General features: G+C 39.3%; 12 protein-coding genes across 18 annotated transcripts; 5 read left to right on the top strand and 7 right to left on the bottom strand.

Moving 5' to 3' along the window:
* Positions 1-46,904: 46,904 nt before the first annotated feature.
* Positions 46,905-57,312, bottom strand: tmem88bl (transmembrane protein 88b-like). Its single transcript, XM_084744931.1, has 3 exons — positions 57,119-57,312; positions 54,622-54,916; positions 46,905-47,802 (listed from the first exon to the last, which is right to left on the bottom strand). Exons 2-3 carry the CDS (start codon positions 54,913-54,915, stop codon positions 47,575-47,577), a joined length of 522 nt encoding a protein of 173 aa, XP_084601057.1. The 5' UTR covers position 54,916; positions 57,119-57,312; the 3' UTR covers positions 46,905-47,574.
* Positions 57,313-62,198: 4,886 nt separating this feature from the next.
* Positions 62,199-70,849, bottom strand: nbl1 (NBL1, DAN family BMP antagonist). 2 transcript variants are annotated; one of them, XM_084734181.1, is made up of 4 exons: positions 70,274-70,849; positions 67,902-68,082; positions 65,201-65,312; positions 62,199-62,820 (listed from the first exon to the last, which is right to left on the bottom strand). In XM_084734181.1, the coding sequence occupies exons 2-4, from the start codon at positions 68,072-68,074 to the stop codon at positions 62,539-62,541; spliced, it is 567 nt and encodes a 188-aa protein (XP_084590307.1). In that variant the 5' UTR covers positions 68,075-68,082; positions 70,274-70,849; the 3' UTR covers positions 62,199-62,538. The 2 variants fall into 2 exon arrangements, with proteins under 2 accessions (XP_084590307.1, XP_084590300.1); XM_084734174.1 differs by having other exon boundaries at positions 70,358-70,848.
* Positions 70,850-76,342: 5,493 nt separating this feature from the next.
* LOC146331666 (MICOS complex subunit Mic10-like) lies at positions 76,343-84,080 on the bottom strand. The gene is made up of 4 exons (XM_084743077.1): positions 84,020-84,080; positions 77,345-77,392; positions 76,605-76,715; positions 76,343-76,518 (listed from the first exon to the last, which is right to left on the bottom strand). Exons 1-4 carry the CDS (start codon positions 84,078-84,080, stop codon positions 76,499-76,501), a joined length of 240 nt encoding a protein of 79 aa, XP_084599203.1. The 3' UTR covers positions 76,343-76,498.
* Positions 84,081-85,868: 1,788 nt separating this feature from the next.
* Positions 85,869-106,087, top strand: capzb (capping actin protein of muscle Z-line subunit beta). Of its 3 annotated transcripts, none has more exons than XM_084734155.1 (10): positions 85,869-86,091; positions 95,085-95,174; positions 97,325-97,446; positions 99,007-99,120; positions 99,227-99,368; positions 100,655-100,771; positions 100,863-100,928; positions 101,891-101,967; positions 102,362-102,456; positions 104,925-106,087. In XM_084734155.1, exons 1-9 carry the CDS (start codon positions 86,089-86,091, stop codon positions 102,453-102,455), a joined length of 825 nt encoding a protein of 274 aa, XP_084590281.1. In that variant the 5' UTR covers positions 85,869-86,088; the 3' UTR covers position 102,456; positions 104,925-106,087. The 3 variants fall into 3 exon arrangements, with proteins under 3 accessions (XP_084590281.1, XP_084590273.1, XP_084590289.1); XM_084734147.1 differs by having other exon boundaries at positions 85,870-86,091; positions 102,362-102,463; XM_084734163.1 differs by lacking the exon at positions 102,362-102,456 and having other exon boundaries at positions 85,871-86,091.
* A 3,473-nt stretch (positions 106,088-109,560) lies between these two features.
* On the top strand, positions 109,561-196,073 carry celsr2 (cadherin, EGF LAG seven-pass G-type receptor 2). 2 transcript variants are annotated; one of them, XM_084734138.1, is made up of 34 exons: positions 109,561-113,360; positions 139,884-140,591; positions 150,573-150,795; positions 159,587-159,702; positions 159,813-159,901; positions 168,001-168,158; positions 169,353-169,516; positions 169,809-169,934; positions 175,133-175,299; positions 176,354-176,533; positions 176,623-176,736; positions 178,131-178,287; positions 178,542-178,683; positions 178,777-178,897; positions 180,457-180,640; positions 180,771-180,872; positions 181,000-181,094; positions 181,887-182,096; positions 182,306-182,489; positions 183,488-183,806; positions 184,807-184,974; positions 185,068-185,191; positions 185,287-185,487; positions 185,574-185,748; positions 186,775-186,887; positions 187,492-187,574; positions 188,686-188,812; positions 188,909-189,019; positions 189,934-190,064; positions 190,147-190,232; positions 190,322-190,489; positions 191,868-192,080; positions 192,383-192,605; positions 194,679-196,073. In XM_084734138.1, the coding sequence occupies exons 1-34, from the start codon at positions 109,814-109,816 to the stop codon at positions 194,701-194,703; spliced, it is 9,054 nt and encodes a 3,017-aa protein (XP_084590264.1). In that variant the 5' UTR covers positions 109,561-109,813; the 3' UTR covers positions 194,704-196,073. The 2 variants fall into 2 exon arrangements, with proteins under 2 accessions (XP_084590264.1, XP_084590256.1); XM_084734130.1 differs by lacking the exon at positions 194,679-196,073 and adding an exon at positions 194,410-194,672.
* Positions 196,074-198,691: 2,618 nt separating this feature from the next.
* Positions 198,692-223,253, bottom strand: dstyk (dual serine/threonine and tyrosine protein kinase). The gene is made up of 14 exons (XM_084734117.1): positions 222,548-223,253; positions 219,168-219,577; positions 213,604-214,110; positions 213,251-213,446; positions 210,095-210,333; positions 208,996-209,079; positions 208,735-208,911; positions 204,051-204,180; positions 202,419-202,575; positions 201,787-201,919; positions 201,558-201,671; positions 200,389-200,503; positions 199,982-200,116; positions 198,692-199,313 (listed from the first exon to the last, which is right to left on the bottom strand). Exons 1-14 carry the CDS (start codon positions 222,759-222,761, stop codon positions 199,126-199,128), a joined length of 2,799 nt encoding a protein of 932 aa, XP_084590243.1. The 5' UTR covers positions 222,762-223,253; the 3' UTR covers positions 198,692-199,125.
* A 6,034-nt stretch (positions 223,254-229,287) lies between these two features.
* Positions 229,288-241,784, top strand: nuak2 (NUAK family, SNF1-like kinase, 2). The gene is made up of 6 exons (XM_084734082.1): positions 229,288-229,841; positions 235,308-235,428; positions 235,960-236,111; positions 237,198-237,263; positions 237,602-237,854; positions 238,578-241,784. The coding sequence occupies exons 1-6, from the start codon at positions 229,602-229,604 to the stop codon at positions 239,624-239,626; spliced, it is 1,881 nt and encodes a 626-aa protein (XP_084590208.1). The 5' UTR covers positions 229,288-229,601; the 3' UTR covers positions 239,627-241,784.
* Positions 241,785-242,268: 484 nt separating this feature from the next.
* ccnd3 (cyclin D3) lies at positions 242,269-246,469 on the bottom strand. The gene is given in 6 exon segments (XM_084743065.1): positions 242,269-242,332; positions 242,334-242,473; positions 242,722-242,864; positions 244,216-244,378; positions 245,909-246,124; positions 246,215-246,469. Coding segments are annotated over 6 exon segments (966 nt in total). The 5' UTR covers positions 246,455-246,469.
* A 1,851-nt stretch (positions 246,470-248,320) lies between these two features.
* Positions 248,321-254,565, bottom strand: bysl (bystin-like). The gene is made up of 7 exons (XM_084734094.1): positions 254,155-254,565; positions 253,154-253,310; positions 252,889-253,027; positions 252,309-252,442; positions 252,054-252,214; positions 249,221-249,323; positions 248,321-249,038 (listed from the first exon to the last, which is right to left on the bottom strand). The coding sequence occupies exons 1-7, from the start codon at positions 254,423-254,425 to the stop codon at positions 248,684-248,686; spliced, it is 1,320 nt and encodes a 439-aa protein (XP_084590220.1). The 5' UTR covers positions 254,426-254,565; the 3' UTR covers positions 248,321-248,683.
* Positions 254,566-254,919: 354 nt separating this feature from the next.
* On the top strand, positions 254,920-256,898 carry med20 (mediator complex subunit 20). Its single transcript, XM_084734106.1, has 4 exons — positions 254,920-255,057; positions 255,304-255,449; positions 256,150-256,403; positions 256,488-256,898. Exons 1-4 carry the CDS (start codon positions 255,044-255,046, stop codon positions 256,707-256,709), a joined length of 636 nt encoding a protein of 211 aa, XP_084590232.1. The 5' UTR covers positions 254,920-255,043; the 3' UTR covers positions 256,710-256,898.
* Positions 256,899-258,040: 1,142 nt separating this feature from the next.
* On the top strand, positions 258,041-268,024 carry usp49 (ubiquitin specific peptidase 49). 2 transcript variants are annotated; one of them, XM_084734070.1, is made up of 7 exons: positions 258,041-258,575; positions 260,958-261,080; positions 261,257-262,743; positions 264,466-264,673; positions 265,458-265,566; positions 266,313-266,518; positions 266,606-268,024. In XM_084734070.1, exons 3-7 carry the CDS (start codon positions 261,322-261,324, stop codon positions 266,707-266,709), a joined length of 2,049 nt encoding a protein of 682 aa, XP_084590196.1. In that variant the 5' UTR covers positions 258,041-258,575; positions 260,958-261,080; positions 261,257-261,321; the 3' UTR covers positions 266,710-268,024. The 2 variants fall into 2 exon arrangements, with proteins under 2 accessions (XP_084590196.1, XP_084590188.1); XM_084734062.1 differs by having other exon boundaries at positions 264,466-264,706.
* A 3,524-nt stretch (positions 268,025-271,548) lies between these two features.
* tmcc2 (transmembrane and coiled-coil domain family 2) lies at positions 271,549-282,324 on the bottom strand. 2 transcript variants are annotated; one of them, XM_084734052.1, is made up of 5 exons: positions 282,278-282,324; positions 277,002-277,397; positions 274,946-275,580; positions 273,762-273,897; positions 271,549-272,393 (listed from the first exon to the last, which is right to left on the bottom strand). In XM_084734052.1, exons 2-5 carry the CDS (start codon positions 277,290-277,292, stop codon positions 272,094-272,096), a joined length of 1,362 nt encoding a protein of 453 aa, XP_084590178.1. In that variant the 5' UTR covers positions 277,293-277,397; positions 282,278-282,324; the 3' UTR covers positions 271,549-272,093. The 2 variants fall into 2 exon arrangements, with proteins under 2 accessions (XP_084590178.1, XP_084590173.1); XM_084734047.1 differs by lacking the exon at positions 282,278-282,324 and adding an exon at positions 281,966-282,237.
* Between the last annotated feature and the right edge of the window lie 836 nt (positions 282,325-283,160).

The following is a 283,160-nucleotide window of genomic DNA, read 5'->3' as shown; positions in this document are numbered from 1 at the left end:
TTAATATCTAAGCCCGGTGTATCAAGCTGTAAATCCAACCTGACTCAACAGTTTTGAACTTGCCACAAATCACACAAGCGCACTCACAGAAATGCACACACACGGTGTGCAATAATACACACGGTCATAGAGGAACATAGTGACTTCTAATTTACAATACAATCTAATATGCCATTTAAAAACACAAAGGTGGCGTTTTGGTATCCTTGATCAGTTCCTCAAGATAAATTCTTTTTCTATTTTTCAGTACGTTGTCATGGATATTTATATTTAAACCTGACCTTTTCAGTTAGTGAACACAGAACACAGATGTCTCATTGTGCAATAATGACTGTTCTCGTGAGTCAGAAATATAAACAGACTTGATGTTTCTGGAGTTCATGTCAGATCTTTATTATAAAGTCTTCACAGTTTTTCTCTACTCAGATAACCTTTAATGCTACAGGTAAAGCAGGTATGATCAGTTCAGCTTCACATTTAGCCACTCTAGCAGTATTGCTCTGTGGAGAGCAATGATATCAGTTTGTTGGTCAGTGCACTACTTTAGTCTGGACTGAAATATCTTAACATCTGTTGGATGGATTTTAGTTACATTTTGTACAGATATTCATGATCCCCTGAAGAGGAAACCCACTGACCTCGGTGACCCCTGATTTCTCATTTGCAGTAGCACCAGCTGTCATGTTCAGCAGACTGAGGGGAAGACAGGAGAAACAAACAGAGAAACTGCACTTATTGAACTAACCATAACACCAGCAGACTGATGTTTTTGATTCAAAGTGAGAGCTATTTGATGGATTGTCATGAAATTTGGTTCAGACATTCATCATCCATCACAGGATGAATAACTTGAATGATAACGTTTTATCCAGCACATCATCAGGACAATAGTTAAGTTTGTCCAATACTTTGATTTATAACTGAACAGCAAATTATATTCTTATTTAATATATATTATAAGAACATTACCATCTTGCTCTGATGACTTAATTTGGAGCCAGTAATGGTCAACACTGGAGCTGCACTTTCGAGTTTCTGCTCACACAGCTGAACAACTCAGCCACTAGCAGGGATCAGCTGTCAATCATGGCGTGAAACCCTGTTTTTATAGCATCAAAGAACTAATTAAAACCATCATAAAAATTAACATTTGAACAAACATCACTGCGATAGCAACTACCTAAAATGACAGAAACCACGTTAGAGAAAAAAATTATTTGACAAGTCCTGTGATGTTTAATTTGGCGCATGTCCTATCTGTTGACATTGGGGAAACAGGATTTATGACCTGTTCTGCAACCAGCCACCAGGGTGCAGTCGACATGCTTTAGCCTCACTTTTACATGTTACATGGGGCGAATGCTCTACCAGCTGAGCTACCATTTAGTCAGTAGTTTAGGCACAGTAGCTGTCACTGTGGAGAAAAAAAAATCATTCATCTGTTTTGTGCTGTGTTGACATGAAAAGTGACCAAACGGTCAATGCAATGCATAATCTGTGAGCTCGTTCTGTATATTAAATGTTACTGTGATTTAATTAAAAAAAAAAAAAAATGTCGTAAAATAGGCCATGTCTTATTATTATAAAAAAAGATGGACAATGACAAAGTCTAATGCAACCTCTGGTGTGCTCACACTGTATAAGTAACTAATAAAGTATATTCAACCAGAAGGTATGCATACTAAATACAGCTGATTTTTGAGTGTGCTGTTAATTGACCGTTCTCCCACAATGCAATGCAGAAAAGAAACGAAGGGGTGCTCACAGCTAAAAAATATTGGGAAAAGTGGGACAACATTTTTGGGACTATTTGTTTCAGGCACAATATGCAACATTTTCCTAAAAAACAAAACAGAAAAAGCGACTGCAAAAAAAAAGAAAAAAAAGAAAAAAGAAAAAAGAAAAGAAAGAAAGAAAGAAAAAGGAAAAACAACATGTAGACTCAGAAACTTAATCCCTTTCAATGTTCACTTATGACCCACTAGAAGTGTGTGGTGGTGGTTATATCTACAGAGACTCTGCCCTCATGTCTGTTTCCTCATTATTATTTTGCTATGCTCAGGACACTTCACCAACCCAGGATGCTGGTATTTGATATCCTGGGAATGAGACTCAACAGTAAACTATTTTCTGTGCGTTTACAAACAGCCTTGACAAATCCTACTGATTCTACCTTTAAGTTCAACTGGTTGTATTTTTCTACTGTTGCTGTTGGATTAACAACCAAGGTTTTCCTTCCTGTTGGTAAAACTGGTAAAATATTTTCAGAATTTCTTTAAACAGCACACTATGACATTTGGCGGTGGCAGTATCTCTGCCCATAAGGGGCCTGACTTGTCTTGGAAACTGGAGGGTGGAAGAAGGTCAAACTTGGACCATTTTAGGGAGTGTGGACTGGGAGGTGGACAGGTGTCAGTTCAGGTCCAGGGCTCTGCAGAGTTGCCCTCGAACGTGGCACCAAACTCCTAACTGTTTAGAGTGCCAGCTATGAAGCCGCCCCATCACTCTCTCCACTAATGTATGTATATACTCTCTCTCTCTCTCTGTGTGTGTGTATGTGTGTATTTTAGGCTCATGTGTAGAATAAAAAATTAATATCCCCAAGTGGGATTAATAAAGTGCTAAATTTAAATGTAAATGATTAGTATGCAGTATATATTGTACAGAATTATTATGTAGTGTGGATTTGGGACACAGTCTGTTATTATAAAGTCTTCACATCATTTCTTATTCATTTTCTCCCAGTTGCTTCACTGTGGTGCTTTGAAAACATGCAGTTTTTACTTCCACTTGAAACATAATTTTCTATAGTTATGTATATAATACGTGAGACATTACCACACACTGCTTGTGCATGTGTGTGTGTGTGTGTTCATGTCTTCATGCTCCTAACTCAGTTAATTTAAAGAAGACTGTGTAAGCAGTATTATAAATTCTGTCTGTGCATGCAGCATGAAGAAGTACATGATTAACAAACTATCAGCACTTTATTCTTCATAGTGCAAAAAAATCACGGCCTGGTTGTGCACACAGAAGGGAGATGTGCTATTAAAAAGCCATTTTATTAGCACCATGTTGATGAGCTCTGCCTCTGCTGAGGAGTCCTGCTGATTAACTTCTAGATTAATGTGCTGTCAGCCCTCTGCCTCGGTCGCACAAATTAACAGGATTTGTTATCACAACAGCACAATGATACAATAATATTGACCACACATGGCAGGGATTAAGTAGTAGGTAGCCTCTTTACCTTTAAGACTGAATGCTTTCACAATGAATACACTCTTTAAAAAGTGAATTGAACGCTTGAGCAGCCTCATTGCATTCGAGGTTGAACGTTGGTGGCCGTGAAAGCTCTCAAGGACAGCTTTGAACCAAAGAAGTCTTCTCTTGTAAAAGCAGGGAAATAACAACATACAGAGCACTTACAGGTATTGATTAGAGGCATTGATTCAAAGGACAGATTAATAAGGATGGAGCCTTCCTTCCTTCCGTCTCTGAACTCATCCGCTGACTGATTCATGTCTGGGCCTGCGGCATCACCAGCCCTTCCCCGGAAATGGAAAACTGGAATTTCCCATGAAGAAGGGTTTGGCAAAGGCAGCTTTCTCTTCACGTTTGCATGGACAAACATGTACATGAGCTTGATATGTGTGTGTTTGTGAGTCTCGGCATTTGTGGATGTGTGAGTGAGTTTGTGTGTTTTATAGCATGTTCCACAGGGTACAGCATGCCTGTAATTTTGTGAGACATTTATGTGTTTTCCAAACTGAGAATGTTTAACAAGCATCCTTTTTCATTACATTGCTAATTACTGGTGCCAGATTTAAAATACACCTTCCTCTCCAGAGTCATAATTTGGGAAAACATGAAATCACATAAGCCTTTGTTTTTTCACAATGGACTGTAAAAAAGACAGCCACCTGTTGATCACCAAAATGGTGTGAAACCACTGGACTGTTCATCATGTCACCTGTATGCATGATACTTACAAATTAGTACCCTCTCATAAATCAACTGCTCCTTAGTGCTACCAGATGTCAGAAATTCCACAGGGAATAAACACAGCAGTACTTTGAGTTAAATCTGGGAACCTGCTACCTGCAACCATTATTCTGACATCCATATGTATCCCAGGGAGACTCAAGACACTGACAAAACTTAGAGGAAAAGGCGCTGAGCTGTAGACATAAAACCTACAGTTTAGTTGACAAAATATTAAAACATTTTTTAAATGCAGTGAATAGGATACATTTTTACAGCTGGAGAATGTAAAATTCACGTAAGGCCTACAGCAATGATAAATGAAAATGAAATGTTTCATTCTTATCCACATAAGTTTTTGTCAAACCTAGGGAGCAACTGCAGAGAAGCAAAAGAAGTTCAGATGGCTGACGCCTGAGTTAAATGCTAATATCAGCACACAAACGTACTCACACTGACAATGTTAACATGATGATGTTTATCAGATGTTCATGTTTACCATGTTACCTAATTTAATGTGTTAACATGCTAACTTTTGCTAATTAGCAGTAACACAAAGAACGCCTGTGGATGATGGGAATGTCCTTAGTTTCGCAGTATTTACAACATAACCCAAAGTATTGAACAAATTAAATGTTGACATGATGATGGCACCAAACGGAGGTTTAAGGAGAACTGTGTAGGATTTTGTGACATCTTGTGGTCAGCTTGCAGGTTGCAGACACCTTGCCTCACTCTCCCCTTCCAGGTGTATAGGAGAATAGAACAAAACTAATAAAAGTTGAAGGTAGTGCTTGGTTTGTTGGTTCTGAGCTACAGTAGAAACATGACGGTGCAACATGGGGACATCCATACAAGAAAACTGATTCTTAATTTTAGATGATTATATACTAATGAAAACATACTTATGAATATTATATTCAATTTCTATCATATTTTGCCAACAGTTGCCCCTTGGACCTTTAACAGAGTTATTAAAATTCATCCTGAGGGGGCAGTGAATGTGTTTACTAAATTTCTATGTGAGGAGGAACAATCAGGGGATCACCAAAGTCCGTAGGATTCATCCTCTGGGCTCCATGCGTGTTTGTGCCAAATGTCTTAATGGCTAAAAAAAAAGCTAAAGCAACACTACAAGAATCCATCTTGGATAGAAAAAACAAGAACAAAAAGAAAGAACTCTATAACTTTTGAAACTCTCTCCCACTTTTACCCAGTATCTGCAGTGTTTATCAAATTATGACTGATGCAACAATACGGTGTTGTAGATCGTGAGGGGGAAACACACACACACACACACACACACACACACACACACACAGAGAGAGAGAGAGAGAGAGAGAGAGAGAGAGAGAGAGAGAGAGAGAGAGAGAGAGAGAGAGAATGTAATTTATCTCCAATTTAAATGTTTAAAGTGTGAAATGACTTCACTCCTTTATGTTAGTGTTTGTGTGTTTTTCTGTGTGTGTTTTAAAGCTGGCACACACAAAGTAAAATCTAATCACCAGTTTCAGAGCTCAGCGGGGAGATGAGTCCGCTGGAATAAATAAAACTCTTCAGTGTCAGTCTAGAGAGCACCAACCTTCAGCTGCCTCATAAAACACAGAGAAGCACTTCATGAATGCAATTTTGGCTGTACACTAAGGCTGAGGGCATCTCGCCAATTACCTTGTACTCTGAGAGCATACTCGACTTTCATTCATCCATGCATCTGCGGGCTGATTGGGTCAACTGGAGAGTAACTGATGATGGCAGGTTTCTGATTCTTACACCATTTAGCTAATTGAGCAGCTGAAAGTCGTATAATTGACTTTAATGTTTTCCAGTCACATTTCTAATCCGATAAAAGTATTACAATAGTCATTATGAAGAAAGATGCAGGACTTTTGGGAAAGGATGCAGGACATAGAGTGATGGAGGCTCAGAGGGAGAGATAATTTAATGTAACAGAGTCAACTGGGAGAGAAAACGGAAAAACAGATCAAAACTGTAGCAAGGCCAGCTCTAAGTAGCTTTCCTCTGATGCAGAACCCGAAGAATGAGCCTGGAAAAGAGTGGAGTGAAAGCAAAGTATCTGAATACAGTGAAATGGACCTGGGCATGCTGCACAGCCTTTGCCTTGACCTTTGCTGAAAGCCACAGCAGGAATATGGTGATTGATACAATAATGTTAAATGTCAATCATTTATTTTCTGGTTAAATCTTCAGGCTCAGGCGAGGTTTGAAAGAATGTTGAGGACCACAGTCAATGACATTGATTGAACATCGACATTTTGTAACGTGCATTGTTTTTAATTTGACTATTGGAAATTATGTGGTCACTGTGGTTTGGGTCCAGAGGAGTCAAATAACACACATTCTTCAGTAATGGGACAAGTGCAGCAACATGAGCTCAGTTTCCAGTGAAAGTACTACCCGACTTTTAAATGACACTGGCTGTCTGGTGTTTTTTTTTTTTTTTTTTTTTTTTTTAGTGAATAGTGAAATTCTAGTTTATTAAACACGAGTGTAATGTTTCCAGTGAACCTTTTATCTTCATGCTTCAAGCCTGGAGAAGTTTATGGGTATAAGTTTATGGATTTCAAAGGAAAAAGTAAATTCCCTCACACACGTATAACCTCTGCACTGAGTTACTGAGTCAACATTTCAGTCACAAAGGCCTGTCTCAATACATATCAATCATAAAGCAACATAGTGCAAAGACGGACCATAATCGCATGACAGTCCACAGCTGTGTTGGAGGTGTGTCTGTGGTCATTTACAGCAGCATTCATTAAAGATTCACCATTTTCTATTTAAAGTTATTACAAGGAGCTTTCAAGTGGTTGGATTCTCGATTAAATCAGATGAAAGAAACCTGTGTTTACATTTTCACAGGTAAAGTTACAGTGAGTGGCATGTTAGCCGGTTAAAAAGAAGCAGGAGGACATTTTTATTTTGGTAATTTTTATTTTTGGCATTATATTTTGTGGTAATTATAGTGCAAATGCTACAGTTTTTGTCAACAAGAGCCTCCACACAAAATGAAAGTTCCTTGTAGTAGCTTTAAATATTTTGTTATAGAATTAACAAAACAAGCCTGTGGTATGTTTTGATAGTTGAGGGAATCTTGAATGAATAGATTGCTGTATGTGACCATGGACCATCATGAAATCATGGGCCGTATTAAGGCACTGTGTCACTTTATAATGATTGATATATCTTGAGATAGGTCCCTGTGACCAAAACACTGAAGTTTTTTAACAGATCAGTGCAGAAGCATGGGAATTTACTTTTTTCTTTGCAATTCTTTGAGATCTTTGGATGATTTTATTCTCTGCACCCTATGAGAGACTGAGCAAGTGGTGTGCATGTTGAATACTACTAATCTTGTACAGGTTTATGGATTCCAAATGTATTTATAAAAAATCTTTTAAAACTACCAGAGGTCCAGACCAGTATTTTCACATATTCTTATGACAAATCACATGTAAGGTATGATACAGTTGAGCCTAAATCTCCCTTTATGTTTTAGATCAATGAATGCCAACCTGGGGGTCACAAGATGATAGAGTGTCTCATGTCAGGTTCAGACTAAACAATATTTTTTTTTTCTTTAGGTGGTTTCTGTGATAGATTAGGCCATTATAGAATATCATAAATCCTTGCCATGACTTGGCCACAGACATGACAGACACTCTGGTCCCTGACCAAACATAGCTTGATGTGTCATCAAGAAAGAGATGCAGGAGACAGACTTCTGTGAAGGAGAAGCAGCTGTCCAAAGCAGCATGTATGATACTGGCACTGGCAAGTTTTGCATGAAAAAATTCAGTTCTGTTCACCTATTGGTCAATGTCACAGTACCTGTCATGGAATTTCTCATACAGAGCGAGAGAAGGCAAAACAAATTCTGACATGCTCGTCTTTTTGTTGTGGCATTGTAAATAAATGCAGTATTGGCTGTCATTCACTCTGATACAGAACGCAAGATAAGATGATCAATTGTTCCATCCAACACTAGATGTTCTGTATCTGTTGAGTCAGGCTATTATCAGACTGATATTGTGTAATGAACCTTGCATTAATATTTCTGCCCTGGTTGATTTTGTTGACACCCAAGGTTACTATGGTAACAGTATATTATACACTTACTGAGCAGCTACTGTGTCAGAAATACAACTGAAGAGAACCTGCTGTATTGTTTGCAGTGCAGCCAAACAACGTTATTTCAATAAAGAAATCTGTCAGCAATCAGTCTTTTCCATTACACCACGATTAACTACAATCTGATTTTGTCCTGCACATGACATGAGCAGTTTTCCACATATTGTCCCAAAAATTCAAAATGAGTTTTTCAGTTTTACACTGTTGATACACTGTTGCTTAACTAGGTGGCAAATATGCTGCATTTCCTTTTGTTTCTTCACTAGGTTTCACTGGTTGAATGCTTTTTTGAAAGATTTCCTGTGAATTCCTCATGCTGAGGCACTTTGGAGCAAGCATGTGAAAGGCAGATGTTTGATTTGTTAGAAATCCTAAGGACATAAAAACAAACATTTTGGCTTTGGGACTTTTTAAAATAAAACAAGGAAGGAAATCTCTTTGATTATACCATGCATAGGACATGGTCCTCTTGTCTATCCCTTGTCATAAATTGCTTTTTTTTTTGTTTGTTTTCAAAGTTTAGGAACAACCGTTTTAGATAATTGAATAGTTTCTAATAATTTCTGTGCAGGACAAAGCTGACTGCAGGCTCTCATCACTTTGAAAATCATGTGCATTTTATTTTTGTTGCTTGTCTGCACATACAGCCGTATTATCATACTTTGAAAATACACCTTTGACAATAACAAAAGCTGATGATGTTATTCTCTGTGATGGATGAATTGCCTCAATCAAGTCTCCAAGTCTTCACAAACTGACTTCGTAGCAAAATAAATGTAAGCTAATGCACTCCTGAAGGTGGAAAAACTCATTAAAATCTCCATAAAACAGTACAGAATGCTTTTGAGAACGGTGAACTGTGATATTGACTGTGTGGTTGGGAATTAGGTAAAACACAAAAAAACACTGTTGAGATCATTCGTCAAAACACATAAACTAGACACCAAATGTTCCCTCCAGGCATCATAAGGCTTTGAATCTGCTCAAACTCTGAATTTCTCATCAGCTGTTCTGCTGATTGAAGCCCAGAGGCTTCAAAAAGAGATTAATGTTTCTTCAAAGAGCTCTAAATGATGCACTGACTCTTTGCTGGATTTTAGCATCTACACAGTTTCATTATAATCTCCAGTAGACCAACCACGAAAGGAGAAAGCAATCAGCCGCCTGCAAATATAGCACCACATCACAGATATTTTCATTGCAGGAAGCATTATAAAAAGCAGCAGCTCATATCAGACTGTTCCACTGGAAAACAGGTAAGTGGTCCGCATACATACAAAACATTTCCTCATTGATTTCTGGAAGGCTGCAAACAATAGCTGTGATGCAACCACTGAAACAAGGTCAATAGTATGGTCACACACCATACCTGATGCATGCACTGATTCCTTTTTGTTCACAACATTGAACAGAATTGACAGATGTGACAACAGCAGCATGTGTGACCTGCTGTGACCTGGGACCAAACAATTAGTCACAGTATTTCAGACCAATAAAGGATCAATCAACCTCAGTGTTTGTATATTGGACATACTAATCACTGCTTTATGCTGAGAGCTCTCAGGGGTCTGACTGGCGAGGCCTCTGGTGTATTCAGGAGGTTTATTTATTTCATCCTGTTAGTTTGTCTGTTATTTAAGAGGATGTCTCAAAGGCCTGCTCACAGACATCAGTGACATTTAGTGGAAAGGTATGAAACTGACCACGCAACAAGTGATTATCTTTGGTGCACATCCCAGAATACTTTTAAAGGATGTATGCACTTTGTAGTCTTGCTGCCAGCACAGTTCTGGGGATGTGATGTTGGTCTGTCAGTTTGTTTTTCAGTTCACCACTCTGGTCCTCTCAGTGTATCCTGCCATGGAATTTTGTACACATGTTTATGGTCCTCAGAGGACAACTTCAGTGATCCCTGAAGTTTCCATCCAACTCCACCAGTCAGTACAAGTTTTATTTTTAGCTTATTCAGTGAATTATCTCAGTATCTAATGGATGGATTATTATAAACGTTTGTAGAGATTTACATGGTCCCCAGAGAATGAAGTCAATTGACCATCATGAGGTGCTGGATGAAATTCTTCACCAGCTATGGATGGATATCAATGTTCCCCCCAGGAAAAACTGTAACCACATTGGTGACACTTTGTCCAGTACCTTGGTTGGACGTTCCTCTCAGCCTCAGCAGCATTTTGTGGCCATTTTCTCACGAACTACTTATCTGAATGAAAAAAATCAGGTGCAAAGATCCCATATCTGTTTGTAACAACTTTAATTTTATAACATTACTTCACTGTTGAAAGCAGACAAGTGATGATGGCAGTGTGAAGTTGGTCCTTTTACAGAATCACTCACTGACTCACTGATGTCTTGTTAGGGCTACATCTGTATGAGATGTGTTTGAATATCAGGCTTCCAGCTTCCAGATGTGTGATAATAAAGTCTTTGGTGCTTGGACTTACTAGGGAAATTAGTAGTCGAACCAGTCTGCCCTGAGCAGCGGCAGATGTAAATCCCCCCCATGGAGTCCAGACACTGGTGGTGGTGATTGAGGACTCCGCTGTGACTGGGAGGCTGAAGAGGCTGATGAATCTGCAAAGAGTGGGTGGTGATGGGGAGGTGGAGGGGCACGTGTAACAGCGGCATGAAGGAACTAAAGGCGGCAAGGAAATCATATTTAAAAAGACTGCAGAGATGTGATAGGCTAACAATGAAGGCATGTCACTGTGTTACTGGACTGATGTGACCAGCTGATGAGAACTGCTGGTAACAGTAGACCAGACACTGACGGCAAGGAAATAATGAGTGAGCGTGCATGAGTGGAGTGAAAGAAATCAACTACAAGCCTAAGCAAGCAATTTGCCTTAATTTAATAAACATTTTGTATTACTTTTCACTGCATGTCTATCCTGTTTTTGCCTTTGAGCCGGATTAAGACATAACATGTACCAGGATGCATTGTGGGCAAGTTTCTGACACCCACTCTTGTGTAGCTATGTTATCACCACAAGTTATCATACCTTCAGCTATTACTTTTCTGACATTGACTGGATATCCACATGAAAAGGCTGAATTTCACTTTAACTGCCTCATTTGCTGCTGTTGTTGTTTTGGTCTGACAAGCTGCAGGCTGCTGGTCAATGTCCACCACAATCACACAACCTTAGTCTGTACATCCAGACTACGTTTGTCCAAAAACCTGAACTATCCCTTAAATATAGTCCATGCTCTGGTGTCAACTGAACTTTTTTGGTGTCCTGATATACCACTGACTCCAGCCAGAAAATCAGAATCAGTATCAGAGTTATCTTTATTCCACCCAAAAGATTTTCAGACAAAACATAAAATTGACACATATTTTTTATCTCATCTGCCCTTCAAACGTCCCTGTCCAAATGTAAACATCAACAAAAAGGACAAACATGAAGACATAAAAAGGAACAAAACTGAAAACAGATTGATAACGTCAATGACGGCCGAGGCTGTACTCAGATAATTTAGAGAAAAAGAGATAAGGGCAAAAGCAAAAGTAACTATACAAGGAAGAAAAAAAGGAGGTAGGGGTTGAGGTGGAATAAGTACAAGTTAACCAACAGGTAGATTATTGTTGTTTATTTTCTTTGTTGTTGTTGTTGTTGTTGTTGTTGCTGTTTTTGTTTTTTTGTTTGTTTGTTTTATGAACAATGCCCTTATTGTTTTAAAGCATTAAGTATATATTTATTATGCCTAATAGACAAATGGTTGAACAAAACAGTACAAACAGTACAAACAGTTGACAATGAATACAATATAATATAATAAATACCATACACAATCACACTGAGTTATTAAAAATGCCTAAGGCAGCCGGGACAAATGAGTTCTTAAGTTTACTGGTCCTGCGTCTTGGCAGAATGTCCCCTTGTCCAGACTGAAGAAACGTGAACTGCTCATACAGGCAGTGGATCAGTCAGAGCTGACTGGGTTTTCTGCAAGAACCCAACGTTCAAGTCATGTCTGCAATTTTTCTGCACACTTTGATGATGCCCTGCAGTCTGTTTATGTTTTTGAAGGTTAGTAACCCACACAAGCTGACAAAGCAAAATTTTTCTTTGTGCAAATGTCAGCGTAATTATGCAATAATTGTGCAGTTATAAAAGGTTGACATCTTGAGAAGAAAGTTGAGCCAATTTGTGGCAAAATAGATTTTCATGTGTCAGACAGATGAGACTTTCAAACAAAATGTCCTCGTTTTTTTCATTAAATTGAAAAGATTTTCCAAAGCATCAAAAATACAGAGATCACAGCTAATACGCACAGTTTTAGGAAACTCTTGAGAATGTTCATGCTAATATTTAGTATTAAGTTGTGGACAAGACGAAACTGTATTAAGGCAAGGTGTGTTGTGGCATCTGTCACACTTGTCATCAATATATGAGTGCATTTTTGACAAATCTGATTGCATGTTTTGACCCTGTGTATAATTATAATATGTACAGGTCTTTATGAAATAATACTTTTGTATTTCTATAAAATCAAATGTTTCAGAAAAGATGCATATATAACATAAATATCACACAAAAGGAACGGATGTTTAGCATAAAAAATAGGGAATAAAGCAGCAATGCAATGCCTATTTTAAAAATACCAAAAGTGACTGTCTTTATATTTCTTTTTGTTTTTCATATGTCTTACGCGCTATTAAGAGGCTGAGACACAACATGAATAAGACTCTTCTTTCCGAAGTTCCTGGTGTAACAATATGTATGTGAAATCTTAAACATCTGGTGAAAACCTGTTCATTATGTCCTTATGTTTACTTTCCAAATCTAAAGCTGCCATAATCATTATTTTTATATTAGCACTGGATCAAATGTGTCTCTCGCTGTGAGAAACCCACAGATAAAGCAGTTCACCCTCAGCTTTATGGAGTGTTTTAGCGTACAGCTTACAGACCCAGGTGGTCAGAAAATCAGCTGATGGACATTTAATGACAAGTGGAGACAGATATTTTAAAAGAGAAGTCCTTTAAGTGCTGTCAAGGCTGGAAACAGAGAGGACACCTTGTCACTGCAATACCTTCAGTTTTAAACTCTCTACAGTGTTTTACTTTAGCTATCAGTGATCACTGACACGGGTCTACAATGTTGTCTCGTTGTTTTTAAATTTTGTCGTGACTGTTGACAGTAGCCGCGTGTTTATATTTGAGGTCAACGTGGATGAGTCATGAAGGTCACCAGAATTAAATAGCCTCTCTCTCATCACACACACCTCATCCATTTTTGAAGCACTGCTGCTGTATTTTAGTCCCAAACATCTGCTGAGTTTGGAGTTTATAGTGAGCCTCCAGGGCCCTTCATACATTCCTCTCATCTACTGCTTTTATTCTGGTAGTTTGGGTTGTGGGGTGGGTGTGGGGGAGGGTTGGTGGGGTGCTGAAGTGCTGTCAGCAGTGGGTGGGATTATTTTCACACAGTGTCCTGTTCCATTTTATGTTTGTGCTTGTAAAGCTGTATTCATTTAAGTATTTATGTCAGTAATGACCTTAACAACCGGAAAAAGACAAAGACTTAAACAGAATGTACTGAAATGCTTCCACTGGCGTCATTAAATTGACTTGCTTTTGTTTGCTTTGGTTGACTTTTATTTTGCTCACACAAAAGAAATGCCTTCATCCTTCAGCAGCAATCACAGAAAAACAGCATAACACAGATTTCTTCCATCAAACATGGTTGTAAAAGTAGTTTACTATTACTTGTAGAGGTCTGCTGCCTCTGATGATTTTCAATGATCGAGAGAACTGCTTGACCCCTTGGGAAATAGGTAGTTTCACAGGAAGAGTCACTAAATGTAGTCTGTAGACTTTTTTTTCACTTTCGAAGCAATAATGATGAATGTAGTGAAGGACTTTGCCCCTCTTTATAAAGGAGGTGGGGTGGATGGAGGATCAAACAAAATCAGGACTTTCACACAGGAGACTGGGGTTTGGTTCCCATGTGAGACCAATATGTCAGAGTTGATTGTCTTAAGCCTCCTACAGACTGTGAGATTTCAGAAACCTTATAAGTTTATTGCAGTCAAACTGTGCAACATGGATCTAATAAACTTGGGTACCACATCATACCAATCATAGGCTACGATGAAAATCAGTATACAAGAAAACGTCATTAGTGTGTATCATCCATCTGTGCCTCTATGGTGGTAAACAAAGCTAAGCAAGAACTAAGCCTGTAATAATGCTATTTATGTGTATGGAAAAAAAATTCAAAGAAGAGGACAATGTGATGTATTTGTAGTGTGCTAAGGATCCTCTCTGACACTGTCACTTTTGGTTTTTGGCATCTTTGGTTGCAAAATCATGAGAATAGCTGTCACTGAAAATCTCTCACGGTGCAACACAGCACTACCGTTTCGGAGCCACGACCAAAGGCATCACCATGTTTCTTTCACGTTGGTCTGTGGCAGCCCAAAATCACACACTGTATACCAGGCTATGGGAAGGAATTATTTTAACAGAAAACACTTTTTTCCCCCTAAATTTTACCAACACCTTTATTTTGAAAGTAGTATCAGACTCTGCATATTAGTTATTGATAACTTGACTGCAGTGGATAATACATTAGTTTCCGAGGTGTCCTGAGTGTCTAGGAAAGTATGGAAAAATTTGTGTCAATGTGTAAAAATCTAAAACACTATGGATTTAGTGGCATCTAGTGGTGAGCTTTCAGATTGCAACAACTCATCTCACTCTCTCCTTCCAAGCATGTAGGAGAACACAACATGTCTCCGTTTTCTTGGAGAGTCCTGGCGATCCAGATCAGACTTTGTCAGTGACGGCAGGATTTGCTATTTTTGTCTCTAGAGACACTTCAGGCATCATCAGTGGGTTGACAGGAGCTTTCCAGGAACCATTCACCCCATGATGTCACATGAGAGTCACATATGAGCTGTTGGCGTCATGTGAGAGTCGTCAGAATCACATGAATCAAGGTGTGAATTGGTTTGAGACCACCTGGGGAGGAAGTGAGGACAGCGATGTTAGCAGCATGTCTCAGCTTTTCTTCTCTAGTCACGGATTTCTGATCCAGTTTGTTTATTTATTGCATTTTAATGTTGCTGTTTAGGGCATTTAACAGTCAGCTCGTCTGCATTTCAGTGTCAGTTTTTGCTTTTCAGTAAATTAATTGTATCTGCCCTGAAGTATTGTTTTAATCACATTATCAAATTAACATTAAATCAAATTAACCTCATGTAAACTCTTTTTCTTGAGTTCCCATTCATCTAGAATTCAAATTATCTAAATCTTATTAGTAAAAATTAAACCTCATATCACATTTCCTCACTGAATGTCTGCAATTTATTCCAAAGTCTTGCTGATACTGTTCCAAATGCTTGTGTATATATCTAATTCTTCATCATTTTTAAATATTTATTGGATTTTCAATAAACTAAAGCTCATCATTAAGCATATTTCTTTGCTGGTATATGCAGGTGTGTGTGTGTGTTATATGTGTGAATTTGTGCCGACACTTTCAGCTCTCTGTCTGTTTCTGTCCTGCAGTGTAAGAGCAATCCTCATACATCTTCCACACACACACACACACACACACACACACACACACACACACACACACACACACACACACAGTTGATGTTCTGCTGATGACTGGAGCCATAAAGAGACAGGCAGGTGGAGGACTGAGGGAGGATGAGAAGCGTTCAGCAGTATTTCTCCCTCATATTTGTGCCTGAGGCAGAAACACGCAGAAGGGTGAGGAACTCTACTTTTGGTTTAGTTTAGAAGGATTAGTTAAAGTAAAAGTAAATTATAATTATAAATAAAATAAATATTAATTATATTATCTGCCACCTTTCAAGTATTGTGTTTCACTGATGTTTGAAGGATAAAATGTAAAGTGATGGGGAAAAAAAAATCTCATTGTTGTTTTCTTTTCCAAACTTTGAATGTATTTAGGCCGCTTCCAGTTTTTCAGTTTAAAATTCAGATTAGCCTGTCAGTTTCATATGTTTGAGTGTGCATTGCAGTGAGGATAATATATATACATACAGGGCCGCCAAACATCATAGTGGATTTTCATGGCATTTATTTCCAAAAAGTAAATTTTCATATCAAACATCTAATGGTGTTAATTGACCTCTGAATAGAATAACACTATTAATCTCCGTTCATTACTTTAAATGTTTTGTGTTGTGTATTTCTGTGCTGCATGTTTTTATTTTTAATATTCTCATCTGTCTTTACTATCTCCCTGCTTTATATTTATAATAAGTTTTGTAAGTTTAATCTTAGAATCTTATATTCTTTTTAGGATGACTTTGTAAATGTCCAGGGGCTACAGATGGAAAACAGCCTTTTGGCAGTTTGCAGCAGCATTTATTAATGTGCATCATCTCTGTTACATAAACCAGCAGATAACTAAATAAAACAAATAAGCATACCTTGGAGTTTTGTAAATCTTTATCCAAGGTTAAGTGTACCGTTATGAATGAAATCATTAGAGCCACTGAGTTCATATCAGCTGTCTGTCTCCATGACAACTGAGTGAAAGTCATCCATGATGAGGTCATGTGATATGCGTCAAAGATGAGCTGAAACGTATGCAAATTAATCAGTTAAACCATTCTGGAGGAAGATACTTTATTGTTGTAATTGCTGTCACAGTGGACTTTGATTTGATGTGAATGGCTGCAAAGAAACATCTGAAGATCTGATGACTATTACCTTTTTTTACATCAGTAAGATAATTTGTTTTGTTTGTCTGCATTTTACTTTGTAAAACCTTGTTTCACACACCGGGGATGCTAGTTTTTATATAAACAAGGCCTAATGTTCATTTTCTTGTCAACATCATGTATTTAGTTTTCACAGAGAATTTGGGGAGAAATCTTTAAATAAACAAGTGGCAAGAAATCCACTTGTGTTGTGTGACTTACAGTTGTTGAGTTTCACTCACTCTGGACTGAGCCACTCAACACGAGAAAGAGTCAACAAGCAACCCGACCCAAAGAGTCGCTATTTGACTACCTGGGAATGAGACTAAATAATCTAAATAAACTAACTATCTTTCTCCAGAATTGCTTATGCCTGCTTTAAGTTGTTTTTTCAAGCTAAAAGACCAAAAATTCAACAATTCAAACGAACAATTGATTTCTTTTCTATTTCACGATAGTCAATTAAATATCTTTGTTGTTTGGACTGTTCATCAGACAAAACAAAATATTTCAAAGACTGTGATGGACAGTTTTCTCATCTTTTAGAGTCTAAACAATCAAGTAATCTAGAATATAATCGATAATAATAACAAAAAATAATAGCTTTAACTACTGGAAGTGGACCTTGAGTGAACCCCAACCATGAGCTGGTGCTGTTTTGTTGTTTGTCTTTCTAAACTGTGAACAAGATGTGAGCAGACATGCAAATTCAATAAAAACTCTCTTCTCACAACAGAGTGTCCACAGTCTGTTCTGTGGTTGGATTTAAATTCGCTTTGGTAATGATTTCTGGTGCAAAGTCTGGACTGTATTTACACACTGCAAACCACAACAATCCCCTGTATTGTTTTGCTGCACGTTTGATATATTCAATGCCAGTTAGAGTTCACCACAATGACTTCCAGAAACCTTCTGAAGTGATTCTCAAGACTGTTGAGCCTCAATATCCTGAAGATTTGAAACTCACAAGCTACAATATTTAGACATTTGAGACATTATCTTCCATCTCAGTCCGAAGACTTAAGTGTAATTTTGGTAATGTGGCAGATGTGCTGTTTTCTCCAGATGTTTCCGGGCTCAGAGGACTGAGCAGGTTACAGGATGATAACAGCCTCCTGTTGTTTTTGATTAATGCTGTACAGTTCTTCCCTCTCATCTCTGACCTTTCACTCCTCTCTACTTCATTCTAATTTCCAGCTTTACCTGTCTCTGGTGCCCATCAGCTGCTTCCCCTTCATCAGTATTTCTCTTTCATCTGCCCCCGGGGGCAAACAGAGGAGGCTCATTCTGCTCCCAGTGCGGAGCATTGAGAGGGAGATGGCAGAGAGCAGGTTTATTTATGGGTGCTCTCTGTTTGTCTCGCATTACAGGACATTTCTCTGAGGCTTATATGTATCTGTGTGAGGTTGTGTGTGTGTGTGTGCGGGGCGAGCACGTCAGGTACGCCGCTAGAAGAAAATATGTCAAAACACAATTACTGCTGAGATTGTATGCACAGGAGAAGAAGGACCCTCTGCGCTCGAGTCAAGTGAAAGCTCGGCAGACGAGTGAGACAAGGAAAACAGGAATAGATTCAGAGTCTCTCGAGTTTGAAAAGTTGCCGGTTTTGGCATCAAACAGGTTGAAAATATTATCCTCAGATGTGTTAGAAACACCACTGTGCTGAAGGGACATGAGGATGTTAAACTTTTCATTTTAATGTGTAAACACAAAATCTGATAGAGCTTCAAGTTAAATTAGTTAATTTACAGCAGTTTATTGTAGCAAAGGCGTTATACTGTGGTCTTATTCACTGGTGAATCGTGTGCATATATCAATTTCATAACATACGTCATTTTATTCTACATTATGAGCACCTTTGTAACATCTTGCCAAGGACGAAAACTATCTGTCTGGTTTAACTCATTTACTCATCTATTTACTTTTTTTTCTCTGTTGATCTATGAACATTGTCCTGGTCCACTGTTTTTGGTTATATATGCCTTACAATCCTTGACTTTCTCTTATTTTTCAACAGGTTTCTCCACGTTTCTGGCCCATGAAATCTCAAAATCCAAGAAATTAATAAATATAGATATTAGTTAAAGTGTATGCTATATTTAGAACATTTTCACCGCCTTACCTTGCTGACAGACAGCCTTTTCCGAAGGCAAATTGCTGCTATATAAACGAAATATTGCTCTCACTCACTCAATCAGACTTCAATCAGACGCGATACCAGTCCGATGCATAGTGTTTGGTCGTAAAAGGAAGTTGTTTTTGATAAACAGAGCTCTAAAAACCTGCTGTGCACTACCTGGTGAGCACCAGACAGCCGACAGACACAGTTAAAGACCCTCTGATCAACACTGTGGAGCAACTAAAGAGCCAAATATTTCCCTCAGGGGTTGATGGAGACCAAAACAGAGCTAAAAGGAGAGTGAATATTGAACAGGACTGAAAAGCAGTCGTGCTTTCAACATCACTGTGGTGCACTAAATAAATAAGTGGACACTGGAACCCTGCAGTGTACAAGCTGTTTGTTTATTTCATTATCTGCTCACGTTCAGCACCTGCCTTGTATTGATTCAGAGGTGCATGCATACTCCTGAACTTCACAGCTTTCCAATGATTGTTATTCTGTTCCACCCTCACCACGTCCTTGAGGAATACCTGGGTACATATATCACTCATGATTCTGCAGCTCTCGCCACATCTAACCCTGAACACGTCATGCTGTCAGTCCCCCACAGGATGCAGAGCTCTGCTGCTTTCACTGCCACGTCCAGGCAGGACTAATGTTACAGCCGGGACACCAGCTGACTGTGATCAGCTGTGACAGAGGAGGTGACACCAGCCGCAGTAAGAGTACAGAGGGGACAACCATCAAATAAGACCTAACTGAAATACTGAAATTTAAATGAGCTTGTTACTCATTATGTCATGAACAACTGCAGATGTAGCAGACAAACGCAGCCTGATCTATGATCCAATGCTACCAGACCTTATGGTGGTACAGGACAGTTCAGGCGATGTGAGCTTGCATTTCATCAACACTCATTATAAAATTATTTTAAAAATGTAATTAGAATTGCTTTTAACTAAATCAACACTTGGTTAACATATCCAGCTTCCTGTACATCTACTTCTACCAAATACTTATGTCTAAACCACAGGAAATAAGAATAGCCTACAGGTAGATGCTAGTCGTCTTCCCTCTGGTGGTCATGAGTATTAATAACTCTTATTAGTGATAATGGGTACAATGATAGATAAAAATCGGACAGCTGGTAAAGTAAATCAATTACTTTTGACAGAAGTAACTGTAACTAATCACTTAATTTCGATAACTCGCCCAACATTGCTGAAGAGATAGATTGAAACTGTCACTTTTTTATAATGAGTTTGGGAAAAGGCATAAGTGATTGTAATTAATGTGCACTGCATTGTAGTGACATTGTTTGAGTAACATTTTTGCATATCTGGGTGACTACAGCAGGGGTTGTTGTCAAGGTGGAGATTGAGTAATGTAAAAAGAAAGAAACAGGAGAAAAGTGTGCATTTTTTCATTGATTTAGTGTGGATTAGAGACATCTTTTACTGGGAAAAGTCATGCCCAGTGACAGACAGATTTGCGTAGTGAAAGCAAAGCTGAAGGGGAATAAATCTAAACATGGATGCTGTTATTATTATCTGAGCAATCAACATTTATTGCATAATGAGAAATTAAATCCAAAAAATGTTCTGTTTTCAATTTAACAAGAATGAAGCCAGACCTGAATATCTGCAGTAAACTCAGAGCTGTATGTATGTCTGTATGTTTACTTTCCCATTATCTTCTCATCTGTTTTTTTTTTTTTTTAAATCTTGCTCTGTTGTTGTTTATGTGTGTTTTTATGTTGATTCATGGGTGAGTGTGTGTGCACTGACAGCACAAGGGCCATATTTCCTAAGCTCATTTATTTATGGAGACACATGCATACATATATATACAGCGGTCACATGCAGCGTGCTGCTGACAGAATGACTGCAGAGGCTGGTAGACTGACAGGGGCGATAAAAGATAGAGTCACTGGGACTCCTGAAATATCGGCTGAACGGGTGGAGACACACTGAGGAGAGTGAAGATGTGAAGAGTGAAGCTTCTTATGCTCTGGTTTGAACAGGACCTTTTTCTGCACTGGTGCACGTAGGAGTTAACATCAAGTATGTTTTGGGATCAGGACGTGTTTCTACATGTTAATGTGTTCCTGGTTTTAAATAGATCACAGAAAACAGTAACCTGATTATTAGTCAATCATCAGCCCCAGCAAAGGTATAATTGCCATATGACTTCTAAAAAATGTTTTTCTCCACCACAGCACATGCTTTTACAGTTTTAAGGTCGCTCTCTGCCAACAGTGCCTCACATGATATGTGATTAGCTGGTAGCTAATCACATATAAATTTGCCTGAAGTGATCAGGCAAATGTCAAGAAAATGTCACACTGACTAATCCAATAATTGTCAAAACATTTACTTAAAACCTTCTGGTGCCACTAAATGAGAAGTAAGAAGATCACGAAAGTCAGAAGGATTCATCACCCGAAGACCATGAATGTCTGTGCAAAACATGTGAGTCTGGACTACAGGGAACAATAAATTAATATAGCTACAATAAAATGAAAATAATTTTACTACAGAAAAATAACATAGCTAAGTAAAAGCAATTCAGTTACTTTTGAGAGAAATAACTAGTAACTGCCAATACTGGTGTCCTTCCTGAGGTGCGTGATGTGAGGAGAGACAGAGAGACACTGTGCTGCTGCCAGAGGAGTGCTGACTGAGATTACAGCATGTAGGCAAATAAATTAAAAAGTACTAGATTTGTGTGTATATCTCACTTTCTCCTGATAATTTGAGTAACTCATGAGATTTGGTGATGAAGTGGTGGTCTTAGAGACTGACTTTGCCATCCCCAGACCCACATCACTAGTGTAGATAAAAATTCCATATAGCAATTAAAGTGTAATTATAATATTTTCCTTAAAAGCCACTAGAATTGAACATAAAGCTCTATAAAACTGAATTATGCAAATAAAATATTTTTTTATCAATGACAGCAAATGTGGTTTTAATTAGGGTTAGTGCTGTAAAAGAGTTGTTTTTTGTCATCACTTGTTAAGCTTATAATGGAGCGCAAATGACAGTGTCACCATTATGTGTTATTTGTGAGGCTGTAATGGAAAAATATTCACATGGTGTCTTTTTATTTGTTTTTAGTTGAAAACTTCATTAGTGATTCTAGTGCTTAAGCTGCTTGCAACAACATTAATATTTAAATATTTGTGTGTGGTGATTTTATTGCCCTGAGGGAAGGTAAAGACTTGAATTCTGACAATGTGTTCATTGCAGACCTCAGACAGCAGCTGACCACACAGCAACATGAGCCAAAGGATGTTTCATCCACAACCTCCAGCAAGTAAAAAAAAACACTTCCCTCTTCCTGGTGTAAACACATGACTGGATGAGAAACGTTTTCATTGTCTTCTAGGAAAACAAACACACAAGAAAAGTCCAATTAAACCACTTTTGCAGGGTTTTTAAAGTGTGCTCATGATCTTGATTACTGTAATTAATGTCAATCTATAATAATACACGTAAGAAGTAGTAAGTGTCTATGATGTGATTTTCTTTTTTCATTGATTTTTACATCAGTCACAATCTACATGGACCATTTCTTGTCATCAGTTAAGTACATTCCTGTCACAGTAATCCATTATCCATTATTAGCCCATTACTAACCCTTCTTCTGCAGCAGCAGACAAGAAAATGACGGTATCCCAGAGGTACCTAATCTTGCAGCAGCAGCTCTCTCCTCTATCAGTGCAGGAATGTGCAGGCATGTCTCGATGTGAAACTACACACAGGAACCAGGCCCTCTGAGCCCCGATATTATCATCCGCTGTCAATCACGCTGTGCCCTGTGAATCTGGACAGAGAGGCTTCACTTACAGAGCGAGGAGGGAGCTGTTGAACGAGGGATGAAAAACTGATGCGGTGACACCTGAACATCTCTCATCATCTCTGAATAAAATGAAAAATGATCTGAATAAATCGGGCAAGTATTAAAATTAACCTCAACTTCATTATTTAATAACAAAGCTCCAGGTTTTTACTTTATTTTACTGATTCAAGATTAGACGATCTCTCTGTTAATACTTAATAGTACTGGATAATTAATAGATAGGATTATGCATGCTAAAATTCCCAGAAAAAAAACTAGCATTCTATAATAAGATAATATAACTTAGCTGCCTTCAAATAGAAGTTGTGAACTTACGACAATGAGGTGGGAATCATGTACACGACTCATGAAGTCCAAGCTGTCCGAAAATTTCCATTTATGAGATTGTTAATCCCACAAGAGGGGGTCGTTCATATGGACTCCTCTTGGGAACGTGAGCATTAGCTACAGAGGCCTGGCTACACAATTTATACTGAATTTCCACTGCATGGTACAGCTTGGCTCAGCTTGACCCAGTCTAAGTCACTTTGAACATTTCTTTTGGTACCTGATACTTTTTTTGGGGGGTTATCTCCTCGATTGAGGTTCTCAGTGAGCTGAGCCGATACTCAACAGCAGAATGTCAACACTGCAGACCGCTGATGGGACAGAAAGAATCATCATTAGAATCACTTGTGTGACACGGATATCCTGCACACCAACCACAAATTGTGCCTGCAATTTTGTTATTCTCTTGTCCAAGACTTTAATAAATGGCAGCCTGTAAAATCACACTGTAGTCTACTGAAAAAGTGCAGATGTTTCTCTGTTTGGGTGCTGATAGTCTCTCAATGCTACACTTATCTCAGCAGCATTATGTCAGCTCTAGAGAAAAGTCTGGCTGCTATCATTCTAATGTAGGGGGGTTTACTTCTGCAGACCAGTCACAATGGTCTGGGTGGCACAAAGCCAAGGATGCAGTGATGGTTCCCCTGCAAAATAGTCTTGGGGGAACGTGTTTTGGTGAAACATTTGCACATGGGATGGCTGAATCACATCAAAAGTAAAGATAACAGCTTTGTTAATAGCTCATTTATATTCATACTGTTAGCGACCACATGCTAACTTTCCATTTTTAGTGTTTAGGTGGGTAGCTCAGTGTTGTTGTTGTTTCCCGTATCAACAGAGATTTTGAGAACTTAAACATGCAGGTGGCAGAAGATACAGATGAATGACTCCTACAACAGGCAGCCAGTGGCAGCCTTATTCCTGCGGTCTACATCTACTGAGTCAGACTAAGTCGCCAATGAAAGGATCTCAAAAGGAAAGGATGACCTCCATTGTTCCAGCGTGTTTGTGATCTGTCAAACATTGTCCGTGTTACTAAGTTGAGTCGTACAAGCAGAAACATGCCATTAGCAACACAGGACTACAGATCTATTGTGCCGGCGGGATGGAATAAATAATAGAACTGCAAGAAACTACAATATGCTCGGTCCATGTGCTACCTACTCCACAGGGCATGGGTTAGCACAGAGACAATGTTAAATAAACAGCCATAAACATGCTGTAACAGGTTCAGCTGTGGAACCTTAAAACAACTGTTTCTTCCTACAATTTCAGTGCAAACCATACACCACCTTACTGTGACATAGTGCTCTAACCAGATCGCTATTAATATCCAGTTCAGCACTCTGAACTAGAGAGGTTTCCTTCTTTGGATATTAAACATTTTCCACGATTTTCAGTTACATTTGCTCTGTAGTTTTTGGCACAAGAACTTAATATGTTCATCTTGTTTTTAGCTCTCAGTCATGAAGTCGCTTGGAAACTCTATAAAAGGAGAGAAATAAGGACACCGTTTTTGCACCACATGAAAACATTACTGCCAGACTGATAAGAGAAACTCAGATGACACTTAAATGCATCTATCTGTCCAAAATTGTCCACGTATTCACTATTAAATACACAGGTAATCTTGTATATACATGACTATATAAAGTCTCAGAAGACAAAATCAACAAACAATTTTGAATGTTGCTCAGGACATGACTCACATCCTGCAATTTGCCTTTTTTTTCTCTCTCCAGTGCATGATAGGTAGATCTTGATTTTGTGACCCATGATTGCACATTACTTTTTAGGTTGCACTTTAGGATAATTTGAGTCCACTAGGGTATGATAACTCCCACAGGGCATACAGACAACACAACAAAGAGATAAACTCACCATATAGTAGGCTATACCAGTGATTTCACACACAGTTTAGCTCCTAATTTTAAGGTTTTAATCATTATTAGATGAAACAATCATTAAATTAACTTTAATCTAATCTCCTGTGGCATCCCTGATCACACCAATAACACAGTGCGATCATCAAGATTCATTAGGTGAGTCTAATTAGATCAGTTATCTAAATGAACATCATGAGTCTTACCTCAGGAGAGGAGAAATACAGGAAAGCACAATTTGGTTTTCAGTCCTCCTCACCTCTTTCAATACACATTAGTCTGAACAAAAGCTTGTCAAATGACTTTATATGTACTGTATTATAGCGCTGTATGCTTTTAATTTATTGTACCCTGGTTTATTGCATGCTTGGAGACAGAAACTATGACAACTAATTCGCAAGAAGAATTAGACTTATCAAAGCCATTGCTTGATGACTTCAAAACATACTGAGAACATACTGTACTGCTAGTGCAAAGGCGAAGATTTTCCACAGCTGTCATTCAGTGAAAATCCAGCAATCTATTTTTGATCATGCTGTTTTCACTGAAATAATTTCCCTGCTTCTGTGATATGTACGTTATGGCCAGTGTGACCTCATGAGGTGCAGTGAAATCCCCTCCTGTCTGCTGCAGGTCTCTTGCAGAGGATGGAATTAGTGTTCATGAAAAGCCTGCGTTGATTCCTCTTTTCATCCTGCAGCCACAGGAGATGGAGAATAAGCTGTAATGAGACAAGAGCGAAGTAATGGAAAATGGATTTTAATTTTCTGAAAATAGGAAGAGAGAGTGGACAGCAGTGGTTGGTAAAGACCCACAGTGTTACACTGTAAAGTGAAAGGAGATGAGAGGTAATAAGAGGAAGGCTGGAGGAGCTGGGGAAAATAATGTGTAATAGTGAAAGCTCTCTTCTTCTCCCAGGTGGGGGGTAATGAGAGACAGAGCGTGGCTGACACGAGGGCAGAGATTACTGTGTTCACGGGTTAATTTGGAGAAAGAAATCAGAGAGAAAAGTACAGTAGTTGTCTGGCAGGCATGGTAGAATTTAAAAAGTCAAGGACAATAATGAAATGAGCGAAGTAAAAACCTGCAGATGTTCAAACAAGACTTAACAAGGGCTTGAAAAGTGTTGTTTGACCAAGAAAAATGCTTATAGCTGTTCTGAACAGCAACACTAGAAGGTGGAGTCAAAATCCTGCTGTCATAGAGTTCAGCAAGACACAATAGGCCTAATTAAAAGAACTGTAAATAGTCCATGGTAATACATGAAATGGAAATTTGACTTCAGCATTCTGGCAACACAATGAAAAACAGACAGCAAACATGCATTGTAGTTTAAAGGTTTTGGCAACGATAAATGTCTGAGTTTGTCACACCAGAGAAGAATGTGTTATTAACCATCCAGCCAAATTTGAGTGATCAAAAAATGAGTGAAAATAGATAAAAAATAGGTGAAATGTCTAAAATTAGGTCTCGAAATCCTGAAAAAAAGATTCTGTTCTGAGATGTTTGGTGTGTGTCCACTTTGCTGTCTCAGTGTCAAACACCACTACAACCTGAAAAAACAACCTGAAACATGGACACTCCATTCAGCAGCTTCGTTGGACATGTCCAGATATGTTTGAGTCACCAGAGTCAGAGGACGGTGACAGACTGGTAGAATTTATTTTTCCTTCTATGTCGGGTTGTTGGAACTGAAGTGAGCTGAAGTGAGCTGCTGGGATGATTTGGACTTACAGTTCGCTCAAGTTATATAGTGTTGTCCACCCAAAAAATCCTGAACACAGAAATTGGTCTCACGGTTCTGACGCGACAATTCAACACTGTATAGTTGTCAGTCTTTTCTAATGTTTTCAGCAGCTATGTTCTATGTATAATGTGTGAGGAAGAAAATCTCCTTTTTTCCTTTACACAGACTTTAATTATTTGCACTTTCAGTGGAAATTTTATATAATAATTGTCAAGCACAAAGCAGAAGGTTACACATCTGTGGTGTCTGCAGCTGTTTGTATACGTGTACATGTGGGAGCATATTTACAGTGCATCTATGCACACCTGTTATTTTGGTTCATGTATGTACAGCAGTGCAATATCCAAGAGGGCTGGGTGAATGGGAATATATATTAAATACTCTCTGAGTCACATCACTGGTCTCATGGCTCTGAAACAGCTGCGTCAACCACAGTTATACGTGATAATAAACAAATGGAAAGCTGTACCTCAGTGTGAGCACTGCAGTGTGTTTCAAGGATAAAACATCAGCTGTTTTTGCCATGAGCCCTGGATATCAGACGTCTTCTTTGTAAAAAAGCAGAATATGGAGTTATAAGTTATAAGTGACCAGTCTGATGTGTGTAGAGGTCTGTATAGTTATAATGTAGCAGCAGGTGTTGTTGTCAGGCAATTTAATGAAAGTAAATAGTGAGCTGCGCTCTGGTGCAGCACTTCTCAGAGGCTGCAGATTCATCATCGTATTAGTGGTGCCATTTTGACACATATTGCTGTAAAGTAACAACACGCTGTATTCGCCCAAGAGTGTTTACAAGTTTTTTCCAGCTGTATGCCAGCATAATCTGTTCAATGGGCACCACGAACACCTACTATTTTTCATTTCTGTTGCAATCTGTAGCTACCAGTGCACCTGCACTCATTTCAGATGCAGCCCCTGTCAGAGGCTACATTAAAGAGCAGCGAAAATACATTAAAAAAAAAAAACAGCAACAGTGGTCATATGTGGCTGTGGTGGGAGCATTTAAAATGGCCACAGCAGAGGGCACAAATTACTTCTTGTACCCATTTTTCCTGGAAAGTGGGACCTTGGGTTTACTGCCAGATGGCAATAGCTGTAATGATGAGTGACAGGGGTGAGTGGGGTCATTATAAACCTGGGTTGCCTTTTTTGTTATGAGCCAGTTGTATGGGTTCTGGAGTTGCAGTTCTCTATGTCCAGTGTCCTTGCTGGCCTGATTACCACTGGGGTCAGCTTGTTTCTGAGAGGTTCCTGTACCAGGAGACGATGATATACGTGAGAACACTCAGTGAGTGACCTTTAGACCAATGCCAGGCTATGTGAACTGAAGCTCCTCAGTTTCCTGAAGAGAGACAGAGAGAGACTCTGCATTGCTTTTTTGTAAATCTTTGAATAAGAATGCACACTTTCATAATGTCTCTCCTCAAAGGCATTTATAATCAAAATTGACATTAACAGCTGTGTAAAGGATAAAAAAAAAGAGATCTAGAAAAAAGGATTTCAAACCCTGCTTACAACACTGACTAATCACTGTGTTATTGTCAGATTGTTGGTTTCAGAAATCCCCACCACATTACAACACTGTGGAGGGGGTTTAGAGTTCGTTGATCATGAGACAAGCCCTTTGGTTGAAGCACCTGACATCTTAAGGATCTGCCAGTTTCAAAAGATGTAATCATCACTGCCCACATACTCCCATTACGTTGTACGCTGTATGTTACCCCAAGTTTCTGATGACAACAACGAACATGGCGACGCTGAAGCAGGTTGTAATATGCACCTCTTTAGAAAGACGCGAAAGCAGAGGAAGCTTTGCAAACAAATGTGGTCTTTGCAGCCATGAAATACATCACAACTTGTGGAGAAGTCTTTTCTTCAACTAATTAACATAAACCAATACTTTAAGATTTTTAAAACCTCTTGAACTATTGGCTAAACTGCTCCACTACCAGCCACAAATACTGGTGTACTGCTCCATTTCATCCATATACACCAATCAGGCATAACATTATGACCACCTTTAAGTCCTGTAAGTTGAGAGTTGGGGCCTCCATGGATCAGACTTGTTTGATAGATACTGACCACTGCAGACTGGGAACACCCCACAAGAGCTGTGGTTTTGGAGATGCTCTGACCCAGTCGTCTAGACATCACAATTTGGCCCTTGTCAAAGTCGCTCAAATCCTTACGCTTGGCCATTTTTCCTGCTCATCAACTTTGAGGACAAAATGTTCACTTGCTGCCTAATATATCCCACCCACTAACAGGTGCCATGATGAAGAGATAATCAGTGTTATTCACTTCTCCTGTCAGTGGTCATAATGTTATGCCTGATCAGTGTATGCGTGCTGTTAGAAAGCCTGCACAGATATTGACAAAATGGATGCAGATTATGGACAGAAGGCTGTTTGTATCTGTATCAATATGCATGTTAGGACTTAGGGGCAGCGAGGGATGAGCTTGCAGATTGCAAACACTTTGAGTCACCCTTCTCTTCCTAGTGTCTAAGAGTGGGCATGAAACTCCCAAAACACATAGAGGCCATAGCCAAAGTCAGTATTATGTTTTCCTGTTCTCTACTGTAGAAACTACTGTAAAAACATGGAGATGCAACATGGCAACTTCCATCTTATGTTATTCTATTTTTATCTATTTTTTTTTATTTATTTTTTTTATTTTACTATTATCATCAAATGGGTTTTTGTCCTTGTGAAGATACATTTGATGTATTCTATTCTATAACTTCTTCTTCAACTGTCTTATTTTTCTTTAAGTACGGAAATACGGAACAGTCAAAGTAGGAGATTATTTTTTTTCTTTAAGGTACCAAGTGGTATAAGACAGAACAGACAGTATGTGGAGAACAGTAAGGTATAGACGGAGATTATAGAAACAGTGGATGGGATGGTAAATACCAAGAGAGCTGTAATTTTCTGTTGCAGGTAAGTGAAAGCAAAGAGGCTGAGCATGCGTGTGCGTGTGAGAGAGAGATAGATGGGAGGAGTACAAGAGTGGAAAATGCACTGAGAGACCCTGATGTAAATGGCACACAGCACAGCTTCATTTTCACAAGAGTGCTTCAGAAAGCAGCAGAGACTGAGGCAAAGAGAGGGAGGACAAATGAGGCAGGGAAATTACATTTATGTGTCTTTTTATTACCTCTGATTGTGTTATCCTGTGATACTAGTGATCTAAAATGCTAATGCTTCTTTATATTTAAAAATAAATGTTTTTGCGGCCAGTTTCAGCTACAAGCAGCAGACAGAAGAGCAACTGATGATGTGAATACTCTCTCATGATTGCCTGTGATTGTGAGCACAATTTGTGATACAGAATACACTGATTCTGAGCACTGAGTATGATTAGGCATGATTACCTCTGTAACCTAAAAATGGATGTTACGGCTCTGTCATTATAGCCAGCAGGAAGCGAACGCCTTGTATTCTACAAACTATCTGCTAAAAACGACAGGATCAGTGTCAGACATCCAACCATGAACAGGAAGTCTGCAGGAGATTGTCTCTGACACTGAGCTGTCAGGTGTTGAAGTTTTGCAGTTATCTGTCAAGATTTTACATATAGACCTACAGCACTAGAGTTGTACATCAAGAATTCAGATCCCTGAGGGTTTACTGGATATAGCTGTGCTCTTCCACTCTGCTACTCTTGAACGACATCGCCTCATTTAAACTAACATGTTTGAATAGACATACTGTCCAAACGGGCATCACTGCTGCCAAAAAGATTCTGGCTTTAGGTTGCAAACCTCCACACACAGTGAAAAAAACTCAGTGGGTTTATACAAATATTGACTGAAAAATATTGATTGGCATTGAATTTCTACAAGACAGCATAAAATTATTTATTCTTCAAATCAGTGTAGCAAACACAAGAATCACAGTAATGCTGTTGAAACGACGTCCACCCACAGTTGGGCATGTCCAGTCATATTTAAAAGTAAGGTGATGTGCCAAGAGGTGGAGTGATCTGCATGTCTGAATGTTGAAAAAAAAAGAAAAAAAAGAAGAAGCAGATCCTTCACCAGTCTCTTTCCTTAAAATATGTCCACTGAAAATGTTTAAAAACAAGCCAAATAAAACAAGACAGACCATTCATATGTAAAACGATGGTATAATGCCTCAGGAAAAGTGGCACAATAAGTTTCTGTTATTAGACTGTGAAAAAAAGGGCAAAAGCAGATGCCAAATTTTCTGATTAATTAATGAACTGGTCATTTTAGCTGCACTTAATTTAAGTGATGAAACATGATAATTTATAAGTTCTTACAGTATTTTGCATACAAGATTTTTAATTTGTTAATAACACTATAGACCTACTTAAAAATAAAAATTTCTCATGAAATGTGGTGGAGAGGGCTACAAGTAAATAGTGACAATGTTGACAATGATGATGTTTTTATTTCTACTGTAAAAAATGTAGTCCTGCACTTAATGGGCATTTGTTTAAAATACAAGAAATTTTGCATTTTTTCCTTAACAATATGTATTTCTGTAATCCCAGCTAATCTTCTTTCATTCAGTCATGCAACAAACATTTTATTGTTGAACTTACTCTGCAAAGAGAGTGGAGTCATGTGACCTCTTTCAAATGTGAGGTGCCTGTCACTCACTGCCAGATCCGCCATTTTATTCAGCGACTGTTGGACATTAACTGAACGTCTTGACAGAGGACAGTGTGGACTGAACTTCAAGGTAAGAATTAAGTTTGCAAAGTTGGGTGAGTTAGCTACAGTCTTAAGTTATCAGATCATTGTAGAAATAAAAATAAAGTAAACCAGAGGCTTTTTTGGTTGTCAGGATGAACAGGTGACAGAGGTGTGGGCTTCATTAATTAAAATAATAAATTTTCTGGTTACAGTACATATTATTAAACGTTATAACTGAGAAGAAAATTTCTGTTGGCTGTCTCAGACGGCCCCACACACTCAGTGTGAAGCAGCCAGGATCAGGGTCAGCACCTCCAAGTCTGACTCCTTGGTTCTCTGCCAGAAAACTCTATCTATCAGTATCTCTGGGTCTCTCTGAGTGATGCTAAAATGGAGCATGAGATCAATAGTCAGACTGGTGTGACATCAGGAATGCTGCAGGCATTGTTCTGGACTGTCGTGGTGAAGAGGGAGCTGAGCCAGAAAGCAAAGCAATTTACCAGTCAATCCACGTTCTACCACTTTATTCATGAGTGACTATCCTAATTTCCAAGGTTTATCAGAGTGAGATCTCGGGAAAGGTTGCCAAATCTCAGAAAATTTGCCAGACGAACGTTGCAGTGTGTCCTCATAAAATCCATTAATGATAATATGCCTTATCCACTGCACATGAGATGGAGGAATTACGCCTCTCATTTTAGTAGAATCAGATGATGAGCAACTGCAGTGTTTTTATGCCTTTAATCTGCCAGAATAAGAACACACTTTCACATAGAGAGGGAGTGAACATATGGTTAGCATGAATTGGGTATTTTACTGAGCTGCTTCTATTTCCCAAAATGTTCAAGCATTCATTAAAACTCCTACATATAGATTGAAATACTGCACAAACTCCGAATGAAAAGCTACAAATGCTTGTTCATCAAATTATTATTATATGTTATTTTACTACCTTGTTTTTCTTATTGTTTTATTTAAAGTATTTTTTTATTTGTGTATTACCTCAAGCAAACCTTGTTACTATAGGACTTATCAGACCAGCTGCTAACTGTGCTTTTTGCTGGATCACTGAGCACTGAAAGCTTCAATGCTGCCGTTTCCAGCTCTTGACACCTCCTCCTACTTCTCCTCCAGACCCCTGGAGTATTTCCATACCCCCAGCATGTCAGCGGCTAATTGGATGAGCATGTATAAATGAACCCTATATGACAAAAGTTTCATTACACCAATTAAAAGCCCTCACCTCTCCACGCCCCAGACCCCACCCTGGAAGTGTTGTCAACTCTGACAGCCTGCTGCAGGCGCCGCGCCTCGCTGCCTGCTGGTAATTATCCGTCTGTATTCCTGTTCTTTATCACCAGCAGTGGGCCGCCGCAGGATGCAGAGAGCCTGAATGTGTTTGCTCGTTTGTGCCGGTGAACATCTGTGTACTAACACAGTGGTTATTTGCTTGGCCACTCGTGCCCATAACAGAGGCACATGGTGGGTACAGTTCCAACACACACATAATCGTATTATAATGCACACAGAGTGTAGGCACAAAAACAAACAGCATACACACTGCTGCACTCAGCAAGCTGCAAGGACACCACTTATTAACACACATTAAACACATAAACGACAACACCTGCTGCCATAGAGACAGATTAAATGAAGGCAGCCACTTAAAATATATTTTAACCTTCAGCGGCTCAAAAAAACATGTTTTTATATTAGTCTTCTTTAAATATAGGCAATGACAATTTAGTTGGAGGTAGCATTTATGTGGAGGGATAATTGAGAAGAAAATTACAGAACCAGGGGACACAGAGGAAGGAGGGTTACAAACAAACTCACTGCTGCACCTACTTAAATACACACACTGCTGCTGCAGCCCACACCGCCACTGCCAGCAACTGACCTCATCTTCAACTAATCCTGCTGTGTGTTTCTGTTTGTGACGAAGCTGATGTTTAGTCTTTGTGCGCTGATTGATAGAACAAGACCAGTGTTTTGACTATTCTAATCCTGCAGATTAATGTGTTGACTGTGTGGAATTGTCAGTGTTCCTTTGTTTGTTTTGGACTGAGTTCAAAAACCCACTCTTCTCACTGGCATTTTCAGTAATGAAGTGGTTTTGATAAAATGTTCCAGAGGTTTTTCATCTGATTACATTGATCTGTGGATTGATACAAAGAGGACACTCTTTACAGTGCAGTCATAATGTATTAGGATGGTGTGTGTTTTTCATTGTTTAGGCTGTATATTCATCACATTGAAGCTGAAATGTAATAATGCCTATGAGGTCATAGCACTGACTCAAAGGAATAGCTTGACATTTTGGGAAATACACTTATTCTAACTAATTTACCAAGTATCAGAAGAGAAGATTAATACCACTCCCATGGATCTTTATTAATCAGGACTGCCAATTTTTCTGACAGCCCATTATTTCAAAACTCTGAACTGACTGAAAGCCTATTTGTTAGCCTGCAAATGAGGGACCATTGCTCCAAACACTCTCCATGCAGTTAGATTAGTGTTAGGGACAGCCAGTAGTTGTTTTATTAAGTTTTAAAAGGGGGTGGCCCAGTGGGAGCACCTTTGTGATAAAAAGATTGTTTTGAGTACCTGGGCTTGTTTTGTTCACCCACCACTAGCAAACTGACTAATAAACAACTTTTTTGGGTCTCACCCATAGCTGTTTAGTTTAGAGCAGCCATTCCCAAACTTATGAATGGCAAGACCCAATCTGAAATCTGCAAATCTTCTGTGGCACATCCAAACCTTTAATCACAACTCTGACCAACACAAGACTAGTCATGCCCATGATGAATATAAGATGCATTGCAGTGTGAATGTGGTCTCCAAATACCTGTTAGGCAAGATCAGAAAAATTAAGAATAGCAGTTAATATAAATCCAGTGGCTTTGTTTTATTTGTTCTGATTCCTTTTTTTAAATGAATCAGAAATATTTTATGGTAATTTCAAACTTACAGGGGCAGAGCTCTGTTTGCTACTTCAGCACCACGGACAGCACCATGGATTTATCAACACACAGCACAGTTAGGCTGCTGATATTTCAGAGCCACGGCCGGGGCCACAGACTTTAACATGCAGAACTCTCAGTCAGATAAAGAATCAGTAAGTCAGGCAGACTCAACAACCCTCTGCCCCAGTGCTTTCCTTCTTATTGTAGGGGATGGAAAAGGGGGACGGCATTTTAACAAGAGGCAAGCATTTGAGTGGTGATGGAGGAGGCCAAACTCTAACTCTGTTCTACTGCTGTAATAAAGATTTTAAACGTGAGCTGTCTGACTGAGGTTGAACTGGTGCAAGCGGCTCCAACATAAGCAACTCAGCACACTGTACTGCAGCTATTTTCAGTTCTTGCTTCTTTTAAGGGCTTTTTGCAGTCAGTCAGTTAACTGATTTGACCAACAACCTTTCACTGTTTCATTTTTCACTGCTCATATACCATATATGAAGATCTACATATCATTATCTACAATGTACGATTTAGTCATTAAAACTCCTGGGTTGCTTTGTCAGTATTTTTTAAATTCTTACCATTATGCATTCTCCTAAAATTGTAGAATAATGTATGAAAAAGGGGCCACACCGTTCACCAATATGAACAAGAACCCTCAAACACTCTTAAAGCTGAGAGTCATTGTTCATTTTTAAATCCTCTCTGCTGGAGTACAGAACCAAAACAATGAAATACACTCCACTGGTATATTGTAATACTTTATGACTGTTCACTATGTGGACAAAACAAAATGAATATTGACTGCAAAACTGTTGCCACACTGTATTTCAAGTCATTTTGTGTTGATATGTAATTATTATGTTATGTGAGTGTATACGTGGATGACCTGCCGAGAGTCTGCAAAAATGTACAGCCTCTTTTATTTGCTGATGACATGTCTTGTTGCTTCACATGAAAACTTTAGCACACTTATACAAGAAGCAAATATGTCTAAATGGGTTCAGATAAACACATTCTGTTTGTTTTGCTTGTTTGTTTGTTTTTAAATATATATTTCTTTGGAATTTCTTTGCCCCTGTATTTTATAGAGACGGCCAAAGATATGACAGGAAAGGGTCTAAAGAGAGGGGACGATGTGCAGCAAAGGGCCACAGGCTGGAATTGAACCAGGGCCTCTGAGGAGGACTGACAGCCTCAGTACCTGGGCTGCATGCAATGCTTGTTTTAATCCTTTTCCTTTTTTTAAGCAGTGCTATTAATATTTATATAAGGGAGGTATCTATAATTTTTTGGCTTCCAGCATCTGGTGCACAATTATTAAGTTTAAAAAAATTCTTTTTATGTAGAAATAAACTAAAACATGTTTGCTTTAAATTCTCTGGTGTCTTTTGGTACAGACAGGACTGAGATAAAGTTATACAAAGCTGCCCCTCGCTTGTGTTTTCATCCTGCAGTTCACTGTGGCATATTTATTACCCAAAGACCTTGGTCCGCTTTGCTCCAGAAAGTTGTTGCACATAATAGTGTGACACACACATACACACACGTTAGCTGCACATTTATTAATGCTGGTAACTCGACAGTTTTACGGTTTCATGGCACATTGTTGCTTCCTGAGTTCTAAATTATACACAATCAATCAGCACAGTGGTGCAGCACTGTCGCCTCGCAGTAAGGAGGTTCTGTGCTGACTGGGGTCTTTCTGTGAGCAGTTTGCATGTTCTGCCTGTGTCTGCATGGGATTCGGTACGTTCAGTCTTTCTCCCACAGTCCAAAAACATGCAGGTTAATAGACAACTTACATTTAATTTTGCCTGTATGAGTGAGCTTGAGTGTGAATGGTTGTTCGTCTATGTGGCACCCTGTACAGGATGTACACCACCTCTCACCCAGTGGCAGCTGAGATCAGCTCCAGCCCCCCCACGACCCTCTAAAGCAGTTATGGATAATGATATGGATGGGTAATTTAGTTGCCATGGGAAATACTTGAAAAGTTGCCATGGAGACAAATCAGGTAGGGTCTGAATGAAAGTTGCATCAAAATATAGATTAAAGTCATAATCATATCTATCTATCTATCTATCTATCTATCTATCTATCTATCTTTATTTTATCTATCTTTGGTTGGAGTGAACGCTGGCGTGTTTTAGCTGCCGCTGCTCCCCGGCTTTCTTAAAACTTTTTAGTAATTTTATTGCCTGTGGACTCTGCAGTTGTTATCTATGGGCATTCGTTAACCCAGTACTCCTATCTCGTAAGTTAGCTGACATCCGTATCTGTGTGTGTTTGGACTAAGATTAGCCTACCTGCTGCCTCCGCTGCTGCCACGGCCTCGGCAACTATGTGGGCTAGTTGTATGTGGCTTGTGCTGGCCTGGACTGTCCTGTCCTTAGTTCATCATCCAACGACAGCACTGCTCCAGTACTCTGCCGATGAGCTTCTTAAGCTCCGCTTCCACCTGCATGTGCCACCACCACCAGCTCTCCTTCTACACCCAGACATTTTACACCTGCCCCGTCGGAAATACATTCACCGCGGCTCCCGCCGGAACCTCCGTTGGGACGGATCCAACTCCATCAAGTCTTTCTGGTCTAGTGCTCGGCGTCCACTGAAGAACACCGGTCGTCGCGCTGATCACAGTGTGCTGGCCCGCCTGGCTAGGTCAGCTAACACAGCTGTCAACCACAGCAGGACTACTGTCAACTTCGGTCTTTTTAACATCCGTTCACTCACGAGTAAGGGACATCTTGTGCAGGATCTCCTTACTGACCGTAAGTTGGACTTTTTATGCTTAACTGAAACATGGCAACAGCCGAATGACTTTACTCCACTTAATGATGCTACTCCTCCGGGGTTTGTTTACATTGCTCAACCTCGTGATTCCGGTCGAGGGGGAGGTCTCGCGATAATTTACCGCGAGAAGTGGAGGATAGCCCCTGTGAATGCTCCTGTCTGTCACTCATTTGAGGCCACCGTATGTCAGCTCTCTGGACCTATTCCCACTATTGTTGCCACCTTGTATCGCCCACCGAAACCTAACAAGGATTTTATTACTGACTTCTCAAACTTCCTGATGTACCTCTCCACACTCTCACCAAACATAATACTTCTGGGGGATTTTAACATTCATATGGACAATGTCAATAATACTCTCACCAAAGACTTCTCATCCTGTTTGGACAATTTTGGACTGCAGCAATATATCAATTTTCCCACACATGCTAAAGGACATATCTTGGACTTAATCTGCTGCTCAGGTGTTACACCTGCTGACTGCAAAGCAGATTCCCTCCCTCTCTCAGACCATATGTTTTTATCATTCAGCGTAAATCTCTCACTCTCCAAATCCAATCCTCCACGCAATATAACTTTCCGTAAAATTAAGGATATCAACTTGGACAATTTATCTTCTTGTATCAACAGATTTCCCAGTGTTGACAGGTTTTCTGCCCCAGATGAATTGCTTTCACACTACAACAACAGCCTTCATAACCTTCTAAACAATCTTGCTCCACTCAAAACCAGATCTGTGTCATTCACGCATACTGCACCTTGGTTCACTCCCACTCTCAGACAGTTAAAAGCAAAAGGACGTCAGCTTGAAAGACTCTACAGGAAAACTGGTCTCACTGTGCACAAAGACATGTATTCAAATCATATTCTCCACTACAAAGACTGCATTACTACAGCCAAATCCGCATACTACTCTGGTTTAATTAGTTCAAATGAGGGTAACTCTAAGGCCCTTTTCTCCCTACTCACAAATATTACAAAACCACCGGATTCACTTCCTCCTCACCTGTACTCTTCTGATTTCTGCAATACTTTGGTATCATTTTTCTCTTCAAAAATCGAACATATTCACCATCAACTTACACCCAACCTCTGTTCCAACTTCACCTGCCCCAGTTCCATGTGCCCCCACCCATTCACTCTCAGTATTCACCCTACCTTCAGTTAATGAAGTCTCCAAATTCATTAAGAAATCCAAATCGTCAACCTGTCAATTAGACCCTCTTCCCACTGTCCTTGTAAAAGCCACCCTCCCCTCTCTGTCCCCTCTCATCACTGACATCATACACTCTTCCCTTATCACTGGTGTTGTTCCTTCTGCCCTCAAATCAGCTGCTGTAACCCCAATACTCAAGAAACTTGGTTCAGATCCCAATAACCTCAATAACTTCCGCCCAATCTCAAATCTTCCATTCATTTCCAAAATTCTTGAAAAAACAGTTGCTGCTCAACTCCACACCCATCTTTCCTGCAATAATTTATTTGAACAATTCCAATCTGGTTTCCGTCCCTTCCATAGCACTGAAACAGCACTCCTTAAAGTCACTAATGACCTCCTCCTTGCTGCTGACTCCGGTTCACTATCCATTCTCCTTCTGCTTGATCTGACCGCAGCCTTCGACACAGTTTCACACACCATCCTCCTGAACAGACTTTCCTCTCTTGGCATCACAAACACACCTCTTAACTGGTTTCATTCATATCTTTCAGGCCGCACTCAGTTCATCCAGTTAAAATCATTCACCTCCCATTCAGTCCCCGTCACCTCAGGTGTCCCCCAGGGCTCTGTCCTGGGGCCCCTGCTGTTCATTATTTACCTTCTCCCCCTTGGTCACATTTTCCGCAAACATCATATTCACTTTCATTGCTACGCGGATGACACCCAGCTCTACCTTTCAGCCAAACCTAACTCCACATTCCCACCCTCGTCCCTCACCAATTGCCTTCTTGAAATACAGTCCTGGTTCACCTCAAACTTCCTTAAATTAAATTGCAATAAAACAGAACTTCTCTTAATAGGCACAAAAACTATGCTAAATAAACTCCATAATTTTTCTATTCCCCTCGATAACTCCTCCATCTCTCCCTCCCCTCAGGTTAAGAGTCTGGGTGTCATCCTCGACAGCACCCTCTCCTTCGCCTCCCATGTCAATAACATCACTCGGTCTGCCTACTTCCATCTTCGTAACATCAACCGGCTTCGTCCTTCTCTTACCCCTCACTCAACTGCTGTTCTTGTTCACAGTTTGGTCACCTCCCGTTTAGATTATTGTAACTCTCTTCTCTTTGGCCTTCCGCATAAAACCCTCCATAAACTACAACTGGTCCAAAACTCAGCCGCCCGTATCATTACACGCACCCCTTTAATCCATCACATCACACCTATTCTACAACAGCTACATTGGCTCCCCATCACACATCGCATCAACTATAAAATACTCCTCCTTACCTTCAAAGCTGTCCACAACCTTGCCCCTACATATCTCTCTGACCTCCTCCACATTGCTACACCTGCCCGCACCCTCAGATCCTCTTCTTCCATCCATCTCATCGTCCCCCCCGCCCGTCTTGTTACCATGGGGAGCAGAGCATTCAGCCGCTCTGCTCCCCAGCTCTGGAACTCACTCCCACCTGACCTCCGTAACACAGACTCACTACCACATTTCAAATCCAAACTCAAAACCCATCTGTTTAAACTGGCTTACTCCCTCTGATCACATTTGCATTGTCTAATTTTAAACTGTATTTTGTATTTTATTGTCTTTTTAATATTGTGTTTGCTTTTATGTTGATGATGTAAGGTGACCTTGAGTGTCAAGAAAGGCGCCTATAAATAAAATGTATTATTATTATTATTATTATTTATTTATTTATTTATTTATTTATTAATACAGTATATAACCACAAGACCTGACCTAACAGCTTGTAAAACTTTGGTTCATTGTGCCTTTTGGGATTTATCAGTTTGAAGTGTTTGAAATCACATATAGTATAATAGCTAACAGTTACTGAACAGGGAACTGAAAATCAATTCAGTCAGCTCTTCACATACATTCTCCTCATTGATACGACCGTGTTGAAATAATAGACCTTCTTTGGTAAAAGCAGCACTCAGGCAAACAGATGCCATTACAGGGTCCACTTTGAGATAGACCGGCGAAAGCCAACATTTTCACCGCTCTGGTGACAACATATGGGGCTGGTGAGAGCAGTTAGAAGGACTCTTACACACTAATGGATTCCAGTTTAAAGAGTTTGTGACGTATTAAAAGAATACCTTTATATTTGGATCAGATCAGCTGCATCTGTCCCTCACTTAACTGTCACAAAAAGGATGATAGTATTTTTAGCTATGCTAGGGTCTGGCTCAAGGGATGGGAACGTTGTCCAGTCAGCTGATTACTTTGTTTCAGACCGAAATATCTCAACAACTATCAGATGGATGGCCAAGAAATTTGGTAAACACATTCATGGTTCCCAGAGGATGAACTCGACTGGCTTCAGTGAACTCCCAGTTTCTCCTCTACCGCCCCCATGAGGCACAATTCTAATCTGTTCAATTACAAACCTGTAAAGCCAATGACATTACCACACTGATGGACTGGGATCCAGAAACGGCTCTGACATCAGGAACAGACCGCCCTTGTTCAACACAAATAGTATTGGCCGTGTAGTCTCTGCACACCCTGAAGCAGGTATAGAAATAAATGTAAATTTGTCACTCAGGTTGACCTTTCCACTCGCTCCGTCAATGGGAGAATGAATTTATTAATTGTACATCTGGGCTGATCTCAAATGTTTTGGGGTGCATGCATCAAAACCATCAAATACATTACCATTATTCATAATTCAATCAGCATACTGATGCTTTAGGTCAAAGCACCTATAGCACAAAGTATATAAAGTCCATACACAGCCTCACAGAACCACTAGCATGGTTGTAGACACTCAGTGTATCTCAGTGTGACCAGTTTAATGTATTACTAAGTCCTAAAATCTCTTTTTTTAAACGATGACACATTAACCAATGTGCTGGTTTAGTGTCACATGATCGTAGTTTAATTGGTTATGATTTATGAATTTTCATGCTTTTTTCATGCTGCTTTTACACTCACGCAATGAGAACAAGAAGAAATATTTCACGGTCCAAATGTTGAATAGCAGATTGAAAGTCTCTTAAAATGTTTTTTTGTGGCGTGATGGGAACCAAAGCATAATGATGAACTGCCAACATTAATGAAAAGTACATTTGGAGCATTTTTGAGGGTTGTTGCAGGGATTTTATGATCTGTAATTATAGTTTAAAGAGGCATTTTTATAATGTGGTTCTGAAAGGCATTAGTACCAGTGACCCAGTGCTCATTCTGCCACTTGCTTAAGTTTCTGGCTTTCAGAGCTCATTGTCTGGTCCATCCTCCTGCAATTTCCTCCTCCCTACTCTGCATCCGTTCTAATTGTCAACCACTTAACAACAGAGAGCTGAAGTAACTGACCCACATTATAAGACAATTTTCCTTTTTAACAAAAAAACCCCCAAATTGTTTGTACTCTCTCTGCCCCATGGGAACACACTAAAGCTGAACCACATGGTCGCTTCACAGTAAACAGTATACATGCAGAGGATAACTTAAAAGCTTACTGGTACTTATGAGTCACCCGATGAGGACGTCCAACATAGTGAGCTTACACTGACCAGTAGCACCACATGTCTGGATGGTAAACTGATATTTCTGGCACAGCTGCCCAGTTTCACTGAACTAAGTTTGCTGGATTCTGTTGCGGACACCAACACTATTCTGTGTGACAGCAGGAGGGTTTAAACTTCAAATACAGACTGCAGGACCAACATTCATTATGAAACTGACATTTATTCTTGGCTGTCTCAGTACACAGTAGCTGATCTGAAGCTTTTGATCGTATCAGATGCATTTTCCTCAGCAGATGGAGCCGGCAGTTGTTTGTCACCTGTTGTTTTCCAAGGTCAAGATGGAAGTTTGTTTTGAAGTGTAAAAGCTTTGGCAGTCCCTTAACTCTTCACCCAGCATCATAACAAAAATAATCCAAAATCAGTTTATGACCAAGTATAGTGCTGCAGGGATGATGTATTTTGTCAGCCAACCCGTAAGTTGGAGTCACTCTGGTTCCCTCAACAAAAAAACAATGAGATTTTTACATTCATTTTGGATTAGTGCAGAAAATAAGCACAGTGGCAAACAAATGTTTATGATATCGAAACATTTTTATTCAGCCAGATTATCTTCACAAATGAGCACCACTTTTAAAATTTTATAAACAACATAAACCACGATTGCATGACCTCATGTCACCACAACTAGAGGTAAAGTAAAAATAACTCACCCCTAAAATGAGAGGATTTTGTCTTAAGGAATCCCCTCAGAGGATTTTTTTTTTCAGTTTTTAGGTTGTACATAATAATGTCTTTGTAGATAATCACTGATCAAACTAGGATCACTATAAATTACAATCAATTAAAACGGCCAAATCTTTTTCTTTCCTTGTTATTCCAACTAAAAGTTAAAATATTTTATTCCTCCTTCAGTGTAGAGACACTTTCTGTAGTTTTCTGTACTTGACAGTTTTTGCTACGGACACATTTTGTGTCTGTACCAGAAGCTATTGAGATGTGATACCCAGCCCTAACCTTTCAAGGTTTTGTATATTTTCCCGGCAGGCAGAATAAATGCTTTTGGTAAGCACACATCATGAACACCTTATACAAATTGCTAGGTAAACACAGCCATCGTACAGTGATCAGTCACATGTCAAGACATTCAGGCCCTCTGAACAGGAGAAGGATGATGTATCTGTCAACATGAACAACTGATTTAATTCACTTCTTACATCATCTGGACAGACTGGACGCCCACATAATCAGAAGCAACATTTTCCTTTCATTTACTTGTTGAATCACTTGCACTGTCAGTATCCAGGTTGTATCGGGACATTTCTTACATTGTTTTGTTTAGACATTAAGGTCATAATGACCTTTTAGTTTGTTTTTCTGTGTGTGTTATGCATGCTGTGTTTGAGAGCTGAATGTTAAGTCATCACTCACTGGACTCTACTCTTCAAATAAACAGGTCACAACACAAAAGAGACAGTCTGAAAAAAGCCCTCTTTTTATTGACAGAAGGTCTGAACAGGACAATGTGTTGCCATTTTGTTGATAACACTGAAATGAAAAGCTGAACAAAAAATGAACATAGATTAGCCACAGTAATCTTTCCCATAATGTATGCCAGTTCATATCTACCAGAATATATCAGAGAAAATAAATTATTGTAAACAACTCATTTACAACCCCAATTCCACAAATGTTGGGATGATGTGTAAAATGTAAATAAAAGCAGAATGCAATGATTTGCAAGTCTTTTTTGACCTATGTTCAATTGACTACAGTACAAAGACAAGATATTTAATGTTCAAACTGTATTGTTTTTTTAATATATGCACTACATATACTGAATTTGATGCCTGCAACATGATTCAACAAAGTGTGGACAGGGACATGTTTACCACTGTAATACATCACCTTTTCTTTTAATAACACTCAGTAAGCATTTGGGAACTGAGGACACAAATTGTTGAAGCTTTGACAATGAAATTCTTTTCCATGTTTGCTTTATACATGACTTCAGTTACTTAACAGTCTGTCTCTGTTGTCATATTTTGTGCTTCATAAAGCACCACACGTTTTCAGTGGGAGACAGGTCTGGACTGCAGGCAGGTCAGTCTAGTACCTGAACCCTTTTACAATGAAGCCATGTGCAGAATGTGTCTTAGCATTGTCCTGCTGAAATGAGCAGGGACGTCTCTGAAAAAGACATCTGGATGGCAGCATGTTACTCAAAAACCTGTATGTACCTTTCAGCATTAATGGAGCCTTCACAGAAGTGACGGCACCTCCAAACCACCACAGATGCTTGCTTTCATAGTTAGCATTGGTAACAATCTGGATGGTCCTTTTCTCTTGAGCCCAGAGGACATGATGTCCATGAATCTGAAATGTGGACTCGACAGGCCAGAGAACACTTTTCCACTTAGCATCAGTGTATCTCAGATGAGCTCGAGCCCCGAAGAAGTCAGCTACGTTTCTGGATGTTGTTGATATATGGCTTTCAATTTGCATGGCAGAGTTTTAAATTGCCTCTTCAGATGCAGCAGCAAACTGAGTTTACAGAAATCAACTTTCCAAAGTGTTCCAGAGCCCATATGTTTTATGGAGTCATGTCAGTTTTTAATGCAGTGCTGCCTGAGAGGTAGAAGGTACAATCATGTTACTGTCACCTGCTACCAATTAACCTGTTTACCTGTCAAATGTTTCAAACTGTTTCTTGAGCATTTCACAACTTTCCCAGTCTTTCGTTGCCCCTCTCCCAACTTTTTTGGAATGTGTTGCAGACATCCTGTTCAGTCCCAGTGTATATTTGCAAATAACAATAAAGTTTGAACATTAAATATCTTGTCTTTGTACTGTATTCAATTGAATGTTGGTTCAAAAAGATTTGCAAATCATTGCATTCTGCTTTTATTTACATTTTACACAAAATCCCAACTTTCTTGAAGCTGGGGTATACACACAATAAAAGATCAATAACAGGACTGAGATAAACTGACACAGATAAAACACACTAATAAATATGTTTAAATAGAAAATAAATACATTTCAGTATGATAACGATGGCACGGGGCAAGTAATAACTGTTTCTCATAAAGGATGGTTCAAGGCTTTCTGCTGAGAAATGAAACCTCAAATCTGAACACTTAATTACAGAGCCGTGTCACACAGATAAAAAGGATGTGCAGTGTGTGTGTCACTGATGAATTTTAAATGACCTGAATGCAAAGAAGCAGCAGAACGAGCTCCTGATATGATGATTCAAATCCTTCTTTAACAGCTGGCTCCCGCTAAACAGCCATTACTTTGTCGAACTGTCAGCGTCTGTTGTTTTTATAATGACGGATGTGTTTTTTTATGGCACTTAAATGAAATATGTTTCATATATGGCCCTCCCTCCCTCCCACATGACATGACTGCTAATGATGCTACATCAGATAAACTTGTTCGAGTACAAACATCATCGTCCATTTAATTCACCTCACAGACAATATTAATGTCCTTGTACGCTGCTGTATCGTACATTTTACACAATATTTACCTAGTTTTTCTGGGTGTTTCAAGGCCCCAGAGAATTCAGGCCAACATACTGAACCAACTCAAATCAGATCAACAAATCTAACATTTGTATGTTTTGACTTTTTCTAAACTTCTAATGTGCAACCACAAATAACTTAAGAGCAGTACATTTCTGAGAAAGTCCATGTAACCATGTCAACATAGGTAGTAAACAGGCAATACAAAATCACAAAAATATCAGTTTTATACACAACTTCTAATTTAAGACTACCATAATAAACCAGTTTATGTGTTACTCTCTTCAAATGATCTTGTCAAAATTAAATTAATTACTTTAAGTCTTGCTTGCAAAGGAAAATCCTATATTTATCCGTAATGTGCACCAAACTGAAAAGCATTTTTTCTGGCCTATCCCATGATACACTTTGTTCCCTAAGATCACTAATAACTTCTGTGATCTTTTTTGAGGTTTAAGAACAAAGATGTCACTCCATGAATCATTCAAAATTATTCTGTTTCTAAAAATTAAAAAAAAAGACAGAGGTGTAAATTGCTACAATGAAGTTAAACACAATCTTACTTTCTTGTTCTTAGCAAATAACAAAATGAGCTGAAGGGGGCTGACAAAATAATGTAGACACCTTTCAATTCACAACCCAGTTCAACAACACTACAAAACCTGACCTTGAAGGAAGAGTTAAACATTTCAGAAAATTCACTTCAGAGTTCATTGAGCGCAACAACACAACTCTTGTATGTATAAGGATAGTCAGGAGGTGATTGGCTTAGCTTAGCATAATGAGTGGAAACAGAGTGACACAGCTATTGTGTCCACAGCTCCCAAAATACACCTACCAAAACATCTTAAATTCACTGATTAACAAACATCTGATTTGTTTAATCTGTACAAAAGCACAAGGTGTAAAAACAATACACTGGAGACAACCAGCAGAGAGTCCAGGAAGGTACCCCCAGCCAAGAAATGGACTAAAACCCATGGATGTATTAAGAAAGCTGTTAACAAAGAGTTTTTAGCGGGTCAGGGATTCCTTTCTAGACATGACTGTCCTCCGGCCTGCAAGCACGGCGAAGGCAAGGGAGGGCAAGAGAGAGACCCCTACATTTTTTGCAGAATAAGTTGCTAAGTTTGTTGCTAGGAGGGTTTGAAAAGTTGCTAAATTTGTTGCCAGCACTGGCTGTGATACACACATCTCTGTGATGACGTTGCACTGAAACCTTTCTATAATCACATCTTAAATCAGCTAATGTTAGCAAACCTAGCTAGCTAACAAGTGATGTGATTAACTAGCTAGTTAGGTAGCTTTCTGCTAACATTAGCTATCAAAAGAAAATAGCTGGCTAACAATTGATGTTGATTAGCATGCTAGGTAGCTAGCATTCTGCTCTGCAGCAAAACAAGTCATGCTGGGCCTAGTGGGAACTCGCTGGCGGGCCCAGCAGGAGAAACACTACTGCACATATTAAGGTGGCCGTATAGCCTGGATACACCTGGAAGTTGGAAACACCTGGAAACTTTTTTAGCCTATGTGCAAGGCGAGCAATTATTATTGGACTGAACTGATGCCATCTTTGTGTTATTTGTCCTGTCTCATATACATCCATGAAAGCAAACCTGGAAGATGGAAAACTTTAGGCTTGTGTGCTGACAGAGCAGATTTCATTCAAGTAACTGGGCACCATCTTTGAGTCTGGTATCCAGTTCCTATAACGCATCCATGGTAAAACCATAACCTGTTTTCACAGTTCTGTTTTTGCACAGATCAAACAAACGAGATATAAGGTGTTAATTAGTGAGCTGTAGAGATGCTAGTAGGCAGATTTAAGAACTTTCAATGGCTTTCCCTGTCTCCTGTCTGTGTGCTAAGCTATGCTAACCAGCTGTTGGTTGTAGCTTCATTTTTGTCGTACAGACATCCCATCTAACTCTCAGCAAGGACATGAATAACCATATTCCCAAAATAACTATAAAACATAGGATCTAGTTGAGTCAACATCTCACTGGAGCAATTTCAACAAAACTGAACACCATAGGAAAGGTAGGGTTTTTTGTAACACTGTGGTGAGGTGTTTCTGTTATTTTGTCTACCCCCTGTATCTCTCTGGTTTGATTTTACACTGATATAACTTTCTGATCCCCGCTGACTGTTAGCATATCTGACCCTCAGCGCGTCCTGTTTTGTTTCAATCAGACCCAGGCGTGGACGCCACCCGCCCAGTCCAGCAGCCGTCCTCGGTACCAGGCACGCGTGATCGGCTGAATGAGAAGCAGGAGTCGAAACCTTCGGAGCAGCCCGCAGAAGACGGCGGCCGCCACGACCACGAGTGGCGACATCATCACAAAGCCCAGGATGATGAGGGCGGAGCAGCTGTTGTCGTCAAGGTAACGGCAGATGGCAGAGGGGGCGTCAAGGACCTGTGAGGACAAACACACAGAGGGGATCATAAGAGTAGACAGAAGGGCTCCAGAGGATGTGATGAACAATTTGGCATCAGCGGCTCCTTTCCTGTCAAAAAGCAAACAGGTCTGATTCGTCACTGGTATGATTACTGTGTGAATGGTTGTGTTTGCATATGCTCAGGGCGCAGAAGCGGGACTAGGTGGGTAGTGAGCTGTGACAGAGTGTCTCCCAGCCTCCCTCTACAGTTCAGATAAGAAGTGTCTCAGTGGCTGTCAGTAACGCTCTGAGCTGTCAATCACCTGTGACAGAGGGCAGAAAGAGAGAGACGGAAGCCACAAAAAAAGATGGAAAAGAGGCGGGACAAGAACAAAACAGTGACTGAATAAGGAGGGAAAGAGCAAGGGGTGAGATCAGGGTGCACATGAGGTAAAGTCACACACTGACGTCCCAGTGAGCACAAATTTCAACGTTGACTTGAAAACTGGGTGATATTCGGCCTCAGTGTCTAAGGGCGGAGATATACTTGCTTTAAACTACGCGTTCGCATACGCATCCCTACGCTTCATGGCTGCCTTGCATATCCTGCGTCCATTTGGAGCGATGGTTGTGCGCATCCTCAGAAATTAACGCGACGCATACGCGAACACAAACGCATGATCAAACAGCAAGTATATCTCCGCACTAAGACCTCCGTTCACCCTCTTTTCAACCTGCTAAAATACAGTTACGGTATCAATGTGTCACAAAACACAAACTTGTTGAAAGTGTAGCTGCACCCCAGGTCTGAGCCTGACTTTACCCAGTGCATAGTTTTGAAAAATGGACAAGGGGTTGAGAGATGGGGGCAGGGTGGGGTGCACAGGACTGCCCCTGTGGGTGGTGGTGTCTGTGGTTTTTCCAACCTAGCTTAGACGAAACTGTGCCAGGTTTATCATACACGTGGGGTGTGTTGCCTCATAGTAGGTAATGAGACACCAGAGCAGAAAGACAGACTGAACTAGCACTAGTATGAGCTAGTAATCAGAGCTAGCTAATCATGGGCGCGTGCTGTCAGACTCTCCATGTCTGTGGAGAAACACTGGCAACAGAGTCTGCAAGAGTTTTGACAGTCACCAGAAACACGTGTGGCTTTTTTTTTCTGTATTGTATCTGTGGCTAAGAGAGGAGAGGCTCTGCAGGTTGTATCTGTCTGCAGGGGAGTGTCAGTACACCGTAGCCCTGCATCAGCATTTATTTGAAAATGAGGACCATGGAGGTGGGTCATCCAACCCTGATTAAAGGATATTAACACAGTTTTTTTGTTTAATATATATATAAAAAACTCTTATGACGTAGAGCAGTCCTGTTCAGTCCCAAAAGTTGGGTCTATCTCAGGATGAGATAGAGGACAAGTTTCAGGGTGATTTAAAACAATGGGATTTTCTTTTTTTCTGGATGATAGTCTATTATTTGTACACTGCAAATCCCAAATTCAAAGTCTTTATTGTCCCATGCAAATATAAACAAGTTGTCAGTGCAATGAAATTATTAGTTTGCCATGTCTCTCTACCTTATGCCATCAATTATTCTATTTACGAATATAAAAATAACTAGAAACTTAAGTTTAATGAATTAAAAAAGAAAGACAGAAAGAAAGAAAGAAGAAAGAAAGACAAGATGAAAACAACAAGATGACTGAGGTAGACAGGGTGATACACAGTAAATAAAACAGAATAAAATTGTATGTGCAGTAAATATGGTCTAAATGTGAACCTTCAGTCTTCAAATAGTCAATGAAAAAACTTGAATGTCGTATCACGTCTTTTCAACAGAAAAATGCTCAGTGACATCCTTCATACACTCAGATGACACATCGAGTACACAGGGTACAAGCACATTATCTCCTTTTCACTGTCAAAGTCAGACACACTCAGAATGATTTGGTAATGTCTGGAGCCCTTTTTCTAAATTATTTCCTATTGTACTCTTCGTCAAAAGGAACTTTGCCTCCATCAAATGTGCCCTAGCAACAGCAGTGTTTAACACTCACACATGAACACACACAGAGACACACCTCTGTCAAGTGCACACTGTGCTTTCACTGAGTACACTTTCCTCTTTGTCGTGCTGTCAGTGTGTCTGTGCACAGCTGGTGCTGGCACCAAATCAGACAGTCTTCACAGTGGGTCCCCTCGCTCCATGTTCAGTCTGTCGCCAGAACTCTGACTGACATGTCTGTAATTGTTTGCTCTGAACTGACATTTGCTCTGGTATAATCACGATTATGGTCTTGTTGCAAGCACAGACTTTGCATGTTCTTAATTTGTTTCCACTGTCATACGCAGCTGCGCCTTCAAATCATTCATATCAAATCATTCATAACCACGGCAACCAGGGTCTCTGGTAACAGGACCAACCAATTCAAAGGTGGGAGGTAATGTTATGACCTGTCAGGTGAGCCAAGGACAGAGCTGCTGGGTTAGTTGGAATGTAAAATCATGCCTTTGTTGAATTCTCATCAGGGCTGCATATTATTATTAGTGTCATTACACACCACAGTTTCTGTTTATTCTATGCAATGATATACAATTTGCATTGTTGTCAGAGCCCAACTGATATATCGCTGACCAGTTTTTGTCTGTCACAGCTGTATCAGCTTATATCAGTATCAACATGTTAACAAATATAAAAACTTTTTTTTTAACAGAACATCATGCAGATCCTGATCCCCAAAAATCAAGTGTCAGTCAGAGCATAATTGTTATATAATTTGGATTATGGCAGTTGTGTTTGAACTATTCCTTGCTGTAGGATATTTTCATCAATTTGGCTAACAAAATCATTCAATAACTAGAAGAGTGCACTCAGTTTAATGCAGATCTCCACCAGGTAACAGATGGTGAAGCACCTTCTGCAATGCCACCACAACTGCCAAATGCAGCCCGCAGAGACTTGCAACATTTTAAATAAAGTTTTATGTATAACATAGTCTCAATTTTCTTTATGGTGCACAGAATGGTGTAATGGTAATTTAACTGAACATCCTGGGTTTGTCTAACTATATAAACTTATTAAGGAAACAATAATCAGTCTGTTCATTGTTTATTTATTATTTTGTTATTTATTTACAACATTGCAAGTAACCAGGCAGCTTTATAACAATATAACAGATATAGCAATCTACATTTTTGGAGAAAAACTGGAGTTCTGAATATATTCTGACATAGAGCTGATTAGATCGCTGCAAGTAACTGAATTTATTTTCAACAAGTAACTACTATCATGTTTAGTTTTTCTGGTCAATAAGAAACTAAATTTCATGAAAATCATATCAGAGTTAAAGGAAAAATATGTAATATATTTACTATGCTAAATCAAAAAAGTGATAATGATATGTCATCAGAGATTAAGGAAACAAACTAAGTTGAAGTCTTTGAATCTTTGAAACTGAATCGAGCAGCACATGCGTATGAAAAAAGGGCCAAAGAGGTAACAAGCCTTCATTGTCTCAGCGAAAATGGGGCGGAAATGGTGTGATGTGTCCATCACTGCTGATGGAAGCTGGAGATGATAAATAATTGTGACTACTACAGAGTCGTTTGACCTGGGTCTGAATGCTGAAAAAGACAGATGTTAGTGGGTATTAGTGATGTTTTTTGCCAGTTAAAAAAGAGGCTTTAGTGGATCATAACATATCTGCAGACGCTCTGGTAAAGAGGAAATGAAACTTTACTATGAATGTCAGTTTTTGAACTACAACAAGGCCAAAACTGATTATTTGCATCCCCTACTGGCTGGTTAAGAGGAGTGAGGAGTCAGTCGGTATAAAACAAAAGATCAAAAAGACAGTCACGTAGACACACATGATTTCCCCAGGCTGGGCGGTGATAACAAAAGGATATATTTCTTCTATAAAATGTGTAAAAAGCTTTCAGTATTTGCTGTTTCATATACTGTATATGCCCTTCATATATTGTTTCAGAACAACACCAAACATTACCGTGCACACCTTCATTACATGACAATAATAATTCACTGGAAGTGACCAAGTATGTGATTTAAGCCCTCAGCTGAGGAACAGTGACTGTGCTTCATCATATTTTACTGATGATCTGTTCGCCCCTTATGTGACCCACAAAAACAAGCCACACCCTTCTGCTCACCTCATTACAAGAAACACTGACAGGCTCCAACATTTGACTTTAATCATTATGTTTTTTTGGATGAGCTAGTTGTTCATAAAAACTAATGAGTACAAACATGAAGAATAAGCCTGGACACATGTGGAGAAAGTGTCAGCTGCCAAAAAGACTTTACCTCGAGGCTGTGATTGCCTGTTTTCTCAGACTCCAGATGTCAGTCTTAATGAGACACAATCCTCCCACTTTCTGTCAAGGACATGGGTTTACTTGCCTAAACTTCCAGGTAAGTTACAGGACACTGGGAGGGCGGGAGTAGTGTAGATTCTTCATTGGAAATGATTCACAGACATACTGTCAGGTGGCACACTGCACTATTTTTTTAAAGTTACATTAACATTTTTTTTTTTTTGGCTACTTGGGGACAGCAGAACCAAGCTGTAAACACAACATATTATCACATTTTAGTGATAGAGCAAACATGTTAGCAAATGGTATTTACAATGCCGCAGTTACTGAGTGGCATTATCATTCATTTGCAGCCATGTTTCTGTCCACATCATGAATGTTAAAGCAATTTTCACTCTCTTTGCAGCTCCGTGGTAGTCGCTCCTGAGAAAAACATCTGGCTCCTTAGCTGATGAACGCTTCACTATGTTCACCAGCCAGTCTCTAACTGTGTCTGTCTGTCATTTGATGCTGGGAAAGTTGCTTGATGTGGTGGAGAACAACACCGATTAGAGCAGTGAGAATAAACAAAAAAAAAAATAAAGTTGTGGGTCATACAATCAAAACAGCAAGCTGAAAGCTACTAAAACACTCTGAGGGCAATGGCAGAGTCAGGTGATAATTATCTGTGGTTTTGTTACCTTGAGCAACACTTTTGACTTTGCATTTGATCCATTGTTATTATAAAAATATTGACTATAGCAGCTTTAATAATCCTGTCAGGTGCAGGAAATTTGAAAGGTTCTTGACACTTCTGGATATTGTTAACTTCCTGCAGAAACCTGATGTCTTTTAACAGCCTACTTTTCAGCTGGAATTGGGAAACATGAGGGTGACTTATGAACAATCATATCATCTAAATGTATGGTAGTTAACAGTGAAGAGTGACAGGACACATGGGGATGACATGCGACAAATATTCCCTCCAGGAATCAAATGGAGGAGAAAGCAATTTCAAGCTATGTGTGTCACAACCAGTCTTATCTCAACTGAAAGTTGCATAATGGCAATATGAAAGAGCTTGAATCAACGTTGCATAGTCATGGACAATCACAAGGCATTTAAAGACAGTAGTTGTTTATATGGTTGCTATGGGCAACTAAATCTAAACTTGTGAAGATTGTTAATCAAAAAAAACAGTAGGGGTGGTGCAAAGAGATGATGCAGGAAAGTATTATTATATTTTGCCAGACAAAATTGTCTCGCTTCAGGGGAGCCAAGTGTCATTTCTTTCTAGATTATAAACATATTAAAAATCTAGTGTGTTTACATACTAGAATACAGTATATATGTCCATTTCAAACAATGTAACCATCACTGCCCACATACTTCCATGTGTGCTTTATGTTGGCACTGATGTAAAGCAATAAATCAACTAAAGGCCACGACTCAGAGTCAAAAGTTACCCCAAAGAAGTCTGATAACAAATGTGGCGATGCTGTAGGAGGTAGTACAAGTAATAATGTACCTTTGGAGAAAGTGGCTTCATCTTGTGTGGCTGAGTCTCATTGGAACTATTGGCTATACTGCTACACTGCCCCTGAGACTACCATTTTTGTCCATATCTATAAGCTTTCAGAAAACATGTATAAATATGGACAAATTGAATATGGACAGAAGGCTCTCTGTATCTCCTTTTTTTTGGCATCTAGCGGTGAGCTTGCAAATTGCATCCAACTTTCCTCACTCTCCCCTTCCAAGTGGCCTGCCATGGTGGTGAAACTCATGAAAAATGTGAAATGTATTCTTTAGAGCCAGTGTTTGATTTGTTTCACTCATTATGGGCTACTGTAGAAACATGGAGGCCTCCTCGTTAAGGTAACAAATGCACAGCAATGATTCTTATTTTCAGGTGATTGCACCTTAATGAAATATTAAATTCAATTTTTGCCATATACTGCCATATACTCCCTGTAAATCCTGCACACTGTACCTTTAAATTTTCCATCCACGTTGTCTCCTACACATTGTAGAGATTTATACAGAGATGGTTCCATGTCCAGTGTGCCTGCAAATTCATTGTGGTTTAATGTGCATGATAACAGGCTGTTCACTCAGTCTACCTGACACCACATTTGCTGCAAAACGAGTGAGTTGAACTCTCATTAGATAAAATAGATAAAAAGAAAAATCTTTGGGAACATAATTCACTGCAAAATTAAAAAATATCACTCATCTTATTGCACCATTCAAATATCCCAAATCTATATCCTATTATTTCACATTGTGAAAATATTTATACATTGGGGCCCACTGTGACTCCTGGGAAACATTATCCTGTGTCTGCTAGTCTGTGCCAGTGAAACAGTGTCCACTTCAGCCCAGTATACACTGACAAATCATCCAGAAAGGGCAGGATTGGCCATTTTATAACCCAAGTTTTGGAGCTCAAATCACACCAGCTGTCAGCTAGACCAACAGTAAACATTTCCTCTCAGCTTGTCCGAATAAAAAACAGATAAACGTCCCTTAACTTGGACAACTCACCCTGGAGTGGCAGAGGAAACCGGCATACAGCAGCAGCATCGCAGGCAGCAGCACCACAGAGAAGACCAGAGCCAGGAGCAGAGCACTGGCTAAGACCACGCACAGGTTCCAGAAGATGAGACCTGCCCCGCAGGCCACACAGCCACACCTGCCCCTGCGGCTGCCCCACGCGCTGCCCCCGCTGTGGGCCACGGGAGGGGGCAGCATCTTCACTCCCTCGCCGATCCAGAACTCCTCCTCTTTCTCCTCCTCGCCTGAACCGCCGTCGTCTAGGTCCACATCCATACCACACATCCTGAGACAGAAGGAGAGAGCAGACTGTTGAAAGCAGAAATGTTCTCGTTCAGACTGTTAAAGTGGCCATATTGTGCTTTTGGGGGTTATCCCTTTACTTTCATGTGTTACATTGCTTTTTGTGCATATAACAAAGTCTGTGTCAAAGCGAGTCACTCGCTCATACAGAAAAAAAAAAACTCCTAAACTGCCTGAAATGGCTTATTTCACTTCAATTATGCACAGCTATTTTGGAATGGTGTTAGGAATGGGCTTGGGGCCTTAAGGTCCCGATCAGACAGAGTACAGGTTTGGCAGTGAGAGGTGTCTTTTTCTAGCTGTTTTCTGTAGGCAGGAAACGGTTTGTGCACTGCTAATGTACCCTTGGTTTTACATATTTGCAAGAGCACTCTGAGCGCCTCAAGAACAGAAAGGTGCCCAGCACTATCCACAGCTTAATTAATCCATGGATTAATTGAGAGATAAGGCATAATATATAGAGATAAAAATCATGAGAGACAAACCAGTGGTGGCTGCTGCTGGACACCCAAGGCTTTGTTATATTAGTTATTATCGCAGTAACCATTATTAAAGCAGAAAACAGCTGCATGGAGGCAAAGTAGTTAGATACTTGAGATTTCTGGTTGTTTTCATTCATTTAAACCGTACTAATAACTGGTAACATACAGTTCATGGTTTGTGCTAAGCTACTGTTAGCTCACTTTCAACATCTCCATGGACATCTGCCAACATCTGCCTGTAACTACTCCTCTTTCGAAGGGTTTCACACATTTTTGTTTTCCTGAGTTCAGGGGGAAAAGGCATAGGTTTGAGTTTACTTCACAGCAAAATCACTATTAGACTTAAGACAGCTGATTTGTTGATTGCTTGGCAACAATAAAGAAAAACACACCATTCTGCATCTTTAAAAAAACAACAGCAACAACAATAGGTTTAACAAAAAAGGCAGTGCAATGCGCCTTGCCTTTTGCAACCTTCCAGAGGCGCTCTGTGTGATTGGGCTCTATGAAGACACTTGGACACATTGGTATGAACTGCATATGTCACTTTTGTCTGGTGAAAACAAGCGCTATTGACCCTAAGACTAACCCATCATCATCACAGGTCAGTGGATGATGTTATTGAGTACATGACACGTACCGATTGTAAACAGCATAAGATAGCAGAGGAAGTGGGACTGAAACCAAGCTGTTTTGTACTTCTCACTACTTCTCACTCACCTCACCCCAAAATTGTAATGAGAACTGTGCCCTTGAGAAGACATGAGTTAGCAGAGTGTTTCAAACAGAGGGCGAATGGAGGTACTGCTGCAGCTATGGCCAGTATTTTCACAATGAAATAAAAGCACAAGCGTAGAAATTAGCATAATATGGCCACTTTAATGTTTAATTTAATGGATGTAAAAGAGATGTAACAGTTTCAGAAGAATGATGTCCTTATAAGACATCGCTGTGCATACATTGTGTATTAAATTAATGGAAAATAAAGTTTTTAATAATATTGTCATGTTAAATCTGCCCATTTCTTAGCTTGGCATCACTTTCATGTTGAATCACACACAACACCTGAAGTCAATGTTTTATTTCCAGGCTGGATGCTGTTTGGTTCAGCTGCATGTAAATTTTTTCATACATGCATGAATACAACACCCTTAAATAAGAGTAGTGAGGCACAGATGGAGACCTGACCCCTCACTGTCCTCCTCTTCTTTTTTCCATCCAGGCAGCCAATAACTCATTAGACTATGTAAATGTGGGACCTATGGCCTGCTTTGACTTTACACACACACACACACACACTTTAGCTCCTTGGTCGATCCTATCGATCAAGGCTTTGTCACTAGAGCTCGGACTGTATGCCAATACAGACGATCCGTTTCAAACGGATCATCCCGAAACCTTTTAACCCGGAGGAGCTGCTGCTGCTCAGCATCACCCCGGACAGGACAAGACACATGTCCTGATACTCAGAGACACTTTCAACTCAGCTTCAGAGCATGTTTTCTCTTTGTTTTCTGAGAGATGTTCCTTTCTTTATATTTAATTGATAAAATACTGAATATTGTCTGTTTATATTTCAGTTTAAACTTGGTTTCTTGGATTTTTCTGCCTGGAAACTGTGGAAAGACGGTACCATAAACAATATGTGAACCTATGCATCATTTAATAAAGCGTCTTTGAATAATGAGGATTTTGTTGCCTACCTCCAAGTACAAATCCCGTTAATCCCGTTGGTCCGTATGGTGAATTTTTCTCCCGGTGATCGACCCGGAGCTCTTTGTGTCAGTATAATATGAGATAAACACTTCAGCGGTGAAAAGCACAGTCTGTGGGTTGAACCCTGTCCTGCTGTTGAAGCCGCTCTGAGGAGCCTCTGCGCGTCTGAGAGCGAGACACTCCGGGACGCGCGCACTACCGTGAAGTGCGCGCTCACGTAGCAGCAAATCAGGTTCATGTCCAAAATAAACATACAAACAAACAAACCATTAAAAAAAAACTGTTTTATTTTAAATGTAAATATGTTTGCATATGAACATCCCCCTCATCCTCTAGCCCACGCTAAGATGAAAACCCAATGATGTGAAAAAAATTAGGGGGTGGGGTTGGTGGTATTCCTCCAGGTCATTCGTGTTCATTGTCACATAACAATTTACAAAGACGAGTAGTTTGTATGTGAGTTATAGAGATCTGCGCTACTGGGAACAGCTTTTGGGTAGCCAGAATGTGGGAAAACATCAATTTATCAATCACTTAATAAAAGTTATTAAAAGGACAGTTCACCCCCAGTCAAACGTATGTCTTTTCCTCTTACCTGTAGTGTTATTGATCCATCTAGATTGTTTTGGTGTGAGTTGCAGAGTTTTTGAGATACTGGTCATAGAGTGGTCTGCCTTCTCTCAAAATTGGCACTTGGATTAATAAAAAAAACTTTGAAAAACACAACATTAATATCTCTTTCCAGAAATCAGTATCTGATTACTCAAGATAATCCACAGACCTTTGGTGTGAGCAGTTTCATGTCAAAACTACGTTCTTTCTACTGACTGACATCCGCCAACCATCTCACCCTGCAGAAGAATGCATACTTCTTCTCATGGATGAGAGGTTAAAGGTCATCTGAGGAGGGCATACTGTTTATATCTACAATATCACAAGCACAAACCTCTCATCCGTGAGTAGATGCACATTTCCTTCTGTGTGGTATTATGGTTGGTGGGTGTAGACTTCATGTGTTTTTGGTCTAAGTAAGAACTCCTTAAATATATTATATATAATATATATATATAATATATATCAATTAGCACTTACTTATGGATGACCAACATTTATATGAACAAGAGGATTTTTTACAACCTGGCAACCAAAAAGTGTTGTTATTAGTGGTTTATAACTTTTATATATAGCAAGAAGTGGGTGTGTGCACACAAGTGAACAGCATGTTGAAGGTTTACAAGACTTGGAAAATCTTGTTTTTGCTTATCTCCAGCGGTCTACCTTCTCTCTTTGCTGCAGTGATGTAGAAGCGTTCTCCAGGGTGTGGTCGGTACACTGTGACGTCACTGTTGGATAAACTTTTCAGCCTGTGTTAGGTGAGTCTAATTTATACTCCTTGATGTCATTTTTAGGTTTCTGAAAAGGCATGTTAAAGCTCTTAGTGTGTTGGCTCTGTTCGTTGCCATCTTGGAAGTTCTTAACCTGGCTAATAGTGCGTCACATTTACCTCGGAGGTCGGATGTCAGAGCTGGGAATGACATCACACCTCAGGTGACTTCTAGTACAACAAGTTAGAAAAAAAACTTGTGCTTGTAATAATACATTATGTGGTATTTTGCAGATATGAAAGCCATAGCAACATGTCCACAGACAGTGTGTAAGACTGATTTAATGAGATCAGTGCTGATAAATAGCTTTCATTATTGCTGATGCACAGAGCACCCATATTGGATTTCAAAGTCAGGGTTGGTGAGGTTTCTCCAACTTTCTGGGCCGTAAAACTGACTTATGGGGGCCTTCCAATTGAAATTTCTGACTTCCCTGGAGTGCACCATAACTCCTGGCCAATCCAAAAATGGGCAAAGAGGTGGAGTGTTAGTAGAGCTGAGGTGGCCAAATGAAATGGTTACGTAGTGGATAACCATCTGTGACTGTGTCCACCTGACACTCAAAAGTGTTCACACCCTTATTTATGCATAACTTAAAACCTTAATATAATATAAATTTGTGAATTCTATAGTTTCACCCCCATACAGGAGAAAATTAGCTGTAGAGACCTTTTTTAGTTTTTTTTTTTTTGGTTCCAGGTTGTAAATATATTTATTTCTGGTGTAAAGTTGGGCATTTTAGAATAGGACTCTCTGGAGATTGACTCAATCGGCCTCAGGCAGTTATTGATGGAACTGCAGTTTTTGGCTCTTGGCTGCTTGGTTGGCAGTACAGTAAATTTGTCTATTTAAATAACTAAAATAGGTCATGCTAAATTATTACTGAGGCTGCTTGTAGCTTCAACCTGTTCATCTTATCTGTCCAACCAAGTGACCTTTGCTGAGGTTTACATAAGTAAATGCATCTCAGTTTAGTCAGATAATCAGATAACCTCTCAGAAACATGAGATTAGGATGCACTTAAACTGATAGAGGACACAAACACTGAGAAGAATGCTCTCCCACAGAGAGAGAGAATTACATCAGAATCCCCAAATTATATCAGAAAACATATAAGGAATGACATGGGGAGTGTTTTGTACCAGATGGAAAATGATAAGTTGGCCTATGAGAACAGAACAAGTTTAAATGTAATTCAAAGCTTGATAAACCAGATAATCTATGACAAAAAGCTGAGACATGTTCTGAAATGTCCCTCTGAGTTTCTCTGTCTGGAGTCTGCCTTTCACCAGTCTCAGAGCATTGTCAGCTGTGCGGCCATGAGATAAGGGAGTGATCGATTTGTTTTGCAGCACAGACAGACAGTCAACCTTTCGCTGTTCAAATTTAATTACACAGAACAAGAGAAAAGAGATGGGAGGATATGGGACGGGGCTGACGAGAAATGGAAGAAAGGTACTGCCTGGATGTAAAGACAAGAGGGAATGATTGATGAAGGAGAGGAGAGACGCTGGAGACTTGTTGTTTGGTTTGTTTGTTATCTTGAGAAGTTGTTAACATCAAGTTCAGAGAAAGTCTGGACTCTATCTGTAACATCTGCTGACATCTGCTGGACTGTCTGTGAACTTTTTTTTAAACAAAATGTAACACATGGATATTTTTTGGCAGCCACTTCAAACAGTGTTCTTCAGTAAATGTCCTCCAGCCCGTCTTTATTAACTTGGCTGTATTTGTTTTGTGTGCACTTTAGTTTGCATAACCCAGCAGCTGACCATAAATTCAACATCTTCTCTTCTCTGTCAAGCTTTGAGCGGCGACTCTGGATCTGCCTCAAGCCATGCAGGAGGTCACTCAGCCATCCATTTGCTGAACAGCATCTTGCCTGTTGCCATGGTAATTCATCTGAGTCCAGTGGCATTTCAGGTCAACAAGTAGCACATGAACATGATCTAATATCAATAGATTTAATAGGGTCATAATTCAACAGCCTTATCTTTGGCACAGTGACAGCACTTGAGTAATTATGTGATTAATGTTCATGTTATTTATTACGTGTTGTTATTGTAGTGAGTTACATCATGTCAGTGTTCCACTATCAAAGTATTATTAAAGCCCAGGTTACAACACTACTGCTACAACACAGACATTTATTCTGAAATGTTTGAAGTGTTCTGGAGACAGCTTTGTGATTTAACACAAAATATAGGGGAAAAATTAAAGACTTGATTGGAAGAATAAGCTTGTTTTAAGAGCCGAGAGAACCAAATTAGATATGAATTTATCACTGACTCATTATTGGAAACTTTGTGTTTTATTGTATGCTTGTCTGTAGACACATTTTCCCATTTTTGCACATTTAGTTGACCTGCTGTTCACTAATTATCAAACTCCCTCATTTATGCACCAGTGTTTCACTTAAATTTACTTACTGAAAGTTTATCAGTTAAACACTGTATCTGTTTTGTCCCATGTTACAAACTGCTTCCCAGAAGACTTTGCAGAAGAGATGAATCATAAGTTACACACCCATAAAAGAAAAAGTTACCAAGGTAATTTTATTGTGGGTGTTATATTTTGTTTAGTTTTATGGCAGCATATTGTTGTCATGCCAGAAAAAGAAAAACAGTACAGTGTCACATTATTACTTGAAACTATAAGCCTATCAAACCTAGCAGTCTATATCGGTACTGACATATATGTTGTTCGATATGCACCTAAAAACTTATTTTTTATAGGTTGTTTTTATTTGTTAGCTTTAAATGCATCGGTATATATACATATATATATATATATATTATATATGTATATATATGTATATGTTAAACTATAGAGTGTTAACCACTTTTGAAGAAACGAAAGAAAAATGTGTGTTTATGCCTATAATCTATTGTTGGATTATTATTTATTTATTTTTTTTAACTCCCTTTTATCCCAAAACCCAGTATTAGTCAGGCTGTAGTGTTAAGTTTGTCTGTCACAATAACATGAAAATACTGATACTTTCTCTCCATGCTGGCTGTAAAGAGATCCCTTCATAACATGACTCAAATGTTTGACACAGTGGACAAAATCAGCAGCCAGAGTTCACCACGCCAAGCGGAAATCTTCCAAAGTCACAATCATTTGAGTGAACTCCCTCTTTGTATTACCAACTCTCCCTTGCAGCTCAGCCAGTAAACACAAAGGACTTTGAAACTTAATAAAACACCCACTTGACATTAGCTTTAGTTGGAGTTTAAAAAGCATTTTTTAATTTCTGAATAGCATGGACAAACAAGTGAAAATATCTGTTTGAAACTTTCTCTGTGGCTTTCAATCACAGCATCTCATTAAACTCTCTGGCACAGCAAGATTGGATTCAGGCCAGTGAAGCAGCAAACAGCAGCGTCTCTTCCCATCATGCAGCTCTTCTGTGCTCCAGTAAGTGGCACCAACATCTATTAAATGTTTGTCCATGCCTTGAGTTTTGTTGATCAAAGAAAACAACACCATGTGCCATCACGGCCCAAACCCACAAAGCACCGAGCAGCCACATGATAATAAAGGCACAGTTTCATTTTTAGCAGCAGTGAAAGGAAGCTGTGGGCATTTCTTTGTTTTTTCTCCAACTCCTTTTCTTGTGAATCTGACTGTGACAAAGAAACCAGCACTTGTATGAATACAACAAAAGACAAAAGGGCACTTATCACAACAATAGAATTTATTGCATTAAAGCAGATTAAAAATAACAAGACTGTAGCTTATTAACAGACTATAGTCATGTCTGGATATTTAATCAGCGAACACATAGAGTGCACAGGCTGGTGTGTTTGTATGAGTTTATATACAATAGAGTGTAATCTGATAGCATGAGTTTGTGCGTGTGTGTGTGTGCTATGAGAGAAATGTTTTACACAAAGTGAAGCCATATTTTCAAAGTGCCTTTACAATACTACAGATTGGTACAAAGGATGCAGGGTGGAGGAGAGTAGAGAGGGTGGAAGAGACGAGCAAAGTGACAAAAAAAAAAAGGAATGACAGACCTACCCTCCGTCTGATGTATGTGGTAGTGTGTGATGGTCTGTGTGCGGGTGAGCATGCTTATTAGAGTGTGTGTTTGAAGGGGGCAGAGGGTGAGACTGAGCGCCGCTGAGGGTGTCAGATAAAGACGGTGTGTCCAGGACGTTGTCTGCTGGATACAGCTGCATCACCGCCCCCTCCTGGGCTCCTTCCTTACTGCAGGACTGGCAGCTGCAGTGGAAGATCCTCTCCACCAGCTTGTCCACATGAGGAGACTCCTCACTGCCCGGGCACTCCAGAGTCACCTGTTCACACACACACACACACACACACACACACACACACACATACACACACACACACGCACGCACACACAAACCACATGGACTCTCAGTGACCCAGTGCACACCGGCAGTTTATCCTAACAGGAAAAGAGCTATATTTGCTCATTTTCTGGCTTTGGTCTTTAAAAAGAAATCTGTAATATATTTACTGTACTAAATCATAAAATGACCATGATCTGTCATTAGAGATTAAGGAAACATGTCAAGTTAAAATACAGGCTTCTCTGAAAAAAACGCTACAGCCGGCATGTTCTTCTTTAAAAAATTTCCACTTCAGTACAGAACGTCACACTGTCCGTTTCAGGTTTAATCACTTTACATGGAGCTAAAATGAATGCCAAATGCTCGCCGAATGAGTTAGTGTCTGTTTATGAGTCGTAAGAAATCATTAAAAGATATCAAATAAGTAGATGTTGAAAGTAGGCTTAAGCTGCTTTATATTTCACAAACAATAAATAAATTGCAAATATAGAAATTAGCTGATCAACTTACAGTGTAGTACTTGTTGCTTGTCTTTGTCAAAGTGAAATGTTGCACTTGATTTGTGCTCGTGTAGATGAGGAGGAGGGGATGGGGGAGACAGCTCCCTCCAATATTTTGAATTTGAACTGCAGTACCCATTTTAAACACATGCTGTAGTGTTTCTATTAGTAAAAATAGAACAGTAAAGACTTATCCAAAACATAAGATGTAGATAATCATACTATCTCCTTTAGAAATTGAACTAAAAATATTCTGAGCAAAGAAAAATAAAGTAGGTGTCTCTGTAACTGAGAGGGTCTAGTCAATTCTTTTGCGTCTATATGACCTACACATGTTAACAAGACCATCAGTGAGAAGACTGACTATGTCTATACAGTTATTCTTAATGCCTGCGATCCGGGAGGATTCTCTATAACAAGGCTGTGTTTACATTTTCCCAGTTAAAGTTACGCTGAGTGGTTCGTAGCCAGTTTAAAAGAAGGAGGAGGAGATTTTTATTTAGATAATTTTATTTTTGATGTTATATTTTGTGGTTATGGCAGAAGAAACACTACTGCGCACACTCCTGCTTTCACACAATAAAGTTCACTATTAAACTGTAAAATATCCTGCCTCCATAACATATTGTCATTAGTGCTACTTTTGAGAGATTATTGCAAAAAATGTGTGTTTATGTATATAGTATATGTTCTGTATAATGAATATTGGCTGATCTATTGATATCAGAGTTTTTTACTCTCTAATATCAGTATCAGCCCCAAAACTCCATCATTGGTCAGGCCCCAGTTATTTTCCAGTTTTACTTATTTTGTTTGTTTTTATCTGTGATTCAAACACTTATTTGCTTGTATGCACCGAGGCATTTTTTCACTACTTTTTCCTTCTAGGGAGTTCTGATTTTTACAATATGTACATACTGCTATGTGGATGGATGGATAGATGGATGTGTATGATGTGTGTGTTGTTTGGGCCCACTTGCCATTAGATTCTTATTCCTGAGTGTTGTATTTTTGCTTTGTTAAAGACAGTTTTTTCATGCTAAGAAATTGGTTGCACCATGATTCTATTGTCCACTGGATAAAGAACTATTGAGAAAAACATAAAAATGAAATAAACAGAAAATATACAACCCCCTGTAAACCTCAGGGTTGCACAAGCTCCTCTGACTCTCTAGACCTCACGCAACTTCCCCTCACTGTTATCATTACCCGCTGAAAATGATCATTCAGCTATTTTATCCAGATCTTCTACAAGTGCCAAAGCAGCATGGAGCAGTATCCTCTTTCATGAGAGCTGACTTTGTTTTGTTTCAAACTGAATTTTGTTTAAAGCCCTGCAACAACAATCATAACCACAGACATAAACAACCATTTCCAGATAATTAGAAGTAAGGTGAGACTGTTAATGCACTTTCTCTGGCCTTTCTCATGCAACAAAAATAGTGCGAGAATTAATGCATCTATCAGGTAACAGCAGTGCACTCCAAAAGATACAATATTTTCCACTGAAACATGAGGCGACCTCACCTGTGGTCCCACCCGCCCAGTCTACCTGGCAGATTTCCAAACTACATACACCTCACTACAAAGCCTTTGTTGTCGCAAGACTGGATTCCTTCAGGCTAAGAGGGACAATGAACTTCAGAGGAATAAAAAACACAGTCTAAAGGTTTACAAGGGACTACAGAACATTGTGACAGAAATCTCTTCAAAAACTTCCATCAGTGTTTTTTTCCTTCTGTTCTGTGTTAGTCAGTAAGCAGTGATTGTCATGGTGGAAAGTTGTGGTGAGTGTGTGAGTTTGACGAGTCCGTGTTGGTGTGTGCTCGCTACATGAGCTAATGTGCAATAACTCTTACCACTTCCCACTGTGTCTGGGCAGGCATGCAGGAGTCACAGTGCACCAGAGACTCGGTTGACTGTGGGAATGTGTTGGGGACGCTGTAACTGAAACACTGGCCCAGACAAGCTCTGTGAGGAGGACAGAAGGAATTATTTACATTGTGCCCACAGACACAGTGTTCCCGCCTGTGTAAGAAAGAGCTGTGGATGCCTGATGGCCTCAGGCTGAACACACAATCACAAAGTAAAGATTTATTATTCATAAAAATTAGGTGAATCTCAGGTCAGCTTCTTATTAAAAATGTAAATCATGGTTATAATGTGTCCTTCTCCAAATACTGTCATGGGAAGTGCAAAATTTTTACTTTGTACTACTCACTGTGGGGGTTGCAGTTTGGGGAAGAATTTAAAACAATATTTCCTGACTGGAATTTACTAGAACAACTAATTAACTGTAACCTTTTAACTGTATTCTTTCAAATAAGTAACTTGAAGGCAACATAGTATGTAAGAAAAAAGTAAGTAAGAGGAGCAATGCCTACCAGTTAATTATTTTATCTTGAAGAAATGAGCTTTATAGTTGCAAGATAACAAGATAATCAATCTGTTGCCATAAGAAAACAAAATGTTGGTTCGTCTTATTACTAAGTTTACCTACTTTTGGCTCTTAGCTGCTTGCTAAATGAGAGAGATGGGAGTTGGTCAACCTCTCATCTTTGGCTACTATAACATGGGACGTCTGTTTTAATGATGTAACTGCAGCAAATAAAACTACACTTTTATGCCTTGACTTAGTGTTCAGTTATGATTATTCCCAACAGCCATGTCAGTGATCTTGAAGGCTTGCAAAAAGTTGACAAAAGCACATCCAAATGTGATAAAAAATAATAGAAATAAAAATAATAGATAATAATTCTAATAATAGATAATGCTGTAGTATGGACCCTTTTACACTGTTTGTATGTGTTACATGTGCATATATGGTATATTTGGACTTCATTGTGTACTTTCACTATGAATCATACACGTGTCTAAAGTCATTAATGTGATGAGTTGATTTTGGTCCTCTTAGTATAACATGTGATCTCGAAGTAACTGCATAAAAAACAGCCTAACTGCAAGTGTTGTTGCAGTGTTATATTTGCCTGTTTTGTCTAGTGACTACAGATCAGGCAATTAAATTATTATCATTATTATTATTAAATTAGCTGGCTAGTTGTCACACATTTATGATATTAATTTAATTATGTAACAATATATTTCTGGTGCACAAAGTAAGCTGTCTACTAAATGGTAAAAAGCAAAAGCAAAAGCAGTAATGATTCTGAATGTGTCAGAACAACCAGCAAGGAGAATGAAAATTTTTTGTTTATTTCAACATAGTATAACCTTGTTGTTCAAAACACAAGAATAAATAACTTCCAACAATACTTGCAGACTTAAAAATTAAACTCTAGGTTTACAAACTTGTTTTTCACCCGCTTCACACCTCCTGTCAACACCTGAATGCCCTGTATCCTGGTAATGCTGCTGTAACATTGTATCAGCTCAGGCGTAAGGCTGCAACTAACAATTATTTATATCACTAATTAATCTGTCAATTCTGTTCTCGACCAATTGATTAGCTGTTTGGTCCACAAAATATCAGAAAACAGTAATAAATGTTAATCAGTGTTTCTCCAAGCCCAAAATGACATCCTCAAATGTCGTGTTTTGTCCACGACCCAAAGATATTCAGTTCAGTGTTGGAGAGAAGCAAATAAAACAGAAAATATTCACATTTATGAAGCAAGACACAAAGAACTTTGGCTTTTTTCAGTAAAATATGCTCAAACCGATTAACTGATAACCAAAACAGTTGGCAAGGAATTTAATAATCAATTAATTCTCACTTCTGCTCCGTCTGTCTAACAGGAACTTGCTAATGGCAGCTACAGCACAGTTAGCAGCTGTACGCTGATAACCCAAGTGTTGCTAGAAAAAAAGCCCATGTTCCAACAATCCCTCAGGTCCAATGGTGAGGCCCAATTTTCTGGAACTACCAAATAAGTTAAAAAGTGGTTTACAAAGACTCTTTTTATCAACTTGAAGTTTGGTTAACGGTTGGGGGCAGTCCTTCTCTTGATACAGCCTTTCATTTTTTGCAGGAGTTTCACAGACACTATAAGTTCTCCATGCTTGGAAGGCGAGAGTAAAATTAGGTATTTTTAATCTGCAAGCTCACTCCTAGATGCCACTAAATACTACATACCGGTCCTCTGAAATCACTACCTGCAGTCTTTCAATTAATTTTGATTTTTAAATTCAATTTTCAAACCTTACAAGTACCCACTGTTTTACATTTATTTCAAGTCTCAGGTCTTTGCAAATTGATTAAGTAAATGGAAACCAATAACTTCCTCTAAGGTAGAAAAAAATACACAAATCTAAAATGCTTTTGCATGTTTAAAATCATGGTTGGTAATATAATGAAATGTATGTGTTAGATTGTGGTAGTTTGTAGTAAACTTACAATAAGATGAAAAATTACTTTAGTATGGGACTTTAGGTTGAAGCACTTTGATAATGTGCACTACTAACTGAAAGAGGCACAACTCTGAGGATGCAACTTATTGACATGTAGACATTTCCGGATTATTCACTTTTCTCAGCTGCACTGACAGATCGTCAGACAGAGGGAGAGAGAGAGAGACAGACAGAGAGGGCCTTCATCCTGACCTGTTTTGAATAGAGCGAGGCTGACATCCCGTGTGCCCGACTATCTGTGTGATGTTCTTGGCTTCGCACCAGGCGCTCTTGTCAGGGAACAGCGCCAGGCGGTTGATGTGTGCAGGCGGTGCCGCTGAATACAGTGCAAACAGTGCGCAGCAAATCTGAATCCTCTGCCACATGACTGCACCTAAAGGGGCAGAAAACCACAGCATGTTACTGCTCTGTTAACTTTGTTACAGGCAAAAACACACTCTCAGAATCTCTTAATGTTGTCTGATGTCTACTGGTCAGATACTGTCTAGTTTTACAGTTAATCGGAAATTTGAACTTTGCATATCCCTGCAGATGTGGATTGACAACTTCCTGGTGATTAGCAGCTTGAAACCCAGAGGTCCTGTGCTTCATAGTTTGCCCAGTTATCACGTTTGGCTCATTTGAATAATTAAAAGAGACAACTTCTTAATTATCCGAATCACCAGCTGCACTGAGAACAATATTCTAGGTTCACATTGTCCCAAAAGAAACAATACAATGGGGGGAGGGAGGCAAACGTCTGCTCCATACCACCTGACTCTAATACAAAGTCTGTCCTCTGCCCTCTTTCACCCTCTTCTTTAAAAATGCCTCAACCAGTCACGTCATTTACAACCTACCAAATCGTTTTCTCCTGCTGCTTATAAAAAAGTGCCCAGTGGTCACCCACATCGACTCCTTTACATACTTTTCAGCGTTTCCATATGTGTCTGACACAAGCAGCCTTGTCTTCAAGAATAGAGCTCTCCTTAGCTATTGCATATAACGAGATATTAAAGATAAACAGGCTGCTGACAGACTTCAAGAGTTCATACTTTCTTTAAACGCAGCTCGCTCTAAAGACCGAGCACCAGTGGTGGAAAGAGCACTGAAAATCAGGACTCAAGTTATATTATTGAAATATTACTCAGCTTAAAGTAAAACTACTGGTGTTAACATTTTAGTTCCTCATTAACCATTGATATCTAATGCATTACCAATAGCAGGTATTGACCAAAGGGGTGTCTGTTTCTCCAAATCTTCAGTCTAATCTACTCCCAACTCCTGAGCTGTTCTGGTCAGTGGTCACGGTCACCTCTACACATCTGTGCCTGTTGCAGCATTTTTCTCCATTGGCCTATCTAATCTGATTTGTTACAAAATACAAAAATGGCAGTTGAAAGTTTTGGATATTAATCCAAACTACAGATCTACTCAGTAGAATACATCAAGATTTTAGAAGTAATTAAGCTGATTACATGTAACAAATACTTAAGTGCAAGTAAAATAATAATAAAGATAGCCAAATAAAATGTCTTAATTACAGTTACTTGGGTAGTTGTAATTAGTTGCTTACACTCCATGCTATTGTGCATTGATGGAAGATATAAAGAGGCTGTAGGGTTGTGCTGTTGTGAGGAGGAAGGACTTAATATAGGCCTAAATATGTAACTTTTTTTGACAGACTTAAAGAGTTCAGGCAATTTCCTTTACACTCAGCCCACTTATCAGACTGAGCACCAGTTAGAAAGTAACAAATCTATGTGGTTTTTAAGAAGAATACTTTGTACTTTTGTACTTCTTTAACACTAATAGTTCTACTTGTACTTGAGTAATATTTCAGAAGGCTGATGTAAGAGTACTTGTACTTGAGTGCAGATTTTCAGTACTTTTTCAAAGACTTTTTCACTCTTTTCACCACTGCTAGATATAAAAGATAAATGGGGTGCTGGGATGGGATGTTATGAGGAGGCAGGAATTGGTTTCATAAATATCTATCTTTTTTTTTGACAGACTTCAAGAGGTCAGGCTGTTATCTTTATACGCAGCAAACTCTACAGGTGGATTAGTGTTAAAGTGGTAACGCTTTACAGTAACGAATCAGTTACTGATTCAAATACAATATCTGCGTATGTTACGACTAAAAACTTGTTATTTGTCCCAGGCATTTAAACGTGCTAAAACGAGTAATAAGTAGTCTAAATTTGAAGTTTGTTGCCACAATCTTTCGTAACGGCTCAGTGTCCAGTAACCAGTAACGTAACGTTAGTTACGATAAAGTCAGTTAGTTCTCTCATGTGCCGTTTGGCGGCTGGTATTGGCCAAAGAGATGCCAAGAAATAATTCCTTTTTTGGCTTTCTCTTATTTACCACACTATCCACTTCAGTTTAACCCTATGTTTAACCGGCGGGGTCACGGGTTTGCCCTCGAGTTACATAGGAACGTGAAATAAGTTGCAACCGTCATTTTTAACAAGTGTAGCAAACTAACGGTCTAACTAACGGTCGAAAACGAGTAAAAGTATCTTAAGATGCTGAAAAACAGCTATTCGCGGGCGATTAATAACAGTTGAAAGAATGCTTACAACGGTACAATCCAAAGAAGTAACGAGTAATGAAGTACTTTGTGAGTAACGAGCCCCAGCAGCGGTCGGAGTTGGCACACTTACCACCGCTCACCGACCCCGGCCGGGGAACAGCCAGTTGAGCACTGCGCAACGTCCCGCTGAGCTGAGCCCCCTCACCGAAACCTGGACACGGGCTCCTACGACCAGAGGATGCGGCTGGCCGTCGGATATCACGGTGCGCTGATAATCAGGGGGAAAATATGATCACTTCGTGAAGATAAATCCGAGCCCAGTCTGTCATCAAACGGTTACATCATCCGGAAAGAAAAAAGAACCGTCCGTCGGCCGGGGAAGGATGGGGAGATGGGGTCGGTTATGAGCGCTATCTCATCTCCGTGTCCATCAGCTCAGACCGTCCCTCCCCTTTGTTCTCTTCCCGTCCAGTGTTAAATTCCCCTGTAACTCCACTGAAAAACACTTTCCAAGTTGTTGCCTTTTGTTGTAAAACTCTGTAGCAGGGGTTAGGCGCGGCTGAGCCCTCGGACAGGGGTCCTGCTGTGCCGTTTCTGGACGAAAGAAAACGGGGAAGGAGGGAGGGAAACTGTTGGGAAGGTTTCAAATGTTTCCCTAAGTTGGAGCGAGGCGAAACCGCATATCAGATTTGGACAAAAATGCAAATATAACGAGATTAACAAAAACAGGGCATAATTAGAGTCATTTGCTAACCTTGCAGATACATGTGGCATTACTTTACTTGCACGTGCTCTTAGATTTTTTTTAAATGAAACACAGTTAACAGAATGATAATGTAATACAAGCGGAAAACCGATGAATCATGCATCATACCTTTTCTCAACATTAAAGCAGTTACTGCAGATTACTTAGTCATAAACTCATGACATCTTGATTGAATAAAGGGCCCTCAATATATTTGCAGTGAAGCTGACAGGCTCATAAGTTGCAGAGAGGCAAAATGTTCCCTGGTTTTGCTGGCCTCTGATTGGACTCCTATAAAAGCCCGTTTAAATGGGAATATGGGGCCTATCATTTGGGCTCGGGAATATAATGCCCAAGTTAGTCACTGGTAAATGTCAGTGTCTTTTCTGGCTCAAACCTTTGACAGTAGCAGTCAGTGGAGAAAAAAAAAAGTATTCAAATCCTCAAAGAAAAATACACACCACAATGTTAAATTATATTCCCACAGAGATGAACACAGAATGGGGCTGGGGCAAATTTAAATAAATAAATAAAAAGGGTACCAACTGTATGTGGTGGAATAGCTGCATGCTTAAAGTTGTGATACATTTATAACAATAATAAACTTTATTAATATATAGCACCTTTCAAAACACAGTTAGAAAATGCTTTTCAATAACTACAGAATATATTTAAAACAAAAGAAAAGAGACAAAACACAAGGAGAGAAAAACTACAGAATCAATAAAAAAACATTTTTTTAAAGTAATATAAAAGATGAGGCAGTTTGCTGCCCTGATCTCCTCAGGAAGGTCATTCGACAGTCTCAGACAAATCTCAGTGAGGGAACAACCAGCAACAACATATCTGACAATATCAGGGAGTTGGAAGGTAACTAAAAGCCCAGCTAAATAACTAGCAGCTAGGCCTCTCAGGGCTTTGTAAATAACCATTTATATCTTAAAATCAATTCTAAAAGAAACAGGTAGGGAAGACAGAGCAGGGGAGATGTGGTCGTGGTTTCCTCGACCATGTCAGAATCTGGACAGCAGAGTTCTGGATGAGCTGGACACAGGGGAGGGATTTTTGCTGATGCTAGAGAGCAATGAATTACAGCTACCTAAATGACTGGTGATGAGGGCATGAATGATAGTCGCCAGATTTATGGCAGAAAGAAATGGTCCAGTCCTTGAAGTGGTAATGAAAACAGGATTGAAATACTGATTTGACATGTGTGTCTTAGCTGCGGTTTTGAATAAAAATTACACTTTCTGCAGTGCTGGGTTATTGAATAGGACAGAGAGCAAAGACTATATGATATTTGAAAGTATGTATTATCTTGACCCATAATTAGAATTTCTCTCATTGGAATTTAGCTTCAGGATTTTTTTTTTTTACATATACTTGTGGATATCACAAAGCTAGTTTTGCAGATTGACAGTGTCTTGGTAGTTGTTGAGGGGTCTCAGCTTCGGTAGATTTGAGTATCATATGGGTAAAAACGAAAATGAAGAGCGATATTATGTCTGCGTATAAGGTGGCCAAGAGGGAGCATGTAGATGGAGAAGAGGAGTGGAGCTAACACTGAGCCCTGGGGCACCCCACAGAGGACACCTGTTGCAGCATTTATGGTCAAAGAGTTCCAGTCCCTGGTTTGAATTAAAGTTGTTTTATTATGTGATCTAAAGTATAACAACAACTGCAGCTCTGTAGTAATAACACACAGGGAACTACCAACTATTTAATCATCAAGAAACACATAGAGACCAAGTCATTTTCAAGCATGCAGGTCAGCGATATGACACTGCATTGTGCTTTCTCTACTGATATGGCACTCTTGTGGGCACTTTATCATGTTTATCTACCACAGTGGCATCCAAGAGAACACTTTTTTTGAGAGAGAGCACAGTTTTTTGAACATAGGCGCACCAGTGTAGTCCCATACAAGTTCTCTTAAAGTTTCACTAACTGTAAGAATAATTTAAGTAATACAAAGCATTGTACAGACTTGTGTAGGTACATTTACTTACACTCAAATTTAAGATACTTTAAATATTTTCATACTTAATTGGAGGTAGTGTATCATTCACTCCATTTATCTGACAGTTATACATTACAAAAGAATAATTTGTTTATATATGTAACCTTAACCCTTCTCAATCTCACTCCTCATGCCTAAACCTACCCAACCCAAATGACCCAAACCAACAAAGGCACTGAGTATTGGCTGATCAGAGACAGTGTGGGGCAGGTCATGCCTTTGCCATCCTGGGAAAAAAAAACATTTAGCAAAAGGTGCTGCCTTTGTTGGTGATTGGAAATGGCAGTTGTGGTTGCTGACATGGTGAGAGGATCTTGGACAGCTCTTTCTAGTGTTAGTGCTGCCCACGGTGAAAGGGGTCTGAGGTGGAAGTGGCACCCTGCAGAACTGGAAAGCCCCTGCAGTTCTAGATGCAGCAGCTCCATACTCATAGTTCCTTTTCTAATTTACTGAGATTTGTGGTAAGAAACAGGAGCATCCAGGGTAGTACAAACATGACTTTTGTGGTAGATGGACATGGTGAGAGGACGTCAACTTTTAATGTCTTCCCTGGCTGAACCTTGTTGAGTTGAATTGACTTTGTAACTTTAATACAGGCTGTAGTGAGCAGGGTTGCCCTTTGTAGCTCACTCAGTGCAAACCAAATCAGGCAAATTGGGCAGAGAGCCACGTAATCTGGCAGCATTGTTGAACAAACAAGAGGAGAGGACTACAGTTACAGGGAGAGGTGTGTGACATGCACTGTAAGTGTACATGCATGTCAGTTGTGTAGTTATGATGTCCACCTGACTGACATTTTCAAAAACTGAAACTTGATTTGGGTGTAAATATAGTTCATCTTCCTAAACCTCACAGTCTAAGTGATGGATGGTATACTGACCCTGTTAAGCTACTTCCTGTCCACTATATGGATATGTACAACTGTCCTATAAATTCTCTGTGTATCTTCACTGGAGATATACACCACTGGATGCATACAGTTATTATCTTCCTGGCCATGTGAAAAATATAAAGCTGCAGAAGATCTCAGACAGTATAGTTACATTCATCACTGTACTATTCATCTTCAGTGATGTTCTGGGTGGATTTAATCACCTAGTGCAGCCCTTCTGTCCTGGTCCGTGCCAGTTTGTGATGTTTCCAGTCAGGAACTTTCGATTGCATGTCTGTAGAAGTTAACAAGATCTTGGCATGGGAATTTTGCCTTCTTAAAGGGATAGTTCTCCCAAAAATGAAAAGTCAGTGCTCATCTTCTCATTGTTATACTGAGTGAAGGTTGGGTTGGTTTTTTTTAGGCCACAGAACACTTGTGCAACAGTGTTGCAGAATCTGCCAAACAATTTAAGTAAATGCTAACCAGTTTCCAAACAGAAAAATAACACAAAAAAAGACAAAAAACGAACAAAAAAACAAACATAAAATGCATCCATTCTGCTTGTCTGGTGTAATCCAAGTCTCCTAAAACCCCAGCATGCCATTCACTTGCGTGTGCATTCTGTCACACTACACACCCACCCAGTTTCGACGGTGTGCACTCATACATGAATGTGGCTCCAAGCTACACAAGCCACAAGGAAGATTTAGGCTAAAAACATGGTGCAATAATATAATGACATCTTTCAAGTCAACTTAGCATTCTGGGGCTTTAGGAGACTTGGGCTGCACCCTACCATGTTTTGTCCATGAGAAGAGCACTCCGGTGGACACTTAATCATGTATTGTTCACTGGACAGACACACTAGAGGGCACTTTATCACATTTTTATCTAACACAGGCATCCCCACCTTCATTGCTGCAGGCCTCAATATTACCTATTTGAACATTTTGTTAACTACTACATCACATGTCATGGGTTGTGTTTCATATGTTATGTTTTTTGTCTGCAAAAAAGTGATAACTACAAGCTGTAGTGGAGCAAAAAGTAAAATCCTTCCATCAAAAAAGTCATATAGTTCAACAAAACAAAATGTAAAATACATGGGCCTCAAAAATGTCCTCAAGTAGAGTACTTGACTAAATCAGCTTATTTACATTCCAGACTCATTGGCTTTTTAAGGCAACATCAACAGCAGCAGCAGCCTCAAGATGCAGTCATGCAGCAGCACACATGGCATGTCTGGTCTTATATTTCATGCCAGACATTCACCAACCCTGACTGAACAGTTTCGCGCCATTAGATGAACAAATGTGATTAAGTAGCATTATTAGTCTGGTTCTTATGATTCATCTTGGACAAGTTTGCAGACAGGCACAGGCAGGTAAGGCCTATTGGTTTTGGCTGCCCTATTACACCTCAGCTGTATCACGGGTTGCCTTCACCCTCCCACATACCCACACCCCTCATTCCTGCACCCCGTCCTTGCTTACAGGTGTTCAGCTTGGCTCGTGTCCATAACACCACTATCTGTTTCACGCTCGACTTGCAAACAAATATTTTAATGGACAGGGGACGAGTGACATGGCTTAATTTCTGACATGAGAAAACTGTTACTGTGATGGAGAGGGGAAAATGTGAGTGTGTGTGTGCAAGCGCCAGTGTTTTCTTTGATGTGAAAGTGTAAACCATGTGTTATGTGCAGAGTGCAAAGTGCAGAACTCACCTGTTTGTAATAAGACCAAGCTCCAGTCCAGAAATGGCATTCCTCTGCATTCCACGGATTCTGCTTCACCAGGGGGCTGGATAAATGTGTGTGCACACACTCACACACAAACAATTGCTCTCTTCTCCTAGCAGACACATGCAACCACACATAAGTGATTAATCACACTCAAAACAATCTCGCCAAACAGACACACAGCCAATGAATACACAAGACGTAAGAGATTCCTCCTGATATCGAGACGTGCTTTTCCAAATCTCTGTGACGAAAACGGTCATGGTCACAGCAACACACCAGCTCACGCAACTTTAAACAGCACCACAAAGCATGAAATACTGTGAAAATGCTTCATCTAGCATGAGTGAAGACCAGACTGGGCCACTTTCCTGTCTACAGAAAGGAATCTACATAGTATTCAGAGAAACCAGTATATATAAATATGAAAACTGGATGTTGATACCGTGCATATGACAAAGTTCATGTCCCACAAATGAATGCAAACATAACTTTGTCTTTCAAAGTCTCTTTCAGCACTAGCACTGGTCTTCCAACAGTATTTCCTTTATTCCATCATTCTGTGCAACTTTTCTTCCTCCCACTCTGTAACAGGGCTGCAGATGCTGAACCTGGCCCTCATTCCAAAACAGCAGGAGTTCGAGTCTCCCAGCTCATTAACACACAAAATTACCTCCCACCCCCAGACCACATTTCATTCTTCTCAAAAATGCACACAGAAAAACACACGGAAAAGAGTTTTCCATAATCACTTTATTAAATATACACTGACTGCCCTTTGATAAATACAATGTGGGCATCGTTGAACATTAGTGCCAAGACAGAAATGAGCAGCAAAACAAGGACAACATGAAAACAGATGAGAAACTTCATGGCAAATCCTCGTCATGTTCAGTCCTTCACCACTGGTCCTGTGAATGAACACACACAGAAATCATGTAGCGTGATGTGTTACTGTGTCAACAAACCTCTAATAGATTTTACCACCTGTGCTCACCTTTAACCATGCGGCCATGAATCAGGTACGGAGACCTGAAGTCATGCTGGCAGTTGGCGTATCCCATGCCCAGTCCCAAACCTGACCCGAATGAGACGGGCCATGTGCGACCTGGTGGAGAAAAAACACTTTGAAGTATGTGCTTACAGAAAAACCCTACATTTACCTTAAAACTGAACTGCACCAACAATTATTAATTTAATCGACGATTAGTTCTAATCAGAGTTTAGCAAAACCAGGTTTAAATAAAGTTAATCCAGACTCAAATCAAAAATCAAGAGAAATTAAGCTGAGCTCTGTTGCACAATTAAAAACTAATTTCCAGAGTTTAATCAATATAGAGATGCTTGTTTACCCACTGGAGTGAAAGAAAGAGACACATCATAAAACTCAATTAGGTTTAGTCTGTCCCTTAACTTTCTTTGATGAACTTCATTACTTTTTGCTTAATCCATCTGAAAAATGCAGCCATTTTCAGTTAAACCTCCTCAAGTGTAGGTTTTAAGTTAATAATGGATCACACTTTAGAGTTTAAAGTTCTGTCACAACAGAATTACATTTAATCCAGGTTTAGAGTAAAAACTAAACTGAGGTTTAGAGAGGGGTTTAAGTCTAATCTTTTCAAACTTTAAACTAATTTAAAGGTTTGGTGCAACATAATTCCAGTTAAACCATGATTTAATCAGATTTAAAAATCAATCCTTGTTGGTGCAACATAGACTGAAACAAAGAACACTTACGTTTAAAGAAAAGGACGGAGAACACAATGCCCACACCGAGGCCGGTTACTGCGAAGAGGCAGAAAAAAAGAGAAGGTATGAGTGGAGTGATTCAACTACACATTCAAATGATTTGACTCAGGTACTTCAGTAATGTGATCATGTCTGATGTAGTATAAAACTGGCTGGCATAGATGTAAATCTGTTGTAATGAGGTCAGTGGGGTGCCGCTATTATGTTTGATGCAAGAGTTGGTAAATAACAGAAGTTAGCAAGACGTTGCTCATTAGGAACAGAGAGGGAGAGAAAAGGCAGCAAGAGCACAAACTTCCAAGAAAGAAAGAGAACAGTAAAAGGGGTGCAAGAGAGGGGGAAACGAGTTAAAAGGAGCAGTGACAGTGTCCATGAGGTAGAGGGCAGGAGAGGTGATGGGTCAAAGAGTTCATACATACTGTGCATAGGGAAGGTGAGGACCCAGTATGGTCAAGCAGAGGGTTAGTCTGTGCCACAAAAGTTGGCTGAGATGTTAGAAGTGCTCAGACCAGAGTAGGATCTTGAGGAGGAATGTGTTTGTGCGCTTAACTTCACCTCGCTGCAGGCCACACCACACCCAACAGCATGCTAGCCAGCACAGAAAACACATAAAAACAGCCATTTGGGCCCCTCTGACTCTTAATTGGATTCAGGGAGCTATGCAGCATGACCGACTCGCCTGAACCAGAACCCACAGACTGTTCTCTTTTACACAACTTACAAATGTCATACAAGACCACAAAAAAACCCTGAACACCCTCATTATCAAAATAGATCAACAACAAATCATTGTCCTCTGCATCCATTTCAAGCAAAGATGGAGTTAAATTTAAGGTTCTCCGTCTGTTGCAGCCTCAGTCTTTCTTTGCTCTCCAGCCAGAGCATTTCTGAAGCCTCTGATTTTCCACTGACAGTTATACAGTCAAAGCATTGGCTGAATATGAGGGCAGATCAACATCTCATTTTGGCATCCTCTCTCTTTGTCTGGACATCTCCAACGGGGATGGATTATAACGAAAACATTTGTGCTGGAGTAGAGCAAAATACATAACCCACTGGCCAGAAAATGCGCAGTAGCTTTTGCCAGAAAATAAAGTCTAGAGCTAGTAATTTTATTGTTATTGATGTGTTCATTATTTCAAGTATTTTCTGGAAATGGCATCAATTAAGACATTCATTTTCAATCAGACATTTTGTGGATTTGTTAAAAATACAACTTGAGTCGTAGAACTCTGGCACATGTCTTTTGTTCAACGTTGCAGTTTTAAAATGATTGTGACAGCACATTTCTTTGTAGAACTAATGATGTTTTTGTGTGCTGGAGGGGACACTGTTTAGGGATTTGCACAGCTGGAATAAAGAAAATAATCTTACCTAACGTGACTGGCTGACGGTAAAGTAATATAAATAATTTTCTTTTAATTGTGCAGCTCTACTTCATTTCCAGTTTTTAAGCCATGCTGGCAGCGTAGTTCTAGGGAAGGCTAAATCAGTCTGTGAGTTGGTCAACAACATTTTTCCTGACTGAAATATCTTGACATCTATTAGATGAACAGCCAAGACATTTTGGACAGACATTCATGGTCCCCAGAGGATGACTCCCACTGACTTTGATGATCACCTGATTTTTCAGTAGTGCTACTATGATGTTGGACATGGGCTGTTTTTTCTTGACTATCTCAGCAACTGTATGATGGACTGCCACTGAATTTTGTTCACACATTAATGGTGCCCTCAGGACAATCAGCTTTGTGCAAGAACATTTTTGTATTCTCATCTAAAATTTCTCTTGCTTTTTTCTAATGAAGGTCTCAGCTAAACATGCCAGGTAAGATACAGCAAACGTTCGAAACTTAAGATAACTGTGTAAATGACTAGTCTGCGCATATTTGAATGCACGTGCAAATTAGCAAATTAACATCCCAATAATTCCATATAGGGCCAAAGAAACGGCCCCAAAGACTAAAAAGAACTTTATGAGTTTAGAGTGTGAAGTCCTGCTTTCAGAGGTCCATAAGGAAAAGTTTATAATTTTGAATAATGTTGAAAGTCTGAAATTACCATAAAATATTTCTGTTTAATTTTAGTAATCAGAACTAATAAAATAAAGTCGTTATTATGTCATTTTTCTTTTATCTGACCTAGTTTAAGAGGTTACACCATATTTGGTGACCTGTTATAAAAATAGCAGAATGCATCTTACATCTCATCATTGATATGATTAGTCTTGTGTGTTGATCAGAGTTGGATTAAAGGTCCTGGTGGGCGCACAACATTTTCAGATTTACAGTTGGGCCTTGGCACATTCTTAAGTTTGGGAATGGTTGCACTAAAGCAGAGAAACTGGAAAACTGAGGGCTGTTAATGCCATGTTACCTGAGGGCCTGACAGTCTCTGAAATATCAACGACATGTATATATATGAAAATGGCTTCAAAGGAAAAAAAAACACCACGCCATGGCAGGGCAATCCATGTCTGCAGTGGGAGGGGGGGGTCAAGGGGAAGAGTCCATCACAAGGATAGAGGACAGAATAAGTGAGGATATTCCCATGGAGAGTAACTTCATAAAACCTGCATGTGAAGATATGTGATAGCTAATAATACATCATTAAATTAATGATGATCAGCTTTATGTGCAAATTTACAATTAAATTACGATTTGCAATGCAGTCAAACAGGATAATGTGAATAATTATGAAGTGTAATTTACTTTTCAAACTAATGAAATATACAGTCGATAGTGAAAAACCTGTGTTTGGATGACAGCAGACTGACTGCACATGGCTCCTACGACAGGTCTGTCCTACTCTAAAATTGTGCTCCTATCTGAAAGAAAATTTAAAAGACAAGAAAATTGGGGAATGCAAGAAGTTCTCCTAAATCACTCACAGACAGCACTTAAGAATAAATATGTTTGTACGAGTTGTTCTTGCATGAGGCCCAGTGTGTAATAACTCAGGTCATAAATTCCATCCCCTCTATGTTAATAGATTGCACATGGGCCAAACTAAAACATCAAAGTATGTGTCAAATAACTTTTTCTCAAATATGGTTTCTGTCACTTTAGGTAGTTCTGCTCAGTTTGGTTTTAATTAGTTATTTGATGCTAGGCTCTGCTCAGGATTGAGTCAGCTGGATGTAATGGCCGGACCTCAATACTGCAGCTGATCACTACTGCGCTAACTCTGGCTCCATATGACGTCACCAGTGTAAAATGGGTGCACTCATATCCAGGATATTTTGGCTTTCGTTTTGTACATTGGGAGGAAGTGAAGACATGTTGGTCATATTTATTTATGTCAATGATAGAGCCTCACAGAGCCACTAGCACTCTTAGTCTTGTTAATACACAGCATATAAAAGAGTACATAAGGGATAAAGATGTAGAAGTACATAAATCTTTTAGAGAAGAATGTACATTTACAGAACAAACATGCTGCCATTTTCAACATCAGTACAATTTATATGGTTATTAATAGAAATAAACGAGACAAAAAAAAAACTGTTGTTTCCTGTTATAAAGAGGATATTACTGATATCTCCTTCCCTGCCATCAATGCACATTATGCTACTGGTTTCTCTTTACCTTTATGACAAGTTGGATTTGACATATCTCTCTTTTATCATTAGCTGGTATATTGTAGCTCTCTTCCTTTGCTGTGCAGAGTATATCTTTGGTAAGAGATCGAAACTTTTTATGACATATGGGGCACTTCATATAAAGTGTAGTACAGAGGTACTAGAGGACAGCGACCTTTTATGCAGTTGTTGTGTTTACTGTAATTACAAAAACATCTCCACATGAATTAATTTACTACATTAAAATGCTTTGAGTCATTACCACACTTACACAATGCAACGCAAAATAGGCAAAACAATATCTCCCTGAGTGATCATAGAAAGTTAAACCTAACAAAAAACTTGAAACAACCCGCTGAGTAGAACATATGCTGCAGTTTCTCTGGCTACTAGAGACACCTTGGCACAGCTGGCAGTTTGCTGCACACAGTGAGCCCCAAGAAATGCCAAAGTGCAGATGTTTTTCCTCCCAGCAAGAAACATATTTTATTGTGCCGAAGCTGACGTCATTAAGTGTCTTTTGGGACGGATTGTTTTCCAGTCTAAGTATTTGAGTGCTGGACCAACACTGTTTCAAATACTGCAGATAAACTCCTGCATAAAGATCCTGTGGTGATCTGCTCAACTCCGTAATGCAGCGTTGTTTCATCAGCTCTGACTAGCTGAGCAAGGGCCACAGCTGATGGAGGAAAAAGAAACATCTAATCATTATAATATCATGAAAATAAAAACTATTTATGTTGCTACCCAACAGATGGTTTTGGCAGTAAAGTCAAACATCTCTGTTTAATACTGTGCATTATCCTTGCTCCATCAAGTTTCTGAATATTAAACTGAAATTAAAAGTAAATATTTAAAGTTCAGTGTAAGCTGCCTGCAGAACAATGGAAAAGGCAACAGACAGAATTTGTTCTCTTCTTTCACCATTTCACCGTTAAATATATCAAAAAGTAGACCTTATATGTTTATCAGGGTGTTTGTCCACTTCTCACTATGCTAGTGTGTTAGCTTACCTTTGGGCTAATAATTTAGATTAAATTATATTAGATTAATTTATCCCTAGATCACAGGCCATGAGGATACTTTTATAGGTTGACATTTTGTTTCTACTTTCCAGTGGGTGTATGAGCTGCTGGTGCATCAGCTGCAAAGACAGAGGGTTACTACCGGAAAGGACTCAAAACTCATAACATCATATTAAGCCGAACAAATGGAAAAGTGTGTTATCATATAAGAACACTGGTCACCAGTAGACCATCACCATCACTGGCTTAAAGCTATTTAGCTGATCACACAGCACAACTGATGCCATGATTCATTATTCTGCATTTATACAAGATTTAACCAACATTTTATTCTCATCAAACAGAAATAGGACAATGTGTAAATGAGAACAGCTCATTTGTGATTTCAGTTAGCAAAGTTTTTGGGGGGTAATGTGCACACCACTACATAAATGAGATTTGGATTAAACTGCATGAGTACTCCAAGAGTTTTTAAATGGAAATTTTGCTCTTAAAATCAGCTGCACCATCAGCTTCAACAACTCTGGATACAGTGTTTTGGGTTCGTTATGTGTTCATAGGAGGCACTGGCATGCAAGGAAAAAGAATTCTTTAGAAATTCAAGGCAACACGGGGTGAATTATAGATACACAAATCATTTAGGGGGTGAAGTGCTCCTTTAGGTTACTTAGTTAGCATGTGTCAATGACTCCAACTCAGCTGAGAACTGGGCTGGACAATATACTGACGTTATGTTGATACTATGATAGGACACTGGATATCGTCTTGGATTTTTATTATCATCAATATGACATAAGTGTTGTCTTTTCCTGGTTTTAAAGTCTGCATTACAGTAAAGTGATGTAATTTTCTGAACTTACCAGACTGTTCTAGCTATTCTATAATTTGCCTTTACTCACTTAGCCATTATGTTGACATTACTGGTGCATTACCAGTCATCCCCACAATACTGTCACAATATCATGGTACTTGATCAAAAATATTGTGATATTTGATTTTTCCATATTGGCCAGCCCAGCTGGAGGGTAGTTTAATAACTACCAGTGCATTACATTCTAAAAGACCATCCTATGTTTGAACAAATTGAGAATATACAGTGTGTTATTTTAGAGACAAGGTGCATATGGAGATATATCATATATCACAGTTTATCTTAAAAATATTACTCAGAAGCCATATCACCCAGCTCTTGTCATTGATCAGTTTATGCAAAAGGTGATTATAAAGCATTCATCTAGTTCTCCTGAACACATATTTTTAATTTAGTACCGGCCAATATTGATCAATCTGGGCATTGTTAATATGCACAGAGAGTAGGAGGGAACACAACAGGGATTAAATGAGCTGAGACTGAGCACAGTATTCATGCAGTCCTTCCCACTACTTGTTTTATTAGTTTTAGAATGATAGAGGTCTTAGTGTGGATCCAGTTTTAAGATTTACCCAGTTAAGTGTGGGCATGGTCAGCAAAAGTCAACAAAAGAAGTGTTGTTATTCTGTACCCTGTGTGTTTACATTTGCAAAGCCCTTTGAGACATGCTTTAGTTTTAAGAGCTGGAAAGTTATAAACTACTGTCATGCTCCTTGCTGGAATTAAACTGGAAATATTAATTAAACACTGTGGGTGATGGAGAACGGGGGGAGATGAGACAGCCTGAGAATCAGGACAATTTAGCCTGTGGCTGGAAGTAGACAGAATTAACCTTAACAGCTGTAACACACCCTTCATACTCTCTTATTTCACCTGTTCAATAACACTGTCCAGTCTGTTAATCAAAACAGAAACTCTAGCTCGTATCCAAATGACATGTGATCTTCTTTAATCTTAATGTTTCCCTAAAATAACAACGCAGGTAACGTTAGTTTTATCCATTCAGCGGTCAAGTGTGCCGTTGACCTCAGTGCACTGTCCCAGCGTGGACACAATACTGTACTGTAGAAAAAGACCTCTACTAAAGCCCTGGCCTGTAGCACAGCTCATTTACCAGGTGTAATATATAGCAGAATATCTAACAACAGCGTTTAATAATGACATTACTTGTATGAAAAGACATTAACCTGTTTTAATAGCTGTATCAGCAAGACAGCGGTCCCATTTCCGTCCGTGTTCGTCCGCCATGTTCAACTATCAGGAAGCCCTGCGAAATATCGCGAGAGAAATATAAAGTCACGTTAACTCACCCCACCTCCACAGCACTCCTTCCACACTGTTGCCAGAGTATTTACGCTTTGTAATGCTTTAGTATTTCTTTTGTTTGTTTTTCAGTTTTTAATTATCTCCTATAATGAGTAGTCCTTTCAATCTTTCAATCTATTTAATGAATGTTCTTCTACTTATTAAAAATTCTTGACAGTTTTCACTGCTGGTGAAAATGTCCCCTATCCCACCTGTATGCAATGTATACAGACAGGAAATTGTGTATACTGGCACAAAGTGTTGCACATCAGCTACAGAACAGAAAACTGTGTGTTCCCACTTAATATTATATGGGCTGTAATAGTATTTGAGAATAGCCTACAAGCGTACTAATGTCTTTCTATGATATGTTTTGCCAGGTTATCTAGATGTGGCGTATTTTGAAAAAGAAAATTAGTCTCACATTTTTTTTATTTAAAACATGTTTAGTTTTTCAAAAACACTTGATCCATTCATAGTAATTAGGATCGTAGGTGAATTTCTGCTGCTCTTATGAACCTCCAGCAGACTAGATGCTGAAAGCTGCTGCTGAAAGCTCACGCTGCTGCTTCCCACACACAGTCAATAATATACAGATGTTGGTATATTTACAGGCAGGTTTCCCATTTACAAACAATCCAGGATTCACACACACCTTCAGGGCACAAAGTACATTTGTACAATGTCATGATAGCTTTGATTATGGAGATGTTGAGAAAAAATTTGAAATATTTATAAACAATTACAAAATTAAATACATGGCAGTATACTTGCATGGGTCACTTGCCCATGCTTTTTATGACACAGTCAGGGCACAAAATTATTACCAGCCACCAGCCAAATGCTGGTAAAATATGCAAGTAGGTGGTTGGTTTGTTTCACTCACCAGCCAAAAAAAGGTGATTTATTGAGTGGCTGGTAAAATTTTAAAAGTCACAAGCCATTTTGGAGGACAAAAAAGTGTTGCACCCAGGACACAGTTAACCCTGACCCTACTGGACGTGGAGAGAAGTGGCCATATACTTCTAGAGACTATAAGAGTTCTCCTGAAATGTAAGATTTGACTCATATATGGCCTAATGCTGGGAAACTATGAAACATTAAAAATCTTACTTCTGGCTGTTGTTTTGTTCCCAGAAAAATCATACTAGTCTTTCATTTACCATCCAAAGCCATGCATCTGCTCCTCTATCAAACTAGAATTACAGCCGTCACTAAAGTGGTATTCAGATTCAAATATGTTTACACATACAATGAATTTAACACTGTTTTTTCCATTGCTCTCAATGTACATAAAGAAAAATAGAATGAACACTGCAGTTAAGAACAAGGACAACAAAGCTGAAAAAATAAAATAAAATTAAAGGGTGTCTATGTATCAAAATGGTGAGAACAGAAATAGATTTTTAAAAAAGTAAATATTAAAAACCCATGTAAAATAAATAAATAATTATGATTTGGTTAATTTCTGATATACAAATATTTATGGAAGGAGAGTTTTGTTTATACTGTAATGATCACATTTCCAGCAGTTTCCAGTAACCATTGCTAAAGCGGGTTTTTTTTTTTTGCACAGCTCCATCAGTGTATTTGTCTATGTGCTGCCCTCTGTGACTGCATATTTACTGCACCACTCCTCTCTTTCCATACTTGGCAATGCCTTTCTTGCTCCTTCGCTATTGGCTGCTGCAGAGAGAGCCCGGAGTGACCCGGACATGCTACCGGGGCCTGTTTTCTCACCGCAGCCTCCTTCCTGTAGCCCGGTTGAGGAAGTGAATTTCGCTGACAGGGCTGGGTTCAGTGAGGGAGAGGCGAACAAAACATCTTAACTCAAAAAAACAACAAGAGACGAGAGGAGCGACTCGTTAAACCACAGCGAAGCTAAGGTGTCCAGTCATCGGTGAAATCGCACTCCCCTGCCCCGCTGAGACCGCCACAGACCGCCGCAGACATGGTAAGGGCCGCGGTAGAGCTGCCTGGGAGAGATGGGGACGGGGTAGAGGGTTTTGGTGGGGCTGCTGCTTGCTACTGCTAACTAAGCGTTAACGGCTAAAGGGTGCGAAGCTAGGCTAACGCTAGCTGGGGGTACTGGGTGGTAACCCGAGAGCATCAGCAGGGATCCAAGTATATAAATTACCGATGCTTGTCTAACTTGCAGTGCTTGCAAAACTTCTGGATACAAATGAATTAGCTTAGTGGCTAAGCTAGCAGATGTTTCTTCCAGCTAGCAGCTAGCTGTTAGCCGAGCTAGGTGCCCCGTAGGCATAAAGTTAGCATAGGATGTTTTGGATTTGACACAAGTTCGTGCATAGTACAAGTGAGGACTCCTAATATAACGCACACACACACAGTTCAGTAGTCGTGCACTCCACACGCACTCACTGGCTAAAATAGTCAAGCGCCGGGTTGCCTGTAGCTAAAATAAGACTGCTCGCTCCTCCTATTCCTAACCATGACAAGCTGTCAGCCGCCTCTAAGTTTTTCCTGCCCTGCAAGTTTGATCATGACTTAATGATTTTTCTGGAAACTGTGAAGCTTTGACAATACATAACAATAGGGCCAGCAATCGGGGTCCAAAATGTACTTTTTTTGGCCATGGCTAGTGAATATTCAAATGTTACCAGTCATTCAATAGATAAGATTACTGTTGTTTTTTCTGGCTGGTGAGTGAAGCAAATCTACCAGCCCCTTGCATGTTTTACTAGCATTTGGCAGGTTGCTGCTGCTAATTTTGAGCCCTGCCTTGTTTACTTATTGATTGTTTTTGTATATTTCCCTACCATTTCAGCTTATATGCCAGTAACATTATTGTAGTTGGTCATATATCTGTGCTTATCAAAAAAACAATATTTGGCTTATAGAAGGTTTAGAAATTTTGTGCATTTTCCTTTAACAGATAGTTGAATAGAGTTGTACTGCTGGGAAAAATATTTTAATACACTTGAATTTTAATGTAGTGTTTTCAAGATTTGAAATGTGCTTGGATTTTGGACAAAGTGCCTGAAATTGTAATTGCATTATGTTTTGAAATGAGTAACTATCTACCTGAATAGCTTTGATTTTTTTTTTTTAAACAAGGAAATTAAAATAAGTTAGAAATTGGTTCAGCCAGGTTGTATGGGATGCCCAGATGCGCTTAAGTGACACTGTGAAACTTTGTTGCATTTTCCTTTAATTTGCCACCTCTATATAAAATGCAATCGCAAGGCATAATTTTGATTGCTTATAGTGCAATAACATCTGGCCCAATATGATCAAAAAGTGAAATAATCATTTTGAGTATACACATGTAAATATGTAATTTACTACAGCTGTAACATGCTGGAAAAAATTGAAAATGCCCCTTTGAACTTATTGAAAACTGCTTGAATTTGACCTTTAAAAAGGTGTAGAACCCTGCCTACCACTTCAGCTTGTATGGCAATAACATCACTGTAATTGGTCATGTATCTATACTTAACAAAAACAAACATTTGACCTCTAGTAAGGTTTAAATTTGTTTGCCTTTTCCATAACTGATAGTTGAACACCTTATTCTTGTGACATATTAGTTATGTGAAACATTAATTTGTGAAACAAATTCAATTTAATCTGACATGCCAGGTGGTTTGTTGGCAAAGGGTACGCACTTTCAAAAAAACACTTGGCGGGTGATTGGATGAACCATCTGTCTATCACATCTAATAGACTAACTTAAACCAATCAGATCAAATTCTTGCTGAAGCCAGTTGGGTAACGAGTTATAACATCTTTTCCATTGGGAAAAGCCCTCAGTGCTGTTCTCTGTTCTTCTTTCAATTAAGAAATACTCTTCAGTTCTGATATAACTGGTGCTATCGCAGTATCTGCGCTAACCTCTTCAGGTGCTGCCATTGTGTGTTCGAGATGAGTCGCTTCCATGGATGCTTCTCACTGTCATCACACCTAAACCCACGCCCATAGCTGCCAGTAGTCCCTTCTAGGTTGCTGATTGGTTGCACCACTTTTGGTGTAGACACATAACTTCAAGCCTCGCAAGATGGATTCTTGTGCAATCTCACAAATCCAGCTACCGTGCAAGGTAAAAAACAATTTGAACATGAATAATAAAACAGTAAGGCTTGCACTCGAAACAGCTGCTCTTATATGCCTGTCCTTATTTAACAAATAGTTCAAAACAAATGCCACTTCTAGACTAACAAGGCAGACCAGACCAAACCAAATCATGAGAAAAGCTGTAAGCTCTGGAGAAATGGTATATATAAATTGTCAGTTAAAGTTAGAATAAGCAGAATTTGTCAGTTGCTCTTTATAAATGCAACAGAAAAATAAATTATTGTTGAGTTTGATCCCCAGGGCATAAAATACTGATGCTTTGTGTTGGTAAAACATCCCTAGCACAGCAAAATAATGAGTAAATAAGACAGTACATGTGGATGACAGGGTCTCTCTGGACTTCTGATTTCTGGTGGGTTGCGGGTGATGATTGAGAGGGATTATTTTTGTATGAGCCTAAGCATTGTTTGTTGGGAAAAATGCATACATTTTTAATCTGTTCAGTTCTTAAGAACAGTAACTGATATATCATTAACATCCCTAACTTTTAGCATACTTGAGAACCATCATGTGCTTTCTCACTGTATATAAAAGTGTGTTTTTGTAGCACTTCCCCTTGACCCAAATTGTCTTATGCCTAAGTTGGAAAGAGCAGCTGGTTTTTCTCCCCAGTCACCCACTCTCCTCTCCTCGGCCTCACCTCATCCATCCTGCTGGCTCAGCCTCACCGCTCTCCCCTGACCCCGGGGGTTGTTGGTCCGAGTAAGTGTTTACACAGAGACAGGAGCACTGGTAAACACAGCGTCAAGCGGTGCAGGTGTCTGATGGAGCAGACTGATTCCTCAGCTGAGAGAGACTTTAAAACAGGCAGAAAGCATCTCAGAGAAGGAGGGGAAACGGCATGGGAAACATTGCCTAAAAACTTCTGTTATGTTCAGGGTCACCCTCAGGGAAAATGTTTATGTAAAGAGGGTCCTCTACTTTATAACATGCCATTGTCCTTTGACCAGCTAGCAGCTGCATGAGTATGCTCTGTTAGGTTTATGCATGCAAGAGGAGGTACCTCAGAGATAATCCAAGTTGGATGGTTTTGTTGACACCTGAAAGGGACAAGCATTAAATAGATAACCATATAATATGGCAGTACAACTATTTCTGTTTGTCTGCTGGAGATTTTGATATTGATGCAAGCGATCACAATGATTTCCATTGCAAATGCGTCTGTTGGCATTGATGAACACGAACCTCCAAACATTGTAAAGAAACATTTTCATTACAAAGATATTGTCAGAAAGTAAATCCACTAAGGCCATTTTTACCCACTTGTACATGTACGACTTAAGAATTTCCTTTTGCACATTCATTATACTGCCTTCAACTCCATGTCTCATGTAAAACATAGCATCTGGTTGAATGTGGACAGAACTGAACTCTTTGTGTGAAAATCAGACAAGAAGACCACATGCACACACCTTTTGTGTACATGGGCTGCAATGGGAAACTGTAGCATCACAGTACTTTCTGTACTTTCAGTACTTTCACCCTTTTTAAAGACTTTTGATATATTAGAGAATTAACATATTTATGAGACTAGAACAGTTGACAGTTTTTGTTGCAATTTGTTTTGGGTCATGTCATGTAATGCCATTACTATAAACACTGATGTTAAAGTAAAGCTACTGTTGCAATTACTGAAATCAAGCTGAAATATATTTAGACTGGTATCTCAGTAGGACACAGGCCGGTGTATTGTGATTACGATGGCACTGTCTGATAATGTTCATTTGAAAATGGTTGTGGCAAAGGCAGTTACCTCTTAGGGTTAGCTGAGAAACGGGTTTTGTCGCTCTACTATTCCACACCTACCTACATCTTTTCTCACATTCCCCAGCATTTCATGTCGTGGCTGGCCTGTCCTCCCCTCCTCACTAATATCCTGCTGCTCACTGCATATTTAAGGGAGAGAAACCCCTGGGGGAAGGCTATGCTATGCACTCCTGTCTGTACTGTCTGTTCTCTATGGCTGTCATTATGAATGAATCAAAGGATAAATTATCCTAAAACTGCTGCACAACAAAGAACATCAACAAAAGACTGTCACAGTAAAATACTTTTCTTTAAAGGAATGTTACCCACCAATATTCAGGAATGATCATCATCTGCAGAGGTTAAAAGCCTGGCCCTTCTGCTGCTTTCACAAATTGTAGTTTACTGGTTGACCACATTATCAAACATATGTTGAGTGACTAAGAACATAACCAAACAAGTCTCAGTAAACCACTGAAGCATGTGACCAAAAAAGGAATTGGCTTCAGTCAGTCTCAGGCTCAAACTCTGAATTGACTTTGGGGGTCATTGGCTGTAGACACACACATACTTTACAGTATTTCTGACCATTCAACAAAACCTAACTTCAGGTTCTACATTGATTTTTGTTCTTACTGTTGCATATTTAAATAGTACATTTGACCCATCTCACCATGACTAATGAGCACCTAACTGTTATCTAGTTTGTAGGATTGTTCTGATACTGATGCAGTATCAGAAACAGCTTCAGATACTGCCTTTAATTCTGGCATTGGCATACTTTATGCACTGATCCGGTACCATACACTTTATTAACCCTGAAATGAGTTGCTGCTACTTCCCAGCAGTGTCCATATGCCTTTCTCCCCATGTTCTCTGTATGCATTTCTTCCTCTTTTACAAAGTGTGGGCATACAACAATTGTAGCTGTCATACCACATCCATACAGGGGTTAATAGTACAGCTGTTAAATGATGATGAATACTTAAATTTTCTATACATTTCTAACACACTGGTATAGGATTGGTTGTTTGGTTTTGGCTAATACACACAGTCTAGGTATTGGAATCAGAAAGGAAACTATGGTTTTGGAACATTTTAATAGTAAGTACATGGACATGGAGAAGAAATGCATCAGGATCTGTTTGATTTAGATCAGTAGGTAATTGATCACATTGTACGTTTGCTCTGCAGGAATTAAATCAGAGCTTCAAATGTCTAAGAGTTTTTGTTAAGAGTTTTTGTAAATTGGGAAAAGACATGATCATGCTGCACTGTGCTGTTAGTTTGATGATCAGTGTAACACCGTTGATGGATGAATGGATGATGACATCAGGTCTCATGTTCCTGCCAGGCAAGCATCTGACAAACAGCCTCATGCCAGGTTTAAAAGGGCCTTCACATGTCCATAACTTAGTTATGTTCAGCTTGAAACAAAGTTAGCTGGCTAGCTATACTGAGGAAGCTAAGCTATGAAAACTGTGATCGATTATGAAAGCTATGATTGAAAGAAACATACTGACAGCAGCCTGCAGAAAAGAAACACAGCTGCCACCAACAGCAGCTTCTTTTTCCCCCCTCTGTCACGAGTTAAAAACACAGCCAAACACCTGCCACACAACAACTCTGAGTGGGCACACTATCTCAAATACAGAAGACTTTTAAAACACAATGTTATACTAGTAGATGGCTCAGTGGGCAATGACTGTCACCCATCGGTGATGGACGATGGCATCATTTATCGGCCCCATCCCGTAATCAGCAGTTGGACAGGTTTTATTCATTTGGATAGGGAAGACAATTCATGAATAATAATTGGTATGAATGTTGCTCATTGAAAGGTAGAGGCAGGGTTATTATTGGATGAACAATGTTTCCATCTCAGGAAAAAAAAATATGACATGTAGTTCCCTTCAGTATAACTCATTCTCACTAAAAATGTCTCCCCGCCACAATACCTGCTGCTGTGTGATCCTTAGCTGATAGCAATTCAGCGTCATATCTGACACCTAAGGCTCTGCCTTGCTGCTCCATTTTAAATGTGTTTCCCCACCCTTTCCCCTAAAGACGTGCATCACGCTGCCATGGTAAAGCGAATCGCATCCTTTGACAGCTGATGGATGATATCTGCACTGACATCACTGATTTAGCTCTGGCCAGCTGTGCCACATGTGTGAAAGTTTAACCTACGGAACAGTTCTGTGCACTTTGTTCAGACATTTGACTATTTGGGGTACAATTACTATCTTCATCTCTAACAGATTTTTTTGCTCTGCAAGTTCTCACATGACAAATCATGAGAACTGTTCAGTGTACTGAGCTGGAAATGTTGTGTCTGTAATCTCACAGTGAGTGAGCAGCGTTTGCCTGCAAGGGTGTGAATATTTCCTGCACAAGAGCTCCTCTCATACCTTCATACAGAATGTGGCAGGCCTTTTATCATTGCACTGTTTCGGAGATGTGAAGGAGCTTGGAGTGGTGATAGAAAGCATGCCAATACTGAGTCGTGATCCAATACTTACATTTATTTTCCTACATAATACTGCTGCATGATGCACGCTTAAAGTGAGCCTGCTTTAAAACAAGTGAGCCAATTCATGCTTCAAAGTTATGCCTCTCTGTTAACCTTTGTTAGCATAGCAAGGCTTTTCTTTAAAGGATACTTTCACCTTTTTCACTTCTGTCTTAAAACAGAATACAATATGAACTTTGAAACATATTTTAACTTACTTCAATCATTCCTCTGGTTCATGCTGACCATTAAGAGAGTCTATAAGCAGTGTGAGTTAGTCAGAAGCAGTATGGGTTTGTTAAATCAAGTGGGTGCCTTCTAAAGTTACAGTCTTATGTCTGAAAGTTTGTGATTTCCTGGATAGGTGACAGTAAAAGGATAGTAAGATAAGGAGGAAATTTTTAAAAAAGGGTGTAACTTTGGAAGATACTCACTTTATTTGACCAACACTGTTAAAGCCTCATATGATCTTCAGATAGAAACAGACAGCACCTAAGGAACCCCTAGGAGACCCCTTTCTCCCAGCGAATTTGATCTTGCCAGCAGCTATTTAGAGATGTGGTAAACCTGTAAAATCTTGATAAAGGAGAGATAAAATCAACCACAACACACAAAATGTTGTTGGTACTGACTAGTTAATATTAAAGAGTCCAGAGTTTAAACACTCATTAAGAGCAGCTGTTTTCAGGCACTTAGGATGCACTTAAATATTCATCCTTGTAATTATCATGGGGTTAATTTAGTTGTCTTGAATAATTACAGCTGGGTGTGTTGACTTCTACTTACACTGCAATGGGAATCACAACCCAAAAGAATATACATTTTTACCACGTCTTCTGCATTTAGTTATGAGAAAGAAATGCCAGCTTCTTGAAAGTTTTGAAACTTAATTCTTTCCACCTCTTACAATGTGCAAACATCAAAATATTCAACCTATTTAGGACATTATTGCTATTACTTTTCTTATTTATACCTTTCATGCTTTATTTTATATTTTTGGATTTTGTTTTTCCAGAAAATTTTCCTCATTTAAGTAAATGGATGAAATGTTCAAAGTTGACACATTCACACTTTTAAAGCTTTTTCAACTTCATGTTCTTTAAATAATCACAGTTAATGTTTCATGTTATTTTCAGCCCTTCTAAAATTTTGATTAGTGTGTGTCGGGTGAGATATTCAGAGCTGTGGTGGGTCATCATTTTAGAGTTGTAAACTCTTCTTAAAAACCTCTCTTAAACTTGTTAATAGTACTATAAATTTCTCTCGATTAATGTTTTACATCAAAATTTAGGAAATTTTGTGTTAGTTCTTCACATATAACTTAACATTTAAACAGACTTGCATGTTGCAAGAGTGTCAAGCAACAGCTGCATAGACTTAGATGTTACATGCAAACAAAAATTTCAGGAGCAAAGCAGAAAGGACGACTCTTCTAACCTGCTCCATTTGTTACATTTTTGACATCACACCCACAAATCTTACACAGCCCCTTTAGCAGGAGCTCTGCTTGAAGCAGGAGTATGAGAGGTGTGCCTTGGCTATAATCTCTATGAAATGAACTCTCTGAGCCCAGAGTCAAAAAGCAGTTACGATCACCATGACAACCTTTGATTACAGCTGATTGAGATGAGCTATTTAGTGCAGTTTGACACACACACTTAGATATTCTCACACTTTTTCAAGAATTTTTGAAGTCTTATCTAGATTCATTCATACTGTCAGCTCAAAACTCCATTCAAACTAAAAAATGTCTTTCACAGTTTTATTCAAATTTTAAATTCCATTCACATTAATTACAATTTCCCACTTTTTCAACTCCTTGTACTCTTTCAGATGCTTCTTCATACAAAGTTAAGCACCCTGTACAGTTTAGCTCCTGACAATGCAATTTCTCTCCCAGCTTACACTATATTTTGGATCCTTCATTCCTTTCACACTTTCACTTTCACTATTCATACTCCTTTCAACTTTAAACTACTCATTCGTTCTTTAAAGCAGAAAGTCTATTCAAACCTTATAATGTTCCACATTTCACACATTATGAGTTTTATTCAACTTTTAAATCCCACACATTTTATACTAATCAGACCCTTTCCCTACGTTTCCAACTATTCGTACTCCTTCAGCTGCTTCTTCATACAAATTAAAGCCAGCAGTTCAGTTTATCATAATTTTTTCAACAAACCTTAAGATTTTCCACATCCTTCATACGTTATTGATATTATTCAACATTTAAAGCCAGCAATGCAGTGTGTTTGTCAGCTTTTCAGCAGCCAGCATTCACACAGTTTCTTTAGAAATTACTTCTGAGTTGTGATTATTTTCTTTTTTTTTTTAATGGCAGTTTTACATCAGTTATGTTGCCTCATAGCTTAGCTTATTTCTATTTGTTATTGGCCCAAACAATGTGTGGGTTCTATAGTTGGTGGTGCACTGTCATCACCTGAGTTCATTTTTGCGATATGTAAAACCAAAAACCTGGATTATCTTTGGATTTAAACTGAGACAGAGTCCAATTTTCAAATTGAAATGTCATTCAGGTTATTACAGTGTAATAAAGTGTCGTCTGTGCTGGTTTTGTGTGTGTGTTTCAGAATGACCAGCAGCTGGACTGTGCCCTGGACCTGATGAGGCGTCTGCCTCCTCAGCAGATCGAGAAGAACCTCAGTGACCTCATTGACCTGGTGAGTTACTGTCTTCATCTCTTTATCCTCTCAGATTTCCTGACGGGTAAAACAAACACAGCATGTAGAATATGTGACCTCCAGACACAAGAAATGTAAAAATACTCGGTGCTGAATAATAATCATTTGTGTATGATATAAATTTCCCACAAACAATTCAATAACCTCAGTAGAAATTAAATATACATTGATTAATTTCATAGAACGATCAAAACTCTTGTTAATTTTAAAAGTGTAACTATTGGACACAAGACGTCTCCTGCTTCACAGAAAGTCCATTGTCACTGTGTGCATGTAAGTAGCATATTGGACCACAATTGGCTCATATTTACACATCTTAAACTAAGATTTAAGGTGAGCACAGAGAAATCCTTGTTCTCGTGTAATCAAGTGTCAGTTATGCACTTTATTAAAACAAATATCACCTCAGGAATCAGTAACACATTTTGAGTGGAGGTGGATTTTTCTTTTGTTTTTGTTCATTCCAAAAGTGCCAGTCCCTCTGTAGTACAGCCTAGTAGTTTTTTTAAATTGATAACTGAACAGTCTATTAATAACTTATAGGCTGTTGATTAAAAACTTACATTGAAACTCTTGTGCTACAGTTTTCCAGAGTTTTCCAATTTTTGCTGATACATACATAGCAGGTGGTGTTTTTTAAGTTATTCATGTTTGATTGCACTAAAAATATCAAGTCATAATGCCTTTTATTTTTTTTATGCTTAAAGAGCAATTGTACTAATATTTTTGTTTAATGCATTTCTTTTGTGTCATGGTTTCTGTACTGCAGCTGATCTATGGTGTTGGTAGCATCAAAAGTATGTGGGTGGGCCTTCTGTGGTTTCGCTGGTGTTTTGGTGTTTGTTCCTTACTGTGCAAGTGCAATAGTTGCTCCATATCACTGTCATCTGTGTAACTGAAACTATTTTCTGTATTTAATATTATACAATTATTTTTGTGCACAGAGTGGAAGAAAAGCTTTCCCCCAAAAAGCAAAAGTGCAGCTTTAACAGCTTAAAATGCTGCCTTTTAAATTATTTTTTTTTCCTGCGTACAGTTTTCTATTTTAAATAAAAACTTATTATTTTGGAGATCTTAGATGGACTATGGATTTTAACAGAACAGTGCCAGCTGAGTTTAACATATTAAGCTAATGTTTGTTTGTTGACCATTGTGTACAGTGCCGTGGAGAAGAATTTCCCCTTGGGGGACGATAAAGTCGAAGGCTAGTCTAAATCAGACACACATCAAATCACACTTTTACCAGTGTTTCCATGGCACCTTGTATTGTGGGTATACACGTTCCTTTCCAGACGGACCCCCCACCTGCTCACCTTCCTCTTCCCTCACCTTTAACCTATTTCCCCCTGAGCATCGGCTCTCTCCTCTCTGTGTCCGGTTGTTAGTGATTATTATCGCAGCTGTCAGTCACCTCCACTGCCAGCCACTTTTTGGCTCCGCCATCTCTGCTCTCCTTGGAAACTCAGAATCACCTGAAATCACTTTTTTCTTTCCCGATTGTCCCGCTTTTCTGTTGTCTCCTCCTTTCTGTTCTCCATTTTCTCCCCACTTTACCCACTTCTTCCTTTGTCTCACCCAGTGTGAGTGGCCAGGTGTGTGTGAGCTTGAGGGTGTGGGGACTTTTTCAGGAAAACAGGGCCTCCTTTGTGTCTATGCTCTGATGTAGGAGGACACGGAGAGGGGGGTCCATGTCAGTCTGTGAGAAGTAATTTGTACCCTCTTATCCTCTGGTTATTATGTTTCCCACTGATATTTTATTCCTGCTTGACTCAGTAACCTCTGCTTATTGAGTGAAGCTGAAATGTGAGAAACAAGACAAGAACTTTATGTTCATGATTGACTTAAACTAAGATCAAGTACAAGGCTACTTTCGTTTGTGCTGCTAGTCCTAGTTCGTGGACAGTCCTTTAAGTGTTTGTAAGTTGGCATCTGTTACAGGAAGTCTGACTTGACAAAAACACCTTGTTCTGGTGTCTCTTGTTTACTCTCAAGAGAAACAGAACACTCGGGTGTCAGAGGAGCTGAGGTTTGTTGCTTATGTTTCTTCCCCAGAGCATATTGAAGTTTCTGTGCTGTAGAAAAAGTTGTGTTCATGTGTTGAGATTTTTCTCTGCTTGTTCTGCATCCAGGTGCCCAGTCTGTGTGAGGACCTCCTCTCTTCTGTGGACCAGCCCCTGAAGATTGCCCGGGACAAGGTGGTGGGGAAAGACTATCTGCTCTGTGATTACAACCGTGACGGCGACTCCTACAGGTTGAGTTTATAATTGCACTTCCATCATGAGCAAGGAACATTATGATCAGTTCATCTGTCATTGGAAAATAGGCCACAGACAGCAACTGAAACAGATTTTATTTTAGCTGGATTTCAGTGGACAGTAAATTAAATCAGATTGTCAGGCTAAAAGACATGAAATATCCACTCTTACTGAAATATAGAAACACTTTTTTTTTATTGTTGTTTTATATTACACAGAGGTACAGGGAGTTAGTTTAAAACTGTTTCATGACATCGTAGATAAAGGATTCACATAAATTCACACAAATTAAGATTTTGAAGCATGCTTACACACTCCAACACACAGTTGTGTAGGTTGCTTGTTATGATGTGTGACCTTGTTGGAAATCAGAAGTGTTTAAATGTGTCAGAGTCACATTTATGTCAAAGCAGTCTCACTTGGTCAGACCTATTAACATTTCCGTATGACTTTCAATATGCCACAAGTCTGAGCTGAAGGCTGCAGAAGCACAAAGTTAATAGTGATAATGTGTCACTCAATCATCATCTCTTCTGAACAAAAAAAAAATATAAATCTCTAAATAAGTTTAATAAACCAGAAAATACATCAAACAAGAACATCCCTTTCATGTTAGATCAGCCTAAAAACATTTATTTCATTGGAAGATCAGTTAGAGGAGCAGAGGCGAGCATCCCTCACCTTAACTATGCTTGTTACACAACTACAAGGAGCTTTCCTATTGTGTTCAATTTGGAGGCATCTGTGGATAAAAACAGGAGTGTTTCCACCACCATAACCACAAAATATAATGTCAATAATAAAGTTATCTGAAGGACAATCTCCTCCTTCCTCTTTTTAAACTGGCTATAACTCACTCTAACTTTGCCTGGGAAAGTATAAACATTGGCTCCTCTGGCCTGCACCATACATAGTTTCATTTGATTTTAAGGAGAATCTGATGGTGGCAGGCATTAAGAAGCCAGTCTTTTTGCTGATGTTCTCTTTTGTTTATGTAGGTCATGCACAGGCATCTGTATTAAATTGAAACTGTTTGATAACCAGTTAAAAACTCTTTGTAGTATATTTAATTAAGGTTTTAATGGCAAAAACATTCAAAAATACATCAGTTATTTGACCTATGAGAGAACAAAAAACAATTTGTTTTCTCAAAACTCTTTCAACTTTTCAACTTCCCCCTTTTATCCAGAGGTACCACTGCTTCCTCTCACACATCAGGTGCATTATATTGCTTCAGTATTGCAGCATTTTCTGTTAACATCCTGTCATGCCCCAATGAAGCTATACGGAACATTGATGTAAAAGAAACCCATGTCTGCATAACAAAAACCCATCACTTTAACAGATAGATGCAGCCAGCATTTCTGTCTGAATTGACACAGCGACAAATTCTAGAGAAAAAAAGAAGATGGTATATAACTGAGGAATGAAATTTTTACTGTTTCAAAGACATTACCATCCAGTGCGTTGGGTGACACAAGTGGATTAAGCAACATTTCTGAATATTTTGTTAGACACATTAACAATGAATTCTTTCGCCCTCTCTAATCCATCAGATCCCCATGGAGTAATAAGTATGAACCTCCCATTGAAGATGGTGCAATGCCTTCAGCTCGCCTGAGGAAACTCGAGGTTGAAGCCAATAATGCCTTCGACCAGTACAGAGACCTGTGAGTACCAGCCAAGCAATCTCACTGGCAGGTTTTTTTTTTTTATAAACGGGTTAGGTTAGTATCGTGACCTGTGATATGTTTTGTTTTTTGTTTTTTTTCTTAGGTACTTTGAGGGTGGTGTATCCTCTGTGTACCTGTGGGACTTGGATCATGGCTTCGCTGGAGTTATTCTTATCAAGAAGGCCGGAGATGGATCCAAGAAGATCAAAGGGTGCTGGGACTCCATCCATGTGGTGGAGGTGCAGGTGAGAATCAGCTGATATGAAATGGGTCGCCATTTAAACTCGCTCCTGTCCAGTGTTTTTGTTCCACTTATTATCTTGGGTTTATACATATTGGCAGCAGAGGATGTGTAAAATTCTAAATAGCAAACAGATGTCATATCACAAAATACCAAAGGGAAAATTTGTTAATTGCCAAGTATTTACTTGAGTAATAACAGAGATGCAGTCAACACCTCTGTTTACAATTTACTGCAACATGTTAAGCCACAGGATGTAACACACAAGAGGTACCCTGGCCTTCTGAACTTACTGATACTTTATATCACATGAGCCATCACTTCACATCCCATTTGCTTTTCAAATCGGTACTTCAGGTTGCAGCTGACTGTACACAAGGCTTAATCAAGGCATCATTTGTTTGTGAAAATCATGATATAGACTGGAGGACAATAACATGGGTTGATAGCAAGCTAATCTTGTTGTTAAACATACTGCTAATTATATTTACTGTTTGTCAACTGTACACAATGCTATTGACTCTGAATCTTGCTAGCGTAAGATTAGCTTTCTGGCTCTCTCTGGCCAAACAATTCTACGAGCTGAGTCGCCAAGTAGTATCTAAGATTTGTCTTATTTTCATTTTTTTTTTCTTTGGCAAGTGACCATGGTGTAAGCAAGATAATGCACAATTAGATGTCCAATTATTAGGAATTAATGGATGATGTGGAGGCCAGACCTGTCTGATGCACAGTGGAAGACAGTTGCCTCCGTGAGGTCTATAAATAACATTTCTCTCTTACGTGATAAACCACAGTCGCAGCATAGAGTAGTTAACATAGACTTGAATGGAAAATTAATTTAGAGAGTTCACATGTAATGTCATAACATAGGAGTTGAAAGGCATAAAGGAGAGAAAGTAACTATTTAAAGCAGTTGCATTCTTCATAAAACATGTTTTGAATGTACCGTTGATACTACTTGGTATTTCCATATCAAGTGTGATCACAAATTAGAGACTGTACAGCATCCTGTCATTATAAACATGTTAACAATTCTTCTAAAAACAAAAGAAGACTAATAAAGTGGTCGAACCATTTATTAAATTTGTTTTATAGGCAAGAGGGGATTACTTATGCAGCAGGTATCAGTGAAACGCTGACAGTTAGAAACCATCAATAAGATGAAACCTGTGCATGATGACTGCAGGTGATTGTTAACTTCTCTGACATGTAGGAGATGCACCATCATTAATCCACTTCAGTTTGGAGTATTGTCTCATTGCCTGTTGTGTCTGCCTGTGTGTGCAGGAGAAGTCCAGCGGTCGGACTGCTCACTATAAACTCACCTCCACCGTCATGCTGTGGCTCCAGACAACCAAGACTGGCTCTGGTACCATGAACCTGGGTGGCAGCCTTACAAGACAGGTACTGTGTTGAGCTGAACAGGCAACCACTGCTGACATGTTCAGCCTTTCTGTAATCATCCATGAACTCAAATTGTTTCATCTTTTCACAGATGGAAAAAGATGAGACAGTTGGAGATACCTCACCCCACATCGCCAACATCGGCCGCCTTGTTGAAGTCAGTATGACGGATAATCTCCCACTTGTTTAACCTTTTCCAACTGCTTACCTAAAGCAGTACATAATGGCAATGTATTGTTGCTCAAGAACAGGTCTCCCACACGGAATTATGCTTCTGTTTTCTAGAGCTCTAAAAGTGACATTATATATAGACTAATCTGTGCCTGATTTATGTTTTGTCCTCTTGCAACGGCCCCATTATTAGTCATTAGCCAAGCTGAACATATTCTCACTCACAGTGACAGACAGGATGTGTGGGTGGTGTGTTAATGTTATTTGGGAAACAATAACATTAACACACTACTTATGTCTGACCTCCGCACAGTGAGGATAGAAAAGAGCTGTGTAGTATATTAATTCTAACCAGCAACAGCCGTGAAAATCCACAATTTCTTACAGTGTAATCATATGAAATGCTGTTGAATGGATTGGATTTTGCTTTCCATTTCCCCCCCCAAAGTTTAAGAACATTGTTGGAGCAGCTGATAACAGCACAGTCCAGTCAGTGTGCCTTGTGTTATCAAGCTGTCTATTAAAGCTGCATTTAAATTTGCTATGTTTCTAGATTATAACCTTTAATTTTCATGGCATTTTGATTTCTATATTTTCAACATGTAACATATATTTATTTTTTTGCAAAAGCAATTAAAAAGTAAAATCCTTTACATACATTGCATACATATTGCTCAGATTTACACATGAAATTCCACCACAGTAATGGCAGCTTGTAAATTCTTCAACCCAGATTAGTCTATAGTTTCCCATTCTGCAACTTCACATACTGCAACACCAGTGAAGAAAAACCCACAAACAGCGATTGTCATTCTGTATCATGATCAGCACACTTCACACACCTCCAAATCTAGTCAATAAAAGCATTTGTCTAAGAACGCAGTTGTTGACAAATTGAAAATAGAGGCAGGAATCATGCTAAAGGTTAAGAATTGATTCTCGTTGCAGGATATGGAGAACAAGATTCGCTCCACACTGAATGAAATCTACTTTGGCAAGACGAAGGACATCGTCAACGGCCTAAGGTAACATTACATGTGGTCGAGTTGTTAAAAGGACCAACCTCTCTCCTTTTACAGCACTTCCAGTCAGCAGGGTCTGCAGAAGCTCTGGTTTTCATATTGTCTCACTGAGAGCAGAGCCTGTCTCTGTCTGTTGACCTGCTCAACAGATATTTTCTTACTGCTTTTGTCAATTTCTGTCATTTCTTGTCTGACAATTTATTTTATACCTATCTTTGCTGCTCTGCTTTTCAATTCCATTGTTTCTGTACCCACTTCACCTTCTTCCCTCCCTTCAAACTTTCCAGTCAAATGTTGTTTTATTAAATTTCATCCCACATTTCTGCTGCCATTCTTCTCATGATCTGCCCTCCTGTCAATCCCTCTGTCATCCTGCTGCCTCTCCTCTGTGCTCCAGATCTATTGAGTCTTTGCCTGATAACCAAAAGTACCGGCAGCTCCAGAAGGAGCTGTCGCAGGTCCTCACCCAGCGTCAGATCTTCATTGACTAGGGTCAGAGGTACATTCGGGCATGGACAAGTGTGTGTGTGTGTTTGTATATGTGCATACTGTATGTCTGTGTCTATTGGTAAGTAGAAATGAACAATTAAAAATGTTGCTCACTGTTCTGTCCCCCAGGACTCTTCTCTGGCTGTATGAATGTGTTACCCTGAAACTGAATGCAACAATATTCAACATGTGTATTTTATTTTAGTCCATTTCATTCAGTCAGGGAGATCTGCAACATCCTGCAACATCCTGCAACATACTTTTCCATTATATGTGGATAATAGCATAGAAATAAATTGAAAGGAGTTGCCTCATTTATATGCAACTCTTTTTAATCCAAGTTTAATATTTTAAATTGGATTAAAATTTAATTTATAAACTAGATTATGAGCTGTATTTTTGTGGTGGGTACCAATATTGAAAAAAAAAATCTAATAACAGAATTTTGGGTAATATTAAAACACATTTTTTGCTAAAGGTCCCTTAGTTTTGGTTATTATACAATATGGACTGAATGTCCTGAGTAGGACTTTTTGGAATTAAAAAAAAAAAGAACTTGTCAGTGCTCTCTGGTGGAGAAACTAGGTAATGGAGACACCGTTGCTATATTAACTGAGACATATCACATAGTTCCACACTGCATTTTCTTATTTGTCTCGTGCTTTAAGTTGTTTTTAATTTTTTATTAAGCAGAGACAATGCACAATACAAGTTATGTGCCACATATTGCTAAAAGCTCATTTTCTGTGTTCCTTTGGCGGAGGCCACCACTGATAAGCAACTTGCAGAGGTAATTGATCAGTTTAAGTAAATCAAAACCTTACACTTTGTAACACAACAGTACATGAAATTACCAACCAAACACCTGTCTGTTTTCTTTGAGACGTAGCAGTTATCTACAGCAATCTGAAGCCTAAAGTAGAAAATGATACAAAAGAGAAAATTCTGATCTAAATATGTTTTTTTAAGTGCTTGTGAGGGTTCATGCTCACAGGTGTGTGTGAGTGTGAGTGTGTGCGCGCGTGTGTGTGTGTACATGCTTAGAGAGAGAGTGACAGTATGCTATTTGAACATATTTGCATGGTCCTCAGAGTGTTGACGATTGAGCAGCTGTGTGAGCATGTTGTGCAGGTTTTGTTTTACTTTTCAGTCTAACAGATGACGGCTGTGAGGGAGCGACACACTAACCATGTCAGATTATTCAAAGCAGTCACCATCCGTGATGTTTTGCGGTTTGTTGCCCTAATAAGGTTTTCTCAAATGGTGTGTTTATTCTAAGCATTTGCTATCTGGGGAAAACACTATTTTTTTTATATTTTAGAAGTGTGTGTGTGTGTGTGTGTGTGTGTGTGTGTGTGTGTGTGTGTGTGTGTGTGTGTGTGTCTTTTGTAGATTAGTTGATGAATTGATTGGTTGATTGAAAGAAAATTTGTTTCCAACTTTTTTTGATAATTGCACAGTTGTTTCAGTCATTTTTTAAAGCAAAAAAGTCAAATATTTGTTCATTCCAGCTTCTGAAATGTAAGGATTTGCTGCTCTTTTTTGTCATTTATGATCAAAAATCCCAAGAGTCTTGGGTTTTGGACGGCTGGTTGGACAAAGAAAAAATTTAAAGATGTCACTTTGAGAAATTGTGTTGAACATTTTTATTTTTATTTTTTTTACAATTTTTGGACAAATTATAGACTAAATGACTGATCGGTTCACCATCTTGCAGTCCTGTTCTTTTTATTGAAGCTCGTTCACACAGAGAAGTGCCATTCAAACATTCAAAATGAAGTTTAAACAAATTGCATAACTACGTAAATTGCCTGCGTAGATTTTGCTTTTTTCTGTATTGGGCTTAAAATAACTCTACACAGCTGACATGATGACAGCATTGTTGACTGGTCTCACCCACGTTCTAGCTGCTGTTCACGTGATACATGCAGCTCATGTGTTACTGTGACAAACCTCGATTTGCAGCAGGTCACTTAAAGAGTAGTCAAGCATTTATCGGATAGTTTAGGGTAATGGATCACATTGGAGTATGCTTTTTTTTTTCCCCACCTCTATCCGATCCAGTCATTTTGTCAAGGATCATCACATTCCTACTTAAAGCAACTTCATAGTTCAACAAAGTGCAAAATGTAAGGGATGGTTCACACTGCCACAAGGCACTTTAGGCAGGTGAAACGTGATTCAGCTGCATGATAACAAATAACTGTTGGTTTAACTTGCATGACATTAATGTTTCATGTGTGCAGTGTGAATTATACAGTAATCTTCTCCCCACAGAGAAGAGAAAGAGAGTTGAACTGCCATGTCTGCATAACTAATACTTTAAAAGCGATTGTTTTTCTCTTGAACTTGCAGCCTGTGTTTCCATCTTGCTGGAGAAACTTCCTGTCTCTCTCTGTCGCTGTTCTCATATTTGATCCTGCACACGCTGATTGTCTCTCCTCTGTTTGTGTCTCCCGTCTCACACACAGGAGTGTTCAGACTCTGGCTGACAAGTCGAGGCAGGAGGCTCTGCGGTTCGACCTGGTGGATGCACTCAAACGCAAACAAAACAGCTAGAGATGCTACTGTTGTTTTTCTTCTGTCTCTCTTTCTCTCATTCTTTCTCTTTCTCGCCTCATCTCTGCCATCTTTTCTCTGTTTCTTTACGTCTCTCCCTCCATGCCTGTTTCAGTGCTGCACTCTTGTTTATTTGTGGAAAAACAAAAAAGGAGAAAATGCTTAGCTTTTTATTTGTTTTTTCGTTTCTTTTTTTTTTCTTTTTTTTTTTTTTGGTTTTCTGTCAGGTTTCATTATCATGCATCTCATCTGCCATGAAGCCATTCACTCACCTCTGTCTCTCTCTTCACCCCCTCTTCTCTGTCTCTTCTCTCCCATGTTATGAATATAATGATAGTATTACCACGGTTAATGATAATCTTACAGTGTGAGGGTCATTGTAGTAATAATCCCAGATGTTCTCACAGCTGACGTGTCCCTGGTGAGTTTCAAATGAGCAATCTTGGCCCCCGCTCTTCCTCCGTGACGAGGAAAACGGACACAGACTGTGCTGTAGGTGTAGGCTCGGCGGGGCTGTCATTATTATGGACATAAAATTTATTTCTTGCACCTATTTTTGTCTACAGCACCCCCCCTGATATATTTGTATAAAATTATTACTGTCCGTGTATAACTGTCATTATTCTGGGCAACGTAAACGGTGTGAACACGAGGGTGGCCTTCAGTGTGTGTCAGATGGTTTTTACTCTTTACTCCACGCTGTCCACATGCATGTGAGCCTGTGTGGGAGCATGGGGCTGCAGTGAGTGGACGTGTAGACTTATCAAACATGGGGATGGACTGTTATATAATCACCGGGTGATTACACCCACGTCGTCAACCCCCCTCCCCCCCTTACACTGTGTATAACATGACAGTTTGCCTCCCCCTCTGTTCTGCTTACTCAACTCTTCTCTCTCCTCACCTACTATGTCTTTGTTGGGGGTCACAGTTTGTCTTTGTGTCTCAGTGGAAACCTTTGTTTCCATTTTGGAGGGGAATCTTTTGTTGTATTTTTGTTTTGTTTTTATTTTGTAAAGCTTATGATTCATATTGTATTAGAGCCTCCAGCAACAATAAAAACAGTAAAAAGCTACACTTGCTCTTTTTTTTTTTTTTTTATTCTTCATTTCTTATTGATGTGCCCCACTGAGCAGGCAGTGGACAAAATAACACATTATGTTACCACTATTAAGCATTTATAAGCTATATATAAACATTTATTGATTTGCTTAATCAATATACACTATAATATAGTTGTGATAAAATCTAATTGTTTATGTATAGATTCATAATTATTGCCTCTGAATCATCACTTATAACCCACTAGAAATTTGTGGTGGTGGCTATAAATACAGAGACCCTGCTCTCTGTCAGTTTATCCTATTTTCTCATGTTTCCCATGTGGCCCGGGGCGCTTCAGCATGTTTGGCAGTGGTGTGGGCAATACAGCGTGCATATTTTGAACTGTAAAAGAGCATAGCGACCAATGGGTACATCACATTCTCCGCAGTGTCTTTGTTCTCTGTGACAATTGCGGAGAGAGTTTTACACACATTCTATAAACACACTCAAAGCCCCATCTTGTATGAAGGTGTGGGAATGTTTATTTGTGCTTTAGAAAATAACTGCTGTGTGAAACAAAAAGAGCATTTTTGTTTCTCTGATTCACTGCTGATGACGCTCCCTCACTCTATTAAGTCTATAGGTGTCCCACCCTGTCTCTTATTTGTTGAGCTGGGGGTCAACGTTGGTGTCTTTACAAACAATCCTGCATATTTTACCTTTATTTGCAGGCACCCATAAGTGGACTTTAGGGTGATCAGATAAAGAATGACAATAGAGTTTAAAAAAAGGAGTAATGATAAAATGTCTTTAAAGGATACACAATAATTGTTACCAAATACTGTGCATTAATGTCAGTATATCTTTTTATCTACTCTATGGTGTGTACATTTATCAAATGTGAAAAGTTAAAGTAGCAATATTGTCTAAAGCATTTTAGACACTATTTTCTTGGCATCCACCAATTTGTTAAAAAAATATATATTTTTTTAGCGTTTTAGATCTGTTTGTTGTCTGATGTTGCTGAGAGAAACTCCCTATCAGTATACTGACTGACTGAATACATCGAGCTGTTCAATGCTGATAATTCAATGTTAAAAAATACCCGCTTTTATTGTAGAGTTCTTTTTAGGCTACAATAGAGTTGCTTCAAATCTATTAACATTTTTTTATATCCTTTACTGACTTTAAAGATGTAGCCAACTAAACCGTCAGCTTCTTCTTCTCATCTCTTAAAATTAATCAGATACCATCTGAGTACTGAGAGAAAACTGTGTTAAATAAATTATTCATCTTTATTAAATCTGGATGAGATCAAAAATAACTTTTATATGGGGGGAAAAGGGGTGATGCTATTAAAACAAATCAAAATGTGAAAAACATGATTGTGAGCCAAATTTAACTGTAAAATTATCATTAGATGGTGATATTGCCCACAGTTCTCTGCCACGTTGATATACTTTTGATTTTAGTCAGTCACTATAATTTATTTAACATATTCATTTTGTTTCACCCCAGAGTTTTTTTTTAGGTAGGCTGCTGGTTTTTCTTGCTCTTTTTGAAAGATGCTGTTCCCAAGGTCAAGACTTAACCTCGGTTTTAAAGCTAAGATAGTCATAAAGTCCTATAAGTGATCAGAAAAAATGAAAAATCTGACATCTAGTCTGAAAATCCGTCTATTGATGTGTTTGATATGATTGATTGTTCTAGAACAGCTAGTAAAGGGACCTTGTGGTGAGATAGTTGTTTTTTCTAAATGCTGTCAGTTACTGTTGTATTTTTAATAATCAGACCAGATGTAGCATGTAAAGACTCAGTTCTAGTCTATTTATGTTTAACAGGGGTTGAAGAAGAGCTTCATTCATTCATGCAACACAACATGATGACATTTGCATTTCTTGATATGCAAAAAACCTTTAGTGAGTCGATGAGCTGCATGAATAATAATGACTGTTCTGGTGGAAACTGTGTGACTCCAGTTTGTCCACTGGGTGTCAGTAAAATTCAGCACATCATCTGAGCTCCAAGATTCACAACTCTTGTAGAGCTTTTATCAGCAACTTCGCTGGTCAGTACTCAGTCCAGATGCATTTGTCTATTTTATTTCTGACTTCTCAGTATCCCAGACTGACTGAGAGGGTCCCTAAAGTGGCCTCTTTTGACCCATCTGGGTACATTTCTATTGACATCTTACTTTTTTCTGAAGCAGAATCTGAATGCAATTGACAAAGTCATGAATTAACGTAACCTTTAGCTAAAGAGAACTCATCAACTGTTGGATCTAAAATCATCTAGTGAACACAAATGATATAAAATTGGTTTGATTTTACACTAAAGTGAAAATGTGCTCCTTTAACAGATTTTTGAACAATAAGCAGCCAGTGAAAGATCAACTTCAACACTGTGTCTTGGGTTAAAACACTCAAAACTTAACAGTGGAGGAATGTCTGCCAGGTTAATGAGTAAACCCTGTTTGAGGTGAGTGTGGATTTAACATATATATGTTTGTCGCTGATGAAATGACAGGGGTCTGGGGTGGTTATGTGCCACCACTTTATTATATCCTAGATATTTCTCTTGTGTTTTATTCTTAAACAAACAAAAACAAACTGGTGTAATTATAACAGTACCTGTATATCTGAGGCACTGCAAATGTTAGTGGTGGTTGTGTAAATGGTATTCAAACATGGCAAAAAAAAGAACAAAAAAAAAAAGAAAAGAAAAAGAAAGACAATTTAACACAGTGCTGTAGGTTTTGTTTCAGTCCCTCCCCAGGAACGTTTAGGCATCAAACATTTAATTTCCTGCATTCTGGTGATTTTTATGTACCAATATGTGCCTTTTCTGTATTCATTTATAGTGGAAATGTCTTCATTTATGCAAAGGATAATACAAAGTTCAGACATAAAGGACAACAAACAATTCAAAATGTCAAAAGTGGTTCTAGGGACCAAAAGGGGTCCTTGAAGGGGTCCCAAGCAAAAGGTGCAAAATAATATTTTTAACTTTTAACACAACTTAACTTTTTTGAAGATGGAACAACAAGGTAAGAAATAGGAATGACTGCACTGATCCAATGTAATTTATGGTGATCCTAGTTTGACCATCGATTGACTATGAAGACTTTATTATCTTCAAACCTAAAAAATCTAACAAAATATTCAGAGGCGAATCCTTGAGACAAAATCCTCTCAAATTGGGGATCCGTAATGTGCATGTATTGACATGAAAAAGTTTTGGTAACCCCTGCTGTAAGGCTCTGAGGCAACTTTCATGTTTTTATTGGGACACAAATACACGTGTTAGAAGTATTGACTAACAGAGCTGTTCTCTCTCTCTCTCTCTCTCTCTCTCTCTCTCTCTCTCTCTCTCTCTCTCTCTCTCTCTCACACACACACACACACACACACACACACACACACACACACACACGCAGGTTTATGATAATGAGGAGCCTCGAGGCGCAGGGGGAGCAGGAGCCATTTTTTCCCATTCAAGCGGAGTTGCGCGGACTGAGCGGAGCGGAGGAGCTGCTGCTGTTGTTGTTACCGGCGTGTGTGTGAGTGAGTGAGTGTGTGTGAGTCGCTCCTACCAAGGTTACTGCGGGTTTACCTCCTAAAACCATCGGGAGTGAGTGGAGAGAAGTGCGCCGCTGAGAGCATGGCTCCTCTGCAACAAAGGGAAACTCACAGGCGGAAAGTTTAAAGGAATAAGGAGCTGCGTTATTCCCCACTCGGACGACACAAACTGAGGAGCGATGCACTTCGTTAAATGGGATTTGTTGTTGATTTTCTGGTGGTGTGAGCTGGTTTCGCTGGTGCATTGTTACACCGTTCACATCAGCGAGGAGGATGCGGGGACACGGAGGACAGTGGTGGCCGGCGTGGTGCGGGACGCACGGTGCACTTTGGATCAGGTACTCGCTCCTAAATTCACAGAGCGGTTTATGGAGACGGACTCAGCGGCGGGCATTGTGTTTGTTACCGGCTCTGTAAAGTGCCCCACGCTGCGCTCCAACCCCTTCACCATATACACTGTGGCTGACTGCACGGACTCCGGATACAGGCACCTCCTCACCAGCCAGTACGAGGTGCATGTTCACGGTAGGAACTGTTCAAACAAGCGTAAAAGAAAACCTCTGTGGGACATGGAGGTGCTCAGTTTGTCTAGCAGCCACAGCCAACGCCGCTCAGAGTGCCACCAAGCAGGCTCTGCTCTATTCTCAGTGGGGGGTCTGCTCCCAGGAGCCCCCATCCGCTGCAAAGTCACCAACAGCCGCGACTTTTACTTCTCTGAGGGACACTTGTTTGTGTCTGAGACGCTGTGCTGGAGGCAGGACACACTCCTGGAGTTTGACCTGCTCTGTGATGTGCTCACAGGAACAGGACTGAGCGCTAATGTCAATCCGGTCTCCATCCACTGGCGTGTGGGGCAGGGCCCCTTCAGGCAGGGCCACATAGGGAAGCTGTTAGAGAAGGCAGCTCAGTCCGATTCAGGGATTGTGAGCAGGAGGAGGAGAAGCATCAATAGCAGCCCCCAGTTTCAGCCTCCCATGTACCAAGTGTCTGTGGCAGAGAATAAGCCGGCTGGGACACCCGTTGTTGTTTTGAAAGCTGTGGATGTGGACGAGGGGGAGGCAGGCAGGCTGGAGTATTTCATAGAGGCCCTCTTTGATAGCCGCTCCAACAACCTTTTTGCCGTGGACCCGGCCAATGGTGCTGTGTCCACAGTAGAGGTGCTGGACCGGGAGACGAAAGACACCCACGTGTTCCGTGTGACTGCAGTCGACCACGGCACACCTCGCCGTACAGCCATGGCCACCCTTACTATCACAGTCAGTGACACTAATGATCATGACCCTGTGTTTGAGCAGCAGGACTATAAGGAAAGCATCAGGGAGAATCTAGAAATAGGCTATGAGGTGTTAACTGTGAGGGCCACAGATGGCGACGCACCTGTTAATGGTAACATCCTTTATCGCATCATCAACAGTAATGGGTCCAATGATGTGTTTGAGATTGATTCAAGGTCTGGTGTCATTCGCACCAAAGGTCTGGTAGACCGAGAGGAGGTGGAAGCCTATATGTTGTTAGTTGAGGCGAATGACCAAGGTCGTGACCCCGGGCCCCGCAGTGCCACAGCTACTGTTCACATCGTGGTTGAGGATGACAATGATAATGCTCCCCAGTTCAGTGAGAAACGCTATGTTGTCCAGGTGCCAGAGGACATGGCCCCTAACACAGAGATCTTGCAGGTCACCGCCACAGATCAGGACAGAGGCAGCAACGCTGTCGTCCACTTCAGCATCATGAGCGGAAACACCAGGGGACAGTTTTATATTGATGCTCAGACGGGTAAAATGGATCTGGTGAGTCACCTGGATTATGAGGCAAACAAAGAATACACTCTAAGAATCAGAGCTCAGGATGGAGGACGCCCTCCGCTGTCCAACATCAGCGGCCTGGTGACAGTGCAGGTGATGGATGTCAATGACAACGCCCCCATTTTTGTCAGCACCCCATTTCAGGCCACCGTGCTGGAGAACGTGCCACTGGGCTACTCCATCATCCACATCCAAGCCGTGGACGCAGACTCTGGAGACAACTCCAGGCTGGAGTATCGCCTGACTGAAACCACACCAAACTTTCCCTTTAGCATCAACAACAGCACGGGGTGGATTGTAGTGGCAGCCGAGCTGGACAGGGAGAGTGTAGATTTTTACAATTTTGGAGTGGAGGCCCGCGATCACGGCTATCCTGTCATGTCCTCCTCGGCCAGTATTAGCATGACTATTCTCGACGTGAACGACAACAACCCAGAGTTCACTCAGAAGGCGTATTATATGCGACTGAATGAGGATGCAGCCGTGGGGACCAGTGTGGTAACAGTGTCAGCTGTGGACCAAGACATCAACAGTGTGGTGACGTATCAGATATCCAGTGGCAACACCCGCAACCGATTCTCCATCACGAGTCAGAGTGGTGGGGGACTCATCACACTGGCACTGCCTTTAGACTACAAACTAGAACGCCAGTATGTCCTCACTGTCACTGCGAGTGATGGTACACGCTTCGACACGGCTAAAGTGTTTGTTAACGTCACCGACGCCAACACACACCGGCCTGTGTTTCAGAGCTCACATTACACCGTCAACATCAATGAGGACAGGCCTGTGGGAACTACTGTTGTGGTGATAAGTGCCACAGATGAAGACACAGGTGAGAACGCACGCATCACCTACTTCATGGATGACAGCATCCCTCAGTTTGACATTGACTCAGACACAGGCGCCGTCACCACACAGATGGAGCTCGACTATGAGGACCAGGTTTCCTATACGCTCGCCATCACTGCACGAGATAACGGCATCCCACAGAAATCTGACACAACCTACCTGGAGATACTGGTGAACGACGTCAACGACAACTCCCCCCGCTTCCTCAGAGACCACTACGTGGGGTCTGTTATGGAGGACGTGCCTGTGTTCACCAGCGTGGTCCAGGTGTCTGCCACTGATAGAGACTCTGGCCTCAATGGTCGTGTCTTCTACACCTTCCAGGGAGGGGACGATGGCGATGGAGACTTCATAATAGAATCCACCTCTGGCATTGTTCGCACACTACGCAGATTAGACAGGGAAAATGTGCCCGTTTACAGCCTGCAGGCGTTCGCTGTAGATAAAGGTGTTCCTGCTCTGAAAACACCGGTAAACATCCACGTAACAATCTTAGATGTGAATGACAACCCCCCTGTGTTTGAGAAAGATGAGTTTGACATCCTGGTGGAGGAAAACAGCCCCATAGGCCTTGTGGTTGCACATATCTCAGCCACAGATCCAGATGAAGGCAGTAATGCACAGATTATGTACCAGATAGTTGAGGGAAACATCCCAGAAGTGTTCCAGCTGGACATCTTCTCTGGAGAACTCACTGCATTGATAGACCTGGACTATGAGACAAGATCCGAGTATGTTATCGTGGTCCAGGCCACCTCTGCCCCTCTGGTCAGCCGCGCCACTGTCCACATCAAACTTATTGACAAGAATGACAATGTGCCCGTGCTCAAAAACTTCCAGATCATCTTCAACAACTATGTCACTGACAAATCAAACAGCTTCCCCACCGGAGTGATTGGACGCATCCCTGCGCATGACCCTGACGTGTCGGATCAGCTCCACTACAGCTTCGAAGTGGGAAATGAGCTGAACTTAGTCCTCCTGAACCAAAGCACGGGGGAGATCCAGCTGAGCCAGGCGCTGGATAACAACCGGCCCCTGGAGGCCTCCATGAGGATCTCAGTGTCAGGTGAGACTGTTAGATAACTCTTTGTAATTGCAGACTCCGCCCAGTGAGTGAAAAAATAGCCTCACTGAGGTGTATTCCTACTCTGTTTCCATTAGCATTTCCTGTCTTTGCATTTACATTTTCGCTTCACTTCACCGGATAATGGAAGTGATGACGACTTAAGTATGTCTTTCTTGGCTTCAGTGTTCCACAGTGATTTCCCTGTAATAGAAATATTCATGAAGGAGGATTAATATTCACTGCAGGATATCTGTAAGACACTCCACCCCCCCCCCCCAAAAAAAAATCACTCAAAGTCTCAAAGATGTCTTTAAGTATTTAAATTGTTTCATTTGGTAAATGTAGGGCAGCCTCTGTAATTTTTTGGACCCCTCATTAAGGAGCTTTCTTGTTTACTTTAGCCTGATTTAGCTCTGTCTATTATTGTCAAGATTTAAATAGCTGTTTGTCTGAGCACGTCTGTATCCCGTGGGATCCACACTCCAGTGGGCAGACTGATCATGCTCCACAACTGCCCACCACACACCCCTCAGCTCCCCTCCCACAAACAATGAAAGACCCAATTCAATTATGGTATATTTCTATAGCTTGTTTAGAGTCAGGTTTAGGAGTTGATGGTCTTAAAGTGTTGCATTGTTTTACTGGCTTGTTCTCGCTCTAACACTCAAACTGCTGGTTTGATGGTGTATTTAAAGATAACAAAAGTTGACTGAGATGTAAATCACTGTTTGGTCCACTGGTTTGGACCTAATACGATGAGAATGGAGATGTAAATCCAAAACCAGTCTGACACTTCTATGCTGCTCATGCTCACTGCTGGTGTTGTCTTTCCTAACCTGCATGTCGTAAGCCGCCTGTGTTCCCTTCAGCTTTTAATTTTGCATGCCTGCACAAATTACAGAGTTTTATTTGTTCTAGAAATATGACTGAACTTGAATCTTACCCACAGAGAGTAGGAGGGTTATGTTGTTGTTACCCTCTGTTAGAGCTTATTTGACGCAGTGTGATCCGTTGTAAATCTGCCTTCTCTTTGACCTTGGCACAACCTAAGAGAGAAGGAAACAGAACCAGGGAACATTATTAAGAGCTTGAGCATCGAGGTTAAAGATGAAATCAAATACTTAACAAGGGCAGTGAGGATTAAGTTTGGTGGGAAGTGGGGAACCTTGGGAATTCTTTAATTTGACTGAATGAGACAGTTGAAGTGTCAATTCAGTGACTGGCAGCCTTCAAGGTCCAATGTGTAAAATTTAGGGGGATTTATTGGCAGAATATAACAGAAATGGATGCATAATAAATCAAAAAATATTATCTTATCACAATATGGCCAGGTGCAATATGAAAAACTCAGAAGTAGCAATTTTTATAGATAAAATGTGTGACAACAGCATTATAATGAAGTACTGTGGTGATGTAAGAAATATGTACAAACCCAGCAAATGTCACATCATTATTTTATTATTTTTTTCAAAATAGTGATGAAGAAATTGTCATTTGTACAAATTCCCATGGAATTTCTGTCAAAATAATCACAATTCAATCAAATTTACCATATAGTTATCGCCATTTTGCACCACCATGTTCCTACAGTCGCCCAAAACATTTATGTCAAACACTGGCAGAGTTTCAGCACCACCATGGTATAGCTCGGCCTGTTCTGGATTTTCGAGGCAGATGCCAATGAAGATATTTTTATTATTATTATTGCAACTAACAATTGTTTTTATTACCGATTTATCTCTTTATTATTTTATTAAATGATCAATTGGTTGTTTGATCTATAAAATGTCAGAAAATGGGGAAATTCTTTGATCAGTGTTTCCCAAAACCCAAGGTGACGTCCTCAAATGTCTTATTTTGTCCATAACCCAAAGATATTTAGTTGATAAAGAAGCCAGATTTTTTTTTTTTTAATTATTTATTTATTTGTTTTTTGGAATTTTGCCTCTATTTGATGGGGACAGCAGAGGATATGACAGGAGAGGGGTGGAGTGAGAGAGGGGATGACACACAGGAAATGAACAGGCGGGAGTCAAATTGGCAGCTGCTGCAGAGGACCCACAGTCTCAGAACATGGGGTGCTACAGGGGCGCCTCCAGAAATTTTTTACTTAAAATGTCTCAAAATGGTTAATCAATTAATAAAACAGTTGGTGATTAATGTAATAGCCGATTTATTGTTGCAGCTCAAAATATTAGATCGAAACAGTTGTGACATCGATGTATTGGCTGATATTGCAGTTTTCCGTCAAATGTGGTTATCAAACACTTGTGACAAAGATATGTACTGGAGGCAGGATATTTTACAATTTAACAATAATCGTTGTTGTCCAAAATGACAACAGGGTCCTGAAACAGTAAATTCTCACCAGTATTTTTAATTGATATAAACACAGAAAAAAAAACATGAACAGAACAAAACATATGTACATATTTAACTTGAAATAAGAATAAAATATGCATTAAAATTCTACCTATAAAGAAAAACTTAAAAAAAAATTATGTTCTGTTAAAAAAAGTTTCCCAATTGAAGCATATAGGCCAATACTGGGCCAGTAATGTCTGCTACTGCAACTAATATATTGGTCTGGCTCAACACTATAGGTTCTCTTAAATGCTTGGAAAAGGAGGATGAGACAAGGTTGTTTGCAACATGCAAACTCACTGCTAGATGCCAGGAAATCCTACACACAAACTGGTCCATGAAGTGCTTCCGTGTTTGTTTATGAGGTGAAACTGAATAGCAGATATACTGTATGGTTGGAGTGGGTAGCTGTTATAATGAATTGGATCTGAGCTTTGCCTCTCCGGAGAACAATAGTGATCTGTCGATTCAGGGGCAAGCGCTAGAGCTCATACCAGGCTGTGGTTGGGGGCAACAGCTGTGACTCCACTACGGACCAATTAGAAGCTGTGTCTCCCCAGCGCGTCCCGCACCTGCTGGGGTTTATGTGTCAGCACCCCTGCAGGAGACGGAGGGAGATGGAGGGAGGCAGAAGGACGGATGGGGGAAGGGGTGGAGGGTTAAGTTGCGGTTGTGTAAACTGGGAACATGTTGGAAAGTACAGTCGTACTGTAACAGGGCAGGAAAGTCATTAGACAGACGGGGGCTGTTGGAGGAGGAGATGGGGTTGGAAGATGAGCTCCTCCAATAGATGCAGCTGACCCCAATTTTCAAAGGCTCCTGCCTCCAGGGACCTCCCAAGTCTTCCATTATCTCTCTCTTTATGCTGCCGTTTAAGAGGCCCCATATGATGGACGATTTTTGATGGGCTTCTTTTGTATGTTGTTGGACTGTGATTAACGTTGTTTCTGAGCACTGCTCTTCACACTGAAATGGATGTAACAGTCCTAATGTAGCTACACTTTGCTTCAAGTTTAAAGGGTTTCCTATGCAGTAGCTTTGGGAAGGTAACCTTTAAAATAATCCAGAGATTATGATGATCTTCTTAAAGTTGAATTCGGGAATATAATCCTTTGCATTGTCCCAAGTCACAGACGTACAGTAATTACTTTTCAGATAAAACTGGACCTCACTTTGGCCTAAAATTTGATCTAAAATAATTAAATTAAGTATAGTATTTAACTGATCAATCCTGTAATCACTTTATGTCAGTAAAAAACATGTAATCTTTTAATCCCTCTATTCATTGAAACATCTGACCATCATCTTAAATATAAGCATCTGTGCCTGATACAGTTTATATAGAGTCCTGCGGTCATGTTTAGAACCTGGGTAATCTTACAGAGGGGTAAAGATAACAGGTAATGAGATTTTAAATCTAAATGGTTAATGTGTGCTTTTAATGCTTAATTATATCTCATATTTAAAAAAGTAATGTCAGAATATTGATAGTGTGCTTGTGATATCAGGGTCTATATTAACTGGTAAATTGATTATTTTTCTTCTCTGGAAAGCTTTTCAATCTGTACTTAATGCTAAACTGTGCAGGAGTCAAATTAGAGGGAACAAGGACCTCCTCCTCTTTACTTGCATCAAAAACACCATAAAGATAATTGCTAACAATCATGTCACCTGAGGTGCAAATAAAACTGAGTTAAGTAGTGTGCAGTGTACTATATTTAAGCAGAGCTACCTGAGTAAAATTGATTCAAATGTTTAGCCTCATTGCAATTTAATAGTTTTATTTAATTCTGCAAATGCAGCAGTTTGCCACCCAGGTTGACAAATGCACAACAAATAGAGAAAAGAAGCTTAGTTACGGTCTGAGCCAATATGTGTAAAAACTATGTATGAAGTCGGTCAAAATCAAAAACACTTAGAGAAGCCGTACTAAAGCATATGGGATGATTTAAGAAGAATTGTGAAGATGAACAGTTGTACAGTATGACAAAATCGGAGAAAGGACTTGCAATTACATAATAAATGCTTTGACAGTCGTGGTTAAGTGGGCTCAATATGCTCTTTGTTTTCTTTATGATTCAGTGGTCACTGACAGAACCACTGGAAGTTGATCCTGGCAACAAAGTGTGTTCATAAATGTGAAAGTCACCCTTTTATATTAAAGTATTTAAATTGAATGATACAATTTTCTTCCATGATAAGATAACCCTTTATTAAACTCCCTCTGGGGAAATTTGCAGTGTTGCAGCGGCAAAAGGGATAGCACATTAACTGAAGCATTAATAGAAAGCAAAATATTAAGTGAACAGTGAACAGCAAGATATAATTAATAGGTAAAGATATAAAAATGAGATATAAACAAAACAAAATAAAATAATAAGAACAATATAGGCCAAACGTGAAACAGACTCAGTTGATTAAATCCATCTCTAAATTTAAATATTGCACAGTTTGATATGAATTGATATTGCATCAAGTTCAATAACTTGACTAATGCTCACAACACAGAATATTGCTGTTCAGACTGCTCTATAATCATTCAAACCATTAGCAGGCACTTAAAAACACATCTGACAACCACATAACGTAATGATCCTGCTGTGTTACTGTGCATTGGCTCTGTGCAGAGGCATAAATTAGTGATTATAACCATTTAATTATGTTATCCAGTGAAAGAGTCAGATTTACAGCAGCGGTGTGCGGGCGTTGGGCCTGCCTCTGTACTAAATGACAGGAAGGAGAAGGATAAAGTCATATTAAAGTGATGTCTGCATTAATTGGTTTTTGCGCTGAGAGTTTGGCTCCAGATTTAAGGGATCTGTTGAACACTCGCTCACATTTCTGACATGTTAAAGATAAAACTGACGATGTGGTGATAGTATTCATCATGTGTCACTTGTGTAAGATATGAAGAATTGTGGTCACGCTGCGGAGTGAGAGGCTGGTTGTCGTCTGTGGGATTAAATTTGCTGCATCTGTATCCTGGGATCTGTCAGAGCACAGTGTTGACATACTCAGGGGCTGATCTACTGTTCCCAGGCAAGCGTGAGCCTGCATAAATAGATGTTTGCATTTGATGGCAAAGATTCCTTTCCCTGCTCTTCTTTCATCATGAAAACCCTCTTAATTTCCGTATAGAAAGTATAGATAATCCTCCATTATCCTCCAATTTTGAACACCTTATTATCCGTGTTAGTTTGAATATGAGGTCAGTTTGTTGTTTCCTTTGTAGGTTTGTCACTGATATGTTAATGCGTAAATTCCTGTGTATGTCTTCCTCTATAATGTGTGTCTGTAAAAGTGTCACGCTTAAATTTGAGCCTCCTGTCTGGTAGATATACAGTGTATACATTATAACAACTATGCCATCAGGACACTTTGTCCTTGTTTTAATCAAATTCTGAATCCAAGCCAATATCAACCCCCGTGCTCACTTTGCAAATGCCAATGCATAGATTTAACACGCCTCCACAGCTAATGATGGCAGTTTGATTCAGCTCACACCACACTGCAGGTTGTACATATGCTCAAATTACATGGTGGACAGCAGATATTTGCTCTCTCTGGTCACTGTCAGGAGAGGAGAGACCCTTTTAAGTTTGGAGTGTGAGTTTGAAGTGGCTGTGGATGCTCCAAGGTTAAACTGCTTCGCTGTCAAACTTGTCTGAGCCAAACTTGCTGGCATTCAGCCCGGCTAATGGCAGCAAACAATGAATACAATTATATGTAGCAAGTTTTTTTGTTTCTCAAAGATGTTTTGGTCCTGTGATAACTTTTGACATTTTAAGGTTTTACTTGCACAATATCTAAGGTCTCTCTCGCATTAAAACAAAAGATGCATTTTAATGACATCTGAAATAGCATGGCATCATGATTCTAGTAGTCTTTCAAAGTCTTAGTCTTCCAAAAAAAAAAATAAATCTATGACAAGACTCAGGCATAAATTGTGTTCACTGACAAGATAATGCATTAAAGTTTTATTCATGTTACATTAAGTCACATTTGCTGGCAAAGGTGGAAAAGTACACACGTCCTTTAATAATAGAGAAGTACAGACACTTAAAAGTAGAAGTACTGATTTTTCATCATGTCACATCGTTTATGTAGTTTTGTCTTGTCATGCCTATTGTGCGTGATATGTGCTGATAGATACACCAAGGAATGGTCTGTTCTATGAGTTATTGTTCCATCCATTTAGGTTCAAATAAATCTTGATGTTGGGAAGGTGGCGCCCAATTATGCAAAAGAAAAATAATCAATAATTCCACTCAAAGGCATTAAAACTATTATTGATCCTGTTTTAAAAATGTAAGAAGTAGAAAGTACAGATATTTTTGTTAATATGTAGTAGAGTAAAAGTAAAAAATTGTCAAAAAAAAAACTAAAATTACTTTAAATACAGATATCTGTATATGTCGGATGGAAGTTAATGACTAGTTGAGAACTAGTGGCTGGTGGGAAACACATTATTTTGATTAAATTACAGATTTCTCTGAGTTTTACTGTCATTTAAAACATTTGGGAATAATGTAGGTACACAACCCAACAACATATATAATATAGAGCAAATGTTTTTAGACATTTAAATGTGGAAATAAGGGATTCCCTGAACACGTTTTTGTTTTCCCCTTCACTGATCCTGATAGCCAATCATGTATGAGTCATATCAGCGCTGATTGGAAGTATTGAGTGTACGACCAGATGAGACTTGGATTATACTGCAAAAGTTATATGAGTGTTTTTAACAGTAAACAGCAGATAGATCTGGGCATCCCTGGTGAAATACACTGTTTTACTTCGTTTTTTCCCAGTACAGAATACTTGTCGGTGTTCTGTGTGGTCAAATGTGTTTGTATTAGACCAACTTTTGCCCCTGCCCTTTGCCATCCTTGCATAAGATTATACTTCATGACTGGAATTTTAATGGAGGAAACTCTCTGCTTTGCTGTATAAGTGAGAGCCAAGACATTCACAGCCAGCGTAATTTCATTATAATCTATTAAACCTTTAAGCCGTCTGTGGAGGGACTTTCTCAGGGGGTTGTCCTCTGTAACACTAGCCCATCAAGCTGCACAAATCTGGTATATTTCTGTATGTGTGTGTGTGTGTGTGTGTGTGTGTGTGTGGCCTCCAACAGCTGGACTGCTCTGATTGCCTTTTCTCTTCACCATCATGTAATTATTTCGCTCAAGCGCAGTGTACCTTGGATTTCTGTGTTCTTTATGGTTGATGAAATTCTCTTTTCCATATGGTTGATTCATAGGACTCAAAGTCACAGCTTGCAAATGCTCGCCCCGTGTTTTTGCGCGACTGGAGTCATTCGTAATGCACTCCTTTCATTCTCCGTGCTTCCCTGGATGGCGTTAGTCACACTTGCAGGCTTGCCTGGAATGTTTGTAGCACTGTTTCTCTTCTTTTTTTCTCCCTTTAACATCACCTATCACCTTGATCCTGTTTCTCTTTCTCTCTTTTTGTTTGCCTGTCACCATTCCCCATTTTTCTCCTATCTAGCCGGGTCTATAGCTCTCACCCCTGCACCCTCCACTGTCCCCTCCCATCATTTCAAGCTCCTCGGCCCTCCCCTCTTCACCCCCTCTCTGTCTCTCCCTCCTTTGACTGTTGTCCCCCCCTCTCTCCCCTGTGAAAGGAAGAATGCCTAAGAGAAATGCTTTGTTAAGCACCCAGTTGTCATGGTGAACCCAGCAATGCCTGAGAAATTCCTTGTGGGTGGGGACGAGGGGTAAGGTCCCTTTTGTGGAGTGAAGATGGGGGGGAGGGGAGGCACATAAAGTTCTAAAGAGCAACTGTCCCCCTCTCCCTCTTTCCAGTGAAGCATGTAAGGCTTTCTTGGACCTGTAATGCTCCAGGACACACTGACCTGTCCTGCGACTGCTTTCACCCCGTAAGCATTTTTACAAGATGCGCAGCAAGTCAGCCAACACCTGACGGCAGATATAAACTTTTCATTTGCAGACTTTTTGGAGGATGAAGTCTATTCTAGCATGCGACAGACTTCAGAGGCCCCCATGAGTTTAAAGCTCACAGTGATGTGATAGTGTCGTCTTTAAGCTCTTTGAATTGTGACACAGATGCGCTCAGAGGGTATCCGATTTCTTGCTTCCAGGTTGTTTCACAGTGGTAGAACATCCTCCTGTGGGCCTCGCTCCTCCACGCTTGGTTGCATTGAAGGTCTGGACAAGCTGAGGCGGGGTGAGGGTGAGGAGGTGGGGGATGACATCATCTATATGTAAGAAGGGGAAATCGTGTTTGGGATTAGGGCTGGTGCATCGCTGGGGTGAGACCTTGTGGTGCTTGCATATATCTCAGCGTTGTCCTGCATTGTCCTCCCTATCCCAGCAGACAATGGGAGTTTGCTCTGTCTGGGGCTGCCCCCCCTCCACCCCTCCCCATCTGTCTTTGTGTCCACTTGTTTGCCCCGGTGCTGCTGTCTTCTCTCCAGTTACACCCGTCCTGTTGTTCATCCATGAATTATCCTATTTACTGTATGGTCTGATGCAGGCGCTTTTTAAAACCACTGACAGAGAACATATAACTCTAGTACAGTGATTCCCAACCAGGGGAACTTGTACCGCAAGGTACAAATGTGAGGTGGAAAAAAAACATAAAAATTATGATTCAGTCAAGAAATATATATATACACATTGGATCGGCTGTAACACTCGAGAGTTTAAAAACAAGTTACCAAAGCAAGATGACGACTAGCTAAAAGTATTTGATAAATGGTTGAAATGTAGCTGAACATAGTAAATATATGGTTGAAATGACTAACAGCAAGGAATAAATAACTTATCATAGTTAGCTTAAAGTAATATATAAATTTATTAAAGCTAAAGGTCATAAACATATTTTTTTAGATAGTTAATTAAAACTAGAGGAAAGCAAGTCATTGTTTTGCAAGTCACAAGTAAGTCCCAAGTCCCCAGTTAAGTGCTTGGTGAAGACTGAGAAGTCCTAAACTTTGACTTTTGAGTCCTAAATAAGTCATAATGTAATAGTGAGTTTCCAGCCACTCTGATTTACAAAGTTGCTTAGCTTTTAAGCTGAGGTTAGCTAAGTATTACCTCGTTCAAACAAGGTGGATCTGAGAAATTAAATGTCAACTTGCTGGGAACGAGGAAATGAGGTTAAATTGATTGATTCGCGGCACACTTTTTAAATAACACATTTTTTTTTAATCTTTGGGCATGAGGGAAGATCTCAAATATTTTCAAGTCAAAAGGTTCAAGTCCAAGTGAAGCTACGAGTCACTGGTGTTCAAATCCAAGTTGAGTTGCAGGTCATGTGATTAAAGTCCACACAACTAATGGATAATTGTGTGAAATAGTTTTCTGAAAATAGTGTATGAATAGCTAAATGCATGGCTTGAATGGTTGAAGTGTTCATCTTCAGCCGCTCTGAGTCCAGTATGAATACAAACTTGAACAAACCATCTTAACTATCAGTATGAAAGAATATATATTATCCATCTTAAAATCACTTTAGGCTATTTAAACTTGTTTGGAACTTGACAGACATTGTTGATGAAGGGTTACTTGAGTTCACCTGATAGAGCTGTTGGGAATTACTGGTCTGGTACTGTGGACAGTATTTCCTTCCATGTAGTCAAAATAATTGCAGTCCTCCCCTGGAATACAAAAACCACTTCAAGTACATGCTTCTCACACTGTGAACGTGACAGATTATGTTTCTTTAACAGGCCGTTACCTTTACGCCACACTGCGCTCAGTTAGTATCGAAGCAGTCCATAGATTTCACAGTGACCTGGTTTCATGTGCTTCAACTCTGCCGTGCAAACTGTCAACATTGGGCTGTTAAGACACGAGGGTGAGAGGTGTGACTGGTAGAGGTGGTGAACCGTAGCGTTCAGGAGTTTGAGATGTTTCGTCACCATCTAATTTATATTAACACTGACAGGAGGGCATCAGGCTAACAAAACAGATGGTTTCCCCTTGAGCTACTACAGCTGTATGATTGTGCTTTCACAGTTTGGTGGCACTGAATGAATGAACAGTGACTATTAATACTGTTCAAAGATGTGCAGGTGGATTCTTTTTCCCTTCATTTTTTCACATTTGTTAAACTGAAAAGGCTGTTTTTCGGTTTGACTTTCCAAAAATAATACTTGTGACAATGTTCAGACAAAAAACTGTTGGGATAAGTTAATAAAATAGCTGTTAGTTTTATTTTAGCACTGCTGTCAAACCTGGAGTATGGCTTGCAGTTGTTTCGTGCTCTGTTTTAAATCCTCCTAATAAAAGACAATGTTGTTATTGTGCTGCTAGATGCTCGCTATCCAATATCTATCAAATGGCTATTGGTACGTTTGAATAACAGCCTCATGCTTGGTCACGTCGCTGCATGCTAATGTCTCTTTACTACGGCGCTGACAGCAGTTTTCCTTTGATATGCAAATGTTCTGATTGGAAGAGTTCAGATCCTTTTCTGTGGCTCTAAAGCCGCTTCGCTATGGAGGAAGAATCTGTGGAATGTCCTTGTCTTCTCGTGGTTTTCAGATACAGCAGAAAAGTGTCATCGGGGGAAGCTGTCCGCAAATGAGTATGGATGGCCTTTCTCCAATATAGTCAGCTTTCCTCCTGAATGGAGAAATCAGGAGAGGGATTGTGGGTTTGCTGCTCTGACTCCTCTGGACAGAAATCCTTCAGCTGACATTGAGCTGCACAAGCAGTTTTCATTATTGACCTCGCAGGTGCAGGCACTGTAGGAATTAGGTGTTTTTGTGTTGTGTTTATCATTCCAGCTGATCTTTGTTCTTTTTTCTAACTATTAAAGCGTAATTGCTCTGCAGAAGAAGATAAAACAGCCAGTTACAGTAAATCTGGTTTTTCTTTAATAATTTATAATAATAAAAACAAGGTCGGGGATGTATGAATATTTATTTACCCTCTATATTTCTCTGTTCTCAAACAAACGAACACACACAGACATACATGCACATGCTCGCACACAGTGGAATTGATAATTGCACATTATGGTGTTCAGTGTAATTTGTGTTGCTTGATGTAACGGCATTAACATTGCTCAGATAACAGCAAATCTGCTGCGTGGGAGTTAGAGCATGCTGTCCATTCCCTCCTCGGAGAGTGCGATTTGCAAGTAGGTTTTCTGTTGTACATGGGCTGCTGGCGCTCAGATGTGTGTAATTTTGTGGTTCAGCTTTTTCCCCCCAACAATGGAACCAACAATACATTTTTCAACCAGGTGGAGGTGAGATGCTTTTCATCCCAAATCATCCACAAATCTGCCTCTGTCTGCTGTCATTGTGAGCTGAAAATTCCCCAAGCGGTGGTTGTTCAAGAATGTTTTTGGAGATTAGAGAAGCTTTAACATTGTCTCAGCCCTCATGGCAGATTTTACCCCCCAGGCAACTAATTTCTCAACTACCTAAGCTCAGCAATTTAGTACTCACCAAAATTATTAGTGTTCTAATTCATATCTAACCCAGCAAATTATGGGTGTATTTTAAAATGACTGTTTCTGTAAATGGAGTCTAGTGGCTTTTGGCAAGCTGCTTCTGGTGAAACAAAAAGGGATCGTGCTCTTTGACAAACAGTGCTATCTCTGCTGCAGCAATCTTTTCCATAACGTTGTCAGACATGTATAAAATATCCTGAGTCTGTCAGTGGCAAAAACAATCACAAACTTTGACAGTCTAGATGGATTACATGGCTGCATTGGTCTTGCTCAACACTGGACTAGTTACAACAATTATTGTCACCAATTAGTTGCAAATAGGGCCCAAGTTGAAAAACACCAGAGTTACCCTTTAAATCTGATGCCTCAGTTAATAGTTATATCTTGTTATATACTGAATATACCCCCCCAAATATTAAAATGATTTTGATGACTCGTCTTGAATTCAGAGGTGTGTACATACGATTCTCAAATCAAAGGTGATTTAGGAGACTAGCTAACCTGCCCATCACACAAAACTGCTTTTTTTTACAGTTAGCAGAGTGGTATCAGTAGCAGACCTGTGCTTGAATTTCTGTTGTAAAAAACTTTGTTGAAGGACTAGTTTGAGATTTTGGAAATGTGGCAAAGAGTTCAATGAAAAAATCTGTACCACTTTCATGTCTGTCCATTAAATATGAAGCTGCAGCCAGCTAGATTATCTTAGCGTAATGACTGGAAACAGCTAGTCTGGCTCCGTCCAAAACTAATAAAATCCACCTACTACCAGAGTGTTTTCCCCCCATATTAGACTGATAATGTGTTTAGCGAGAGCTGTCTCCAGTGCTGGTACAGTGTTAAAAAGAAGTGTGGAGATAAGTCTGGCTATGCAAGACTGTGGCCGCAGTAATATTACTGGGAATGATATCAAGTGGAGTTTGCAAATATGGATTTTGATTCTATCTTAAGAATTTACTGCTTTAGAGCAAAAATTTGTGATGTTTTTTTCCCCTTTTTGAATCTTCAGACAATTCTACCAAGTTTGGTTGATGGGTAGCAGAAATTAGTAGGTGGGTCTTTGCTGAGGGAATTTGGACTAATCACCTAAAATCCTGGCTGTGACTTCTGGGTAAGCATGCTTTGGTCCTTGTTGAGGAGCTTTTCTTTATTTCTGATGGCTTGATGGTGATGTAAACCCCGCTGTAGGTGGATGGAGGCCTGGCAGGAGTCGTTAAAGTGTTTTATGTGGAGCGTGGTGGTGGTGGGGTGTCAGCAGCCCTTGCCGTTGCTTATCTAGTGGGGGGTCAGGAAGAGGGGAGAAGGTGGGGGGTGTGTAGGGGGTAATGAGATGAAAAATCTGTCCCTCCCTTTGCAATGCATAGTCCCTATCCCTCCCCACCCCCCGACCAGTCATCAGGCTCCATTCATGCAGCAGTTGAGTGTGTTTCACCTTTCAGCCTCAGTTAATTCAAGCAGGCCGCTCCACAGCCGCATTTTACTGCGCCCCTTTTGATCACCAGGACTTGAGATTCCAGCTTTTAAATTAAATAGACACCGAACAGAGCACACTTAGTTTTTAATGAAGGAGACAACTGATAAGCTTGATCTAACAGATTCGAGACAAACTTAAATACTGCCTGCCAGAGCACTGAGCCACAGAGGTCCAACATCATGATAAACTTCTGCTGCCTCTGTCTTTAGTCCACATCAGCTCTCATTAATGTCTGTTCAGGACTGACTTTTTTTCTTTCTTCTTTACTGGGGTGTTGATTGAACCTCAGCGTGCTGACTGGTATGAATTTGAGAATTAAGCCTGTTGTCCCGCCGGGCGCTTTCTTTTCCAGGACGTCCACTTGAGGTCCACTCCCATGACATCACAAAGATCCCAGTGCAGCAAAAATACTCTAAAACACTTTGGTTAGCTTTAGTCTGGCATGGGAGCCAGTTTTAATCACATTTTGGCATTTTTCTTAACTACTTTCCATGAAAAGTCTGTATTTCACAAAAATATGACACCTGCTACGCCTTTCTTTTGTTTTAAAGCAGGGTTAGGCAGTTTATTTTGGCGTTATTGGGCTAAACGTCCATACTAACCTTTAAAAATGATGTAACTCAAGTGGCCTGTGAGAAAACTAGACTTCTGCTCCTGCTAGGGCAGGGTATCGTTCATTTTGATACTGATGCCTTGACTTTGATACCAGTTCCTGGGCAATACTTTTTAACACCAGTTCCACTTTTATGAAATCCATTTTAACAAAACAAAAATTACATTACGCATTATGGTACAATTACTCGCGTCAAAGGAGGAAACTGTTCAAAGACCCAGGAGCAGGTAGAGAAGCTGTTTTTACTCTGCACACTCAACCTGGATAACTGGACTAAAGTGAAGAAACTGATGGAATATGTGTCAAGAATTGGACTATATAAAAATATAAATATCTGTCAAAAGGAACATTAATAACAAAACATACTTACTGATGCGGTGGCTAGCTAACAAGCAGCAAAAAGTTTACTTAACATTAGGTATCTGTGCAGATAAATTGCTAATGGAAAAAAAAAGCTGCATGATGTCTTTTTTCTGGGTGTAACATTTTGCCTGCGTGCCTCTGCAACGTATAACATTGGCCATCCGATCAACATTATTGTAAGCATGTTGCTGCGTGGTTAATGGCTCACTGATGCCCAACAGATTTACTTCAAGTGAAATCTGGTTTGCAATGAGAAGGTTCCGTTTCAATTCTTGATATCAAAGCAATTCAGTTGTTGCCATAAAAGTATTAGGTAAGTAAGTTTGGTACTCTCGCTCGTTCTCTTTACTCTGTTTTCAGGTGCAAACCTTTTACGGGAGACTCTGGCCAATCACAGGTCAGTGTGATAGTTGATTGTTGAGTCCCAAAACAACAGGGGAATGAGACTCAACAATCATCCTCGAGCCACCAATCCAAAGTGTCGGCAATTAGTTGACATCAGTATAAAGCCATCAAACATCTTTGTCCAGAATTGTTAACTTCACCTTTAAGTTTCAGTGCGTGTTGAGACAGTTGTAACTCCAGTTGTCTTCTGTAGTTTAAAATAAGTGTTTCGGTCACATCTGATTTCACTCTTGACCACCTTTACAGTTCAGTGGGCCCCTTCCTGACAGGCCTCAGCACCTGTAAGGTTTAGTCCCAGACCAGCCATAAACATGTCAAGGCGTCGACACAACTGATCTCTGTGGACTGTGGAGGGCAAAAGCTTCAGAGGGAACAAGTAAAATGTAATGAATGAGTCAGGGTCACACACACACACACATACAGCAGCAGAGCCCCAGTAATTAATGTATGTGATTCAAGGCTGTTCCAAGGGCAGAGTATTTAATTCTAATTAAATTAAACTGTGTCCTGTTGTTGGCCCCACGGGGACTGTACTCTCAGGTCGTGGCTCTGTGGTTTGTTTGGTTGGTGTGTCTCTCTTTGGATGCGTTGTCTCTCTGTCACCCTGTGTGGACACTTGGTATTTGTCAGCAAAATGCAAACATGACACTTTTGACAGTAGCTTCACATTTTATTAGTTTGTTAACAGTGTTTTTTGACCGTTAATGCAGAGGCCTGGAAGAGACAGATGTTCCTCTAGTTTCAGAGCCGATGCATTTTTCAAACTACTGGATTATAAAAGGGACCTTTTGGATTTAAGTAAAGGATGTTTCTTAAGTTGGTCATGAGTTGATCCTACATGATCGTAGTACGAAAACAGAGATGGTCATTTTCTGAGACATAACATTAAATGAAGCAGTATGTTTACTTTATTTCAGCCTATTTTAGTCTACAATATACATGGAATTACAGCATTTGATAAGATATTACAATATATTTCATCTTTCTTTTGCAATATACAGACGACAAAAGAAAAGCTTAATTTTATTTTCACTTTCAGTGCGTTATTATTGTCTCCAAGCAGAATAATTTCCTCTCTGCTCCAGTTTAGTTTTCATTGCGGCCGCAACTAATGATTATTTTCGCTGTTGATTATCATGTCGTTCATTTTCCTCGATTAGCTGTTTGTTATATAAAATGAATATATAAATAAAAATGGTGAAAAATTTCCCAAAACCCCAAAGTGACGTCCTCAAATGTCTTGTTTTGTCCACAACCCTAACATAGATGAGTAAAGAAAGTAGAAAATATTCACATTTAAGATGTTGAAATCAGAATTTTGACTTTTTTTGATTGATCAATTGGTTATCAAAATAGTTGGCGATTAATTTAATTTGATAGTTGACAACTAATTGATTAATCTTTGCAGCTCTAGTTTTCTCTTTGTTTCAGTTTCAGCCATTTTCATTTTATTTCCTCCCTGTTTATGTATTATTAGATTATATATTAGATCAGGAACCTTGAAAGTCTGACACAGTTAGTTTTTTGCTATTACAAATATGTAGAATTAGCTATCAGCAGTTTGTTTTTGATAAGTACCCATGAATGTATAGACAACTGCCACTGCAACTTTGATACTCAAGAAAACTTTAAAACATGCTGATAATCAGGCAAGTTCTTCTCTTTCTTCTGATTTCTGAGTGGATTTATGGATATTTATTGACAGTGGACATTTATGATATCCTTGGGAAATGTGAGTGTAATCTAAAAATATGTATATCATGTCTGTGCATTTGCATTTGAGTTATTACTTCAAGGAGCAGTAAGATTTTTGACACAGTTTGCATCTATCAGTCATTAAGGGTTTTAAAGTAGCTTAACTGATTGATCAGTTGAGAGCTGCTCTTAAAGGTTACACTGGCACTTCGCTGTAAGTAGAAGTATGTCACTTGACAAATGTGTTTCATTCTTCAACTTCAGCAAAGTTTTTTTAAAATCTAAAAACGTATCTTTAAAGCAAATGTAATTCTTAGAAGTTTGATAAACAGCATCCAAGATCTCACTGTTACATCCCGAAACAAACAACCAAACAGAAGGCAGCTCTCTGCGTGCTCATTTCCATACCATAAACTCATTAAAAGTCTGTAAGTTTGCAGAGAAATGCGCTAGTTCGAGTTGCAAAGGCTGCGAACTGCAAAGACATCCACAGGCCTTATCCCTCCAAAGTGATTTTTAATTTATGATCTCCCTATTGATCTTGAAAATGGGACCCCGGCTTTGCACGCTTTGATGTAGTGAGTTCTCGGTGCGTGCTGCACATACTGTAGTGAACTGATGCTGAACAACTAAGACAGGCTCTGCTCAACCTCATTACCTTCTTACCCAGAGGTTCCCCTCAACATGACACACTTGTGCAGAGAAACACACAGCTGCCTTTGAGGGAGTATCGGCCGCTCCGGATCACGGAATTAACGTGCTTTTGTTTGATTGTGGCACCATTAATGTGGTACCATTAGACATGTGATGAATGGCTGCTTTAGAGAGCTGCTTGAGTGCGATTATTTATTGGCTCTGCACTGTCATGATGATAAATGGTATTTTTATAGTCTCTGTAATGTGTTTCCCCTCCCCACAAAATCTGGAAGGTGTTTTCATTGGCTCAGTACTTAACCTGCATGTTTGCAGGCGGAGCAGTCAGGGTTGAGGTCTCTGTCCTGCTGAAGTGTCTCGTAGCAAGACACCAAGTCAGTAACAGCTTTAATATAGATACAATGCAAAAATCTTGTCATTTAAGCCCTGCCATTTTGAAGAAGTAATTAGTTGACAATCAGGACATATTTGCAGTTTTGCTTAAAGGTATAATATGCAACATTTTCCCTCAAAAACAATGTATAGACTAATGAATAATAGTCAGTCTGTTAGTTGTTAAGTTATTTGGCGAAACCTCCAAGACTAAAAAGCTTCTCCACAGGTGCACTCATCTGGATGGTGTTGGAGAATCGGCTCAAGGAAAGTTTCAACCATGGGGAATTTGTTGAATTCAAACATTTGACTTGAGATACTCAGAAATTTCAGTATCCGGTAGTTTTTGCAGTGGTGGAAATATAATGGAATTGTAACAGTAAGAGATGGCTTCTTGAAAAACATAGCTAAATATCTGAGTACTTATACATATGAATATCGTTACAAGAAAAAAGTAATCTGAGTACTCTAACAAGTTAGCCCTAACAAGGTGGTTTGCACCGGTAAGGTTCTGTGCCATTACAAAGGCCCATCCAGATGTGGTTGTTTTGCCTGAATGTGGAGGATACGTCAGATGTGTCTCACATTGTGCGCTCAGGATACATTGCATAGCAGTCAGGTGGAACAGATTCTGTTAGAGTCGTTTACACACCCTGTGATGGAGCAGCCTACTATCACAGCAATTTGTGAAAAAGTTACAAAATGTAATAAGTAGATTTGTGTATCTGGAAATGAATTATTATTTTTTTTTTTTTCGTGATAATGGGCAGGACACTGACTCTCAAAGTGCACCTAACCAAGTATTTTTGTTTCCTAACCAAACCAAACTGCAACTGTCACCTGAAATGTTTCTTGACAAGCTTTATTTTGAAAGGCTAACTGAACATTACATATTTATTATTGGTAACTTACCTGGAGGAATGAGAATGACAGTGGATAATACATTAGTTTGAAAGTCATGTTGAGTGTCACGAAAAAACCCTAAACGTTTGTGTCTATTTAGACGACTGATTATTTCACCAACTGCTATGAGACTGTGTTTGATGGAGAATCACAAGTTCTATACATTTGCTACATTTATCAGTAGTACAACTGGTAAGAACTGGGTGTCATAGAAGATGAATTTACTGCTGCTTTCCATCCACTGTCTCAGTTTTAGTGATGAAGACTACTTTAAAGCTCCATTATTTTATTTTTTTTCCCTTTTCTTTTTCTCCGTGAAGCTGACAGCAGAAACCTGCACTGATGCTGTGTTAAATTCTCTGTAGACTGGTGGAGGTGCAGGTTCAGCCCACTAACCTCAGTCTGCTGAAGGTGACGCCTTCATATGCCGTGTCTTTTGGTAGCTTATGTGTCCTTCATGTTTTTCTGATCAGACTTGCAGCTTGTTGTCCCCTCTGTCTTTCTCCTGCCTGTCTTTAATTTTCTCTGCCATACACAGACAAACACGTCCAAATATAATCTTTAAAAAGAGAGCTAAACTCAGCAGCACAGCTGAAGCTCTGAGGGAGATGGTCGGGGTTACTGTCGTGCTTGTGGGTGATGTCTCTGTCCTCAGTAATTTGGTCACAGAGTCCTTCTGATCTTTATCCACCATGACTTTGTTGACATTTTCTGGGATTCAACTGGGAGATTTGATGGCAACTTTGTGGTTCAATTAGACCAGTCTCACCGATTTGTTCTTTCTGTCTCACTCTCAGCAGTCTATTACCCCAGAGACTAAGCTCCCTAGTGAGCTTAAAAGGAAGATCCATATATTGTGATTTGATTATATGTGTATTTATGGCACCCTATCATAAAGGTTCTTTTTGTTCACAAAATGTTGTCAGTGGAGTATTTGTTGTTCATAATTCTCTTGACAACTGAAACTGGGCGTCATTAATATTTCAGAGATAAAAAGCTGAACACCTCCCCTCCCCAAACCTCCTGGCTGATAATTTATGATCTCTGTGGAGGCCTCAGCCTACAGTCAAACACGGCCTTTGTGCGTCTCTGACAGTCTCTTCTCTGTAAATCATAATGAGTCAGCTTGTATACGTGCCTCAGTTTATTATTGGAGGTGTCTTGTAGGATTTCTCTGGCTCTGTTGATCCTCCTGTTTTTATATCAGGAAAATGAGCAAAAAACCTTCAAAACATTTTGTTAACATGCCAGATAATTTGAGTTTAACAAAGAATGCTTTCACTTTCAGGAGAAAACGGTCCACCCACAGCCTTGAAGACATGTTTGTTTGTTTGTTTATTTTATTTAAGAAGGGACAATACACATTAATTAGCACAGGCGCTTGTGTCCAGCATGTAAATGTGCCAGATTTAGTCATACAGGCTATTTTTCAAAACATAAAAACAGCTTTGTTTTTGTGTATTTGGTGATGCATTTTTTTTTTTTATCAAGTTTTGATCTATCTTTAAATTTCAAAACACAAAATTCACCAAAATCAGTGAAGTTTTTACATGACAGCAGTGATCCAATCTTCAATACAAACTGCTTTTTTAAGGCAGTCTATGTAGATTTTCCCTAAAAAACAATGCAGACACCCAAAAATTATGCAGAAATAGTCCCTCTCAGTCATCACCCACAACCCACTCCAAGTGTGTGATGTCTCCCTCGTCCACAGAGGCCGCACCCTTTGCCTGTGCCTCCTTATTTTCTCATTATTTTGTTCTGCTCATCTTTCTGGTGGCTATTTGATTTGACTTTCGATTTTTAGGTCACCATTGGATTTGATTTATACAACATATCTATATAAGCCTATATGGTATCAAGTCTGGTATAATGTCTGGTAAGCTACACTGTGTTGTCTTTAAAGTGGGTTTATTTTTCTTCGGACACATGACAAATGCTGCAAATAGGCAGGTGTGGAGAGAAAAAAAATACTAGGAGAATTGCTGCTTTTGCCTTTTCAATTTGATTACTGAAACTGAAAGGTCATTTTGATTGATTTTTTTTTTTTTTAACTAACACCCGTAGTGTTGCAAATGCTGCATCTTCCACCATTAAATTTTACAGCCATGACAGCCCCCCCCATTATCGTATGACAGCTACAGCAAACCTCCACAGCTTCAATGTACACTCTCTGCTCTGCATGTACTGACGTATGGATCACTACCACCCACCTACACACACACACACACACATGCACATGCACGCACACCCAGTGCCACACACAACCCTGGCAGTCCTGCAGCCACAGTGTGTGTTTAATCTTTTCCCTGGCGCCACTTCCTAGCTGAGAGCATTCCTGGCACTCAGAGGCCCAGAGGGGGTCGAACTCTGGGCTGAAAGCAGTGTCACACTTCAGAGCTGGCACCTCGTCTCGTTACCAAATAAGTATCCTTCTCTTTTCCTCCTTTTTGGCCCCAAAACGCTCCGCTTACTCTCCGTTCCTGAGCGGAGGATCCTTCCATGGAGAATGACCTCTTTGAAGGATGGTCTGGTTCCTTTCAGAGGAGATTCTCCTCGCACTCAGTTTCCCAGCGCTGCGTCTACGTCTGGAGCTCTGCCCGCGCTCCCATCCAAGAATGTGAATTGGCAGAGGACATAATTAAGGCGATGTCTGTCCTTATATGTGGCCTAACCTTTAAGAGCCTCTGTTCAATGAGAGCTGTGCGTTTCTGGCTACTGTTGCTGCAGAGTATCAGTTATAATATGAACTGAATGGATGAAGAGAAAACTGTTTTTCTGTTTGGCTGCAGTAGAAAGTAGATTTTTTGTTCGCTGGGTTTCTGTCAGATTAGAAAGGAGTTCAGTGTCTACAGAAAGTAAAATGTTACTCTTAAAACAAGTGTAGCGGCACCACTGCTTTACTGTACAGCACTTAATATTGTGTTTGTTTCCCATGAGGCTTGGCGGCAAAAGTACTCCTCTGTCTAAAACCTGGAATTATAATAAATAAAACTGTCAGATTTTCACTGACAGATTGTAACAGTCTGGAGAGCTCACCTTGATTTCAATGAGCTCTTTGTGTGAATGTGTGTGTGTGTGTGTGTGTGTGTGTGTGTGTGTGTGTGTGTGTGTGTGTGAGAGAGAGAGTTTTTTTCTTAAGTGACTGATGACGACTTAAGATTTTCAAAGAATTTCAAAACATCTTGAGGTGATGAAGGTCACTGTTTAAATCTGTGTGATGATTTGTGAAATGTGAAATTAAAGTTGTTTTTGTCCCAACACTAAAAGTCATGCCAAAGTGATTAATCAGTTGACATAAAATTTTGATAATTGATTGATCTTTTTATTTATCAATATTTTAAGTCATTATTTGATTATATTAAACTGAACGTCTTTGGGTTTTGGACTGACAGAGATAGAATTTTAAAAGAATCTCTTTATTCTTTTATTGCACTAACAAAAAAAAATAAACTGATAATCTGACATAGATAGTCGTTATTTTAAATGCAATTTACTCAGCTCCCCAGTTCCTGCGTTCTCTTAACCCCATAACACCGTTTCCCCATCTTGCCAAAGATAGCAGTTTAAATATGTTGCATGTCAACTCCAGGAAATTGTGATGGGCATATTTCATTCTTTTTTTCTAGACATTTTTAGACTGAACAATTAATTGACTAATCCAGAAAATAAGATTAGCTGCCCTAATTACAATCTGTTGAAGTATTTTGAATTTAGTGCTCTTTGGCGTAGAGGTCTGGTCTTGTATACAGGTGTGGTTGACAAAATGTAAAAGGCATGTGTGGTGATTTGTGTTCTGGCATAAAGATTGTCCTCGTTCTTATTAATCAAATATGATTTCTTATAGACTGATGGACCAAAAAGGCCTTTTTCTTTAGCCATGCTTGGACTGATCTAGCTTAGGGTGTATTCAAGCCACATGCTAATCAAACACACTAAAAGATATTACCATCCAACTGAAGCATGATACATGGCAGTTCTTCTGTTATGAATGTTTCCATTTGTGTTTGTCAAATAGGGGAACATTACAAACAACCAGTGGGTGTTTTAAAACACATGTGGAGGTTTATGTGCTTAGATGATTTATCAAAGAATCAGCTAGTTCATAAACATTAATCTTGATAATTGATAAATTCTATAAGTCATCCATATCTTTTCAAGGAAAGAAAAAACATGGCTACCAGTTTCTGTTTGTCGTCGTAAAAAAACACTGTCAATTGAATATCTTTGAGTTTTGGACTGTTGGACAAAACAGGCTATTTGAAGACATCACCACAGGCTCTAGAACATTATGATGGGCATTTTTCCACAGTTTTATTTTACATTAGTGGTAACCTACCTTGTTGACTCTTTACAGGGGAAACACACAACTTTCCAACTTCCTAGCGTTTCCAAGTGGTATTATTGTCAGTGCCAATGGTCACAGACAACACCTGCACTCAAGACCATCTGGCTTTTTGTTTCCTCAGAGCTGAGCTCAGTGGAGAAATGATCAAGACCCCTTAGGAAATAATAGAGAAGAAAAAAGTATGTTCACTGAGAAGGGAGAGTATCGTTACACTTGCAGAGAAAGTGTGAATTTGTATATTAATTTAGTCGATAATCTAGACACCATTTTCCTGGGAAAAATCTTGCCTGGTTGCAGACGGATGAAAGCAAGGTTTATAGAGAACAAATCTAAATGCACATGGTGTCATTACACTGTGCAATAAACACTTACTTCACAATGAAAAGTTAAAACAAAAAAGTTGTCTGTTTCCACTTTAAATGAACAATTAACATCCTATATCAATAAAATATGGACACTTGATCACTTTTAGAGGTCCAAAGAGGTTAAAAAAAAAACAAAGATTACAGAAAAGTAAGAAAAGATGAATGTTTATTGACCTCAGGTTGACTTAAAGGATTAATCAATAGATGGTAAGAATAATCAGCATATTAACTGATAATGAAAATAATCATCAGTAGCATTTCTGCATTTTAAATTTGTCCTCTTTAACAAAGAGGAAACATTTTGAGTTGTGCTGCCTGTGTGTTCTTCTTTGTGTTTTCAGATGTTTTCTTGTGTACACAGGTGTGTGTGTGTGTGTGTGTGAGAGAGTGTGTTTACAGTAAAGTGTGAATTAGAGGAGCGACCCTGCTTGTGTCTGTTCTTTGATTTTTCCCCACTTCCTCTGCTAAGGCCCTGTATTATTACTGTGCTGGAAGCTCTTGACTGAAAGCAGAAGGATTAAAGCCGTGTCAAACATGCTTCTCTGTCTCACTTCCTCTATGACCCTCCCTCCCACTCCTCCTTTTCCTCCCCCCTCCCTTGGCACTATGTGTTTAAACTCGCCCAGTGCCAAAACAGGGATCTGGTAACTTTGGGCAGCGCTGTTTGTTTGTGTGAGTTCTGCTCGCAGGTTCTGCTCTCTGGCCGGCATCCAGACACCTCAAACAAAGAGTCCCATTGATTATTTCAGAGGGAGAGGCAGAGGCTTGTTTTTCTGACACATTTGATTTGATTAAGCCTGTTTTGTGTTTGTTGAGGCTACAGAAACCTGCAAGGCCGGCAGTGAGATGGACAAAATGATAGCGACCTCTCTCTGTGACCTCTGAGACTTTTGAGAAACAATAATCTTCTACTTACAAATGAAACGTTTAATTCATAAGCAATTGACTCTTCTCCTTTTTGCTGTGTGCTCAGCTGAGCAAGTTATTTCCAACAGTTGAACAAGTTTGGTACCTGAAACAACTTTGGTCAACTTTTTCCTTTAGTGTGTCCAAATATGCTTTGTTTTAAGTTCTGCTTTGTTGAAATTAAATGAGCAACATATATCACATCTTAAGTCAGACGCTGCCATTTTTTTTTTCAGCCAAGGACCCAATCCAACAGTTGATGTAGATTAGCTAGCTAGTTGTCTAGTGTCATTAGCTAACTTAGTTGTGACTAAATATAAGTCACTTTTACAGGTGCCTCAGCATCATCTTTTAGTCATCCTCAAAATTTGTTTTTCTTTTCAATATAGATGAGTTTAGCACATAGCGTATCCAGGTAGAGGGAACAGGAAAGAAGAAAACTGACTGAGGTTTAAAATGACAATTTTGTTAAAAACATGCACTTAAAATTACATTATTCACTTCCCCCCCCCCCCCCAACTTCCTACTGCCATTGATTTTCTTGTACTACTATAGCAGCACAAAAGGGCAGAGAAGCATATGTTTAGTTTAAGGAAGATAACCATGTTTGTATACATGACATGTTTTAAACATTTTAAAATGTTCTATACTAGGATTAGTACATGTCAAAGGATTTACATGTCACAAGGTGTGTAGTAAAGGTCTGATCAAATGAGTGAATGTACAATATAAAGTGTTAATGCCACTTTAACCCCAGATGAAGTGAAAGATCAATCAGTGAAACATCTTAACCTGGTGGAAATTTTAAAGACATGTTAAACAGCTGGATTTAAAATAAATCAGGATATGATTCAGACAGACACAGCGTTAACTGTTTGTTGTGCGACGTTGAGACTACTTTGACTCCTTGTCTCTGGGCAGAAAGTTGAATGATCCAGGCTCAGTTGTACATTTGCAGACTTTCTTTATCTGGATTCAGAGCAGCTTTGAAGCTGTAACAACTCACATCTATAGGTTTTGTGCTTGTTAGCATCATACAGAACTTCCCTTTGTGTTCTTTGTGATTGGATGGTTTAGGGTAGAGTATGTTTTCATTATAATTTTACTCCTGGGTGAGCAGCAGGGCTCTGACTGCTCCGGCCAGTGACTTTCAGCTGAAAAGCAGTTTGACTTTTATTTAAAATGTGGTTACAGTAAAAAAAACAAGCAAGAAAATAAGCCTAACAAAGATATAAGTCAATATAATGGGGTTATTTACATTTTAGTCACCAACAGCGACATTTACATTACAAGACCGTCTGTGTAATAGCAGACAAAACACTACATGTCTACAGTCAAAGCCCAAGAATGAAATGTAGAGATGATAAAACATTAACAGGATCAAAGACAAGAGATCTGCTGAGCTGAAGAATGCTGTAAGCGTTGAATTTGAGACTTAAGGCTCTCAGTATGGCATGTATAATGAAGTAGCATCTCTTCTTCCGGACAAAGAAAAGAAAGCGTTAGTTGTGAATACAGGCGTGAAATTACTGATTAGAAAGTTGGAACGTATTAAAAGATAACATGCACTTGTTCTCTCTTAGTCTTGGCATACGTTTGTTATCTGTTCTGGCACATGACAAAAAAGGAAAACAAAAAACCACTTGTCTGAGCCAAGAATATGAGTAAAAAAGGTGTTGCTTTCCATCAAAGTGTCAATTTATATCCAATTTTAGCTTCTAAGTCCTTAATTATCGTCTGATGTTGCATTTACAGTGACAGCCATGCTGTTACTCTGTTTACACAAGGGTCTACTGCAAATACCTGGACCCAGTGATGTAGGAGCAGCTGCTACATAAATCCTCCACCGTGCACGTACCTGCATCCATCCTGCATCTACTGTTGTAGCAGCTGCTCCTCGTGTTGATGCTTCAATCACTTTGGTTTTTAACACAACATTATATGAAAAGGATGAAACATCCTGTCGTTAAACGGTCTGTTTCTTATTGTCAACAAAAATTACCATGAAAAGACCAAAACCAAGAATCCATTCAGTCCACTGTGTCAATAGTCTGTGTATACAAAGCCCTATATATCTTATTCTTCTGTGCCATAAAGTTCCATTGTTGTCCAAATACTCTTCCATACAATTTTCTTGGTCTTTATACTATGTGACCTGACGTTGATGGCACATGAGAACATAACGCCAGAGGGTCGCCTCCAGAAATGATGCTACGGGGGTGCCTCCAGCATCATAGTTTGAAGCACAGGGGCACTGACCACGCTGCAGTATTTGATGAGATGGGAGTAAGAAAGGCTGTATGCTGACTTGATCAGCAGATTGAGTTTGATTGATGTGTTTTTTTTTAAGCAAGTGCTGTGGATGAAATTATGTCTGCTTAGCTCTGATGATCACAGATCTGTCTCTATGACAAGGAGATAAAATAATGTGATATGACTGAAAATCTTTCTGTGATATGTCTGTAAAAATCTCTTTAGTCTCTTAACTTAATTTTATATAAATGATTTATTTTTTGTCTCAATCCACTTAAGAACACTTGCAAAATATACATGTGCATTTCCATCAGTCTGACTTTTATCATTATTTTCTTTTTCCTCTGGTCTTCTTCAGATGGAGTCCACGCAGTGTCAGCCCAGTGTCTTCTCCAAGTCACCATCATCACAGATGAAATGCTGTCCAACAGCATCACGTTGAGGCTCGCCAACACTTCCCAGGAGCACTTCCTCTCCCTGCTGCTCGCCCAGTTCCTGGACGGCGTAGCCCGTGTCCTGTCTGCTTCCCCCGAAGACGTCGTCATCTTTAACATCCAAGACGACACGGATGTCAGTGCCCGAATACTCAACGTCAGCCTGTCCGTGGCCGTGCCTGTGTTGGGTGAGGCGCACCAGCGGCCTGGAGGGCTCGGCCAGGGAGGGGACAGGCCCGGGAGAGGGGTTGAAAGTGGAGGTGGAGAATTTTTTGGCTCTGAGGAACTCCAGGAGAGGCTGTACCTGAACCGCAGCCTCCTCGCTAAGATTTCCTCCCAGGAGGTTCTTCCCTTCGATGATAACATCTGCCTTCGTGAGCCGTGTGAGAACTACATGAAGTGTGTGTCCGTGCTGAAGTTTGACAGCCTGGCGCCGTTTGTGGCGTCAGACACCATCCTGTTCAGGCCCATCCACCCCATTGCCGGGCTGCGCTGCCGCTGTCCTGCTGGCTTCACGGGAGACTACTGTGAGACGGAGATTGACCTCTGCTACTCAAAACCCTGCGGAGCCCACGGTGTGTGTCGCAGCAGAGAGGGAGGCTACACCTGTGAATGCTTCGAGGACTACACAGGTGAGAGCCCTCATTTTACATCAACTTAATTACTGATGAAGCAGTGTTATTTTTATTTTTTTTACAGTCAGTTTCTTCTCTTGGCTTCATTAACCGACTGACCTCCATTAATTTCTACTGCAACGTCTCTCAAGTTTTCCATTTGCAGATGAGACATAATGCAGTTTACAGTAATAAAGGTTACAAAATTACTACTCAAAATATGTTTTAATAAAAAAAAAATTAGGTCTTTCATTTGACAGAGGTGGACAAAAGCAGGCTTCTCCCTTCTATCTTATTTTATCTTATTTCTAGCAAATTTCCAGAGAATCAGAATCAGATTAATTGCTGAGTAGAATTTTACACCCAAGGAATATGGCTGGGTTTTTAATGCATGACAATATACATAGTAAGACAAAACACAATGAAAAAAGCAAGTGCTTTATGAGTCAAGAATCAAAGATGGAACATGCAAAATACTGACAAAGGAATGTCCAAAAATGTACAGTATTAAGTATAAAGAATATGTGCAATTGGCAGAGATAATAATCCAACTGTAACTAGCAACCTAACAGCTATAGAGAGGTAATTAACACCAACTCTGTGGATTGACTGAAAAGTTTGTCATCAGCTTAAATGACAACATTGTTGAAGGGTCTTAAATGCGCAATTTGTGACTACATGATATTCTGCTAAAATAATGAGGTTAAAACTAACAGGTCCAAAAGCAAAAGTTTCCCACCTGTTGATGATCCATGTAGAAAAACATGGTAATAAAAGGGCAACACTGTTCTTGTATTGCAGTGTAAAGCCAGGAAAAGTGTAAGATCAGACCTGAAACCTTGTTTAGATACTAGGTTACTATAGAGAAATATACTTACTAGATTTTTAGGTTATTGTTGGTATTTTTGCTTTGAAAAAGGACCTGCTTTTAGGATGAGGACTAGCCAATAATTCATTTTGGGTATCAAGTTCATCTGAGTGTAAACCTCCCCAAATCCAGTCAATAGCAGGCAAGAACTACTGTGGGTAGTGAGCTAGTTAGCCAGACATGCTAACATTAGAGGAGATAAACCTATTGCTAAATCCATTCCTTACGTTGTCACTTGTGTTGTTTTCGGTAAGGCAGTAAAAAGCACAGCCCCCAGACTCTTGAGATACAAGTATTGCCTTTACTGCAGCGCCACGACCATGTTCCCGGATAGTCTACGATTGGACAATCAGTGTTTGTGGCAGGGGGATTAGCAACCTGTCCCTCATGAGTTCCCACTGAATAATTTTCCTGACTTCAAATGGAGCGTCACTAAAAGGTAAAAGGTCACCATTTCTGCTGGGCTGTCCACACGCACCCTTCAAAATGTTAATTTCTTCTCCTTCACAAAGATCCCATGGGGGCTTTAATGTTTGCATCTGTCCCATTCACTCCCCTCTTCAGCTCTTTATTGAACCTGGCCCTTTATAGATGCAGGCTGTCCTGTACACTGCAGACAAAAGCTGAGTGATGAGTTATTGATTAGAATATTCCTGTTGGAGTCTGCCACAGCAGAAGTAAATGGACAAACATGGTCCTATGAACAGTTGCTGTGCATTTCTGTAAATCTGAGCGGTAGACCGCCTCAACTGGATCTAATTATCACGTCAGGTTAGCTTGTTTATTCATTCTTTATCTGGTTTACAGTTAGTCACAATGTTTCTCAATGATGAAAATGTTTATTTACACTTCATTTTGCTGCATTTTTGGCCAAAATCCATTTCTATTTGTGTCCTGCTGCCACTGAATAACCTGTATACCTACAAAGTTATTCACACCTACACTCAATCTTTCATCCTGAGCTGTAGGAGTGGACTGGTCTCAAAGGTAACATCCAAAGAACAGGACGGCTGATGATATAACAAGCTGCTCTTTCCTTGCTGATGTTTATTTAAAGGCTGGGGATTTGCGGAAAAATCTTTACTTTTTGTCGAATGTTTTGCAGCAAAGAAAAAAACCCAGCAGTTTTTCTGTCCACAGTAGTATTGCTGAGTGGACTAATGGAAGGAAATTATTAATTATAGATGGCTACAGATGGAGAGTGTCCCATGGCTATAAAATGCCTTGTGGTAAAAAAAAATACCTGAAATAAAAAAAGATATCACAAAGCACACAGCATGTTGAATCAAAGGGGACAGAGGCTCCTTTTTTCAGTGGTAATGAAGAACTAATTTATTACTGTTGGCAGCAGAATTGCTAACCAGTTGCAGGATTTGTTATTCAGTCTGTGCTCCAAAAATTATTCACATCCTCAAAGGGTTAAATACTGTCTGCTCACTCGTTTTATGGTTAAGGGAAGAAGGAAAAAGTTGAAAAAGAAGAAGCAAATTACAGATGCTAATTTATACAGTATGAATATTTGGGTAGTTGCCCCATCTTTTTGTTGAGAGGTTAAGTGGGTCAAACCCTGACTTTTTAATGTGATTTGGAGATTCATCTGGTCTTTGAAGCACCATGCTGGTTGGTTTATTACATGCAGCGGTGTAAAGTAACTAATTACATTTACTCAAGTACTTCTGTACCATTTTGAAGTACTTAAACTTAAGCGTACCAGCTAATATAAAAATACATGTATGATCCCCTTTAATTCTTCATTGAAATGTTCTCCCTGTGCATTTCTGTACGCCTCTATCGGTTTCATCCTTTTATCCTGAAACTGTAATGCTCACTGACTCACAAATGGAAAACAAAAAAACAAAAAACGCTCAACTAGAAGAACCTCAGTCGACTATGGGGGCTCAGACTAATGATTTGATCCGTCAACTATCAGGAGGCAACCCTGTTTAAAATTGTTTATAAATGTTCTAAAGTCACATTAACACACACTGAGCTTGAAGTTTTATTCTTGATCCCAGAAATAGTAATTCAAGGTGCGCTTATCAGATCACCTCCAGAGTTTTAAGACACATCTTGTGGCCTGGAGTTTGTCAGATGCAATGGAGAATAAAGTAAGTGAGTATTTATGAATCAATAAATGCTTAATAGTGTTTGAATATTTATATGAATAAATTGGCAAATATATCCATAAACATTTGAAAATACCCTTAAATCATCTTAAAACTACAGTATAGTGCAGTGTACAACATTTATGAATTGTTTATATACAGCATAAAAATGCTAAATAAGTGAGATTTGAAATAAATTGTAAAGATCAGGGTGTATAATTTACAGAGTGGGTCACCCCAGGATGTAGGGTTTATTTTCACCACAGTGACCTGCTCAATGTACTGTTTATTTCAGCATATTAAATCACTTTTCACATGTTTATTTCACCATATTGACCCACATCACGTGCATTATCCCACTTATTATACAGCTGCTTCGCGTCTGTGTGCTGCATCATCCTGTCAGGGTTTATTTCACCATATTGACCCACTCACTGTACGTTATCCCACTTATTATACTTCACAATCAAAACAATCAATAATTTGACAAAAAATATTGATTTAAGAATGATTTTATTGCTTCTGCTAAGTCCTCCACGAGCTGTGATCAGAAGTGCATCCTTTGAAATTGTCTGTTGTTCAGAAATAACAGACCAAAAAATGCAGTAATTGAAAAATCAGAATCAAGTTTTCAACAAAGCAATGCAATAATTGAGTAAATTACATATTTGTCATATAATTATAGTTGTTTGGGAAGATACAGTTGAGACAGTCATTTTGGGGCAGAATCATTACATTCATTTGCAGATGTTCAGCAGCTGTGCTCTCTGAGCTGCTGAAGGACCACTTCACTTTCTTCTTTTGTAACATCTGATTTTCACATTAGCTGAGAAATTATCACCTAAATTAAAACTACAGACAACATTTGCTGCCAAAACAAAAGGTCTCCTGTTAAAACTAAAAGTCTAAACTGGAAATCTGACAATATTCATGTTGTTGTCGTGGTGCTCTCAGTAATGGCGCTGCTTCCATTATTCCCCATCAAACATTAAAAGGTTTTTTCCCACCTATTTATGCCACTGTTTATAAAGCCTGAAATAGTGTCGGCATTTGAACATGTGGGCTCAGTCACTCAGAGTCCAGGTTGAGTGGCACTTACATATTCTTATGCACAGCTGTGGGTGTTGGAGCTGAACCGCAGGTGCTTTTAACGTGAATCGGCAGAGACGGAGAGCGAATGTGTGAGTGGGTGAAGTGGGCGTATTTTTCATTTGCTTACACTGAGAGCAGCAGAGCCCACGGTCAACTGCATTAATCACCATCAGCGGGGGGTTCAGACCCAGGTGCCGTTAGATCCAGTATCCAGGACTTGTCAAGTAATCTCAAGAGTTAAATATGGTTATGAAGTTGATGGTTTAAGATGTTTGAATCACGCTGTCAGACTGTCTGATCAAACAAGGTCGTTCAGGCAGGTTTCATTTGATGTATTTTCCTCTGTGATCTACAACTCCCACTGCTCTGCTTCAGTGAGCGTTGAGTTCACACTGTGGTGGGGCTCAGGAGTGTGTGTGTGTGTGTGAGTGAGTGTGTGAGTGAGTGAGTGCTAAATTGCTCTCTCTGTGTGATTCGGGTGCTTAGCCGAGTGCTGAATAGCTGCGATTGTGTGTGTAAAAAAGTTGGATGGACAATCTGTGGTATGTTTATGCATTAATGGTGCATGGACGAGTGTGTATGTGTGTGTGTGAGTGTGTGTGTGTGTGTGTGTAACTGTTGGACTGTAGGCGTTGCCAGATGGTAGCAGGAAAGAAAATGAAAAAACAAAACAGCCATCATCTTTGCTGCTCTTTAGAGGGACAGAGTGAATGATTTGGTTCGGCTGAGTCATTCTGTAGACGCTGAACAACAGGTTGTTATCCTCCTTTACTTCTCATGCATGTGTCTCCTAAAATACACGGCATGAGCAATGTTTTCTTTTTAAAGGCTCACAGACAGTCTGTGTGAAAATTAATGAATTGTGCCATCCTGCATGTGTTTGCGATTATCATTCATCTGCAAACTACTGACCTGCATCTCTCTCTCTCTCTCTTTTTTCATTCACTGATCGAGAATGCGTTTGTAGTGTTTTAATGTGGCGACGTGATTTCTGGGACAAACACTGCTGAAATATTCACACTTTCACGCTTGTGTTTGAAATCAACACCTGCCAAGCATTGAAAGCCACAACAATTAGTCTCTGAGAGATGGCATGGGTAGAAAAAAACGTTGCCAGACACATGGTCTGCTTTTAAAAAATCAGAGTATTTGCAGGCTGTTGTTATGTCTGATGCACCAACCCGACTTTTTTTTAATCTCCTGACAAACTACCAGAGCTCTCCTGTTCTCAGATTTAAAATCTGTATACCTCACAGTAGGGAACTCATTGAGATCATTTTAAGAAAAGGCTGTCTAATGGCAAACAAAGCAGTTAAAAATACAACCCCACGTCAAATAATCTGAACTGTCCCTTTAATGTGGACCAGTTACATCTGCACACTGATATATTTGATACAGACTGGACGGTTGCATTGTTATTGTCATGTACAGTTGCTTGAGTCTTTTTATCCCTCAGAGTTTTAAAAGTATTTTGTAAGTATGTATGAGGATTTTATGTAGGGATGTCCCGATACAACTTTTTTACTTCCGATATGATACCGATATTGCAGCCTTGAGTATTGGCCGATACCGATATTGATCCGATACGATATCAGCACAAATCATACATACTTTTATTACTTATTTTGTAGTGTGGAATGTTAGAAAAGGCTTGATCAAGTTATGTTACTCAAACAGAGAATAATAGTCAGCAACCAGAGTCACCTATGGATAGAAGTGCTGGAGCAGAAAATGGACTGCTTATCGGAGCGCTTATATCGGAGATTTTAGATGCAGTCCGATAAAATCCGATACTCGTTTATTGGCTGATATCGGACCGATATCTGATATCAATATCGGATCGGGACACCCCTAATTTTATGTTTGTATTGTAGGAACATGAAGTCCAACAAACTCCAGCTGCTGTGTGGGAAACACCAAACAAACTCAGCAGACTGCATGTTTGGTTTTTCACACACTGCAGCAGCGGCACAGTTACTGATGTATGACTGTGTGAGAAGTGTGTGAGTGTGTTTAGGTCCTCAGGCTCTGGATGACCTGTAATATGATGAGAAGATCTGATCACAGATACAGCTCAAGATCGTGTATCTATTCTGTTATTGATCACCTGTTCTCATTATACGCCTTCTTAATCCTGAGTGGTTGAGTCTCGGCTGTAGTGAAGGCGGATCCTGCTCTCAGCCTCCCCGAGCTTGTTGTGTTTGGTTTGTCTGGAGGGATCGACGCACTCGATGATGTTAATCTGTTTCCTAGCAGCACAGACACACCTCTTCAGGTTTCTAATCTCTGAGGAAACTTTCGTTTACAGGAGCAGTTTGCACACAGGGGTGGTGCACAGTTACACTACGTCTTTTAATAATTCTCTTGCCAAACAACTGAACACTACGTTTGATTGTTTAAATGGGAGCTTTTATAGTGTGAATATCTGTAGTAGTGGCTTGAATTTCAGGAGGCTGTTTATTTAGTGAGCCACATAACTATTAGGCTTATTTGTCACATTTTGTTTATCCTCTCTATCTGTGAAAATCCTGTGGGATCAATTTATGAACTGGGGGAGCCATTAAACGCTACAAATCCATTTTGCAGATAAATTATCACCTGTTTTTTTCATTTTATGTTTGAGATAAACAAGATTAATTTTGCTAATGTGTTGGCCGAGGTGTTAATATCCATTATTTCATGAGATGATTTACTTTAAAGCTAGCAGAAGCTTTTAATTACGTTTTTAGTGTTTGAATATAAATTTAATCCATCCAGCCGCTCCTTGATTTTCAGTTTGTTTCTGTTGTGTCCCCTCCTGTCTAAATAAAAACAGGATCTTGTTTTTTGATTTTAATGATTCATGCTGGCAGCAAACACAGGGTGTGGGCCCTGAGATGGACTTACAGAGGGGCGTAAATAGAGCAGAGGAGACGTGTTTGAATTATTGATATTCTGTACAATTGTGAGTGTGAGTCCATCCCCACCCTGCTGTGCTGCTCACCTGGCAACGTAAAGCTGCTGTGGTGGAGACGTCCCATAGGGAGGAACTGAAAACAGAAAAGCGATTTATCAGTGAGGTAGATTTGATATAAATTCATACTAAAATTAACTTTAGGTGGGTATTTTCCAAATGTTGCACCATCCGGCTCTGTTTGCTGATGCAATGTTTGACCACTGTGACTGCTTAAAGAAACACAAGAAGTTTATTGCCAACAGCAAATTGCTGAATTAATAACGAGGCAGACAGCACTGTAACAGAAAAGCTCTGTTTTCCAGCCGGCTGGCCAGCAGTAGCTGTTTGTCATCCGGTGTAAAAACATGACGGTAAATTGTTCAGGGCTGACAGGGTACAGCAGCTATTATGCTTCATTTTGTTGCTTCTGAATCAGAGAAGCACCGAGACATTTCACAGATTTTTACAGCACTTTAGAGCATACATATGAAGACGTCAGTGATGGCTTTAGAGTAAAAGACAATTTATCTCGGTCTGACAGGTCAGTAAATCATTATAAAGTATAAATGAAAAGACCTTTTGAGATGTAAGGCTGTGAACATACTGTTCAAAGAAACCACCATTAATAAAACCTTCAATAATAAAAAGTTTCCAGCTCAACAATAAGCCGTCAGTCCTGCACTTATAATGTTAGTGAATCTTTAACAAAAGGTTTTGCCTTGATGCTCTGCAGTTTTCTCCCAGGAGGTCAACAGTTCACTGGAGGAGTTCTTCTTTCCCTGTGAATTTAAGATCTAAGCAGGCAAAACAAGCACAAGAGATTTTCTTAAATAGAAAAATTATTACTGTTATTATTTCTAGTTTATTACTAAACTTCAAAAGCATGACTTCATTTGCAACAGTTAGTCAATTATTGGATTAGTTGTCAAATATTAAATTAGTTTCCAACTATTTTAATAATCATTTCAGTATTTTTGAAAGAAAAATGTCCAAGTCTGAAATAGCTTCTCAAAAGTGAAGTTTTCTTTAGTCCTCTATGATGGTAAACTGAATATCTTTTGCTTGTGGACAAAACAAGACGTGAGAGTGTCACTTTGGGCTTTGGAAGATACTGATCAGCATTCTTCACCATGTTTCTGACATTTCTGGACCAAACAACTAAGAGAACACTTAAGAAAATGATTGACAGATTAATCAGTGATAATGTTAATAATAATCACTAGTTGCAGCTTTTTTGCAGATTTTCCTGAAAACAATGTATAGACTCATACAAAAATAATTTCTCTCAGTCATCACTTAATTTACTCAACCTCATGGAAGAGAGTGTGGTTTCTGTATCTGCACACACCCTGTCTTCTACCTGTATTTTTTAATTTTCTCATTATTTTACTGTGTTAAGGGTATTTCTGGGTGTAAACATCAGTATTTGATGACCTGGGAATGAGACTCAGCAATCAACTATGTTTCTGTTGCATTTACAAACAGCAACTGACAAATCCTGAATATATTCTACCTTTTAAGAATTAATTATATACAAACATGAAATAACTATTTAAAATTCTGTGTAACTCGTGTTGCCTTGTTGTAAACTTCAGCTGAAAGTTTTGTGAATGAAGTTTCTTTGTCTCTGCAGGCCCAAATTATTTCTGTAAATTAAAAATCTCCATTGCCATCGGCAACAGCTTGAAAATGTCATCCAACATCTCTTGAATTTACATTGGCTGAATAGAAACACCCCAACAACAGTAATTATGATAAAGTAAACAATGACACTTGCTTTCAGCGGTCTGTGAATGGACTGATTAACAGTAAATACTCGGCCTGTGTGTCAGCGGTGCTGGATGAAGATGTGGGTGTGTGTGTTTGTGTGCCAGTGTTACAGTAGAGCTGTAGTACACACACAGTGGAAGTCTTCCACACTGCTGACTGAGCGCCTTTGACACAAATTCCAGCTCACGCATGGGAGAGTGCGCGGTTTCGCCTGAGCAACTGCTGCAGCCTCCCATCCCGAGGACCCAGACAAACGGCACATGTGAGCTGGACCGCAGGGCCGAGGAGGATGAGGGATGAAGGCCTGGCAGGGACACAGTCTCATTGTCTGTTGTACTGCCCCTGTCCTTCAAATTGATCACTGTTTGTTGTCACTTCAGCATCACTGATTCATCTGTTCATTTTTCAGTTTGACATTTTTTGATCAAATAATTCAATTTGTCAAGAAAATAATATGCATGTTGCTTACTATGTGAATAATGATTAGTTGCAGTCCTATTTGGATCCATAGCCTACCTCTGAAAAGTCTTTATAATGCAAATCATCAAATGGATTTACTTTGGAAGAGAACACCTGTAAATCAGATTTTGATTGCAGTGTCTGATAAATAAGACACAGTTCCATATTTTTATATTTCTGGTCGACTTTGTCATTTAAAAATGAACTCATCAAATGTCTGTTAGGTGTGAAAAAGCTGGGAGTAATCATTATGAGCCAACGCAGTCTGCAGAAACTGCAATAATTTCGTTTGATAGCTTCGGTGTCTGAATGCATAAACACTTCCACCTCGGTGCTTTGAGACATCAGGTCGTCCCACTGAATATAAATGCAGCACAAACTGCATCCACAGCCCCAGAGGGAGGAGGGGGGGAGTCATGCTGGGTGTGACACACGGAGGAGAGAGAAAGATTGAAACTGCAGACACAGTCGAAGAGAAAATCAGGCTCATAATTTCAACTGTTTTAGGAACCTCTGATACACTTTGTCGACATTGTCATCATTTATTTTTTACCCTCTCCTGTGTGTTTGAAGCTGTACAGCTGTATATTTCAGGTCGATAATGACACACCTGTATAACAGCACATATAGTCCAGCTGCAGTGAGGGAACATGTAGCAGTGTGGAGTCCCTGAGGTGGAAGCAAAACAGATGATGACTGAGGTGATGCTGCCTGTCACAAACAATATTAATCCTCATTTCTCCTTCTCCATCCTCCTTTTCTGTGTCCAGGAGAGCGCTGTGAGCTGTCGGCCCGCTCCGGCCGCTGTGCTCCGGGCGTCTGCAAGAACGGCGGCACCTGTGTCAACCTGCTGGTTGGTGGTTTTAAGTGCGAGTGTCCACCAGGCGGTTATGAGAAGCCCTACTGTGAGATGACCACGCGCAACTTCCCCCCGCACTCCTTCCTGACCTTCAAAGGCCTCCGCCAGCGCTTCCACTTCACCCTCTCTCTCACGTAAGCACCTCCACCTCCCGTGCAACAACCTGCAGCTCACCTGGATCACCTGCGCTGCTCCACTGGCCTTTTAGTAATCTGTGATTCACTCTTCATCCACCTCCACATCCTCTTCAATATGAAGTGTGGCCTCCTCCACCTCACATTTATGTAACCATAATGGTGTTTAACAGCAGTAATGGTCTCACTGAATAACAGCCATCTTCTGTAGAGCCACTTCAGCATCAGAGTTACATCCTGTGCTATAAATACAGAACTGATGCTGTACTCTCAGAAATAAAGGTGCTCACTAGAACCAGAGAGGGTTCTTCGGCTTGTTTCCATAGGAGAACCCTTTTTGATTCCTGGTTAAAACCTTTTATAGTGGTTCCATTTGGAACTACCTCCTACCTAGACACCAACATAAAGGGTTATACCTTGAACCATCTGTGAAAGGTTCCACCCAGAATAAGAGGTTCTACAGAGAACCTGTCTGTGGTGTAATAGTTCTATGCAGAATCTTTCCACATTCTTAGGGTGCTAACAAGAACTCACCCAGGGGGTTTTACGGAGAACCTGTTTGTATTCCATGTGTTTCATAAAGAGCCCACGCAGGGGGCTCTAAAGAGAACCATTTAATGTTATGATACAAAGAACCCTTTACGAACACTTGATGAAATGGTTCTTCAAGGAATTCAGCAATCCTCAAAAAACTCTTTCTCCCAAAAATGGTTCTTTTGATGAAAACAGTTCTTAATTAAACTTTAGTCTTGCAAACAGCGTTTGCCAAAACCTTTTATCCAGAAAATGGTTCTTCAGAAACAAATGGTTCAGGAAGAACCCTCTTGGAACCCTTATTTCTCAGAGTGTACAGGAGGTGTGCGTACTGTACTGAGGTGGTGTTTGTGGCGTTACAGTTGGACAGAAGGTGAGCAGAAGGTGCTGCCTGCCTTTTTGGGGAGGAGACTTGCATAACATGAGGATGTTAATCCTGCAGTGAAGAGTGAGTCTGATCTTATTACAGTCAGTGTCACTGGTCACTTTGAGCTGTGACTCAGCGCCTGGCCTATTTCAGCACAGTCTCCCTCACCAAGGTGAAGCCTGAGAGAGGCCGTCTTTGGATGAATGAGCATGCAGCCATTACGTATGTAGCCAACATTGTTATTGTAGTTTAGGAGTCCTAGTTATTCTTTAATAACTAGGGCTTCTTTTAATGTGAGCTTCAGGCTAGTTATTCAAATGGTCAATACGTGTTACGGTGTTTTATTTTCAGTTCTTGCTTTCGTAGTCCCTGTAAGGGCTGGATTATACTCCTGAATGGATACATATGTGGAAAGCTGTGGACACCACAAATGCGTGTTACATCTGTTTATATAACCTTCTGGAGGAAGTGTTACACACATGTGCTGTAGATCAGAGTTTGTAGTGGCTGCATGATGTCCATGGAGTCACAACAAACTGGGGGTGTGGATTTCCACACAGCACCAATGCGCGAACGCTCTCATGATGAAATTTATGTCACACAGACTCAAATGGATCATCGTGTACACACACAAAGTAAAATACTGACTTAATGCTGTGGGGAATACAGTCCCTGTGTCCTTAGAAAAGGTGGTATTTTTTAGGTACAATGTTGATGTAATCAAGTTAAATCACTTTTATTTTCACTTTATTTTATTTATTGGAGGGTTGTGAGCAACATATGACATCTCTGTCCTTAGACCTTTAATTCATGTAGGGAAAACTCCTACTAAAAAACAAAATTAATCAGTACATATCACAGAAAACAATATAAGAAGCTCTTAAAATATATATTTTCCTCAGTTTAATATGTCTTTAAGCTTGCAATGAAATGAAATCCATTTTTCTTTCTTTCAAAGTTCTCTTTATTGAATTTCACAATTAACACACAAATATATAAAAAGAAGACCATTTCCACCCAACAATGATCATCCCCTTCCCCCCACTGTTACTCGGTTTGTTAAACTTGCTTTACTTTATAGAGGAATGTACAACATGGTATGCACATAATATATGAGTTCACAGTGTTAGACCGTAATTCATTTAAGGCACTCAGTAACATGAAAATGGAAAGCATTTGAGTTATAGTGAGAGGTCAAGCAGAAGCTACACGTCCAGGTCTGAGATGTAAAAAAAACAAACAACAAATCCAGGTGTGTGTCAAGGGCCAGAGCATAGTAGTTTTATTTATTCCTGTACTTGTGTGGAGGGTTTATCAAAGAATTTAAAAAAAGATCTCCAAACTTTCATACATTTATTTCAGAACCCTGCAGTGTATGAAAATCCTCTGTCCTCCATTATAATGCAAAAAAAACCTATTTGTTCTTTTGTCAAAATCCAATCATGTTTTCTTCATGTAAAACAAAATATGAGGTGTACTTATGTAGGCTTGAATTTACAATTTTCAGCCAATAATATCATAACATCCACCCATCAATCAGGCCTCAGCTTCTAACGGCACAGAACAAAAAATTATTACTTAGTGAGCAACAGCGTGGTGCCTTCTCCATGTTTGTTGTCACACGCTGTTGTGCTTGCCCTGCCTGTTTCACTTAGAAATACATTACAATCCAGATCTCGAAATGCTTTCCTCTGGACTTGAAAAGAACTGTGCAAGAGTTAAAAAGTTTAAAATCACTCTAATCTCCATACACTAATATGTAGCTGGAGCTAGCAGCTGATTAGCTTGACTGTGCTCATAAGTATATAACCCCTCAATAATCAGTGAGTTTGTTTTTGCACTTTTTTACACAGTTTTTGTGCAGTTTAGACAAATAAGATATAACATGTTAATTAGTAAGATTTACAGGTGCTGGTAAATGGTTTTTGTTACTGTCAGATGGAACAAAGCTAGCTGTTTCCCCCCGTTTCCAGCCTTTATGCTAAGCTAAGCTAGCAAGCTGCTGGCTGTAGCTTCACATTCACTGTACAGACATGGGAGCAATCTCTTCAACTAACTGGCAAGAAAGTGAGTAAGCTTATTTCCCATAATGCCAAACTATTCCTTTAACTACTTTAGACAGGGACCACTTGATTTCATATTAACGTCCAAGATAAAACATAAGCAGACTGAAAATAAACCTCAGCTCAGGCTATTTTCAGGCAGAACTTTTCTATGAAGACTTTATGACAAACAGCACTGTGCAGACGTGCAAACAGCGATGTCACTGCTGCTAACGTTGGCACTTCCTGTGAGGAGTGGAGGTGGTATCTCATGCCATAATTAGCATTTAGTAAAAAAATAGCAAAGATTTGAGCCCAAGGTTTCTTCTTTTTCTGACACAGCACAAAGAGGAAAAAAAGCCAAACTGCATGCAACGCCTCATGTAAATTTTATTACGTTAGTTTTAAAAGTAGACAGTTTAAGTTCAGTTTTACTTTTTGCAAGGTCTGATTTCTGCTCATTATTTCACCTTATAGCATATAGATGATTATTATTCTATTTTTCTTACAATCATCTAACAGAATCAGTCATTATCAGGCAGGTTGTGAAACTGAAGCTGAAGCATTAAGTCTGTGTAGTTGATCATTTGGAGGTGGTTTTCGGAGGGGGAGGTGCTTTAGAAATGAGCAGATGAGCCGTGAACACTGAACACATGCATGGACAGCAGGATGTACGATCTGCAGGAGTTCTCCATGTGATGAAATGTAATCAACGATAAAAGCAGTCCGTTCTGTTTGATAATCTGTCACAACAAGCGAAAACAAGTATCACCTCTCGGATGGTATCACAGGGAATGTGTTCTGCCATTTTGCAGCACTCATTGTGTAACATGTCACCTTAGACGTTGCTTGGCAGGGGTTGACACTCACAATGGCTGCCAGTGGAAATAATATCCCCCTTGTGAGCTTTATGGACTCGGCCCTTCTTTAAGCGAGGTTCAGATGACAGTCTTTTTTGATGGAGAACTGCTCAAACCAGTTTTGAAAGTGGTCTACGTTTCACTGGCAGGTCACTGAAGCTGTGAAGTAGCTGCTGTGTAAAAAGGTGCCGATACTGAGAGCTCGAGGCAGGTGAGGTCAACAAGTGTCGCTGTTACCTGATCCCACACCGATCAGGTTCTCCCAGAAGGAGCTCCTGTTATGATGAACGGCTCAGGATGTGGATCTTGTTCTCTCAGAGTGACGGCTAATTTTAGGTCTCATTGTTTCACGGCTCTAGCTGTTGCAATTAAAACTGAGATTTCACAAAAAAAAGTACAGAGTGTGATGGGATCAGCACAAACTAGATTTAAATTCTCTCTCTCTGATATTTTCTCATGGTTCAACTCATACAAGAGCATGTGTTGAGCAAGACTAAAGCCATGTGTCTGCAGCTCTGTCAGGTTCAAGGTAAATGCTAACAGCAGTGTACAGTTATAACACCAACATGCTGATGTTAAACTGACAGAGGGCTAGGTATTCTTTAAAAAAATGACCAATAGAGTAATTATTTTGACTGAAATTTTGATTGGGATTGCGATATGCAATACGATTAGTCAAATTTGGCATAAAAATTGTCTTGTTCACTGAAAAAAAATGAACCCAGATGTACCCAAAAAACATGTTTTCTTTAATCTGGAGAACAAGACTGTTAGGCCAGGTCTTGTATGCAGCACTGCAATACCTCATTATAACGCTATTTTCTCATACATTTTTCCCTTTTACCATTGTTCCTTTTTCCCAAAATTTCGATTTGATTCTGGTTCTGTGATTTAGATATCGCACTTAAATATTATACTTCTAATGGCCTGAATTCTCCAGTCACGTGCCGTCAAACCGTTGCAGAAGATAGACAGAAGACAAGATAATGTAATCAGAAGACCAGCCAAACGTCAAACAGTGGAGAACAATGTGGCAAACATGATAGAAATATGGCATTTAATATTTTATTGTATTAATGTGAGGAACAGTACTGTCTCCTCAATGGAGCAGAAGCTTCACATGCATTTTGTTTTTGTTGATATACCAACTTTTGTACCTCAGTCAGGCATAAAAACGTTTTTGTGATATTTGAGCTGCTTTTTTTTTTTTTTTTATTTCCAGCATTTACATGCTTACTGTTTTTACGTGCACATTGAAAATGCGCATTAATAAAGGTGAATAGAAGCTGGGGTAGAGGTAAAGTCAGGGAATCCCCAAAGTACTTAAGATTCACCCTCTGGCAGCTATGAATGTAATACATACCATTTGTTGAGACCTTTCATTAAAAACAAAAATGTCAACCTCATGGTGGTGCTAGAGGAAACATTAGGGGATCAAAGTCAGTAGGATTCATCCTTGGGGGACTAAGAATGTCTGTACAAAATTTCATGTGAATCCGGAGGTATTTCAGTGAATCAACCAGACACTGCTCTCCCTAGAGCAAAATATATATACTTGTTTATCTAATATTTTAAGAATTAGAGCAATAAGTCTTCTCCATTTTTTCCAGCAGTTCCTATAAAGTAAATCTAACACAGATTTTGTGTCTTTTTTCACACTTATAGGCTGTAAAATCAACGAGGAACTCTTTTTCTTTTTTCCTCCCCACTGCACACATCTTATGCATTGCAGCATGTTAGCATAGCGTGACACGGTTCCCTACATAAGGGCAGACTGGTTGTTATTTTTACTGATGGGTGCCTAATGTGTCACGCAGTGATGCCAGTTGAGTCAGTGATTAGCTCCGGTTGATTACTCTCATAGTTCAGAGGGCTCAGGGGGGCAATGAGGGGAAGCCTTTTAAATCGATCTGTCAAAGACTAGAAGCCTTCTGAGGGCAATAGACACTAGATCATAATTCTAGTTGGCGTTCAGTTTTCTTTACTCGATATATAGAAGCCATGATCTGTCTGTGCACTGTCTTTGCTGTTGTTATCAGCTAGAGCATCGACATCCTCTTTTCCTCTGAGGTCACGATTATCGTTTTTCTCAGTAAGCAGGTCAGCGGTGCCATGCCCCGTGGCTCCTCTCCAGCTCGAGAATACTGCACAAACAGCATCATTTACAGTGCACCCTCAAACCACAAAGACTGAAAGAGGGGGGTGGGCGGCTGCTCATATTGTCTGAGAGCATGTATAGATATTTGGATGCAAGGGCCACAGCCTTCCTCTGAAAAACTGCTCAGAAGGAGCCTGCAGCTCAGTTTGGGCTTAGAAGAAGAAGAAGGTCATGCTAACTCTGGTTTTCAGAGCCATCGTTGATCTGAAATAATAATAATTCTTTAGTCCTTTTGAGGAGAATGATGTGTTTTTAACAATATATTTTTATGGCTTTCACTTACACAACAAATGAAAGAGGATGAAAACCACAGAAGAAAAGAAAAAAGTACAAAAGACCAAGTGATAAAAACGAACACAGAAAAAAAAAAAAGGTACATAACACCAGAGGTTACTATAGTAATGTGCTATATGAGTAAATTATGTAAAAGGAAACATTATGAAAAGGATCCCTACAGTGACAGACTTTTTTTGTTAAGGAGGAACAGAAATTCCTCAGAAATTTTACCTCACAGCTCATCATGAAACACACTTCATTCAAACATGACAGAAACTAAATAAAACTCACCAAAACCACCTAGGTTTGTCTTTCCATTGTTCATCAATAACCAACGCAGGGTTTATTGGGAAAAAAAAGCCTTGATTCACCACGATAGATGTGAAAATATCAGTAGAGTTTGTGATTGTTGTAGCAGTGGAAGGACAAACTAAGACTGTTTTGTTGAGTTTATTTTGTTTCTGTGAGGTTTGAATTTAGTGTATTTTTCAGTGAACTTCTAGATAAAAGTTACTGTATTTGTCAGTGGAGTCTGGTTGCCTTGAGGAGAATGATATATAACAGCTCATTCATTTTAAACAAAAAGGAACTTACTTTTTAACAAGAAGACCTGTGTCTGTAGGGATGCTTTCCACTAGGTTGTTAGACACTTAAAATAACAGTCTGAGCCTGTAAAAAAAACAAAAAAAACAAAACAAGTGCTTTTAGCGGATGTACTTTGGCCATAAAGATTAAATTGCATCCCATTTCTGCTGGCTGCAGTGGTCCCACTGGACCAGTTTCACAAAATGCTGCAGCTATTAGTCACTCAGACATTTTTCAACCTGGACCACGTATTCCCATGTTTTGTGTCAAAGTTTTTCTTTAATAGAGTAAATGAGCAGAAAATACAGATGCCGGTTAGTCACACAGGCCTCTCTGTTGGCAGATGTGCACATGAGACTTATTGTTGGCTCCCCTGTGGGATAGATAATGAACAAATCTGGTAGTTAGTGTTTCTTTTATTTTTTTGTATTGTAACACACTTTCACACATCACAGCGACCCACTTCCGCAGGATCAGATTTACGACCACAGACCACAGCTGACAGGTAAAGTGTGATATTTTTAAACCATGTGCTTCACACCACATACTTTGATCTCAGATCGAGAGCGAGGAGGCACCGTCCACCTTCTGGCGACAGAGTTTGAACCATGTGTGCACATATATTGATATGTGCATTAATATGCGTGGAACATGCAACACGGCAGCCCCGTACGATCTGGTTTCACCGTCAAGATGCAAACGGAAATGTGAAACTGAGGCTGCGGTTACAGCGGCGGCAGCAGCTGTCTGTGTTCTTTTCCATGAGAAAATATATTTTGAAGCTGTCGTTATCCTGAACTGTCTTACCGTGTTTCTTACTTGCAGTAATGCGTCCCCCCCCCACCCTGCTGCTTTGACATTGCCCTAGTTTTCTGTCTCTGTGTTGTCGTTTAATGTGGCTCTGTGATATCTATTCGTGGCACGCAGATTCTGTACTCCTTCACTTGTTTTCCTCTGCCTCGGCCTTGTGTTCATGATTAACCTCATTATCTGTTCAGTGATCTCTGTGAAACCTCAGCGTTGTCGAATCTCGAGCTCATCTTCATGATAGTAAGTTACACGTCGTACTGTGATACTGTGCGGGACAGGAGTGCTCCAGTGTGAAGGGAAACAAGGTGAATGTGAGGGATGGTATAGATATATTTAAATAGGTCAAACCAGACCACTGCCCTCTTTCTTTTATTATCTCTTCTTTTCTCTCTCAGCATGGAGTACAGGCATGGCCGATAGTGTGTGCTCCTTTACAGTACACGACAGAACTCATGTCATTTTGTGTCCTTATGTTTAAAGGCTGATTTTATACTATATTTTGGCTGTTTTTTTTGTTTGTGGCACTCAGCGTCAATCCCATTTGTTGCTGCTGAAGACGTCATTTTCTGGAAGCAGGTCACAAAAATATAATTTCATTTAAAAAGGCTCAGTAATTTCCAATGTGCTGCATGTCTGTACATGCTGGTAGAGGGATACATCCACTGTGACTTTCTCTAAGGTTTCTTACATTTTTGTCCCTGTTAAATGGGATTTTTTTCACTGAGTTTTTCCTTCCCCCCAAAAAAGGGTTGAAGGACAGAGGGTGTTGTGCCTGATATGGATTGTAAAACCCTCTGAGGAAAATTGTGATTTTGGACTTTAAATTAATAAAGTTTGACTATTTTCAGCTGTGGAGTAATTTACATGTCGCACTCTAGGGAGTGGTTTCACAGCAGCAGTGTGTGTGGGGTTGAGGTAAAAAATTAATATATAATATTGCCCTGGTTCATCATTATTAATGACCCAGTGCAACAGTGTGGCTCACTGATGTGTTCGTAATAGTTTTTGGCCAACATTGGAAATGAATATCAAACTTAAAATACACAGACACTGTTTCTATAAACACTGTTTCTATAACCTTAACCCTGAATTCATATGGACAAAATAAGACTGTTTAATGTCAGTGTTATTAAATTAAAATGATTTTTTTTTCTTTCAGATTTGCTACCAAAGAGCCCAACGGTTTGTTACTCTACAACGGCCGCTTCAATGAGAAACATGACTTCATCGCCATGGAAATCATCAATGAGCAGATACAGCTCACCTTCTCTGCAGGTAAACAGGGTTTTGGTTTATTCATTCTTGATCATGATCATTTTATAAGTTGGTCTTTTATTAGTTTCCTGAGTGTGTTGTTCTTATTCACCTGTTCGACTGTTTCCCAGGTGAGACCAAAACTACAGTTTCACCGTACATCTTCGGAGGTGTCAGCGACGGCCAGTGGCACGTGGTGGAGGTCCACTATTACAACAAGGTATGATCCAGAATATATTAACACGGACTCCTCAAACACCATGTGCTTACGGAGCCTGATTTGCACGATGATTTGGATTAGGTTTTTAAATCTCCAGGAAGTTTCATTTGTTGTATTATTCTTCACCGTGCAGAGGAGCTTGCATACTGACAAGGGCTTTACGTTATTAAATATTATCTTGCTTTTTATACATTTGCATTTCAAATAAATTAACTATGTGAAAAGTGAGAACTCTCAGTTTTGCTTGCCCAAAGGAATAGTTTTACATATTGGGAACTTACTTGCTTTCTTTCAGACAGTTGGATGAGAAAACTGATGCCACTTTCACATCTGTGTGTCAAACATGAGGCTACCACCAGCACATGGTTAGCTTAACTAACTAACTAACTAACTAACTAACTGCTAGCTTGGCTCCTTCAGAAGACCACCTATCATTTAATCTTGGTATCAGCACCTCTAAAACTCACTAATAGTTCAGGAGGTAGAGTGGGTTGTCCTCTAATCTGAAGGTCGTTGGTTTGATCCCCAGCTTCTCCAGGCTACATGTTCGAGATGGCTGTGCCACTGGTGTGTGAGTGTTTATGTGGTTGAGTTTGCGTAGTTGAATTCTTGATGAGCAGACTGGCATTGTGCTCGTAGTGGATGAACATGTGCATGAATGGGCGAATCCTGACCAGTAGTGTAAAATGTTTTGGTCATGGACGGATTATGGATGATTTTGTGCTGATTCTGTTGCTGTTAGATGGAGCCAGGTTAGCTGTTTTCCCCTGTTTCTAGTCTTTATGCTAAGCTAACTGGCTGCTGGTTGTAGCCTCATATTTGCTGTACAGACATGAGGCTCAGCAAGAAAGCAAGTTAGTGTATTTACCAAAATGTTAAACTATTCCTTTAATTTAGGGTTAACAACATGGTGAACCATTACAATGTTATGATGAGGTTTTCCTGCTTTTAATTATCATACACTGGCCGACATACCTTTGGTTAAATCTGTCTGTCGCTGCTCCCCTCGTCAGGTGTGGCAGCACAATACCAGACATAGTTACTGAAGATATTTCAGAATGAAATCAGGTCACAAGTTTGATCCCCTGCAGACGACAGAGAGCGTAGTTTTATTGTACCAAATGTGGCAGCGATGACTGACAGCTGGCGCACTTTCTCAATAAAAAGCTTTGTCTTCAGGACCTCCACAGAGGACAAACTGTAGTGGGTGTAAACCAGCGTGCAGACAGGAAACTGTGAGCTGTGTAAGTTTGTTGTACTGTCTCTTTAGTGCTGCTGCTCTGTCAGACTAAAGAATCGCTGCTGACAGTCTGATGATCTGGAAGAGAGCCAACATGCCAACTAGACACTGACGGAGGGGGAGACTCAGACAAGAGGAGGAGGAGGAGGGGTGAATGAATGAAAGCTAGAGAGTGTGAAGGCAGTGTTTTTCTAGACATGCTCAGACTGGACTAAATATGTTTTGATTAATACATTTCTCTATAAGAACAACACAACGGCTCAATCAGTGGAGGAATGTATGGAGCTGTTGTCTTTGCTCTCTCACTGCTTTCCCAGCCAGGACCAACAACACAGGATGTCACATTTTAGTCTATTGAGGAAGTCACTTTGCATCATAAAGATGTTGCCAGGCAACACCCCCGCTGCTCACATTTTCTATTCAGCGTCTATGATAACACGACTGTGTCAGATTTTGGGGGGGATCTTGTCGACTTTCGGGTGAAAACTAGCCGTTTCTTTGCCAAGGAGGCATTATGGTCTCATTAATCAATTTGGTACAAAACCCTAAAATCAAATGACTCTGATTCTTTTGTTGTTTGCCTGACCTGGTAGTGTTACATCCGTAAGTGTGCTGCAAGTTTGAAGATGATTCTGTTAAGGTGATATTTGCATGTACAGTATGAGCTCTAGAGTATTTATTTTTTCTGACAGCTTTTTCCTTTTACTCTGTAAATTGTAACTCTAATATCTGTACTTTGTAGTCCTTACATTTTCGCCATTCCTTACATTTTGGCACAGACTCTTTGCCTTAGTTTTAATGCATTTTAGGGGATTTATTGATTATTTTTAACATCACAACTGATTTCAACCTAAATGGACAGGACAATAACACTAATAAATTAGAAAAGACAAAAGAGACAGAGAGACTCAACTGCAGAGAAAAGGTGATGTTGCACACAAACAGCTGGTGGGAAAGTCTTTCAGAGGGCGACTCTTTACTTTACTACTTTGAATACATTTCAGAGGTTGTACTTTGTCACTTTTACTTGAGTGAAGAAGTTTAATCAGGGTCTGTTTTTACAGAAGTGTCTGTACTTCTTCTTGAGTCAATAATGTGTGTATGTACCGTTTTGCTCGCTGCGTGTCTGAAACATGCTTTTCTATGGAGCTGAATTCCAGCTGATTTGATGACATATAAATTAATGTATGAAGTAACTCTCATTAATTGATGATCCATTAAACATTAACTAATCACATAAACTCAAAGTAACTCGGTAAGTTCTTAATGGTGAGCAAGCAGAATTCATTCATGTCCTACATTAAATCATTATGAATTATGCATTACGTTACATATATGATAAGTTACATTATATATAGAGAGAGTATTTGATTATATACAGTGGTGGAATAAGTACTCAAATCCTAAAACTACTACTTACTACATAGTATAAAAGTTAAAGTCCTGTATTCAGAACTTGACTCCAATAATTATATGCAAGTATTATCAGCCAAAAATAAAAGTAGTGGTCGTTGTGCACTGAAATGATCCCTGTCTGTCTTTTTCTATCATATATGATATATATATTTTTTAATATTACTGCTGCATTAATGAATGTGTTGTATTTTACTGCTGTAAATGTTTAAGGTTTAGCTCATTTTAACTACTTTATACACTGTTGGGTAGTTAAATCTGCAGCAGTGCACCATATTCTGTAATATTTTCATATGTTTTTAGCATTACTTTAATGTGAGAACCATATATCTCAGTCAACAGTTCATGAGCTCAGAACACAGCCCTGTTTTCAGCTTTGTGGCAGTGCATTTTGCAGCTAATCCAAATTATTTATTTGTCTTAGGAGGACAGGAAGGGTATTAAAATTGTATTCTGCAAAATAACAAGTGACTAAAGCTGTCACATAAATGTAGTGGAGTACAGTTCAATATTTGTCTCTTAGTGGAGTAGAAGTATAAAGTTGGATAAAATGGAAATACTCAAGTAAATTACAAGTACCTTAAATTTGTACTTGAGTAAATGTACTTGGTTATATTCCACCACTGATTATATATGTTTTGTACCTGTGTCATGGAGGTTAAACAGGGTAATTAGAATTTTCATTATATCGAATTGCTTCCTTTCAGCACTAAACATCCCAGAGGTTTCCGGGGTCCAACCCCTCGCTCTAGCTGAACTAATCCTCCCGTCCTCCTCTCATGTTCCACATCCTGTGAGTCGCTGAGGTAGAAACATGGCTCCTCCCACTGGAGGTATCCCATGGTGGCCCACTCTGACCCGTCCCTGTCCGCAGGGGGTGGGGCAGGGTGAGGCGGGGAGGGGGCATTTTAGATTGAAATGTGGCTTTCAGGATGGCGGGGGACTGTGGAGAATGGCAATGACCGCTGCCTTTGTGTTTGCCTCTGCTTCCTTTGGGACCATGGGCAGTGAATGATGCGGCCCCGGGGAAGGTGCCCCTCACTCTCTGTTCTCCAGCGGGGACAGAAAAGCGGAGCAGGAGAGGAGCGAAAGGAGGGTAAAGAAAAGCAGAGAGACGTATTGACTCGGGCTTTGAACGGGGACGCTGCGCTTCAGGGCCGACCCCTCTTGTTGCTATGGTTTTTCCAGTCAATCTTAGATCCCATATTTGTGTTGCTTGCTGCCATGCTCCTCCAGCGCAACCCCTGTCAGCCCCTGTGACAGGGAACTCATATTCCCATAATCCCCTGTAGCTGTGGGTGAGAGCAGTGTTTAATGTGGTCTTGAGCAAATATGTGCGTTCCAATCAGCGCTGACAGGACAGGGTTTTGTGTGGCAGAAAGACGTCCTGACAGACAGTCATTATTGGAGAGTCAACAGCCGTGACTGATGACAGCGGAGGTCAGTGAAAGGAGCGTCCAATCTGGAGCACTGCCTGCTTCAGAGCTTTCACAGCGACGGGAAAACCGTGGAAAAAAGCATGTCGGATGATTTCACCTTTGGCAGTTCACACCGCATGTTTGCTTGTTTCATCATCAACAAATTTGTAACAAATTGGAGCATTAACAGAAAAGTCAAAGCCACCTTCAGAGTCTGTTTCCGTCTACTTAACATTTCAGTGCTGAGCAGTAAGTGATGGGACTTCCTGTGGGAACACAGCTTGATAACAGGGCCTGTTGTAGAGGAAGAAAACTCAGTCACCTGAACTGCAGACTGAGGAGTAATCTGGCATAATAATGAAACCTTAAGCATCTTGACAGCACTCATCATGTATTTTCTCAGTCTGAGTTTTAAGATGGCCATATTTTTTAACCTTTTTTATTCAGGAAGAGTTCACTGAGAGGAAGTCTCTCCTTGGCAGGAATGCCATGATCACATTCACACGGTTACGCTCATTCACACCTGGAAGCTGCTCAGTACAACCGCAGTTTGATCTGCTGACCAATGAGCAGTGACCCACCAGTCACAAGCGTGCTTTTCCCACCTTTAGGACCACTGCCCCATCATGATCCGCTGTGTTTCATTTTATGTTTTAGTGGTTTATATTTTATTTTAATTATTTTATTTATATACATTATTATCTCAATAACTATTGGACGGATTGTCTTGGATCTTTGTACAGACATTCGTGGTTACCGGATGATGTTTTGATTTATCCTGTGAAATATCTCAAGTTTTGTTTGATGGATTGGCACAAAATTTGGCACAGATATTCATTATGCTCAAACAGTGAATGCTATTCACATTGATGATCTTTGACTAACCCTAAATTAGGCTGTCATTTGATTTTGTGTAAAAATGACTCCACTGTTGGACAGATAACAGATGCAATGCAATGGATGAATGGTAATAGTAACTTGAAATTACTTCGATTTATCACCAAATATCTACAAAACAAATGACATTACCCTCAGCCTTTGTCTTAAGTGCTAATTAGCAAATGTTAGCATGCTAAAGCTTCTTTCCAAATTGCATATGTTTTCTTTTTACTTAGTATACACTATGTGTTACAATGGGGACAACCTACTTCATATAACTTTGTGTATTGAACTTTGACCCTCTTACTCATACATACAGAAAAGGATATCCAGGAAAGCATGGCTTATGTACTGCAAAATCGTGGTATTTTTGCCATACAGCATGTATTGGGACATACTAAATCTTTTTGTGGCATATTAAATAGTAGGGCAGTATGATTTTTTCAAACCCAACCTGTGATGTTGAACAAGGGAAACTTTATACCAGCTGAGCATGTTAGCATTGTCATTGAGGGCATGTTCGCATGCTAACTTTAGCATGTAGCTGTGTCTAGATACATCCTTATAGAGCAGTTTTCATCATAACCAACCTTAGGTGCATAACACTAACCAAGCCATAACCATGTTTAATTTGCCACAATCATAATATTTGCCTAATCTTTACCATGTAGTTGCCTTGCACAGATATTCTGAGAGTGGATAAAAAAAATACACTGGTTTCAAACGTTATATCAGGTTTTGCAGAATCATCCAATACTGATGTTCTCGTCTGGGGTTGAGAAAACTGTATCTTCGGTGGTGAACTCATCCTGCATTCAAAACTGTAACTAGGAAGTTCAAATTATGACATCATCCAAATTCTCCACAAACAATAGACCACTTTATACCTACAGTTATTTATTCCTCACTGTTTGGTGTCATGTCGCAACAGGCTGTTTCGACAGGAATCACAAAAATAATTACAAAGATGAAGTTCTGTTATATCCTTCCACGAACAGTGGCTTAATTAACTGACATTTCTGTTTCATCAGGAATGATTAAGCGATGCAGGTGTTGTGGTGTTAGCGTGGTGTTTTGATAACACACAGCCAGAGGGTTATTATTGGCCTCGTTCACATCACTAACACTCAGCACACTGTGATCACAAGACACAAAGTGAGTGCAGGAATTTAACTAACTGCAGCCTCTCAGTTACAGAGTCATATTATTAGAGGCTCACAGAGATTTAATCTAATCTGCTGTATGAAAAAAATCATGTGAGAGAAATTTAATTGTGGCTGTGCCTTTGGGCTAGAATTACATTTGTCATTACTGTGTTCCTTGATGAACCGTGTTTTGTCTTAATAGATTTCCTGTGCTAGAGCTGCTAAAGATGTTGCTCCAGCCAGTGAAATCTACTGTGCATCTCCAACTGGCTGTTGTTTTTCTGAGCTTTTAAATGAAGGGATCAGACGGCAAAGACGGGACCTCAGTCAGGAAATTATCATTCCTGAAAGCCGTGCAGTCAGTGTTGGAGATCTATTTTAGTGTAACCTCATCATCCAGATAATACACGCGTAATATCTGTGTTCAACTCTTCATATCATCTCTGCACATGTAGACCAGCTAATTCCTGCCTAAATCCTGTCTGACCAGCTGACGGCTCAGCAGCCAGTCCCCGCCTGCCTGCAGGCCGCCGGGAGCGAGGACGGTCACTACTCGCCTCTCAGCTCGCGACACCAGCTTGAACCCACACTTAGGGTTAATATGAGCTCTACGTGACCTCAGAGAAACTGCCCAGTGTGAAAAGAGGTCACGACCTTTTATTGACAGGATCATCTTTCTCTCCCCCGCAGACCCCTCCCCCTTTTGTTGCTGCCCCTATTGATTTCTCTGACAATGAAGAAGACCCTTTGTCGACAGGGACGATGTCCTGCAGAGAGCAAGCTCCTCTCCCGTGTGTGTGTGTGTGTGTGTGTGTGTGTGTGTGTGCTTGCCAGCCGTTGCCTTTAGCTCTAGCTGTTATGACATGAATTATTAAAACACTGAACAACAGTGAGCTAAACATGAACAGCGATTGAACCAAGTGTGATGCAAAAGATCATTTATGTGCTTGTTGTTGTTTCCCCGGTTTTTAATCTGGTTCATGAAGTGACGTCCAAGCTTAGTGCTGGCTGAGATTCCCACAAGTTTCTGTACTGCTTTATGGATTAATCTGTTGCTAAATGCCACAGAATAATGGAGATATTTTCATAAGAAGCTATTTATAAATGCCGTGTGACCAAAATACTTCAGCACCTTAAAAATAGCAACACGACATGATGGGGTTTTTTTTCCCTCAATGTGTCATGATCTTTATGCTGACAAACCTTTTGGGAATCTCAAATGAATGTGACATTATAGGATGATCTTCTTTTATCTGTTCATCTAAATCAATTTTTACTGTTTCTGCTGTACTGAACTACACTATTTCAAGCAGGCATATGTGTTAGGACTGTACAGTTAATCAGAATATAGAAATTAGAGCTGCAATTATTAACGATTATGAATAAATTATTAAATTAATCGCCAACTATTTTGATAATTGATTAATCGGTTTGAGAAATGTTTTAAGAAGGAAAAGTCAAAGTATGGCATCTTTGGGTTCTGGGAAAAACAAGACATTTTAAGTTGTCATCTTGGGATTTGGGAATCACTGAGTGACATTTTTCACCATTTTTATTTTATAGACCAAACAATAATGGATTCATTGAGAAAGTAATCAGATTAATTAACAATGAAAATAATTGTTGGTTGCAGCCCCAAATTGCAGAAAATGCTAAAGGAAAAATCTGTGACAATGATGATGACGTACTATAGAGCTGCAGAGATGTTATTATTCTGATGGTGTTATTCTGTGATTAATCCTCTCAATTGTGTAAAAGCACAAAAAACAGAAATGCATTGTTAAATTCTCTGTTGAATGCAAAGAAAAACACAATCAAGGAGCCACAAACATTTGTCCAGATTCTCAAGTGTACACAAAGACTTCAGTGTGCATATCACAGTGAGGCAGCGAGGCATTTTGCATTCTTAAGCCTCGTTGTTTTTACCAGTTCTTCCCTGGAAACATAAGGAAGGCGTTCTATAATCTATCTTGATTCTCATGAGTTTTCTCTCTCACTCTGCAGCCGATCTTAAACCAGGCCGGCCTGCCGCAGGGCCCCTCGGACCAGAAGGTCGTCGTAGTGACCGTGGACAACTGCGACACCTCTGTGGCCCTCAGATTTGGTCACATGATCGGAAACTACACCTGCTCCGCTCAGGGCAGCCAATCAGGATCCAAAAAGTAAGTTCATAGAACGTACATCAGCAGAATGTAGTTCAGATTGTTTCTGGTAATTATCAATAGTCATTGTAATACCTACAGTAAATTGGGGAAGCAGAGATGATTAGTGGTGTAAGAAGCTACACAATTCACTGCTGTGGACGGGGCCAGTAGCAAAACATATTAATAAAGTCAATATCCATTTAAGTATATGATATATTAAAATATTTTAATCACTTTACCTTGCTGTCAGACAGCCTGTTCTGACAGGAAATCAACATTATATAAGCCAAATATTGCTCACTTAAAAGTGAACAAATCTTTTTGACAAAATCGATCATTTTATCTCACAGAACACTGGATTTGCAGGTCTACCTGTGACAGTTTATTTGTGTTGTTGTGTGACTTTGGTGAATCTGAACTAACCTTTAAAACACAAAAGTCACACAATAACACAAACAAACTAATCTATTGAGGCAGCAAGTAGACCAGCAGTTCCAATTTTGGAGGAGGGAAAATGACTGTTTTTGCCAAAGGAGGCTGGTTACTTTGGAGGGAGTGATATTTGTTGCATATTACAGCGGGTTAACAACGGAAAAGGCTGTCTGACGACAAGAGAAAGCAGTGAAAGCATTCGAAATATAGCATACACTCAAGCTGAAATTGATTTTTTTAGTCAGCTGAAGTATGTTTTTCTTCTGCAACCCTGTCCACAGCACTATGTTACTTAGATTTGTCCACCACCACCAGTATTCCTGCTGGCTCTCCAAACTGGGGTTGTGTCCTCATACAACCCTACTTCAAATAATCCAAACTGTCCCTTTAAGATGTGGAAGATAAATCTTATTTTTGCAGCAGGAATTTCAAAAATAACCTTCTGCTCTTTGCCTTGTATTTCCCCTCATTACTTCTGTGTTGACTTCAGTAATTTACTTGATTACTTTTTCTTGCAGTTGGCTCATTAAGAGAGAGAGTAAACTTGTTTTGAAATGAAGTTCCACATCTCCAGGGTTTTAGCTAAGCTTTGCTTTTTTCCTTTATAGGGATGTTTATCCTTTTTTTTCTGTTTTCGTCTCCAGGGGCAGAAATAACACTGCAAAACTATCTCTGTGATGAATTTTTCATGCATCTCTCCCTCCCCCTTATTAGTGTTGATGATGTAAAGGCAGAGCAAAACTCCTGGTGCATAAATGTTCATGGCTTCTGTGTTTTCAGATCACTGGACCTGACCGGCCCCCTGCTCCTCGGAGGAGTTCCCAAACTCCCAGAGGACTTTCCCATTCGCAACCGGCAGTTCGTGGGCTGCATGAAGAACCTGCGTATCGACAACCAGCACATCGACATGGCCAGCTTCATCGCTAACAACGGCACTCTGCCAGGTACCTTTTGACCTGCTATTTGGTGTCTGAAGCTCATCTTTTACTTAATGTCTTAAACCTGGCACTGTTCTGCAGTCAGACAATGTTTTGTTGTTGGTTCATCCAAGTGAGGGAGACAGGCAGAGGCAAGAAAATAACAATGAGCATAATGAGCACAGCGGGGAAGTGGGAAATGATCATTGTACCTGCTATGAATACTTTATCACAATCTAACTCTTTGCACCTTTGATGAAATAATGAGGCAGAGTAGATCAAACAGATGGATCAACCTCTCATTCTGTCGCTCTCTTAGGATGTTCTGCCAGAAGACATTTCTGCAACACCAACCCGTGTCTGAACGGAGGAACCTGCGTGAACCTGTGGGGCTCCTTCAGCTGTGATTGCCCACTTGGATTTGGAGGGAGAAACTGTGAAAGAGGTGAGTGAGTCAAGTGGAAAAGTGTTGAGCGTTAATCAGAGTGGAAAATATGAGATGAGACTGGTGACAAAGGAGCAGCCTGTGTTGTTGAATGTTGTTAGTAACACTTCATAATGATATAATAACCACCAATAATAAATGATGAATTGGTTCATTTTAATTAATTACATTAATTAAACTTTAGTTAATAATTATTTCACTATTAACAAACAAATGTTTATATTATGTTTATATTAAGCAATTGTAGTTTTATTACAAAGATCAGTTGCAACTTTATTTTGGCCATCCAGACAAAGTTTATAGCATAGTATAATGATTGATTAACTAAAGTTTAATTGATTATCAGTTTACCAATAATGGTTATTATAAAGTGTCCTCGAATAGCTGCTAAATAATGGCTGGTAAGATGCACTTTAGACAGGAGTGGGATCAGTACAGCAATGACAGTGTTTTTACACGGAAAGAAACAACATGTATTGCATTTAATGTGGAATTTAATTTAAAAGAGGCACAAATGAAAAGAGATTTGTCACAGGCGGCATTTCACAAAGTTTATTAAGCTTCTCTTCACTCAACAACTCTCAAGAGTGCAGTGATTTTTAAAGGAAGTCTGTGGATTTTGCAGTTAGAAAGCAGGTAAGAGAGGCCAAACGTGTAATTTGCACGACAGTGAACCAAATGATGTACTTACAGGATGTCAGTTGAGGTAAGTGGATCCTCAATGTGGCCCAGGACACAACTGAAAGAACGTGGTTACATGCAGTCCAGACCACCTCTGAATATGGTCTGAGCGATTGGATCTCAAGTGTGTCCTCAATGTCTCTCGCGCGCATTCACACCTTTACTCGGAGCTGTCCACCACACACGTGATCGGATCACCTAAGACGCACAACCAAGGTGTAAACAGGCTCTGGTGACCTGCGACTGAACTCATCGTTAAGTATAAAGCTGTTGTCGACCCGTCCATCGGGTCAAAATGAGCACAGTGGAGACAGAAACTCACTGCTGCAGAAACTGCTGCATTTGCATTTGAAAATAGCAGGTGGAAAACCAACTGTGTGCACTGCAGCTGTTTGTACTGCAGCTTGTTGAGAACACCTGACTTGATTTCAGACATTCATACTCATGATTAGTGCTTTTAATGCCTAAATTATGACATAATCAGTATTAGCTGTGAGAAACGAGCAGCTCCAGTGGAATTTTCTCTGGTTTAGACTGATTGCTTTTTGACATTTGAAGACATATAGTACATTACTTATGTTTCTGTCCCCGCCTTCTCTGGTGTCTGTTTTTGTTCCACCTGATCCGCTGCAGCTGTTATCTGTGCTGATTTATGGTTTACAGCAATTTGAGAAGACACGGAGGAATGTAAACGACTGCGGCAAAACAACACAGTTTTTGTTGTTAACTCAAAGAAGTAAAAAGATTTATTTTAGAGCAATTTTTCATGCAGATCAGATGTTAAAGGGGGGATGAGAGCTTGTTCTGCAGGGAGGCAGGGACAGATATTTAAATAGGGAGGGATGTGTTTCTTTGAGCACATAGGTCTGAGGAAAATGTAGTGTGATCGCATGTTACTGATCTCTAGAGGGGATTTAATGAGTGTTAATAACCTGAATATATTATAATCAGCAACAGTCTTGAACAATCATCAACACTGTTAGAGCTGCCTTTTAAAGTGCAGTTGTTTATGGATGTATGTGCATTGGATTTGTGAAGAGCTGATCAGTGAGTCAACAGAAAGTTAATAAGGTTGCTGTTATAGTTTTGAAAAATGCAAAATATTCTTGGGTTCCAGCTCCTCAAAGGTGAAGATGTCTTGCTTTTCTTTTGTCTTAAATGATAGTAAACTCAATATTTTTGGACATAACAAGTGATTTGAATCTGTCACTTTTAGCTTTGTGAATTTTTCTTTGTGATGGACATTTTTCACTATTTTCTTACATTTAGTAGACAAAATTGATCATGAAAATAGATGCAGCCCTTGTATGGTGTGTGTACACATATGTCCTGTATTTAACAGGGTAAAAACCCCTTTGAGATTAAAATATCTTTTTTAAGAGTGACTTGGCCGAGAGGGCAGAATAAAACATTGTTACAACAATGAACACAAATGACAAACACAGAAAAATACAGCTGTCACACAATACAAATGACCGATACACCGCTATGAGATACAAGATCAAGGACAAAAAAAAAAAAATAGTTATGACACAGGTACAATTTATAAAACAATATCAGAGAAAATTTACAAGATATCAGATTGATGACAAGCTATTTTATTGATCCTTTAAAATTAACTTGAATTCTTTCAAAGTGATCAGCTCTGACAATTTCAGGTCCTTCTGTAAATTGTTCCAGGATGAAGCAGCAGCATCTTTAAAAGCTTTTTTTTTTTTTTGACTAGTTCTGTTCTGCATCTCAGGAGCAGCATCTGAAGATGTATTGATTTTGTTTTTTACACATATACGTATGTGCTGAGGGAAGAAGCAACCAGGCCAAGAATAGATTTATATACACATGCCAACCAATGTAAGAGCCTGCAGACAGACAGAGATGGACATTCAACAGCAGCATACAGAAAACAGTAACATATGTGATTTCCACGGCCAGTAATAAAACATAAAACACAACGGTATACAATATCCAACATCTTTAAACACAGGTCAGGTGCATTCATAAAGAGCAGATCACCGTAATTCGATAACGTTAAAAAGAAGTTGCAGGGATCAAATGTTTCCTCGCCTGCAGGGGAAACAGGATTTATTGATCTGTTTGGTGTCTTCTGGTCGATGTATACCGGAGATAACAAGGTGTGCTTAAACTCCAGGATACATTCCCATCTTTTTAAAAATATCTTTTAAACAATCAGTAACAACCGATAATACACAGTAACAAATAATACATAATAATGCTCATAAGGGAGAAAAAAGTGCCCTTGGATAAGAATAACATACAGTAGTTACCTTCTGAGAAAAAGCACAAAACATTAAAGAAAAGCACATATACTGACACATAACACTTAAACATTCATCTACATACGTGCACTTATAAATATGTTGTGCTTCTATTCTCTCTACACACAGTGCAGAGTTTAAGAAATGTACATGGAGGTCAAAATAACACACAGATACAAAGATGTAAGATACATAAAGTGTATCAGTATCAGAAATACGTTATTGATTCATGGGTTACAGTTGCTCCCATTCAAGAATATATTTATATAAGCATAGAGAATGATATAAAGAATTGCAAGAAGAATAGAAAATAGAAATAAGAGATGTGTAAAAATAAATGCATTGTACCACAAAATATTTTAAAAAAGAGAGAGAAAAATAGAAAATAAATAATCTGTAAGAAATATGTATACTACATATGTAACAATGTATATTAATCAATAATGTTGCAAAAAATATGGTTTATAAATAAATGTGTTAAAAAGCATATTATTGATAAGAGCATCTTGAGTTGTTTAATATAAATGTCCCACATATTGATTATATCCTTACTCTTACTCTGTTTGCTGTCATTATTTCATAAGACGTAGTTTTTAATTATAGATTCGAGCCACTCCTTTCAGATATCTTCCAGTATTTGAGGGCCACTCTGAACATTTCCCCTGCATACAGATTTAAATTCTACATTATTTAAACCCTTCTGTCTGAGATCTGTCACATAACAGGCCTCATCTTGGAGTTCTTGATATTAGATTCCCAACAATGTCTTCCACACACTGCAGGGCTAATTTTATATCATTTTGTATAAATGCGAGACACTGTGACTCAAACTGTGCTGCAGTTTCTCTTTTTGCATCTCTCTCCTCTCACAGCACTGGCCGCTGTACATCAGGTTAATTTGCCATCGCCAATCAATCATTTCGATCGGGTGCTTTTCTTCACTTTGCACAGAGACGGTGTAATGAGAGGGAAACTGTCCAACATCAGGCACAGTGTCCTTTCGTGTCACCTTGTTTATGTGTGAAAGAGACCGAAAGCTCCTGTCAAACTTCAGAGTTGGTGCACAGACACTGAAACTTCTTCTGAATCCTGAACTGCAAAAGTAAAACTAGATTTGAAATTAAAATTTCACTGTTAGACTTAAGGAGAAGTCATTGGGGTTTTTAAAGATCCCCTCCAGACATGTTTTAAGTCATTTAAAAATATTCTGCTTTATATAATAATTTATGTCTGATGAGTTTTTTTCCCCACAAAAATCTTTCGTCCTTTTGCAGACGAATGTGAAAACTTTTGCTGCATGCACTGTGAAGCTCAAACATCATTGACTGGAGGAGGACTTAAATCATATCCTGTTTCAGATTTTACCTTAATGTCCTTGTATCTTATTCCCCTGAATAAGCAGGACAGGTGTTGATTTGTAAAGCCTGTGATACGAGCAAACATGCCAGCCTTCAGACCTGAAAAATACAGAGGATTTTGAAACCAAAGCAAGGGGTCAGGGTGCCTCACCCACCAAACAATGAGTTTCACTGATGATTTTTTTTCTCCTGCATTCTGGTGACTCTTAAAGAATAAAAATAACAGAATAGTATGTACACATTTTCTAGCAAACAGATGCTGCAGATGACCTGGAACTGAAAACACAATGGGAACAAGGCCTTACCTAGTCCAGTTTCAAATTTGATTACAATAACACAGAAAATGTATATTTTACAAATATTTTTCCTTGGGTTATTTCTCCAGGTTATTTGCTTGAGTATTTGTTTTCTCTTTGTACTCTCCATTTCTCTCACTCACGAGGAGGATGAGGCTTGTTATTGTAGGGCTTACACACACTGTACGCTGCCAGAAACAGACTGTGATAACGAAAATGGAAAAAGGTGTGAAAATTTGTCATAAATCAGGAGAAATACGCCAATGAGGAACTGGAGTCTCCCTGGAAAATCGGGAGGCTTGGCAAACACGGCTGTGAGCTTTCTGGAAACACCTGATTTGATTTTAGATGCCACAAAAAGCTTGCAGATTCTTGAATTTAAGTGTCTTTATGTCTGATAAACTGAGGGGTTTTTCTATTGTTTTTTTTTTTATTTAGCCATGGTTACTTGGACGTGAACAGAGAACATACTGGACTTGCTGGACGACGCTCATGACTCTCATGACCCTCATTTATCTGCATCACTGCTTCCAACCTTTTATTCTCTGCTTACATTTTTTCTGCTTTTTGACTTCTTGTTGCTGTAGTTATGGCCAGCCCGCAGCGTTTCCTGGGTAACAGCCTGTTGCAGTGGAACAACATGGCGGCAGCGGCCTCTGTTCCCTGGCATGTAGAGCTGATGTTCCGCACTCGTCAGGCCAGCGCCACACTGCTGCACATCTCATCTGGCATGCAGCACAACCTCACACTGCAGGTGAGTTACACCTTTTCTCAAACACACTTTCTGGCTTCATAAATTGTTTCGCAAATTATTCCTCTCCACTTTCAGGTAGTCACGGTTATTTCTCTCCATTGTGTTCAGCAGTAAAATGGAGATCCTAATACATGCGTCAATTTCATCACATTCAGTTCACCCTAAATTTTGGTGTAGTCTCCCAGTAAACTTGGGATCTTTGGTTTCTGTGGAGCAGCTAAAAACCTGTTTAGACAGGCATTTGGGTAGCATGTGGTATTTTGTGTTTTAACTTGGTCTTTATATCTGTTCCCACTGAATATTTTATCTGATGTTTTACCTTTTATTCATTTGATTCTGTTTGATTTTATGTCCTTGACCTTGTCTGGTGTCTATGAATGGTGCTATATAAAATAAAACTCTGCTCACTTGCTCCACAGACAGTTTTAGAGTCACTGAAATGTTGCAGCACATAACATAGTCAATTTATCCTCAATGGGAAACTTTTAATGAGGAAAAAAGGAAACATTTTAAAGGCTTTTGAGGTTATTTGTGGCTTAACCTGATCAGCAAAGACCAAATAAATTCTTTCAATGACAGAGAGTGAAAGAAAACTTATTTCCTTGTGAGCTTGCGGTCCTCACCTGAAGTTTCAAAAAGATAAAACATTGCAGGATTGAGGCTCCACCTGTTGGCCATCTGAGTTGCGGCAGCGTCACTGAATATCAGAGGACACTGGGACAAAACCGTGCTGATCAGGCACTCATTGTGACATCTGAGGCACTTTCAGCCCTGTGTTGGGCTACTTCTCTCTAGACTGATGAATCTTTGATGCTACATAAGTGTCCGATAATCTATTTTCAGCTCTGCACATGATATGCTGCAATTCATTGTTTCAACTTTGACTGGAAAGTGTGCAGAAAAAAAAAACCCTGTCAGAGCTGGAAGTTTCTGTACATCATGTGATTCAGTGCTGATTCCTGGTGGTCTTTTATCTGCTCTGTTATTGAACGTCGGTTCAATCTCCCTCCTGCTGTTTCCTCCCTTTTTCTCGCCTCTCTCGCTGCCTTTGTAGCTGCGTGGGGGGAGCGTGTTGATGGGGCTGCACAGAGGGGAAGACTCGACTCTCTCCCGCGTGGACGAGGTGCTGGTGAACGATGGAGAGTGGCACCATCTGCAGCTGGATATCAGCAGTCTGGGGGGAGCATCGAGCCACCACAAAGCAGTGCTGTCTTTAGACCAGGGACTTTACCTGGTGAGTGGTTGAGTCCTGGTTCCTGTAAATCATAAGGAATTAAAGTTGCCAGTTTTCAGTCATAAAATCTGTGTCATGCACCTTTTCAGGCGAGTATGGAGGTAGATGGGAAGCTGCGAGACTCAAAGCTGAAAACTGTGAGCGTTGGTGGTTTGGCGAGGCCTGATGGGAAAATTCAGCATGGCTTCCGTGGCTGTATACAGGTCAGTCACTTCTGTAGTTTCTGTTATTCATATCAGCATTTGTGATCGTGTTTTTTTTAAATTCATCGTTATTCATTAGTGCAAAAACAATAGGAGTGACTTTAACATAATAATCATACTAATTATAATGACAACGACATCATTCAGTTAGTTTGGTTTAAATAAGTGATAATATACAGCAAGCAGGTCACTATTGTGAAATAATCTGACAGGGTGGTGCAGGAATTGAATCACCCAGAGGGGGCTTATTTCACATGCATGCATGTACATTATCCCACTTTTCACAAGACTACTTACTTAATCAGAAGATTTTGCACTAAATACTGATGTGAAAATGATTATATTGCTTCTGCTAAGTCGTCCTGAGTCTATGGGCGGAGCTCCTTCCATAGAAACATCAGTAATTGACCAAATTGAACCGAGTATTCAGCAAACTCATGTAATAAATTAGTTTGATAATCCAGAGTGATCAAAGTGAGTGATCATGTTTAAATACTGATCAATTTCAGTGAGCAGCTCATTTAGAAAGTGTTGGTTTGGTGTTTCAGAGATCCAAAGGAATCTACATTTGGTCATTTTCAATTGAATAAACCATTTTTTTTTTAGTAGTTGAGATTATATATAAACATTGTTTTAACAGCGTGTGAATGACTATATCTCAAGCTAAGACAAAATGCATGTTGAAAAATTATTATTATGGTTCACTCATTTGAATCACTTTCCAACCCAAATAGTTTTGACTTGAAAACAATGTTCACTCAGCAGCACCTGAAAAAAAGTTTTAACTTTGTCTGTTTGCACGAACTGTCAGAAGAGCTTAGATTTGCCCTTCGTGTAACCATTTTTAAATCCAGGTTAAAAACATTTCTCTTTTCATTCGCCTACAACTTAGCTCCAAAACACACACTTAATGCACTTAAACCCTGAAGCAGACCTCTAGTCACTCCCACTGGGAGTGATGTCTCAGGCTCACAGCTGAGCTCTGCTGGCAGGTTTTTTAGCTCCATGGTTTTCTATTCAATGTTCCAAAAGATATTGATATATACAGTCAAGGCCATATTCAGTATGTTTTTGTCTACTACTTCTTTTTTTATATTGCTTTAATGACTCACTTTTTAATTACTATTTTATGTATTTTGTGCCTTCTTTTAATTATATTTATTATATAGATGTTGCTTCTTGTTTGTTTGTCTCATACACTGAAATGCCTCTGTGTATAAAATGTGCTATAGATAATTTCCTTTCATTCATTTTGAAGATTTCACTTATAAAAAAAACAAACACCACACCTGAGAGGTTTGTGGAAATTGCAAATTTATCTGCAATATCTGAAAATACATAATGCATAAAGTGCTCGGATGGATTTGTACAAGTGTTTGTTTGTTTGCCTGCAGGGTCTGCGTGTGGGCGGCGCTCTGAGTCTGTCTCAGGCGAGGAAGGTAAACGTGGAGCCGGGCTGCAGCGTGCCCGACCCCTGCAGCTCAAGCCCCTGTCCTGTTAACAGCTACTGCAGTGACGACTGGGACAGCCATTCATGCACCTGCCTCGCTGGTCAGTCTGTACACATGATTGTAACATTTCCAGGGCTGGAAGGTCACTTAAAATCTCAAAACCTCTCAATCATCATCATATATACATTAAGCCTATATATATAATGATGTTTATGTCTCTAGTTGCCAAATTAAAATGCTTATCCTTTTATATATAATCCTTTTTCTTAAATTTGCTTACTACAGATTACAGGTCATGTCATGTTGTGAGAGCACAACCGCTCATTTTCCTTTGCCTCACCTCTTTATCCTCAGGCTACTACGGCACCAACTGCACTGACGTTTGCTCATTAAACCCCTGTGAGCACGAGTCAACCTGCACCAGGAAGCTGAGCTCCTCTCGTGGTTACACCTGCGACTGTCCCAGCAACTACTTCGGCCATTACTGCGAGAAAAAGTACAGTTTTTCGTTTACGTAAAACTGTGTGTGTGTTATCATGGTTCTTCTTGTGCTGTGTGCTTTAATCTAATTATTGTATCATGTCTAAAGGACCGACCTGCCGTGTCCCAGAGGCTGGTGGGGTCACAAGACCTGCGGCCCTTGTAACTGTCAGACAGACAAGGGCTTCGACTCCGACTGCAACAAGACGAGTGGAGAGTGTCGGTGTAAGGTGAGACCTACTGCTGCCAGTCAGTGTGACGGTGCATGATCTTCCCATACAACATACACATAACTTACAGTAGGAAAGTATACAAGACATCAATGCACAGTACTCTTTTGAAAATGATGCCACACACCCACAGGTTTCATTAAACTGCCAATTAAACATCTAAAAAAGAAAAGGTTTTCCAATGATTAAATATTTTAGTTGTCCAAAATATTTTTGGAGCTGCCTCGCCACCATCTGTAGTGCATCTACTTTTTTTCTGTTGACTTTTAAAGAGAGCATGAACATAACAGAAACAGCAAGAAAAACAGCATGAGATTAGAGTTAGCAAATTAAAGCCAGATAGCCAGATAGGAAGCCTCATACACGGACTTCCACTGTTGTTCAAGTAAAATGGTCCTATGAACCCTTTCACATAGCAGCGGTGGATTTTTTTTTTTCCTTTAAAGTGGAAGGATCTCCTCGCACAAATGGGTAATATGAGCACTCCAGATCCCAATATCTCTGCATTTTAGCAGCAACACATGAATTAATGTTCACTCTTCTGTGCATCAACAGCAACTTTTTCAGCTTGGCTTTTTATAGTACAGAAGAATAATAAACTATTCTTCAGAACTATCCACGTTATCTTCGAGACCTTTTAATTCCAAATGAACCTTTGGGTAGTTTGAGATCCTCTGTCCTTTCCAGAAACCAGGCTAAGAACTAAAGGGGACAGAGTTTTTGTCATTAGGGCACCAAGACTCTGGAACAACCTGCCAGAGGAAATAAGTCTGTCTGAGTCCATGTGTTCTTTTAAGTTTCTACTAAATGCAAACTTTAATTGGAAAGGCTTTCCTGAATTTTTTCTGAGTTGCGTGTTTAGTTTCTCTCTGTGAAGCACTTTGTAATTTTGTTTTGATAAGTTCTCAGTTAATGAAGTTTATTGTTATTGTTTATTACAATGTTTTAGTAATTTCCACCACCAATAGGAGTAATTAAGTATTTATTTCTCCTTCTGTACCCCCATAGTTTATTTAGTTTCACAGTTATGAGCAGCTCCTGCATTAAATTAAGCAAATTTAATGTGCAACAATTATGGACTAAACTTAAAGCTGCAAAAGCCTCTGCCTCTTTCTGCCACTTGATATTATTTGGCTGAGTCCCTCTCATCACACCCACAAGTCTGAAGCGCAGCAGAAAGAGATGCTTGCAGCCAATAGAAATGTTCTCTCTTTGAAATGACCTGTGGCTAGATTTTCTAAAGACTGAAAAAAGAGCCAGGAGGCGGGACAGAAGTCTAGTTTTCTCTTAGACCGCTTGAATTATGTTATTCTTAAACTTTTGCCCAGTGAAGCCAAAAATAAACTGCCTGCTGCAGATTTACTGGCATCACTTTTTCAGTGTGAACTCACTCTAAACCTGCTATGTAGGATGGTACTGGGACACAGCTGATGTCCCATTAGGAATACGTTGGCGGGAACAGGGAGGAACTTGTCAAAGCCTTCAAGAGGCTGGTGTGGAAAAGTTGATTTTTAAAAAATGTGTTAATCAGCACTTCCTCTCTCCCATCCTGTTTCCAGGACAACCACTACCGTCCCGAAGGCAGCGACACCTGCCTGCTGTGTGACTGCTACCCGGTCGGCTCGTTCTCCAGAGCGTGTGACCGAGAGAGCGGTCAGTGTCAGTGTAAACCTGGAGTCATCGGACGCCAGTGTGACCGCTGTGATAACCCCTTCGCTGAAGTCTCTGCAAACGGCTGTGAAGGTTAGAACGCATCAGATTATCAAGTCACTGTAATGGTTAATTTATAATCCCTGTTCCATTATAGCTACCAATATATTAAATATTTTTCCATTTTTATCCACATCCTCTCCTCCTGCTCCATCTCTCTCAGTAATCTATGACAGCTGCCCTCAGGCCATCGAGGCTGGGATCTGGTGGCCCAGGACGAAGTTTGGTCTCCCTGCAGCAGTTCCCTGTCCCAAGGGAACGCTCGGTATGATGGTTTTTCAGGCAGCTCATCAAATTACCATAAAATAATGGCAATATATGAAACTTGCCTCCAGCCGTCTCTCAGCTGCAGTCTCTTCCTCACCTCTCTCCCTCCGTCTCCTCCTTCTCAGGCACAGCGATCCGACACTGTGATGAGCACAAAGGCTGGCTGCCTCCCAATCTCTTCAACTGTACCTCTGTTACCTTCAGCAAGCTGAAAGCCCTGGTGTGTAACTTCCCCGTCTGTCAGTTTTAAAATTAACTTGCAATTCCCACAATAACACCATCGTTCAGAGGGATGGAAAAGAACAGAATGATTTAAACAAGCAAAATAATCTAAAAGTCATGCTAGTGGCTGCACTTGGGCCCAGTGGTGCTTGGAGCTAAATGCTAATATCAGCATGCTCACATACTCAGAATGGCAATGCTAACATGCAGATTTTAATGTTAACCAATGTCAGCACCTTAGTTAACAATGTCAGCATGATCATTTTGTTAATTAGTACAGTAAAAAGTACAGCTGAGGCTTATAGAAATATCATTATGCAAAATTGCAATCCGCTCAATACTTGTTGAGATATTTCAGTCTGGACCAACCAACCGACATAGCTGTTCCTAGCAGGGCAGCAGCTAACCATTATTTTCATTATCCACTAATCTAGTCATTTTCTCACATAATCAAGTAGTTCTTCGGTTCATAAAATGTGTCCTCAAATGTCTTGTTTTGTCCACAACCCATAACTATTCTGTTTATTGTCATAGAGGAGTAATGAAACCAGAAAATATTCACATTTGAGAAGATCATAGGATTTTGACATTTTTTTTCTTTATAACAAAAGGCTCAAACAATTAATCAATTATCAAAATAGTTGGTGATTAATTAAGTAGTTGACAAATTAATTGACTAATTGTTGCAGCTCTAATCCCCAGACCCACAACACTACCATGACTAACGATATGTTTCACCAGTGAACCATCAAGTTACTAAATGGTTGTTTTTTTATTTTCTTTCCTTCAGTCCGACAGGTTTTACCGTAACGCGTCGCTCCTGGACTCTGGACATGTTCAACAGACGGCAGCCATGTTGGCAAACGCCACCCTACACACGGAGAAATACTACGGCAGCGATGTGAAAGTAGCGTACCGGCTCACACAGTCTCTGCTGCAGCATGAGAGCAGCCAGCAGGGCTTCAACCTCACAGCCACACAGGACGTCCACTTCACTGAGGTGAGCAGCCGCACACTGTACATCTCCCCTGGAAACAAACAATGGACTGTTGGGAGTTTTTACAGCAAACAAAAAAATAAAAAGGAAACCAGTCCTGGTGGGACTTCACAGCCTCTCGTGCTGTGTCTGCAGAGAATTCATCACATGTCATTTCTCTCTGCGCTGTGGCATCCTGTCACGCTGAACTCTCTCTCGCTGTGTTCTCACAGAATCTGGTGCGTGTGGGCAGCGCCATCCTGTCTCCAGACACACGGATGCACTGGGAGCTGATCCAGCACTCGGAGGGCGGCACGGCAGCACTGCTGCGCCACTACGAGGAATATGCAAACACACTGGCACAGAACATGAGGAAGACTTATCTGAGCCCCTTCACCATCGTCACACCACATATAGGTGAGTGCTTCACCTCAGGAGCACCAGACATGACCTGCTGGCAAACATTAAAGCCTGTAGAGGTTCTTTATTGTGGGTCAAAATGTTAATTTATCACAATTGTGTTATTTAAGTTCAGAAATTGATGGGTCAGATTTTTTCTGTTTTGTGATTTGACTTTATTATGAACTTTTACAAGACATAAAGACTATAATGCAGCACAAGACAACAGAACAAACACAACAAACAGAACAAACATGGGCACATAAAAATAACATAACATATGGGCCATTCTCACAGCAAAAACTGTAGAAATATTTGCTTCCTTTTTTGTTTCCCGCTTCGTATAAATTAAGAAATGAGAAATGAAAAGAGGAAATCTTTTTTTTGACTCTTTCAAAGGCAGGAAATAATCCAGATATTTACAGTAACTCAAAGCATAGTGTTGCAGGCTGAAACTATTGATTATTTTCAGTAATCTACTGGTTCTGTTGTTTATTGTTTGGTTTATGAAATGTCAGAATATTGTAAAAATATCTTATTATGTCTGGCCGACAGTCCAAAACACCAAAATATCCAATTTATTAAAACAGAAAAACAGTACATCCTTAGAATTGAGAAACCAGAACAAGGAAATGTTTTGCATTTTCACTTTAAAAATAACTTGGAAGATTATTAAAATAGTTGTCGATTTCTGTCAATCAAATGATTATTTAATGAAAAACATCAAATTAAAAAAAAGTAATGATTAAATGATTTGGTCATTTTTAAGGCTGAATCTGATATTGTTTGGACTCGATATGTAATTTAAAATTTAACTGATTTTAGCAAAAAAAGAGAAATAACTTAAATACAATTAAATAAAAATAAAGGGAGTTAGTATTAACCTGTTTTCCACCAAAAACACCCTCATGCCTGGGGCTTTGAGACAACATTAAGACTTGACATGACTTAGAAGTTTGACTGGAGTAGTTTTTTTTTATCTCTCTGACCCTGTATGTGTGTGTTTTCCTGTACAGTCATCTCTGTGGATCGTCTGAAAAAGATGAACTTTGCCGGAGCCAAACTGCCGCGGTACCAGTCCCTGAGGGGCCCTCGTCCTGCGGACCTGGAGACGGCCGTCACGCTTCCCGACTCGGTCTTCCAACCACCTGTGGACACCAAGGGACACAGACACCTGGACGTCTTCCCAGAGTCCGCGCTGAGGAATCGCTCAGCCAACAGGAAGAGACGGCACCCTGACGACAGCCAGCAGGACGCCATCGCCAGCGTGATCATCTTCCACAGCCTGGCATCGCTGCTGCCAGAGAGCTATGATCCTGACAAGAGGAGTCTGCGGTAAGAATTAGTAATAAAGCTGTAACATGAAGGACTGCAATTTATTGATTAAATCATTATTCAAATCTTTTTTTGGGTGAGCCACTTTTGCACTGATAGTAGGAATAGACTCAAAATTAAAGGAGAGAGATGAGAGTATGTCTGTAAAATTGTATAAAAGAGTATTGAATTAAAAAAGTTTAGCAGTATGCATCTTAATCACTTAATCACTTGGACATCTCAAACATTTTAATTTGATGCACAGGGTTTCCTTGACAGTCCTCCACAAGTTCTAAATGAAGACACTTTTAATTACGATCCCCAGGTTTGTGTGATGGGATGAGGAGTGTAAAAATAATTAAATGTAACTGGGTGAAAAGGGAAGAAGGGAAAACTGAGGCAAAAGTGTGAACAAAGGTTCTTTTTATCAGCAAATTCAGTGCAAAATTAAGTTAACATTAAATTAAGTAAAGCAAACATAAAAGGTTAACTTAACCCAACAAACCAAACAGCAAAACTCATGAAAGACAACAAGTATCTGAGTGACTCTGTAAACCAGAGAAGCTTACAAATCACATGAGGCACCAAACGAATGTCCTGCTAACTGTGGGAGCTAACAAGGCACAGAATACACACAGACATGAGTGACTTTGCATAGCTAGGAGGGGGGGGATACACACACTGTGGCATGTAAGTGTCCAAACAAATCTGTGAATGTTCACTTTATTCACATTAAAATTCAGATTTTTTTAAGCCATCTGATTTGGCTGGTAGACCTGAGTTTCATTCATTTCATCTTATATTCATCAGAAAATTTTAAAAATAAATTATCTTGCTGAAAATTGCAGTTTTCTGATCTCAACTTGTGATTCTTTTTTTTTAGTTTTACAACAGTTTTTGGTTAGTTTTCATTTTAAAAAGTGTACATGATATCAATCATGTAATTATGTTTTGAGTTCGAGATTGAAAACTGTTTGAATTCAAGTCTTTAATAATGTGGTGTTTTTCCTGTTGTCATCAGGGTACCGAAGCGTCCAGTCATCAACACGCCGGTGGTCAGCATCACCGTCCACGACAACGATGAGCTGCTGCAGCACACGCTGGACAAACCCATCACTGTGCAGTTCCGCCTGGTCACCACCGAGGAGCGCTCTAAACCCATCTGTGTCTTCTGGAACCACACCATCCTGTGAGCACAACACACACACACACAGCTGCTGAGGAAACTGAATGAAGTTGTGTCCTTCTCACACTGTCCTCTGCTCTTTGTGTCTTACATCAGAGGCGGGAACGGCGGCTGGTCGGCGAAGGGCTGCGAGGTGGTTTTCAGAAACAGCACCCACATCAGCTGTCAGTGTTATCACATGACCAGCTTCGCCGTGCTCATGGACATTTCCAGGAGGGAGGTGAGTGAAAACTTTTAACTCCACCTGAAACACACAAATCATCACTCTGCTCTCTAACTCAGACTTTTCTCTCCTCGTCGTGATGTTTGGGTCAGAACGGAGAGATTCTGCCGATCAAAATCCTGACATGGAGCACAGTGGGAGTGACGCTGAGCTTCCTCTTCCTCACCACCATCTTCCTCCTCTGTTTGAGAGCCATGCAGTGCAACAAGACGAGTATCATCAACAACGGAGCCACCGCGCTCTTCCTGTCCGAGCTCATCTTCATCCTGGGCATCAACCAGGCAGACAACCCGGTAATCAATCAGTTTTCAGTTTATTTTACCCAGTTTATTTTGTTTCCCCTTAGCTGTTAGTGTTTTAATCATCCCTCCGTCTGTAGTTTCTCTGCACAGTCATTGCCATCCTGCTGCATTTCTTCTACCTCTGCACATTCTCCTGGCTCTTCCTGGAGGGGCTGCACGTCTACCGCATGATCAGCGAAGTGCGAGACATCAATTATGGACCCATGAGATTCTACTACCTGATTGGCTGGGGAGTGCCTGCCTTCATCACAGGTCTGAACCCTCAAAATATCACCTAAAAACACAGAAATGTACCTGCTGTGCACGGGAGGAGAAGCCTGCAAAGTAACTTCATCCAGTTTTTGTCTTTTAGTATCTTAAATCTAAGTTGATTTTATACACCATCATGCCAAATATTAAAAAACAACTGGTAGAGACCAAAACATAATTGAAAGATAGAGAAAATGAAGAAATATTTTTCATTTATTGCGTTGTATTCACTCATAGCAGTTTGTCAAATGTATCCTACAATTCAAGCTACAGAAATTAGATTAAAAAAAAACAAAAAATACATAAGAAATAAAAACTGCAAAAACAGATATCAAGAACGGAAAATATTAATCATAAGACTGCATAAAAAACTGAGTAGATAATAAGAATAAATGGAATCATGATAATATAGTTGCATTATGACATTATGACAGTATTTCTTGTTGTTTGTTTCATTGATTTAAGACATCATGGGTGACATTTTTCCAAATATTTGCAAAGGTCACCTTTTTTGTTTCTGTGTATTATTTAGTCAGAGTTACATCATAGTTGTCTGGTGATGCAGTTGTGATCGTCTTTCTTGTTTCATCCCAGATCGACCAAACACCAACAAGTTTAATTTAAAGTATTTACTAAATTCACACTCTCCTTTTCATGATTGCTTTGTTTGCATATGATTTGTCTTTCAGGTTCAATTTTCTGACAACATAGTTTGTTGTTTTGTTTTTTTATCAGCAAACTGATCACATTTGACTTCATGCTTATAGTCGTATAGTGTAATATGTGAGTCTAGTGAGACAAATGTGCCCACTGTTCTGACATCTTGATTAAAGTGACAGTTGCAAAATGTGACATTATCCAGTAAAATATTATCTCGTCATCCTTTAACTGTAGTAAAAAGTTAAAATTAGAAAGCAATGCTGTTTTACTCCATCTCTCTACTTTAGACAGACCAACACCAAAAAAGGAAAACAAGCTTTCCATTCACAAAATGAGAGTCTGATGGTGATACTGTCTCTCTCTCTCCAGGTCTGGCGGTGGGTCTGGACCCTGAAGGCTACGGGAACCCAGACTTCTGTTGGCTGTCCATGTACGACACTCTGATCTGGAGCTTTGCTGGACCCATCGCCATGGTGGCGTCGGTGAGTCCCTGTGATCAACTCATGTATAATTAGCATAACATAACTGTTATTTGGCTTATAAAGGCTCTGAAATACCACTAAGTACTAATACCAGTCTTAAAGTCTTGCATTATAAATGTTACGTGAGTAAATGAATGTAAATATCATCAGGAAAATGTACTTCTTAAAAGTAAAAACACACAATGCAGTAAAATGTCCCCTGTGACTGATTTTACTGTTGTAGTGGATTTTTTGTGCATAAAAAACTTATATTTATAAAATAACTAAATCTGTCAAATAACTGTAGGAAAGTAAAAGCACGTTATTTCCCTCTGAAATGTAGTCCAAGTACATGTACAATTACAAGTACCACATTTGCACTGTACAATACAAAAATATGATATATACACTTAAATGTAATAAACATTAAAATGCAGAACATAAAGCTGTGTGTTTTACACTCTGTCGAAGTCTTAGCGGTGCTGCGGTCCAACATGTTGACTCATGATGATCTCATCAGAGGCACATGTAGTTACAGCGAACACACCCGCCACTGTTTGGAAAATATTCAGACAGAAAGATGAATGTTATGTTTCACCGTCTCCTGCTGTGTTTGTGTCCACAGATGAACATCTTTCTCTACATCCTTTCGTCCAGAGCGTCCTGCACATCGAGACACCACAGCATTGAGAAGAAAGAGCCTCGCGTGTGAGTGTCCCAACAGTTCCATCAAATATAAACACTGTTTACGTGCTCTCTGTCTCAGAGGAAGTGAAAGTCATTTTGTTGAAGTACTTAATTTGGGCTTTGTCCAGGGGTAAGAAGTTGCCAACTTTCTAATCAAACCAGTAAAACCTGACAACCACGTCAATGAAGGAATTCCTGTCAGCATTTATAAGCAATTACATCAGATCAAAAACTTTCCTCTCAGTTAATCATGTTGCTGTTGATCTGACTGGAGACACAGAAGCAAACATTAACAGACACAAGAGGAAAATGTTCTGTTTGACCCTAAACTTGTCATTTTGTGTGTCACAGCACAGCCACAGCACCTGCAGTAGTGTAAACGTTTATTAACATCAACACTACATAGACATTTTGACACAAATACATTTTGAGCCCATTGAGTTTTGTGAACAGTACTGCATCTTTTCCTCTGTTGTCAATTTTGCACTGACAGCAAAGTAAAATCCACTGAATCTCATCTAGAAGAACAGCTTCTTCTTGGAACAGTTTACATCATATCCTTTATTATTTCAAGAAAAGAAAATTAAAGTGTGAAAAACACATGACACAGTCCAGCTGAAAAATGTTGATGTTTAACTGGTTTTGAGCCACACAATCTGAGCTCTTGACTGGCAGGTTGCATTTGTTTCATTAACCAAATGATTAACAGATAATGAAAAATGAAATGTTTGTATTGTTGCATTTAGAAAAGAAAGTGATTGATTCACTAAATAATAGACAAAATGTTAAATGTAAAAAAAAAAGGTCCTTTTATTGCCTACACCAGATTCAGCTATGTGTTTGTCATATAATTTCAGCAGTAAAATACACTGTGCATACTGAAAGTTCTAATAAAATGGAAAAAAGATCCACAGACATTCAAAAAATGAAAATTTTGAGGGGGAAATTTGATCAGGTTTTTAATCACAGGCACTTCATGAGACAATGTGCAGCTCTGTTTCTCCTGATGTTTGCTCGTTCTGGTTGCTTATCATCAAACTCTTATCTGAAGATGAGTGAATGTGTAGAAATGGTGCTGACAGCTCCTCAGTAACTTCTCTCTCTTCTCTCTCATGTGATTCATATTCTGCAGCTCTGGCCTGAAGACCGCAGGCGGCGTTCTCTTCCTGGTTTCTGTCACGTGTTTTCTGGCGCTCCTCTCTGTCAACAGCGACATGATCATCTTCCACTACCTGTTTGCTGGCTTCAACTGTGTGCAGGTGAGTTCTCCACTCCCCGCTGAAACCACTTTGAAAGGTTGACCTCTGACATTTTTCTGACCCTCCTCTCCTCTTCTTCTCTTGTCCAACCTCCAGGGTCCCTTTGTCTTCTTCTTCCGCATCGTCTTCAATAAGGAGGCGAGAACCGCCATGAAATATTGCTGCAGCCGCAAGCGCCCGGATCATATGATCAAATCCAAGGCCGCAGTGAGTGCCTCACCACAAACTCTGAGAAAATTCTCCACTCAGTCAGAACCTACTGATGTGGAGCCCAGCTGTAGATACATGTTGGAAGCTTTTAAAAACAGTAAAACTGCTGATTCACACATGTCACGTCTGTAAAGATCTCAGTCCAGTCACTTAATAATTTATTATTATAGCATCTTTTCCAAAAAACCTGAAACTACCTCCAGTTGACTTTCTGGACTTTTAGTTTTTATTGATATTATTTTATAACAGTATCAAGTTTATAGAAATGTGTTGAGATATAATTTCTGCCTTGTAGGATGAGGCTGCAAATATTCTATAAAACCAACAATGATTTTGCTTGTTTAGCCAAAGCCGACCTCTGTGCCCTTGGTTTCTAAATACTATTAAAATCTGCAGGTTAAAACAGTCAACAACAAGTGCATCTCAGCAAAAAAACAAAAAAACTACTGTGCCCAGCTGTTTCAGGAAATTAATGGGCATTTTTTGAGAATGAAAGTAAATATGTGACCTATTTTTAAAGCTTTATGTATTCAGTAGGAACTAATGAGCAAAGAAAGCAAAGAAAGCCCACAATAATTAGTTTTTTGAAAAATGAGTAGACCTCTAAAAGAAAAAGATCAAGTTGCTCACACTGGATTGGCTTAAAGGAACTGATCAGGACTCGGTCCTATCAGGTTAAGTTCTGTCAGTCACATGATCTGATTTTATGAATATGAGAAATAAAATACACATTTTTGAAATTGCACATAATTTTATTACTTTTGGAAAATTTTCAAACCTAGAATAACACCAGTCCTTTAACCCTTGTATTCAAAGTGTATGTGTTTTATCAGTAGCTCAAACGGTTAATTCTGGAAACTTATTATTTTTAATTCATAAAACACTGATCCCTCCTCCCCTCATCTCTGTAGGGCTACAAATGTAACACAAACTACATGGATGGCCGGTTGTACCACCTTCCCTTTGGAGACTCCAGTGTGTCTCTGAACGGCACCATGCAGAGTGGAAAGAGCCAGCAGAGCTACGTGCCGTTTGTCCTCAGGTAAAAAAAAAAAATACGAGAAACATAATCACCTTACAGAGTGACAGTAGCAGCTTGAAACTGATTTTTTGTTTCTTTTCAGGGACGACGGGTTAAGTAACAGTCAGGCGCACATCGCTCTGAACGACCACGCGTCACTTTTCCATGAAACTAAAGAGCACCTGGATGGTAATTTTCTCATTTGCTTTCTCTGATTTAGTTTGTTTGTAATGATTAGTGAGACAACATCAACCTCTTCTCCCCGGCTGTGTGTGCAGATCGTGACAGCGACTCAGACAGCGACTTGTCTCTAGAGGACGACCAGAGCGGCTCCTACGCCTCCACACACTCCTCTGACAGCGAGGATGAGGAGGGTCCACTCCCCCCAGAAGAATGCTGGGAAAACCTGGCGTCTAATGGTTGCAAGAGACCACAACAACCACACGGTACAGACGCTCAGCTGATCGTAACTCCAGATTGTCTCTCAGGTGTTATCATGACATTTGAGCCACACGTTCTGTTGAAATCCTCAAACACTCGTTAAACCATCTGGATGAAAAGATATTCCAGCTGTTGCACGACAAAACAGACAAACGACGTGTCTAGAGCTGTAAAGATTAGTCGACTTATTGATTAGTTGATCAGCAGAAAAATAATTGTCAACTATTGATAACTGAACAATCGTTCAATGGCAGAAAATTCTATTTTCAGCCTCTAAAATATGGAGATTTCCTGTTTTCCTCTGTTTATATTATACTAAGCTGAATATCTTTGGGTATTGGACTGACAAAACAAGACATTTAAAGACAACATCTTGGACTCTAAGAAACCGGGATGGACATTTTTCATTATTTTCTGGCATTTCATAGACGAAAAGATTAATCAGCAGATTAATCAGCTATGAAATTAATATGAATGAAATGATAATGAATGATTTGTTCCAATATTTTATATCGTTATACAGAATCATGGGTGTAACTTTGCTTATGTTTCCCCAAAACAAGTGAGGACATATGTCTGGAAATACTGCAGAAACATTTTAAAAATGTTGTTGATCCAGAAACAGATGGAATATGTTTTCATCCACATGGTTAAAATAGTCAATTCAGGATTCTGTAAATACCTTCAGAAGAGCAGTAAGTGTTGTTACACCACCTGCCGGGTTTATTTTTCAGAAAAAAGGTAACACATTAGAGGCACAAGGTGGGGTTAATTTAACCTCTTCAACACCATGGGGGACATGGTCGTCCCCAATATTACTGTCTTTTAGACCTTAAAGCTAGAGTGAAGATAATTCATATCTTATGAAACTAGAAGACCTAATGAATCCATTGGTAACAACCACGTCATGCCAGATGCTCCAAATATCAAAAGTTATTTTTCACACTAAATCACAGCATGAAATTTTCTATGGTGTTCCTCAGTGCCTTGGTGTCTTAATGTGGTATTTTGGAGGGATTTTTGACTATTTGATCAAGTCTCGAGTGGTCAAAAATGGTTACATTTTGCACCAAATCTGTGACAAACGGTATCAACACAACTTATGAGACATGATAAAGTATGTGAATGGCAATCATATGCCTTAACCATCATCTTCTAAGCCCTCATACACTCTAAACTTTCAAAATTTGAAAAGGTGCCTGAAGAAAACAGATACAGATTTAAAACTTCATGTCATAGCTGTAGGTTTATTAACACTACATACATTACACACTGATGGAGATGACCATCTTGTTAGGGTAATTCTATATAAAACTTAGTTTTTAGAACATCATTATATGTGTTTCTGCTACATTTAATTAATGATCTGTACATGTTTTCCAGACAACAGTAAGATGTACTGGCCTGGAGATTATGGAGCAGCAGTGAGCGGTGACAGCGAGCTCCCAGGTTCAGACAGACTGAAGCCAGATGCTCCAGCCAATCCAGAGCTGAGTCTCAGCCGTGACGCCCGAACGTTTTCAGATGGCAGGACGCAGGACACCATGACAGTGCTGCTGCCCAGTCTGCCAAACCTCAGCGTCCACCCTCACAAAGGTAAAGTTCAGCATGACGCAGACACCTGCACGAGTGTTTCTACAAGAAAATTACACAAATATTTGAAAAAAAAAAAAAAAGTAACAAGTGAAGCTGCAGTAATATCCCAGTTTGCACTGTACTATTTTATTTTATCTGTTTAACTGTTATCTGACTTTAGAACCTGTCTGCTTTATTTTGCTGCCTTTGTGAATTTTGAAAAGTGCTCTATAAATAAAGATTATTATTATTATATTTGATTTTGAGACTAATACGTTAATGTTTTTCATATAGACATTAAATTTTGTTTTTGTCCTGTGCAGGGATCCTAAAGAAGAAGCAGCTGTCTCCTATTGTCGAGAGGAACGGTCTAAACCGTATCCACAACGAGCTTTGTGGAAACGCCCCCGGCACGGGGTCTCCGCAGGGATCGTCATCTAGCGACGGTCGAGCCGGCCCGGCTAAACCCAGCCTGCCGGATCAGCTGAACGGTGTCGCCATGAGCATCAAGGCAGGGACGGTGGACGGAGACTCATCAGGATCAGAGTGAGTATTAACACAAGCTTAGACGCATACAAAACAATATCAGATACCTGCAGCATGAAAAGTGTTGTTATCTACCCTTTAAGCGTGTTCAGTGTCATATCACTGTGTGTCGCTGAAGTCATTCAGTGTTTCGTTTAAATGTCTGCGTCAAAGTACGATTTGTGCCGCCGTCTTCAGTGATTGTTTTCATTGTTTGTGGTCTGTCTCATTTCCACCTAATGATCTTAAATGTTAATGTTAAACCAAATGAAGACAGAACCCATCCTGTTATCACCCAAAGTGAGGAGGGATCCCAAACTGTTTCAATAACCATGTGATTTAATTTGGTCCCAAAAATGAAGTGAAGTAACATGAATGACTCTTAGGAACAAAGTGTGTAGGATTGTTTACTGTCAACTTTTGTTAAAAGAATAGCTCTTTGTATTTTATACTCGCTGCCCATGTCGCACACAGACCTTTCAGTTTTACAGTCCGTCTTTTACTTCGTTGTGGACATGCAGCTCCAGCGTTTTAACCTTGTTAATGTTTGATGCCAATGAATCTAATGTTCAGTGTAAAACAAAGCAACAAAAGCACCGACACCAAAGCAATCGACACTCATCAAAAATATAAAAGCAAAACTTATATCTTTTTCCATTTTGATGAGATGAAGTAAAAAGAAAAAATCTCAGACTTCTTCTCAGCACAAATTTTGTCCACAAATTTCTTGAAATCTGTGCACATTTTAGAGTGATGTTTTATTGCATCATAATCCTGCTGTTGAATCAGCATCTCTATATGCCAAACCTGTCAGGAGGATGGATTATCTTGGCAAAGGAGAAGTGCTCACTAACACTTTTTTAAAAAAATTTGAACAAAATTTTAAAGAATTTACCCTTCTGTGTGCATAGACACAGAAGATACTTAAACTTATGAAAAATGGGAGCAAAGAAAAACATTTCATTGATAATTTTATTGAGCAAATATGTGGGCATTATACATTACTTTGTGAAATGTAAATATGTATTTAAATTAAAACATTAATATCATGTGACTAAACACAATCAACTGTTCTTTGCCTACAGACAAATTCAAAATTGAACAGTCTGATAAAATAAAATATTTGGATACTTCAAGGTTTTGATTCTCAGGTTAGGTAGGGGAAAGTATTAAGGTCATGAAAGCAGGAAGCTTTTTAAGATTTTTTTTTTTTAAAATTTATTTTGCATGTGCACATTATTCTTGATATGGTATCTCAACGTTATTCCCAACATTTAAAGTTTATCCTCGACAAATATAAAAACAAATATTCCTCCTATGGATTATTTTTTCTTATGTCTGCCACAAATACTGAAAGTTTGACTTCATTCTCAAAATGCAAAATACAAAAAAATCTTCCTCCTCTTTTCTGTCCTTAATATTTCCCTAATACTCAGCTTCTCTTGAGTACTGCTCTTTTAAATATCCACCTGTATTCTCTGTGGTCATGGAGAACTGTTCAGCCCTGAGTGAGACTTTAACGGTACTACTCTGAATATAAAGCTGCAGATCTGCATGTCCAGTAGTAAGTAAATGACGGCCCAGTATGAAATTAAAGCTTAGTGGCTGAATGCGCTACTGCAGACGAGTGTGAAGTATAAAGTAGAGATCAAAGCCTCCAATAGGCCCATGTCTGGTTAAAACATGAACATCTACATATATATTTTTGTGTCTCTTAAAGGCATATATCAAACTTAAAATTATTGAGTCTTATCAACAGTAAGAATATCAATTGTAGTTCACTAATCAACCTTCTCTGCTCCTTCTCTCTTTCCAAAAATCATAGATTTTTATTCTTTAATTTTATCCCATGAAGCTCTGATCCTCATTCAACACAATCAGGATCACTGTCTTCAGATTGGTGCATCATTTTAGCATCCGTCACCGCTCACATCAACAGTGTGTGTGTTTGTGTGTCTGTGTGTGTGTGCGTGTGTACGTGTTTCATCGCCTCTCGTGTTTATTTTCTTTTCTTTTTGTGTTCTTTTCTTGTGTTGCGCTGCATTCCTCTCCATCCACTCACCTCCTCCTCCATGCACCACCCTGTCTTCCCAGCAGCCACTGCAACACCTCCATGTGACCACGCTGATGGAGGGGTGTGTCTTTGCAGGTCATAGAGCCTCCTTCCTCAACACTGACTGCAAACAGGGAGCAGCGGACTTCCTCTGAAAAAACAAAAAAAGTGGAAATTGTCATCCTGATCCTCTGATGAAGTGTGTGTGTGTGTGTGTGTGTGTGTGTGTGTGTGTGTGTGTGTGTGTGTGTGTCTGTGTGTGTACTGTATGTGTGCATGAGTGTGTTCATACATGTGTGCCAAACCTCAGGAGTCACTGCACTGGCCCAGGCTCTCGCACACTGACAGAACGAGTGTCACTGTCCCTTTAAACAAATCATTTTGTTTACATACTTGAAGCAATGCACTTTTTTTTATTTACCGCCCAGAGTTGTGGCGGTCGAGTCTTTTATTTTGTAGTTTTTGTTTGTTCCAGGATTTATATTTTGTTTTGAAGACTGTGGAACAATAAAGATCTCATGTTTTCTTGTTTTGGGTGGGTCATTTAGTTGTAGACTTGCAAACATTCAGGGAAAATTCCTTTTTTTCATGCATACGACTCCTTTATTTGTTACGTCTTCCTGGTTTGTCTGCTTATGTTACTGTCTGAGCTGTTCGTGTTTGTGCCAGTCTGAGGTTTGAGGAGTTCAGACTCAGGTTATTGAGCTACTTTACAAACCTGAAATGTCCACGAGGCACAAAACGGTCGAGACACAGAGGCTCTCCGTGGATATCTGAACTTTAAAATGAGGAAGAAATGGATGCTCTGAATAAGCTATTTCTCATTAATGAAGGATGTTTCCAGAGGACTCCCGGCTGTCTGCACTGCTCAGCCTTCCAGGAGGAAACCCTGCATGTGCAGAACTAAAAATGACTCAAAAGGACTTTTGATACATCTCTTTTTTTTTGTTGTTTTTGTAAATCACTGAGAGCTCATTTTTTATGGACATTAAAATTGCTCTCATTTTTCATCAGTGAACACATTCATTCGAGTTCAGTGACTAAAAGCTGTATTTTATAGATTAGCTGCAGAGCTTTTGTCGTTTGTAAAATAATGAAATACATGCGGAATTGTGCTGTAATACTATTTGAGCTGTAATCCATTTTTACTGTACAGAGTGGCCTGTAAATGAATTGAGGACATATCTTTAAATGTAAGTAAATATGTAAACTTCCCTGTTTTTAGGAAATCACTCTTGGAGGAAATATCTTTATCTCTCTTAGTTACTACTCTCAGTCAAAGCAATGTGATATTTGTGGATGCCATTTTACCAACCATGTGAATTTAATGTATAAATGTCATGCCATAAGAATCAACACTACCAGGTCAATCATATCAACTCTGGTATCTTTTACTCTGCCGCTCCTGTTTTTACTGATTAAACTGTTTTATACCATTTCCTTCTTACCTCAATTTTTTAATCAGTCCCAAGTCAAATAACTTTTTATAAGGTTTTATAACATTTTAATAACATTTTATTAAACTGTGTTTATTCCGTGTATGATGTATAGAATGAATTACAGCTGATATCTGATATCAAGGTACATCCTGCTGCTGTACAAGTGGAACGATCAGACATTTGTTATCAAAACAGATTTTAACTTTAATTATAAAATTCATATCTGGTTTATGTTGACAAATTAATTTCACTTGACTTTAAAGCATTTTGAGAATATTATTATTCACTTTCTGGCAGAGAACTAGATGAAAAGGCTACAACCATTAAATATGAAGCTCGAGCCAGCAGCTTAGCATAAAGACTGGAAACAGGGGAACAGTTATCCAGGCTCTGTCCTTAGGTGACAAATTCCACTTACCAGCGTCTCTGAGTAACATATTATATCTTGTTTGTTGAATCTGTGCAAAAACTGAATTATAAAAATGACAATTTGTAGTTTTACAGGGGGTTATAGCCGGACACATAACTGCCAGCATCATGAAACTCAATAATGCTGTTGGCTGATTGTTTTTACCCTCGGACAGAGCCAGACCAGCTGTTTCCTTCTGTCTTTATGCTAAGCTAAGCTAACCAGCTACTTATTGAGGTTTCATCAAAATTCAACAGGTAAAAGAGAGTTGCAGTTTAAATGGTGGTACAGCATCATTGTGTTTCTGGTCTTGGAGGGAGTTTTAAAAAAAATGCAAATAAGATCAAATTAAACTTTAACAATTGCTGCTGGAAACTGGGTTGTTCCAATGAAAATAAATGAAAAAAATTAAAGTCATGAAAATGAAATGGCAACCAAGCTCATGTCTGCAAATGTATAAATCTTTGTCATATGTTGAACACTTGTTTAGAAAGTTAGATTTAAAATGGGTCATTTATAAAATAAATTATTGTTTTAAAAAGTAAATAATAGGATTACATTTCCGGGACTAAAGATGCTGTGCCTCAACTTAAATCTGTGATTTTCAATGTTGAAGATTTTACAGATTTAGCCAATTAGGAGAAATAGATAATTTCCCCCTATTTTCTAAAGGAAAAAACAAAACAAAACAACTTTCTTGCTGAGAGTTTGATTATAACCTTGATACCACTCTTAAATCTGTTCAATGACTCTAGTGCAAGGAGACGGTTAGCTTAGCTTAGCATAAAGACTGGAAACAGATTGAAACAGCTAGCCTGGCTCTGTCCAAAGCTAAAAAAAACCTCCCCATTTTCGTTTTTTGTGCTAAGCTAACTCCAGGCTCCAGTTTCATTTTGAGAGTCAGATCTTCTTCCTCTACATAAAATAAAATATTTAATCTTGAAAAATGTGACTGCAACATCTTGATAGTCTGGAGTTACAACTTTAGTTATTAGTGTTTTCATCGATTATTAAACAAACATTTTAATACATGTAATGTGTGTATGTTTTTAAAATGACAATCATATTACAGGATGTATTTGGGTTGTCAAGCTCTGATCATATTTTAAAGTGCATCCAAAAATCAAAAATACATATTTTACCCAGCAGTAAAGCCAGCAGTGCCATTTATCCAGGTAGATTTTGAGTTGCAGAGTTATGGAGACATCAACCATACAGATGTCTGCCTTCTCTCTAATATAATGGGACTAAATGACACTCTGTGGTGTTCAAAGCACCAAAAATACATTCCAGTTTTATGTAGGAACTACTTTCTTTCTAACTACATGAAACTTCTCACAACAGTCTGAGAAGGTTCAGGGCATTAAAAACTCACTAGGTGGTGCTAATGCTGCTCACCTGTGTTCCTTTCTTTAACACCCACTCCTGTCGGTTATGCTGACGAGTTTCATCGGCCATCATTTATTCTTTCGGCTGAGCTGCAGCAGCCTCTGAAATGGAAAGACAAAGTCAAGATTTAAACATCGCTCACACAAAGCTTTACCAGTGTGAATAATGCTTTTAATCATTAATGATTTATACATTTGCTTTACTATTTTTGATTAATCAACTAGTCCATAACTATAAAAAGGTTTTATTCAACTTGATGAATAATAAATAAACCATTAAGAATCCATTAATATTAAATTAACTTATTTAGTAAATAGCCTTTTAAGTTTGAGCAGTAGATGTTAGAGTAGAAAAAAACACTTACATGTTAGAAGAAGCTTCCAATACTCCAGCTTTGTAATCACACTACACAAGACCACAGTGGAGTGTGTGTGTGTGTGTGTGTGTGTGTGTGTGTGTGTGTGTGTGTGTGTGTGTGTGTGTGTGTGGAGTTTTCTTTCAGCAACAAGAGGTTTCCTGAACTTTTGCTACTACTAGAAACTTAAACTTAAAATGTGAATTATGTTATTTAAAGCAGTTATTTAACATAAATTAACATAAATCTAAGAGGTCACAAGATTAGTTACAGCATAGAAAACCAGAAGGAAAAAACATGTCAACACAAAACAACTTTTCTCTAATTTTTGCTTTTTTTCTGTTCAGGCTTCTAAAAACAAACAAGGAAGGAAAATAATCCCCTACTGGTTAAACTGGTCACATGACCAGTGGACATACTGTATGAAACCAGTCACAAGCCAAAAAGTAAACGTTTTAACTCAGACAGATAATTTTATTAAAAAAGATGTATTTGTATAGATGCAGACATGTTCAGTTTAAATACAATCTAAAATTAATCTTTTATATATTTATACTTTTTTTCATAACACTGGGAATGGACTACTTTTAAAACAATTTGCATCTAGTTACAATCCTATGACCAAGTAGCAATTAGCACAGCGGCAGCTACGATGAGAGCATACTGGAGAGTTTGTATACAAATACACAAAAAGCACAAACAATAAAACACACACATACTTGCAAACTTCTGGTCTGTTTCAGCTTCTCATAAATAATGTAAATCCAACAACTGTGAACAAAGAGGACAACTTGAACGTTATTCACTGGTCACCGTTCTGCTCCGTTCTTCATAAATACAAAATACTTTCTGATCAGGATCCCTATCACACGTGTGTTAGTTTGTTTGGAGTGTTTTCAGTTTGAGTCCTCGAGGCTGCTGCTTTTCTGCTCCGAGCCGCAGTTACAGAGCCGGATCATGATGCTTTGCAGGCTGGGCTCCACAATACCGAGCAGGGGCCTCTGGGAAGGGTCCCCATTCCAGCAGGCCTCCATCAGCTGCCAGCATTCCTCATCGAAACTGGACAATCTCTCAGGCCTGGCTCCTGGAGACGACACGGACACAAGTGAGACACAGAAAGACACAACAAACAGGAGTGCTCTGGTAGTAACATCAAGACTTCATGTTGACTGACATGTTTTTGAGGGAAATGTTTTTTTTGGTGGCCAATTAAAAGTCGGCGGAAATGCACACCTGATTCTCATGATCAGCTCGTCATCAAGCCTCTGCAGAAGCCTGATAACAACCTGATCATTTGAATCAGGTGTGTTGGAGCAGAGAAACATCCAAAACATGCAGGACAGTGGGCCCTGAGGACCAGGATTGGGAAACACTGGCCTATCAGATCATCAATATTCATTTTCCTGAGCTGCTGACACAGCAGGAGCAAGCAGCACATGCTTGGTGCTTTTGTCTACAGAACATTACACGTCATCAGTGTGCATGCTCACAGTGTTATCAGTTAGTTACTGTTATAGATGTTTTTTGTGTGGACAGTCCTTAAGATAAGTCAGGAGGTCAAGCTGCAGACTCAGTTAATGCAACATAATCAGTTATTTTCTTGTGGATCTTTAAATAAACACACCAAAACTGTCCAGTCAGTGAGGTATGTGTCAGTCTATATACCATCATGTTCTTTGTTTGTTTTTTTTACTTAGTCCAGATCAAACAAATTGAATTGCAGGTGTAAAAGTGACCTCAGTGTTTGTTTACCTTTTTTAACGTTATTCCAGAGCTGATCCTTGCTGGCGCATTTCTCAAAGGCTTCTGGGAGTTTCACTGAACCAGTGCAGAGATACCAGAAAAGGATCCCAAAGGCGTAGACATCCACAGAGTTATCATATTTTCCTGTCAGGAGAAGGGTCACAATGGAGAGGAAACCTTAAAAAAAAACCTCATGTACAATATTCCTGCACAATTAGGTTTAATAAAATGTAATGATTAAGTCCTGTTCTGTAACAGGGTTTTCCTCTCAAGTAAATAAACAAAAATGTGACATGCACTTACAGATGTGGTGCTGCCTGTTCACACAGTTCTGCCCAATTAAATAGTTTGAAGTTTTAAATCAGGAATTGCCTTGTGATGAAATGATGGACCCTGTCACTGCTCGGTCATCGTACCTGTAAACAGCTCTGGAGCCATGTGGATGGGGGTTCCAACGATGCTGCCAGACATCATGGCCTCTGGTTTACAGAAGCCCAGGTCAGTGATCTTTGCACGATTTTGTTTGTCCAGCTAGAACAGGAAGGAAAATAAGTCATATAGCAAAAAAAAAAAAAAAAAAAAAAAAGAGTAAAATATCAGTATATTTTTTAAAAGAAAGATGCTGTAAGAACTTAAATGTGTCAGTCCTAAATTTTAATATAAACAGACAAACAAAATGCTTTGATTTACATAACACTGAATTGCCTTTTACTTCCAACATATTCTTTCTGACTTGAAGATTATAGAATAACATAGCAGCTATATGAAAACATCAATATCATCTAAATTATCTTTGAAAATCAATTTTTGAATAAGTTTCGAGATAAGAAATAGACACTGCAGTTGCTCAGTCAATCAAGACATTCACTGCAGACAATTTGAGTCACAAATAAGGTCAAAAAACATCAGTACATTAATACTGGGGAAATAACAAAGCCGATTTTTTAAAAGCTAAAACTAACTGATACGTATATGTTAGTATAGAAGGCATCACTGAGCTGTTAGGATACAGCTATTACTTATAAAAACAAACCACACACAGAGAAAACACCACAAAAGTTAAATTAAAAACTTTCTGAACCACTAGCTGGTCTGAACTAGGGATGTTCTAACAACTAATGTCTGATTAAACTGAAATTACATTTTACACTAGCTGACAAGTGTCAAAGTAAGAAAACACTCAGGGGTGGAAAATTATGTCATATTGGTTTGCAGAATATGGCTAATGTTAGCAGTGCTAACACCTGCAAACCACTCTCCTTGTAGGATAACATCCACATGCCTGCGCTGAATGTGGTGGCACATTGCTCTGAGTCATTATTTTCATTTTGTGGATTAAGATACTGCCAAATTGTGGTAGATCAGATGCCATCTTTGTCCCACTTTCCAACTTACTGGCTTACATCCAGGTATTAGTGCAGCGGGTGACTGTGTAACATCTTAGTTGCAACACTCAACCAAAATTGTGCATTAATAAAATGTTAATACTTAAATTAACCAGCTATCATTTCTGGTGCCAAGTAGCAAGGGTAGCAACATTTAATCGACTTGATGAATAATAATGCACCTCCCATACTGAACTTACCAGAACGTTTTTTAGCTTTATGTCTCTGTGCAGGAGACCCTGACTGTGCAGGAAGCGGATCCCCTCTACCACATCCAGAGCAATCTGAAGTCTCTCCCTCAGTGATAAACCAGCCTGATAGAGATGGAGAGAAAAAGAAAAAGGAGTTTTAGTGAGATGGAAGATTACATTTTTTTACCTGCAAAACAAAAACACATCTTTGCTTCTAATCACTGCGTCATCACGTCACCTTCAAGCCTGTGTAAAGGTCTCTGTGCAGCCGCTCCATGATGAGAAGCACAGCGATGCTGGAGCCGCCTCCATAGGTGTGATCGATCACAGAGCCGTGCAGGTCGACGAGCCGCTCATGCTTGGGCAGAGTCCTGAAGCAACACACATGCAAAGGAGAAGAGAGGAAAATTAAACATGTCTAATAATAAAATAATCATTTTTTGTTATCTTAAAGTCACAGTAGATTAATGTATGTTTGTCCACATTAAGCAGCCTCAGAAAAGTTTTACAAAGTCTTGCATTCCTAAGGTTCATGGCAGTTGGAGCTGACAAGCATTAACAAAACACTGGCATGTTCACCATGCTGACACAGAACAGCCTCAAGGCTTCAACAGTCAAAACTAGTTTTTGATACACTGGGTGTAGCCTTTATAATAAGGCAGCTGTCATGTCCAGTGAAGAGAGTTCTGCTCTTGATAAATGTCCTTCTGAAGATGCTCAAGAAGTTTGAAATTCCCCTCTTCACTTCCGGTAAAATGCAATGCCAGCTGTGCTTAAAGGTGATGTGAAGAATTAACATAACTTTGAGACAAACAGCTGCTGAGATTGTCTCAAGACAGCATGCTTCTCCACTCACTCTGACTAACTCACCTTGTGTAGTGAAACTCCAAAGCCAGGTCGTTCCAGTGTTTATCGTCAGGTGGTACCACAGACTTTAAGGCACATGGGTAGCGTCCCCCCCAGCTGTCACACAAGTACACAACTCCATACTGGCCCCGGCCCAACTCTCGCCCGAGCTTTGGCTTGCCTGTTTAGAAAACACCACAATTTTTTTTTTTAGATGTCTCAATACAGGCTGCAAGTTTGACACTGAATTTACTGAACTCAGTTTAAGTGGGTATTGTCTCTCTAAATTAGATGTCCCCAGCCACTCAAGAATATGTTTTTTGCTGATTGTTACTGTACTTCAGAGGTGTCAAACTCATTTTAATTCATAGGCCACATACAGACCATTTGATCTCAAATGAGCTGAAGCAGTAAAACCATTGAATAGCAACCTTAAACTGAGGTGGGAAGTAACAACATACAAATAATTTGTTAGTTCAATTATGTAGAGTTTTCAAGTATCTGTACTTTAGTTGAGTATTTATATTTCTGTCAACATTTTACTTTTACTTTTACTTTCTACACCTCACATTTTCAAAACAGGCTTGTTACTTTTGTTTTAATGCATTTGAGGGAGTTATTGATTATATTTATTTGTATCATAGTGTTCCACCTTCCCAGCATCAAGACTGGTTTAAACATAATTGGATGAGACAATAACACATAGAAACAAAGATGACGTAACAAAACAAAAACAGTGTAAAAACATGCAACAACACCAAACAGACAAGAAAAGGAGACTCTGTTGTGGAGGAAAGGTGAGGTTCATTTAGCTGTGCACAGAAACAGACGATAGAAATATCCTTCAAAAAGTAAAAACTAGCCCTCTGAAGTACATTTGAGAGTGATGAGTACATTTCAGAGGTTATACTTTTTCATTTTTACTCGAATAAAGAAGTTGAATCAGTATTTCTACTTTGACCAAAGACTTTTTTGCACAAGTATCTGTACTTGTATTTGAGGAAGGAATGTGTGTATTATTTTTAAAGAACAACACCTCCAAAGGTTTCCCTTTCTTTAGTATAAAGAAGTCCAAGTGCAATCTGAATATATGCACAGTAAATGAATCATCCAATTACAAAACAATTTTCATACACTGTGAAATTATCCAGTGGTCCAGACTGAACTCCTTAGTGGTCCGCAGGCTTTATGTTTGACACCGCTGCTCTACTTGATGTTTAAGCATTACTGTGCACAATGATGTATGTGGAGAGTTTGATACTAGAAGGCTGTTTTCACATTCATCTGCAGAGGGAGTTCAGCTTCTTTGAGCTCAGCTTAGATCTAAGCTCAACACTTTACAGTGAAGAAGGACATATCTTGTGTCCAGTGGTTAAACTTCAGGAATATTTACACATTTGTAGGTTATGGATTTTTCAATGAGAGCAGAGGAGTAGATTTAGGTTTAGGAATTTTTTAACTTGGTAATTGAACTCTTTTGTGTAAAAAAAAAAAACAAATGTCTGGTGGAGATACATAACGTCACAAATTGTTTCATACAAAAGATACAAATAACAGAATCTTTAAAAAAAAAAAAAAAAAAAAAAAAGGTAAAAATAAAACATGTGCAGACTGCAACTTTCACTTGAACTACGGGAGGATTTGGTGGTGACTCACCATGCAGCAGCACATCCCTGAGGGAGCGGCTCTCCAGTGACAGGCGGGCCAGCCGTGGGGCGTGGTCCTTCCTCACACGCAGCCAGAGGTCCTCAGTACGCTCCAGTCGCCCTGTGTGCCCTTCCTCCAGCTATGAACACCAACACATGACATAACATCTCATGGTTAACATTAAGAACAGCTGCTAAATGGCTGGTTTCTTTTATTAATAGTTATTTCATTTTTGTAAAATGACTTGTAACTGTTAGAGCAACTTTTAATGTTCTTAAGTTCTTTGTGAAACAAAAAGATTGTTCATCTTTTAAAAGGGGTCCAAAGTTCCGGTACTAGAAGGGTAAACACCAACACTTCCACAGTGCTCTGAGCATCACTGAGATAGCTAGCGAACAACAGCTACAGTTAGCAGTAGGTGGCAGCTAATTTGGCAACAAATAAAGCTACTTTTCCCATCAGGAAACTGTAACGTTTAATCACTGAATTGTGGCAGAGCAGCCAGACGACATCCAAAGTGCAGTTTTTTTTTTAAAAGGGTTGGATGGTGTGTCCAGGTAGTCTTGCTAGGGGAAAGGAGGGTAGAGGACTACTGGCCTCTTTCTTAAACAACATCATTAGATGCTGTTACCATGGAAACTGTTGGAAAGGACAGCCGCCCTCATGTTCTCAGTGACTACAGGCCAGCTGTTTTGACCTCTGTGGCAATGTCGTCATTTGTCAGGCTGGTTAATGCAGAGTTCATGACCAACGTAGACTTACTCAATGTATGTCATGTTTTTCTCATCGGTGCTGTTTGTTTTATGCTCAGTTGGAACTTTAAAGTCAACATGAGAACAGACATGCAGTAACATACTGCTCTCTCAACTGCAACAGCCTCCTGAGAGTGAGTCATCATGTGTCTGTAGACAGCGACTTTCTCACAGGTGTACTTCTGTCTGTTTTTTAAATTTAAAATTGAAAAGCATTAATATCAAGTGGGACTGCAACTCATGATTATTTTCAATTAATTAATTAATTGTTTAGTCTATCCTAAAATGTGGAAAAATGCTCAATTGCCCAGAGCCCAAAGTGATATCTTCAAATTGCGTCTTTTGTCCAATCAACAGTCCAAAACCAGAAGACTCTTCCTTTATTATCATATAAATATCAAAGAACCATCAAATTGCAACCAGCAAATGTCTAATATTTTTGCTTGAGAAAATGACTGAAATGATTAAGCAATTATCAAAATAGTTGGCCACTAATTGTCTTTAAATTGAGTAACTGATTAAGTAACTAAACATTGCAACTCTTGTACAAGGACCTCATCTGATCTTCACTCTGCTCTCATTTTTTCTGTCATACAGTACAGTGTCCAAAATAAGTGTTTTGATATGATAACATGTATATGATATAACAAACATATTTTTTTAATATGTTTTATTATTTCATTGTCAGTTTTCTATTGTTTTTAATCCTTCTTGCAGTACCTGCTTTTATCCTTATTTTTATTTTTCTACTTACTATGTTTATTGTCATGCACCAAAACACCAGGGTAAAGCCCATATACATGTAACTACATGGTAATAAACCTGATTTTAATTCTGATGAAATGTGACAGTTTGCATGCAGCAAGCTGTGGCATGTGGTAAACTGAGTTGAGACTGACAGCAAGTCCTCTTACTTGCAGGAGCAGACTGTGAAAAAAGAAAAAGGTAGAAACAGGGCCTGGAAATTTGACCCAGACTGGTCTGTAGCTGCCAACCCAAACAGACTCCACACATCACTTATTATTAAGCCATTAACATCACATTATGGGGGAATCTTACAAAATGCTGAGTGTCTTTGTCATGAATTATTTTCAGAACAGAGAAAAAAATGACCCTGCCTTTAAATTCCTGTGTGACAAAGAAAGCTATCCTCTGATAATCCTCCGTGCTTTGCCTTCACAGCACACTTTGTATTCGCATTAATAACAAACTGCATAACGACATTCTGCAAGCCAGAGCTTCTCCCTCTGTTAGTCATGGACAGGAATGTGACAGAAATATAATGTTATTTTATTAGCTTGATTGTTTGCACTCCATCACTCAGTGATTCACATAAATAACTAAATACAATTAGGATATTTCTGTCCATCAAAGGCCCAGGACACACAAATTACATCATCTATAAGACTGCCACAATTAATAAGTGCATTTGTGTAACTGCATTAGGAGTGAAGAATGAGCAAGCATGGAAATGCAGTCAGTGATGTGAGCCACACTGTCTGTCATGTGATGATTATCATCAGAGCAATTTAACTGAAACAGGCTTGTCAAGGACTTCATGGAGGGAGTTGCAGTTATTTGCATATTGGAGCTTAAAAGGCAAAGTGGTTGAAGCGAGGAGGAATAAATATGCTGAAGCTTGGGCTGTGCAGGGCCTGAGAGACAAGCTGTCTATAGAGATGTATTTGAGGGTATTATGAGGCTGTCAGAGTTTATCAATCAGTGTCACTGACAAAAAATCTAAGGGAAAAAAAAATATCAGCCACAGATACTCATGGCACAAAAGCTTTCAAACTGTTCAGCAATCAGCAGAAAATCACACGAAACTTTTATTCTGGTCAGGTGATTAATGTTACACTTATTTAAAGTTACAAAGCAGTGCAGTAAATTCCCCTGACAACATTCTTCCAAACTCTTTGACTCAGAAATGTGCATGAGAAAAGGGCTGAGCTAACTAACAACCAATGCTAATCAGCCAATGCTTAATGCAAATTATCCATCTCATGCTCTGTTACCTGGTGTGAATCCTCCCATTTTTCTCAATTATGGAGCCTTAGAAGTCATGTTATATGTTATGTGAGTCATAGGTTCTTATTACATTTCAGTCGGCCGGTCCTTTATTCTCTGCTGCCCAATGAAAACAGACACCACTTTCAGTGTTGTGCATGAACGCACTAAAAGAAAAGCATTCACTGAACATGCTCATATTTTTTGGTGAACGGTGAACTGAACAAATCGATTTGTAATTAATGAACATGAATGAAAGCATCATTCACTCCTGAGAGAGATACCGATGCTCATATCATCAGCTTATTAAAAACAGTTTGATTGCAGCAGAGAGACAGTGTGTGTGTGAATATAGACACGTGTTGACATGATATAAAAACTTTCTTTGATACAGAAGCCTATGATGGAAAAAAGAAGATCCTGTATCTCAAAATAAAGAGAAACTTTCTCAAAATGTCACTACTTTGAGATATTTAGTCATTTTTTTCAGAAAGTTTCCCATTATTTTGAGATATTTGCTAAATTTTTTAGAGATGGAGAGATGGGGGGCAACTGTAACTTATAAGAAAAAAACCCTTCATAACTCTCTAATATAATAATAATAATGTTATTTAAGATTTTTTGTAAGTGGTTTGAATTCTTTTAAACCGAACAACAACAACAACAACAACAACAACAACAACAACAAAACTGAAGAAATGAACCTGAACTCGTTCATTCTGGGGACTGTAAACTTAGTTCAAAATTTAAATAAATGTGAACTATGAATGCGAGCTAGTTCATCTTTGTGAACTGAACTTTGAGCTAGCTTTTTTAAGTGTAAACTTGCACAACACTGACCACTTTGTTGCAACCATTTTAAAAGCTCTGTTGTTTCTTCCACCTTTCAGAGTATTGCAGAGTTGTAATTAACAATTACTGTCATTATCAATTAATCTGTTGAACGTCCTCAAATGTCTTGTTTTGTCCACAACCCAAAGATATTCAGTCCACTTTCATACAGGAGCAAAGAAAACAGAAAATATTCACATTTGAGGAACTGAATATGAAAGAATATGGACATTAAAAAAGCACAAAATGTTTAATTGATTATCAGAATAGTTGCCAATTAATTTCATTCTTGACAATTAATGTATTAATCGACTTATCGTAGCAGGTCTAATTGCAGGCCCAATCAAAGTAATGGTAGTGTAGCCAGAACGATTTTAAACATAGTATAAGGAGTTATGATTCCATCTCAATTTAATAAAGCCAGGCAGACATATCTATGGGCTTTATTGAATCTGTATCTATAAAATCTCTTGAGTCAGATTTTCCTTGAAATCAGATGAAACAATTTATGGCATGCAGACCAGAGGAGCCTATATTTATATTTTCCCAGGCACTGTCACAGTGAGTAGTACGTTTAGTAGCATGAGGAGATTTTTTTTATTTTTTTAGACAGTGATATTTTTTACATTGTATTTTGTGGTTACAGCAGTGGAAACACTAGCTTTTTTTTCGCATGGGCCTCCAAAATAAAGACAGTATGGAAGTTACCTGTAGCTATAGCAACTTTAACATTAATATTTTTCAAATTACCAGCATGATAATTACTGGTTATGAGCTCAGGAGGAAAAGCTTTATTATATATTATTACATATTCAGTGCTGAAGCAGACTCCTGATTGTTGAAAGAGCCACACTGGGGTAATCCTCATCAAACCATCCACTATCTGAGCCTGACCTTACAAACACCAGTGAAAATTTTGTTTTTGATGGAAACAATAAGTCTTTGAGAGACTGTAGTCTAACAGTACATGGTCAGTTCATGTGTTTTAGTTATATACTCCAAGATGAAGGTAGGTATGCAACAGAGCACAGTACTGTAAGCGAGGCATTGAGAGAGAAGAAGAGCAAAGACAAAAAAGGCAGCAAAGAAGAGAGAAAGTTCACCTGGCGCAGAGATGCTGCAAAGGCCTCATGGGAGCTGTTGAGGCGGGTTCTGAACTGGGAGCAGATGCTTCTAGCCAGTTTGGCAGCACTGAGACTTTCTATAGCATCCTGGGCCACTTTCCGCTTCCACTCTGGCGTGATGGCAGGAGGGTTCACAAACGTTATCCTGTGGATTATCTAGAAACAAAACACGAAGTGAGGACAGTCCAGAAGTCACCATTCAGTTTGAAACTCGTATGGCTAAATTTATTAGACAATAACCTGTTTGATTTGCTCCCAGAAGAGTCTCGTGACAGAGGATCCTGAATGAAAGGTGACCTCCACGTGATAGGCAGCATTTAATAACTGTGACAAAAGAGGAAAGAAACTTAATATCTAGGAAAAACCATAAATTAAGATACCAGTACATGTTTTTGATGGCACTGGCACTGGCCTCTGAAGCAAAGTGGAATCGACGAAAGCTAATGAAGTGTACAAATGCTTCTTGAAATGTGACTTGGCATTCTTGTTTTTTGATTATTTGTTCTGCTTCTCCCCCCATGTTGAACTCTTTAGGTTTAAATGGTTAAAGGGATAGTTCGGCTTATTTGAAGTGGGGTTATAGGGTTGTATGAGGTACTTATCCATAGTCAGCGTTTGACCTACAGTTTTTACAACAGGAAACTGCCGGCATGTAAACCAAAAATCATGGGAATTGTTTACCTCTGACTGGATCTGTTAGTGTGTTTGCGTTATTGTGTGACTTTCATGTTTTAAAAGGATAGTTCAGATTCATCAAACACAAATAATGCATCGAAGCAGTGGTAGAACAGCAACTCATGTGTTCTGCAAGGTAAAAATACTGTTTTAGCAAAAGGAGTCTGGTTGAAGGAGAGAGTGATATTTGGCTCATAGAATGGTTGTTTATGGTCAGAAAAGGCTGTCTAATGGCAATGTAAAGTGGTGAAAATATTCAAAATATAGCATACACTTAAACTTAAATTGATTTCCTTTTTAGTTGGACATGTATTTTTTTAGGTGGCTTAAATATGTTTTGATCCTGACCCTTTCCACAGCAGTATGTTTCTCAGCTTCTGTGCTGATACTTCTCTCTGCATCTTCAAACTGGGGGCAAGTCAGCTAGCATCTACTGTAGGGAATGACTATTGATAAGTACCTCATACAACCTTGTTCATGAATAGTAGAAAGAACAGGTCTGATTCAACATTTTTTTAATATAATTATAAAAGGCAAAGCTTATAATAGAGACTAATAATATGATCACACACTACACATTCTGGACAGGCATACTAAATAAAAATAATGATAATATAGAAAACAACATTCTTGTTTGTTTTTTTTTCCACAAACTGCTGCCCACCTGTTTGAGGTGATTGGAGGTGATGTTATGGACAGAAGAATCAATGTGAGACTTCTCCAGACTGTTGAGACATCGCTCCAGAGTTCCTACGAAGCTCTCCCTCAGATAGTCCACAGAACTGATGAGCTTATTTGCTACAGCCTGATTCAGACGCACCACTATCAGCTCCTGGATCTGGTGGATGCAAGATTTGATCTCTTTCGATGTAACAGGCTCTCCATTAGTTGTTACGATGATGTCTGCAGTTGAAAGAAATTGGTTTGTCAAGTTAATATGTGGTGTATGCGCTGTAAACAAATGGCACAGAGAAATTCTGATGAATGAATGCTGACAGATATTAGTATGAAAGTCACTTGATGTTGAGCATGATGCACTGATGCATGAGAAAAGAAGTGCCAATACACAGCAATAAGTTTATTGTCTTTTATCAAGTCTACATACTGGTAAACAGAAAAGCATTATAGATTAAATTTATTTAATATGAAGAGACTTGGCAAATGCTTGTCCATGAACAAAACATCTGAAGCTCTTCTTGCAGACACAGAATAATAGAATCATTATTATATTTTTTATAGAATCATAGTATTAAAGAATTATTGCAGTGCACTAGTTATATTAACATACTACATGCTATTGATTATTACTGAAATAATATTAAAGGAGAAATCTACATTAGAATTACTGTAATAAATCATATGATGACCATGATGTCATCATAGATCTAGGAAACATGCTAAGTTGAAATACTCACTTCTCTGTCAACAATGCTACAGCTGCTGTGTTCTTTGAAATTTCTATTTCAACCCATAACTTCAGTATGTAGTTCAAATTAATGCCAATTTTTCACAGGATGAGTAACTGTCTGATTATGGGTGATAAGAAATCATTAATAATCTTTTAGGAGTAGATGTTTATACCAGTTAAACTGAGTAATATGCTAATGGATCCTGACAGGCAGGTACATAACTCAGAGGCTAGCATGTGAATTTTCAGAGCCATGGGCTCAACAGAACCACTACCTGCAAAAACAACCACAAAGTTCAATAAAAACCTCTTCAAAATAGTTTGAACAAAAATAGAGCAGCGTAACGCTCATGAGGCAAGGATTTAATGCATGATGTCCTACTTTTAGCTGGTTGTGCCTAATAACTGGCAACTATATATGACCCTGTTTTGTTTGTTTTTGTGCACAAGAATGTACATGCATGCACATTTGTGACTTGATACACAGTGCTGCCAGTGGTATCATACTACACAAGTGATCTACAGGTGGTGGTAACGTACCAAGAAATGCAGCAATGCACCAGCAAAGGCAAGGATAAAAAGAAGAAGACAAGCAAGTTAACATGGATGTAAACAATGCAGGTTTCCAGAACATGTGGCTAGTTTCCTGCATAATGGATGACAAATTGTCCAAACTAATTACGGAGCATGGTCCAATGTTAGAAAAACCTGTGTTGGATTCTCCTCAGCAGAGCAAATAACCCAGTACATCTGCTTCTTGGGAAACTCAGAGGAAGGGAGGCCGGAAAGAAACAGAACGCAATAACCAGTTAAAATTTCTCTCTGCTCACTAACATTGAGACAAGACAGTGCAAAACTTTGTGGCCAGATTGTGTAATGCAGCTGACTCAGCCATGTATGTAGCTTATTCTCCCTCAGAGACATATCGGCAGTATCACAAATATAACAGCAACACATAAAATGAAAAAAATCTGGATAGGCAGCAGTCTGTGTACCACGAGTCAGCCATCTTCTTTAATACAGAATTAATAAATAGGCAATCCTTTCTCATTAAGTTGAAGATTATAGAGGAAACTAAAATAAATGGCATGTGTGATCAATTTTCAGTAATCCAAATCTGAAACAAAGAATCAAAAGTTACTGGCTTTATCACAAAAGTTCATCTCACAAAGTATGTAACTGGGGACTATGCTTCAAATTGTATATATAGAGCTTCTTTTTTGCTGAAAAAAATCATAGGGTATGATTTAGTGAGAGCAGAGAATCCAGCGGATTGGAACAAGATCCCATTTGCAAAGAACACAAAGTTCTGACCGGAACTTTTGTCTGAAGAGAAAAGTTACTTTTTCACAGTAAAGTCAGTCCACTTCTGGACTTGAGCCAAACATACTTCCACAAATTACTTTATGGCCAAACAGACTGAAGCTTTCAAGTCAATTAAAACATTCAAAGAATCACAGATTGTCCCCTTATTTGAAGTGCGTGAAATGAAAAGAACTTAATTTAATTGTTCTTGTGTGTGTGTGTGTGTGTGTGTGTGTGTGTGTGTGTGTGTGTGTGTGTGTGTGTGTGTGTGTGTGTGTGGTAAATATGCCAACAATTCTTGACTTCTTCTACAAAGTCTGACAGCAGAAGCTCACAGAAACTTTTAAATCATCTTGTGAAAACCACAGCACATGATAAACTAATTACTGATGATGTCAAAATATGTCCTCTCCAATAGCCATTAAAATCTCAGGCTTGTACATACAATAGTAATTTGTGACTATGTATATACACTATATCATAACAAATAAAAAAGAGCTAATTACATTGACACAGACAGAAAATGTCCCAGAGGGGGCAATGTACAAAACAATAATAATTTAGTGCTTTAGTGATCTTTACAGAAATATTCTATCCTTGTTTGCACACATTAAAAATATTAGCTTTACTTCTCCACTTTTGTTTTTGTAGCTTTTAGTAATATCTACCTGAACTAAAATCTTCACTTTCATCACAACGTTGCCATTCTTCTTAACTCTACGAGGGTTGTAATTATCAAGATATTATCAAACAGTAATTAAGTTACATCAAAGAAGTGAAAATGAAGCGGCGAATGTGTTAATTCCATTATTCATGCAAGGCACAAAATTAGCACGAGACAAATGCTAGTAAAATATGCAAGTGTCTGCCAGATTTACTTCACTCACTAGCCAAAAAGACAATGGTAATCTATTGAGTGGTGAGTAAAATTTGAAAATTAGCCATTTGGCTGGCAGACAAACAAGTTTATTTTGCACCTTGGTCACCCTGGTCCCACCACTAATAACCTGGTCAAGACTGACAACATCTTCCTTAATAATGTGATAAACCAAAGGAGGGAAACCTTGCCTGCCTTGTGGCCTTTAACCAGCATTCTTACTAACTAACCTGTAAACTCCAGGTTGGCAGCGTCCTCCAGCAGCTGCTCCTTCATGCTACTGAGTGTCTCCACTATCATCTCCTTCATCTCTTCCTGTTTGCGGTTAGCGATGGCCATGAGGGAGGTGAAGAGTTCACCCTCTTTCTCACGGGTGTACTCCAGCCGGCGTGGCGTTATCTGCAGGTCCCTTTGCATGTCAAAGGCCTGCAGTGAAGTGAAGCAGAAAAGACAAAGGTCTGTTGATGGTTTTTCAGGGGCACACTGGGTCAACACAGACTGAGACTAAGCAGTTGATGCAGTGGTAATAACTGTCACATGGGTATGAACAGATGAACAGTGTTAGGAAACTCTCTCCTCTCACCTGGTTAATGAAAAGATCTAGACAGCGACAATGAAGCCCATTAAGCAGGTTGGCAGCCTCCACCTGCTGGTTTTGTAGCACTTGCCGGGCAAAAGGGACAAGTAACCGATGCAGTCTTTCAAAAGCCTCACCCAGCACGCTCTGGGGCTTGGCACCAGGGTTGAGCATCTGTGTAGGGGCGCCACAGGAGCAGTTTCCCGTTGGGCTACTGAGGATGCCGAGGGACAGGAGCTGCTTATGGAGGGCACTCTTCTCCCTCTCCTTTTCCTTCTCCACACGACGGCTGGGTTCTGGGGAGGCTGCTGGCGTAGTGTCAGGAATACGAACAAAACAGATGGGAAAGGAAAGCATCTCTTTGACCTTCCAGAGTTCAGCCACCTGCTCTGTGCTTAGGGAGTCCTGGTTGATGGCATAGAGTATGATGGGGATCACGTTGCGAGTGCAGTCTTCCAGGGCCTCTTCAATGGGTTGGACACTGGAACAGGGCACAACCATGACCTTCGCTTCCTGGGGACAAACCACAAAGAAACCACAAAACTGTAACTTTCATTTCAAACAATCTGGTCTATATAAAGGCAATTATTAGAAACCGTGGTTCTGTTTAGAAAAAAAAAACCCAGGTCACTCAAATTAAATACAAACATATTTTCACATTTACTCCTTCTGAAATCCAGCCATGCAGACCCCACACATAGGATACCATAGAATTTAGTTGCCAAATTTCTGCAGTGATTTCTGCTATTGAACAGACATTTCTAACTAAGTGAACCATATTAAATTTTATTGATTACTGTGTAGGATTTAATGGCATCTAGCAGTGGGCAGCAAATTGCACCTTGGCTCACCTTCCTAGTGTGTAGGAGAACTTACAGAGGTTGCAAAACACAAAAGGTTGCTTAAAACACAAAAGGCTGTATCTAGAGCCAGTGTTTGGTTTGTTCACCCTGGGCAGTGCAACACGGCAGACTACATGGAAGAGGACCTATGCTCTCTGTAGAGAAAATGTAACAGAGGTAACAAGAATGCAACAATTCTTATTTTCAAGTGATTATACAATAAGTAAAACATACTTATGAATATTAGGTTATATTCAATTTCTGGCATATTCCGCCAATGGATCCCCCTAAATCTTACACACTGGATATTTAAAGCTACTTTAATTGTTATTTTTATAATAGCAAGGGGTCAAATGACTATAGCTGTGTTTCTATATAAATATCAAGCCTTTTAAAATGGCACAAAAAACAAAAAGATAACAAAAGAATGGTTGGAATGAATAAACTAGGCTATGCAACACGCAGTTTCATAAGAAGTTGGCAGAAGTAGGTGATCCATCAAGCGATGTGCTGTAGAGCAGTAGTTGCTGTGTGGGACGCTGAGAGGGAGTGTATAACCACTGCAGGGGGTCGTGGATGACCAGGGGAGAAATATAGAGTGAACAATGTTGAATAAATATAATTTACATAGAGGAAATGGTGTCTCATAGAGTTTGCTGATGGCATCATGTTAACGATTATTTCACCACAATTCAACATGAGTCGTGAATAAGCTGCTTCCCCAATTACTGTTAATGATCAATAATAATTGTGGGGTGGGGAGGCATGAACTTTTTTCAACTTCTGAAGGGGGCAGGAACCACTGCTGTAGAGAGAGATATGTCACAGTAACACAGATGAAATTTATTTTAATTTAGATTGTTTGAATGGTGCTGAACAATCAAAAATGCTGCTAAAAGTTCTTAGTGGAAAAATGTTTAAATAAAAAGAAGCAGCAGTATTGCATACTTTGATACCAAAATCAATACTGCAACCTGAAGTATTTTTTAAGTCTATTTTAGACATGAAAAAGTGATGTTGAGACACCCCCTAGTAAATAGGCAACAGTATAGAACTCAGTGTGGATTGCTTAATATTTTTTTTTTTACCAACATTAGAAAATATTATCAGGCGTACTTTCTAATATGTATAATTTGTTTTGTGGAATTCAGATGAACGTACTCACTTCTTGAGATAAAATGTAGAAGTTCCAGTCTCAACAGCAAAACTATATACCCTGTTACATAAAGTGTTCAGGGCACGGTCTTCAAACCAATTTATGGCAGAAGATGTTCAAACGGATTCCAGTGCAAAAGGAAGAAAAACCACATCCACACATATCACATGCTCCTTCTATTTCTGAACACATAATGGCAAATAAATATTTGTGCTGGTCTTGGGAATGCCTGTGACATGGCAGAAAAATGACACTAGTAAAAAGGTTTTCTTAACCTTTCATAAATAACAACATTAACAAAAACAGTCTCAGAGACAGCTTGAGAGGGAGACCATGACGAGGGAAAAGACAGCCAGAGAAAAGAGGCAAAAATGACCAACAGCTACACAAAGGAGACAGTCAGTCCTGTCTCCAAGAAACAAGAGCGGAGCCCATCTGAGCAGTCTCTTTGGAACAAAGATAGCCTGCAAACATTTGTTCACAACCAATCAAAATCAATACAATGTTTCAGTTGCCTCAGTGCATTTAGTTTTCAACAACAACCCTTCAAGAAAATGTCTGTGGCCTATTTTGAAACTATTATTTTGTTTTTCAGTGTCAATATAAGTTAACATTATTGCTACTGTCTGACTCAGTTCTACAAAGTCGCACAGTCCAGGCAATTAGCCACATAAAAATGTGATTTTTTTTAGCATGAGCATGCTTTAAGAGTGACTGCTAATATCACAGGCCTTTGCTAACAAGCAGACATTCATGTGAATTCGTGGAGCACTGGCAATTGACATAACATCTGTACTTCAAAAGAATTTTAGAAACATGGTGATAAGATAGCACCCTTTATGTCCCCTAGGTGCTTCAGTTGAGGGTGGAGGCATGGGTTAACTCTGGGATGATGAAGAGAGGTCTAATTAGCAAGTTGGTCCTCCTCTGCTGGTCTCTAAAACAAGCTGCTGTGATTATAGCAGGAGTGTGTGAATACCACAGTGAGCAGAGAGATTCTGTGCCTTTGTTTACTCCAACCTAAACATGTTCATCTCTTATTCATTCAGCAGAAACCTAAGGACAAGAGGAACACAGCTTTAGTTTGTGACAAACCAACAATTCAGGGCCTGACTGATGATAATTTGTACACAGCTTGTGAGAGATGTAGCTTATTTATTTTTGTATGAGGATGGGGAAAACGTAGCTGACAAAAGTAAAAAAACAAACAAACAAACAAACAAAAAACAATCTTCAAATATGATGCTGTCTCTCACCTGTGATAAAGTTTGGATTTTTTATGAACAATAACAACAATTAACGCAGCTGAGTTCCTCTCAAATGTGACAAACTTTTTGACCCAAATGAGCAAGTACAGCTCTCATGCCTTTAAGTGAAACTCAACAACTACATTTACTTGCAGAAATTTTCCTTCCAGGCCTTCTATCATGCTTGGATCTTGTAGCAGCAATGAAAAAAGTTTTCAAAACTATAGCCATATTATCTCAACTATACCAACAGCACAATGTGTGTTTATAACATGCTGTCAAACAGACAATGAAGAGAATCATTCAAACTCCATACCATACCAAACAACACTTAAAAATTTAGCAATGCATAAAATATAATAACTCTAAAACATGAACTCATGAGCCTTGACATGTGAGCTTTTGTTTCAAAACCATTACCTGAACAAGCAATGGACGTTTATGTGTATAATTTGTGTCAACATTAGTTGTTTTTTGTTTTTGTTTTTGTTTTTTTGTTTTTTTGAGGAATGTTAGTTAAAAAAAAGTTGACAGGTCTTCTATTTAAATAGCCTCAAAGTTGGAATCCTGACTTTGGCTATTAGCTACCAGTGTCCCAGGATTCAATTGTAACCATGGTAACTTCATCACAGCAAAGGGTTTGGGATTTTTTAAAATGACCTAGTCATGTGAATTGCACCAGACCAGTGGCATTACGTAAGGGGGTTGGGCGGGTGGGCTGCTCTGGAGCAGAGCAGAGCCAGGCCTAGTTTCTGGGGCTGTGTGATGCTCGCTAAGGGGCCTTGGTGTAAAGGATTAGAGGCTAATTTCCTCGTGTCACACAAGATAAGGAATGACTACAATCCTTACACCATGCTAAATCAATTCACTCCCACAAGATATTGTGATTTTCAGGTTGCACAGGCTGAGAACCAGCATGACCATACCACTGTGTCCCAACAATTATTCCTTTTTTCCACCTAACTTCAACAGTAACCACTGAATCTGTGTTTAAGGAGTTCAGTGTATTTTAAAATGTGACATGGATAAAAGCAACTGGAAAAGAATGTGTTTCTTAACAGTAGCACAAATCTGGTAAAGTAAAACACTGGACAACACAGGAAATAATCAGCTCTGCTCAGTAATCTGTTTGTGAGCTAAGCTATGTGTGAACACAAAGGCTACAGAAGAAAATACCAGCAAACAAACATCAAACACACGGTTAGGGCTGGGCAGTAAGACTGACATCAATGACATAATTAAAGAACTGTTTTTTTCATTTTGATGTCCAGTGCTCCACGACATGACTTCCATATACACAACCAGATGTTGTTTTTCCACATAAAAAAATACACAAAAGTTGCAGTAATTTAAGTGCACTGTGAATAAAATGCATTTTCTTAATTAGTGTCCCTCATACTGTTCAAAACCACATTTTTAAAAAAGCTGTTATTAGACAAAAGAATACCATATTAGAATTTTACATTATATTATCCTAATATAAATTTATAACAGGTGACTGTCACGTTAAATAATCTGTTCTTGTCAAAAGATATTTCACAGACATGTTCAAAGAAAATTGAAGCATATGCAAAGACTTCAGCTTCACCTGAGGTTCATTTTCCAAGTATTTAGATTCTTCCAATTATGACAGAAATGACTGAAACGACACACCGCAGTACTTTACATCCTTAGATGTGTCATATTAAAGCCACCCCTGCTTCTGTTCATTCTTAAATTTTCATTGCAATTTTGGTTTTTCATAGTCTGCCTTTGTGTTTTGACTTCTTTTGTATGGATCATATTAGCAGTTTGAGTAGGCTTTGTAATCCCATACTTCAGTAGCCATGACATATTGGTAGCTAGCCAGCGATGAAAACTGTTCACTGTTTGTGTAGAATGTTAAACTAAAAGAGCTGAAGGAATCGTGATGTTTACAGAACACTAATACAGTTCTTGCGAAGGCTTAGAATACGGAAATAAAACTTGGCGGCCACATGGGGCCACCTACATGAAATGTGTGATGGCCACAGAGTGACTTTTTGTGGTCATGGGCCATTGGGCCATTGGGCCATGTCGAACCCTGATAAACCTCTACCACAGCTTACCTTCATTCTACATTTTCTTCCAAAAATAAAGCAGTGAGCAACATGATCACATTGCCCAGACATACTAGATATGTGCCAGGAAACTCTGAGTAAAAGTGTCAAAGTTCATGAGGATGAAATAAAGTCATGCCTGTAAGAACCAATACCACATAAATGCTTTCATGTCAAAGGGGGACAGCACATTGAGGGAGTACATCCAGTAGATATCACACTGTATCCATGGCGACTTTAAGCCTACCTGTAGCAGTGGATGATGCAGAGTGATCTCCAGCTCTGCTAGCCTGTGGGCTGGGTCCTCACATTCATCGTGGATCTCAAGGTCTTCCCGAGGCACTGTATCCCAGCGGCCACAGTTAGCTGCCAGCTGGTGCACTAGCTCATACTGGCCAGGCAGCGCCAAGCTAAGCCGTGTCTGTCTCCCATGGGTGAAACACAGCTTCCGCCTCTTGCAGACAGTGCCCTGAACTCCTTCACAAGCCTCTCCGGCCTCCAGGCCCAGTGGCAGCAGTCTCTCCCCAAGAAGGCAGTTAAGCAGCTGGTAACGGGCAGCACAGTCCTGGCCTAGTACCAGGATGTACGGGGCAGCACCCACAGTGTTGCGTAGAAACTCTTCCTCATGGCTGGGGAAAGAGATGCAGCTGAACTGGCCTGGGAAAAGAGAAGAGGGAATATTAAGATGACAAGTGGACTGAGAACTAAGGGTCAACCATTATAGGCTGGGCCATTAATCGGATTCAATATTCAGAATTTAATTATTTTCAAAATCAGTGTTCTTTAAATCCAATTGCCAAGCTGATATATTAATTTAAACACACAATATGTAAAAAACAACCACTAGGGGTCTCTCTCCCATCTAAACAATAACAAAAGACGTGGTTTGATGACGTGATTTGATGTGACTCAGGCAGACATAGTAATGTAAGTTTTATTCACTTTAAGTTTTGTCACATTTGCAGACTTCATTCCTCACTCTGACGTATGTAATGTATCCCATGTTTTCCCAGAAGTCAAATAGCAACTATCAGATAGTTGGAAATGTACTGTTATCTTGAATGAATTTCATATTTCTCTGGGTTTAACGACTGGGAAATGGAAGCACACAAGTCAACAAACTATGTAACATATGTCCAGTAATGTTAGCCATTTTAATGCAGAAATGTTACATCTTATAGTTTAAAAAAAATGCACTGCTTTAGCTCTGATGCAGCCGGGTCTCTCTGTCTGTCGTCACCATTCCCTGATCTCAGTCTCTCGCTCATGACACTATCTGATTAGTTGCGCGTCACAAGTGATAGCCTGTCAATAACACTGAAGACTGCTGTGCCACAGACAAGCAGTGAGGCACAAGGGAACACAAAGTTTTGTTATTTGAAATGTTGATGCCAAGACTTACTGCATATGTATAAAAGTATCATCATCGGCTTCCTTGATTACTAATAACCAGTATTGGTATCAGTCCTAAAGTAACCATATGGGTCAACTCCAACAGAGAACAAAGCTTGGCTATCTAAAGCCTTGTCAGTATCCATGTGCAACCCTGTTCCCTCCTGTAATGCCTGAGCTTTTTAGGAACTCAGTGTAAGCTACCAGTGTAAGCAGAGATATGCACTCAATGACAAATTATCCTATATCTGAGCGTCATCTCCTGAATATACTGTATATGGAGCTATTATTTCCTAATCTAGCCTTAAGATGTGGTACACACAGAAGAACCAATTCAACCTTATTACTGAGGGTATCAGACATAATCCTCAGTGATGCTGAGTCACACTGTAAAACAGTTATATAACAAAAGAGCGGAGAGAGCAGCAATGGTCTACTTTATTCATATACCTGTGCATTTCTTTTGAACATATTTGTGATTTTACTGTACTGTAGCATTCCCCTACAAGTATTAACCCCTTGACCAAATATGACACATTAAAGCCTATTGTTTCAGACAGACCTGTGTTAAGTATTTGACTGCATGACCTGTGTGCAGTGGATAAGACTCTGCTAAACGGGCAGTCAGTGCAGACCTATGCATAACATCTACCAAAATACAAATCAAGCACTATTATATGACCCTTCTGCATCATGTGATGCACATCTTTGTCCAGATAAGTGAGTGTAACCAAGACATTTTCAACATCAGTTTAGCTTTGCCCATGAAAGGCCACACTATGGTCTAATGTTTCTTTTGATAATGAATAATCTTTAGATTAACATTGTTCATTCAACATCGAGTAAAATGATTTCATCTCTCTATGTACAAGCCACTCCTGTAGATGTGACGCATTACATTTTATCGGCATACCATCGCTGCAGTGCATTTAATCAGTTTTTCATGGAGATATCTGAATCATATGGTCAAAAAAGCTCACAATACTCACATGAAATGTAATGACACATGAAGCAGTAAGAGCATACTATAAAACTGTCTTAATCTGGTGTGGTTGTGATGGAGAAATGTGATGCAACAATATGAAAGCAGATAATGTGTCTATTTTAAATGGACAGTTCACCCCAAAATCAAAAATACATATTTTTTCTCAGGACTGTAGTGCTATTTATCCATCTAGAATGTTTTGTTGTGAGTTGTCGAGCTCTGGAGATATCAGCCATAGACAATATAATGGAACTAGATGGCAATTGGCTTGTGGTGCTCAAACAACCAAAAATAAATAAATAAAATACATTTGAAAAACTCAAAAGCAATGTCTCTTTCTAGAAAACATGATCCAGTTACCCAAGATAATCCACAACCTTGTTGTGAGCAGCTTCATGTAGGAACCACTTTTCTTAATAACGCAGACAGAAAAAAGCTCCTATTTGAGTGCCATCTGCTTCCATCATATTTAAGACAAGACTCATCTCTACGGTTGGTTTCTCCAAAAGTCATCAACTCACACTAAAACAATCTAGTTGTAAATAGCAGGCCAAGGGAAAATATACTGTATTTTTGATTTTGGGGTGAACTGTCCCTACAAGGTTTGATTCAAAGCTACTACAATATGTTCACAAACAGTAAGCCTAGTTACTGACACACACAAGGCACAATTAATGCAAAATAGAAGAACTGAGTGTCTGATAAACCCTGCTCTCAGCCTGCTAGTGAGTGTAGAAATCTCAGCATATTTGGTGCACTTAGTGTGCTCATTCTTTTGAGAGGGGGCTTAATCTCTTTAGTTTTCCCTAACCCTAATTAATGCATTTTTTCAGTCTATGTGCTGGTGAAGAAATCACCACTTGTTCTTTCTGTTTCACTAGGGGATACCGAAGTATAACACAGCCATGTATATGTTTTTTGGGATTCATTTAAAATGCTTTAAACATTGTTAAAAGGACAGTTCACCCAAAAATCAAACATACTTTCCTCTGGCCTGTAGTTCTATTTCTCCATTTAGATTGTTTTAGTGTAGAGATGCCTGCATTCTCTAAAACATAATGGAACTAAATAGCTCTCAGCACAAGCATTTAGTTCCATAATATTCAAACTTAAAGCTTAAAACTTGGCAACTCACACCAATCTATTCCAATAGCACTATATGTAAGAGGGAAAATATGTATTATTTATTCTGGAGTGTAGTGTCTCTTTGAACACATCGGTGCACTACAGGGACTCGTGTTCAAACCCACCTGCCTCCAGAGAAGCGGACTCCGAGCTCATGGTTGATGCACAGGCATTGCTGTAATTTTGCCTTATTTCCCGGAAGAAAACATTAGTCTCCTTCAGGTTCTTCTTCAGCTGTATGGTGTGCTTGTTGTAGCTGTTAAATATCCTTGTCAGTTCCCGAGCTAAAGGAGTGGTTTTCTGTTGTTGTTGGTGTTGTTGCTGTACATTTCCCTCCATGGTCAACAGGTTGAGGTGTCTTCTTGTTGTGAAGGTGCCGAACACCCAAATTGAACTTTCTTATGAATGTCAATCAGTCTTGGTATAACACTTTTTTTTCTGTGCCAGTTAGTTAGAGGCCATGCTTGTTCACCCACATGCTAAACTAAATAATTCAAAAAGCGACACTTAAATTCACTTGTAGTCTTTTTTAAAACATATCATTAACATTAGTGTATTAGTGCGGGACAGACAACAGTGCCTACAGTGTTTTGCATTAGTGAATAAGGGCTTGGCATTTGGCTTTTGTTATTCAGCTGTAGCTATACTGAAGCTGGCACAGCTAGCTAAGCGTCGTTCCTCGAGCGCGAGCCAACATCGGTGTGATTTTAACAATTAGCAAACAAAGTAATAACGGCTATTTCGGCATCCTGTGTTAGCTGTCCTTTCTAGTTCATACCGACTGTAAACTGACTGACTGCAAACCGAGGAGCGTCTTCAAAACAAAGCTTGCCAAGAAGACAACAAAATGTGCTAAGAGTAACTGTGCGGTAATTTGTGTTTTGCGTCCCGAACTTAGCTGCGGTCCAGAAAACGTTAGCGCCGCTAGCCTGAAGGCATCTCCTGCCCGTCCTCGCCTTGGCCTGGCACAACAAACATAGCCGTTAACTTCTCGTAAATAGTCCAGGGTACGGTTTTAAAGCCATACAGCTCTTGGACAGTTGCCTCTAGCTGTCAACGGGCTGTAACGCAGGACAAAAACAAGGTTGGGGTTTTCCTGATGAGACTCCGTGGAGGAAAAGATCTTCCTAAACTGGCTCCGGCCCGGAGAAGCCAGCGGACATCTTCCACCCTGCAGAGCGACGACAACACAGCTAATTTAAGTTTACTATTCTGTCCCTCGGTGATGAAGATGAAGAGGAGTCACTGGTAGCGGTGGCGGTGGTGCAGGGCGAGGTGTGTCCGGACCAAATCGCACAGCAGGGACCGAGCAATCAAATCACTGCAAAACAGAAAGTCGACACAGCCAAAGTTAGGGAGAGGAAAAGGCGGGGTTCGGGACGCGCTGCAGTCTGGGAAATGTATGAATATTGTTTTTGTTGGTTTGTCAACAGCTACTGGACAGTGTGTGGATGGATAACTTTGTAATTTGGGTGTCCAGCAACGAAGTAGTTTTGCTCAAGTGCTGTACTTAAATACAATTTTGAGGTGCATACACTTCTGCTCAATTCAGATTTTACTCCACCACTACTATTTATCATACAGCTGCAGTAGCTGCTTTTCAAATGAAGATTTTACATTCAAAAACATTTTCTGAAATACAATTAGCTGAAAGATTAAAACAGTAGCTTGTGTTATTTGGCTCCATTGTCATGTCTCAGATGTCTATGAAATGTTGATGGGAGTTTTCCCCACCAAACTTTTCAGTTTCATTTAAACAACTATTTGAATCCTAGAGATATAAAATCATCCAATATTCCACTGAAAATCAAATAACTGAAGAAGAAAAAAAAAATCAAAAATAATAATTTAAAAAAGTTTAGCAGAACTTTATTTTTCTTTCCTCTCCCATTAATCATCTCAGGGCCCCTCAGATTTATCTTGTGACCCTTTGGAGGGGCTTGACCCCTAGGTTTGGAACCACTGGACTAAATTAGAGAACTTCACTGTATGAGATAGTTGAAACTAGCTCCACTTACCACTACTACCACAGTTTCATCAATAATCTAAGAGTGTAAAATATAATCATACATAATTTGCAGAACAAGTAGCTTACTTTTACTTTTGATTCTTTATGTTCATTTTGATTATAATTCATCTGTACTTTTACTTCAGTCAGATGTTTAATTAATAACTTTGTCTTGTGATGGAGCAGCCTACTAAACCTATTGTACTTTCACTTCAGTAAAAGACTTGTGTCCTTCCTTCACCACTGTGTGTTCAATAAGTGCTAAGTCATAAATCTCCAGTTTGCACAAGGAGCCAATGTAAAGCTAATTTATGCCAGGAAAAGAAAAACAGGTAAACAGGTATGGTATAAATACCCATGTTGGGGTAAAAACTAAAACTGGATTTATGAGACAGGTTGCTGACTCCTGAACTCAGACAACAAAATGCAGTTTACAGTTGCAAAAGTGCATGTCGAGATATATAACAATAAATATTCATAAAGAATGGACAGATAATTGAATGAAAAGAAAAGGTTTTCCTGTGTTACATACAAAATGCACAAACAAATAAACAAAATATAAGGCAGTTATGTCAGCACTATGATATGTGCAGTAACAGAACCGAATTGTACAGTCTGGTTATGTTACAATATAAACTGTAAGCAGCTATATAATATGTTAAGTGTACAAGAAACAATATTTATAATCAAATATATTCAGAGTTAAACAGAATCAGTTATATATGTAGATAAGAGGATGGGCAGAGCCAAAAGCATCTTCATGCACTTTCTAGTGAATATCTCATAATTTGACTCAGAAAGCTAAAGAGGCAGCCCACTGACTTTAAACATGACGATTAGTTTACATGTTACGGAGAGTATTACTCAGCCTGTGAACACTGTAGTAGTGGTTTGACATATATGACAGCTGCAACAAAAGATGTTGGTTGCACTTTGGAAAATCTGGTGTTTTTGGAGTTTGACCTTTCTCTAAAAGTAGGCTAGTAAAAAGTAATCAATCCATAATCAAAAGCAGGTTAGAGGAGCTATAAAATGATCTAAATGCTCATTCAAAATGTCAGTTTAATTCAGTGTTTATTGTCCTGCCTGAAATTTGGCTTGCAGCCAAATCAGACCATGTTCAGCTTTTCTGGTGGTAAAAAAAAAAGAAGAAAGGAAAAAAAAAGAGTATCTGGTATAGTATGGAAGTTTAATAGTTAAAAAACCCAAATTAAACTAAAATATGGGTTTTACGTGGAAACTTGAAAACAAAGAATCCAAAAAGGATGCATTAAAAAAAAAGTAACAAAAACATAAAAAGAAAGAGCTTAACAATGTAACAAGTACACCGTACACAGAGAGTATTACTCAGCCTGTGAACACTGTAGAAGTGGTTTGATATATATGACACTTAAAACAAAAGGTAAAATCTTGTGTTTTTGGATTCTCACCCTTGTCTAAAATTCAGTCTATCCCCTTTTTTTGTGAAATAGTGTCCTTTAATTTGGATTTCCTATTTGATCAGTTTGACTTATTATTGGATTCCTAACATATTTGATTCTTAACTTTTTCTGACAGTAATGGGCTTCTGTGATGATCCCAGTAAATCTTAGAAGATAAAAACAAGCATCATTTGCACCCTTGAGTTACTAATTAGTTCCCTATGATGACAAATTCGTTACAACATATTAATTCCAATGTATGAACATGAATGAAAAAGGAACAAGAAGCATCTTTCTTGTTAGTTACATACACTATGTATCATCAGCATAAAAAATATAATTTCTGTAGCTATTTGTGGCCCAAAGACGACTCACCATGTGGAGTGGAGAAAGTCTAGTTCTGTGTTTTTCCCACAGACTGTATGTCCATTATTTATCCAGTTAACTTTTCCTAAACCACTCATATCACATACTCATACACAGTTCTGCACCTATTGGTATAAAAAAAACATAGGTTTGTACATATATCTACTTAGCAAGCTTTAGCTCAACACATTGTCTAATAACGTATTAAGTATTATAGACAAATTTTCAGGTAGAAAAACAGAGAACCAGTTTTGGGAATGGTGGTTGGACTACATGCCCCTAATGAGCCCCCTCTTCTGGCAGACATACTGAATTACATAAACAACACCTTGTAGTAGTTGTGAATGGATTTATTTTTAATAGTCTATTAAAGGCTTGTATTCTTTTATTTCATGAATGTTAAATATTTTTCAAATATTGCCAGATGTTAATATGTGTAAATGTGTCACCTGCACAGTCATACAGACCAATCCCTATTTATTTATCTCATCTCCTTTAAACAATTCTTCTTATAATACATATTTTTTCTTGTCTATGTGCTACTTTTTTCTAAGTCATAGCCTTCCATGATGAAGTGCACATTTCATTCTGTTCCCTCTCCCAGATAATAACATTTTGTGGACCGATTGTGACTTGTGGCTCCAAAAGCTCTTTGTTCATTTTGTGCATAGTGTTCCTCTGCATGCATGAGTGAAGCTGGCACATTACTCAAAAAACTGAATGGCAAACACATCGGCTGTTCATGACGGGTTAGGAGGTCAATTAAGACAGAGGCAGCAGCCAAATGGCTCAAAGTATTAAATGTGAGTGTTCCTAAAAATTGTTCATCCTGTCCTGACTGACCAGCACTCATCAGCTGTGTCTGAATATTATGTTCTATAAAAGATATTAAACGCTGGACATAATAAAATAAGGTTATTAGTAGTAGGAGAATTTGAGACAGGGCCACAGTCTGTATCAGGCCTTTTTAAGTTAAACCAAGTTCATATCAGTCAACTGATCTTATTGTAGCTGGTGACTGCATGCTGATCTCTAGTGGCCCACATCTGCAATGACACTACTGATCCATCCTCTTTTTCTTTTCCATTATTTATGTCACTCAGTTCACCACAGACTGCCTATATAGGTCAGGCTGACCGAATAGTTAAAAAACCAAACACATATCCTGGCTCCAAGGAGTCAGCTCAGATTGGAAAGGTTGTATATCTCCAGAGTGTGTTGGAAATCAAATAGTAAAATGGTTTTCTAAAAGGGACTGAGAGTCATAGCACGCAACTGTAACGGTGGTACTGCAATCACTCTTATCATCCACAAGTATGATGTTGAAAAAGGAAAAAAGGCCAGAGTAATTGCACATCATTCATATGTGAATTCATATTATCAAAATAATCAACAAGTTAATATCATTGATCTTGGTAATATAGTTTTCTCTTTTTCAGTTTATTCTTAGTTAATGTTTGTAGCAGTGGAGGAAGTGTTCAGCTCCTTAAAAAAGCAATATTGCAATATAAAAAGTACAGCATTGTAAGGTATCTAATCAAAATGTACTTTAAGTATCAAACAATAAAAGAGCCTCTTGTGAATGTTATACTATTTTATATTATATCATTTGGATTAATATTAATGATACATTAGTTTTTAAGGAGTATTTTTCTGTTGTAGTTGGTCATGGTGGACTACTGTTTCATTCTATTTATATATTTAGTTATTTAAATTCAATGGATCATATTTTACAAGCTCATCTTTTGTACCCCAATCAACCTTTAAAGTAGGCTTACTAAAGCTGTCAGATTAATGTAGTCGAGTAAAAACTACAATATTTGTCTCTTAATTGTAGTGGAGTAGATGTATAAAGTATTAGGAAGTAGAAATACAGAAATAAAGTACAATTATATAATACATGACACTGACAGGTTGTTTTAAATACATTTTTTACCCACACTTGCTTTCTTTTTGTGGCGCGCTTGTTATATATTCCCACACACACCAACTGACAGCACAAACACTTCAATCTGCATTTTGTGGTATAACTTGGTTAATACAACTTACCAACGAGCCTCTGAGACTGCTAGACCAGTTAAGTACAAATATGTTTTCAATATGGAATGTTTAAAATGATACAATATCTGTTAATTACAGTTTGGAAAGCACTGACAGATTATGAAACATTGGACCCCTGGACAACAACATGTAAAAGGCCACCTATCCCTCATTTAACACCATATCTAGACTGAAAGAGGCACAGTGTCTCTTTGTGGTACTTTTGTGTGTTCTTGTTTTTTATTTTGTATCTCATAGTTGTTTTGTGCTGCGCTACTTTTGTGTCCCCTTGTTTTTTTTAATTTTGTCTCATTTATTTTGTGAGTCTTTTAATATTTTTGTATCTCTTTGTGGTGCTTTTGTGGCTTCTCATGGCATTTTTGTGTCTCGTTTTAGCATTTTTGTGTCTCTTTGTACTATGTTGTGTGACCTCATAGTCATTTGGTGGTAGTTTTGTGTCTCCTCATAGCTGTGTTGTGACTTTTTGTGGTGTTTTTGTGTCTCTTTGTAGTCGTATGATTGACTTCCACAAAGAAATGTTAACAGTCCCTTGACACAAGGGCCCTCAGACACCTTGGGCCCTTGGTCCTGTGCCTAGTAGGCATGATCAGTAATCCATCCATAATCGAAAGTAGGTTAGAGGAGCTATAAAATAATCTAAGCGCTCATTCAAAACCTCAGCTCAATTTAGTCTTTATTGTCCTGCCTGAAATTTGGCTTACAGCAAAACCAGACCATGTTCAAATTTTCTGTTAGCAAAAAAGAAAGACAAAAAACTTGGTATTGAGTATTTGGTATTGTATTTAAGTTTAATAGTCAAAAATAAATAGACTAAAATGCGGGTTCTACGTGGAGACTTGAAAACATGGAATTCAAAAAGGATGCATTGATGCAGAAAGTAGACAGTAACAGAAAAAAGTAACAAAAACACAAAGAGATTAACAATGTAACATGTAAACCGCCACAAACCGGCATCGCGCGGTGTTACAAATCAAACGCTCCTCTGTGTACCTGAAACGCCCCTCGACTATTTGACGTGTCCTGGCTGCGCTGCGCTTCTGTGGCAACATGCTGCGTCTCTGCTGCCAGACGGTCTCAGCTCCACACAGAGGACAGACACGCTCCGTCCTGTCCTCAGCCCTGTAGTTGTAGGAATCTGTTGTACAGTCGGAGGCGGAGTAGAGGAGGACTTCATATTCACACTTTTATCTGCACTGTACCTGAGAGCGCCTTTTGGAAGCAACTTGCTCCAAACACCGACATCGGGGCCGCGCGGGAGGAATGCGCGTGAACGACGACACCTGCGTCCGAAAATACGCGTCAAAAAGATAACGTCGTGTCGGGATGGACGGCGTCGGCGTTGCCCGTCTGTCTGCAAACCGCAGGCCGTCTGTGGGGGCAGTTTCAGCCGATGAAAACGCTCCTGTTGTCGGGAAAGCTGCGAGCCAGGTGCCCGTGAAAAAGCAAGCCGTGAAGAGACACCACCACAAACACAACCTGAAGCACAGGTACGAGTTCCTGGAGACCCTCGGCAAAGGAACCTACGGCAAAGTGAAGAAAGCCAAGGAAAGATCCGGGAGACTTGTAAGCACATTTTAACCTTATTTTATCACATTTTTTGTTCACTGTGTGAGACAGCTGTGACCTCTTTATCAGTGATGTCCACATCTGCAGACAGTATTAAGGTCTGTGTTTGCTCTACTGTCCTATCAGCCACCTGTTGTTTAGACATGTTTAGGGCTATTTTTAGAAGACATACAGTCTGCACACAGGTAGAGACGTGCAGGTAGTCTTAACATTTAGGTTTTAAATTGTGGGAATTTACTAAACTGCAGATTTGGCTTCAGTGTTTCCTTCTAAAGAACTGGTGAGGCCATGTAACAGAATTGTAAACTAATAAATAGGTGACGATTGTCCGGTGCTGAAATGTTTGTCAGTTGCCAAACCAGCTTAAGTTTGCCCAACAGTTCATTGTGTTTGTTTTGGGGTGGGGGGTGGGGTTGCTCTTACTTTTCCAGTGTTGTCTGAACACAAGGTCTTGTCTGTGCATTTGATAAGAGCACTGATAAGCTGTTTTTAAGGTCTTTATAATAATAGTAATCTAAAACATTTTAACATTTTATTCTCACCACTTTTATCAGTAGATTACAGGACATGTAGATACTTCTGTTTGGTAAACTATTATTTTCATTATTGATTAATCTGAGGGTTATTTTCACAATGAATTGTTTAGTTTAGAAAATGTTAAAATTGTGAAAAATAAGACTGCAACTATGATTATTTTCTCAATTAGTTGTTTGGTCTATAAAATGTCAAAACACAGTGAAAAATGTCCATTAATGTTTCCCAAATCCCAAAACGCTGTCCTCAAATGTCTCTTTTTGTCTACAATCCAAAGATAGTAAGTTTACTGTCATAAAGGAGAAAAAGAAACAAGAAAGATATTCACTTTTAAGAAGCTGGGAAAACATAATTGTGACTTTTTGTCTTTAAAAAAATACTGAAACAGATTAATTATCAAAATAGTTTTGATTAATTTAATAGTTGACAACTAATCGATTAATTGTTGCAGCTCTATACAAAACTGTTTCAAAATATTTTATTTCCTGTTTTCGGTATGTTTAAAAAAAGAAAAATAACCTCTCACCTATTCCAAACTCTCACAGAAACAGGCAACAACTGAACACATACAGAAAAACTAAATAAAATACACAAAGTAATTAAATGAAATAAAATGGGCAGGGAAGTACAGTTTAAAAACTTACTTCCAAAGTGGATGATTGGCAATCATTTGGGCTCCAGAGTATTTATATAATGAGATAATAAGCTAATAGTCATTTTTTGTAGAGCTTGATCTTTCAAGGACTATTTCACCTTTTCTAATGATATTAAAGACATTAAATTAATCCGCCAGGATATGGCAGACGGTGGATTGAAAACAATACTTCTCTGTTTGGAAAACAGGGTTGAAAATTACACAATGTTGGTTCTCTTTTTAAACTAAATTAGAATCATACTATTAGATAAGTATTATCAAATCACAAAACTAATCCCCACACAGCTGTTCTTACGTCTGAGGCAAATCCAGTATTTTAAACAAGTTATTTGTAGTGTATTAAAGTAAAATTTAAGATCAAGTGGCAACAAAATCGATACTTATGTTTGAGAAGTAAAAATAGATTCCTGTGAATCTGTCACCACCTAAGAAGTTTTACACCGTCACGTCCTGCTGGCGCAAGAATAATGGAAAGGTGTTCTGGCTGTGCGTGAGTATCACAGGAGGGAGTTTAACACAGGAAGGTTAGGGAACTTTTCTTTTTGTGATCCTGATAAAGGAAGAAGGGGAAACCGCAACTAGCCTTTCGGGTGGATTCCAGTTCCCCATGACCTAAGGGGAAATGGAAGGTATTTAGATAAGAAATAAGCCCCTGAAAGGGAGATGAAACAAATGATAATGTCTTTAGTTGAAAGAAAAATAATTCTCTACTGTGTGTATCCCATTCAGAAACTTTGAGGTTGTTTTTATTAGACCTTAAAGCATTTATATTTTTAAATGGCCACAAATGGATCTTTTTGTATGAATAGTGGTAGACTAAATCTTAGATACACCTCAGTAAGATGTAGCAGCATCACAAACTACTGGATTTACTGCAGGACTGCATCGGTTTTAATCAGATTTACCTAATAAAATGCTAAGTGAGTGAATGTTTGTGTACTTCTTCATGAACTGTGATGTACACTTGATAATTTGCATTTTTTTTTCCCAGATCATTTGTTTTGTTTTTTTCCATAACCTAATGTATTGGACATTTAATAAGGAGATGTAAATTATAGGCAAATTATCAACACAGACCATGCCACCTACACCAACAAAGACACACACCTAGATTGTAAAGGCATGTTTCACTTTGTTTTGCAGGCAGATAGTTTCAGAGCTAGTGACTCATCAAAAACAACAACAATAGAAAATAGATACTTGGCCTAGAAGTGAACTCCCTTGGTCATGTTCATCAGAAATGCTCTTTGTTGAAAGATCACATTTGTTATGAGTGAAAGCGTTAAGGAGTCAAGGAAGTGAAATGAGAGGAATTCCCCTCCTGTACCTGCAGTAAACATCTAGTGATACAAGTTCGGCCTTGTCCACACACCCATCTCTGCTCTTACACAGTCTGACGTGACTTACTGCTGCTGCTAGACTTTGGTTTTTATAGGATATGAGTTTGGTGTCTGAGATTTGTCCCTGCAGGCAGCTGCCTAATCTTCATGCCTTAAACCCATGTTCAAATGTCAAAACACTGATTATCCCAAATGCTTGTTTTGAATCCACACTAAACAATTGTGGCTTAAATGGCAGTTAGCATAGAATGGAAACAGGAGAAACATTTTCTTTGTTTTTACCTACCTGCGTTAGTATTTACAACATAATGGGAGTGACACAACACAAAGGATGGCTTCATCTTGCGTGCGTTGGGGCACTACAGCTGTTACCATTGTCTAAATGCATAAGTTTGATTACATAACCTCATTTAGGTGGGGGGTTTCGGCATTGGCTTCACACTTAATGCATGGCATGTGTGCAGTGTGTGTGTATGTATCCAAAGGACACCCCAATTAAGTACCTATATTGAGTTGCACCAGCTATTCATAAATCTATCACTATGCTGTGGAGTCCTAGCTAGTTTCAAACTAGTGATGTATTAAATTGGCTTTAGCTACAAAAGCCCTGACTAAAATGTAAAGAAGTTGCTAGGAAACAATGGTAAGTGCAAGTAAGGATTAGGATTTTGGATCTTGGTCTATTAAGTGTCCCAAAAAAAATTCTATCACAAAGGCAAAGAAAAGCTGCAAAAGTGACAAGCTAGAATTTTAATTAAATCAAATTGTCTCACCTCAAATCTGTAGTGTTTAGCAATCATAAGCAATCAGCTATGTAAACACTGAATCATCCCCAACCTTAAGACAACTTCCATGAACACCAGTTTTAGGTAAAAGATATATTTAACTTTACTGTCAATACTTTGTAAATGAAGGTATTCGGTTTAGTTACATGTACATATGTTAACTGACATTATTTTGGTCATTTAGGATAATGTTATTGACACATGTTTTGGCAATTTTAGGTATATTGTGTTAATTTTTGTGAAATGTAATGTAACAGGTCATATAGACCATTGCATATTATCTTTTACAATTTGCTCCAACTGAGTCACATTTTAGCAGGCTAAAGTTAGCTTGGTTAGTTGGTTCTGTTGACTATGCAACAGTTACACCAACATAATTTGGTCATTTAATGACAGGAAAGTGTAGACCATTACGTTTAACCTCTTCTACTCTTCACTCACATGGGTGACACGTAAGCAAGCTAAACCTTTATCAGGTGGTTCAGTTAGCTACGCAGTACTTTCACCTGAAAGTGTTTTCAAGTTGAAAAATATTGATTTGTTGGCACAGGAACTTAGTGTTAAATATCGAAGATTTCAACCTCAGTGCCTATTGCGTAGAACAAACTGAGTGTAACAAAGACCGCACACATACATAGATAACCGCACAGAGGTGTGAGCTCATCGTGAGTCTGAGTTCAGCCCGTGTGACAGCTATACAAACAAATGCAGGAAACCTCAGTTCCCAGAATCAGGAAGAAGATCTGTGTGGTGTGAATACATCGCCGGCCTGGACGAGAACTCAAGCCAGACAGTGACTCATGACGGAAGACAGTTGAGTGTTCAAAACTGATATGACAAGTCGCTGCTTTACTCATTCCCCTTCGTCTATAACCTCGAGGGTTAAAAGGAGGAGAAACAAGGACACGCACCCCTCCACCCGTCCCATCTGTTGCCTCATGACACCCTTCAAGGTTGGGGTAGACTAATGACGCACTCAGTGCACAGAGGAATCCCAGGCATCTGAGCTTCAAATAGACAAATGCAACATAAAGACATGTATACAGACTTGCTAAAAGCTTGCATGTGACAGGTCTTCAAATACAGACCCCAAACAGATACTATTCACATTTAAATTTCCTTATTCTACGAGTCTCACAGACAAAACAGCAGACAATGGATTTCTCTGCAGCAGACAATACTTGACCCGGCATTCCCTCTGCCTTGTTAGAAACAACATAGCTTTGAGTTTTCAGTTCACTGCCCATTGTTCCTCTAACAAGAGGACAACCTTCAGATGGAAGCCAAAATTCTTACTGAATATTGGTGCGGATGTTCTTTAAACTTGTCTTGCTTTTTGAATAGGCACGCCGAATCTAGCATATTCATTTACAGCAGTGCAGCTAATGACCATTGTATTAATGTTATCTTTGCCATTAAAATGAGATTATACAACTTTTGAGCTCTTAAAAGTGAAGCATCCCTGCACGTCAATACACTAAAGTAGGGCTACAACTTATGATTATTTTTCATTATCAATTAACCTATCCGTAACCTATTCTTTTTCTTGATTGATCAAGTAGTAGTTTGGTCTATAGAATGTCAGAAAAAGGTGAAAAATGTTGATCAGTATTTACATAAGCCCAAGGTGATGTCCCCAAGTGTCTTGTTTTGTCCACAACCCAAGAATGTTCATTTTACTGTCATAGAGGACCAAAAGAGACCGAAAAATATTCACGTTTTAGAAGCTGCAATCAGATATCTAGATATGTATTCTTAAAAATGACTCTAAATGATTCATTTATTATCAAAAAAGTTCCTTTAATAGTTGACAACTAATTAATAAACTGTTGCAATTCTACATTCAATGGGTTTTGTTGTCGCAGTCTGTCTTGGTCTTGTATGGCCCGTAGGTTATGGTGGCTAAGTTAGGTAATGCTGTATGAATAGTAAAATAAATACTGTTGTGTAACTGAATAAGTCTGTTTACTGACTTAATTACTCATCTTGACTTGAGCTCTTGTTACACTGCTGTTCATTAAAAGTTTGTCTTGCTTTAAAGTTAATAGGATTTGACTGTCCCAACACCTGTAAAGCTGTGTCATTTTGTAATTATGCGAATTAAAGTACAGTTTTCTCTAAAAGTCAAATATCCTTCTTCTTCTTTAAGGTTGCCATAAAGTCAATCAGAAAGGAGAAGATCAAGGATGAGCAAGACCTGGTTCATATCCGCAGAGAAATTGAGATAATGTCCACTCTCTGCCACCCGCACATCATCACCATATATGAAGGTACGACATTCAATAATTGTTTTTGTTTTTTTTGTCAGAGGTAAATGATTATCTGAGACACATGCAGAGTGAAACGTGATACCTGGTTTGTCAGTCATCCTCTGTTTGAGACTCCGTTTAGTCACGCAAGTCTTTGTGCTGCTAGACCGATGCTAGGTTACATAAGCACTGAAACCCTGTCGTACCCCATCAGTGCTGCAGGATAATGTGCAGCGCCTCGTGTCTTCCAGTGCCCCTTACGCCTGATGAGATGGTCATCATTCAGTGTTTCTCCACCTCAGTGCATCTTAATTGGCAATACAGTTCATTATGGGGCCCTGTGTATCCTAATTACTGTTAACCTGGGGTTGTATAGGAAGATACAAATTTGTTTAAAATGTAGGGATATCCTTAATTAAAACATTTTAAAGGGCTCTGCACAGTCTAGACTAAAATTCCTGATACAGTTCAGCTTCATTTTGGTGATGAGTTGGATTCGAAACATTGCATAAAAAAGTTCTGATTTTATTTATTTTTTTTTTTATCTTACAGTATTTGAAAACAAAGACAAAATTGTGATTGTAATGGAGTATGCCAGCCGAGGGGACCTGTATGACTACATCTGTGACAGGAGGAACATCTCTGAACGGGAGGCCAGACACTTCTTCAGACAAATTGTGTCAGCTGTACACTATTGCCATCAGGTAAGGCAGTCTTTCTCCACCCAGAACATATAAAGTTCTTCACAGAAAACAGAATCTAGGAAAACGTGTGCATTCCTTAGTCTTGCATAAAAACCAAAGTTGAAGCTGTGGTGGAATATCTTATCCCTCTTCATGAATGGCTATTACAACAAACCCATTGGCACAGAGTTCCACTCAGACTAGCTGCTCCGCTCGTTGTTTTTTCCAGGGCACTGGCACCCCCAAAGTTACATAATGGGCATTATTCAGTGTCAGCGCGCTGTTCAGAACAGGGCGGCTGTGAGAACGATGCAGGGGGAACTGAACAGTTGGTCTGTGGAGAGCTAGCGTTAGGGCTAAAGGCCAACACACACAGCACAGTCCCAACACACACGCATGGTCTCACACTCTAATGAGGGTGTGATAAAACAGAAGGGCTCTGCACGCACGCACACACACACAATCAGTTATTCCTGTAGTCCAGACCTGTACAATTACGAACATTTACAGCACACTATATTTTAGTCCAGCACTTTGCAGAACATTTATATATGTTTGCTGGACAATATTTACAGAGTGAATTGCCCTGTCATACTCTGCCTTGACCATCTGTCTCAGTTCACATTTACTGAGTGCGGATGTCTTGTTAAATATTTATTTTCCATGCTGAAAGCAGGAAAAGGCCATCTAAACCCTTTTATTAATTGGTTATGTATGGTACGGTGATGGATTCCAAAGTTCCTTCATGACTGTATCTCGACAATAAATGAACTACACAACCTCTAAAGAATGTGTCCCATCGCTGCAAGAGGTATCCATACGTGAGAGGTAGTTGACCTGCATTTTTGAAAGGAAAACAAATTCAGACTCCACTTGAGTCAAAGGCATGCCCCCCTGCAGAGCGGAGGACAATGAAGCATAGTTGACGTACCAGAAAAAAAATCTTCTCTTGGAAAAGAATGTGTTTTGACCCAGTAAAAACTAATCCCTTTATGTAATATAGACAACTTCCAGTAAACCGGTGTGAAACAGCCTTGGTTGAGAAACTATCATTGTGAAAAATTTGTTATACTAAAAACTGATGTCTTTTTTTTTTCTTTCTCTTAGAATGGAATAGTACACCGGGACTTGAAACTGGAGAATATTTTGCTTGATGGCAACGGCAATGTGAAGGTATGAATAAGGGACGTGTTTAACATGAAAATGAGTTTTTACACAAAAGCAGTTTTTGGCTTTTTGTATAATGTATATGGTTTGGATATAAATGACAGCATGTGGAGATTATTACAAAAGGAATATAAAACAGATGTCCATATATAGTAGTTAATGAGACAGATTTCATCACTTCTTGCACTAGATCTTGTGTAAAGGTGAAGAAATCACAGTAGTCATGTCATGAGTAATGGATGAGGGGACAGTGATGCATATGGAAATCTTTTGGAAGGTTACAGTAAACTGATGATGATACATGTGACACGGCTCAGTGTGACATCTAAATTTTGTTCTTGCAGATCGCAGACTTTGGCCTGTCGAACCTCTACCATGGTGATGAGTATCTTCAGACATTTTGTGGCAGCCCTCTGTATGCTTCCCCAGAGATTGTCAATGGACGGCCGTACCGTGGACCAGAGGTGGACACTTGGTCTCTTGGCGTGCTGTTATACACTATGGTTCATGGTACCATGCCGTTTGATGGACACAACCACAAGACACTGGTTCAACAGATAAGCACTGGAAACTACCGTAAACCCATCAACCCCTCTGGTGAGACTTTCAACTTTGGAACAGTTGGAAACGTTATTTTGATGTTTATATTTTTGTGTTGCAAAAGGTTGGGGACTGTTTGAACTTTTAATAATTCTGCATATCAATTTTGTTTCTTAATAATTCTCAAATCTGATTCTTTGCGTGTCCTCCTGCCCTCTTCACAGCAGACTTGTGGGAAACAACCAGATTAATATTACAGGCGAAAACACGGCGCTAAGCTAATGTTGGCTAGATAGCCATAGTGACAGTGGTCTCTTTTCTGGTTTCTTCGTTATTTTTGTGGTTTACTTAGGCTACTAGAGAAGTATCCTTGTAAAGGGTTTTGTAGCATAGCATTTGCTAAACTGAGGTCAAGACAATTTGTGGTATTCACCTGCTGGGTAGGCAACTTGGCAACAAATGTCTGCTACAGTAATCTAAGAATAATGCTAGAAACATGATTTAGTAAGATAAACACATTAGTAGATGGGCAGACTTGCATGTCAGGCACAGGCAGATTTTTTTTAGGAATTGATAAGCAGAATTAAGACTGAAATTCCAAAGTAACTGCTTTGGAGTTGTAATTTTGAATCTGTTCTTCTTTGGAATTGATTCTCCATTCCCAACCTTGGTGTTGCTCTCTATTTTTTCATGTAATTTTAATGTAATGTTGATTTTCTTAGCTGAACACAGTAAAACAACAAATAAAATAAACTTTTTTTTTTTATTCCTGTCCTTCAGATGCTTGTGGGCTCATCCGTTGGATGCTGATGGTAAATCCAGAGCGCAGAGCCACAATAGAGGAGATTGCAGGCCACTGGTGGCTCAACTGGGGCTACCAGCAGCCGTTACTGGCTGAGACAAAGAGCAGTTCAGTAGAGCAGACCACTTCACCAGTCTCTCCATCAACAACACACCCTGCTGGGCTGGCTGGTGTTGCTAGCTGGCTGCGCCGCACATCCAGGCCTTTGCTGGAGAACGGCTCCAAAATGCGCTGCTTGCTCCGCTCACAGGGTGGTGGAGGGGATGTAGTCCGGCAGCGCTCTCTGCGAAGGTCACGCAAGGAGAACAACGTCTCTCAGACTGTTCATGAGGTGAGCACGGACAGTCGCCCCTCAAAAGGTATTTTAAAGAGACGCAATAGTGTGAAGCAGAAGACAACGAGTGAATCCTCTGCTGTAGGTTCAGTGGAACCACACAGTGTTCTGGGTTTGTCTGCACCAGCCAATGCCCCTTCAGCTGCATCTGTGCCTCGCAAAGGTATCCTGAAGAAGCCCACAGAACAAGAGTCGGGGTACTACTCCTCTTCTCCCGAGAACAGTGACTCTGGCTGGGCACCGCCAACTAAAGAATGCCCTTCAGCTCCAACCTATAGGAAAGGAATCCTGAAGCACAATGGAAAGTTCTCCTCTGGTGGGCTTCAGGAGTTCGGTTCTCTGGACCAGCTGGCAGCCTCTTTACCCCGTGGGGGTTCCAGGTTGAGACCAAGTGGGGCCATCAGCGAGGACAGCATTCTGTCTTCGGAGTCCTTTGATCAGCTGGATCTTCCAGATCGTGTTGGACCTCCAACACAATTGGACAAACCAGCCAAGGCCAGCATGAGAGGATGTGTGTCTGCCGACAACCTGCTGGACATCCAAGAAGACGGGATTCTTGGGGACGGGCCGCTGAGGCCCTGGAACTGCTACAAGTCTGGAGTAGCTGACAGTGCCTTCTCCATCACAGACTGTGATAACGTAACTGAGGCTTACAAACAAGCTCTGGTTATACGAGGCTCTGCAGCAAGCTGAACACCAGTGATTAGTGAAGGACAGTGACTAAAGACTTGTTTTTCAGTCAGAAGTTTCAAATGGTCTTAACTACTGCAGACGTGATAGCCAAAGTGCATTATGTGAAACTACTAGCACACTGTAGTGAAGATCATTTCGGCTAATGTCAGGAATCACACAGAACCAAAAAGGTTCAGATTGTATTTTAGATGGTGATTGATAAATTATATGAGTTTATGAACAGCTTATTTGAATTTGAGGGCTAAAAATAACCAGATGGCACAGTATTTTACAAAAATGATGATGATGTTCATTTCAAAGATTGTCAGGAGGAAGACGAGATCAATCAGAAGCTCTAAATTTCAACATGAGAGCTTACTGTCAGAAGTTGAGGCAAAAAGTCACACTGAAACCAAAATACTGGTCTTCAATATCAAAAAGTAACAGGTTGTAGAGCACATTGCTTAGTGACAATAAACTAGGAAACTGACATTTGACACAGTAACAGTAGGACTATTATTTGAATATTGCATAAGCCACATAAGTCGGTGTGTTTTATTATCAACAAGACAGTGTGAGAAAGTATTTACGACTTGATGGCTCTTTGGAGCTTAGCTTTGTGATAGCTGGTCATCTGTCTACCATGGTTATCCAAGATAACAGCAATAACTCACAGTTTGAATGTTAGGAAGGGTTCACTCTTACTATATACTGCAGCTTTCACTCTTTAGGATGCAGGGATAGTTACATTTCATGGATACCAAAGAGCAAATTTGCCATTTTTTTTCTTTCTTTATTTAAAGCACTAGCAAAAAAGTACCAAGATGTCGTGTTTGTAACAGGAATTTTGGCTCTCAAAGAGGGTTTTTTTTAAATTGTGTTTTCTTGAAATGACTTTTGATAATGACTTGAATAATAACCATGACACACATCAAGCCTAACCAGTAGAACCTGCTTTTGCTTCCAAGCCTACAATGATACCAGTGCGCAGGTGGCCATTCACTCTCTGTTTGCAGGTGGCAGTTTCACACAAAGGTGGAGCTCAGTTATGTGAAGGTCACAAATTGAAATTTGAAAAACAGGAACGTGTGTTTGCAAGTGAACCACAAGCCTCAGCTAATTCCTGTATGCTGTGTATAACGTGGCTCATACTTAATGTGTAACCTTTAAACTGAATTTTCAGGATCAGTCATGGAGCTCAGGTGCATTGAACTTTTTAATCTAAAATGTACAGACACCTGGAGTGGACAAGTATTTCACAAAGCCGGATGAGAAGTTTAGCCATGTAACTGTTAAAATGTTGCATGTTGTGGTGACTGAAACAGTAACACAAAACTTATATACCAAGTTTTAAAGTTAAATGATGAATTATGCATGTTGATAATCCTTAATTAAGTTTGACAAGATATTTAACACAACTTTTTATTATAGTTGTCTGGTTTGCTTCCTAATCCTGCTTTATGAAATACCTCTCAGTGGTCAGTGAAAGCTACATCATGAGTATGTTGTCTTCGTTTCTGTATGAAATTTCATGCTGCACGCTGGAGTTACTTTATTGGATTGGCATGCTTGGCATTAAATTAGAACTTCAAGCCAGTGCCTGGAATAGCACTTTATCAGACCATCGAAACCTGATAACCATACAACTTATTTATCAACTGTCTTGTAAGTATTGAGTTCTTGTGACAGAAGTTGCACAAGACAGTACCTAGAACCATGCTGTTGTTCAGAAACTGGAATGTGTACACTTTTTTTTTCCAGTTATTTATGGTTAAGTTGTTTTTGGCACAGTGTGGGGCTTGTGAAGAATAAATCCTGTATGTATACAGAAGTAAACTAGGAATTACCTAATTTCAACTGGAAGTTCTTGTCTTTTCTAATTTGTTACGTCAGCTGATCACTTATCGGTGAAGTGTGGCACAGAGGAAAAATGTTAGCCTTTTGGGGAGACAGGTCTAAAATGATATTGTTTCATTTTTTTTGTACAATCTAATGTTCATTTGGGACTGTTAATCTCTCTGCCTTGTACCAGAAGTTGCAGATATTCCGACTTTTTTTTTCTTCTTTATCTGCAACAAAAACCATGTTTGCCAAAGTTACTGGTTTATCATTTATACGACTGTGTGATCTGCCATGTGGCCTGGATGAGGAATTCAATAAAAAATTATGAAGAACTCAAGTGCTGGCTCATGTTTTTGTGACCTTTTTATGTTGTAGTTTTACAGTTCTGATTTATAGTCAAGGGAATTCAATACTGTGTTGAAAACATGTAAAACATCTATTCAGACTGTCAGAACTGTCCATCCAAAAAGATAATGTTAAATTTTCAATGAGTTCATAAAAATGCAGAATACATATCAATACATATGAATAAAAGAAAGTACAATAATAATGTGTAGACATTACTATTAAGATTCAGTGCAATTCAACTGTCAATATCACAAAAAAGTTAATCTGACCTTTAATATTAATGACAGTCAGAATCATAGCTGTTTTAGTAACTGCAAATTTAAGGCCAAGGACAATTTGAACAAATCTTGATCATTTTTCAAACTGCAGTAGCTCCAAACACGTTCAAAACAACATGTAAAGAATTGAAATGAAGGAGACGTGGCATTTAAGAATGTTTCGCCAGCTACCTGTTCTCTCTCACGGCTGTAAATTTACAATTCATTCTTGCCTTTCATGGTAAGGGAGGAGTGTTTTAGCTTGATGTCACTGGTGTCACACAACATCCTGAATGTCAGCAAGGGTGTAGCCGATCTTTGAGCTGCATGCTGCTGATCTGCTAATGCTAGCCTGGAAACAAGAGGGCAGGCTGTGCTCCAGCACACTCCCTAGCTGGTCATAGCACAGGAGGACAGAGTTCTGTTCAGGGTCAGATTGAAAGAAAAAAAAACCTTGAGTTCATCAGTAGGTCACGGGCAGACTTTTTCAGTGGATCTTGACCAGTACTAAATGTTCATGGTTTGCTTCTCTAAACAGATTGTTTGTTCTTTTTGACTGTTTGGTCAGAGTGCTTGCTAAAATGATCGCTAACATGCCAGTGAGCGTGGACAACAGAGCAAAGTCAAAAGAGATATCATCTAAAAATGTAAGTTAAACATTACCCTCACCAGATCGATGGACAAAAGGTTGGCCAAAAGCTTCATGACTGAATCAGAGACAACAGCAGCTTCCACTACCTTTAGCCTCTGCGTGGCAAGGCTTACACAGACACATGCAACAGTGGAGGGCAAGAACACTGAAAACCTGTCATCTGTGGACAAGAGAGGAAGATTACTTACTCTAAAAATGAAAAGAATCATAACCAGTAATTGCTCGGCATGGTGACAAACAACAACTTGTAGCTCCCTTAAAGTACAACTTGAAGGAGGAGTCAAACCTCCTAATAACATACTACATAAAAAACATTTAACCAACAATTTTTTATATATAGTAACAATAAAATGCAGTAGTACTGTTTCTATCAAACAAAATAAAATAAAAACAAAAATCTACTTTCTCATCTACTTTAGATAATACACTGACATTTATACAAGTACCTCGTACAACCCTACATCTAATACTCCAAACTATCCCTTTAAAGTGCAGAACAAACGGCTAGAGCAAATCATATTTACACATAGGTACACTGAGTTTCCTGGCATGGGTGCTCTTGATCTTTCAATCTGTTTAGTAGCAAGAATTATTTCTAAGTGCATTCAACATTGGGGGGATTTTATGTATATAGTATTTGGTTATGATAATGATTTTGTCAACTAGAAATGCAGTTTGTTTGTTGTTAAAGATTACTCCTAACTGGTTAGCTTGGAATGCTCAATTAAAGTACTTGTTCATTATTGCAACAGTGAGAAAGTCAGTGAATGCTACCTGTAGACAGTTAAACGGATGCCACCATTGTGGACACACCCTGATGGACAAAAGCAAGTACTCAAAAGCAGACATTTCCCAAAACCTGATAATATGATACTATATCCTAATTGCCTCAGGCAGGAGAAATGCTGAGACAAAAAGTCAGCCATTCAATCCATGCTCAGACACCTTTATGAATGGGATACAATGTCGGGAGCCTGGAATTATCTGAATTTTATGGGCTGTAATAACATAGTGGGTCTGTCTAAAATGGCACTAACTGACTTTATCCCTGTGACCAGTTGCCTCGGGCAGCATCACAGAGATGCGTGGGAAATCAGCCAGCTGAATAGTTGGACGCAGGTCTTTCACAGCAGACAATACAGGATTACACAAACTCAGCTCTCTGTCTCCTAAATGAACTGCTGACACATCGTAATCAAAGTTATGGCTGCTTTGTGTCCGTTGTTCACTGTGCAGAAATGTCTTTTAATTTAACAGTTACATTTAATTCTCTCTAACAAAAAATGTACATTGATTCAATCACAAGGGCTGTAAAAAAGCTGCTTTTATTGCACTGTAAACAAAAAGTGGACTTAACATTGAGCACAGAAATCATTTAACACAAGACAATGTTTGGTCAAACATGTCTTTTTAAATATTTTTCAATAACACCAGTTGCATATTGTCCTCAGCAGTATTTTAATTGGAGAATAAAAGATCTCATGTGTTGGTAAGTCAGTTATGTAACTTACCAGTGGCTGCCAGAGCAGTGTAGGCGTGAACATGCCTGCGCATGTTTGGGAGGTGGTGGGGCCGAACAAAGGGGAGAGCGTGAAGAATTGGCTCCAGGAAGTCAGAGGGTACCACAGAGGCCAGACACCAGTCCAACCTGGACACCACGGCCACCTCCCACTGCTGCAACACACACATTCCTCTCCACTTAATCCCTCATCAAAATGCCCCTGCATGGAAACTTAAACCAACATAATATAGACATTATTTGTTGTACACGTGGGTATTTCACAGAATGTCTGATGGTTTTTTGTTTGTTTGTTTTTTTTTAATTTGCTTATGAACCCTTAAAACAAAGCTATGTCCACCATGTGAGGGAGACTTTATGAACAGTGGTTCCTCGTAACATCTTACTCACAGCATTGGAGTGCAGTTAACTACATGTAGTTCAATTACTAATTTAACTATAATTTACAGTAGTTGGGAGGTGGTTTAACTACATTACAATCTCAGCAGCTTGTTCCGTAGTTAATTACTTGGGTCATGTAGTTTAGGTAGTTAATTACAAACTATATATTCACTGTATTCTAATGTGATTTTTTTGTCATATAATATGGCACAATGCCTCAGGTCACTGGCCAGTTCATTGGCCATGGTTTAATCAGCTGCTATTTGATTAAAATTAGGGTTGCAATATATCATTATTGACGATAACCATGATATTTAAAAAAAATCACATACTGATATCATGTTAATAATAAACATATGATTATGTTGTGTCAATCAGAGGTTTTCGTAGTGGGAGGTGAGGCTCCGAACAGTTTAGGGGAGGCCGCTCTTAAAACATTTCCATTTCTTTCTGTTCATGCTTTGCAGGCTACCACAGTGTGTGGCGACTACTGCCGTGCAAAATCATGTACAGTTATGGTTACAGACGCTCTCCATTTCACTATATTCATATTTTGAGTGTAATTTGTCTGGCAAAAAGAATACAAAATACACCATAAACAAAACTTTGATGAAATTGCCAGATAGTGTTTTTTAAGAATTTGATGTGCCATGGATTTCCCTGGAAATCTATCATTTTCTTGATTGCACCTCAACAGTTGCTTCCTACCCTCTCTTTAAAACATCCTTGGGCTGCCTAAGTGAGGATTGGCCTGCCCTAGTCCTTTAATCAAACACACCTACACTTTACTCAGTGTCTGTACAGTTTTTACCTCTTTGTACAACTGCAGATTCAAGATAATTTCCCATAATGTGATCTGGATTAGTTGAAATACTTTTTAAAAGTTGTTTTAGTTTGACAATGTATTTTTTGTGAGTAGTTAAGATGTAGTATTTTATCTATTACATTGTGAAGTAGCTAGTAGTTAGGTAAACTACAGATTTAAAGTAGGTTCCCCAACACTGCTGGCACATAATTAACTTTGGCCTGAGTGAAATAAGTTGTGCATTTCTGTATGATCCAATGTTTTTGGGATAAGAGGTCCTACTGGTGAATAGAAGGCATGATTATGAGACTCCTTCAACATTTATTAAAGCCTTATATTATTGACCATTGGTATTTAAGTTAGGTGTGTGTTGTCTACATTGTTTATGAATTGTAAGTTACAATAAGACCACTCTAGACAGACTGATAGCACTAAAACTGTATTATATAAACATCTAAACTTCTATTATCCTGTAGTTTCCATAAAAATAAAAAGTTACCAGGATGTCTGAGACTGAGAAGGCGTTGTCTGTGTAGATACAAAGCTTGCTGGCAGTCAGATGGACAGTCTCTCTCATTTTGGAGGCGAGGAACAAGCAAACAACCCCTAACAGCTGCAGTTTGGACTTATCAATAAGAAAACGGCTCAGGTAACAGTCCAGGTAATGCACGGCCAGAGGAAACACCTCCTCCTCACATTTCTGCTCCTCGCACACCTGAAAGACAGCCAGACACCTGTTGCTGTTTAAGTCAGCTATGTGAAATTTAAGTCCGTCACTTTGGGGCAGCTTGACTGATGTGCATACCTGAAACATCCACACTGTCAGTATCCTCCGCATGTACGGTTCAATGTCTGTCTGGACCGTGCCAAAGTAAGGGGACACCTGGTGGCAGGTCTTCTCCATGGCCGTCAGGTGATGCAGTGCTCTGGGGTCGTGGGTCACGGCGGGGTCGCTGACCGCCCTGAGAACCACATCACGCCCCGGATCACGGTCATTTGTGTCTGTGGATCGACTTTGAAGCTGTCCATCTTCACACAGATCCATTCGACGAGGCTAAATACAGCGCATTAAATATGGTTTCACGAAATTAGCTAAAACATCAACTAGCGGTAAGGTTAATCGTTAAGCTAACAGCTCTAGCTGTTGACAGCAACAGTAGAGCTATTTTAGCTAACGTTAGCTAGCTGCTCACAGACCTGTTACGTCAGCTAAAGTCATTTCAGTTACAAACATGAGAGGCTCACGTGGGCGTCATATTTGCTTTGTACTTTAAATGTGAGATTTCGAATAAAAAATAAAAATAAAAAAAATCTAAAAACTGTCAAACAAACAAAAAACATGTCCACCCATTTACTAAGGGCCCGACTCTGTCCTACTGGTTGGCTTGTGGGAGAATCCAGAGTCGCCATGTATTCTGGGCCACATCAAGTAAAAATGAACAAATAACGTTACACAATAAATATTTAGTGAAACTGGGCCTCCTTTTGCAGTGTGGAGTAAAGCTGAATTTGGATGAAGTAACTTATTGTTTTACTTGCATTGCAGTCTTTCAATTTTAAGGGTACATTTCACATTTACAATTTTTTTAAAACTCATATCAAGAGTTTTTTTTGGTGAATTCGTCAATTTGTTGAATTGTTTTGGTGAATTTATTTTCTTCTTAACATACTGCCTGTTCAATAGACGTGCCATTTCAATACGTATTTATTTTATTTTAATAATTATATTCATTTAACTAAAATTTTAGTTGCTGTTTACATCCAAGTCTGTCCAGACTCAGATGTGATAAATACTTTGAAGAAATGTATTAATCTGCTGTAAGTATTAAATGTATTTTTCTGCAAAACAGAAGTTATCACCAGTTATTATATTTTAGTGTTCTTCGTCAGTTTTTGTTTTATCTTTTGCTTTCAGTTCAGTTTTCTTTCACTTAGTTTCCAGAGTGCTTTTGTTTGTTTCAGTTTTGTTTTTATTGTTTAAAAATGTTTCGTTTTATTTATTAGTTTCAGTATTAGTTGTATTAGTAGTCTTTTATTATTTGGGCGGTGTTTGTTAATAGCACACGTAAGTTCACAAAACTTTATAAAACATTTTGTAAAGACAGTTGACACACATGTCATGTAGTGTAAGTCATCTGTCTCAATATGCACAAAAGCCTCTTCATGTTTTTTGAGTTGATAAATTTGACCACATTAAGAAGACTAAAATTAAAGACATTCCCTGTATATTTTCATTATATTTTAGTTAGTTAAGTTCAAAATAATCTTTCAGTTAGTTCGTTTTTCTCTGAAGTCTAGTTTTTATTTGTTGCTAAAATGTTTGGTTTTTTTCACAGTTTTATTTCATCATTTAATTTCAATCTATTAGACATGAGTGAAATTCTTGTCATAATTAGTGTATGAATTCTTGAGTTATGGCCAAAAATGTGTTTTGTGAGGTCACAGTGACCTCAATCTTAGGCACAAAAATCTAATAAATTCATTTTTGAGTCCAAGTGAACATCTGTACAAAGTTTGAACAGATGTCCTCAAAGCATTCTTGGGATATCATGTTCACAAGAATGGGATGGACAGACAATGCAATAACATACCACCTGCAGCCTGGGTTGTCAAGGCATTAAAATGTTTGTTTTGAACGAATTAATGATGAATGAGTGTGAATGTTTGCTGATACAAATCAACACAGAAACACAACATGAAAATTATGTTAATATGTTCCAGAAAATTTGTTAAAATTATAGTATCAGAATTTATTCCCTATTTGGAGATATCAAGGCAGGTAAAGTATATGTGATGATGACTGGTTTGAATATATTACAATTCAACCCCTGCTCTTTCTATCGTTTACCATCCATCTTGGCATGGCTTCACATTTTTGAGTATAAAGTGGAGAGAGACACATGATCCCTGATCAAATTTTAAGGATTCAGTTAGTTTTTAATCCAAATTGTTGCTTCAAAAGAACAAAGCTGCTCTTAATCAAATATACACAAATACCAGTCTTTGTATTCACTGCACTGCAACTGCAGGAAAACAGCACAGATTCAGAAATTACAACATGTGCATCACTACTGATGTGCATCTTTAAATGTGCAAACTCGTCCAAGCAGGGAAGAGAATTATGGCTCCTGAGACACTGATCTTTGAAACTGTCCTTTCATAGGATGGAAAGAATAATGAAGTTAGATGTAATAAGTTTTCTTTAGGCTGAAGAAACCGTGAATCATTTTCATCGGCGGAGGAGGAGGAGGATGTGCCAGACCAGACTGAGTCCTCAGTCCATTTCAACTGTAACAGGGAGCCCAATTTCAACGTCCCTCGACTCAGAGTTCTGCAGTTCTCTGCGGATCTCTGCAGAGATCTGCGGGTGCGTCTGTATCTTGAGCAGCTCCAGGAGTGACGCCTTCTGTTCGGAGGCCAGGTCAGCCTTGTAGCGCTGAGCCAGGGTGAGTAAACTCTGATGCCACAGCACAGGAAGCACACGTTTCTCACTGCGGAAGGACAGGAAGTGGGCCACCAAGGCATCCAGGACACGGAAAGGCAGGGCGTACTTCTTGTCAAGCAAAAGCCGCAGGAAAATGCTGTTGGCGCCGTTGTACTCCATCTCTGCCAACTTAAGCATTGCAGCGCTGAAAGACAAGACAGATTGCGTGCGTTATACAACCGTCCATGTTATGCAACCTTGACCTTACTTTTGACCTTCCATCGCCACACAATACAAAGCTTTCACTGATAATTGGCTGAATCTCCTATCTAACGATAAGAGGCTGACTTCTGTCTGCTGGTACGGGGCCGTGAAAGGAAACCTTACCTGGAGTGGAGCACAGGGATCGAGCACTTTGTGAGAATGCTTCCGATGATGATGGCCTCCCTGAGAGTGCACGTCCCAGATTCACACAGAGGAATCAGTATACCTGTGTTACAGAAAAGGCAGCAAATATTACAAGAGTGCTGAGGCCATGATAAACCTGACTTTTAGGCTCCAGTCAAAAAACTGGGTGCCACACTTCCAATAATACAAGTCAATAGCACTTTCCACTTTGCCGTCACCACGTGTGGGATGGATGGGACAGATGGGGAAGATTCCCAGGTTTACAACTTGAAAGCATTCACGTCATCAAAGAACTCTGTTTCGTTATATGATTAACAGACTTGGCTGTGTGAGAGTTAACACATGGGAGCGGACAATATAAGACTATAACCATAAAATTGGTGTTGAATTACTCTGACAACAGACTTTGACGTGAAACATCCATGTTTTGTTCAGTTTTCAGGTACCTCTGTACTTAGGTTTTGCAGTCATACTACATCACTTTCTCTCAGAGTGTGAGAGTGATAACTACAGTACCTCAGACCAACAGCTATTGTTCTTACTCTGATTCAGGGGTAGGAAGTAACACGTTAGAAGCAACATACATACATGAGTAAAAGAGTATTTTTCTTTTTTTAAGGGATGAGTGCTTTGCATGTTCCTTTTTGAAAAGTGTAATTGTATTGTATTTGAGCCAGCAATCAACTTTTTATTACATTTCCCATTTATAGCTTTGTAACAACTAGTTGCAGGGACTGAGTCTTAAAGCTACAAGCTGCCAGGAAGGAAGGAAGTTATGCAAGCACACTGAAGTAAGTTGAACATACTGTTATCTAAAGTTAACTATGTAAATTTTTCATGTGTAACATTAATCTTAAATGTGATTGTCATCAACTTATCTTGTAGCTCATCTGTCTGTTTGGTTTTAGAGAGCAGCTGACCTGCCAACTTAAATGTTAGCATTTCTGTCACAGCTGCAGTACACCCTACAAAATACTGAAATGGAAAGTAAACTGTACTTTAAGTAAGTTATTAACTACGCACTTCTTTTTTAAATTTTTACTTGATTGGTTTCTTCAAAAGATAATTTTTACTTTTGGATAATTTTTTATATTTTTCAAAAGCACATAGTTAAGACTGTTAAATATGGGAAGGCCTGTAGAATTTGTTTCATTATCTGAATGGACTCTATGGTTTGACTGACAAAAGTTTAACACCTTGCATTCAGCAAAAAAGTTGGCAGTGTAAATCCAGATCTGACATACTGCACACTGTATATAACACTTAATAACTACCCATATATAATCCTGTGCACATTTGTCCACATGTTAACTCAATCACTGTGGAAAATGTTATTTTAAAAAAAGATAACACATTTCAAAGCATTCAGTTGCATCAATTACACAGAAAAACATTGAATTAAATATTACATAATCAGTTCCACTAATTAAATATTTAATTTCTAAAGTAAATTCAATTAACTCCAATAATGGATAAATTCGTGGAAAATAGATTAGTCAGTTATCTCTCCAATTCTATATGTGGTATAATAGTACTTGCGTATTTGTGAGCAACACTGCACCCTAGTGGTGTTGTTTCATACTGCTGATTTTCAAAATATGGGTCATTGGATGTTTGGGGAAATGGTCCCATCAAATTGGGACAGTTTGTGAACACACAAGACTGACAGGATTAAAGGAAGAAAAACACTCAATAATCATCAACTAAAATGAACTCTACATATATGAAGGCTGATTTGACCCAATTAAATGTGAGTGTATTAATTACTGTGCTTTCAGAACTAATGGTGTTATTTACCCTGTGGACACCAACTAATCCTCAGTCAGTGTCCTCAGAATAAAAAGCCTAAATTTAGTGCTGAAATTAGAAACGTGACATGGCCCAGAAAGCTTGTGTTTTCTTATTTGCAACAAGCTGTCAAATCCTCTCCTTCATTCATTTCACCTACTTTGTATTTTCAAGGGTCACAAGGCTTAGCCAGCATTCACTGTGGAATTTAATGAAACAATAACTAATAATGCCTAACTGACATAAAGGATACTGTTTAAAGGTCTGCAGGGCACATCAGGAACTATTTTATTTTTACATTATATTTATTTTACTTATAGCTTGCTCTTTAAATTTTAGTGATGGTGGGATGTTATTTACCATAAACAATGAATCAAATGAATCCTGGCGATGTGATCAATAATCGCAATATGACGTTTTTACGAAATAGTGCAGCCCTAGTGAACAGTGAAGATATATTTACAGATGTTAACAGGCACAGTTTTTCATTTTAGAGAGCCAGCAGTGATGCTGTGTGTGTTCAGAGGTGAAACCAGCCTAACACTTGAAGTCTGGTGCTAAATTCATCTTTAAGAGTCATGAGATTATTATCAATTTGGGCCGCAACTATCTATTATATTCATTATTGATTTATTGATAATTACTTTTGATTAAGAGATCAATCCTTTGATCTATAACACATGATGAAACTGGGAATGACGTCCATTACACAGACATGGAGATGTCATCAAATATCTTGCTTTATCGAACCAACAGTTTGAAAACAAAGATGTTCAGGATGTTCTGCTCTGCCTCTTTCTGCAGGTATGTATATCACTCTGTGCAGAAACATCCCAAGCACAGCACAATAAAAGAAAATAAGAAAATACAGAAAGAGGGAAGGATCTGTGCAGATACAGACACCGCCACACACTTCTACTGGGTCATAAGTGATGATTTAGAGGGATTATTTTTATACGAGTCCATACATTGTGTGTTTTTTTTTTAAGGAAAATACTGCACAGCATGCCTTTAACGTTCTCACCTTTAAACCATGCTCCAGGTTTGAACAGGGCCTTCTTCAGAGCACTGTAGAGATGAAAGTTGAGTCGCTTGTACTCTGCGATATCATCCCGCACTCGGGGCAGCAGCACCAAGTTGTAAAACCGCTGAGCCATACGTTCTTTCAGATTGGAGGAGAAGATTCTATAACAAATGTATTAAAAAAAAAGTGTAAATATCTCCAGTATGCATAATAACTCTCTATGTAAAGTCAAATCCAAACCAACTGGAGACTCACCTTGTTGCTTGGTACATGGCAGCTGCAGTCCAGGTCTCAGGCTCAGTCAAATAGAGAACCTGCTCCCAGTTTGCAAGTGCTGGGATGATTTTAAAAGCCTTTGGTAGTTTACCGCTGCGATATTTGGACAGAACCTGAAGCAAAAGAACAGAAATTACAGCTATTATTTAACAGCTATCTTTTATATTTACTAACACTGGTGTACCGATGTTTATTCACTCCTTTATTGAGGTTTTTCCTTTTTTAAAGGTTAGAATCAGTAGGCTTTGTCCATAAACACGTCTGAAAGATAGTTGATTGGTGAGTCTCATTCCCAGGACATCAAACACCAACGTTTTGGTTTGGTAAAGTGTCTTGAGCACAGGAAAATAATGAGAAAATAGGACAATGTAGGCAGAGAATAGGATTGCTGCAGATAAAGCCACTACCACACACTTCTAGTGGGTCATAAGTGATGATTTAGAGACATTATGTTTAAATTCTTTAAAAGGAAAATGTTGTATATTTTCCCTTTAATGATCTGTCTATATGTACCGAAGGTTAGAGTATTGTGCACTTTAAGACAACTGATGTAACTCACCTTATTGACACCTTTGTATACTTCTATGATCCTCGGGTCCAGCTGGGGCATTGGACACCCTGACACCTCTGACATCACTGTTCCCACCTCAGTCTGCTTCTCTGTGATCTTCTCCATGATAATATCAGCGAGGGTCCGTCTGCAAATGACAGAAAATGAAAATTCAGCTCAGCAACTTAAGTGGAAATGAGCTCCTGCCATGGTGAGAGTCATTTCAGTTGTATGTTTACAGCTAGTTTCAAGATAAAGTCAGGATGCATCTTGCCTCACTGGCGGGTTTTTATTCATGAACATCTCAATGGCCTTCTCATCGTCAGGGTCAACGACGACTTCAGTGTCAAACTCAGCACCGCCATCACTGGGACCTGCTGCTCCCAGCGGAGGCCACTCCTCATCTGAGTCTGCATCCTGAGAGCCAGACCCTAAAATATGATAACAACATATGGAGGGTTAATTAGTAGTCACAACTACACTGTACTGTTTAAGTTTCTGACATTTTATAGACTAAATGATTGGGGATGGAACTCGCAATTATTTTCATTACAGGTTAATTTGCCTGCTATTTGAAACATATACATCCCAGTTACTTTAAGTGCAAGGTGCTGTCTTTAAATGTCTTGTATTATTGGTCCAAAATCCAAAGATATTCAGCTTGGGGCTGCGACTAACAATTATTTTTTATTGTCAATCATTTCCTCAATTAATCAATTTGTAGTTTGATCTACAATATGTTAGAAAATGGTTAAAAATGTTGATTAGTGTTTCTCAAAGCCCTGTACAATGTCCTCAAAAGTCTTGATTTATCCACAAGCCAAAGATATTGAGTTCACTGTTATAGAAGAGTAAAGAAACCACAAAATATTCGCTTATATATGGAATAAGAGAATTCTGACCTTTTTTCCCTTAAGAAATTACCCAAACCGATTAACAAATTGATATTTATCAAAATTGTTGCCTGTTAATTTAATAGCAGTTTAATACAAAAAAGACAAAAGGGGGAAATCTCCATATTGAGAGGATGACAACAGCAGTTTCCGTCAATTTTACATGGAAAATTACCTTAGCATCAATTAATTATCAAAATATTATGTGACTATTTTTCTGTCGATGGACTAATAGATAGTCAACTAATCGTTGCAGCTCGATAAACAGTTACGAATTAAAACATTAATTAGTTGTAACCCTAATGAACACTTTGTTGGATTTGTGAGATGTGTAAAGTTTCCTTATATACACATATTTAATGCATTTCATGTAAAACATTACCGAGCACAGTGACTGGTGTTTTCTTCTTCTCTGGTGCCAGGCCATATTCTGACTGAAGCTCCTCTTGTTGAATTCGGGCCTGTTGTAAGATCTTTCTGGACAGACGCTCGTCCACGTACGTGTCCTCGTCCTCTGCCCGGTTGTCTCTGATCTTCACCCGGCCTCGGGCTCTCACCGTGTCCGCCTGCAGGATCTGGTCAGCCAGCGCCACCGCTGCTCCTCCTCCGCTCCTCTCTCCTCCTCCGCCTTTAGACTTCTTCACCTTTGGCATCACTGCACTCAGAAGGGATGTGTAGCTACAATATTGGTATTTTCTGTTAGCATAAGGAAGCTAAAATCAAGAACTGACTAGAACTGTAAACAGTCGCTTGTTCAACACGTGCGGACGTCCATACCAGAAGGAAGTGACGTGATTTACGTCACTTAACATAGAAACTTATTTAATTTAGCAAGAATTTAATGTTAGCTGTTTTTTGGCATTTAACTTTTTATGGGTGATATATGAATATCCAGCATCACCGTCACTGATGGTTAAGAATGTCCCTTGGTTGTTTAAAATGCCAAATACTCTTATTTAAGGCCATATCTAGATGGGAGCCCTAGAGTTTCTAAACTCTCGCGAGATTTGTCCTTATGATTTCTTAATTGTGCGTGTTATACGAATTAATTATGTTTTGAAATGACGCTACGATCTATGTTGATTTAGCAAGAAAAAAAAAACTTGGTTAGGTTTAGGGAAAGATTATGATTTGGGTTAGAATCATCACTCTCGCGAGACCTTTCATGGGTCTGGGGTTACCTTCTAGACACGACTCACCTTTCACCCGGAAGTATTCAATCGATAGATAGACAGAACAAAAAACAGAAAATAATTGGAGCCAAAACATCAATGGGGGTCACTTGGTGAGATGATTTTTAACTGTATTAAAAGCTGGACAATATTTGGATCGTTATTTCCATAAATTACATTTAGCTTAATCTTCAGCACCTCTCTTTAACCTTAGCATATTTTTTATCAATTAGCACCGCTCAGTTTCATTCACACGATGTTCTACAGAACAGGGAACAGTTCTGATAACGTTACATGCTCGTGGTAACTAAAAAGCAGATGTTACTCCTCTGTAAGTCTTGTTTTTTTGTGTGTCATAGTGTGTGCCAGGTGCCTGTGGCTGAGGGGAAGAGTGTGCAGCAGACAGTGGATCTGCTGCACAAGAAACTGGAGCAGCTGGGTGCTGTTAAGCAAGGCAGCTTCTGTGTAGACTGTGAAACTTACCATGCAACAGGAAATGTCAGCGGTAATATTTCAATCTTCTTTCAAACTTCTTCTCTGAGCAACGTATTTCATCTCGTTATGATACATTGTTTAAGAACATTAGAAGACAGTAAATCTTTTCATTACAGTCATATTTCTCTGTCTCATCATACTTGGGGATAGATGGCTGATAAATAATGCTGCTATTGAAACAAAAGTCATGTATAATTTCATTATTACGTGCACATTACAATCTAAAATCCATGGTTATGTTAGCCAGTAACATGTTGTTTTAGATTGATCTTTTAATCAATTCATCAAATAGAAAAATACAGTCAGTACCAAAATGAGATGATAATGCCTTTAAAGCGACAAGCCTGCATTTAAATGTGACAATACATATGTAAGAAATGGTCAAAATATTTTTTCAATATCTTATAGTAGTAGCAGCACTGTATGTAGTGTTGTAACAAGTATTTACATGTACATGGACATAGAGGTGGGTGATCTGCCACCGAAAAAATATCACAGACTACTTTAATCGAAATCATGATCTATGATTTAAATTGCTGTCTTTTAATTTCTTTTCAGTTGCTTGCATGGAAAGCCTCATCCTGTAAACTACAGTGTTGTACAAAAAGTGTTGTGAAAATAATGAAGAGCCAAAACTTCACGAAGGTGCAGTGCTTGAACTCTTTTTTTACTTGACATGTCTGACGGTGATTATTCTCTTTCTGTTACAGGTCAGCCCTCCAAGCTCTTATATGTGATGCACAATTCTGAAACTCCCCTGAGCTGCCTGGCCCTGTTTGAGGGCGGCCCCTGCCTGATAGCCGACGCAAACTTTGACGTTCTCATGGTGAAGCTAAAAAGTCACTTCCAAAATGCCAAGGGACACAAGGTGGAGTGTCGTGGAGCAAGATACCGCTACTGTGACTTCTTGATAAAAGTGGGTACTGTGACAATGAGCTCCAGTGCCAGAGGGATCTCAGTAGAGGTATGTCTTAAATTAATATTAGTAAGAGTGGAAATGTTACATGTTCCCACTGTGACAGCATTAACTGTTGGTGTGTTTCCTCAGGTGGAGTACTGTCCCTGTGTGGTTCCAGGGGACTGCTGGAACCTCATGAAGGAGTTCATGCAGTCTTTTCTTAGCTCCAGCGTTCCTGAACTGCCATCTGTGTTTGCTGCCAAGCCTGAAGGACTCTTTGCACCAGCAGACTCTGTTGACACCATGACTCAGTACCTCGAGTTGTTCAACAAACTTCGGAAACTTCAGATCCCAGGAAGCAACGTGCGTTGAATTTGTCAGCGGCAATGGAGAAATCTATTTTTTATGTTTGTATTGATGTTGCTCTAATCCTGGTCCTGTGGATCAGCATGGTGTCCAGACATTTTTGAAAGCCTGGAGGTTTTTTATGTTAATTTTGGCATTATAATAAGCTATTTGATGAAAGCATCTTGTATTAAAGAGACCTAAAGGAAAACATTAGCCAGAGCCTCTGTGTTTCTTTTATAATCATACACACATACTTTAGATGTCCTCTCGGTGAGGTTGTAATCTTCTCTAGAGTTGTGTAGATCTAGATTATGAACACATAATTGATAGTTTTCCTATTGGTTTATCCTATTAGATTTCCTGTAATGGGTGGTGGCTTACATTTAATTAGTTAATAAAGTTTTGAACAGGAAAAACATTGAAGAAAAACATCACTGAAGTACCCACAGGGATGTCTCTGTGCATCTGTGCAGAGACCTGAGGACCTCAGTCTGATGGATTACATTACGGAGACTTTTTCATGGTAGAGAGTTTAACTTGTTGCAATAAAACACAGTTAACTTGACTGAGGTCTCAGCTAAATTTAAAAAGTAAATAAGAAGCAGACGTTTTTACTTTTTTAAACCCAGAGGTGTTACTAACAAGATTAACAATGTCACAGTAAACCATGACAACAGCTAATTGGAATTTGGCCATCACTGATTTTATTATTTACACCTGTGCCTCCTCCTGAGAGACATCAAAATGTTTTCCATGAAAAATAACAAGTAAGTCTCATCAGGCAAAATAAATGGAAACACCTGTGGAGATGGATCTTGGAGACTGTTTTAATTCATCAATAATACTCATCTACTAATGTAATATACAACTCGGGACTAAGGACTTTTATGTATGTGTACATTACATTATTGCTATTTCAGCTTAAAGGATCTGGATAGTTGCTCCACTGCTGGTGGTCAATATGTCCACTGTGAGGAAGGTCTGCAAGCTGTTTGACAGCTGGAGACAATTACAGGGAAGAAAGTGTGAACAAATGAATGAAAATAACTGGCACAAATGTACACAGGAGGACCTCCACAGTGCTTCTACAAAGTACTGAATCATGGATCTGAAAGTTAATACAATTTTTCACAAATGTGTTTAAAGAATTTAAAAAAAAACAACAACAACAATAAATTGTGTGGAAAAAGTGTGGGAGTCTGTTTCCCACTTTAAAATAATGACATAATATCTAAAAATCATGACTAGTACCTTAAAATAATGACTCATTTATTCTAAAATAATAACTTGGTATCTTAAAATAAAGACTTAATATCTCAAAATAATGATCCAGTATCTAAAATATTGGACAGTATTTCTTCTTCTTTTTTAAAATCACATTTGGCATATCTTTTACAAACAGCAGCCAAATGCTGAATTACTACTTGGCACCAGTTTCACTCTGTATCAACCTGAATCAAAATCATATGCAATAATGGAGGCCACAAGTCTAGATTTAAAAAACCCTTCACGTGACAGCTTCACATTCAGCTAATACTGTGCTTGAAAGCTCCACATCCCCGAATGCATTTTATCAGATTAGCACAAACCAGCTGACACATGGCGAACACGGGGCTTTCGGGGACACTGGGGTCAGATGCCCGGGGTTTGCAGTCTAGCCTCGGTCGGTTATTGTTCCATGTGGCCTCGGTGGGTGGACGGACCATTGGACGGTCCATCCTGCTGCCTGTTGTTCAGCTACTCCGCCAATGAGCGCCGGGCTGGCGCTCAGTCCCGGTCCAATGAGAGCAGCAGGGTCTGGGCTCGGATCGAGAGTTGGGTTGTTCAATCTGTGAAGGAGGAGGACAACAATCAGCCGGATGGATACATGGATGGATGTTGTTGGCGATGGTAACGTTACCCAGCTTTTCCATTATCAGATGTTACATTAATGTAGTAACGAGCACAGACGAGGCCCGGCGTTAATTCGCCCTCCATTAACCGGCTTTCTGTGATCAAAGTCACCACCGGGGAGTTTTTTTAACGGTTAACGGCGCAGCTCGCTAGCGAGCTAAGCTGTAATAGATAGTTAACGTTAGCCAGCGACCAACAACAACCGTTAACCGTTAACTTCGATTGTCCTCAGCAAACGCGTTAGCATTGGAGCTAACGCTAGCTGCTATAGCAAGCTAATAACATAAATGTTAGCTACTTGGTGCCAAGCGTATCATCTATGTTTAACAAAGTATTATTATTGTGTAAGACAGCAAAATGCTAGGTAGCGCTAATCCTGAGTAGAGCTGCTGTAGCTAGCAGCGGTTAGCCGTCTTAGCTAACTTATTGCTCGCAGAGCTGCTGCCTCAGAGCAACAAAGTTGTTGGATGTTCCTGGAGAGTGGCTCTCTGACTGCTCTTTGTTCTGGCTGAACATGGTGATGGAGGGGTAGCTTAGCATGGCGACAGGAGCCAGCCAGCCTGATCCAGACTACAGGCTTTGAAACACAGACTCATACAGCTACAGAGATATATTATAACATTTATGAATATCAGCATTCACATGCGTTACTACTCACTTCAAATATCACCGCGTCAATAGCACAACATAACACCTACTGGATATGCAAGTATAAAGAAACCAGTTGCACCGACTTGAAAGTTATTGGTGTGTTTTCAATAAAATCTTTAGTTTTAAAAGGAGTGGATGATTTACACAAAGAGGGAAAACAAAAAGCAGGCAAAATGGTGTAGCACAGCGCTGATACTGGTGAGGCAAACAATTACATGGATTAACCACATAATTTAAATGGACAGACAGCCATTCTCCTTCATGTCATCACTCTGCTTCTCATTTTGCTCGTTTAACAGCTTTAGGTATTGTCTCTGCTATGGAAATGAACTCATTCTAATATGTTTGAATAAGAGGGTCATATTTTTAAAATCAGAGTTTATCATTCCAGTACCAATGTATAAATGCACCAAAACAAATACTTTATTTTAACTTCTGTAATTACCTATGAACTGTACTATTAATCCCATCTAATGTCGAATCAAGTTTATTTCTAACACACAGTATTATGCGAGATAGTGTCTCAAAAGGGCTTTACATGCCCACAGTTTCACTGGTGTACCATCCACAACAAGCTCTCTGTGAAAACTAGGGCTACATGATGCAGTAAAAAAATCATACTGCAATTATTTTCATAGATATTGCGATTGTGATATGATCCATGATTAGTGGAAGAGATCCTTTTTGCATCACAGTGTTAATTTTCACTCATCATAATGATGTGAAACACCAGATTTGTATTCTAAAGAATCTCTGCAGCACCACTGTACTTCATTATAATGCTGGTTTGTCACACATTGCTCCTTTATCTTTAAACTGCAGCCTATACTGTGATTTTGATCATATTTTAATTAATTGTATGGTCCTACTAAAAACCCTTAGGCATGTACAGGAAGAAATGTATGAAACCATCTAACATTTATCACATGGTTTCATAGTGTAAGCTATATCCTGTTATGATATGTAAAGTCAAAAGCAAAATCACAGTCAAAATGTGACACCCTATCTTGTGTAAGAGTTTTGAAGTCACATTCAGTTCAGGATCTTGTATTGTTTTTCAATATGTTCATGTTAGAAAATACACATTTTGACAGACACTGTAAACTTAAAGCTAGCGTTGGCAGTTTATTTTTGCCTTCATTGGGCAAAAATCCCATAATAACTTTTAAGCATTATGTAATTCAAGTAGTGTGAGAGAAAGCTAGACTTGTGGTCCTCGTCCTGGCTCTGTTTTCAAGCTTTAGAAAATCAGCCCTTGACAGGAGACTTTGACCCATCACAGGCTGGTAAGATAGTTAATTGTTAATTCTCATTCCCAAAATGTCAGTATTTGATGACTTGGGAATAAAACTCAACAATCAACCATCTTTCTCCAGAAGTGCTTTTGTACCTTTAAACCATGTCTTATTTTCACTGTTGAACAGGAATTAATATTATTCCACTCAAGTGAATAGCCAATCAAAGTGTGTCTTTGGGAACTTTTGTTGGGCATACTTGAAGTGGAGAAATGTGTAGTTTTGTGGTGACTGGTATTCTCAGCGAATGCTTTATTTGTATTGTTTGTAAATTGTTATTGATTAGTTATTGATGTAGTAATTGATTTTTCCAGCTTTGGTGCATTGTGTCATTATTTAATTGAAAATCTGTTATACAAAGAGACAGCTTTTGTGTAACCAGACTCCTTATGCAACTATGTATTACAAATTTAATTTCGTCACTGTTTCTCAGAACATTCCTGTTGGTGCTGACAGTGAGAGTGGACATGGGTGATCAAGGTGAACAATGCTGTTGAGTTCTCTGCAGATGTTGTGATGTATTGTCCCAAACCTGATCGAGCAAACTACTTTTACAGTAAGTACAACTTTTTAATTTTTGCCACTTTCTATACATTATAGTATGTATATGCTCATTAATCTGAATCCTGCTGATAATGGCCTCCATAATAAATATAACATATGTAGCAGTCCTTTCACTGGATTGTATGATCTTAATCTTGTTTTGTTTTATCCCTCTACATCTCACCTCAGAATGAGTTGCAGCTTGGTTACAGGACGTGTGTCCTATCACTGAGGCCACATGTGTATCAGGAGAGATGGATCGTTGTAAGCACGTGGGACGCCTTCGTCTTGGCCACGACCATTCCATCCTCAATCCACAGAAATGGCACTGTGTCGACTGCAGCACCACCGATTCAGTGTGGGCCTGCCTCAAGTGCTCCCATGTGGCCTGTGGACGTTTCATGGAGGAGCACTCACTCAAACACTTTCAGGAGTCACACCACCCACTGGCCATGGAGGTGCGTGAGCTGGACGTCTTCTGTTTTGCCTGTGGAGACTATGTACTCAATGATAATGCAGAGGGTGACCTCAAACTCCTCAGAGGGGCGCTCTCTACCGTTCGCAGCCCAGGTAGACGCTCGCTACGCTCCTCGACTGCAGGGGACTGCACCCCCTGGGTTGGGGAAGCTGGGCCGCAGCCCTCCATGCAGCTAGCCCTGCGTCACAGGAGGAAAGCACTTCTGGGGAAGATGTTCCAGATGTGGCTCAGCAAACATCAGGACCTGCAGAATCAGCGTAAAGAGAAACTTGAGGAAGCTAGAAGACAAAAGAAAGAGGTGAAAAGGAGACTCATGGAAGAGCTTGGCAACGTTCCTCCCAGAAAGAGTGCTAGGCTTCTTACTCAGGCGCCACGTTCAACCATCACACTCATTCCTCGCAAATTTCGCGACCCACCAGAACGCCTACCTCCTCCTCCTGCTCCTCTTCCCCCTAAGAAGCCTTCCCTCCTAACCCTGTCCCGAAAGGCTCCTCAGAATGGCAGAGCTGCTAAACTGAGGAGGTACTACTCCACGCACACGGTAACCCGCCGGAGACTCGCTCCAGGTGTCACTGGTCTGCGCAACTTGGGGAACACATGCTACATGAACTCAATATTGCAAGTGCTGAGCCACCTGCAGAAATTCAGGGAGTGTTTTCTCACTTTGGACCTGTGTGAGACTGAGGAGCTGCTGGCCAAGACCAATCACTCCCAAGGGATGAAGGGTGTGACAGGAGGGGTAGTCAGCAGTGGTAACACTGCACTGCCAGGATGCCCTCTTGGACGCATGGGGAAGGCAGGCAGTTGGAATTTGCCTGTGGGCAAAAAAGAAAGCACCCCACCTTCCCCGCAGGCTGCAGAGTTGGTCCAGCCTAAGGAGCCCCGCTGCTCCACCCGCCAGCAGATGTCTCTGTGCCATGAGTTGCATACACTTTTCAGGGTCATGTGGTCAGGCCGGTGGTCTTTAGTGTCTCCCTTCGCCATGCTGCACTCGGTGTGGAACCTCATCCCAGCTTTCCGTGGGTACGACCAGCAGGACGCTCAGGAGTTCCTGTGTGAGCTGCTGGACAAGGTGCAGCAGGAACTGGACACAGAGGGGTCCAAACGCAGGATAGTTATCCCCATCACAAAGAGGAAGCTGTCCAAGCAAGTGCTAAAGGTTCTTAACACCATCTTTCATGGGCAGCTACTCAGCCAGGTGAGACTGTCAACACTTCACATCTATGCCCCAAATTATTCAGTGTTAAACTTACAGTACTTGCATGTATTGCACAAAACACTGTCATAATCAGTAATTGCAATACAGACTGCTAATTAATAAATCAGTTCACCAACTATTCCAATAATCGATTAATCATTAGTCATTTTTGAAAAAGTACCCAGCTTGCAGTATCTGGAATGTGAATTATTTCTGGTTGCTTTATTCCTCTATGATTGTAAACTGAGTATCTTTATATTTTGGACAGACAAGACATTTGAAGTCGTCCCCTTGGGCTTTGGGAAACACTGATCAACATATTCACAATTTTTTGCATTTTTATGGACAAAACAGATAATCGATTAATCAAGAAAATGACAGATAATTGATAATGAAAATAATTGTTAGTTGTAGCCCTAACCTACTCTCAGAGGCCCTTGACCCAAACCTGCCTTTAAACTCAGTGAAACCAAGTCATTTCAGAATGAGATGTGAGTGAAGACAAAAAAAAAAAAAGGAATTTGTTTTAAATTTTGTATATCACTTGAAAAGAGGCTTGCAGGATGCTACATCCTGATATAGAATGTAATAAAAGTATAATAATAGTGTAATTACAAAACAGTGTATTCCACAGTGTTAGACTGGTTATTAATATTGAATATTCCTCCATCCCTACAACAATAAGCAAACTTTGACTTTTAAAATATTCTAATACTCTGATATTTTCTTTTTACCAAAAAATTTTTGGATGCTTGTTGTACTGTCTTAATAGATTCACTTAAATTCCTAAAATTAAGACTTGAGGACACATTTGGACAAAATCAAAAATTGCGACAAAAACATCAGTCCTCTCACACATTTCAGTTGGGGTAGTCTGTTCAGGAATGCTAAAAAAAATGCAGCGGTATCCAGTATTACAGTGGTATTTGTAAACTTGTGTAAAGCGGCTCAACTGACTGTACTATAGTACTCCCTCAACGTAGGCAGAGCTGATCAACATAGTGACCCTATTCCCACAGCTGTGAATGACACACACACACACACACACACACACAGGAGCTCTGGTCTGGTCTGAGAAGCTGCTGTTTTCATTCACTGACAAACTCAATCCCACACTGTCACTGATGCTGCTCATTTCTCGCCAGACCAACAACTTCACAGCTTTTCATCCACTCAGGGCGCATTCATCATCACTTACTGCCACCATAGACAGAAAGTAATCTGTCACTCACGATGAAATGCTACTCTGACCAGTAGTAGTCTGTAGTGTTTGTTAGCTTACCTTTATCATCGGCACTAAATCCAAAATAATCCTGAACAGAAACATTTTTCCTCTTTTTTTGTGGTCTTGTAACTTTAGCCCACAGACACTAATTTTGTCTGTTCAGCTGTGCTGCTGTGCAGAGACTGACCCCTAGTGGTGCAAGCTATGCACTACAATACAGCATCTCCCATCAGTTTAATAGAAAGAGGAGTGTCTATATTTAGGACAGTATTGAAAATCATACCATCAGGATTTCTTAATACCCTGGTATACTATAATACCTTTATACTGCCCAAGCCTAATTGTCACACAACCCACACAACCCTGCAGCTAATCGCTGTGATGCATGATTGTGTCTGAATACAGCCAAAGACTGTGTGTCCTCAACAAATATCACAACTACTTACTACCGGAGTTCTCATGTGTTTTTCTTCTCTTCTTGACGTGTGTTTTTTTAGGTGACGTGTCTGTCCTGTAAGCACAAGTCTAACACAGTTGAGCCATTCTGGGATTTGTCTCTGGAGTTTCCTGAGCGATACCACAGCATAGGCAAAGGCTCAGGCTCCACAGCTTACCAGCGCAGCTGCACCCTCACTGAGATGCTGTCCAAGTTTACGGAGATGGAGGCTCTTGAAGGCAGCATCTACGCCTGTAACCACTGCAACAGTCAGTACAATGTTTCATACAACACAAAGCATAGTAAGCAGTTTTTGGAAGTGGATCAGTCTGAATTCATTCTGGATGCCCACCCACAATTTAACATAATTTAAATGCATTAGATCTTAAAATCTGATTCTGCCTTAAGCTGTACAAACCAATTTAAAAAAAAATCGAATTCTGGCTTTCTTTATAATTCTGTATTCCACGCATTTTTGCAAATAGAGTTCCATCAGAAAAGGAAATGGGACTTTGAATGCTGAAGACATCAGTGCCTGCACAAATTTAGTTTGAAAGACAATAAAAAAAATTGAAGAAATTACTTTTGAAGTAAATAAAGTTACAAAATAGAATTTTGAAATAGCATTTTACTGAGATTGTCTTGAAGATTTAAGTTCAGATTTAAGTTTCACAGTTAAAGAAATGTCTAAATCAGGCCTCAGCAATTTAAGCAGTTAGTTTAAGTCATGAAGCTTGTGTTTGACTGAGAGGCAGTGCCTCTAGCAGTGGGCCAGCACTTCTCTTAGTAACTGTGTAGGGGCTGAGGACAGTGACTCGGTGGTGGAGTGAGGAGTGTTAGTCCACTGCTGAAAGCATCAGTGGAGGCAGTGACTTGAAAACTAGGCCAGCTGCCCTTGTGAAAGCCATACAAAATGTTTTCTTGATTTACAAAGCCTGATATATTGTAGGAAAGTTCTTCAACTCTGCACCAAACAAGGCCCTACATCTATCATTATGTATTTTAATTTATTTGTGGAATAACATACTATGTCATTGTTTTGTGGTTTGACAGAAAGAAGACGGAAATCATCCCACAAACCCTTAGTTCTGTCAGAGGCATGTAAGCAGCTTCTGATCTACCGTTTACCTCAGGTTCTACGGCTGCACCTCAAACGCTTCAGGCAAGTTTCTCATCAGGATGATTTTCTTATAGTTTTAATTTCAAATCAAATAAGCATATATGACAGTTTGAGAAACCCACTCTTGTTTATAGTTGTTATTTTGTAGCTGTAAGCATAGTGCTTAAAGGGTAATTCTGGTATTCATAAACCTGGGCCCTAGTTTTGCATACACGATACTGAGGTCTAAATGACCGATGGGTACAAAAAGAAACTTTTCGAGTCAAGTAGCTTGTTTCAACCATCGTAGACACAAAACAGGCTGCAATGGCTGCGATGTAATCCTTGGGGAAAAATGTGTTTGTCAAAGTATGTCCAAGATTGTTGTTCTAAATGTCTGTCAACATTGTAGACTTAGACCGTTTTGATAAAGAGTAGGATCCTTTTATTTAATCAAAAAACTCTGTTATATCTCTCTGTTTAAGCCCACCAGACTCCATTGTTGCTTGTCTGCTGTGACCTTGATTGATTAGTTAGTTTATTTGTATTGTTGTGTGACTTTGCCTCCAAACTAACCTTTTAAAACAAGTCACTGTTTCGTGGCTGCTGCCTGGGGCAATCTATTAGACCAGTTCCAAAACTTTTAGTAGTATTGTTTATATTAGTCATTTAAATTCCAAAATATGTTAAAAATTGGAGCCAGGTTAAAAAAAAAAAACCTGGAATTGTCTTTTGAGTACAGGAGAGTTCATTTGTATCATGAAGCTTGTGAATCCTTGTGACACTAACCACTCCCTGTTGTACGGCAGATGGTCAGGGCGGAACCATAGGGAGAAAATCGGCGTCCATGTGGCCTTTGACCAAGTTCTGAACATCAAACCGTACTGCTGCACAGGCTCAGGTCACTCTGTACACAGAGGAGGCTACACCTACGATCTGTCTGCTGTAGTTATGCATCATGGGAAAGGCTTTGGCTCAGGGCACTACACCGCATACTGCTACAACACAGAAGGAGGTGAGAAAGAGGCTGGATTCAGATCAACCTATAAAGCACCTTTGTTCTGCTGCTGCATATTTAACCTTGTTTTTGTCGTCTCCTCAGGTTTCTGGGTCCACTGTAATGACTCTGAGATGAAGGTTTGCAGTGTGGAGGAAGTGTGCAACACTCAGGCCTATATTCTCTTCTATACCCAGAGGTCTGCTTAGGTACCTCTCGCTGTGATGTCGACCTGTACGCGGCAAACTAAAGGCTGCATTTATGAAAATGTTCTCTGATGTTTTCCCAGATGTCATTATAACAATCACTTTAAAACGATTTACTAAAAAAAGATAGCAATGAGGGCAGTAGGACAGCCACAATCATGAGTTGAGGTGAAAATTTTAGCAGCATAATGCAGATGAGAAAGATGATAATGATATATATACTATAATGTTGCCAAGGAAAATAAGTGAATTTGATTTAAAATGTTCTAGTGGACATCTCTGGATTATGTTCGACTTTAACTAAAAAGAAGAAGAAATCAAAAACCTTTTCATAAATGAGGCCACAGGTTTCTCAGCCTGTGGGACCAGCATATTGGTGAATGGCCTGAAGACTGTGGGAGCAGGTCTGACTCTGTCCTGCTGAACACTGAGTTGTGTGTCCATGTTGTCAAAAAAAAAAACAAAAAAAAAAACAATCGGGCTCATGTCTGTTGAGTCTGGACCAACCAGGCGCTCTCCTGAGACAGCATTTTACATTCAAAGGCAACACGGATTCTGGATTTTGAAACATTTTTTATCACAATAATGTCGTTCATGTGCGTTTTATAATGTAACTACATTTGATGCCAATACACAAAATATTATAAGAGGTACATGATTCAACATCATTGTATAGTTCCACTTGAATGAAAGTGAATCTAGTGACAGAAGTAACTGAACTCCAGACTCTGTGTTGCCTCCTGTTCAGCTTTTTTAATTGTTGTGAAATGTCACTTCTGGAAACTTTGAATACTCATCCCTGTGTGTCGTTTGTATTTCATCATGTCCTCTCCTCAAGTGTACTGCTATGACTGGATACTGTGTCCTGCACTCTCAGTGAACAGGAATGTTTTTTTTTTTGTTCTAGGTTTTGTTTTGTTTTTTGTTTTGTTTTGTTTTGTTATTATTTTTTCGTAGTCATTCTATGTTTCACCTTCCATGAAAAGAAGCAAAAAGTTATGAGTTTCAGACACTTTGATTGATGATGATGAGTGATGATGGAAAGCTGCACTTTTGAGGAGGGGCTAATATTGTTGGTCCTATCTTTGTGATTGTTCATCTTTTAGCTCCTGTTTCTTCTTTAAATGGCAGCTCCCCCTGTGGTGTAACGGTTAGACTAGTCTGAGCCCAGGTCGGAGACACTGCACCTGTGTTCTAAAGGGACAGTTCAGATCTTTCTTTAAACTGGGGTTGTATGAGGTACTTGTACACAGTCGGTGTGTTACCTACAGTAGATGGCAACTACCAGCTGGCATGCCCTGAGTTTGGAGAAGCAGCAGGAGTACCCATTTAGAAAGCTAAGTAATGTCGTGCTGTGGACAGGGTCAGCAGCAAAACATATTTTAGCCACTTAAAAAAGGTAAAAAAATATAAAATTAATATCAGTGTACGCTATATTTAGAATATTTTCACAACTTTTCTGTGTCATCAGACAGCCTTTTCAGACAGGAAACCACGGTGAAATAAGCCAAATATTGCTCCCTCACTCAACCAGACTCCATTTTGAATGCTGGTTTACCACTACTTTGATCGGTTAGTTTGTGTTATTATGTGACTTAAGTGAATCTGAACTCACCTTTGACAGCATAACACAAACCAACTAACTAGTCCAGTTAGTAGCAGAGCAGCACCTCTCGTGTTCTGTGTGGTAAAATGACTATTTTTGCCAAAGGAGCAGCACTCAAAATTAAGGGTCCATGAGAATAAAAAAAAAACAAAAAACAAAACACCTGGGACAGAGATATGGTGAGAGATATGATCATTATATAAACATTGCAGGAAATTTCCAAATAGGGGTTATTTGGATAAAATGTGCACATATTCATAATCTTAACGGTTACAAGCTGCACCATATTAGCCGTGCTTTCTTACATGTCCTCAAAGCACAGTATATGAAAGTGTCTCAATAGTAATTGCACTGTTAAAATGTATGTAATTGTGTACACTCTGTTGTACTTGTCTTAAAGAAAGGTTTAATGAGCAGTAATTTCAGAATGGGGAAAAAAAAGACTTAAAGTGTTTGGGACAGTTGAAAGAAGAATTTGTTTGGTGGCTTTTGAGAGAGCAGTGTTGGGTTTAGATGGTGGGAATTTCCCCTATGAAAAGGCTATCTGACACAAGGTAAAGCAGTGAAAATATTCTAAATTTAGCATACAATTTTTAATGATACTCATTTTTTTAGGTGGTTAAAGTATGTTTTGCTGCTGACCCTGTCGACAACATCACATTGCTTAGCTTCCTATACTGGTACTCCTGCTGCTTCAGGTAACACATTGACTGTCAATAAGTACCTCGTACAACCCCACATCAAATGATTTGAACTATCTCTTTAAGTGCAGGAGATGAAGATGTGAGTGAAATGGGCAGACTGATACCGAAGAATGTGTTTTTGGGAGACCTGGGGTACCCATTTTGAGTTGAGCACCTGAAAGCAATATATTGTACATCTTGCATCTTGACAGGAAATTAAGATAAAATCAGGAATTCTTCTGCTTGTTATACAACGTTTTTTTCTACTCTGCTGTTTCTATCAAGGTCTTTAGAATTTGCTAGGTAATCAAGAAAACCTGTTGTGTTTGATATGAGTCAAATGCAAAATACATTTGTGAACTCTATGTAAAAGTTGGAACAATCTAATGACAATGAATGTCTTACTTTTTAGTGGTCAGGTGTGGCCATGCCACCAGCTCTGATCCCCTTGAGTTCTGTCTTGTACTGTAAGAATACCTGTCATAAATGTAATGGTCACATGGGTTTTGCCTGACAGTAATTATTAAAAAGACAAAGCAAATTTGAAAAGTTTTTGGGTCGTATTCATTTTTGAACAATCATCTTAAAATGTCGATCGGAGGATGATTAGACGATGGAGGACGATTGAGTCAGGTTATGATAATTTAGTGTGTAGCTTCACTCACTCATAAATGGAGTGAGGAAAAATGTGTTGGCAATTTAGCATCAAAACAGAGATATAGTGAGGTAGAACTGAACTAATCCACAGGGTTAGCAGATGGATGATGTGAAACCTGTTATAAATTCTGCTTCTCTAATGCTTTCTTAAAGATTTGCAACCTAGAATAAACATAATCTGCTCCAGACAACGATGCTGCTGATGAGGCGGTATTAAATGTAAATAATCTCTGAAGATTATTCCTCTGTTCAGCAGGAAACTGGTCCACTATCCCATTTCCCCCCACTAATGTATGAGAGTTTTTTCCCTCTAGTAAATGTCAGTCTTTCATTAATAAATCCTGAATGCATAATATAAAGCAAGATTTGAAAAGTCAGGTGTAAATATAGACAGTGCAGGAGCCCGTGGGGTAAAGGGGCCCACAGAGAGAGTAGGCCCTCCAACCATACACTGTGTAAAGAATGGACCCCTGCAAGTGATTTATATTCCTACTTTGTCCACAGGCAAAACGTTCTGATGACACAAAATGCCAAAGGAAACTATGACAAAACACAATCATATAACTAACTAAATGTCCTTTTAAGAAAATGACTGTACTGAAATAAACCTGTACTTATTTCTCAAACATCAGCTCCTGAAGTGCTAATCGTACCAGAGTCAACAGAGTCATGCAGTTATTTTATTCATTATCAGTTATTTGTGTTATAATATTAAAGGACCAGTGTGTAGGATCTAGTGGTTTCAAGTGGTGAGGTTGTAGACTGCGATCACTTGAATGACACTTGCCTCACCTTCACCTTCCCAGAGCTCAGAGAAACTACTGTTACTGAGAAACTTGTGAGAACCCATGTGAAAGAGGACCTGTGTCCTCTGTAGATGTAAACAGCTCATTCTAAGCTAACACTAAGTTACACTAATGAAAACATACATATTAATATTATATTCCATTTCTGTCATATTCTGCCAATAAATCCCCCTAAATCATAAACACCGAACCTTTAATATGCATGACAGTGATAATAATTTCAGCTTTTAAGCTACTATTATTATCATTAAATAAGTACCACTGTCTAATGAGAAACCATTTATATAATTTATAAGGTGTAGCTAATGGCTTTGGTGGTTAATAAATAATGTATTAATGTTTTATAAAGCAGCATCAAGACAAAACCAATATTTTGGGTTGCCAGGTTGTGAAAAATCTCTTTGACTGGTACTTATCCTTTCTGTTAGGTAATAGTGTGGTTGTAGATGTTAGTAAGTTTATTAAAGCTGGCATTCCAAAATGTACTCATATTAATGGCCAAAAACATTTTTTAGCTTTAGATAATATTTTTATTAACTGTAAATAATAAAGCCAATAGTTACAATTTATAAATCTTTTATTTTAAAAAAATGCTTTATTTGAAAGTGGTACCATTATTTCTACCGTACATCACATGTGATGGAAGATGTTGCTCTTTTATCCAGTCTGAGAACATTTCAATCTCAGTGAAAGGATGATAAAGATATTTTCAAGGTCAGACTAATATATGAAATCATTTATTTCTTACATTGTTTAATAAAACAGCAATAATTATTTTTTGCAAACTGGATATAAACTTTGATACAATTTGACATGCCAGTTAATTTGACACTGTGGACGGTAGCAGTTCTACAACAGTGGTTATGAAAGAGCATTAATGGACAGAAAAGATTTTACATAGTTGAATTATTGTGAGTTTGTCGCAGATATCATTGTCTTTTTTTTTAACAGTTCATTCGACTTTGAAGAAAAAGACAGAAAAGAAAGAAAAGCGTCTAAAAAGCACTGCTTCAACACCAGTAACAGGATGTGAAACAAACTGGGAATGTTGAGATACAACATGATCTGCACTGTATTTCTGACAACAAAATGGCAGTTATTAGAAGATTTTATTTTTGTCATTAATGAAATGTTAACTCATGCCAGCTAGATGCATCTTAGTGCACATATGAGGACATGCATGAGCACATAACATTCATGAAAACCCCTTTTTCCTCTCAAATATACTATAGCTTCAACATGAAGGTTACAGCAAACATGATCAGCATTTTAAAGTCATTATCTAGTCTTTGTAATTCTCATGTATCATAAATAATTAGAAAAAGAAGATCCAAAGGGTTTTCTTCCAAGAAACTCAGTTTTTTGGTGACAGCAATGCAATCGATGATTGGTCATCAACACCAATAGATTTGGGCAAGATGAGATGAAGTCTTTTATTACTTGGCAAGCAGAGAATTTCTGTTCTTTCTCACAGTAAATACCTCTCATCACTCTGTCTGCCAGATGTTGTCCTCTCCTCAGCTCTAAGTGTCACGTTTTGTCCTCAGATGCTCTCCTTCTATTTCAGTCTCTGCATCCTTAAGTGGTGGTGACTGAGTTAAAACCAGCTCCTCTGCTCTGGTCCCCGCTGGGAGCTCAGCTGGGCAGCAGCCACGGCTCCACAAAGTCCCACTGCTTCCACAGGACGAACAGCAGCAGGGTCAGCAGGACGGTGGTGGCCACCCGGGCTCGGGTCTTCATCAGAGGGGTGATGAAGTTGGCCAAGGTGGAGACAAAGACCAGCAGCACAGCCATGAGGGCCAGGATGACGTTGATGAGTTTTCCCAGCAGAGCTCGAGCGTTGGCGTTCTCCACTCCCTCCAGCTGGACGACTTGCTGCTGCTGCTGCTGCAGCTCCAGCTTGGTGATGCGGGTCAGGCACGACTCCACAGCCTCCTGTAGGTACAAACCCACACACAGGAACCACAGGGGGATTTTTTATTAAAGACCCTGAAACCTATTTTCTCAATCAGCGTTATACTGTCAATGTCAGGGTCCTACATGGACACACCATTTTCTGCCAACACTTTTGGTTATTTCACATGAGAGATTTCTATATTGATTTTTTTTTTTTTTAAGTGGGCGGGGCTCAGTTGGAGCAGTGTGATGTCATGCAGCACAGTGTACCAATCAGGATTTAGCAACATTTGAATGAGAATCTGGTGACAGTTGGTGAGTTTGTCAATTAAATCTGATCAAACCAGTGTTTTACTCATAATTAATAACAACTAAATATGTTTTTTTTTTAGTTTGCTTCTTATTAAGTCGTGAATATTTAATATCAGAAAAATTCTTAAAGTTCCCATGAACTCCTTACACATATTTACATTCTTCCCATAAAACAAGCAGCTTGGGATGCACTTTTGTGGACATTGATTGGTGTTTACAGTAACCAATAGCACTGAATGGGCATTATGCCCCCTCGTTATGCAGCTATAGCAGTCCATGGATGTAGGATAATGGACCATTAGCAAACTATTTCTGGACTGAGAGCTCCCAGTGAACTGGGACTGGGACAGAAAACAGCGTCTGAGACCAATGGAGGGCAGTTTGACAAATAGACAAATACTAGCTAATTAGTTTTTTGTTTTTTTTTTGTTTTTTTTTTTTGCAGGGTTTGGCCTCTGGGATGAGTCACAGCTAGCCCAGCAAACGGCAGTTAACAGTTAGCCAACTTACCTTAGCAATATGTAAAGCTATCTTTCCACCAGGAAACTCCGTAAATCACTTCGCTACAGTATTCCCTGTCGGTCTAGGAGGCTGTATTGGTCCAGTTGTGACCAGTGACCAGCTGTGCTCACTGGGAGACTGCTGAGTCCAGTTATGCTGCTCACTAATGGCAGTTAATAGTCATGGTTAATAGCAACAAGTAAGCTAAAGCTATCTGTCCATCAGGAAACTCTGTCATTAAATCATTGAGAATTGGCCCATTTGCCAGACACACTCCACTTCAGAGCATGGCTGTATTTCCCTTTACATCCTTGTTCTGGTGGTGTTTCATTGGATGCAAATTTAGTATACACCCCTGAGGGCAGGATGAGTCATCAACATTTTTTTTAAACGTTTTCTAAGAAATTACAATCTCTGAAATGCCTTTAAGATATCACAATACCTGCAAAACAACTTTTTTTTTGTCATTGTTGGGCCAGATACTGGCTTATAGGTGACATATAGTGCAATACATATGTGATAAAAAATCGCTTCAACATTGATTTTGACTTCAAGAATTAAAGCCAAGTTTTCAGGGGTTTTAATGGTTTTTACCTGAATGTCCCTCGCTCGCTCATAGGACTGGTAGGCAACTTTTTCCTCCATGCTGGCGAGTTCCTGTTTGAGATTAGTCATCTCATTCTGGTGTAGCTCTGTTAAGTCATTCAACTGTTCTTCAAGTCGCTCATACCTGAATGTTTAGTACAGCACACAAACAAAAATCCTTTAAATAATGCGTACAAATTTTAAATAGATCTAAATAGTCCAAAAAGGTTTTCACAATTATTGTCCTTCTGTCCAAAGCCTGATGTATTTTATTCCTCTATGCCACAGACTAGGGAGTCTCAGAGATTTGAATTTGAATTTGTGATTGCTTTTGTAAATGCATTTAATATTAAATTCCTTGATCACCAAATTCCCCTGTTTGCAGATAAGGCAGATCACTTTATCTGTCCCCTGAGGTCCAACAAAAGAAGGGTTAGTCCTCTTTTCCCGAAACCTTCTGTTCCTGAAACCTTACAGAGTTTCTCACTGCCACATTAAACTGCAGAGTCATCCACTGAAATAAAGCACTAGCATTAATGACAGAACGTAATTCCTGTGACGCTCACATGGTGCCACTAGTTGCCATGCAGCCAGTAGTTTTTTTCAAACATGTCATTCCTAACCTATCAGATGCTTGTCAGGGAGTCACATTTTGATCTGTTAGCTCAGTGGTGTATTAAATGTAGGCTACTGAAAATGAAAATACTGAAATGGAATGATTAAAATATAACGTGCGTTTCATGTCATGTTTGGGGGCTATACAAAAGGTTTCTCTGGGCTACACATCGGCCTTGGGGCTGCACTTTAAGAACCTTTGCCATAGAAATTATTGTCCAAAAACTATGACATGTTCCTTTGTTACGATGAACATGGGCACTGAAGCTTATTTTGAGTTGATCCCTCACTCACTATTTTTGCTGTAGTAAGTACTTGGCAGCACACCAAATGTGTTAATCATAGCTGAAAATATTTCCCAACAAATTTACTATTCACTCCTGTCTGGGTAAACTTTGACAAAAACTACAGTGCCCAGCTGGGAAAGGAAATACATCTTCAGTAGGAACACATGGGTTTGGGGCTAAAAGTTGCAGGCATGGTAGTAGACTGCCAGCTGTATCCTTGAAGTGTGCAACATTGTGAAGACTGAATATACCAAAATCCGTAAATGTGTTGCTGTTTTGTTACTGGTGTACCTGTATCTCTCCTCTTGCAGGCACTGTGTCATGTAGGAGTAGTCACTCTGTAGCTGACCCTTCATGTCCTCAATGGCGTCCTCCATGTGTGCCTGGCTGGCTTTGATCTCCTGCAGGCCCTCAAGTAGAGAGTCCCAGGAGCTGTGCATGTGATGGTGGTGGTGGTGGTGCCCGTCCAATCTGGGACTCCCCATCGTTGGCCCTAGCAACCCTCCTCCTCCTCCACCTCCTCCTCCACCACCAGCCCCACCTGAATTACTACCTGCTCCGGAGCCGGACGTGGCGCTGGAGCACTCGTCGTCACTGCCGTACTTTGGGCTGGAGACCAGAGTGGCACTTCCACTCAGGGCCCGAGGTGTGGGGGCGTCTTCAGGGTGGCCCCCAACTCCGTCCTCGAGGGTGTCCTTTAAGTGAGCGATATTATCTGCACTGCCGAACTTGTTCCTGATGAGACTTGCAAATTCTCTCGGCTTGGAGACCACAGCTGTATGAGTGAGGGCAGATACTCCGCCTTTGACCCCTTCGACTACTCCACCTCCAAAACCACTGATCCCAGCACGAACGTTGGCCCCGACGTCCTTCAATCCCTGTTGCATGTCCCGCAGGACATCTTTAGGCTGCCGGGCCGGTCCATTCTGTAGAGAGGGAAGAGAAATGAGGAAGCAGAGAAGTGGAGGATCTCAAAGGTAGGAGAAAGGTGATTAGGTTTAAGGGAGAAAACTTTAGGAAGATAGATGAGGAGAGCAGGCCCTGAAGAGATTTAGGTGAGACACAGGGTGATGCATTGGTTTAAATAAGTGTTAGCAGTGAGAATCATCCGTCTATATTTGGACACAACTGTCCTCAGTCATAAGACAATTATTCAAATCAGTCACAGCACAAAAACAGCTCCCTACAAAGATGTCACATGCTCATATACAACAACACTCAATAAAAATATAAATGCAACACTTTGTTTTTTGCTCCCATTTTCAATGGCCAATCAGAAGCAGAGCAGGGCGGGTCAAAACTTTACCCTTCTGGTTTAAAAAAGGTATCTGTTGCCCACATATGCTGATATTCTTATCCTCAATACCTAAACCCTACAAACCCAAAAAACAAAGGCAATGATTGCTAGCTAACGCAGATACATATACCATTTTTTCCCCAGGAGGGCAAAGTCATGACCCACCCTACTCTGCCTCTGATTGGCTAACATGTGTTGCCCTCATTGGTTGGGTTGGTTAGGTTGGAGTGGATGAGGATGAGGAGTGGTTAAGGTTTGTTAAGGTTAGGGTAAAAATATCAGGGTAGGCCAATCAGAGGCAGAGTGGGGCAGGTCATAACTCTGCCCTGCTGGGAAAAAAAGTTTAGTATCTGTAGCCCTGATACCCTGATTTTCTTACCCTAATCCTAACCAGTCGCTTGCCTAAACCTAACCAACCTAACCAACGAAGACAATGATTAGCCAAAGCGGATGCCAATACTAAATTTTTTATCCTGGGTGGGCAAAGTCGTGATTGGCTAGTACTCATTGCCTTCATTGGTTGGGTTGGTTAGATTTTGGCATGAGGAGTGATTGGTTAGGGTTAGGTTAAGAATATCAGGGTAAACCATTTAGAGGCAGTACAGGGTATGTAATGACCCTCCTGGAAAACAATGCTATCTATATATCTATAGCCCAGATACCTTGATATACCCTAACTCTAACCAAAACACTCTTTCCCTAAACCAATCCAACAAAGGCAACAAGTACTAGCCAATCAGAAGAAGAGGAAGGCAGGTCATGACTTTGCCCTCCTAGGATAAAAAAAGGATCTGTGTAGACTTGTGGGAAATAATTCAATGCTAATAAATATCTTTGGTCAAGATAAAATTGCACATTTTAGAGGAGATGAAGCAAGAAGTGCTCACTAACAAAGATTTTAACACATCTGGGAACAAAAGTTAAGAGAAATAAGACCTTTTGTGTCAATAGAAAAAGTCTTAGATCTTTAACTTGAGATAATGAAAAATGGGCACCAAAACAAAAGTGCTATATTTTTGTTGAGAATAACTGTTCTCCATGCTCACCTACCTGTTCTATCTCCTTTAGCTTCTTGTGATAGTGCTCTAGTTTCTTGTGCAAGTGTGCGATAGTCTGTGCTGACTTCTGATTCTTCTTCTCAAACACCTGCTTGATCCTGGACGCCTGCTGTTTGTCTGCGTTGTGGGCCAACTTCAGGTATTCTGCAACATTGTCATCACGGGCCTCCTGCTCCACGCGAATCTGCTCGGTAACTTTTAGGATCTTTTGCTGCAGGTGCTCCAGAGCTGCACGCGTCCTCTGCGGCTCGCCGGCCCCCGAACACTCCGCACCCCCGGCCATGACCCCCGACGCTGCTGATGCTCCGTCCGTGCTGATGTTACTGTCAGAGCCTCCATGGCTGGTGGTGGAGGGTAGGCCTAGGGTTGCCACCTCGCTCTTGTCCAGCTGAAGGGAGGAGATGGCAGGTGGAGGTGATCAGGGGTGGAGAGAGCATGACAGCTCCTACAGATGAAGTATAGCCTTGTTTCCACCCAGAGTATCTGGAACCTTTGGCTTCACTAACTACCTTTCAAGGAATTAAAGGGTTCCTTCAGCCCTTTGTTGTCTGTGTTTCTATGGCGGTCTATAGACCAGCAAAGATTAGAAAAATGTTTGCTGATGGATGAAAAAGTGACAGCTGTTTTTACAGGTAAATTTTGCACATGACGATATAACAACAATGATATATAAAGTGATCAATAGTTCCTGCTCATTCTCAGCATAAATGCTTAATAAGGCCTGGACTTCACGGTCCGTCGTATGACTTTTTCTGTAACTCCATATTGATGTTTTGAAGCACAAAGTACAAACAACAAACTGTTTTGTGGCTGCAGATTTGTAAAAATGGTGGCTGAAACAAAATGCTGCAAGTATTTGACCAATCAGGAATGTTCAGCTCGGTAAGCCCCACCCCCAAAGTTCCTGCAGTTTTGGAAAGCAGGAACAGTGGAACTGCAGTGGAAACACACCGAGTTCCTTAAAAGGTTTCTACTGTCTGGGGAAAGTTCCTCTGGTGGAAACATGGCTGCACATTAACAGGACTCTACTTAAGTAGAGGAAACATTTCCTAGAGGTCTCCTGTAAATAATTAATTACTGTGAAAATACTCTATACTGTGTTCAATTGATAGACTTTTAATGAATATGTTTCAGTCAAAGGTCTTTAGTCAGGCACAGCAGGTCAGCTGAACATGCAAAAATGTGATGTTTATCTATAGACAAACTTACAATTCAGCATATATAAATATTCCCAATCATAACGGAGCCTGACTGGGGACCCCCACTGACTCTCATACTGCTGTCCAACATCAACATGTTACATTAACATGAAGTCCAAACACCTGACTCTATCTTGCATATAATATTTTGCACATTCCTGCATAAACCTATACAGCTCCTTAAATAACAGTCATATTGCACTTATTGTTTATACTATTTTTCTAATGTGTTTTTGTTTTTCATATGTTATTGTTAGTTTACTATATACTATTTTGTTTTGACTTGCAGTACTTGTCCTAATTTTTATTTATATTTTCTCTACTATGCTTATTGTTATGCACCGTCATACCAAAACAGTTTTCTTGTATGTGAAAACCTACTTAGCAATAAAACCAATTCTGATTCTGAAAATAATTAACTAATATTTACTTTAGTCATAATTAATGGAGATTTATTTGGAAATGAACAAATGCTGATAAACTTAAACATAAAACTGACTGAGATGATATTCTCAGAACTTTGTCACATTTTCTCTGTAATTATTCCCAAATTACAGATTTCTTTGTCATAAACTTCTTGGAAATTATTCGGAAACTGTGGGTAAATATAAATAAACCTGCAGTTAGTTACTTTCCTCCCTTGGTGGTAATGCCCCTAATTGATTTGGTGGAGGCATCAGAGAGTACACAGAAAGGCCATCATGCATTAATTAGATGATACATAATTACACTGCTTCCTGCCCTGCACAGCCTCAGAAACCCAGCTTCACTACAGACAAGTTACTTTAAAGGGACAGTTCACCCCAAAATCAAAATTAGATACTTGTCTTATTTATCCATCCAGATTGTTTTGGTGTGAGATGCAGAGTTTTGGAGATATCAGCTGTAGACATGTTTACTCTCTCATAAATATAACAGAACTGAATGGCACTCGGCTTGTGGGCACCAAAAAAACACTCAGATCTTGTTGTGAGCAGTTTCATGTAGGAACTAATTTCTTTATACTAAAGAAAGAAAATAGTTCCTAGTTCCCTGAAACTGTTCACAAAAAGCTCTGTGGGTTTTCTGGAGCTACCAGATCATGATTTCTGGAAAGAGATTTTCAAATGTATTCTTTTGGTGCTTTGAGCACCACAAACCGAGGACCAACTCGTTCTATTATATTGGAGAAAAGGCAGACATCTCTCCAACAAATATCTCTAAAACACAGCAACTCACACCACAACAGTATAACTGTCCCTTCAAAACACCTTTCTCATGAATAAGACAGTAAATTCACATTGCATGGCACACTGAAAACTGTGATGATGTTTAGCAAGTGACACTAATGATAATGAGGATGAAATATCGGTGATAGTCAGTGGTGCTGAGATCTGTCACTTGAGTAAAAGTAGAAAAAAAATAATCTGTTACAAGTAAAACAGAAGTATTATCAACAAAATGTACTTAAAGTATCAAATGTAAAATAATAAATACACATAAGAGTATTTTAATATTGTAGTTTGTCAATGTGGAGCCAAATTTAGATACTTTGTACTGGACATATTAGTACTACAGTATCGCATCATATCATATAAGCTTGGCATATGTTTTTATTTTCATGTAAAAAGTAATTAGTACCTTTAAAATTTCAATGAGTAAAAAGTATTTACTAGAGGTGCACAGACACATCATTATTAGATAGATGCAGATAAACTGTCTCTATATCTGTATCCGGATAGAAGACCAGAAGTGAGCTTGGTTTATAAGTCAAATTAAATCAGGCAAATATTTAATTTTCTAACCTTGTATTCACTGACAACGCAGTTGTTTTTCTGATAAAGCAGGGGGGAGATCAAACTCAATTTCATCCCGAGTCACATCAGCGTTATGGTTGCCCTCAAAGGGACTGATGTAAAAGTAAGACTATGCAAATATATTTACTTGTTATGTTACATCATAATTGCCTCTGCTTTCAATTCTTTTTGTTTTAATAATGACTTAAAAAGTATTGCCTATATATAAATATATATAAGAAGTATAAGTAATAAAGTTAAAATAACAATACAGGTCGTTTCTGGTTGTTTAGCCTGAGGTTTCTAATCCAAAATGTGTATTTGCTTAAAAATTAAATGACAGTAATTTGCAAGCTACTGCTGCTGGAAATGGCTACATGATATTGAGACTTTATCTAGCGTATACTGATAATTAGCAGCTAGATGATCTCAGTGTGAGGAGAATAAAATCGGGATGCATTCTAGGACATGTCTATGACATCTTTGTAAGCTCTCACAGGCTTCATAAAATGAGGTGTCACATGCCTTAAGTTCGACACGTGCTAAAGCATTAGAGTGATTCATCCACATCCTTATAACATACTTTTCATCTCTGTCTTTTTATTTTTAGTTAAAATATGTTTCTCTGAAACCTACCACCGCCACCACCACCCCTTATTGAAAAATCAGAAATTGGAAAAATGTTTTATGACTTAAAAGATTATGTCTATATAAGTATATAAAAATATCCTTCAGTTGAAGGGAATACTCTTGGTGCATTAAATCAGAGATCGATTAGGGTAAATGCAACTTTTTAAAAACTATGCCAAATACTTTTTCCAAAAAATAATGAGCAACTTCAAGTAGAAGAAATATCTGTTTCCATCACATTATTTGTGCTTTCCTGAATAATGTATTTGAACTTCTGCATCACTAGTTTTTACCTCTGAAATAGAAGAAGAAGTATAAAGTAGCATGAATCGAAAACACTTGTACAATGTGCTACAATGTCAAAATTGTACTTGAGTACAGTACTTTAGTAAATGTACTGAGTCACTCTCCACCACTGGTGGTGTTTTAATAATGCTCAATAATACATTGTGTTCTTCTGCCTGTTTACAGCATCGACCTAAATGTTTGTTTGCCTTTTTTTTTATAGCTCGAGATTGTAATCTCTTTAGCCCTGTGCTGACACCTCACTAATACATGAGGGGATCCCCTGGTCAGTATTTTATCTACGTATATGTGTAGCATCAGCGTGGCAGATGGAGGGATTGTTAATGACCCTCTGCCAATGTAATCAGACCCTGCAAACATGAGCTCAGGCAGACACATGACACCAAACATCTCATAACGCTGCTGCTGCTCTAATTTCTCCAGACGGGACGGTGCAATAAGGATTTATAATATGCATTTTATTTGCGTGGCAGTGAGAAATGAGCACAAGCTGCACTGTACTATTATTATTATATATAGCCTATATAACTGTGCTACACTTAAACACAAAGTAGGTTAAAATCAGATTGTAATGGAGAGCAAAAACAGATGACTGCAGTCCCTGGTGGTTAATCATTTTCTGATCTTGTCAGAGAAAGTGAGATGCAGGAGCAGCTAAGCGATGAGGAGGCGAAGCAGCGTCCAGCAGCCTTACATATGGGTGAAAAACAGACAACAAAAAAAAAAACAACAGATGCTCAGGTCTAACGGTGCACGGTGCAGGGTGACGGTCCGGACCGGTGATGATGAATCAAAAGGCTGGCTGGTGTAGGTCGGGTGAAGAGAAGCAGGGCAGCGATGATGAGGATGGAGATGACAGATGTCTATGGCATAAAAAAAAAAAAAAAACAAGAAGAGGAGGACGGGAAGGGGGGGTGGGGGGGTAGGTAATGCCTTGTTCCTCACTCGGCAGGAGGAGACGCACACTGGGACATGAGATGGATGTCAACAACAACATGAGGATGAGACACAAGCTGCACAGCGATAAATTAAATCAGAAACGTTACCATACTGCTTTAATCCAATTTTTGCAGTGCCATTGCAAGTCTGTGTTCGAGGCCCATCCTCCTCCTCCTCCTCCCTCCTCCTCCTCCTCCTCCTCCTCCCCCTGTGCTCACCGAGGAGGAGCCCCCCTCCTCAAATATGTGTACCCTCAGCCTGTTGTGTGGCTGACTATTCCCTCTCTGGATCCTAATGCTCCATTGTTAATGCCATCGATATCTGCAGCCTCCCACTCCTCCTCTCCCTCTCTGATCTCCCTCTCTCCCTCCTCTTTGTGTCATATGCTCCCTCCGCCTCCCTCTGTTTCCCTCTCCTACCTCTCCTCTCTCCTGCTCCCTCTCTGATTCAGGCTACATGCAAACGCTGGCTGTCCTGCCCTATAATGGATGTGTGGAGCTAAGGGACAGATGATGGAGGGAAATGGGCGGGGGGAGGGGAGAGTTTAGCGCAGGCGTGCAGGTGCCTCTGTGTTGCTGAGGCCAGAGGAGAGGGAGGGAGAGATGAGGGGGGGAGGGAGGGAGGAGGGAGCACACAGCAGGGCCTGTGGCAGGGCCTCGCTCCAGGCCTTTTATCCCCAATACAAACACATGCACCCAGTGAGCGCTGATGTGGGGCTGCAGTGATGTGGTGCCAAAGTACACAGCGTCTGTCTGAGCTGTGACTCACTCTCTGAATTTACCTTCTTCTCCTTCACAAGGGGAGACAAAGTGTGCTGTCTGTGATACTTACAGCTGCTTGAAGTTGCGTTCACCCAACTTCAGATCTCTGTGCATGTGTGTGTCAGTGAATGGAGGGATACCCACTGAACACAGCTGTCATCAAACCTGAAACAAATGTCAGAGAGGGAAACAACAAGCCTTCATCTAGGAGGTGGTATAAAAGAAAGCAAATTCCAGGCACTCAAGTTGAAGAAGCATTCATATCTTTTACTTGGGTAAGAGTAGAAAAACAACAGTATAAAATACCTCTCCCAAGTAAAATTATACAAGTATCATGTGCACAGTCAACTCAAAGTATTAAAAAGAGTATTGCTTTAGGAAGAGACATGCCCCCCTATTGATCCTTTTCCTTTTTGCTCTGTGATCTAAGAACAGTGGAACAAACTTGGTACCTCAATCAGCTTTCTCATTTCCTGAACTTCTATATGCTATGTTGTAGTGTTGTCTATGTTGAAAATAAAAAGAAAGCAAATTTTTGATA

The sequence above is a fragment of the Lutjanus erythropterus genome, chromosome 2 (genome assembly GCF_056507025.1).
Source record: "Lutjanus erythropterus isolate fLutEry1 chromosome 2, fLutEry1.hap2, whole genome shotgun sequence".
Lineage (NCBI taxonomy): Eukaryota > Metazoa > Chordata > Actinopteri > Lutjaniformes > Lutjanidae > Lutjanus > Lutjanus erythropterus.
Note: the sequence above shows the minus strand (reverse complement) of the source record. Positions and strands in the feature narration are given on the sequence as shown.

Excerpts from the sequence above, each read along its gene's own strand:
- bysl (XM_084734094.1), bottom strand. The coding sequence starts at position 254,425 with ATGCCAAAGGTGAAGAAGTCTAAAGGCGGAGGAGGAGAGAGGAGCGGA. Across the intron at positions 252,443-252,888 it reads TATACAAAGGTGTCAATAAG|GTTCTGTCCAAATATCGCAG; the intron begins GTGAGTTACATC and ends CTTTTGCTTCAG. Across the intron at positions 249,039-249,220 it reads ATCCCTGTGCTCCACTCCAG|CGCTGCAATGCTTAAGTTGG; the intron begins GTAAGGTTTCCT and ends CTTGTCTTTCAG.
- capzb (XM_084734155.1), top strand. Across the intron at positions 95,175-97,324 it reads TCAGTGACCTCATTGACCTG|GTGCCCAGTCTGTGTGAGGA; the intron begins GTGAGTTACTGT and ends TTCTGCATCCAG. Across the intron at positions 100,929-101,890 it reads ACATCGGCCGCCTTGTTGAA|GATATGGAGAACAAGATTCG; the intron begins GTCAGTATGACG and ends TTCTCGTTGCAG.
- celsr2 (XM_084734130.1), top strand. The coding sequence starts at position 109,814 with ATGCACTTCGTTAAATGGGATTTGTTGTTGATTTTCTGGTGGTGTGAG. Across the intron at positions 140,592-150,572 it reads ATGCTTCGAGGACTACACAG|GAGAGCGCTGTGAGCTGTCG; the intron begins GTGAGAGCCCTC and ends TTCTGTGTCCAG. Across the intron at positions 175,300-176,353 it reads AGCACAACCTCACACTGCAG|CTGCGTGGGGGGAGCGTGTT; the intron begins GTGAGTTACACC and ends CTGCCTTTGTAG.
- nbl1 (XM_084734181.1), bottom strand. The coding sequence starts at position 68,074 with ATGTGGCAGAGGATTCAGATTTGCTGCGCACTGTTTGCACTGTATTCA. Across the intron at positions 65,313-67,901 it reads CCTCGCTCTATTCAAAACAG|AGCTTGTCTGGGCCAGTGTT; the intron begins GTCAGGATGAAG and ends TCCTCCTCACAG. Across the intron at positions 62,821-65,200 it reads CCCAGACACAGTGGGAAGTG|GTGACTCTGGAGTGCCCGGG; the intron begins GTAAGAGTTATT and ends GTGTGTGAACAG.
- usp49 (XM_084734062.1), top strand. The coding sequence starts at position 261,322 with ATGGATCGTTGTAAGCACGTGGGACGCCTTCGTCTTGGCCACGACCAT. Across the intron at positions 262,744-264,465 it reads ATGGGCAGCTACTCAGCCAG|GTGACGTGTCTGTCCTGTAA; the intron begins GTGAGACTGTCA and ends GTGTTTTTTTAG. Across the intron at positions 264,707-265,457 it reads TTCATACAACACAAAGCATA|AAAGAAGACGGAAATCATCC; the intron begins GTAAGCAGTTTT and ends GTGGTTTGACAG.
- LOC146331666 (XM_084743077.1), bottom strand. The coding sequence starts at position 84,080 with ATGGCGGACGAACACGGACGGAAATGGGACCGCTGTCTTGCTGATACA. Across the intron at positions 76,716-77,344 it reads CTCCGTCCTTTTCTTTAAAC|GTCGCACATGGCCCGTCTCA; the intron begins GTAAGTGTTCTT and ends TTTCTCCACCAG. Across the intron at positions 76,519-76,604 it reads TCATGGCCGCATGGTTAAAG|GACCAGTGGTGAAGGACTGA; the intron begins GTGAGCACAGGT and ends GTTCATTCACAG.
- med20 (XM_084734106.1), top strand. Across the intron at positions 255,450-256,149 it reads TGCAACAGGAAATGTCAGCG|GTCAGCCCTCCAAGCTCTTA; the intron begins GTAATATTTCAA and ends TTTCTGTTACAG. Across the intron at positions 256,404-256,487 it reads CCAGAGGGATCTCAGTAGAG|GTGGAGTACTGTCCCTGTGT; the intron begins GTATGTCTTAAA and ends GTGTTTCCTCAG.
- tmem88bl (XM_084744931.1), bottom strand. The coding sequence starts at position 54,915 with ATGTGTGGTATGGATGTGGACCTAGACGACGGCGGTTCAGGCGAGGAG. Across the intron at positions 47,803-54,621 it reads GTTTCCTCTGCCACTCCAGG|GTCCTTGACGCCCCCTCTGC; the intron begins GTGAGTTGTCCA and ends TTGTCCTCACAG.
- nuak2 (XM_084734082.1), top strand. The coding sequence starts at position 229,602 with ATGGACGGCGTCGGCGTTGCCCGTCTGTCTGCAAACCGCAGGCCGTCT. Across the intron at positions 236,112-237,197 it reads CTGTACACTATTGCCATCAG|AATGGAATAGTACACCGGGA; the intron begins GTAAGGCAGTCT and ends TCTTTCTCTTAG. Across the intron at positions 237,264-237,601 it reads ATGGCAACGGCAATGTGAAG|ATCGCAGACTTTGGCCTGTC; the intron begins GTATGAATAAGG and ends TTGTTCTTGCAG.
- tmcc2 (XM_084734047.1), bottom strand. Across the intron at positions 275,581-277,001 it reads AGCTAAAGGAGATAGAACAG|AATGGACCGGCCCGGCAGCC; the intron begins GTAGGTGAGCAT and ends CCCTCTCTACAG. Across the intron at positions 273,898-274,945 it reads CTGCAAGAGGAGAGATACAG|GTATGAGCGACTTGAAGAAC; the intron begins GTACACCAGTAA and ends CTAAACATTCAG.
- dstyk (XM_084734117.1), bottom strand. The coding sequence starts at position 222,761 with ATGGAGGGAAATGTACAGCAACAACACCAACAACAACAGAAAACCACT. Across the intron at positions 219,578-222,547 it reads GTCCGCTTCTCTGGAGGCAG|GCCAGTTCAGCTGCATCTCT; the intron begins GTGGGTTTGAAC and ends CTCTTTTCCCAG. Across the intron at positions 204,181-208,734 it reads TTGCAGCATCTCTGCGCCAG|CTGGAGGAAGGGCACACAGG; the intron begins GTGAACTTTCTC and ends TGGTGTTCATAG.